Here is a 288358-nt window from a genome sequence, read left to right as displayed (position 1 = left end):
TTAGTAGATGACCCCATGACCCAAATATCATATTGGTAAAATAACTCTCCTGGAATGTCACCCATTATTTCATGTATCATTCGCTGGAAGAATGTGGCAGCTGATATTAACCCTAAAGGCATTCTCTTGAACTGAAATGTGCCATCTTGCATAATAAAGGTGGTGAAATTCCTGGATTTGGGGTGCAACAAAATCTGGTGATATGTTGATGCCAGATTGAGTGTGGAAAATAAGTTTGCTCTCTCTGTGAGGCTGATCAATTCCCCTATGTTTGGAAGGGGAACATGGTCAACCACTACACATGTATTGAGTGCCCTGAGGTCCACACATAGGCTGGCACTGCCATTTGGTTTCCTCACCACTACCAGTGGGAGCACCATTTTGATGCCTTTATTGACTCAATTAGATCATTCTCTATTAGTATGTTAATTTCTTTGGTGACCTCCTCTCTTAGAGCAATGGGAACACATCCCGTTTTTGCAATAACAGGTATTTAACCTTTCTTTAATATGATTTTATGACATTTACCTTTAAGGTAGCCAAGTTCTTCTCTGAACACGTCTTTTATGCTGTCTGCTGGAGTGGTATGGTAGAAACACAACCCGGAATTTTTGGATTGATTGTTAATCCTATATCGCGTTGCTGATACCATCCCAGACGGCAGCCACCATTGTCAGAAACATACACCTTGTTATTTGTAACTTTACCTTTGCATTTTAAAATCACAAGAAACCATCCCAGCCAAACCATCCCAGCATTGTAATTCTTGACCCACCATATGCACTGGCCTTAACATGTGATGGCCTTAGACTAACACTGACACATTTGGATTGCCACGTCTCTCTATTGATAATGGTGCAGGGCTCAAGTCGAGGGACGGAATCCACCCACCTTTTTCAGAGGGTGGACTCAGTCCCCCCCAGCTAAAATGAGAAACATTCAATGTCCTCTTTGAATTTATGAATTAAAGTCAACCTCAGGGATCCGACTGCAGTCATCAGGTTTGCAAGCTGACACTTCACCACTGCACTATATAACCTGATGAAATTTAACATAACAACTGAATGTGAAATGCCCCATTTCGGTACTGCATGTTCCGGGGAAAACATTTGTATTGATTCTTGGAGTTTAAAACAGACACACCTTTTAACGTTTTCAAAAACACTATTAGAAGAAAATATCCTGCCTTAGTTTTGTGTGTGTGTTGATTTTATGAAAAGCAAATGCCATTCGTCCTGTGCAATTTGGGCGGTTATGCAAAGCCAATTTAAAGAAAAGTTCATATTTCATCTTGATATGCTCATTTCTGGCAATGTCACAACCCATCGCGTTTGTTGATGAGTCCCCCTACTTTAATTTTTAATTTTGATGATTGATTAATTTTTAGGACTCGACACCTGTGATGGTGTAATCCGACCCAGAGTCAATGAGCAATTTGAAAGGGGTATCATTGATCATGATAATTGTGTGTGGTTTTTCACCTATACTACACCCAACATTACCCACAGACCAAGTGACCCCAGAATACTCTTCCTCCAAGGATTATGATTCTGAAGCTTCATTCTCATTATTAACATGAATTTCTCTGACACATTTCTTAGTCAGGTTATGGCAACATTTAGTAAAATGACCTTCCCTTCCACATTACCCACGCTAAGCATTGTGTGCTGGTCAAGCAAGGTTATTTGCCAGATGTGAGGAATGGCCACACCTGAAGCATCTCACAATAGATTGAGATTTGGCCGGAGGTGGTTTCTTGTCATCTCCTTTACTGATAGGTTTCTTTTTCTTGATGTGCTTTTTAGTATCTGAGGAAGAAATAGCACAAGCTGAGTCTTTGGACTCCTTCGTTTCTAATTGTTTGACACATGCCATCATGTTTTCAACTCTCTTTGCAATATTTAAGGCCTCTTCCAGAGAGGGGTCACCTTTTGCCCAGATTTCCTCTCTTATGTTTATCTCTTTAACCATAAGCATGAATTGGTCATCGTAAGATGGACCAAAGTTGCAAGTGTTCGCTAAAGTGCTGTGATGAAAGCCTCAATACGTTCATCTTTTGCATGTTCTCGCGTGCTAAAGGGATAACGTTGCAAGACAATATTCATTCTCTTTTCATAATTCTTATCTAATTTATTTAGGATGATCTTATATGGAGTAGGTAAGTCTGACCCTTCCTCAGCATCTTGGGTGATTGTAGGTAAGAAAGAGAGAATTTTCCAAAGCCTTCTGCCTTTATAGCCCTGACAATGCATGAGGAGAGCTCTGCGCCTCTCCATGTTGAAATTCGGGCCATGAATTGCAGTAACGTTATCTAGAAAATCATCTCTCCATGTCTCCCATGTGATTGTAGGTTCACCTGTGCTTTGGAGGAAATACGGAGGCAAGTTTGTTATAGTGGATGTGACAGGGGGGACTCTAAAGGGGAACAGTGATGTATGCTGCTTATATATATTTGTGCAGCAATGGACAGTATGTGGTGGAGAGCTATGACAAAGAAACCATGAGGTTGCTAAGGTAACCAAATGCAGAGTTGTGGGGTTGTAAATAAAGTATAATCTCCAAAAAACAAAGTGACTCCACTTTGCTAGGAAAGGCGCTTCACAGTTAGCCCCAATTAGGTTGCTCATATATAGTCTACTGTAAAAAGTATCCAAATGTTATTCCAAAGAAGTTCTGAAAGTCATGAGTTTTCATAACAGAAAATGTTTAATGCACATTTCTGAAATGTTTTCTGGTAAAGTTCATCTGAGTGAAGTACACATTGAGTATTCATCTGAAATCGCCCATAATACTCTGGTGCCAATGCATTTCGGATAAAACCTTCATCAGGGTGGTATTATTGCAATAAATGATATCTCATAACTGTTGTTCTAACAATGTTCACAAGATGCATTGCAAAACATGCATAGCAAATATTATCAAAAATGTTTATAAAAGCACATACCCATTTGTGAAACACATCCGTTTTGGTAGAAAATAAAAAGGAAACAAGAAACAAAAAGCATTTCAGTTAGTTTGCTGCAATGGTTATGCATCTTCTATCAGTGTATCCGCCATAAAGGCAAGTCATACCTTAATCAAGTCAAAGAGCGCATGGATCATATCGTTGTGCGTGAGCACAACTGGAGGATCTACAAAAAATAGAAGTTAAGTATCACTGTGAGTAATCCTCGCAAAATATGCAGAGGGTAGAGCTTCAGTATAGCTGGATGTAACCGTGCTTAACCGGCAGCTTGTAAGACGTGTCAGCCGCGTGTGCAGCTTCCAACGCGCTTGCGGTGGAAATGACTTTGTTTTAAATGTAACCATGGAGACGGGGCGAAGCGTCGTGGTCTGTGCAGAGCACGTACGCCTCGCGCCCCACCCCCTAGCGCAAGCCATGGGGTGGGGATATCTCCTTGGTGATGGACACTCGGAATGTGTCTGAACGTGATTGCAGTGCACGTGCAAACTTAAAGGACAAAAGCACGTTGCAAAAAGTTGCGCGTTGCAAAGAGTAGCGCATATGGATGTAATACAGTATGTGAGCTAATGTTGGTATTGCTTTACCGATGCGATCTAGTAATGCACAGTAGCGCCAGTGCTGCCTATTTGACAGAGATCACGTTAGATATAGTGAAAGTTACTAGAAGATGTACGGTTGCCTGACAAAAATCACGTTAGGTCTAATGAGTGTTAACAAAAAAAGAAAAAAAAAAAAAAAGGGGATTGTGGGTGTCTATAGGTTCACATAACTATTAGTTGCAATGCAGATTAGTACATAGGGTCCAAAGTAGACTTATGAAGGGTATGTCACTGTGAAACATGTTCGTATGTAAACAAGTCTGATCTGGATAAGCAAAATAACGAAAAGACACTAAAGATATAAGCTAAACGTGAGACCGACAAGGTCAACTTTAAATTCAAGATCTATAGGAAAAAATATATATAAAGAAACATGCTGTGTTCGATGGGCTCCATCACTAAAAGGGAGGCAGCAAGGTTAAATCTAAGAGTGAAGAAATTGCAACAAAGTATTTGTAAATAAACTCAAGTCTTATAGTAGGGAGCCAAAGAGACAAGGAGCAGAGGGTCCACATTTACATGTAAAAAATCAAAAAATATTAACATCTGTTGGTTCAGTTTCTCCGATTTGTACTACAAAAAGCACATGTAGTTTATTTCTTCATTCAGCCCCTTTGGAGTAAGGGAGCTAAAAGGGTCAATCCAAAAGTTTTCTCTTTGGTCCATCTTCCTTTGAAAATTCTCATGGGTATCTCTTCTGAAGACCACTTCCAGAATTACAAAACGGATTTGTGCTAGGTTGTGTTTTCTCTCATCCCAATGTCTTGATAATGTTGTTATCAAAGCTACTTCAATCTCTTGAATTTCTTTGTTAAGATCAGCTAAGTCTTTTGCCAACTCCTGTGTGGTCAGTAATATGAGATCTAGTGAGCACTTGTTAAGTATGGCTTCCCATTTCTTTACGAAAGTCTTACTCTCCTTGCATAATGTAGGATGCAGTTGGATGCGTAGCCCCCTAGGGATCCGTTGGCTTTTATGGTATCTCAGTAAAAAGTTATTGCATGTAGTTTACGGTTTATTTCTTTTCGAATTAGATATTCTAATTGTTTAATCTGTTGTTTAGGATCTTGTCATTTGCTATTCCCAGTTCCAAAACCACTGTCTTTTATAAGACCTAGTATAGCATTTGCTTCTTCTGATGAAAAGCCCAATGTGTCAGCCCTGTTTGTGGTCAGGGCTTCGATGTCCGTGTATGACATCCTATTTCAATTCCAACAATTCTATTATGGTCTCTTTTATACAGTTCTTCAGGGTTGTGTGCTCTGCCTCTTTGTGCCAAGTGAAAAAATCCAAAAATGAAAAGAGAGAGGAGGGCACCATTTGAAAGTTAAAACTTAGGATTATTGCATCAAATATCCTAGAGATCCAAAGGTGTGTTTCAAAATATTTTCGCCTGGAGCTGCCAGTCCATAAATGGTCCTGTAGCACTAGGACCTATTCAAACATATAATCTCCAAAAAACAAAGTGACTCCACTTTGCTAGGAAAGGCGCTTCACAGTTAGCCCCAATTAGGTTGCTCATATATAGTCTACTGTAAAAAGTATCCAAATGTTATTCCAAAGAAGTTCTGAAAGTCATGAGTTTTCATAACAGAAAATGTTTAATGCACATTTCTGAAATGTTTTCTGGTAAAGTTCATCTGTGTGAATTACACATTGAGTATTCATCTGAAATTGCCCATAATACCCTGGTGCCAAATGACAGGTGACAGTTTTCAGCTTTAAAAAGGACATAATGACACACACGATTCCTATGAGGTAGTTCTAAATAGGTTAAAATAGTTTGGATTAGATTATTTTAAACTAAGAGATTGGTTTTGGCACAGTGAGTACTCACGCTATATTTTTGAAATAAGCCGTCGAGGTCTGGTCAGGTTGGACGGGACTTCCGGCAGGTAGTTCTGAAGTCCCGGCTATCTGGGTCAGCTCTGCTCTCTGGTTGTGTCAAACACCGGTTTTGCTCACAATGGTCTGGTTTTTGATTCTGTCTGGTTCCGGATACAGCACTGCTTTCTGGATACTGCTACAGGTTCTTGCAAATGTTCTTGGCAAGAAATTCAAACAGCTCGCCCGGCTGTTGAATAGTTTGGTTGGTTTTGAGGCATACTGAAGAGGATTCAGCTTGTGGATTCAGGCCTCTCTGCTACAAATTCTGGAGTTAATTTCTGCTCTCTGGAGATTGATGGATTTGAAGTCTGGATCTCTGGATGTGAAGTCTGAAGTCTCCCGGCAAAGCGTCCCGCAAGAAAGTGGAAAGTGAATGTTTTCTTCTCTCCCATGATTGGGGAAAGGAAATGGATTGTCATCATGATGAGGTCTGTTTATGGGTCAGAGGATCCTCCCCTGGTCAATTTGCCCACAAATCTATATTTGATTCAAATACATATTTATCAGATACACAAGTGGTTGACATTACATGTACATATTACAGATGAATTAAGACAGGTCTCTGTTCAAGCCCCATGTTCCTGCAAGCTGGGATTCAGAAATGACAAAATTCTGCGCTTTTTGGTCGGTTTACCAATATCGGACATTTACCAAAAATTACACAAATGTGCGCAAGGAGTATGGACATTAATTGATGTAGTGTCAGATTTTTAACCTGCAGACATTTGGAGTAAGATCCTATTTTCCGCTAGCAACCCCCCAGAATACACCACAGGGTCCTAACACCTCTTAAAATGTGCACGGAAAAATCCCAAGAATAATGATATTATTTATATAATTTTGACCAGTCCGCACTATGAGTTATCTATCTTTTTAAAATTATGCTCTGGTCAAAAAGGGGTGTGGCTTCCCACATCACATGGTGGAATAACTGGTTTATCGACTTCCCCCAAGCTCAGTTTGCTAGCAGAGGCACTGCCCCTCCCAGTTTCTCCCAAGAGGAAGCCACTTTACGGCCCCCCCAATATAACATTTGCCTGAGTTCAGGACAAGGCTTTGTTCAACTTCCTGCAGTCCCCAGGTGCTCCTCCCCTAACCCAATCAGAGAAGTGTCATCTGCTTTTGGTGGTGGCAGCAGGATGCAGCCAGGCCTGGGAAGAGTGGCTGAGCATGTTTCTCCTGTCGGGGGTAGTTGTCAGGCAGAATTCAGCTAAATGTCACTTTAGTTCCCAGTTTTCTTCATTCAAATCCAACTTACATGCAGCTATTTTTTATATATACATTAATAATTACTTACTTCAAGTCATTTCAGAATATATTTTTACATTGTATCCACCTCTTAGCAAGTCTTTCCTAGGCCTGGTTTCGATTAATTTGTTCAGTTTTACACAAAACTCTGGTGGTTTTAAAACGCCGGCTTTCTGATAGTGGTGAGCACCAGTACTGCATCCATTTTTGACATTAAGAAAATGAATTCCCCACAGTTCTGGGTTGCTTTTGGCAATCAGCATTGCCATTCCCAATGGTTTCAGGCTACTGTGTGTGTAGCCCAATGGTGGTTTTAGGCAGTGCCCTCCTGTGCTCACAACATAGGCAAAAATGGGTGGCAGCCTATTCTTCATGTTCTCCCTTTGCACTCTCTGGGAAGTTCTGGCCATCATGATGTTTTCAATGCCAGTACTGCACAGTTTTATGGTAGGGCTTGGCTGCATGGGTAAAACATCCCACAAGCCCCCCCTCTTGCGATGGCCATTCTGATCTTTCACTGATGGAACTCGCAAGATCTGGGATGTTCGCCTCATATTCTTCCAATTCAGTAGATGGCACAGTTCAGCATCTTTTCCTCCCTCCAGTCGATCAATCAGTTCTCTTTGCTGGTCCTGATGGGAGGATTGGGTGGTACACCGGGCCCCTCGGATCTTCGGTCCCGGTCCCCAGGTCGCCTCCTTGGTCAGTCTCCGTGGTTTCATCTCTCCTAGGATGATAAAGCAAAAGTGGCAATACCTATTCATAGACATTTCTCCACCACTATTAATGGTGTGGCGAACACATACATTTTATACATCCGGTTACATTTTTCAGTCTTGTTTTAAAAACAAGATATAACAGGAAATATGGACATTAGGTTACTATATTTTTTGTATGTGGAATATTTTAAGGTTGGAGCTTTTATTGATCTGGGACGGCCCCCTCTGGGATTCCAGAGGATTCCTCCAGTTGTTGCAGAGTGTGCCTAGGATGGCAACACTTTAGCTGATTAATATGGACCCACTTATCTTGCCCTTCTGCCAAATTACCTTTGGGGACGCGGATTTTGTAGGCAACAGGGGAGATCTTGTCTATAATTTCAAAGGGTCCCTTCCATGTAGGCAAACATTTTCGCAGTTTGGCCTGGTTCCTTTGGAAATTGTATAGATAGACCCGGTCTCCCACATCATATTCCTTCCTGGTGGTTTTGAAATCATAGTGCGTTTTCATACTCTCAGCTGATCTTTCTAGATTCCGATGAGCATAGGCAAAAGCATGTTGGAGGTGTTTCCTTAAATTCTCCACATACTCATGAGTTGTGGAGGCATTTATCAACGTTTGCTCTTGGGTTCTGTAGAGCAAATGCTGGGGAAGCACCATCTTGCATCCAGTCATCAACTCAAATGGTGACATTTTAGTTGCAGATGAAGGGGTAGATCTGATGGCCATTAGGACCAGAGGTAGTCGGATATCCCAACTTGGCCCAGAATCTGACACAAACTTTTTTAATTTGCTCACAATGGTTCGGTTGTATCTCTCCACTGCTCCAGAAGAAGCTGGCCTGTAAGCAATATGTAGCTTCCTTTTGACCCCCAGTATCTCCCACATCTTTGTCATTGCCTCGCTGGTGAAATGGCTACCTCTGTCTGACTCAATCCTTTGAGGTAGACCAAAACGGGAAAAGATGTAGTTAATCATCAGGGCAGCTGCTGCTTCTGCCTTGAAGTTTGGGGCCAGGAGACATTCCACCCACTTGGTAAACAAGCATGTAACGGTCAACATGTACTTGTTTCCTCTAGACGAGCGAATTACAGGACCTACAAAGTCGATTTGCAAATCTGACCATGGCAGTGTCATCCCCCTCTTTTGGAGAGGTGCACGGTGCGTGAGGGATGATGGCTTAAATTGTGCACACACAAGACACCCCTTCAAGTATTGGTCGAGGTCCTGCCCCATGTGTGGCCAGTATGCAACCTCTCTTAAGATTTCCAGTGTTGTGTGAAACCCCCTATGACCGGCGGTGGCCGCATCATGGGCGTGACTTAACATCAGGCTTCGGAATGAGGTAGGGACCACCCACTGATCATGGCCAGCTTGGGATTTCCTTACCAACAAACCGTCTTGGATTCGGAACCTTTTTGGACATTTCATCAACACTCTTAGGTCCTCCTTCCCAATGTAATCGGTATCCGTCAGGGGAAAGTTCTCAGGGGCCTCAATGTGTTGGTAAAACTTACCAATTATTGGATCCCCCTTCTGAGCTGTAATCAAATCAGCATCAGGGGTCTCCTTACTCCATTGTGAAGTTGAAAGATCATTGTGAGCATTTGTCTGGGACCTAGTGATAGCAGTGACCTGGATTTCCCCCAACAGGGACTCTATTTCGATTAGATCCCCTTGGATGGCCCCGGTTTTGGCCAGCTGATCCGCTAAGTCATTTCCAGTTTTGTCTGGTCCCTCTACTTTGGAATGACCCTTGATCTTTTTCCAATAGATGGTCAACCCATTTGAGGTGACCAGATCATCAATGTTTTGGATTAACTTCCCATGTTTCAAGGGTTTGTTATTAGCACATAACATGCCTCTGGTTTTCCAATTAACCAGGTGCTCCACAAACCCGTTCTGTACATAATCCGAATCTGTGATTATGACCAGTTCGTGGAGTTGATGTTGGACAGCAGTGAGGATGGCCTGATGCACAGCCATCAATTCTGCCACCTGACTACTTCGGGGACCAATTTTGTATCCAGCGGAGGGTTCTGGAAACTCCTTCACCCATGCATTCCCTACGCCGGCCACCAGTTCTTTCTCCCCGTTGTTGTCAACATGGTACGAGCATCCATCCACATAGACAGTGGGCATTCCCTCACACTTGTCTTCTTCAAAGACTTTGTGTGGGGAATTAATGTATGCTTCCATGTTGTCCTTGATTTTTAGACTTTCGTCCTCGAGACAGTTTTCTCTGGCACAATCATGCAAGTCAGCCAGAACTTGCGCGAGGGGACTCTTCTTGTTTTGGCCATATCTGACCTCCACAGGAAAGCCTTGCATTGACAGAATCCAGGAAGTAATTCGGGAATTACTCACATTTCTGGCCCGTATTCGGTCACTTTGGAGATATTGCAGAGGCTGGTGTGGAGTCTCCACTATGATGTGTTCCCCCTGGATAAACGGGCGGTAATTCTTCAATGCCCACACCGTTGCCAGGAGTGCCTTCTCACAATCGTTGAATTTTTCCTCCACAGAGGATAAAGTTTTGCTCGCATAGGAGATTACTTTATTGACCTTGTCATGCTTTTGGTATAATACTGCCGTCAAGCACGTAATAGAGAACCCTGTCTCCAGGAAGAACTCCTTGTTTCTGACAGGGTAAGCTAGGCAAGGCGCTTGTGAGAGGCTTCTCTTGAGTTGTCTTACTGCCTCGGATTGTTCTGGACCCCATTCCCACTTGACCCCCCCCCTTCAAGAGATGAATCAGAGGTCTAGTGATCTCTGCGTTGCCTTCAATTAACTTTCTGCTATAATTAGTCAGTCCAAGGAGGCTCCTTAGTTTCCGCAGAGTTGTGGGGTCTTTCAGTTTCTGAAGTGCTTCCACTTTCTTTTCTTGGGGACAGAGACCCTGAGGAGTAATCTCATGCCCCAAGAAATTAACACGGGTTCTACACCACTGTGGTTTCTGGAAGGAAAGTTTTGCTCCGGCGGCCCTCAACTGTGTCAGAACATAACAGATCTCTGCTATGTGTTCCTCCACAGATGAACTTTTGATGAGGACATCATCTACATAAGCCAGGTTACCCCTCACACCCAGGTCGGGCATGGCCTTATGTAGGAAAATGTTGAATTCATTGCCGAAGTTGAGGTATCCGAAGGGAGTCCGGGTCCATGTGTACTGCTAGCCCCCAAAGGTAAAAGTCAGTTTGTATTGGTCCTCCCTACTGACAGGCACGGTCCAGTATCCATTGGTCAGGTCTATTGCTGTGAATACCTGTGACCCCTGAATCTGGGCCAGCCCCTGGTCAATGTAGGGCAGAGGCCATCGGGAAGTATGGACCCGTTTGTTGAGCTCCCTAAGGTCGGCACCGAGTCTCCACTGGCCGTTTGGCTTCAATATTCCCAGCACCGGATTATTGAAGGTGCTGTGTACTGGATGGATTATTCCCCGGGACTCAAGGTTCTTAATTATTTCAGTAAGGGACTCCATGGATGCGAGAGGCAAACGATATTGCTTCACAAACACTGGAGTCATGCCAGGGTCCGTGGGAATTGTTGTTGTGTGGATGTCGGTGCGGCCACAGTCATATGAGTCTACCACAAAGAGATATCGGAAATCCAAGAAAACTTGTTTCAACTTTTGCTTCTGCTCCAGAGTCACACAGGCATCACCTAGGTTGACTCTCTCTTCCACCATCTGCCTGAAGCCTGGAAAGACTTCTGGTTCGGCTATCTCAGCGGCCTACTCCAGCTGGGTGGAGAAGTCCCTGGTCAGAGTGCTGATTTGGACTGGAGGCTTCAGGTGGGAAAGGCAGCCCTCATGGACCTGGAAAATCACCTCGTCCCCTCTGAAGTCACAAGTCACATCTTCCTTACCATAAAGGCAAGAAGTGTACACCAGGAAGTTCCCCCCATGCCGGGTGAAAATCATGTCTGGTGTTGTATTGTACTCACTGTCACTGTCAAAACAGTCCTTGGGGATCGGTCCTAACAGTTCATTTCCTAAATCAATGGAGAAATGTCGGTCATCAACCGCCATTCCAATAATGGTGCCTGCGGCTAGAGTAATACTCTTTAAGTCGCTGTTATCCACCTCTATTGGAATGGTGCCATGTTCTATGTTGACTAATGGTGTTGGGTTTACCCCCAACCCTTGCTGTTGGAGAGAAGAATTTAGATGAATATACGCACCAGGGTTTTTGAATTTTTGTCCTCTTAACTTTCACTTCCAGGGAGAATTGTCGGGTCCTTTCTGGGATGGTGACTTCCTCTTTAAGCTGAATTTCAACTGCATAAGGTAGCAATTGAGCTGACCTGAATGCTTTTTCTTGATCATCAAAGCCCATGGGATTATCCGCTAATCGGGACCAAGCTTTGAAGTTTATTAGGTCCAAACTAATGGCAAAGCGATTGAGAATGTCACTGCCTAAGTAAAAGGCGGCAGTGACATCTCGCACGACCCAACAATTATGGACTATGCTCTTGTTGCCAATGGAGATTTTGAGCATACACCTGCTTGCCAGGAGATGTTTCGAATTGGGTGCTTCCAGGTCCATTTCCCATTTGTCTATCAGTTTGAATGTGGGAATGGCTGGATTTTTTGGGAGTTGGCGGAGCATGGCTTCGCTGATGAAGCTCTTACCATTGTTCACACACACTCGAGCGAGAACAGAGTCCTTCCCATCATTTAACTGAACAGGGATGAACAACTGATCTCCAATGTGCTGAATATCAGCCAGGCTCTGAGCTGATTTCACATTTTTCTGGACTATACGAGTGGGAGTGTCTGATTGTGGATTGGTAAAGAATTTCAGAGTTTTTCCTTCCAGTGTGGAATACCACCTTAAACTGGAAGGAAGGTTGATTTTCAGAAATAGAGAGGACCCCCCATCACCAGTCTGTTGTCCTACTGTTATTACTGTCACGTCTGGAATTTGGTTGTTCTGGAAGTGAAATTCTACTTGGTCAGATTTTTGTTCAACCATGTGGCAGGTGCCATTTAAACTAACATGGTTGACACTCTGTTTTAATTTTATTGGTCGGCTAGTCTGGGTCCAGAGGACCTTGTTCACGCAATCTATTAGGGGTGACAACCTTCTCAGGAGGTCATTCCCTAGTAAACAAGGGGTGCCCTCTGGAGTCACTACTATGACCGGGTATTTCACCTTGTGTCGCCCAATTTTGATGTCCAAATCTGCAGTCCCCTCGACAGGAATTTCCTTCCCGTCAAAGTTCTGCAGTTGTCCAGGAAGAGAGGTGAGAGGAATACGGTAATTCACCCCCTTTCCTGCATTTAGTTCATCAAAGGAACTTTTGGACAGAAGGGTAGCTTGGGATCCAGTGTCCACCAGTGCCAAAATTGTACCCTGCCCCTGTACTTGTACCGGGGCATAATATCTTCCCTCCTTCTGCTCAAGGGGGCACAGATAATGCACATGTTTGGACAACTGGTGGGCTAACTTTCTGGTTTTGGACATGGCGAGAGAAGAGATTTGGGCAGAATTCTGTGAAGAGCCTGGGGAATCTGAAAGAAAAAGTTGGCAACTGGAAATGGTTTAGGATTCTGGGCCGCCCCCCCCCCTTTTTGGAGGCAGTCATCAGGATGGGTTTGACCCATGGGATTTTGGTATTGTTGGTTCTGGGATAGAATGTTGGGCGGCGACAGCTCAATCCCCACATCTACCCAGTCTGTTCATTCGGTTTTAGGTTCCCCTGGTTCCGGTTCTGGGCTGCCCCTGCCTTTTTGGAGGCAGTCACCAGGATGGGTTTGAACCAGGGGTTTTTGGTTTTGTTGGTTCTGGGATAGGATGATGGGCGGCGACAGCTCAATCCCCACATCTACCCAGTCTGGATTGGAATCTCTTGGAACCCATTTTTCCTTGGGAGGAGTTCCCCCATCTCTGAAGGAGAAGATCCTTCTCCCAGGATCTTCTGAGGATCCCTCTCCCGCAAATTGGAAGACCTGTACCTCCTCCACAAAGTGGGTATGTTTGGGTCCTTTGTTTCTCCTACCCCCCCCCCACTGCTCCTTGGGGGGCAGGCTTTCAGGGGCAGGAGATTTTGTTTCCGGTTCCTGGTTTTCCAGGGGCTGTTTACAAGTTGGGAAGGAAGCTTCCTCCACGGCTTTACACCCCCTTTCCCCTTGTGCCTCCTCCCTGGGAACCGGTGGGTTATCGGGGTGCTGCCCCCGTCATTGTTCTGGAACACCAGGCCCAGAGTTTGGGGCATTCTGTGGTGGCATGCTCATCTTGAGCCCTCAGGATGTAACCCAGATCCCGTGCCATATTTTGGACCTGGCGCTCAAGTTGTGAAACCCGCTCAGGCTGATACAGGGCTCTATTTTCTCCCCTGGGCTGATCCTGGGAAGGGTAGCTATCCCTTCTCTGGTAGTACCCCTGGTTGGGAAGATTTGGGTACCCCTCCACCCTTGGCCTCCCCTCTCCCGGATTAGGTTGTCTGGGCTGAGGAAATTGGGGAAAGAAGGAGGGATGGTTTTGGGGTTGGAAATTGGGTGGATACCTGGGGGAAAAGTTCTGCCCAGGATTTGGTGAGATTCTGCCCTCCTGGGGGAAGTTAGGAGGGAAGTTCCCTGGGTTAGGCGCTTGGCTGGATCCCCCCCCCCTTGGGCTGGAGGAGTCCACACATAACCCAGGATAGGTCGGTTTCCCTTGTAGCGGGGACTTACATAATCGGGGGAGCGGGGGACCCCATTTGTGGAACTACCTCCTCGACTCCCTGTCTGTGACTGGACCGAGGGCCTTCTGGGCTGTGAATTTTTTGGTGCAGGCAGATTTTTAGGCCCCCCATCTCCAAATCTAAAACGGGGGCAACTTTTACCTCTGCCACCTTGGCAGCAGCTGGGGTGCTGTTGGTTTTGGGGTTTTTCTGCGCATTACTTTTATTTTCTATGGGCTTCTGCACCTCATAGATCCGGGTAGCCTGTTCAATGACCCAGTCTAGTGACCTCTTCTCGTGAAAATCTCTCACTAGCTGGGTCATGATGTATTTGGGCAAGGCATGGAAAAAAGTATTGACAAATTCTCTGCTGTCCGTGCGCACCCTTCTGGTGGTCTGCGCAAAGGCACGCTTCAATTCTTGCACAAATTCTTGTGGGGCCTGATCCTCCTCACATTGCAAATTGTAGGCTGCCTTGCAAGCCTCTTGAGGATTTCTATGAACAGAAAAATGTTTCAAGATGGCCGCCCTATATGCGGACCATCTTGAATGGTTTTGGTCCTCCAGCCCTGCAAAGAAACTGGAGTATTCTGTGGAGAATGTCCATTTGACGTACTGGATGCAGCTACTGCTGTCCTTCAAATGGAAAGTCTCCATCATTTTCTCATAGAGCTTCAAGTGTTCCCAAACAGAATACTTGGCGTTCTTATGATAAGGCGTGATGACACTCCTTATTGCTTTTTTTGTTTCAATGGGTCCTTAAGCAAGGCCCTTTTTGCCTTATTGGCCTTTTTGGTTCGGGTAACCCTGGTCCATTCATCCTCTGACTCCGAAGCACTGCTCCCAGAGGTGCCCATCTGATCTTCCAGGTTTTCCCGGATTCTGCGAGCCTGGGAATGGCTGGCAGAATGTGGGGACCTGGTCTCCTGTGTCCTGTAACGCTCAGAGGAGTCTTCAGATCCCTCCTTGCTGCCAGGATTTGATGGGTACCCCCCCACTGACCTAACTGGGCAGAGGTTTTCAGGATGTCCTTAATGGGCCTACTCTCCTGGGGTTCCCCACTAAATTGCACTGTGCTTGGGTGCCCATACCCGGATGCCCGCCCCTCCATTCCTGGGTGGTACTGGCCTATGAGCCCCATACTTTTGTCTGGATAGTAATCTCCCATCCCTGTGGCCCTGTGCTCATGTGCGCCAGGGGACATGGGGGTGGCAGAGTCCAGGGACTGAGAGAGATGAAGGCCTCCGGTACTAGGGCTCCTGAGGTTATGCTCAGGCGTTTCCCTTTCCCAGCGAACTTCATCTCTGTCAGCCCCTGCTCCCTGTTGCAATGCAAGAGCCTGCGCCTTCAGTTCCTCAGTTAAGGCCTTACTAGACTCTATCAGTCTCTCCTGCATCGCTACCTGTTGCTGGAGCCTATCATTGTGCTGACAGAGAGCCTCATTTTCTTTCTGTGCCTCCTGATTGGTCCTGGAGTATTGGGCCAGTCGCTGCTGCAGGAGGGTTACCTCTTGAGTCCCATCCCTACTGGCCTGCTCCTTTCTTGCCAGAGCCTCCTCCACCCTCCTGGTGTGCTCTAGCAAGTCGTGATGCTCTTTTTGGAGGTCACCCAGCCCCTGGAGGGCCAGGTGATTTTCTTCAATTTTTTCTTTTAATTGGCAGACTTCCTGGCCTAAGGTGTTCCTTTCCTGACTAAGAGCCTGCATATGTGTCGCCAGGTCGTCCCTCTGCCTGTGAAAGGCACCAGCTTTCTGGTGTTCTTCCTGAAATTCTGTCTGGGTGTCCAGGTCTTTCAGAATCAGTTTATTGCTCTCCTATTTTTCTCTATCCAATTGGCTTTGCAGGGTGGCTACCTGCTTTGTGCATGCCCTATTGAAATCTATCTGTTGCTCCAGCTTTTTCTGGCTCTGCAGTAGGGAGTCCAACCCTTCTTGGTACTCCTTCTGCAAGGCCAGAAATCTGGTATCCTGGTCAGCCTTTTCCTGTTGCAGGATATCCATATCCTCCTTTATTTTAATGCTGTATTGTCTACTCTCGTTTTCTGACTCCTGGCTTCTGTGCAGCCTCTACTCAGAAGAGTCCAGATCAGATTGGGCCTTTTCTAACGCCATCTGTTGCCTATTTGCCAGATCTTGGCCTTCAGCACATTTGTCCTGCATGGCTCCCATATATAGATACAAATATGCCGCTATCCTGGCAATCTTATTGTGTTCATCTTTGGCCTTAGAAGCCATATATAGTTCACTCAGGGCCACATGTAAGGGACCCTGATCTCTCCACATATCTGACCCAGTTGTAGTGACCTGTTGTGAGATTGCCTGCACCCATACATTTTGGTCCTGTTCAGACCATTCACCTCACACAAACAGTTTATGTAAGAGGTGCTCCCTAGCTATCTTCATATCTACCAAGGTCGTCATTCTGGAATTTTAGTTCCTTCCTGACTTACAGAAGTTTGTATTTTATTTCGCAAAACAGACCTTCTCCTTAGAGCGTCCCTTTGAGGAGTGCTTTACAGCGTACCACAGCGTGGTGACCTAACCGATATGTGTATCCGGTTAGTTGACACAGTGTATTAAGCTGCACAAGTGGTAATTCTAATCCAGAATATCCCGAGTACGGGCCCCCACTTTGTAAGTGACTCCAATCAAGCAATCCCACTAAGTCAGTGCCTTGTCTGGGATGCCCAAGGGAAGCCCTTATTTATATATTTTTATGTCAAGTTATAATCTGGATGATGAACCCTTGTATAACACCCCTCTCTTAGAAACCCCCTGACCCCACTGAGCCAAGGAGTAGATTTGTTTTGCAAATTTAAAAGGTTTATTCGAAAAATTAAACAATATATATAAATCACACTTTTATAATAAATTAATAATTGATATCACACTTATGAATATAATGTTGATCAACAATGGGTAATCTGACACTAGCACACCTCTTTACAATCAAATAGGAGTTGGTATAGGATGGATAAGGCAGTGAAAATACTTTTATGGTTTCAAGGGAAAAGCAATGAGGAATGAAATGCAGTACAGAAATAACTTGATATGATTTTAGCAAAAGATAATATAATCACTTTTTCTCTGGCAATTCACCCCCGCCCCCTATGCAATGTAAGAAGTAAGAAATGGAAGGAGGAGCACACAGTTCTCAGTAATGCAATCCAATACAATACGAAATTCAGTTCCCCCCCAGCAAGCTTAGATGAAAACAGGTAGAAGTTTGAAACACAGGCCCCAAAATGCTTTGAATGTGATAACAATGAAGTGAGAAATGTGCTAAAAATGCTTTTAATTCCCTCTAGAGGTTCAGGGTGGGTGATATCTAGTTTATATTAGTTCAGGCTCACTTTAGCAATGCTCTATGAGTAACTAGCAGGTTAAAACGAATTTTAGCAAAGGAAAGCAAGGAGCTGCTGATTTTTACACGTGGCTGAAATTGTGCAAAATGTCAAATCACGGCAAATTTAATCGCGTGCGTCGAGCGTGATTGCGGAGGCACTATAAGGAGTAGGAAGTTAAAACTCGCTCCTAGCACAAGCGGTTCCGGAGATACGGACGATTTTGTGAAGGTAGTTTTTCGGATTTGAAATTTAAAAGTTCAAAATGACAGGTGACAGTTTTCAGCTTTAAAAAGGACAGAATGACACACACGATTCCTATGAGGTAGTTCTAAATAGGTTAAAATAGTTTGGATTAGATTATTTTAAACTAAGAGATTGGTTTTGGCACAGTGAGTACTCACACTATATTTTTGAAATAAACCGTCAAGGTCTGGTCAGGTTGGACGGGACTTCCGGCAGGTGGTTCTGAAGTCCCGGCTATCTGGGTCAGCTCTGCTCTCTGGGTCTGTCAAGCACCGGTTCTGCTCACAAGGGTCTGGTTTGTGGTTCTCTCTGGTTCCGGATACAGAACTGCTTTCTGGATACTGCTACAGGTTCTTGCAAATGTTCTTGGCAAAAAATTCAAACAGCTCGTCCGGCTGTTGAATAGTTTGGTTGGTTTTGAGGCCTGCTGAAGAGGATTCAGCTTGTGGATTCACGCCTCTCTGCTACAAATTCTGGAGTTAATTTCTGCTCTCTGGAGATTGATGGATTTGAAGTCTGGATCTCTGCATGCGAAGTCTGAAGTCTCCTGGCAAAGCGTCCCACAAGAAATTGGAAAGTGAATGTCCCTACCTGTCCTGCACTGTCTGCTTTTATGTGTTTAGAAAGTGGGTGTGTGCGTGGCATAACTGAGCCTGCCCCTCTCTACTTGTCATTGGCCAAGCTTTCCTCTCTTCCATGATTGGGGGAAGGAAATGGATTGTTATCATGATGAAGTCTGTTTATGGGTCAGAGGATCCTCCCCTGGTCAATTTGCCCACAAATCTATATTTGATTCAAATACATATTTATCAGATACACAAGTGGTTGACATTACATGTACATATTACAGATGAATTAAGACAGGTCTCTGTTCAAGCCCCATGTTCCTGCGAGTTGGGATTCAGAAATGACAACATTCTGCACTTTTTGGTCGGTTTGCCAATATCGGACATTTACCAAAAATTACACAAATGTGCGCAAGGAGTATGGACATTAATTGATGAAGTGTCAGATTTTTAACCTGCAGACATTTGGAGTAAGACCCTATTTTCCACTAGCAACCCCCCAGAATACACCACAGGGTCCGAACACCTCTTAAAATGTGCACGGAAAAATCCCAAGAATAATGATATTATTTATATAATTTTGACCAGTCCGCACTATGAGTTATCTATCTTTTTAAAATTATGCCCTGGTCAAAAAGGGGTGTGGCTTCCCACATCACATGGTGGAATAACTGGTTTATCCACTTCCCCCAAGCTCAGTTTGCTAGCAGAGGCACTGCCCCTCCCAGTTTCTCCCAAGAGGAAGCCACTTTACGGCCCCCCCCAATATAACATTTGCCTGAGTCCAGGACAAGGCTTTGTTCAACTTCCTGCAGTCCCCAGGTGCTCCTCCCCTAACCCAATCAGAGAGGTGTCATCTCCTTTTGGTGGGGGCAGCAGGATGCAGCTAGGCCTGGGAAGAGTGGCTGAGCATGTTTCTCCTGTCGGGGGTAGTTGTCAGGCAGAATTCAACTAAATGTCACTTTAGTTCCCAGTTTTCTACATTCAAATCCAACTTACATGCAGCTATTTTTTATATATACATTAATAATTACTTACTTCAAGTCATTTCAGAATATAGTTTTACATTGTATCCACCTCTTAGCAAGTCTTTCCTTGGCCTGGTTTTGGTTCATATGTTCAGTTTTACACAAAAGTCTGGTGGTTTTAAAACGCCGGCTTTCTGATAGTGGTGAGCACCAGTACTGCATCCATTTTTGACATTAAGAAAATGAATTCCCCACAGTTCTGGGTTGCTTTTGGCAATCAGCATTGCCATTCCCAATGGTTTCAGGCTACTGTGTGTGTAGCCCAATGGTGGTTTTAGGCAGTGCCCTCCTGTGCTCACAACATAGGCAAACATGGGTGGCAGCCTATTCTTCATGTTTTCCCTGTGCACTCTCTGGGGAGTTCTGGCCATCATGATGTTTTCAATGCCAGTACTGCACAGTTTTATGGTAGGGCTTGGTTGCATAGGTAAAACATCCCACAATACCTAACGCGATCTCTGTCAAATAGGCAGCACTGGCGCTACTGTGCATTACTAGATCGCATCGGTAAAGCAATACCAACATTAGCTCACATACTGTATTACATCCATATGCACTTCTCTTTGCAACGCGCAACTTTTCGAAACGTGCTTTTGTCCTTTAAGTTCGCACATGCACTGCAATCACGTTCAGACACATTCCGAGTGTCCATCACCATGGAGACATCCCCGCCCCATGGCTTGCGCCAGGGGGAGGGGCGCAAGGCGTACGTGCTCTGCACAGACCACGACGCCTCGCCCCGTCTCCATGGTTACATTTAAAACAAAGTCATTTCCACCACGAGCGCGTTGGAAGCTGCACACACGGCTGACACGTCTTACAAGCTGCCGGGTAAGCACGGTTACATCCAGCTATACTGAAGCTCTACCCTCTGCATATTTTGTGAGGTTTACTCACAGTGATACTTAACTTCTATTTATTGTTGATCCTCCAGTTGTGCTCACGCACAACAATACGATACATGCGCTCTTTGACTTGATTAAGGTATGACTTGTCTTTCTGGCGGATACACTGATAGAAGATGCATAACCATTGCAGCAAACTAATTGAAATGCTTTTTGTTTCTTGTTTCCTTTTTATTTTCTACCAAAACGGATGTGGTTCACAAATGGGTATGTGCTTTTATAAACATTTTTGATAATATTTGCTATGCATGTTTTGCAATGCATCTTGTGAACATTATAAGAACAACAGTTATGAGATATCATTTATTACAATAATACCGCCCTGATGAAGGTTTTATCTGAAGTGCATTGGCACCAGAGTATTATGGGCAATTTCAGATGAATACTCAATGTGTAATTCACACAGATGAAGTTTACCAGAAAACATTTCAGAAATGTGCATTAAACGTTTTCTGTTATGAAAACTCATGACTTTCAGAACTTCTTTGGAATAACATTTGGATACTTTTTACAGTAGACTATATATGAGCAACCTAATTGGGGCTAACTGTGAAGCGCCTTTCCTAACAAAGTGGAGTCACTTTGATTTTTGGCGATTATATGTTTGAATAGGTCCTAGTGCTACAGGACCATTTATGGACTGGCAGCTCCAGGCGAAAATATTTTGAAACACACCTTTGGATCTCTAGGATATTTGATGCAATAATCCTAAGTTTTAACTTTCAAGTGGTGCCCTCCTCTCTCTTTTCATTGTTGTAAATAAAGTACCCACTAAGTTACCATAGTTAAAAGAAACTGCAATGCACACACACATATATATATATATATATATATATATATATATATATATATATATATATATATATATATATATATATATATATATATATATATATATGCATTGCGGTGCCTGTGGTAGCGGCCATGTAGTTATGGTTAAGTTGCTAAACCCATAGGAAGAGCACTTTCTGGGTGGCTTATAACTTTGCTCCTCGTGAACGAATGCTCACTAAACTTTGCAAAAAAAAGTATATGGCCCATTCTGAATATTTTTGCAAAGTTTGGTGAGGTTTGGCCAAGGAGAGGCAAAGTTATAGGGGGGGTCCCAACATTTCTTTTTTTCCCATAGACATAATGGGAAAAATTTTGCTCATGCCTACAGCCCCAACCGCTGGACAGATTTTCACCAAATTTGCGGCAGGAGCTGCGGCTTGGTCCCGAAAGTGGGCTTTTGTTAATTTGGTGTAAATCTGTCCAGTAGTTTTTTTTTTTAAATGACCAAAATGTACAGCAAAAATATTAGTGACATCTATGTCCGCTCCATGGACTCACTTCCCTGTTTGGTCCGCGGACTGGCCTCTAATTGGCTGCATGGTCCACGGATTGCCCTCTGATTGGCCAGCAAAATTGACTGACTTTTGTGTAGTCTGCGGCCATCGGGACACAGCCGCTGATTGGGTGGTGAGAAAACATGAAATGCGTCGGTTTTCCTGAAAAGCCTGCGATCTTGGATTTGCAGGTTTTTTTTGGGGTCTGCGTACAGCGTGGTGAAAACATGAAAACAAGCAGCATTGCACTTGTCAAACTTAACAAACAATCTGTGGGGATGTGGGGGGCATGAGGATTGAATTGCATACGGCCATAAAAAGCCAAAAACGGGTTGTTTCACCCGCCCCGAAAGTCTGCGAACACTCCAGATGTCCTAAGTCAGTCCTGTGGTGTTTGCGGACACTTCAGATGTCTTAGGACACCTGTACCTAGTTCTGCATTACAGGATTGGGGAAATGCAGTTTTTGGATAGCTTATAGCTTTTGCGCCACTCAATGAAACTGCAGGTCATTTTGCAATTTTATTCTAGAACTAATCCTGAATGGTTTTGCAAAGTTTTGTGGAATTCTGTCAAGAGGGGGCAAAATTAGAGGGGGGTCCCAAAATATTGTAAAGGCATATAAATGTGGTGTCATTTGACGAATCTGCACAACATTTGGCAAAATGATTTTGGATCTAGATATAAATGGTTTTCTAAAGTTTGGTGGGATTTTCTCTAGAGGGGGCAAAATTAGAGGGGGGTAACAACATTTTTAGATGGCTTATAACTTAGTTGCTATTTGACGAATGTGGACAAAAGTTTTGAGAAAGATTATAGACCCAACCTTCAATGTTTGCGTAAAGACTGAATGGATTTTGTCAAGTGGTGGCTAAGTTATATGACTATTGTATGTACATACATTTTGATACTTTAAAAAAAATAAAACATTGGCGGATTTCAAGCAAACTCGTGAGGAGCACTGGCAAGGACATTAAAGCATGGTTTTGCAAATGTGCCCATGTTTTATTTTTTGACAAGTGTCATAATGTAGGTACAAAAAATAGTCATATACCTTTGGTGACTGAGGTACAGCCTGTGGCCGTGGGCAGTAGCCAGATTGTCTGGGTCATGGCATAAGGTCATGAAGCGGACAATCTGGTTACTGGTCATGACCGCTAGGGACAAAAAATGGTGTTGAAGTGGCTATGTACACCTAAAACCAGCTATGTGGTAAAGTTATTCGAAGGTAGGATAGGTTTGAAAGGGAAAAAAAGTGCTTGTGGTAATATGTTCATAAGGTTTTGCAGGCTGCCATGGCAAGGGAAGAGGGGCTGTGTACGGAGCCCCGCCTTCTCTTTCCATGTTGGCTGTCTTGGAAACAGATTTTCCTTCCTTCTTTCAGCGGGATGGCGGAGGCATCCCTCTAAGGAAGAAAAATCTATGTTTTAGCACCCTGGGTTCCCGCTTCGGGAAGCAGGCATGCTAATGGATTTTATCCCCTGTTTTCAGGGGCTGCAATGGACGATAATGGTCCGTAGCCCTCCTTATTTATTTATTTATTTATTTATAACGTGCCAAAGCCCGCAGACATCAAGCTGTGTGGTTACAGTATTTGTTGAGGAAGATGAGGTGGTTGAAAAGAGCTTACTACTTGCTGAAAAAGGAACAACTTTTCTGAGAGCATTGCAGTCATTGGATTTGGTGTGGCGGTGCATGGAGGTGGTCCCGTAGGAGTACTGTCCAGGTAGTCTGTCACTGAGTACAAAATTGCACTCAGTGCATTTCACTTTGGTAGCTTTAGCCTTTGGTACACTCCCAACAGTATCAAAGAATGAGCACACCCATGATTCAATCTTGGTGCTAGAAGTAGGCACTTCCTCTACCTCATCTTCTTGGTCCTCTTCATTGTCTTTGAAAGTACTGCGCTTTTTTTGTTGTGAAGGTCCTTCAGCTGGTGGTGGTGGCTCTTGGGGAGGAGGGATGGCAATAAATGATGCCATTTCTAAGATAAATTGCAGTTTTGATAGAATTCTTCCAGTTATGTACTGTGTACTAGCTTGGTAATGGATAATGAGTACGAAAAGGTGTAGGAGGGGTGCAAAGATAATTTTGAAGTTGAAAGTTCCTAGATCAGTAGAAAATGCAGTTCTGAACTGTCTTCGAAGCACGGATCTGATGGTGAAGGGCAGACGCCTTCGCGAACACGTCTCCATGCCACGCGCAAGCATATGGTCATGTGGTACTGTCCAGAAGGTCTGCGATTAAGTCAGACATTCCCAGACATCTACGGATGCAAAATTATTTCAAAAAGTTGCAAAAAGTGTATAGACATTTTAGAAATTATGCTGCAAGGTACGAAATGGCAAAGGTTTAAGGTGAAACTTTGTAAATTGGGAAAAAAATATTGCTTATTGGCTAAGTATGATATTAGTAAGTTGTAGGAAAATAGCATGCACTGGTAAAAACTTATGAAATTCACTGAAAAACATTTGTAAAAGGGACATTATGGTTAAGTTGCACTAATAAAAACCTATGAAATTCAATGAAAAAACGTAGTTAAGGGGACGATATTGTTAAGTTGTACTAATAAAAACCTATGAAATTCAATGGGAAAACATTGTTACAGAGAAGTTATGGTTAAAGGTAAAACCGAAAAACCTCAGAAATTCGCCAGTTATGGTAAGCTAAGCAACCATAACTCACACCACCACCGTGCACTGCTAAGACTAACACCCAGGACATCAAAGATGACATCACAAATGTAGGTAAAAATGCATATAAGGATGACCTTTTTATGCGTTAATTGAAATAGTTAGGGAAAGAGATACATAACAATGGCACATTGAGCCAGTCCTGACTTCTAACTTTGCATGATGGAACTTGTAGGCCCATACTTACAATGGGAAAAACAAACTATAGGCCCCAGCATGAAATGAATAAAAACAGCACTGACTCAAGTTGATGTGCATGATACAGGGAAACTGGGCAACTATGTTCTTATGCATTTTGCTTAAATTATGTAGATTTGTGTTGTTCTACTTGACTTATCTGGCCACTTGATACAGGAGCTAAACACTGTTCTGAAATATGTTGTGGAAATGTGATGATACTTAAAAAAGAATTCTATTAAAAGTAACTTATTGAACAGGTCTGAAACATGGAATAACTGGTTTCCGATTGCGAATTTGATTGTGGACATGCCAACGTAGCAGGATGTTACCCATTGGTTCATTGCTAGACTGCCCAGCACAGCTTACCGTTAATATGTTGAAGAGAGCGGTCTACCACTCCATTTAAGGGTAGCTTGAAAGACCTGGGAGATCATTAGCTTGGCAGGTGAAAAGGGAAAGGGGAAATATTTGATGATGTTGTGGACCGGACAAGGATCGTGTGCAGATCAAAGGGGTCTTTTCAATAGTCTATAAAAAGCCACATTGATCCAATTAATTGTTACTGATGCAGAACTGGTGAGTTACTAATAATCTATAATATTGCCTGGCCTGGGATTCTTGTCTTCAACGGCTGTTGACGTCCCTATTGAGGTGGAGGAAATACATAACGTAATTACGGACTTGGAAAGCGAGAGACGACACAGTCTTTCAGCTAATTTGTATAAAGCCTAAAAGACTGCGGAGGCTCCTATCCTTCCCAGGCTATGTAATAAGGCATCTGCATAGGGCAGATTACTGCCTTATCTGAATGACACTACAATAAGCTGAAGAAGCCACCTTGTCACTGCAGTTCTAATAGAGCACTGTCCATGCTACATTTTGATAACAACATAGTTGCTAAAATTATTGCTAATCACAGATTTACTCATATTACATTCCTGGTTCATCTGGACCAATTCAAACTTATACCGGGCAGCTCCGCACAGTTCAATATTTGCTGTCTGTTTAGTACACCTTTTCCTTTTTTTCACCAGATCATAATATGATAGCTGCTTTAAGAGCAGCCACTGAATTTCAAGGATTTTGTTGCGTTAAATCAGCTCACCTTCACTCTATCTTATGGTGTTTCAGTGAATTTCAAGGGTTTTGCTATGACATTTATATGTATGACTGACACTCGGATTCTAGTGCGACCGTCACGGTGCTACAGAATTGAGAGCCAATACAAAGAATATGTATCAAGGGTTTCATTAAAGGAGTGTTAAAAGAATACTGTAAGGTGTCGGGATGCTTGTTCAACTACCTCATTACGAGTCTGCCGGTCCGGGATCTACGGTACCGGTAAGCTTGCCGCTAACGTAGTTCCCGGAGGGGCAGACTACGAGTTGTGCTTGCGGGTGCCTGTGTGCCCGCCAGGTCACACCTGGCGGGCGCAGAGGCATCTGCAAGTACAACACGTCGGATGCACCAGCACCATTGACAGACGCTGTTGGTGCATCCAGCTTCCCCATTCCCATTCGAGCCCTATGGGGCTCGAATGGGAATGGGGAAGGATTTTTTCAGGTACCCTGGAATGGGCAATTACCGGGTCCGCCACGGTTGTAATACCTCGGTAATTGCCCATTCCAGGGTGCCGGAAAAAAACCAACTCCGGCGGCAGCCATACCTATAATACAGGCCCGGCTACCGCCAGAGTCGTAATGAGGCCCAATGAAATAAAGTGTCAGGATGTTAGCCATTGTCATAAAATAGGGAGGTCAGGATGGTAGCAAAACTCAACATTGAAGGTGACAGGATGAAAAGTTAATGGGCCTCATTACGACCCAGGCGGTAAGGGGTTTACGGCGCCGTAAACAGCGCCGACCCTTACCGCCTGAGTACGAGGTCCCTTAGCGCCATGGCGAATTTAACACCTGCTTTTAGCAGGTGTTAAAATCCATGGCGCTAAGGGACCATGGAGTTAATTACGCCACCGTAATTTACGGTGGCGTAATTAACGCCTTCCCCACTCCCATTATGCCCCATGGGGCAAAAATGGGAATGGGGAAGGGTAAATGGGGATTGGGGACTTACCGCCCCGCCAAGGTCCGAATGGGGCGGTAAGTCCGCCAACCACCATGGCGTAAACGTAGTTTACGCCATGGTGGTAAAGTCACGGCCCAGGCGGCAACTTACCGCCTGGGTCGTGATGAGGCCCAATGTGTCCGAGTGTAAAGTGTGGGAATGGGGTAGTGTGTTTCTCAAAAAAGGATCCAAAAGAACAGGAACTCCCCCTCCTGCATCAATGGAGTTTTGCTAACCAAGTGCTGAACGTTCCAAAGTTCTACAAATGCAAATGCAACAGTCAGGTTGCAAGGGTAAATGAAGGTAAAAGTCCTTCCGGTGGCCCACATCAAACACAGTTTCCAAAAGGTCTCCTCAAGTCCTCACCAATGAAAATTCGAAATAATGCTTTTCCCTCTACAAGAAAAAAAAGGAAAGTCATATTTTTTTAAAAACAGGAATCGCATTCTGTTTGGTGCTGTGTGCCTTGGCATCCATTGTGAGGCTGCAGTTGGCCTCCTTTTCATCGTGGCCGTCCTGTTCTGCTAGAGGTGGAGTGCCTGACCTTCTGTTGTCCCTATTTTGACTGGGCCCTTGTTCCTTGAAAGGCCCAATCAGCAAAGCGGGCAGGCGAATTGGCCCAGGCTATCAATGTTCGTGCAAGCTGTTTTCTGCCTGCATTTCATCGTGGAGGCGAGCAGGCCAGCATTGGCCACTCCTGCTCCCATGAGGCTGGGACTCCCCTTGCCCCCGCTTCCTACATCAAAGGTAAGCCCAATGGGGCCTTTGGGACATTACCACCCCACCCTGTGCAAGTGGTACACAAAGAGCATTCTTGAATTGTGTCTGAGTACAATTTGAAACCGAAAGAAAAAATGGAAAATAATAATTTTTTCATAACAAGAATCACATTTTCTTTTGTGCCATGTGCCTTGGCATCCATTGTGAGGCTGCAGCTGATCTCCTTTTCATCATGGCTGCCCTGTTTTGCTGGAGGTGGAGGGCCTGACCTTCTGTTGTTAATATTTTGATTGGGCCCCTGTTCCTTGAAAGGCCCAATCAGCAAAGCCGGCAGGCGAATGCCAGCCCACCTCCCAGGACACCACTCCTGAGGATCCTGTCTGTGCCTGTCCAGGCATGGCTGGGCGTTGTGGGCCCCTCTACTCCTCTCCTACCCTCAATATACATCTTGAGGCCGGGTACCTCATCCAGGCAACCTTAGCCTATGGGATACCACCTCAGCTATCATGTAAGTGTGGACTGTTGCTCTAATGCCTGCAGCACCCTCCGAACTCTGTACCTGTGCCACTCCTGACTAACTCTCTAATCTATCTCAGAAGGCACCTCTTTGTGCAAGCACGAGGCCATAACACTTTTCTTCCTTCCTGGCCTTACACTTCCATTACCTACACCCCGGTACTGTTGTGCTGCTATACCTGTCCACCAACAATAAATCGAATTTAGCTCTGTGCACATCCTGCATTGTTTTTGAGGCTTGTTTAAAAATTAAATTTAGCTGTGTGCACATCCAGCATTAGTTTTGAGGCTTGTTTTCAAAATTTAGTTTAGCTGGGTTCACATCCTGCATTGTTTTTTAGCCTGGTTTACAAATCTAATTTAGCTGTGTGCACATCCTGCATTGGTTTTGAGGCTTGTTTTAAAAATCAAATTTAGCTGTGTTCACATCCTGCATTGGTTTTGAGGGTTGTTTAAAATCGAATTTAACTTTGTGCACATCCTGCATTGGTATTGAGGCTTATTTAAAATTGAATTTAGCTGTGTGCACATCCTGCATTGTTTTTTAGGCTTGTTTTAAAAATCGAATTTAGCTGTGTTCACATCCTGCATTGCTTTTGAGGCCTGTTTAAAAATTGAATTTAGCTGTGTCCACATCCTGCTTTCATGGGACTGTGCTGACTGGTTACCCACTCTGCCCTCTGTTCCGCCCTGTTATCTGTTCCCTCACCCTCTTCATTTCCCATTGTTTTTTCCATATCCCGTCTGTATCTCGCAGAACACTTGTTCCCTCCTTGCCTACCTCCTCCCATGTACCTCAACTGCTTTGCCTGTTTGAGTGTACCACGCTCTGTTCCCCTCACTATGTGCTTTCAATCTCCCCCATCTTCTCTAACTGCTTCTCCATCTCCTATCCTTCACCTCTCACTAGGTCTGGCAGGAGGAAACTCAAGAAGGACATACTGGCCTCCAACCCAGGCCCTCCTATCGCTGACACCTCCATCAGTGCCTCCGCCAGAGAGACTCTCACTGACAGCCTCTTTGTTGTTCCTTCTCCTGACCTATGGACTCTCCATATGGCTTCTCTGCTCTCCCACTGGGAGGCCCTTCTATTCCACCTCCAGGTCCATCATAAATGTCTATGAAAATGGTACCATCCTGGTACAAGGGCCTCAACCCTACCTCTTACTTTTTAATAGGTTCCTTTCTCGTCTTATCAGCTTTCCTCTTTCCTCCTCATGGGCTCTCTTGTCACCTGCTTACCAACCTTTCCACTTCTCTCACAACTCTCCCCTTGCTGTTTTCAACTGTACAGGCTCCCTTACCTACTTGCACTACACTGACAACCTCATCAGCCTCTCCCACTCTGCTGCCCTGGCCACCCACTACCGCTGCATCTGGAGCTCACTTGACTCCTGCGGCCCCTCCCACACTGGCTCCCTTGCCATTCTCCACTATCCTGGCTCCCTTGCCTGCACCCTCCTCACTGACACCCTTGTCATCCTTGCCTCCTCTGCCTCCTACTACCTCCAGCCCTCAGGCACTCTTGCCACTTGCGAGGGGGGGGGGGCCTCTGTCCCCTGCACCCCTTCATGTAAGAGCTTCAAAAGTGGCAACCTGCTCCATGTTGGCGCACTAAACTCTTGCTCTGCTGTCAAGCACTCCTCAAATCTGCGACCTCCTTGATCTCCTGGACCTTGATGTTCTTGCTCTTATTGAGACATGGTTTAAGGACAGCTCTGTCATGGGTTTTGACAAACTCCTCCCTGAAGGCTACAAGATCCTTTGTCTCCATGCCCAGGCCCAAAAGGTCAGGAGGTGGAGTAGCCTTGATCTTTCCTGAGTGGATCCCTGTTTCCATTAGTCCCACTCAGACATACTCCTCCTTTGAATGCCTGGTCGGCAGGCTCTCTCTTTCTCTCACCTGTCACCTCTCTTACTCTGGCCACCTTATATCGGATGATGGACTGGTTCACCCTCTTCCTCTCAGAATGGGCTGGCCTGGCCTCTTCTCTTCTCTCCTCCTCTTCCCAACTCCTCCTGCTAGGGGATCTTAACATCTATCTTGGTACTCCTGACTCTTCAGGACCTTTACCCAACCTGTGTGACTCCCTTTCTCTTTCCATTCCACCCTCTGGTCCAACGCACACTGCTGGCCGCACCTTGGATGCTCTCATCTCCACAGTCATCTCAATATATATTCCTCTCACTACCTCACTCTCATGGACTGATCATTCGCTTCTCTCTTCTCACGTGACGCTCTCTTCTCCTTTAGCAATGGCACACCCTACAACACCTCCTGCTTTCAAGAGGTCATCCGACCCATGAAAAGAGTGCCAACTGCTGCCTTTGCCTCCAGCTACTCTCCTTCTTCTACTCCTGCGGCTGACTTCCACCCCCACACAGCCCTCTCAAACTTTCACCGTTCCATCTCTAACACTCTTGACATTCTTTCCCCCGTCATGAGGGTCTGACTGGAGCCTGCCAAAAAGTGCAACTCTTGGTACGACTCCGATCTGGCTGCCCTTAAATGCAAGTGCAGAGCAGTGGAACAGAAATGGGGATCTTCAGGTTCACCATCTGACAAACTGATCTGCCAACTTCTTCAAAATAGTCTACAGTCAAGCCTGCATCTCTGTGACATCTAACAACACGGCCAAACTTTTCAAAGTCTGCAAGGAACTTGCCAATCCTACTCAGCCACCGCACCCTCGACTCCACCTCTTCTCTCCTCCCTCTCCCCTGTCACCCCAGATGATGTCTCTAGACAAGTTTGGTCTATGAAAGCCTTTTCCAAACAGGTTGACCCATGTCCCTCCAGAACCATCAAGGACAATATTGACACTCTCGCACCAGCCTTGGCTGACCTCTGCAACCTCTCTTTCACCTCTGGAGTTTTCCCCGCTCATCTCAAGCACTCTCTTGTGCACCCTCTGCTCAAAAACCCTCTGCCAACCCTTCTATTCCAGCAAACTATTGCCCGATCTCCATTACCCCTTTCTTGTGAAAACTCCTGGAGAAGATGGCTATCACTCAACTTAACCTCCAAACTGAATCTGTTGGTTGTCTCCATGACCATCAGTCTGGCTTTAGAGCATCCAGAGGCACAGAAACTGTACTTCTGAACACCCGTGAAGACCTGCTCTCAAATCTTGACTCTAATTCTCCCTCTGTCCTCACCCTTCTCGACCTCTCTTCTGCTTTCGATACGGTAAACCACAACATTCCTATCACTTATCTCCGTGATACCCTGGGCATCAGAGACCAGGCCCTGGTGTGTCTCGCCTCCTTTCTCTCTGATCAGCCCTCCCAGGTGGAACTTGGGTCCTTTCTCTCCTCCATCACTCTCTCTACTTGTGGTGGCCCCCAGGGATCTAACCTATCCCCCTGGTTCTTCAATATCTTCATGCTCCCCTTGGCAGACAGAATCTCCTTCTTTTACCTCTAACTTTCAGTGTTATGTGGATGACACACAGCTCTCGTTCATGGTACCCTTGGCCTCCTCCACCTCCTCTCTAATCCCAAACTGTCTATCCGCAATTCAGTCTTGGTGTGATGCTAACGATCTCTAACAGAATGACAGTAAGACAGAGATCGTACTCATTGCGACCCCTGCTCCCCCTTTCTCACTTGCACACTGGCCGGCCTCCCTTGGCACCTACCAATGAGGCAAATAATCTAGGGGTCATCTTTAACACCACTCTCTCCTTCCCTTCTCACATCTCAGACATCTTGAAAAAGTCCCACTACCCACTGCACCCTCTCAGAGCTTTTCTACATTTTCTCACTTTTCCCCAGAGGCTCACCACCTTGAGCGCCCTGGTTCTCTCCAGGCTAAACTATTGCAACAGCCTCTTTCTTAATCTTCCTACTTCTACTCTCCGTCCTCTACAACTTATCCACAACAGAACCGCAAGACTTATCCTTGGCCTCAAGCCCAGGGACCGCATCTCTTCAGCACTGACATCCCTCCACTGGCTCACCATGGCTGCAAGGATCAAGTTCAAGACCCTCTGCATTATCCACAAGGCTTTTTGGGGCCAGTGCCCACACTATCTACAACGATCTCTGCCTAATACTCTCCCGCTAGAGTCCTCTGCTTGTCCTCCTTCAATGTCCCTTTCACAAACAGAGATTTGGGGTAGATCTTTATCCTCTGTGGGTGCCTCCCTCTGGAACAGCCTCCTTGCCTCCCTCCATTTTGAGCCAGAGCACCTTAAGTTCCAGGAAAACTCCTTAAGACTTTCCTCTTCTCTTTCTCCTTCTCTCTCCCTCTCCCCTGCTAACCTCCATTCTTTTTCTCTCCACCCTCCTTCTCCTACCTAACTCTGTTCAGTTTTACTGACTGGTTGCCTGGTTCACCTCCAGAGTCTTACAGGTCCCAGACTCCCCTGACAGTCTTTTGGACTTGCCTCTGGGCCGCTGCACTATGTTCAACATTACTGCACTTTCAGCTTACTCTCCATGAGCGGGGAAACCTCTCTGCCCTTAACCCAGGGTCTTTCTGGACTGGACTTGTTTATTCCCCCACACCACCTTCCTCGCACCTCCTTCTATACGCATGCGTGACCTATATGTACTAAGAATAGTTCGTTTGTCTGTTCTGTTTCCCTCTTACCCCCCTTATTTGTGCCCCCTCCCTAGTTTGGTTGCAACTGTAACACTTAATGCACTTGCACTAGGAGAAATGCTGTCAGGCCTAGTATGCTAGTTTTTCTGTTAGATCATTTGGAAACTTCAAGGCCTAAGAATGATTCCTGTATTTCCTGGTTCCCTTCCCACCTTGAAGTGCTTTGAAGCACTCCACCTGTGTATACGTCACTTGTGAGGTGGGGTTGCCAGGGAAGCGCGGCCCTATTCTCAGCTTCCACTCACTTCTCTTGCCACTCTCTCTCAGGCCCTTCTCCATCCTCGCATACTGGTGGAACTCCCTCATCTCCAAGGCACAGTGACACCATTGCTCCCCTTCACCTGCTTCTACACTCTTACCTGGACCCAGAAGGCCCTCCAGAACCTCACAACTCTTGTTTTCTGGGGAGGTGATCTCCCCTTCTTGCACCTGCCTACAATGGTCTGGCTCTACCTCCACTCTGTGGACTCAGTCTCTTCCTCTTTCTCCTAATGGGATCCCTCTTCCTCCTTCCAACAACGCTTATTCCTATGATTGTATTCCTCCTTCTTAATGTGATGGTCTCTCTCTTAAACAAATGTGTTCTCCTCTATGCTCTAAAAATAGTTTGTTCAATTAAATTGACATTATAAATAAACATAATATAGATTCAATTAATGTAGAAATTGGAATTTAAACCCCATCAATATGTCGTTGCAGTAAACACAAGCACACAAAACAAATCTGAAGATGAGATTTAAGGTCAGAAGCATCAAGACCCATGTACTGTAAAAAATAAGGAAATAAAGTTGTAAATGATATTTCTGACTTATAATATGGAAAGCACTGCAACAAGACTGGGGAAGCGGTGGACAGTGCTCCCCGGAAGAATTTCCGACAAAATCGATTTATTGAAAGAATGGAAGGAATGAAACATGTTTAGATACATTCAGATGAGATTGAATGAGAGACTTAGTGAATGTATCAGTATTTTTACTGCAGAGTTTTATAGAACTTCATATTCATTTAGATGTATAGAAAACCCTTGTATTGCACTGAAAACCCCTACATTAATTGATCTAATTGTTTCCACAGTAAATGTATTTTTGTATCTGTGATATATTTAAGAATGTATTTAAAAAAGTTTTTGTCAATAACTTGAGTAGATATGTGCTTATGTGAACAATGCGGAGAAGCAAATGAAAATCTCGTAACAACTAAGAGTAATTAAGTAATGTTGTGTTTTCCTATGATGACATAAAACCATCAAAGCATAAATAGGTGTTGATAGATATGTATACCGAGGGATTGCATTGTGTGGTCTTTAAAACCCCTCTAGTCTCTCCTTGTGTCATCCTCGCTAAGATATTCTACCACCTTACACACACAAATCCCCCCAATAGATGTCTTCCACATGCCTAGACCTTAGCACACAAACACTAACTGAACCACAATTGAGTCCTCCTTTCTAGCCCTGTCACACGGTCCCACACCAGACTAGACCCAAAGCACTGTAGACTACCAGATCTTGGACATTTCCCTATTGCTAACATACTTCAAATCTTCTCTGCCCAATCCATAGAAAGTAAATTGGCATGCAGGAACCGGGTACTTCCGATCTGCACAATTCAAAGGCAAAGCCTCTAATACTCTCCCATTAATGAGCCTTCCACTCCACCTTTTGTCTTTCATAGCAACATGCAGAGAGGCCACCACTATTGGTAGGAATGCGCTATACAAATCACTTACAAGTGCAGGAACTTCATCCTGACACACCTCTGGGGCCTGGGATGGGCTGATTCAGGGGTATTGACATTTGTCCTTCCTGCACCTTTTTCATCTGGGGTGGACTTGTGGGCACTCAGGGACCATAGACTTTCCCCTAATATGCACATTCCCTTAAGTGACCAGGCATCTCTAGCAAAATGTTGCTATGCACAATGATCAGGTTTTAGGACATCACATGGGACGGAGACTGCAATGCTTGATCTACAAACTGAAATGCTGAATATTATGGATGACAGCAAACCAGGGCTGCTGATGCTTCTGGATTTTCAGCAGCCTTTGATCTTGTAGATCACACAAAACTAATACAAAGACTAAGGAAAATTGGCAATTGCTCTGTAGGCACAGTTGTCTGCTGAATTTCAAGGGTGTTGTTGCATTTAATTTTCTTCTTAACATCTCTTTAACTAAGGGGTTTTCACTGAATTTGAAAGGTTTGGTTGCAATGTATTGTTAATCTTAACTGTTTTCAAACTAAAAGATTTATCCCTCAATTTCAAATTTTTTGTTGCTATGTCTTTTCATAATGAATCTGATCACTTTAATCCTCTAGTTGTTTCACTGAATTTGAAGGGTTTTGTTATACTATAGTTTCTTTGGGGCCCACTAGCCATGCCCTTCGACTGTGGCCACTGTACATGTTTCACCAAAAGGTTTCTTTGGGGCCCACTAGTTATGGCCTTCGACCTTGGGCACTGTACATGTTTCACCAAAAGGTTTATTTGGGGCCCACTAGCCATGACATTCAGTCATGACAAGTGGCCACAGCCTACGGCCATGCCCCTGAACATGTTGCACCAATCCGCTTCTTTGGGAACAGCTAGCCATGACCTTTGACCATGTCCACTGCACATGTTGCACCAATAGATTACTTCAGAGCCACTAGTCATGGCCTTTGGCCATGACCATTGGCCACAGGCATGGCCTCTGGTCATGACAAGTTGCCATGGCCTACAGCCACACTACATATTGCACCAATAGGTTTCTTTTGGGCCCACTAGCCATGGATTTCGGCCATGGCCCTGCACACCTTGCACCAATAGGTTTCTTTGGGGCCACTAGCTTTGGCCTTTGGCCACTGTACATATTGCAACAAAAGGTTTATTTTGGGCCCATTAGCCATAGCCTTTGGCCATGGGCAATAGCCATAGTCTTTGACCATGGTCACTAGCCATAGCCTTTGGCCATGGCCTCTAGCCATAACCTTGGGCCTTGGCCACTGTCCATGTTTCACCAATAGCTTTCTACAGAGCCCACTAACCTTGGCCTTCGGCCATGACCATTGGTCTTGACTGTAGGATACAGTACATGTTGCACCACTTCTCTTCTTTGGGGCCCACTCGTCATGGCCACTAATTACATCACACATTGCATCACTTATAACATCATGGATGGCGTTACTAATAACATCACTGATAGCACTGGTTTGATTGATTAGATTTTGAAATATGACAACTCTACTTTGTTACATAACATATGTACATATTTCATACTTACACAGTACATTGTATTCTGCCCTTGTTTCTTGAAACGTAGTGTACAGTGCACAATCATGCAGTATAAGTACCTGATTTATTTTGTATATTAACCAGACTTTGAATTCTTAGATTTTTTACTATTGCAATGCACACGGAACATACTTTCTATTATATGTGATTCTCTTTTTATTAAACTTGTCATTTATAAAATAATCTGTACACATAATATTATTACAGTAAGAAGAATTGTACATTTAAATGTGTACATTGACTAGTTTTATAACACTTGCTATTACACATGTTTTAACTTCTATCTCTTTTTAATTGTATTTACTTCTACATATACTTATTATATTATGTTTGAAATACCTGAACTAGATTTCCCTGTATCAGGTACTTTTCCTGCAATTAAGTATTCTCATTGCTTACTAATTCATGACATTCAAACCATTTGTATAACGTTGCATATTTTATTTTAAAATGTATAGGTTGATAAGTACTACAAAAAATGCTGCAACCATAATCATTTGCTACTTCTGTATCAGTGAATTGTTCCATGTTATGTTGTTTTCATTGAAACGTGTAATGCAATGGCCCTCATTGCGAGTTTGGAGGTAAGTACCGTCCCTTACTGGCACAGCGCAAATAGTGTGTCCGTACAGGCACCAGCTTGCTAATAAAGGACTATTACGACTTCGCGGGCACGAGCTTTGCGCCATGCCGTTAAGGGACATAGCGCCATGCCGCAAAAGGCCCCCAAAAAGCCCTTTCCAGCATGAAGCTAGCCGCAGATTACACCTCCGACATAGTCCAATGCGACAATAGCGGTGACCGTAAATAGCGGTGACTGTAATTAGCGGTCACCGCTATTTACGGTCACCGCTAAATAGTGGAACTGGAAATAGTGTCCTCGCACAGGAACGAGAAGGAGCACGGCGGCCATCTTTAAAAACACAATCCATTCCCATCCTCAGTACACAGGACCCCTGGGACACTGCAAATCGACCAAAAAGTTCATCCTACCACCCAAGAATGCCTAAAGCACTCACAAAGGGATCTGCCCACCTCCGAAAGGAGAGATTCAGCCAGGATGATCTTCAGATGGTCGTCGACACCTTGCATGAGCATGCAGGGACAGTGTTCAGCAGCAACCTGAGGAAGGAGGCCGTGTTGCACAAAAAGGAGATTTGGGCACTAGTTGGCCAGAAGGTCAGTGCAGTGGGCAACACACCCCGCATGGTGAAGGATTGCTGTAAGCGGTGGGATGATCTGCGCCTGAGGGTGCGCAACATTCTATCTGTAAATCGTACCCAGGCAATGGAAACCGGAGAAGGATCAAGCTCTCCATTAAGCTCACCCCGTGGGAGGAAACATGTGCAAGCATGATTGGGCCAGAATCAATAGAAGGCGTAGGAGAGATGGAGTGTGGCGCCACGACATCTGCTGATGGAGGTGAGTTTCCAAAGTAAAAACTGCTAAGCCAAATCTGATAAAAGTCAATGCCAATGTCTGTCCAAAGAGTGGTGCCATGGTCGGCCACACACACTCTCCCTGTAAAGTATGCCGAAGAGAGACACATGCCAATGCCTTGTGCAAAGCCGTAAAGTACATGACACATACCACACAAAGTTGGAAATTCCATGAGGCACACAGCTGCATGACCTAAATAGTGAACATGTCAGACAGCACAGTACCTGGCCAACATGAGTGACACCGACATATGGCTGCATTTACCAGCCATGTATGAAATGACGTGCCCTTCCCAACACAAATGCTTATTACCCACAATTGTGTGGATGTGCAATCGTACCAATTTATGAATGATGCTTATCCAAACATCACTCATGCCGTCCCTCTCTTTCACCCCCACAGGCAGTGAGCATGACAGTGAAGAGCAGGACACCACCCCTGCACAGGACAGCAACCGTCAATCTACATCCAGGGGACAAGCTCGGGGCTGCTGTGTCCAAGCAAGGAAGCCACCACAGGGACACATACCACCTGCAACACCAAGGCCCGTGGAGGGCACACCACCCCCACCCGCACCCCCCACTGTTCTGCCTGCAGACACCTGTCCGACACCCCGTTCGGAGGAGTCCAGTGTGGCTGGGGAGGTGGCAGCCACGGCACCCCTTACAGTTGAAGACAACCCTGATGACATCTGGGGCACCATTGAGGATGATTCAGTGGATGTTGTCCACACCCCAACACAATTAGCATCCCCCCAGGTATCCATGAGTGATACTGTTGTTACCAACACCCCGGAGCAGTCTGGGCAAGAGCACACCCAGGGACATATCAGTCCGGTATTCAGTCCCGGGGAGGATGAGCAGGCTGGGCATGCCAGCCAGATTCCCAGCACGGCCTCAGGTGCAGCTGCAGGTGCACAGTGGGCTGACCTGCTGACTGCACTCATCCACAAATTCGTGCAAGACAACTGTCAGGCCAGGGAGGAGTGGCGCACGGAGCTGTCTGCACTGGGCCGGTCCTTCACGGAGATCACCAACCGCCTCTGCAAGGTGCTAGGGCACATCGCTGATGCTTTGGAGGCAGTTCTTCCCGCCCTACAGCCTCATCATGAGGCCACACCATCCACCAGCAGTTCGACACAAACCAGCCCACTCCGCCGGTCTGTCTGTGCGCTGCGCCGATGGGACACGCCACCCCCTGGCTCTGGGAGTGCTGAGTGACTGTTCTGGCAGTCTCATGTAGGCTTGGTGGACTCTATGGGACTTGTGTGGGGGAGTTGTGTGGGGAGTGGGTTGAGGGTGTGTGGGGGAGTTGTGGGGGGAGGGGAAGGGGGGTGAGGGTGTGTGGGGGAGTTGTGGGGGGAGAGTAAGGGGGGAGGGTGGTGGAGGGTTTTGTCATTCATGTTAATATTGTTACTTTCAATACACTGGTTGTGTAAAAAAAAGAAAGACCAGAGTGGACATTCATCATTGCGCATGTGTCATTTAATCTTGCACAGTGCATAGTGTACATGTACCCACACACCCAGTGCCCTATGTCCAACCATTATGTCACCCTCTGCTGACATATATGTCAGAAATATTGTGCGATCACTGACTGCCGCACAGCACATCCCTCCTGTGCATCGCCACCCTGATTTTGTCCTGCCACATCTTCATCATCCCCTTCATCATCATCAGGTGGTAGCAGTTCCATTTCAGGGGGCAGGGGCACGTTCCGGTGGATGCACATATTGTGCAGCATTACACATGCCATGGTGATCTTGGCCACCTTCTCATGTCTGTAGAGGAGTGCCCCACCTGACCGGCTGAGGCAGCAAAATTGTGCCTTCAACAGGCCAAAGGTCTGCGCGATTACCACACGTGTTCGGGTTTGGGAACAATTGTAGTCCTCCTAGTGCCTGTTCTGTGGGTTTCGGACAGGGGTCAGGAGCCACGGCGTCAAGGGATAGCCACCATCACCTGCATGAGAGGGGAATGAAGGCAAATGTTTTCTATTTCATGTTGGACAACTGTACTAGTCTCACATGCCTGCAGGTAATCGGTGCCCACATGCACATGTCCCTGGATGCATTGACCCCATTTCAGGTCCCTCTATGTGTCCTGTGCCATGGACTAATGGTGTGGGTTGCATCTTCAAGATGATACATGGTGTGCACTGACATCTTGTTGCACGTGTATCGTATATGCATACAGCAGTGTTGGAGTCAAATTAGGGATGTGTTGTGTTCTGTGAGATTTACTAGTAGGGAGCGTTGGCAGTAGTATGTACAATATTGGGCATTCTGCGCTGATCATTCCCATGGTGACATGCAGCACTCCTATCGGTGTGCCGACCCGGTGACACACTGTGGAATCCCTAGTTGGTTTAGTTCAATGCACTCCCAGGGATAATTGTCCTGTGTGGTGATATGCTGGAGACAGCAACATAGTGCATATGCACTGCATGGTGCAGGATGCCCCTACGGTGGGTGAGGGCTGCTGATGAGTGGTGCATGTGTTGTGGGATGTGGGCTGGTTACCTGTTAGTCATGTAGTGATAGGTGTCGACCTTCATCACTATGGGAATTGGGTGTCATGTACCTTTTCTGATGCTTTGGTGCACAGTGGTTGGTGATGTGCACATCGTGCAGTCACATCAACATTCCCACCCAGGTGGAGTATGCACCCCCCATTCCCACCCAGGTGGAGTATGCATCCCCCCCATTCCCACCCAGGTGGAGTATGCATCCCCCCTTTCCCACCTAGGTGGAGTATGTATCCACCCACCTCACAACCCCGATGCACTGCCATGGCCCAGTCATGCAACTCACCAAGCAGCCAGGCACATCGTCCGGCATGTCGCTCCATGAAGCGTGGTAGCGTGGAGTTCTGCAGGACCATAGAGTCATGAGTTGATCCGGGATATCGGGCACAGCAATGTGTGATGATCTTGCTGGCGTCGCATACCATCTGCACATTGATGGAGTGGTATTGCTTGCGGTTGCAATACACCACCTCCATGGCATGCAGGACCACCAACTCCACGTGGGTGCAGTCGAGGGCCTCTACACAATTTGGCATGCCTGCCAGTGCATGGAAGGCAAATTTTTTATCGAATATCTCCTGGGGAGTCTGTGGTAGGGATATGTAGTCCCTTGTGTGCTTGAGGAGGGCATCCAGCACTTGGCTCAGAATCCGGGAAAATAAGGGTTGTGATATGCCATGCATGTGCCCCACTGTTTGCTGGAAGGTGCCTGTGGCAAGGAAGTGGAGCACAGACACTACCTTCAGTAGAGGGGGGATGGCAGTGCGTATTTCTATGAGGCTCACTATGTCGTCGTATATCAGGTCCACTATGGTGGTGATGGTGTCCCGGTCAAGCCAGTACAGGGTGTGGATCTGCTCAGGGGTTAGATTGAATGGACTGGCTTTGATGCGAGGGATTGTGGGCTGCCAGGGTGGTAATGGTGGCTGCACTGGTGGGGCATGCTGGGCCTGTCTCAACCTCCTTCTCCTCCTGCATCTCCTCTGTGGTGGCAGCTGTTGTTGTTGTTGTTGTTGTTGTTGCTGATGTTGTGGCATGCAAGCAAGTCCTCCAGCTCCAGTAATGCTACTACTATTGGAATCATCTTGGTGTGGGAGTGGGTGTGATGTGTGGGTGTGCTCCTTTTGTACTGGGCCTTATTCCATTGCCTCCACCTGTGCTGATTGTGTGCACCTGTGGCAGTTTGGGACACTGCTCAGGGCTTTTTACGGCATGTCGGCGATTCCGGTATTTATGCCGTGACGGTAAGCACTTTTTTCGGCTTCATGAGGCCGTTATTTGCATGTCCGCCTCACTTGTGATCTACTCCGGTTTACGGCATGCCGCCAATGCCGGCATGGTGGGTCGGGTGCACGTGACCAGACTGCTATTAACTACATCGTACTTTACTATGCCGTTAATAGAGGTCTGGTTGGTCGGAATATGCCGTAGCGGTAATCAATGCCGGTATTCCTTTACCGGCTTCGTTTTTCCCTTTGCATAAACCTCGGAATAAGGGCCAATATGTATCAAAAGAAGTGAACAAAGATATTCTACCTTATATAATCAATAATGTCATATATTATGTGATTGTTGATCTCCTCAGTGGAATATTGTATGATGTGATTAGTAACAACATCAGTGATGTCATCTGTGATATCATCATTGTGGCCATGCACTGCGCAACAGGGGGTACATAGTTAAAGTGTACTTGCTTCAAATGCGAGTGCTGACTTGTCCCGGTTTTGTTGTACTAAATCTGATCACCTTAATTCTCTTTCAATTGTGTTTTCACAGAATTTCAATGGTTTTGATATACTATAGTTTCCTCGTGCCCCACTAGCCATGACCTTCGCCCAGGGCATTGTACAGGTATCACCAATATGTTTGTTTTGGGCCCACCGGCCATGGCCAAACATGTTGCATAGATTCTTGAGGTGTCATTACCAATGGCCTTTGGACGTTGGCACTGTACATGTTGCAAAGTGTGTTGAAGTCTCACTAGCTATGGGCTTCGGCCATGGCTTCTGTACATGTTGCACCAGTAACATTCTTTTAGGCCCACTAGCCATGGCCACACACCATGTCACACCCATCATTTGTTTCCAAACACCCATTGTCCCCTGCCCAGTAGAGATAGGCGCTGCAGATGTTAAACCTTTTCTTTCTAAATCTGTATTCCTGTGATAATTGTACAACAAGGACTCTGGCTACCCCACCTTGTGAGCACTGGCCGTGTAAGGATTCAGCACACTATGAGCAGATTGCTGTTACTAATCTGTTATCTAGAGAACACCCAGAATGCATGTAACACATATACAGTTTATTCTTTTGTTTCTTTAAAATTCCAAAAAGTTTTCATGACATGCCGTTGCCACTGACCGCAACAATTGTGGCGTGCTTACGGATATTGGCATTACAAAAGTCCATCATTCATTGTTTTCTACATACAAATGCTTAACATTGTGAGTTAGTACACATGAGTGATTTAGAATGTGGTCAGATTGACCTAACATCTATCCGGTCGACACTAAGTGGTGTTTCTGGCACCGAAACGGTGACTTGTATTCAGGTGCCGTCTTCAGGACAAATGTGGTAGACTTTATGGTGTCTCTGATTTTTCATTGATGTGCGACATCTAGGGGCAAGGAAGTAATAATTAAAATCAAGGGGTGTCTCTTAGAGGGACTAAAGAAGTGCCTAATAAGGTGCTGAATGATATCCTACCTGAGCCATTTATTCTCAGTGTCCCAGGTTATAGTTGAATCTTGCTGCAAACGCCTTCCGTGCGTGTGCTATTAATAGACCTCGAAGCTCCGGGTCTGGACTCCAGTTCAATAACTGTGGAGGTAACAATGTATTGTCTAGTGAGATAAGGGCGGGCCTGCATTGAGAGTTGTGCACCCACCACCCTTTCTAAGTATTTTCATAGATTATCTGCCCATGCATGCTGATCGGCAGTTGTGTCTGTTTAGGAATAGACTGTCTTGTGCAGTGCACTCTATTTGGGAATCGTTGACTCTCTCCCCGTGGACTCGTGTCGAGTTCTCCATTACTGTGCAATCAAACCCTTTGTTGTTGTGGCAAAAGGAGACCACAAGTGGGCTCTTACTAGACGGGGGCAGCATTTCGCTTACCTTTGTGTCCGTTTAGTGTAAGGGTATGTGCGTGCGCACTGTGTTTATTTTTATGTCATTCAGTTTCGCGCCCGGACTTCCAAAGCGCGTGCGCGATGGGATAGTGTCTCCCGGCATCTTTATGGATGAAATGACTCTATCTGCTGCATGCGCACATTAGCAAATGTCTTATACTTTTCCGTATTGCGTATTGTGCTTCAGAAATCTTTGGTATATCAATTAACACCTGTGTGTGACATTTACTTCATATTTTGTACAAATGTCTTTTACATATTTAACATGATTATGCATATTTACACCTGGCCATGTACTGTAAAGATATCTGCTCGACATGTGTAATAGATGCTACGGCTATGTATGTTGGACACCGTTTTACCAGAGGGACTATTCCTAAAACACTCTAAGTAACCAAACGTTGACATATCTGCATGTGATACAGGTACTGCAATTTAACATGTTTAAACAATATTAACAGAGGGGTTGTTACCCATGACCAACTGGTGCATACTCTCTTCTAGTGACCAGATAATCATTTTACCGCAATTTCCATGGCGTATGTGACACATTAACACTGAAGCATGAGTGACTGGAGCATGTGCTCTAAAAGCAACCGAGATGCAATTTTGACTACGTTTGTACAGATTGTATAATATCATGAGATTCCCATGTTGCTCCCATAACTGGCTTCCCAACCCACCTCCAAATCCCCAACTTCACATGGTATCCTCATTCCCACTCAAGACCTCTAGCCTGATGTGATTTTTATTCCTATTGCTCTTGGTATTTTTATAGCGCCTAGGGCCAGGCCATCTAAGTGCTGTCATTCAAAACAATCAGTGTTCCCAATGGAGTGACTACATAAAAAGGAGTGCCTCTCTCTCTCTAATTGAAATATTATTAGACTCTCTAAGGTCAAGGGGGAGTTCATTTCAAAGCTTGATGGCATCCTTTTTCCTCCTCCAGATAGCATTTTGAGTCCTTTTATTTTCGTTTTCTCCAGGTATTATCGCAGGAATCGTTCACAACGAGCAAAAAAAAAAACAACTAAACAGCCTCTCTGCTGAAAAGCACCAAGGCCCATAGATATAACGTTTTTAAGGAGAAGGGTCATCCCATGTCTGTGTCAAATATTTTGAAAACTACTGAATGGACCTTTAGCTCACTGCTCGTGTACTTCGTAGATCCTACTGAACACAGAAACAAGTCCCATTCTCTTGGGGTTCACCAGGAACAGAACACAGCCCCCTTCACTTGAGGTTACACAGAATATACTCAGGATAGTTCTAGCAGATCACCAATGAATGCGAACAGCAGCCGCGAACCCCCATCCATAACCTCAGCCTCCCGCACTCATGCTGGGATTACAGGCATGCGCCACCACGCCCACCACCGTTTACTCCAAACCACTCAAGAAAATTAAGTCAACAATTTGGGGTTCATTACGGTTTTGGTGGTATTCCGCCATTAAATCTGGCGGGATGCCACCAAAACGGAATTAGCATTCCTACTGCCTGATATCCCGGTATTTCTGGGAGGCGGTAGAGGGTTAACGGCGCCGGAGTGGCGCCGGAAGCTCTACTGGCGCCGTTAACCCCCTAACACCAGGGTCGTAATGAGGCCCTTAGTCTTTTCTTATTCTTTCTCTTAGCGTTTCAACTTTGTTGCCACTTTCTAGTAACTTTTTATCATTGTAAGAAGTACCTTAGAGTAGTGCACAATGGGCTAATTGTGTTTCATGGCCATAGTCATCCTCAAAGGAATTTTTGGTGATTGTACAATGCTCCTTGGGACAGACTGGTGGCAGCAGTAGCTTTTTCTTGTATTTTAGTAACTTTTTACTGAGTCCTACCGCTTTTACTGCATTTGGCTCATGACTGTGGCTAGTGTCTAGAATGACTGTGCCACAAGGTCGTTTGGATCTTCCTTTGGTCCGTTTGTCCTTTGGCCTTCCCCCTGCCCTTACAGGGCCAGGGTTTCCATATTTGTTCATGCAGTTGCTTGCGAAAGCTGCATCTTTCGCGGGTCCCTTCAGGTCACGTGAGCAGGTACCCAGGAAGTGGGATGGGACTGTCTGGTCCCAATCCACACTACTGGTGCCAGGGTGTCTGTTGTGCATGAGAGCATGAGAACCCCATTGGTCTCTGATTGGACCCCTACTGGTGTGCATGCATGGAGCAGATCTTGCAATTGGTTGGCTGAGTGCGAGCACTCACCTGACTGTGGATTAGAGAGGTCCTGCATTAATTCCAGCAGATCAGCAACAAATCGGAAATTATCTGAAGAAGTGGCCAAGTATGCTAAGGAGCCGAGCAGAACAAAGGACGATCCTGAGACGCAGTTGAAGAGGGCAGGCACCTGAATCCCGCTGTTGTCCTGGTCGTGCCCTGCTTTGCGCCTGATCCCAGAAGATCCTTTGGAGTGATGGGACCAATCCCCCCCGAAGTCTCGTGGTAACCCTGCAAGTAAGCCAGTTCGGAAGTGTCCCTGGGCCATCAAGTGGGCTGTCCAGCTGAATCCTTAGTTACCGTGCAGGCGCGTCACCATTTCATGTTTTTGCCTGAGACTTTGGAGAATCCTAGCTTATCCAACAAAGCACCCTTCTGCCATATGTCATCATCCAATTACCTTTGGGCCACAAGATAGGAGGCTGCGTCATAACGCTAGAGTTGGGCTGCCCTGTGTCACTGTGCAACAGTGACGGTTGCTGAAGGTGGTTTTCCTGCATTCCTTCCAGTGCTCTGAGGCCTGCTGCATCTGTGTTTTCTTCGTTCTTCATCCGAATCAAGAGGAGTAGCTTCTGTCCCATACCAGACATGTGTCCGCACCCTCAGAGCCTGTGCATCTGGAAACTAAACCAAGGGCAGGAAATTGTACCTCTGACGACCACCTCTAGCCCTGCCAAGTCTAGAACAAAACCAAGCTAAGGGCAGTGAGTAGTGAAGTCACTTATCAGTGGCCCTTTGTTCATCCAAAAGCATTTACGCATTGAAGATTCTTTTTGGCCTTCCCGTTGGCTTGGGTAGTAATCACTTCCTAGGGCCCTCCGAAAGTTGTGGACATCTTTGTTCATCATAGCAGATCCTCACCAGACTTTTGGAATCCGTTTCACTCCTTCAGAATCCCCCTAACTGTTTCCTGCTTACTAAGAAGTACGTTGTACACTTCATTGAACATTGAGCACAATGCTCTATTCCCGTCAGACTTGTACTTATAAAGTTAGGGTTGCCATCTATGAAGATTGTTGGTGCTATAAAAGTTAATTACCCTTTTCCTTTGCAGGTATTGGTTGAGCTTATAACTTTCTGGCACAGACTCCAGTGACTGTATATATATTACATGGTGTGTTGCGTGTGTGGTGATTTTCTATTGCATTTCATTAATCATTGTGTTGTAATTGGGCCTATAATAAATTGTCTAATTGTAATTCTTTGTGTGTGCTCATTGGAGTCCCCTGATTACCCTCACTACTCCTGAGAATTAGCCTTGAATGCTCTCCAGGCTACCATGAATTGGTCTGGCTATCTTCCAAGAAGTGTTCCTCTGTTCATTTACAAATGGTGGTCTCCTAAACAACAGTACACCGGGCCAGAGTCTAGAAATTCATTCTAACAAAAACAAAAAAATAGAATTATGCAATTTTCACTAGTGGCTATAAATATTAATTATAGTGTGTTGGTTCATACAGGTCCTCCCTTACAGTAGCTTGAGAATTAAGAGGTAAACTCAAGATGAGGTAAGCACAAAGCTTTAAGCTTTAATAAGTAAGATACTGCTAAATGATTTAAATTCTTTACATGGGCCACAAATAGGATACCCTGCAATAGTACATTGTAGCAACCACCCCTGCTTACAGGGGGATACAGGGCTGGTACTGTTCTGCCACCCTGAGCCTCAGTAGGCCCAAGCGAAGCAAGGGCCTGGGTGAAGGATCAGGCATTCGTCTGTGGTGCAAATATATATATTTTTTCAAGATGTGCTCTGTGCATAGTCCAATCTCCTGTTTAAAAAAAAAAATAGCCACCAACACACTAAATTTCTATTCCTGTTGTAGCGCTGGCCCCCTGGGTGGGAAGGAGCACCGAGAATGGAGCACAAAGCTACGGTCCAGCAGGTAAGCGGGATGGGGAAGAGTGCAGGATGTCTTGGTGAGGGCAGGGTGTTTGGAGAGGCAGCACAGAGAGGCTGCCTGATGCATCCCCACTTCAACATGGCAGCCCCAGGGGAATTGACTGGAAAACACCTCTGTTCTCAATAGTAGATAACCTTATGTTCCTTTCCTCCCATGAAGAATTTTCTCAGGGAATGCCAGAAATGAATCATGATAGGATATATGTTCAGAGGAAAATAGCTCATGTAACCAGGACAAGACATTTCCAAAAGAAGTGCACTTTGATAATGATGATATATTATTTATATAGCGCTTTCGCCAAAAGCACTGTACATAGAACATATTTACTAACCTCTCTCTGCTCTATCCCTCTCCCCTTCCTTTTCCGCACAGCTTGCTGACTGGCCGCCGAGTGTACCTCAGAGTCTCACAGGTTCCTGGCACCCTCTGCAGCCCTCTAGCACTTGCCTCTGGGCCTGCACTTGCCTCATCACTACTGCACTTCCTTTTCTCTACGCGCTTTGAAACACTTGCCTTGTGTATAGGCGCTTTACAAATAAATATTACCATACCATACCATACATACAATTAGGGCATACAACAGGACTGGTCAAACAGAGCACAATATTAAACACCTTGTATTTGTTACAAAAACGGGTTGTGCAGAGTATATTCAGGAGGCGCCAGCCATACAGGAACTTGTTTTGTTATTAAATGTAATCCTGGTAAGGACCTTTTATTTATTGGGTATTTATAATGCGCCTATACACAATTTGTCTCGTGGCGCAAAAAATAACTTGTATAGTTATGACTGTGACCCTGAATTTTGATTTAGGTTGATGATAGGTGTGACAGAATGCCATCTGGTGAGCGCAAGATAGCCTGAGTTTTTTGATTTTTTAATAAATAGAATGAGGTGGGTAATTCTGTTTCTGAAAGAGCGGTCTACTAAGCAGACCCTTTTTCATAATTGCTCCATGCCAAAGTTCTTGTGCACTCATGTGCTTTTGCTGAGTCTTCTGATACCAGCCCTGAAGTGGCAATTCAGAAGGTTCAAAGGTCAGATTGCCGAGCAGTGGCTTCCAACACGTTTAGCACTGACCACTAATATTGCATAATATCATGGTGTCTGCTGCTGTGACAATTTTGGTCGCAGCTAACTTAATTCAGACAAAATGCTCTCACTTTGGGTGCATTAAGCATTTTATTTATCATTGGATTTGTGCTATTGGCTCATCCTTGAATCTTTGGTCATATGTGTTAACCCTTGACCCTGATGAAGACGTACACTAATGAACATTTCATATGGTCCTCTGGCTACCTTTGAAGGCATAGGGGATCTACATAAGTTTCCCTTATTCCGCCGGTTATACCAGCAGGATACCGGGAAACTGACCTACCATTTCCGCTGCCAGATATCCCGGTAATACTGGGATATTACAGTTGGCACAAAGGGCAGTAAATCCCCATTCCATGGAGTCCAATAGGAGTCCCTTTTTCACATTAATGATCGGGATCACTGCTGGTTTAGAAGTATTCAGGGCCTGAGCCTGCGGTATAGCGCCTACTCACAATCTGCTCCTGCACGGCAGTTGTCATTTTGCCACAGTAGGTCAAACAGCAGAACGTGCCAGTGTCCCTGGCCCCTGTATGCCAATATGGTATCTGCGTTACTGGTGTCACAATACATCTAGTACAATGTCCCATTCTGAACCTAGACAGGTCTTATATAGAAGCTGGTTATACCTACACAGGAAAAAAACTGGTTGCAACATGCGACTGGCTGTTAGCTATTACATTTTAAAATAATGAAAAGAAAAATAATTTTCCATTCCAGCAATGTATTAACACAAACTGCAGTACAAACCTCCAAGTTTCACTTCTGTTTTTACCTGGTCCTTAGTCCTGGCCAAAATTGTTCCTGAGAAATTATTGGAAAATATGAACATTTCTATGCAAAACTTCGGATGATTTGTGGCTAAATTAGTGGGTCTGAATCTCTTGGGAAGGGCTGGCCAACAGGTAAACACTTTCTCAAACCAACACTCAAGAAATACCCTTCGAAGCATTAAATACCTAGAGACGAATTAGGCAGAGAACTCTTAGAGAATTTATGAGCTGAAGAATTTCTGGAGTATTATCAGTGTTTACTTTAGCATTTGATACTAACACTAAGAATTGGGGGTAAATAGAGTGAGTTAGATTTACTTAGACAATGAAAATGCTTGTAGACGCAGGCACACGAACATGGTCAGGTTCCGAAAATAAAGCAAAATTAAAAGTTGAGCATGAAGGAAAGATTCCAAGTGCACAGAGCAATGTAACAGACGCAACATGTTCCTTGAAAATAAACACTCATTGTTCATGAAAAACTGGAGGGCAGGAAGGAGAAGGGTGGAAGTAAAAAGCACAACATTAGTAGGAGATTGTACTAAGCAGAAAACTGCTGAAAGGTTGCATAGGGGGTGAGAAGGGTGCTGGAAAGTTTTGGCACGTGACGTGGTCAGAGGTGACATCCTGAAAAGGGCTGGGAAATATTAAAGAAAATCTACAGAAACATATAGAGAAGGCAGAGATGAATGAAGGGTTTGGAAAAGAGGGAGAACAAAGGGGGCTTGGGTATTTTTGCTAGGCTGCAGCTTTGGTGGGGCTGGACTATTGGGCTGCCAACCTGTGTCGCTGAAGTGGGCTGGTTATTAATGAGCAGTGAATATTTTGAAGGCGTGGTTCGACTCTTGGGCTGTGACCTGGCAAAGATGGGCTGAGGCATACCTAGTTGCAGGAAAGGAGATTGCGAGCCAAGTGCGAGACGGCCCTTCTAAAAGACAGAGGGACTAGATTCATTTGGATGGTGAGTATCAGAGAGAGAAATGCAAAGTAGAACCCCCTCCCCCCCCACAGGCTAATTGGGAGGGTGTCAGACTGGACGCGAAGGGCATCACTCATCTTTAAGGTACCAAAAGATTAATGAATTAGGCTGATTTCAGAATCTTGAATGGTTCAAATGGGGTCATCATTTGACAAGATATACAATGATAAGTGAGAAAAAGTAAACAACAGAAAACTGAAACCCTAATGCCTTTACATTGTTTTGGTAACATACGAATACAGTAAAGGGGCCCAGAGCGGCTCACAGGTTAAAAAGAAAAACATGTATGCGTGAAATGAAACGCTCATTTTAAATTGATTTTTTCTACATGTGTCTTGCAATAAATGTTTTATTGTGATTTGAATTTGTGCTCAACAAGTGACATAATAGAGTTGACTGTTTCTTGCTGAGGAGATTGAAAACATTTAGGGCCTGATTCATGGAAGTGTTTTATGATGGCGCAATCCCATAGGAAAACGTTCCATGAATAAGGCTTTTAGTGACTAACTGTGAAAGGGTGTGGTAGTCTTTATAGCATGCAAAATGTAAATAAGCATAATTGACAAAAGGTGCAGTACTAAGCCTAACGATGCACAGCTAAGATCACGAAGTATAATAAAATTATTGAAAAAGGAAGGGTCAGGCTATTTCTTCTGATAGAAGAGAACAGGAGGATTATATAATAAAATTAGTGAAAAAGGAAGGGTCAGGCTATTTCTTCTGATAGAAGAGAACAGGAGGATTATATAATAAAATTAGTAAAAAAGGAAGGGTCAGGTTATTTCTTCTGATAGAAGAGAACAGGAGGATTATGATTGTGGAGACACTATTCCATTTCCATGCTGGACCAGGGTAGAGGACTGGCTCAGTGGAAGTGGCACACGCCACAATAAGAACAGGTGATAGGGAGGATGAGGTGGAGCTGGTCAGTGGCAGAAAGTGATGTGGGGCAAAAGATGTCAGGGCGGGCGCCAGTAGCCTCCAGCATGTTCGGAATGCAATCCAAGCCACCTGACTAGCTGTGGCTCACGCCGGAGGTGCTAATGAGAACTAATCATCTGATTATATGTTTCATATTAACTTTCGAACAATCTGTGTTCTCTGTGTACCATGACTTACTACTATTCGTTTTTGGAGATTTTAACTCTTCCCCAGAAAATATCACCCAAATTATTTGGCCTATTGTATAAAGGGTGATGCATTCCTCAGAAAAAGAAAGAGCCTAGCAATATTTCAAAAAATGCAATTCATTATTGTAGTATTTGTATCAATGAAAAGTGCTACTCAAATAAATTATTTACTCCATGTATGTATTGTTTTTGTTCTGCAGTGAAATATCTCCAACAATTTGCAATAATGAATAGGATATTTCATAGCTGCATGTATGTGCACATATTCTCATGAACTGTTGACGAATATAGTGACAGATCAACATTGACTTATATAAAAAAAAAAAAAGGAAATGTTAAGCAGACCTTCCATGTTAAATATATAAAATGTGCAGTTAAATCAGAAAAAATGTCCCGCTGGGTCTGATGATTTCATTTCACTCTACCATGATGTTTTAACCAACAATTAATATGTGGGAGATTTAACACTGAAGAAACCCATCCTATTCTAACCATCATATCAGCTTGGCTCCTTGGTCAACAAATGTCATGTTCAATCATTAAGCCACAGCCCTTTTGGTAGAACATATCTCTTTGCATGTAAGACTTTGTAAATTGATTATTTTAATGAGTAAAACACAAATTCCATTATTCAAACCACTTGTTGCTTAAACACCAGGACTGGATGGCATTGTCAACATGCATAAGCCACTTGACATCTGTGTGGTCTACATGCTTGGTTATGGTGGCAGTTGTTCACACACACTTTGATGATTAAATGCTTTTAAAGGAAATGATGAGACCATCTTGGATGCATTTGTACGGTCATATTTGTCAAGGATTTATTTGTAAAGTTAAAATGAACACCGGTGAGTTTGTTTTTAATTCAGCAAAAGGGATGCATGTGTACAATTATCGAAACACGCTGTACCCTGGGGACAAACATCAATTCAAGTACATGAGTGAGAAATTCATTTCTTTTAATAATGTACTCATTAGGATAGGTGTATGCAGGTTTGGGAGACTGGGTGCATTACATATCATGTCACCTACCTGTTAATCTTCTTACAGGACATCCCTTGTCATATGGATGATGTTTGCATAGTGCCATGTAATACACCATATCACTGAAATCAGAATGTTTTACACACCGATGGGCAAAGGTCCAAGTAGCTGCAGCATGCTCTCTCCAGATGATTCCAGGATCCATTTGTTTCTCCTTTCATTTGTTTTCCAGATAACGTTTACAGTATCAAAAAGTATGTTACCAAATATTACAAAATTCATGAACACATGTAATTGCATTATGTCATTCCATACTTGATCAAATCAAGCCACAATGCTCTGTACTTGATAAATATGTTCCTCTGTTTATGAATATATCTGAAGCTTGTGGTACCAGTCGTTAAGTGATGCACAATCAATATATGTATAATGATAAGGGCAATGCTTAGAAATGGTTCTACCAATGTGTTTCTTTTTCTTTTTCAACACCGAACATAAGAGTATTGCTAGTGGTGTCCATTCTTTCCTTAATGTTTCGATTGAGGTTTGAGCACAGGTCCATCAGGTGATTGTGATCATGATTTGATTACTTGCAGAGTTACTTTCAGAGTTATTACCGGCTACGAAATCAAAAACAATAATCTACAATATAAGACCATTTCATAGCTTTGAAGTTTATATTTGGTTCATCTATAGCAGCCATGATACATAAGTGTATTTTTTAATTAAGAATTACACAACTTTTTGCTATGCATTTATGTGTAAACTATGCGCCATCAAACGATTTCCACACCAGTAAGTATGCTATGAATGAAAACCCATTTACACAGCTTTTCTGTGATCATGTGTTCATTCATGTTTATTTTTACTATACCAATGTTATTAATTGGAATTCTTTACTATAAGTATTTGCAAAAAACATTTCCAATTTTTGCTTTATCTCCAACTCAGCAAGTTATAATAATTTCCCATAAGAAATCTCCAATGAATTGGAGTGGTGATGCGGCCCATACCTTATAAAGACGTCCTTACATCCTTTGACAAAAATCCTAGTTAACCCAAAGAGACACAAACTGGTTTTTGATATTTTGCAAAATGTCATGATACATTTACCATTCTATCTATGTAGCTTAAAGACATATTTTGTATGTATTTCATGGGGTATATTTTTATAGAAAGGTTCATCTTTTGATACATTTTGTAAATTCTATGGACATGCATGGCAATGTTTGAGAGTTTAAAAAAATCATGATGATTTGAACTTGTACCCAGTAGAAACAATTGCTACTCAAGTAGTAACCATCCCCCACCAATCAATGGGAACTTCCATACATTGTATGTATGTCTGATAGCACCGGAAAGGAATACATATCTTTAACAATAGCATAATTATAAGAAGTCTGATTCTACCTACAGCTGATAAAGGTACATTATGCCATTTGTCCATAAAGTTTTGCCCTGTTGCACTGCACATTTATTTAAAAAATCGAAACTTTGTTAGCACATTAATACCTAAATGTTCAACTTCAATGTCTGATTTCAAATAAGTGTAACTGAGAGCAATAATCCGTGTTTATAAAAGAGTAATGAAACACCATGCCAAACTGGATATCATCTGGCTCGTAGGGTTGGCCGGGAGCTTCAGCATACATACTGAGCAGCATTTGTTCTCTATTATTAACGGTATCCCGTGATTGCATCGAATACAAAGCACTGAATGCCAAAGCATCGGAAAAAAATGCATCGAAAAAAAGCATCAAATGCATTTTTTTAAAAGGTAAAGGTTTTATTTTTATTATAATGGGTTTTAAGGGGTAAAAAAAGGGGTTTGGGGGACCCCCCCATTAAAAAATCTTTTTATAAAAAATGCATTCATTGCTTTTTTCGTTGCTTTTTTTAGATGCTAAGGCATTCGATGCTTTGGCATTTGATGCAATCACTATAAACCATTATTAACCATTAGAGGTTTCATTAGATTGTTGGCTTTAATTTCAGCAATAGTTGGGCCTGTATAAAAGGGCAATAGAAGGGGAGTACTCAGACCTCGAATTTAGTACTCTGCTCAGCAGTAGAGAAAGAATTGCCCTCATTACAGTTTTGACGGTACCCCACTGGTAATTCCGGCGGGATACCAGCAAACCTGCCTTACCGTTTCCACCACCAGTAGGGAAAGGCCTGCTAGTAGTCCACTGCCCCCACCGGCAAAATTGTGTTTCAATGGTCCAGAAAAAATGCTGGTGCCGGAATTACCAGCATTTTCTCCGGACCGGGGAACTCGGGTTCATGGACTCATACTGTGGCACTGGGAACTTGATCTAGGATGGGTCTCCATTGCTTGAGCAAATCATTGCTACCATATGTTTTTTGTAGAATCCAAAGAATACATTCTGAAAACTAACTTTGCATACTCTTGTAATTCTAATTAACATCTGGCACGCCACACAATGAAGCCTCTAGAAGCTCAGTTCACATTTTTTAATAACATGGCACAATTTACATTACACAAGTCTTTGCTGATGAGGAACATGCGGAAGAATCGGTCGCTTCACTTTCTTTTTTTCAATTTTGTGTTTTTTTTACAGAGGGTCTAGAAAGGAATTTATTACATACAGGATCAACAGCAAAAATGTTTGTATATAACAATTTCTTTACAATACTGCAAGCTACCACTACTGTTCCAGTGTACATTATTTTCAGGTTCCTTTTGTCCCTTTAGAAAAAAAACACTGCACAACATCTGGAGTTCACAAAATCTGAAGCTCACGACTAAACCTTCAGTTGACTACTAAAATAGATCTCTGCTCATTAGAAACAACTGTCTGGAGTCAGACCGTATTACTTTTTTTTCCCAAAACAGGTTGAAGACTTCAGATAGCACTTTTAATACACTAAATGACCAAAGGAACTCATTTTATTTCAGACATATAAATTACAGCCTTGTGGACCAGATTTGTGGTATGCTCTCAGATGAAGTCATATTCTCTCCAAACAGATATACCCAGAAGGTGATTGAATGCTGCATAATATATAGCGTGCATATGGAAACAGTCTTCAATGGTAAAGGACCCTTATGACGAATGTAAGCTTACTCTTCCACCATCTGTTGAGCATTTACAGAAATACAATAAAGGAGCCTGGCAAGCTTCATTACTGGCAGACTTTATTATCAGTTGGAATACAGCAAACCTTACTGTCAATTCTCCCATTCTGTTTTCAGCTCACGGGCGAATTAAAAGATTGCCATATTCCAAGGAACACACTGCAGTGTCACTGCTCTGTTTACTAGATGTAGTATAAACAGATTTAAATATGAAATTAATCCTGGTCCAATAGTGACGATATAGTAGTCCCCAAGCCGCAAAGTCAAGACAATATTCTCTCCATAGTTGAAATGATATTGATTCTATGTGTATATGACATTGTCTATATTGTAATCACAAGGATAACAACCTTATGATTTTACTCCATCTTCAGAATTTTAATTTCTACAACTGTCTTATGACTGCAAAGTAGTGTCTGATATTATCTGTTTGCATGATCAATACATCTTCTGTGGCATATCCTTGTCTGAGCATTCTTGGCAAATACACGTACCCTGTAAAATCAGGCATTAGAAAACACATACAAGCGTTCAGGGAAAATATGACTTTAAATATGGGAACATGGGGGAATAGGCTTCTTTGAGTAAAATAGGCTTTGTGAAAAGCCTCAACATTCATTGCATAGTTGAAGGGATTCAGCTGTCTCTAAAATGTTATGCAATACCGCATACACAGGCTGAGATTTCTTTTAATAGTAAGTCTGCTAACAGCACATTTTAACAAGTGAATTTATTAGGTTACTTAATTTTTCTATTTACATCTGTACAAAGTAAAGCTTTCATCTTATCTTTTTTGCATATATGGACTATTAAACCTTGAATTGTTCCTCATTTTTTTACATATCTACATAACCATCATGTCAATAGCAGTGAGTCATTTCCTATATCAGATTGTGTGTGACTTAATCTGGGGAAAAACTCAGAGGATTTGAAGTAAAGATGAAATAGAATTTGAGAGACAAAGAACATGTATGTGAGCTAAAAGATCTGTACGTTTTCGACATACAATGTACAAAAAAGTTCAAAATGTTTACCTGGAGGCATGTACATTTTTTACAATTAACATGTCCCAGTCTGTCCATGACTTTACATATGTTTTTGCTTATACGGTCATTGTAAAATGTTCCAACGCAGCATCAACATTTATCGTGCTTCAATGTCCTTAAGTGTGTGAGAAGGTGTTCTTTCCCTCATTTCTGTGGAGAGTGGAGTAGTCCTTCTGGGCGATCCGGGACGGCCCCCTAATGTAGAAATTAAAGGAGGGGGAGCACTCAGAGCAGCTGTTGGGGGAGTCTTATTGAGAATTCCATTTTGATGTCCTGTTGTGGGGCTTACCCTGGGATAGTGCATGCTAGGAATTCCCGGGGTGATTAAACTGGGATGTGTCATGTGTCCGTCCAAGGCAGTCTGATGAACGGCATGCAGTCGGGCATGCTCATAGTCCTCTCGCAGCATGTGCAAACGTTCTCGCTCCTCCAAATGGGTAACCCTCTCATGTTCTCTCCGCTGCTCAATAGAGAGATGATGATGGTGATGATGGTTATAATCATGGGGTTCCCTATCTCTGAATGACCGTTCAGCCTCATATATCCTTGGTGCAGCAAGACGATGGAGAGGATCACTTCGTAGCAAAAACTCTCTGCCAAGTGGGTCTCTTCGGTGGATATCCAATCCCCTGTATGGATCTCTTAGTGCATCCCTCATTGTATCCCAGTGGAAAGAAGGGTATGGGAATCGCTCACCACCTGGAATGGGGCTGATTCCCATGAAAGGTGCCATCATACGCGTTCTCTCAAGACCACCAAGTCCATTCATTGGGTGCATGCCTGTTACCCCCACCGCCATTGGCATTGATGCTAAAGTGCCTGGATGCAAACTGGATGCAGATATTGAAGGTGGATTATCAGAGGACCTGTGGGTGTGTGGCCCTTCAGGAATAATATCATGGTCTTCCTTTCGCTCTTCCTTCACTTTGACATCATTGTTTTTCTTTTGGTGATCATATAATACCTCATTCTTTCTTTCTGTCTCTCGGATAGAAGTGCTGCTAGGACGAATGGTTTCCACAATAGGTGGCCTAACATATGGTGAAGGACCTCGCGATACCTGCTTCACCTCTTCCACCGCTCTACTCTCATGAGTGATACTGTTCTTTTCTGAGATGTGGCTTTCCTTTGTCTTGTGTTCTTCTGCGTTACCATCCTTCCAGGATCCAGAGTTATCCTTTTCCCTGTCTTTGGATTTTTCTTTCTCTCGGATGTCATTATTCTGGTGACTTCTCATATGCTCAGCCGAACTGCGGCTATGTCCCAGGGAGTTCATTGAGGTCAAAGGTGCAGGCGAAGGATGACTAGAGTGTCGTTTCTCATTACTCTCCCTGAAAAGACATAATAGATTAAGTACTGTGCATTTTAAAACCAACTTCTCTCCAATATTCATTATGTTAATTAGCTGTGAGTTTTTTTTAATTAAAACACCCATTTTCTAAGAAGATGGGAGAAACGGTAAGCAAAGAAACAGGCATTTTTAAGTGAACGGCAGAGGAGTTCAGAACTAAAAACCTAAACTAACACTGACATAGGTATGGGGCAAATTCAAGTCTTCCTTTATGTGTGCAAACGTTGAAAGGCCCTGATGTTCACAGGTCAATTTAAAACCAGTTCTCTGTTTCAGCAAACTAGAGGGAGAGCTCAATCTTTGCTTCTTCCTTATATTCTGTGCTGCTGGTTACTGGGAAATCCTAGAGTTTTATTTGTTTTATTTTATTGCTTACAGGGAGAACCAAGCTCAAGAGCTGTGGAGTGCTTTACAGCCGGAGGATGCCAGAATTGGGCGTGGAGTTCTTAAAGGAGAAGCCTCATTCTCTTTTGTACAGCAATATCTTCACCCATCTCCTCCCTAGGACAATGTGTTCTTTCTTTTGTCCTAACAAGGGAGCTATGGAACAGGGTTACGGCAGGACCATTCCTTTACATTAGAATCAGCTTTAAATAAGGGTAAATTTAATCTCTTGTAAAACATGGGGCAATACAGAGGGATCAGTGATGTTCTCCCTCCACTTACTCCTTTACCTTTAGAAGGAGTGGGCAGTGGATGCTGGAAGTTATCACTGATTTTGACATTGAGAGCTGAGATAATGTGCCCAGCAGGGGCTACTTCTATATTTTCTAGATGCCTAACGCATGGTTTTGTCATTTTTAGCATTTCCACAATCTAAACCAATTGTCCCAAGAATCTTCTGGGGGCAGAAAAAGATAAACCATTAAAAGAAACTTGGTAACACCCCTCCTCCTTCCTTTAAAATGGCCACTGCATTTTGTCTTGGTCACTGCAGCCTTTCTACCACTGCAGGTTTAAAGCTCCTTCCATAATCTCAGGGACGTCATTTAGGGGTCGCCAGAGGTCGCAACTGAGACCTCTGAGGTCTCCCTTGTGACCTCTGTGGTCTCCCTTGCGACCTCTAAATAAAACCCCCAATTAATTTTTAAATTCAAACTCCTGCGCTGTGGCCAGCACCATGTGGCTTTTTGGTTCTGGAGTGGCTGACTTTCTTGTTCAGGCCCCTTAAAAAAAAAGAAGAAAAATAAGAACCTGAGTGCCACAAGTCTAACACTTTCAGCACTAACCCTAAATCAGAAAGAATAGGAATGCCAAATAATGTGTCTTTCTGGAATTCTATACAATAATTGCTAGACTCATTAAAGGTTTATTTCAGGCACACTTCAGGGGGGTGAGTCACTGTTTTAGTTTGTTCTTAAACGCCCCAACTCAGCCTTTCATCCTTCTGAGGTCGATTAATGAGTACCAACACAGGTTGGGTGAGGTTGGGTGTATATTATTTCTATATAAAGCGCTTAAGCGCAAGTGCTATATAATAACACATCATTATCATTTGGTCATGGATGTCTGCTTGCATTCACAGTAATTTGGTAATATGGGCCTATACACACTGATCTTAAGGATACATAAGGCGATCCATGCTTGTATGAAATGTACATCACATTATAGTGATATCGTAACCATATTTTATTAGTGTACAATTCTATGTGATGCCACTTCCTGTTTTGTCAGTGGTTGAAAGGTCGTGTTCCATCGCTTCCCGTGATATCACTTCGGGGTGGGGTAAAATGACAACACTTCCTGTGATGTCATCACAGGGTCAAGGGTCTCTGCTACCCCTGGCATTTTGGTGAAATGACGTCCCTGCATAATCTCTAGTTAAATTTCACTAAATTGAGAAACTGATCCTGGTATAATGGATGCTCATTAGGCAAAATACTTGAAAGGACAATTAACTGTGTGCTTGCTTTTAGGAAGCATAATTAAACATTGTTTTAGTTGGTATTCATAGTGTAAGATTTATTGTACCAGAAACAAATAAGTGAATTTGTCACATAATCTAAAATAAACCTCTAGAGATTATTTCATACTTCCCTTTCGTGGCCGGTGCCAGGAATTACAGATTTTTTCAAAAAATGCAATTTGATATATTTATGTTTTTATTAAAAGGTGAATAAAATACTGTGTGTTAATAATTCTGATACAATTTGGCCAGGGATTATTTTTTTATTATAGTTAAAAGTTTTCACACAAAGTATTGAAAAGTTTTATAAGAAATCCAATATTGGAATTAAAATTGGGCATCAATATCTGGAGTTGAATTAGATTCCTTCAGAAGGAGCCATGATTAAAAAAAAAAAAAGTTTACAGTGCATCAACTGAAGCCCATAGTATGAACAAATGAACACCATAAACCTGGGGACTGTACATATTACAGTTTATAATATTGTTCTCAATTTTTGCTCTCAAAATGTATTAAATCATTTCAACATCATGAGTTAACTACTAGGCCTACCAAGACATAGCTTTATCTGAAGGCAACATGCATATATCAGTTGATAATAGTGGTCAACATTTAGAATGTCAAAGAGCCTATTCAATAACGTATGAAATATTATTCTGTGACGTGTCAACACATTAATTGAATAAAGGACCAGAAGAATTTGAAACAGAGTAATTCAGACTATAATGACCTTACTGATTTGATGTTATGCCAAATGTTTGTAGAAGAAATCAATTATTAAATATCTACAATGCATTGCACAAGCAACACATTTACAAGGGGGGTCATTACGAGTTGGGCGGTAAGGTTTAATGGTAACCAGTAATGATGCCGGTGCCGGGAAACCCCTACCGCCCTATTCCAAGTCCCTTAGCGGGTCGCAGCAGGAACAGCTGGTCTGACCAGCCGTTCTCTGCAGGTCCCGTTAAAGGACCTTGGAGCTAATAACGGGCCCGCAATTTGCAGGCCCGTTATTAGCGCCTTCCCAATTTCCATTGAGCCCTATAGGGGTTCAATGGGAATGTGGAATGGTCAACTGAATGGGGACTTACTGGGTCCGCATAGATCAGAATGTCCCCGTAAGTCCCCAATTCAGCCAGATCGGACCCGGACCCGGGTTTGGAGGCAGCCATGGCGCTAATAGTGCCATGGCTACCTCCAAACTCGTAATGACCCCCAAGGTTTTAGGAGGATATCTCAGGGGCAACGCGCTCTCCTTGGAAGCAAGACGACACGCAGCAACACAGATTCGATCCCCGGGTCCACGCTTTGAAAACCTCTGGGTATTAAGCGCATTATAACTAACTTAATATTATTAACTTTTTATATAATTATGGTTGAGTCAATTGGCTAGCTCAATACAGGTGATGTTTACTTTTTTGAAGCATTATCCCATAGTCGTAAACATATTATGACCGAATTTGCCAGTCAGTTACTTATTTTGCTGTCTAGTGTTTCAAATCATTGCACAAGCTTATGTGTGCATTGCTGATTTAATGAATGTAACAGACTATTAGAGTAGATATCCATAATGCAATGGTAGCTCCCCAATTTCTCACTTAAGCTCACAGTGCTCACAGGCCTGGATTAACTATTGTTGGATGGTACTATCTTGTCAGAGAAGCCTAACAGCGGGCAGCATATGAACAAGTAGATCATTATTCTTATCTGGTTCAGTGTTTCTTTGTCTTATGGGGCACATTTGAATTGGCTCACATACTGAGAGACAGAGTTTGTCACTGAGTGAACAGCTAACCATGCTGCCCAACTCTTTGACAAAGCATCAGATGCTGGAGGGGTCACACACGGTACACAGCACTTGGCAAGGTTTCCCTTTAAAACACGGTGTGCGCGTTGTCATACCTGTCTTTGTCATCTTTACTAAGAGAAGAGTCTCGCTTATCTAGGTCTCTATCTCTGTCATGAGCTGCTGCAGAGGAACTGCGCTCTTGCTCGCCCGGCTTCAGCCAGGGTGGAGGGGTCGGGAATGAAGGAGGTGTTCGATGCAGTCGATTCCATGGCTCATGAGGGTTGTTAAAGCTCTGCATACCATGGGCATCTTTGTGGCCGAACATGGAGTTGGGTGCTGAAAGGATGAAGTGGAAAACACACATGAGTAAGCGTGATAGTTAGATGATGCAGTAAAAGATACTTACCAGAGACCTTAACAGCAATTTGAGTTAAAATAAATACATAAGATTGGAATCTGGAAAATGAAAGCAGACCGATCAACATAGTTCTATGATTGGAACCGAATCAAATTTTTTTTAGCAGAAAATGAACATTTGCTCCCCATGACTAGGCCCTTGCAAATCCCCCCTAAACTGGCCCATGAATGAGTCACATGGATCGACTGGAGGATCCCTCTGGAGATTAATACAATCTGATCAGTATGGGTTGGCAGGGGAGGGGGAGTGGCCTCTACAGGGCTCCACAGTATTTTGAAGATAATATTTGAAGCACTGCAGGGAGTAGACATTTAAAAAACGCAATGCATGCTGTAAACAGAGAGGAAGGACTATCTTCTGCTCTGTCTACATGACATAGACAGTAGAGCAGTTTTTCATTTATGTCAACACAAAATAAAGATTATTATAGACACTGGAGATAAAGGCTTGCATTTGGGATAATTTGCATACCCACAATGCTTTGCTCATGTGGCACTGAACTTGAGGAGAACCTCCAGTGATGGCTAATGGGGCACTGTGGCATGTGTGACTTGACTCAACTGGCTTTTTCTAAGTATATATTTTATAAAAATTCAGTAGTGCGACCCCCACCCATTGTAGACCTACATCTAATATTCAATGGCAAGATCAATGGGGAATTGCAGATGACACACCCGTAATTATAAATAGGTTTAACATATTATTCTGTGCAAACTGTAAACACACATATAAGCTAAACAAATAAAGCTAAACGATAAACTGTATATTAAAATCGCTTCTTAACAAGAAACACACAAGTTCCAGTTAAGTGATTATTTTTTGTATTTTTGCAGTTGTTTTTTAAGTTGTCACGTTTGTCATCATGCGGACACTGTACGCCACATTCACTTCCACAGTGCAGTCTTCTTATGCTAAGAAGAAAACCTTTTTCCTTGATTTGCTGAAAATGTAATGCTGGAATGAAACAATGGCACGTTTTGTCTTGCCAAGTTCTTTAGTGAAAATAAACTATTTGAATAGCAAATAATTTTAATGAGATCTTCTTGGGAATTTCCAAAATACTAATCCCTCCTTTCACAAGATAATTGGAAACGTCGTTGGATTATCATGCATGCATGCACGCACCTTCAAAAGACTATGGGCCTGATTCATGGAAATATTTGAGTGCAAATTGGGGATTTGCGTGCCAATCTGTGCGCAAATCCGTGTTTGGCAACTCATGGAACCGACTGCGTGGGATTTGCGAGGATTCTGTGCAGGTCCGACACGTCTCTGCGCGTTGACGAGCACCTTGCATGAGGCACCACACAGAGCGTGGGTGAGGCCTGCGCAGAGGGCGGAGTAGGGGGCAGATCCCAGAAAATGAGGAAGTACAAGGGAAAAATTGGGCATTACGAGGGACGGGCCACAGGTAGTCCATAGCACGCTCACAAATGCGCATGAAAAAGCACATTCATGCATGTGACTGCGCACCCTCTGGCTGCGAAAAAGCCCACACAAATCCCTCTATCTCTCCGCCACCCGGAGGCAGGCGTAAAGACACGTGCGCCTAGGAATCGCAACACAGAGGTGGGGTTGCATGTCAAATTTAGGGATGTATTTATGCAGTCAGGGATCCGATCACACTTAGGGGTGCACATACGCAGTGTAGGGGGATGCAGGAACAGTTTATTGGGTTTGCATGTAGATATTCCAAGTTTTACCCGAGTTACGATGATTTATACCTATGTTGTCAGCGTGCCGGTACCAGTTACGGGGAACCCCACGCAGGGTCCGCGAGATGCAGGCCTGCTTGTGGGAGACCCCAAGCACTGCTTGAAAGGTGCATTTACTCATGCCCGGGGGAACACGCAAAGGTAGCTGTTCTGGATGTTATTGCTTTGCGTGGGGGTGTGTCGGGGGCGTTAAGGCCGTGACTTGTGCGTATGGTTACTTTGTGCAGATAATTCCATGAATACGGCTCACGAAGTGTCATTCACGTCACATGGCCTTTGAGGGATAAATGCGCACTTTTCCATGAATCGGGCCCTATGGCGTTTCCAGCAGATATGAACGAAGCAACTAATAACATTAAAAACCTCTACTTGGAACATATATTAAGGATCTCAAAAGAAAGAAATATCATCAAGGAGATTACTCACTAACTGAAGGGTTTCCAAGTCCTCCAAAGGCATTCCCACTCACAGAAGCAAGGCCGGTGAATGATGCAGGCCGGTTGAAGGCTTCTGGAAAAAATATCATGCAGCAAGTTAAACATAAAATTCATGCCATGGATTAACTTTGTCCAGAGACGTGATGACTGATGGGCAATTATTAGAAAATGTGTTACATGTGTTGTTACTTGTGGCCAGATGAACGTTGAAAGTAGACAACTGAACACCCCTGAAAGCTTGAAGAAAATGCACATGCGATCCGAACCCCGACATGCCATATCCATCCTGATCCACGCTGTTCCCCATCAAGTCCTTACTAGTTTCTGCATTAAATTCTGTTTTTAGAGAACAAAATAACATTTTGCCTATGTTTAATTAGATTTGGAGTATATTTTCTGTGCTTGTTGTGCTTACTTGTATTCTGGGTGTACTTTTGATGTTTGCAGTCTGCACTACTTCCAGGTAAAAGCTAGAAGTATGCTGACAATTTCAGATACTGAAGTAGGGAATTTAGAAAATTTAGGGCAAAGCACATTTTCGCTGATCTATACAAAACCGAATGGTAACTAGACGTATTCTAGCGCATTGTTTTTTTTTTTACATGACAATGACCATGACATTGCAACAAATTTGGCATGTGTGTTTGGATTTAGCTATTCTGTTTTTTTCTTCCACAATTGCTACACTTCTATGATCAAGGTAAAGTTTTCAGAGGAAAACGTTTCCTATTTCTCCTATATAAAGTGTAACCTTAAGTGGAATATCTCTAGAGTGACATGATCACTTCTGTGGGCCATATCCAAGTCTGAGGAAAACCAGGGAATGTATTCGACCTCATGGAGTGCTACATGGCCACCTAATTTGTAAGGTACTTCTGAAACCCAACATGACGAGACTGGGTTGGGGCAATACACTTTTCCTACAAAAATCGGCCGAATTCCCGTAGCAGAATTATTGCTCATGGTAATTCCACCAAAATCCCCATGGAGTTCTAAGGACCACAAAAATGGGGATTTACACTGCCTTGGCAACACTAGTAATTGTATTTGTAATTGGTTATTTATAACGCGCTTAATACCCAGAGGTTTCTAAGCGCGGACCTGGGGGTCGAACCTGTGTTGCTCCGTGTCACAGTAAATCTGTGGGACCAAGTGGCGGTTACGGTAATCGAGTTTGGGGATATTTCAGCGGATTTGCCACTGGCAAGATGAGGCAATTCAGCAAACAATTGCTAGTATTAATCTTCAGACATGAGAAAAATAACAAAATGAGAGAAGCAAGGTAGAACGGCCACATTAAGAAAAAGATAAAACTTCTACTAAGATACCAAGAACAGAGGTGCCAAGTGCAGATGCCACACCAGAAGACACAATGGGCCTGCTTCATGGATTTTATAAAGCGACTTTTGACGGTGCAAAGTGACTCTGCAATGCAAACAAACACCCTGATTCATAGAGTGGTGCAAAGTGTATTTTTCAATTTTAAAGTGACCTTGCACTGACTTCACTATGCACTGCACAAAACATTTTGCACTACTTTGTGAATCAGGGTGTTTGTTGGCAGTGCAAAGTCACTTTGCACCAGTGCAAAGTCACCTTGCACCGTGCTAAAAATTCCATGAATCAGGCCTGAAGTCTTTATTACATGATATACAGAAGCATGAGGTTAGGCCGATCCAAATCAAAAAGTGCACCAGTACATTTAGAAAAATTGCCATTCTGCAGCCTGGCTTTTCTATTTGTAGTATTGTGTGGGGGAGGGGATGCCTTGCAGGAGTAGGATGTGGCCTTTTCTATTCTAAAAATGCTTTTTTGTGGTGGCTGAATCCAGGGAATGAAATGGTTTTGCAGAACCTTGAGGTTTTGTGGCGGTTCCATGGATCAGGACATTTTGGGAAATGGCTATTTTCCTTCCTTAGTTTGCCTGTTTTCAGTGCTGTGTGGTTGTGGGCATTTCCTGGAGGGAAATGATGCCCTTTTTGAACTAAACATTTTTTTGGGGGTAGCTGGATCTGAGATATTCACTGGTTTGATTGTGACAATTTGTGGAAAGAAATGGTGTTACATAGCTGGATTAGGCAATAGTATTTTTGGCCATGGTTTGTGTGGAAGGATTGTATTTCTTCTTTGGATTTTGGAGGTGAAGACTGCTTTTTGCTGGTGGCTTAAGATTTGGAAGAACATAGAAGATTTAGGATTGGAGGTGGTGGGACTGCTGACCAAAGCACTGCTGCAGACGAGGAGGAACACCCGCATCCACGGAGTCCTGGATGTGGGAGGATTTTACCAGTAGACGGTGCCACACAAGTGATATACAGAAATATGATTTGCAACAGAGGTCACGCACCACTAAGTAGGGGCAAAGGAAGACGCTATTCCTTTGGGTCATCTTGCTTGTGGAAACATTGCCAACTATGCAGAAGAGAATCTATTATGCGCATATGTGTGGAAGGAAACATGCAGTTGCACAGGTGCTGGCTGCAGAGGGCCTAGAATTGGAGATGTGAAGATAGGTGAGACAGTGTTTGCCGTTAAAGGACATGTGCACTTGTTGCGTATTATGCAAGCAGCTTGTGTTTGTTGGGGAGCAGACTTCGCAATCTTTTTGAATTGTGTTCACAGCCATAAGACAATTATCAGAATGTTTTGGTTTTTTGGGAGGATGTTTCCTGTATATTCATTATTCCACAGCTCTGCCCAGCTTCTAGTGAAATGAAGCACTCTGTCAAGTGAAGAAGCTCTAGGCATTTATAGATTCTGGGATTGGGGTAACCGGTGTATAATCTTACGGCTGGCTTTTCAGATATGAGAAGTCAACCTCTCCGAGAAGAAATCCGCAGGGTTGTAGGCACAGAAGTAAACATTTTAGGTTTCTAGAAGCTACAATTGATCAGGCGTAAAAAGTAGAGAACACATCACAATGGATATGTCACCCATCTTTAACTATAGACACACATTTTGGTATTAAATGGTGTGATATCTTAATTGCATAAATTCCATTCATATTTAAAAAAAAATCAATACTCAACTTCTCAGTGACGAAATATTTATCTCTAATGTAAAGTCTCTGTTGATTCAATATATTCCTTTGAAATTTCAGGAGAGTTTGAAAAAATCTACCCCAACCCCCATTGATGAAGTCAGAGGAAGGTTACACACAAACACCAATCCTTTAGGCCTATCCAAGATCACTGTATTGATATGTTTATTTTATTTTTTATTATTAGCACAGTTGACTGCACAAGAGGCGTGTTTCTTACCTAGGTGAGCGGCTGGGCTGAGAAAGTTGCTGTGATGGGCTGGGTGTCCGAAAGGGTTGCCAGCTGGATGCCCAGGACCTGGAATACAAAATGGAAGAGATGGACATCAGCTCAAATGCTAAATCTAATTTATCGAATTCTCCAAGTTCAAAATGCACATACACAAGGTGAAATAAAACAATGCAGATTCAACAGTTCTGTGACTCAGTTTTGGATAAATACTGACTCCCTTTACATATTGGCAGACGTGCTACGGTGATGCGCACTCACGTCAGTACAGTTAATTTGGAAAAAGAAGGGCAATCAGGAACAAGTGACTGCAATACACATTCACTTTTCTCCAATTTAATTCAGTTAAAAATGATTCAAGGGTTTTAATGGTGTCGTGTGAACTATCTTAGAATGAGCAACCCATCTAGGAAGTACCTTGAAAACTCCAACACACCAGGGCAAATTGAATACGCGAATGCGACAAAATGCACATTTCCAAAATTCCCTGCCGAATTTCTGGAAATTCCAGGTCTGGGTGCTGAATTCTGTAATGAATCCACGTGGCACTCATTGGAATCAGTGTGAAAAAGAGACCAGTTGCAATTTTGGACACCTGTCGTCTGCAGCACCGGTCGGATTCCCCTGGTAGATCCCTAATTTAGACGGCCCAACTTCTGTAAGAGGCTCTTTTCAATTAGGACAGAAGAATAAGGCCACTAGCAGCAGGCTTCTTTTAATTTCGCTTCTTTGCATGCTGACAATATTTTATCATCATTGTCTCAACATCATGTTTTTGCCACTGTATTTCTTCCAGGGCTTGCTTTTGAATGCAACGCCACTCTAACACGGAAGGTTTTCCAACTGTAAACAGACTGATAATATAGATCCGCGGATGTGAGCATGTAATAAGACGGGCGGGGCTGAATATATGCCTCCTCTCTCTCTTTCAGCAAAAATAATAATACTAATATATATGGGATCACTGCTAGGACCATATCGAAGGTATAGAATGCATTTGCCACATCCAACCTATGAGCAGATTCCCTACTGAAAAATAAGAAAGCGGGAACCGATCTAATTCAATCAGAAACGCCAACATGCTACAACCCAAAACAAAAATATTGTTATAAAACAACATCAAATTATGCTCCCAAGGTCCGGGTGGACAGATTTATGGCAGAGGAGGAATATGAGGAAAACCAAACACCATGAAGACAGCAAGAAAATATATTCACGCAAAAAAGTGGGCCTGTAACCCAAACCTATCTAATAGTGCAGAGACATCCACACAATTCCAAAACTTAATCAGTAAATGTACTTTCTCAGAGAAGACAGGGAAAGGACTAACTCACGGCACCCAAAACCTTCCTTAGAATACGGTGATTGGCCACCTATCTAAAAAAAAGTGGATAGAAAAAGAAAGTCCACTAAAGTGAAATTCCTTTCTCCTCATTGAAAAATCTGTGTGTGACCATATTTTGGGACACAGATCATGACGTCTAACACACGTTCATGCCTCGACTACACTAAATGTAACTAAAAACACACATCTACTCATCAAAACGTTAACACCAGAGAACCCACTGGTAGGAGCAAATCTTTATTCACCCAAAATGTTAGTTCCCTGTCAGGAAATCAAAGGTCCCCTATCTTGAAAAACAAATGATTGATCTTTCAAACTTTTGGAATGATTAGAAGAATACGGATATTGTTTTCAATTTAAATATCCCTTATACTGGGCAGTCTTGATCCATGTGTGGATGTCTGTGCACTGCTAGACAAATGTGGGTTACCTGCCCACCTGTTGTGTTGACATTAATCTGGCCCTGCCAGCCCATCGTTTGGCCCTTTTGGTGTTACTAGCAAGAAGATATCACCCAAAGAGTGATGGGGGCCCACATAACCGGAAATAGCAATGACACATGCACAGGCAGTTTCTTGGTCAAGTTATGGGTGAATATGCTGTTGTATCACCAAGCATTCACTCTTAGGTGAGCGGTATGTAATTATATTAAGGAGAACAAGGAGGACCACAAAGGTGATCATTATCTATGATGGTTTCCAGACCCCCTGCGAGAACCTGATTACCTCTAGGTACAATATCTCAGACATCGTCTGGGCGCTCGATCCTACACCCCAGATGCCCTTTCTAATAGGGGTATTGAACGAAGGGAATTCTACTACTATTTACATGTAACATGCTGCGTATCCCTCCATTTTGCAGTTATGCTTCTTAACACAACCAAGATTAACATGCAATAGCAGTTCGCAGTTATGACTGACATGCATTCGAGGTTGATTAATGACCGCAAAAGCAGAAAAAACATATTGATATTTTCCTCCCCTGTAAATGATTTACATTCATCGACACAAGTATGTATATATGTATGTGTGTATGTATGTATATAGAATCCTTTTGAGTGGAACTCATTTGTGAATATAGTTTTACGCCTACCCCTAACACCTCAAATATCGAAAAAAAGTGGTGATGGCAAATATCCAATGACTGCTGTACTCACCAGCTGTAGTGAACAGAGCCGATGGCCTTAGGTCATGAGGGTGAGGATGGCTGTGTGGATGCGGGTGGTGATGGTGAAGCGCGCCGAAGAGGCTGGGACCTGGAGGCCGGCTCAGAAACTCTGGCTTCAGTCCAAAATCCAGTTTATGTGGATCCGTCTGCATCTGTTTCTGAGAAAGTAAAGGGGATTTCCTGTGAGCCTTGGCAAATGGCAACATAGTAATCTTCCAAACAAAGTGACACACTTACGTTATGTTATGTTGTGTTTATTAGGTTTATATAGCGCTTTAATCCAAAGCGCTTTACAATATAACAACAAGGTACAATAATGGGAGAAGCATATATACAATCATGATACAAACCAGTGTAACAATACGTAGAACAGTTTCCTTAGATGGAGGAGGCGAGGGAAGGGTGAGGAGGAAGGGAGGGGGAACATAAATTCAGTTGTCTGATTTAAATTCCAGAGGGTGTGAAAAGGGGGGAAGGGGAGGTATGAAGGAGATAGGGGGGGCAGGGGAGAAGGCAGGAGAGAGGAAAGAAGGAAAGTCAAGAGGGGGAGTGAAAAAGGAGGGCTTTCAAGGCAGTGTGGAAGGAGGAGTAGGTGGGGACGGAGCGGATAGAGAGTGGTAAGGAGTTCCAGTGTAGGGGGGCCAAGAGCTGAAAGGAACGGAAGCGTGAAGGGGCACATGGTGAAGGGGTTACAGTGAGTAAGAAGAGATAAGCGGAGCGGAGAGAGCGTGAGGGAGTGTCGAATGATAGGAGCGAGGAGAGGTAGGGGGGAGCAAGGTCATGGAGAGATTTGAAAGCCAGACAGAGGAATTGAAACTTAAGTTGGGAGAGGAAGGGAAGCCAGCCAAGGTGGGAGAGCAAGGAGGAAATAGAGTTGCGAGTGATTACCTAATTTGCATTCACGGCCATTCAGATTTCCATAAAGTGAATAAAAACATCAAAACCACATCATGTTCCAGTCCTGTTATGGATATCTTATGCAGGAAAGTAAATATATATGATTTCTAATTCAGATACGGTAGTTATAAGCAACAGGCTAAGGCGCCTTGAATACAAAACAGAAACAGATGCCAACAGACACACAATGCCTTGGATACCAGCAACCAGAACCCCTTGATGCCAACAATAATGTGGTAGATGTTAGAAAACAGCATTCTGGATGAAATGAGACACAACAAGCTGCATGCCAAAGAATACATAATGAACCAGATACCACAAGCATAATTCAGAATATGCCAAGGGACATAATCCACAAGATGCCAAACAACACATAATGAACAACATGCCACGAGGAGCACGGTGCAACGAGTGCCAACAGACACGGGGTGTATTAAATTCCATTAGGCACACAATAAACTAGCTGCCACCAAGAACGACACATACATTGTATGCCAAAGATGCATTCTAGCAGACCAGGCATCAAGAGACACTCGGTGCATTAGGTGCCAGCTGGCTGAAAGCACCAGCTCTTTCCAGACAGAGGGTGCATTAGGGCTGCATTACAGAAACGTTGCATCAGTGCATGGGTTATAAGTACATGGGCAAACATCGTCCTGTTGCAAATATTCTTTCAAAGAATGTTTGCACTATTGCATAGGACTGGTACTAGGACAAGCATTGTCCTGCTGCAAAAATGCATTGAAATAATATGTGTTTGCCCAAGAGCAATTTTTTGTACTAGAGCTATTTGCCCCTGCGCCGGTCCAAAATGTCTGCAATGCCACCCAAGGGTGCCTTGAGTCACAGAATATTAAAAATTGCAGGAGCCAACACCCAAATAGACCACCGGATGCCATGGCACACATATGTCAAGTAATGCCATGACACACGTCACTCACTAGGTTTCCTGATCTGCAATATATTGTCTGGCATAAAACATAGAAGGCCCTATATGCCAGGAGACATGGAATGCATGAGGTGCAGGAAAGTTTTGAATGAAGTGTGTGCTGTGAGGCAAGCAAGGCCGAGGTACTACTAGATACATAGGGCCCCATCATAGCCTTGGCCGTATCCTGGCAGTAAGTGCGGCAAGATACTGCCAACACTATTAGAGTTACCGCTACTTGTTCCACCGCCAGATCCCAAGTAGCGTAAGGTAGTAATTCCCCATTTTCTTGAGAGTCCGTAGGACTTTGCGGGGATTTTCGGCACTATTACCGCCGGCTGCGATAGCGTCAAAATAGCGGGCGGAAAGCTGGAGATTTACCTCCAGCTTTCTGCCCAAACTCGAAATTTGGCAGAGCGGTAATGTGGCAGTAATACCATTACTGTGTCGTGTCATTTTTACTGCTCCGCCCAAACGCTGATGAGGCCCATAATGCACTAGAGGGCATGAGACTCAAAGCATCATAAGCCAACAGTATAATAAGATACCAGTTGCAACGTCATGGGTGTCGCCACAGTCCGCTGCAAAATGTAGCAACTTCTACGAGTCATAGACTACAGTGCATGCAGCGAATGATCGCAGTCAGTAGATGCAAGTTCGCTAGTGGCGGCATTACACCTTGACTAGCATGGAGACAGGACCACCAATTTAGCAGATAAGTATATGCGTTTTGCCATGACCTTGGAATGTTTCCAGCATTCCAAATGCACACCATGGCTTGGAGCCACTAGGGCTTTACCAAACTCCCAATGTCTTTTCTCTAAAATATGACTCACCAAAGCTGTGGGCAACCAAACTATCTTAAAAGTGAATGGAGATGTATATTACATTTCAGACCCACATACGGCACAGGGAGCCGATACGCAGAGGAAAAGTAATGGGAAATGTAACAATGGGCCTCATTATGACATCGGCGGTAACCATGCCTGTAATACAGGCACGGCTGCCGCTGGTGTCATTTTTCTCCGGCACCCACAAATGGGCAATTACTGGGTCATTACGGCCCTGCTGGACCCGATAACTGCCCATTTGCGGGCGCCGGAAAAAAGATGCTCCACATTCAGCCCTGAAGGGCCGAATGGGAATGGGGAGGTCGGATGCACCGGCACCGTGTATAACGGTGCCGGTGCATCCGACATCCTGTGCTCGCGGGTGCCGCTCTGCCCGCCAGCCCGACCTGGTGGGTGGAAAGGCACCTGCAAACACAACTCGTAGTTTGCCGGTCCGGGAATTACGGTACAAGCAAGTTTTCCGGCAGACTTATAATGAGGCCCAATGTGTCAATCACCTTCTCTATATGGAATATGAAGGCTCCTGCACAGTCGTTTCAGGTCATAGATATTGATCAAGTTGGGCCGCTACAAAAAGCGTTAAGGAAATCTTGCAGCACCGCTCTGCCAATGTTGGTGTCTACTCGGCCATTCTTATACAGGCCGCATTGCTGTGTGGATGCACGCACAGAGGTTTTTGTGGCACCCGTGCACATTTCAGACAGTTTTCCTCATGAAAGCGCCAGTATTTCCTTTGCTGTGATGGAAAGAGCTCCAATTTGGTCAAGTAAATGCTCATTATCTGCCCTGTACATACGGCAGGTTTGGGTATTTGAAATCTTAAAGTGCCTGCCCTTTCTGTACCACTGATTGAGCACCAGTGGCGTAGTCTACTATTTTCCTCAACATATGTGTGCTACATTATATTGCGTAACTCAGTACCTAGCCTACGAAAGTTGCATGCCATGGAGACGAACCACGTGTAACATATTTTGTCTGCCACAGCTGGGGTTGCGGATGCCCAGACACGAGGCAGAAACATCTTCCTATGAGGTATCACCACGTGGTCTGTTTAACTTGTGGCCTATCTGTCCTCGAGACAGTAAAGCATAATCGTACCTGTTGTGGGCACTCCTGTTGAGTCTGCTCCTGTGTACCTATGGAATGCCCCATGAAATGTAATGACACAGCACACAGAGCTCTGTTAACCAGATCATCTCCCAGACATTGACCGGAGCTTGTTTCAGTGCATTTTTCCTCGTGGAGAAGCCATGCCCGTATGGCTCCGGTCGGGTATTTTTCATTTCCTTCTTCCCTCTTCTCTTTCTCACAACAGCGTTCTCCAACTCTCCTCTGTCTCTTCTGACACTCAGCTTGGAATTCCCAGATTACACACCTGCGATTTACAGCAGGCACCTAAAAAAATGCCACCCGACAAGTCTGGCCCCAACACTTCAAGGTCTTCCAGAGCACTTCTCGGGGGCATCGTGCAACCATGCTTCCAATAATTCTACTACTTCTTCCTAGGTATTAGAAACCACCATCCCTGCACAATGGTCGTAACCATGAGATTTCTAATTTTCTCTCTTCCTATCCGAGAATTGTGTCTGATCAACGTACTACCATTATATATGCGCCCCTTCTTATGCAGTCAATCCCATCCTATCTTCCCAATTTGTTTGTTTGAGATGTCCCTATCCTATTCCTGCTTTTCCGCCCACCACCACTTTTCCCCTTCTTCCTCCACAGACTACAGTCTGTTTGCTCTGCGCATGGGCGCAGCGCGCCACTCTCGTGGACAAGGTACCACCTCCATAAAACCACTGTGGTTGTGATAGGCATAGTTTGAAAGCTATCCAACATAATAAGTAAGGGTGCCCTCAGTCACTATCCGTTAGATTTTGATCAACACCACCACAAACAAACAAACAAACATCCCCTTAATTAATGATTGGCTCCACCATGCACTTATCTGGGCGATTTAAATTCCAAATTTAGACATAAAGATATTGGTTTCTGATCTCGATGCATGAACATGATTCTGTATAAATTGAACAGTAATCAGAGCGAATATCTAAGTTCACCAGTTACTTCTGAAAACAAAATATTGCCATTTCACTTGCAATGTGAACGGCGGTCAAGGCACCTGGAGATAGGAGTAAGAGGAGTAAGAGTTCAAGACACCTGGGCAGTGGGGAATTGTGTAAGTGATCAGGAGACCTGCGAAATGATGTCTGACGGTGAATCTGTGGAGCAGAGCAAATGCCAACCCGCCAATCAAAGCCCCCCGCGTCACCAGTGCCCATTGCTTGCAGCAAGAGCGACTAGTGGCTTAGCTTTAATGCCCAATAAAGATTCCATTAAGATATGTTCCGGTCCATGAAACAGCAGCCCGCCACGCAGAATTAAGAAATGCCCATCACAAAAAGGTGAACGTTAGTTGCGCATTTAGAAAATGCCTTTTTTATTGTTTTACAACAGCACTGAAGCTTTAAGTCCTGGTTGAAATTGAAATGAAATTGGTTCAGTTTAAATACGAACGACGCATTAAAATTCCGCTGTGAATTATTCAAACAACAAAAAGGCTTATTAATGCTCCAATGGTGCAGCGGAGTCCTGTAAAGCGCCTGATACTGGGCCCGCGCGTTCCCGCTCGCGATGAAAATCGAGCCATTACTTTCAATGGGAAAGGATTACAGACAGTAAAACCGTTTTGCCAAACAAGAAGATATATAATTTTATTGCCATATTAAAAAAAAATGCAAATGTCTGTCTACTTTGAAAAATAATGCAAATCTCTCTCAAGGGCAAACTAAAGAAGAACACGCACGGAATTGGCATGAGGCGGTTTAGGTGACTGCGGGAAAACTTGTCATGACCTTTTTTAACTTCTGTGGTTGTAGATGTTGAGCCATTCCTTTAATTCACTATGAACGAGCAAGCAATCCTTACCTATTCTGTGACATTCCTGGTCGTTTGATCAATTATAAAGCTGTACAGACCATGGCAGGGGTCATTATCGCAGGATAATGGCCCACTCCCATGTTGTTGCCAGAGGTGTACCAGAGATCTGTAAATCGGGGCACGGTCCTTATCCCAAGCCAAAATAACACCTCTTGTTGCCTATTAGTCTATTAGCCCATGGAGTTGTGCAACTCAAGAGGAAAGTGTTTTTTGTTGTGGCAAGGAAAAGAAGAAAACACAAGAAACTGACAAAGGCAAATTCATAAGCATAGAACTCGTAACAAGAAACCTTGCTGATTTTGTGTTTCCTTCTGATTGTTATTTTGGGGAACTGAACTTTCGAGCCACCCTTACCAAGACCATCATTTCTGGCTTTGAAAGATTCAGGTCCAAGCCATGATCATCAAAAAATGTGTTTGGATAAAGCAGGCCTTGTTGAAAGCCCCTTGCAGTGAGTAAATCAGTGCTGTATTATCGGCATACATTAATAAGCCATCGCTAGCACCATGTAGGACCGCTGGATTGTTCTCACTGGAGAGTTGTGAGGGTTGAAATTGACAAGGAAAAGAATGAAAACGAACAGGCTTAAAGGACAACCTTGTCCACTTCCTTATTTGCTAGAAAGTCCAACAAGTAATCATTAGCCCCAGAAGACCATCCAGCACCTGAGGTTTCTGAATTGATCCAACGATATACAATCCAAGCATATACAATGTGCGTAATACACGAGACTAATCTAGCAAGTCAAAAGCCTTGGCAAGGTCCAGGAAAGCAACAGATACTCAACCAGCTCTGACCTTAAAATATTTCTAAAGGATAATATTAAGCAGAAAAGACTGGTCAGTGGTGCTGAAGCTCTCCCTGAAACCTGCTTGTTTATCAGGGAAGGTGTGATTAGCAGTGACCCACTCCTCAAGCCTAAAAAATAAACATTTTGAAAAACCTTTGCATGATGCATCCTGGAGAGGGACTGGATGGTAGCAGTGGGGCTCACCTAGTGAACAAACTCCTTTTTCAAGATGGAGGCAGGAGAACGGCCATTACTCCAGCTAGCAGTGGTGGCATCTTGAAGGGACGATTAGTGTGGATGAAAGCCAAAAGTACCCAAACTCATTCTGGTGATAAAACCTGTATAAAAGGATGAGTTTTTAAGTTATTTTGGAATAGTGAAAGGCTTTCTTCATGTTGATCCGGTTGCTGGAGGTTCTAGGGGCAGGTGACTCCTGCACTAATTGAACGCTGGCAAAGATGTTTCCTCCTGAAAATAGTTTTTGATAGTTTGCTGACCATTGGTTGCCGGTCCGATAGCACAGTGAGTACAGAGAGTAAAAAAAGCCAAAGCCTGAGGCCTAAGTTTCCCCTACATTGCAGCCAAGACCTGGAACGCTCTTCCTGCAGACATTAGAGCGGAAAACTCACTCCCTATTTTTCGCAGGAAACTGAAAACCTCATTCCTTGCATTGTAAATATGAAACTCTCAGGACTCCATGTAAATATTCTGCATTGCTAATGTATTCATGTCTACTGTAAATACTGTACTTGTATATATTACTGTATCCTATGCAACTAAGACATTGTATGTAACAAGCGCCACGATGCCCACGGGATGATGTGCGCTCTACAAATCTGAATAAATAAAGAGTAGAGCGCTCACTTTGACATCTGTGCAGAGCCTGCTGATGCAGGTTCGAATCCCAGCAGGGCCAACTCAGCCTTTCATCCTTCCGAGGTCAATAATTGACCACCACACACTGTGGGTAATAATAAGCAGCGCTCAGATACCTTAGGGTTCGTAGCACTATATCAATGCTAAATTATTATTATTATTATTGGGAATCTTACTGTGTTGATGGGGTTGTGTTTTTGATGCGGGTGGAGAGATACTATTCCCTGCCATGAAGCGCCTTGTTGATGATGCACAAGGATTTAAATTCAACTCTTTTTTTGGGATCTGGTGCACGTGCAGGACATGAAGAGCTGGAGTAATATGGTCATGTGTTTAAAGTTTTATAATTCATTAATTGGTTTGTATTGCTTGTAGGATATGAATTAGGTGTTTAGGAAGGCCCAGGAACAAACTATTACAGTGGCCAGCTTAGCTGAAACCATAGCCCTAACGTCCTCAAATATAGCTGTAGACATGTCCCATATGTGCCTACTGAGAACTTAATATCCATAGGGACTGGGCCCATGTGGAGAGGCCACACAAATGGTGGGACAGAGTATGTTCATGCCTGTGTACATGATTTTGCTGTGTTCAGGCACATGAGGTCATCGATTGTGCCGTCTTTTCTTGGCAACAAAGCAACTGGTGTTGTCATGCAAAGACCACGCGGACATTGGCATTTTGAAGGCCATCGGCATGTCATCCGTACAGAGCTGAAAGGATGCCCAGAGAGCACGGAAGACTTAGAGGCATGGTGTCTTATTTGATCACATTGAAGGCTATGGTAGAGAACCGTAGGGCAGGTTTCGTTGAACATCGATAGCAAAGCCTCCTTCACATGCAGCGGAGCAGAGTCAGTGCTCCGGACTGGACGGAGTCCTGATTGGAAGACATTTCCATGGTGCCACTTTCTCTAGTGTCCTTCTCATGAAGGGGTTGCTTGCGATTGGTCAAAACGTGGCAGTGTGCGGTGATCAGCTGAAGGTTCTTTTCTGAAGAGGCCATCTTGAGGCCTTAGCGTACTTCCCGCTGACTCTGATGAGGGTGGTCATTGCAAACAGGGGTGCACCCCATTTTCTTTGTCGGCATTTTCAAACTTTCTTCTCAGAGCAAGGCTGCATAGCTGAGGCAAAATACTATAGGAATCCGTGAATCTTTCTGCTAGTAGAGTAGTTCTTGCGTACATACTCCAGCCCGCTTTGACATAAGAGGCGTTATTTACTTACGGATACACGCATTAGAATACAACCTGGACCCTGGAGCCTTCCAAAGTATGTTCTAAACACTTTACGTGGTAAATCACACTGTACACTATTTACAAAACACTTAAAGGCCTTCCTAATGGGCACATTTGTTCTGCCATGTTTGTCCTTTGCATCTCCAGAATGCCAGGCCTCTTTGGATTTGAAGATGAATGTCTGTATCAGGGGAAGGTTCAACTAGAAGCCATTAACAATCAGAGGGCCTCTGGTTAATCCAGGCAAGGCAATTATTCTCACAATAAAATCTATTATTCTGTAAATCCAAACAGACAAAGGCTGAACAGTCACATAAAGCGCTCTCTGGAGAGAATGAGATCTCACCAAGCTCACAGCTCACACTACAACAGGGAATCTGTCGACTGATTTCTAATTTCCTGAACGTAAATGGGGGGGGGGGCAGTTGACCCATTGCATTTAGACAGCATTACATGAACTGAAGAAAACAAGCTAAATACACCAACCTTGACTTTTTGTTGATGGTGGTAGATCTGCCAAGCAATGTGGACGTGCATCGCGCACCACTTTCCAGGCTTCTGAAAAACAACATCAGAATGCAACATTTATAAGAGCTGTCAGTCACATAGTCAGTAAACCTCATCCACTTGTTGGTGATGGCATTTACTTCTCATTTTAGTAAATAATAAGTGCCGTGATCAAGTGTCTATGTGTATATACGTGTGTGTGTGTGTGTGTATGCACATATATACACACACACACACACACATATATAGAGATTTTATTTAATATATGTGAATATATATTTATTAAGCGGAATGGCCTTTAACATATATCTATTGACAACCTGTATTTGGAAGGTTGTCAGTCTAAAAATGTTGGGAGGGCAAAATAAGAGCACGTTGAGAGTATGTTGGGCAAAATTATATATAAGTATATATATCCTAATAAATTGACTCTCTTTGCCTGCCCAGCATATGACAAACATTAATTACCTAGTAATCGTCTTTCTGTGGCTCCTCTCTGCTTAGAAATACCAGGCTTTGTATGAGACACTGTCTAGTGACTGGTGTAGAGTATTACACCTTTTTTTTCTTTTTTCGAATTTGAAAAGGGTGGGTTGACAGGGGCACTTCTGTTACACTATCCCTATTTTACATGTACATGTATCCATAATCCCTCCCTCATCGACGTCCTCAGATTGAGCATTTGGATCTAAGCAGATTCACAAGCCTCAGAAATAGGGCTCCCAAATCGAAGCCTTCCAATGATATATGCTAAAGGAAAATGCCTAACATGCATTGCTGACCAACCATCCAGACAACTGAACGCCAACTGCTCTGTGCTTCTCCCCACGAGTCACACGTGTGAGAGTTTCAGAAGGTAAATTAAGGGGGGCTGGTACCTTCATCCTCGAAGGCTCTACAGTGATGTGCAGTGGGCATGCAGGTCATTTAAAGAAAACCTTAGCACTGGGACTTTACAGTGCAAGGATGACAAGCGTGTACCAGCAAGACCCTTCTAGTGTATTACCCTCTCTGATTTACATGTGTCATACATATAATGTTGACACATCCACAGCTGCAAGTATTCGCTCATGGTTTGATGACATGGGTATCTTACAAATGTTAAGACATCAGATGGAATAGGGGCACAAACCTCTCTGTGGTTGATTTAGTTTATATTTGGTTATAAAATGCAACTACCACAGGGCCCTGTTTTGAGCATGGTTGTAAGGGCAAAATATGTGGTATTGTAAATACCACTGGTGTTTAAAATACCACCTAACTCTGTTTTGGGACTCACAGAAGATATTTACAGCATGGGTGCTTAGTACGTACTGAATTATGTGGCAAATACCCCATGCAATCCCAAATCATAATGAATTCATATTTGAAGAACACGCTGTGTTTTGAGTATCAGGTATTTACTGTTACTGCCATGACGCATAATGGGTCGCCATAGTCTCTGGAATTGGAATTACTATACTATACTATCAGGCTTTCTGAAAATGTCTCACAGTGAAAGCAATGCATGTTGATCCAACTCCCCAGGAGACGAGGTGGCGTTCACTTTTCAGGGTTTTAACCCCTCTAATTATACATAATGGCCTTCCTAGACTTTCAGTAGTTACTTCTGAGCAGAGTCTCCAATCTGCAGCACTACAGACGATTTGATCTTTGACTCCCATGATCCTATCCTGGCTAGTGCTGATGGGAGTTGTAGTCCTAAAATGTCTGGAGAGACATAGAATTGCACACCCCAGATTTAGTTGTTGCCAGACGCCTGTGAGGCGAGATTTCAAATATATGTCTAGTAAGATTTTCTTTAAAAACAAACTAATTTAAGCAACACAATATAGCAGACAATACACACTTACATACTGTTCAGGGATTTACATTTGTTCTGTTATATTTGTGATGGGGTGGGAAAGGGGGGGGTTGTTGGAATGTTGCAGTACCAGGGTGCAGACATTTGCAGGGAACCCATTTCCAGATAACCCCATCATTGCGATCAACATGCCCGCGTCGCCACATAAACCACATAGAAGTAACAGGGAACACATTTTATGACAAGCCTCCTTACCCTTAGCATGGGCCTGAACGGATCGGTCAGCTGTGAAAGAGAAAATGACAGCTTGGTTACATGCCTGTCACTCAGACAATTGCCTCCATTAGCAAACACGCATTGCCGCTCCATGCTGGCGAAATTAAAATATTAGCATTTCACGTTCAGAGGTCGCCCTTTCTGAGATGAATTCGGCCAGCTCCACGATGTGGGAGCCAAGCCCCCTGGCCCGGTGAGCACTGCCTATTAGCGCTGACAAGCTACCAAGCGACTCTCATAGTGTGCTTTGCCCTCTGCTATCCTCTTTCATTTCATGATGAACCAGAAGAGTCCATTCATGGAGAGAAGGTAACAGGCTGCAGGGTTTGCATCCGCATTCCATCCTCCCCTTTCATCCCACTTGCCTTTTTCCCGCCTCTACTTGCCAATGGTCATCGCTGTAGCCATGATTCCGTAACTAAATAGATTTTGTTGACATTGGCCAAACGCGCACTATAATGGTGCCAAAGAAGACCAGCTGGTGTTTTGATTTAATCAAATGACTTGCTACGGGCATCAAAAGGTTTTATGTCAAATTCAAAAAGACAAGAGATGATAACCAGCTGTTTAGGAGCCCTCTGTGTAAAGTTGTGCCAAACCTATCTCGCTGGGGATGTTTCGGCTGATGCCATTGTGTTAATAGGACTCCTGGAAAAATAAAAAAAAGCATTTGGGCTCTATTCCACCCACAGCACCAATTCCCATCACATGAGTAGTTTCATCATTAGCTAAAACCAACAGTGTTGCCATGCTAAAGAAGGTTGCCCTCATTTCTTCGGTTCCATGTCATTGTTTTTTCGCTGGTTTTTTATACCGTGAATTTTTTAATGTAAAAACCCATCAAATTTGATTACATTTATTTTGTGGGGGTCCCCCCCTCAACCCCTTATTCCCTTTCGGTTTTAATCTATTCCCAAACACCCACATACCATATATATTTTTTCTAACCACCCCCAAAAAAAATTGGATGGGTTTTTTCATTAAAGAATTCGCGGTAAAAAAAACGGCGAAAAAACGTCCCACAATGAAAGGACGTTGTACCATTTCTTCAGCGGAAGCTGCATGCTTCATTTATTTGAGCATAGGAGGTCATCTGCTTGCCATAGAGACCAGGCAGATTGATAGTGGGTGCTAGTGATAAAACTAAATCCTTCAACCAAAGTGTATAGCCCCTACTACAAAACTGTGGCTCCCTAGAAAACAGGCACTGATCACAGCTGTCTGTACTCATTTTTGTGTTTTACAGAATGTTCCACAAAGTTCATTGTAAAATGACTAAAGCATCAAAAATTGACTATCCTTGGGAGGATAGCTCAGGGGAAATGTGCTCTCCTTGGAAGCAAGATGACACAGAGCACCACAGGTTCGATCCCCGGGTCTGTGCTTAGAATCCTCTGGGCATTAAGCGCGCTATAAATAACCTATCCTATATCACCTGGGTGGAGCTTATTTGCAAGCTCTATTTAACAAAAAGAAGGGACATATACATATTCAATAGACATACCATGTTACCCTCAGCACTTGAAACCACAGACCAGCAGCCACTTAACAAATATGGGCTGTGTATCACCTAATTAATAACATATGCAACACATTTTCTAAAAAGTCAAGTTTTAATTCAGTTAATAATTCATAGCACAAGTATCAAAAAACATTAAAAAAAAACACATATACACCACATAAAAGTATACAATGTAAAAAGTAGTTTTTCCACCATACAGAGTCAAGTTAATCAATGCTTGAAACACCAAAAACACAGTAGCAACTTAATTTCCTCTTGGGCTATGTTCACACAGTGGGAAGCAAGAGGAAATTAAGTTGCTACTGTGTTTATGTGGTGTATATGTGTTTTTTTTAATGTTTTTTGTTAAATAGATATATTATATCCTCACTAGGTAGGAGGGATTTTCACCAGTGTGTGGGGCAACCCCTGAATGAAATAATGCTTATTTGCAGGCGACACAATCTACGGTCAATGTCCATTGACCGAGTAACACACACTGGCCCGTTTAGACTGCTCGGGTCACTACTGCCTTTGGATCGGCTACAGGAATCTCCTCTACAATTACCAAGTGGATTCTGGACCTTTCAAAGTGCAGTGGTAGTGCGACCTTATGGCTGCCAGGCAATCCCTGATATTTAATAGCCCCATTGGATTGCCCCGAGTGTATCCTGAAAGCGTTCTATTGCTGCATGTTCGCCTCCACTGAGGGAAGGCTGAGGCACAGAACACATGCCGCTGTTTGCACATCCCAGACATACAAATCAAGCGTCGCCAGCGTTGAACCACTCACATCAATATTTCATCGGCGCACTCCATGTAGAAGCTGTGGGGACACAGGCAGTATCTGGAGAGTCATAACAGATAGGGCTGCTTGTGGAAGACATCCCACCGCTTAACGCCTACCTATTGCAGACGTGTTTGCTCAGATCCAACCCCTCCCCACTAAGCAGCCCTCTGCTTACACCCCCTCCCACCAGCTACAACACATGTTTATGAAGGTACGTGGAAAGGAAAGTGCTTGAGGCTGAGTTGAGAGTGGGGCTGGCATTTTTCATATGAATATATTTCTGTACGTCGCATAACTGCATTCATAAATTTACATTAAATGTCAACATTCGCTGTTTCCATCAGTTATAGCGTGGAGTATGATATGATATGATATGGCATTTGTAACGCGCCTATACACAAGTGTTTCAAGGCGCGACGAGACAGGGAGGGGGAACAAAGGGAAAGACAGACAACGATCCTACTAGGCCAGGTGTCATTCAGATCGCGCAAGTGCAAGGGTAGAGGGAAGGGAAAAAGTGCAAGGGGAAAGGGAGAGGGGAAAGTGGAGTACAGGGTAAGTAGAATAATAATAAATAATATGGCCAGCTGGTGGCAAGTGCAAGATAAGTGCAGATAAGTGCTGGGAAGGGGGCTGAAGGGATACAGAGACAGTCCCGCAGTGCAGGGGTTGCCAGGGAGGCAGTGCAAGTGGACAGTGGCTGGGCCAAGGACCGAGATCGGTGAGAGTGGCCCAGTTGCAGATTCAGCGCAGTTTCAGTCAAGAATTAGTAAGGGAGAGGGGGAGAGAAAGCAGAAGCAAAGAGGAAGGTTTTGAGGTGCTTCCGGAACCGGAGATGGTTCTCCTCAAGAGTACATCTGTCATGTATGACAAAGTGAGCGTCCTTGCCAGATATGACGGAAAATCCCCGCTCAACCATTACCTGCATTTCAATGTATTTAGACTCAGATGCACAGGTTTGCAAAATATATGCTGCAAACAAAAAGTCCCACAGACTAATTCAACTCAACTTCAAAAGAGCTGCAGCTGGAGGCTCCCGCTTCCGGTCAATTGCAGCCAAACAATGGAACTCCCTGCCTCACTTCTTGAGAGCAGAAGAGTCCTGTTGCGTATTCTGCAAGACCCTCAAAACATGGCTATTTAAATAGGCTCCCACACCTCCTACCCCAATTTACACCATAAGAGCGAACATCGAGCACTGCCCTATACGCCATTATGAGATGTACTAAGCTTGGATGTATCAGGGGACTATGCAATCAATATCTGTAATCTATGTACTCAATATCAGTAATCTATTTACAACAAAATGTAACTGTAACCTCAATGCCCCTGTGTGTGTGTGCGTGCTATACAAATGCAAAAATAAATAAAACGGAATACAATAAATAAATAAATAAAATAAAATAATAAGAAAAGGGAGATAGAGATAGGGAATCTTAGAGGTGGGTCCATTGCTCACTGTGCCTTGAAGTCAAGATGCAGATCACAGTTGGGACACGATGGGACAGGCACATGTATGGTGCTGCATGTGTTCCTGTGTCGAAGAGTTGTGTCTGAAGGCTTGATGCGGACTGCGCTCCTCCGGGGTAGGATCAACACTGATATGGTTGCGCCCCTTCGCATGCAGCACAGGAAGGTGAAACCGTGCCGGAATGTGGGGAATCTCTCAGCTGAAGAAGCATTGTCTCAAGTCACTTCTTTACATCACATTTTGGTTGACATCCCTAGAACTGACCTAACGCAGACTTGGACCCTGATCCTACTGAAGCAGATAAAAGGATGACCTATGATTTGCAGGGGGATCTGGATTGCAAGTGCAAGGCCTGGTGAGCCTGTTGTTGTTACTGCCTTACAACATGCCTGCAGGGCAATGATGTGGGGTGTGGGGCTGGATGTAAGAAGCTGTGGGTATGATCTGGCTCCAGCCATCCTGTCAATGCATCGTTATTCATTCCTGCATCCTGAAAAAAAGACTTCCCCAATGCCCTCCTTCATCCATCTCCCAGTGTGAAATAAAGGCTTCTCGTCCTCCAGCAGTGAGGGGGCAATAGCGCAGCGTGACGTGTGCAAGGCCGACCGTAGGAATAGTTCAAGGCAATGCGTGTTTGACAGCATTATTCATATGCGCTCCAATACAGAGCAAACTGCCTTGAATCAGCAAACAGCTAACACAGGAGCTAGTCATCAAACAAAGTGAAGGGCAGAGAAAAGGGACAGCCTATACATGATATGCGTTAGGGCTTTTCTGATGTTTCCCATCAAAGCCGCAAACAAGAAAGTGACTTTTGTGAGGTCAGAGTGTAGTGAAGTCTTTTCTCCTTGGTGGACAGTTATATAGGTTCTGAGTCAAACAAAAAACCCTCAGTGAGAAATGCAAGTTTGCACTCAATTCTGGCCTTACCTGTGATGCTGCAGCAGGCTTGCAGGTACATCTAGCCAGTGCAGAACTGGGCTAGTTAGAGCTTTACCCAAGATGAAGTTCCAAACAAATATGCCACCCCTTGCTTCACCCTCGACGTGCTGAAGAGTTTGTCATTTTCATCTTTAAAACTTTCACTGGACACACATACTCTTTTCTCATTTCATGCCACGAAACTCCTAATTTCCTCATTCATTTCGTGGAGTCTATTGTTGTTCTGATCTCCTCTATTTACAATCCTCCAACCCCCCCTACTCTTTATTCTACTTACTCACTCCTTGAGCTTGTCTTCCCTTCTTTGTATCTCCTTTTTTTAGCTTTCATCTCCCCTTTGACTTTCTCTGTCTTGTCTTTATATGTCTGAACGGCCTTGCTACTTCCTTCTTACCTTTCATCTCCCTTTTGGCTTTCTCTTTCTATGTCTGAATGGCCTTTCTACTTACTTTTTTACCTTTCATCTCTCTTTTGACTTTCTCTGTCTTGTCCTTATATGGTTGCCAGACATTTCGTCGAAAAAAATTGGTCGACCAGACAAATGGTCGAACCAATTTGGTCGAAAACCAAATGGTCGAAATTTTTTTTTTTTTATTTTAACCCTTTTTTTTTTTTTTTTTGGGGGGGTCCCCCCCCAACCCCCTTTTTTTCTCTAAAAACCCCTTTTTTAACTAAACGAAAACCCGAAAAATAAATATATAAATAAAAAAAAAAATTCGACCATTTGGTTTTCGACCAAATTGCGTCGACCAAATTGCAGTCGACCAGTTTTTTTTCGACGAGTTGTCTGGACACCTCCTTATATGTCTGAATGGCCTTGCTACTTCCCTTTTTCCTTTCATCTCCCCTTTGACTTTCTCTGTCTTATCTTTATATGTCTGAACGGCCTTGCTACTTCCTTCTTACCTTTCATCTCCCTTTTGGCTTTCTCTTTTTATGTCTGAATGGCCTTGCTACTTCCTTCTTACCTTTCATCTCCCCTTTGACTTTCTCTGTCTTGTCTTTATATGTATGATTGGCCTTGCTACTTCCTTTTTACCTTTCATCTCCCTTTTGGCTTTCTCTTTTTATGTCTGAATGGCCTTGCTACTTCCTTTTTACCTTTCATCTCTCTTTTGACTTTCTCTGTTTTGTCTTTATATGTCTGATTGGCCTTGCTACTTCCTTTTTACCTTTCATCTCCCTTTTGGCTTTCTCTTTTTATGTCTGAATGGCCTTGCTACTTCCTTTTTACCTTTCATCTCTCTTTTGACTTTCTCTGTCTTGTCTTTATATGTCTGAACGGCCTTGCTACTTCCTTCTTACCTTTCATCTCCCTTTTGGCTTTCTCTTTTTATGTCTGAATGGCCTTGCTACTTCCTTTTTACCTTTCATCTCCCTTTTGGCTTTCTCTTTTTATGTCTGAATGGCCTTGCTACTTCCTTTTTTCCTTTCATCTCCCCTTTGACTTTCTCTGTCTTGTCTTTATATGTATGATTGGCCTTGCTATTTCCTTCTTACCTTTCCTCCATTCTTTCAATCTATTCCCCGCAGCCTCTTTGATCTCACTCACAGTACCATTTCTATCTTCCAAAACCCCCTTGTGCCTCCTCCTGTGTTTGCTCCTTGCCCGAACATTTCACGTTATTTAATACTCGTCTTAAAACTCATTTAAGTTTGCTTCTCCCTCATACTTTAACTTCGGCACTCTTCTCTGTTAACCATTATTTTGGCAATCTTCTATTTTTATTTGCAACACCGTTGTACACATATCGTTCCGCACTTTGGCAAAAGCTCTATACAAACATCAATCAAATACAAATGCATCAAGGACTGCATTAAAAATCAACTGCAGTAGCTGTTTTACTTCAATAGCCACGTGGAGAGGATGAATGCAGTACAGAAGATGGTTTATTAGCAGTCCTGTGCACCATTGGAGCGCCTGGAGACTGCTCCTGGGTGGTAGCGGTGTGCGGTATAAGTCAACATAACATATTACATACCCTGGGATCTTTCTGTAGTAGGGTGTGTGGGACGGTACCAGGCCTGGCTGCTACATCAAGAGCGTTGGACGTCTGTAAAAAATTAAGACAAAAAACATTATGAATTAATTTGTCAAATGCCAAAATAAATGTAGCCACCTGGTTGCAAATTACATATTTACACTCATGAAAAGTAGTAGAAAAATTAGTAGCCTCTATAGGATAGATGTACCTTTATAGCAGGAAATTCCAAATACGGGATTCACTGATGCAAACCCAGGGACTCAACAGTGTCGTTAGGAAGGTGAGATCAGCAGACATGCAGAGGAAAATGGCGTCGACAAGAGATCAGCAGTGGATACACCAGTAAATTAATCAAGAATGGATCTGCCTTTCCTTCCCTGGCATGCATCCTCTTGCAACCCCCATCTCCATGTCCTTTCAACTGTGCCCTTAATAGTTCATCCTTCTAACTGTACCTGCAGTGTTGCATCCTATTACTGCATTACCTTGTGGTGCAGTGCTGTGTAGCTTCACAGCTAGGCATCCACTATAGAAAACCAAGCACATACAATAATTCTACTTTAGACACTGTATGAGTCAAGTTTCAAGTTTATCTCAGATATAACACAAACCATACATCTTTAAATCATCAATTAAAATACCTTTGCAATCATAAAATATTACACATTTCTGCATAATCACAAGTTTTATTAATACGTGTTAGCATTATCGACATCTGTCATAGCCATCATCATCATTTCATGCAGCATAGTTTACTGTATAAAACTAAAAAGGACAACAGAGCTAAACCACTCACTGTGGAACATTAAAACAAGCATTGGCAATGCCAACGGTTTTGGCTTTTGAGTAGGCATGGGAAAGGTACTCGCCAGGCACTGCAGAAGTGGTATTAATTGGCCATTGACGGTAGAAGCAGGCAATTTTCCCTCTGATTATTTTTCTCGCAGTGCGGAAATGGTCGGCTTTCGTGCATATGTTATTTTTCATGTGCACAACTGACAAACAAGTTATGCCACTTTTAAGATACTTTGTGAGCATGTGTAGTTTTAGTGAACTATCGTCTCTGAATAGTTTGGAGGCAACGTCCCCATCCCAAACAACTGCATTTCTTTACACATCAGTGTAAAAGGTGCACATTACAGCACTTTGTCCAAAGTGATGGGCTACAAAACAAATATTTAATATGGGATTATAAAAAGAGCACATCAACCAGTCCACTTTAGGATTTGCCACAATACCTAGCAAAAGTACTCTTATGCAGAGAAAAATTAGGATGCACAAAAAACCATTCCATGCGGAATATAAACAATAGGTTTAGTTGTGGCTATTAATTTGTCGACACTGCTCAGAAACAATGTAGACATTGTTTGATGCTGTTGGGAAAAACACTCATGTGTACTACAAAAAACAAAATCACTTATCATAACTGTCAAAATATTCAGACATGATACTTTATCCGCCAGATGGGATAGTGACAACTAAATGGAATGTGCCAGAAAACATGGCATAAAGAGTTCATGTGTAATTTTATAGAGGTAATTCATGCGCCAAGAGCACATGGCTCTCATCATTTGTGTCAGAATAAATGCATTAGAATAACTGCACCATGGAGTGTGATAATCAGAATTCCGATGGTTCTGCTTATCATCGATATTACATTGTTCTATCTCAGCACCCGACCAATAGCTAAGAGGCATAATTGACATCAACTTTACTCCCTAAAAATAGGAAAATGAGACCACCAAAAATTTGGGATGAAAAACAATCCTAACAAAACATGGGAAACAATAAACACATAGAAGCCTTCCCCTACCCATGAAGTTCCACTGATGTTTTTGAATCAACAACAAGTAGAGCAGTAGCATAGGAAGGAACTAATATTGCTGCCTGATCTCAAGATGAACTTCAAGGGGAAAAAACATATTTTAATTAGCATGAAATATGCCCATTGGCAGAGCTAATCATTTGACTCCAAGTAGGGAAGGGCATCTTATCAGAGCTCTACAAGTAATCATGGCAGAGGAAGTGAAATGGAATGAGAGGGCATATAATGCATCGTATAGTTTTGCCCCCCCTCCTCACCACAGCCTAGATCAAATTCAATGAGAGCCTCATTGAGGTTTTTCATGGATCCCCTTTGAAGTACATCAAATAGCCTTTTGAGTTAATGGTAGCAATGCCTAGAGGAGGGCCTTTTGCTGTAACTAGAGGACCATGGGCCTCATTCCGAGGTTGGAGGTAGCCATGGCGCTATTAGCGGCATGGCTACCCCCTTACCGCATTCCGGGTCCGGGTTCCCTGAATGGGGAATTACCGGGCCATTCCAACCTTGGAGGACCCGGTATTTCCCCATTCAGGGAACCGATCCCCATTCCTATTCGAGCCCCCATAGCCACAACACTTAGCAAGCAAAACATATCCACATATCTAAGGCCTCACAATGGTATTATGGGCATTTCAAGAAAAACTCATGACTCTGCATACACATAATTATGTTACACTGCATACAAGATTGTTTGCAACACCCCCCACCCTATTGTTGTTGGGTTGGAATATACAAGTGCCCAGTGAAACCATGTTTGTATAGCAGAGAGTTACCATATCGTTTGTTAGGGTCTGTGAATGTTATTCATATAACAACATACATAATACATGTGGACATAGGTACAAGTCTGGCAACCTTTTGCAGAGCCAATGTAGGCAGGGGTCAAGGTTGTCTGGGAATAGCGAATGTGGCCTGGGACGGAAGTTAGGCATACGTATAAATGTGGTGCATCAGATCGGCTGCATCCAGCACTGGACAATTGGATCCATCCCTTTTTCTGGCTGTTACTTTTAGCAAAAGGCCAGTGACTGAAAACAACTGGACCTTGAAAAATATCAGCAAATCTTAAAAAATACAGAATTAATACCGCACAATAAGATGTGGTGTGGTTAAATAGATACTCTCCTGAGGATCCCTTTGATACAAAAAGGGTGAAACACGTGTTGAGAGTTCTGAAACACCTTTGACTGAAATAAATCACTTTCCACTTGTGAACTATAAGACTTGCAAAAAACAAGTCCTTTTGTTGATTGCAATCTGTCTATAAATACGTACAAAATGGTAGAGTCAAATACAAGATTCCAGGGTGGGGAGGAAAGGGTATTTGGTTAATGTGTGCAGGCATATCTCAGTTAGATAGTCTGTTTATGGAGCAGATTTTCATATTCATGTTAACCTCTTAGAAGGTATATTTTGTTTTAGGTTTTTAAGGTCATTCTTGCATAGTATGGTAATGCAAAGAGGCTAGATTTGAGAAAATGGAGAATTGTGGGGCCATACTTTGATCCTGATTGAATCATCCTGTAGGAAGTGCAGTGGAGACTTCTTATTGGTAGTGGTGGCAGGAGTCATATTGGTGAGCTACTTTATGGGCTTTTGCACTTTTTGTGGCACCTTATGCCAACCTTGATCGCTAACTCCCACTCCAAATCCTTGTCTACAACATGGGCAACATTTAAAAAATCCTGATGAGAACATCGGCCAAAACTCACCCAATTCTGTTATGTGCAAATTAACAGGTATGCATTAATATCTGTGGGCCCGCAGGCAGAAAATCTAATTCAAATATGTCTCTTTACCCATCAAAACTGAAGATTTCCATTCTGCAGATTTAAATTTCAAAATATTATATAAGTCAAAATTCACCAGATTTTCTATTTCTTTTTTTTTTAAACCGCTGGACAGATTTTCATTAAACCAAGCGAAGCATTCAAGCTAGCCTTGAGGTCCACCCCATACAAGATTTGGTTAAAAATTGTCTAGTGTTTGTTGTGTACATGAAAATAAAAATGGAAATGGAACTGTTGGGATCCCCCTTAAAATGTGGCTTCACTGAACATTACTTTACAAAGCTGATCAATCAGGCGTCATTAACCTGCTCAGCAATAAAGTGATGCTTTCAGTAAACCTCACAGATTCATTAAACACTGAAGCGCTTCAATACAAAGCAAAAACACCAAATCACCTGCAGCGATCGTCACGACTGGGTTTCTTAGTCGCTAACAGGGTGATTGGAATACAGAGCAGAGTTTATGAACATTAATATACATAATAAATCAGGACAGTCCCCTGGAAGAAATCATTTCTAGTCCAGGGGTGTCAGCTCTGCTGAACAGCATTTTTTTAATAACTGCAATCACGCAAGGGTAGTACATTAATGTAATTGCAGAGACACAGGGCTGACATTGAAATGACCTCAGAGGCCATGCAACTGGATGGAGTTTTATAAATGTCGGTTGAGTTTGTGACTATGTTTGCAGCAGGTGATGGACCATTCATTCAAACAGAAGAGATGGCACTTACTAAGAAATCGAGTTTAAGGCGTTAGCATGCACCTAAGTGTTTAAAGGGACAACAAGTTGCCCGGTTTTCTTCAAAGCAGTGTATACAGATAGCCTAATGTGATGAATATTTGCTCAAATCCTTTTTTCACGGCACTTTATGCCTCATCTATTTGAGATTATTTTTCTCTCTCATTTCATTAAGTGCCAATAACTTTACCATTTACACTCAAGGTATGATATTTTATTTGTATTTTTTGTATTTGTTTATTATTTGTATTGCGCACCAAACCCTGAGGTAACTGGGCGCTTATCCAATGATCTATACCAATACACATATATGATAGATCAAGATAGCATTTAAAGCAAAGGTCAGACCACCACCCACAAAGCAATGACCTTTGCATTCTTATTTGAGTAACCGTTTTGATATCCTACCTTTCGTGCAGATATCATGGCGGCATTCGGAAACTAAATGACTAGAATTTGATTCTTGTATTTGAGGGAGCTTGATAGTGAGGGTGCAAAGGCTAATTAACTCATTCATTCAATGGCAGCTGTAAAACCTTAAGCAGTCTGGATAGATGCATGGCCTCCCACTTACCACATGGTATCCCTCATAGAGGCTAACACAGTGGAATGTTTCAAAATGCCGGTGGGGTTTTTGCAAATGATAAAGTAGGGCAGGGTAGCATGTCTTAGTGCTGTAATGTTTTGACTTATATGAGTCATAGGCAGCTGCTGTGACAGACACATCATGGAATGCATGCCCTGAGGCTGCGGTGGGTTGGGATGCGCATGTGCATATCCAACAACACCCCAAGTTAGGGCAATATGTGTAATTCTAGTGATGAATAAAACAGCCTTTTGCAGGATTTATGTATACAGTCTTTGACATTCAAACCATTAAGGGCACAGACCTTTGTTTTCCTGTTGTCCGGAAACAATCTGTTGTTTTTCAGGCAGGTGAAATACCACGAACTGAAATGCATCGAACACCGCTAGCACCGATGAATTCACCGCATAGGATTGTTTACATTTGTCTACATGAAGGTCATCATCTCAGGCCAAGATCAGGATTTAGGGTGGACATACGTATATTTGTCTACATGAAGGTCATCATCTCAGGCCAAGATCAGGATTTAGGGTGGACAAACGTATATTGAGCAGCACCAATTCATGCCACAGCACTGTGTTCTAAGGTGGATGATCTTCTACATCCACCATAGAAAGATGCTGCCACCGCAGCCAGGATTATTCCCCCTTACTCTAGCACACCTGCAGCAGGTAACATAGACTTACAAAGGCACATAACCTATTAGTTGAGCTGATAAGGTTCCCTCATCAGATGCCAAATACCACCATTCATGTTTTCAAGAATGTTAGCCATGTGTTTTATATATTTGTAAATGGTTACTTAACTTGTTACACCTTTATTTTGGTTTTAATGAATGAAATCTTTTACCCGACCATTAAATTCCTCAAAATCCTAGTATATGCTTAAACTGAGCATCAAAAGATGGGAAAATGCATTAGCTTTCAAAATGGCATTGCTCGGAATTGGGAGACTTTGGGGCCGATTCATAGAATTATTTGCGTGGAAAATCTGGGATTTGCGCTCCTGTTCATCGATTCATGGAATTGACTGCGTGGCACTTTTCCCTGACTTGCATGGACTTCGCGCAGACTCGGTATGTCTCTGCGAGCGGTCGAGTGCCTTGCATGAGGGCGAGTAGGGAGTGGAATCGGGAAGAACAAGGAAAAAAGTGGGTGTTACGAGGGACGGGCCGCAGGTAGTCCATAGCACGCCCACAAATGCGCACAACAAAGCGTATGCATGGATGTGACCGCGCAACCTCTCGCCTGCAAAATGCCCACGCAAATCCCTCCATCTCCCTGCAACCCAAAGACAGGCGTAAGTACACTTGTGCATAGCAATCGTAACACAGAGGTGGGTTTGCATGTCAGATTTAGGAGTGCCTTTGTGCAGCAGGGATCCGATCGGAGTTAGGGGTGCCTGTACACAGTGTAGTGTGGTGCAGGAATGGTTTACGGGGGTTCGCAAGCCGAATTTTTGAGTTTTTCCTGAGTTATGATACGTCATACGCATGTTGTTGTGGTGGTAACAGTTACTGGGGACCCCGTGTAGTGTCCCCGAGAGACAGGGCTGCTTGCGGGACACCACATGCACTGTTTGAAGGGTGCGTGTATTCGTGCTCAGGGGAGCATGCAAATGTAGCTGCTCTGGCTGTTTTTCCTTTGCGTGGGGATGTGTCGGGCGTTCCGGCCACGACTTGTGTACACGGTTACTTCGTACAGGAAATTCCATGTATACGCAGGGCGTGCATTTTTTATTCTGCGCGCAGTGTCGTTCTCGGCACGCAGACTTTGCGAGTAGAATGCGCACTTTTCATGATGCGGTCCCTAAATATGTTGGACCTTTTTGTAATGCAATCAGATTACTTTAACTCACTGAGACACCACTGTTCCTTTCCTAGACTTTGTTGAACACATCCTTGCTATCAGGCACTTGGGTCTAGTTTGTTCAATTCAAACTAGCCAAGAATGCAGCTCTCATAATTCCAGTTAAATGAAAGACCAGGACTGGAAAAGTGGTTTTAAAGTGGCACAGAGTCACCTGATCACGCCACCTTCATGTTTCAATTGCTAGGTAGTGTTTGGTCTGTTTTAGTTTATTCCCTACAGAAAATCTGCAAACACGTTCTGCTTGACAAATGGTTGTGTGAGGTACAGATGTTTCTTAACTACTGCGCTGTGCAATGAATCCGCCCAAATATATAGGTGAATTTAAAATTAGTAAACGTAATGTTCCCAGGGCCAGTCGTCTTCATTTGTTTGTGGCAATGTAGTATGGTATTGGTGGAGTAAAGTGGGAGGGTCATGAGCTGGAAAAGACCAACATTGCCATTGTAAGGAACTGGGGTGGTCACCGCGATGATTTAGTCAGTAGTGCAATGGTTGTGCACGGTGGGCTGCTATATCATGATCAAGGTGGATGGATAGCTCAACCCATAGTGTGTGCACCTCTGAAGAGGAGGAGCTCGCCGCATGGACAAGTGTTCAAATCACCACACGGCCGACTCTAGCCTACATCTATCTAAGGTCGCAAATCGAGTATCGCAAATGTGGTTAATGTTAATGGTCATTGTATCACAGCGTTACCAAGTGCTATGAAGCTGGTTGACACTGGTGCCTGACACTACACAAAAGAAACAATGGATTATTGCTATTACACAGCTATGAAGTGCCAGGAGCTGGAGAAAAGCACTTTGAAAAGGCAAAAGGAGGAGGGCATATGCGGGTTGAGTTGCAGTTTATGAGTAGTATAGCTTTGATTGGGTGAGATGTGTGAGTATTGCACACCTAGAGAGTATCTGTACAAGGATGTGAACGTTTATTTGTGGGGACAAGTGTACCCAATGCCTTTTCTTGCATGTTCTTGAGAAATGCTAAAATTCAATTGAAATGTGTTTATTTAAAGAAGTCCAAAATAAAATACAATAACCCCCCCCCCCTCCTCACTGATCCTCATTTTCCATATTCACCATGACATTGAAATAAACATCCACATGTGTGGTACTTGCCTTAGGCTGAAATGCCCCCTGCAGTGATCCAAAGGGGCCAGTAGGTGGCATCATGGGAGGGATGCCGGAGACAGATGGAGGGTAGGAGTGAAACAACTAAAAGGAAAAGAGCAGAGAGCGTTTTAGAGTAAAAACAAGGTATAGATTGCAAAAAATACATAATGCTACAGCATGATGCACCATTGCGGGGTGCAGACAATGGACCCAAGAAAAGCAGAAGCGAGGCTACAGTCCCTCGGCCACTTCCCCGGCAAAGCTGACAGCCACGCTTTTACAAAAGACAGAATTCTTTAGTTCCGAACTTACATGCAGTTCCTCATCAATCAGCCGGTAAACTGTGCCCTGATGTGGCCCTCATTAAAAAATAAGGAGGTTTTGTAATTATTAATTATTAAATTGGATCGAAGTCCTAAATGGTTTTAGACTTTAATGGGCATTCGAGACGGGAGGGATTTGAGCCAAATAAGGCCCGAGGAAATTGCCAGCTAATTAAAAATGAGGCATTAAGAGTTTTAGGATTTTAAGTCCATTAAAACTCAATTAGTGTGTTGGAGCTTTAATAGTTTCTCTAGGAAATGAGACCATATACACAATTATCACCTCATTATCCATTTTTGGTGGGTATTCTGCCAGGACGAATGCTAATCTATGGCACATTTCATTTGCTAAATCCAGCATTTGGCTAACCTCTAAGAGAGGATCAGTAAACATTTACAAGAAGATGGCACCGGTGTGCTATAGGCAGGCAGTCTTTACACGGACATGTTCTTGCCTGACCTCTGATCAATTGCAAGCTACCAAACATTTAACAAAAACAACAACTGCAAGCAACAAAGCAAGCAGTCATCTGCAGTCTGAAATCTGGCAAAAAAACCATTGTTCTGTAAAATGCACGTATTGAATAACTGGAACATCCACACATTTCAAAATATCTCTCACTGAAATGAAGTTACAAAAAAGATTACAAGTCGCCAATATACAATTTAAAGTATTGAACTGCCATTAATTAAGCAGATGTATTGAAAAAGGTTGATCTTGAAGACGGCCATTTTGTGAAAAGTGGTCATTGCATGGCGGGAAGCATCAACATTAGCACTCGTAGGCACATGGTCCTCCTCTATGCAATTTTCCACAGTTGTTATAAGTGGTGAAATTGCATTGACGCACTGCTTTACATTACGTTTTCAAAAAGTGTAAAAGCTGCCTTTCACTTACGCATCCCAGACATCATTGGTTTTACTTGTGCATGAACATGTCATGCTGGATTAAAAACAGGCGGCTGTGCAGGCCGAATGGAAAAGATAGGCAGGGACTGTAATCCCGTTCTTTGACCCTACTGCGCCTGCAAAGGCGTTTAGAATCCGGCAAATGTACTCAAACTAGGTGCAAAACCTGTACTCAACCATTTATGTCAGGTTTTTGCACCTGTTTTTTGTACTCTGCAGATTAGGAAAATTACCCCAAAATGTTCATCAGTGTGGTATAGTCAAGCAATGGTTGGAGAAAAGGGGAATGTTTGGTAAACACCATCAATACCAGACTATATACCACTCGGATTATCCCTAATGACGGTGAAATGTGCATGTGGTTGTCTGCATCCTTGAGGGCTGTTTCGGGTGGTTTGAGAAGAAGCTGTTTATAAAATTGCGTTGTCCTATAAGTCAAAGGCAGTTTTCTGGATTTCACGCTTCTGACTGAATTGTGGTGCATGAACCTGGAGAAGAGGCGCTGCTAGGGGGTGGGGGGCTGAGGGGGCTATAGCCCCAGGTCTTTTGGTGGTAGCCCCAGATAGAAGCTCAGGATCTACAACAAAGGTCTTGCTAGCCCGAGTCGTGACAGTCCCAACATTAGTGTCTTTTCCAGACCTAACAACACCCCTTACCCAGAGTCATCTGATCACCATCATCATGTTAGACACTTGCGGGTCCAACAAAGAAGGAGGTGAGGGCTTCATGCTTGGCTATTATCACTTCATGTGCTATTCTTCTAACTGAAGAGCCAGGGGTGGGAGTGGTGGAAAGGGGGACAAAAATAAAAAAGTCACCATTTTCAGGGGTCACAGTAAAAGGGGCGCAGTAATTGTATAATCCCATTCCCGGCACTCTGTTTGACTGAACACTGGTCAATAATGTTCTCTGTGGGGCATTTTGTAGCTATAGGATGCTGAGAACAGGAAAACCAAAATATATAATGGCATATCCTAGCCCACAGATACTTAGACATTATTTGATGATAACGTTCAACTATTGTGAGTCCTCTGAAACACAAGGGGCTCGTTTGGGAACGTGTAAAGCTGCACGTATGTGTCAGCTGTGTGGGTGCCTAGTTGCAGAGTCACTTGAACATCTAATGCTCTATTGTGAAAGCCTTTTGGATGTGGGTAACACGTTTTTAAAGTCTTATGATAATACAATTGACTGTAATAATATTTCTGAAGTATGGATTATATTTATGAATGGAGATGATATGTGTCTTATTTATTTTATGGTGACATTTTATTGGAACAGTTTAGAGATTTTAAAATGTTTGATATAATATGTGTATGCTATGTGAGGAATTTTAGATTTTGATGATGTAATAGTGTATCGGAAATGTTTGGATTGGTGTATGTTTCTATGTATCTTGTGTGTCATCTCGGTAAATGTCTTTGAATGTTGTATATACAAAGCCGAAATACTGACAGTATATCACCAAAATAAATAAATAAATGTTCTCTGAATGCCTCTGTAGTTGATAATCCTGCAAGAACTCGGAGGCGATGTATTTTACACTTCATGTGTGTATATAGAAGACAGTGAGGCAATGCGAGCCAGAGACTGCGCTGGCCACGTGGTTTTCGGAACGGCCCAGAAGGCCAGTGAATAGAAATAAGGTCTCTGGTTTCATATATGAAGAAGGGCACAGCCCACGTCAGGTTTTGTGTAACATGGGCTTGGCCAAGCTGTCATTTTCCCTCAGATGCTATCAGCGTGGGGGGAGGGCGGACGAAGGCAACTATCGTGGTGTGCGTTTTTACATGCTAGTATTATCTGACATTAGTAGGGGCCTAATCTATTGTCGATATGGCCGTGTACTATAGTGTGCCTGTGTACTGCCTGGCTGCACGGTGCTGCCCTTTTCCAGGGCTCCAATAAGCCCTAGTCGAAACATGATTTGATGTCAAACATTTCATAGCATTTAATTTCAAACTGGTTCCTGGGAGATCCTAACCTGTGATTTAACACTGCAAGGACAGCTCCTGCTGTTTTTTATTGATGACCTAAGGATTATAGCGCTCGTCGGCAAACAAAACTGGCAAATATGAACTTTCGAAATGTACACTTCTGAATATCAATAATGTGTGTATTGAGAACTTTACTCTTATAGTATATATGGAGAAAAAGATAAAAGACGCAGAAGATTCGTGGCTTGTATACCAGGACAATAACCTGGACCTATAGGAGTGAGCCTTGCTAAAGTGATGTGCTCCAAAATGCATCATTTCATCCTCTTGTGGCTAATGAGCTCTCCATAGTAACACATTGATAATAGTCTGAAAGCTTGGCATACATTAGTGCACTCAATGTCACCTTCATCACCAATTCTCTTTTTATACTGTCCTGCTGCTGCTGCCAAAGGACCTTGCCATGCGTAATTAGCACATAAGCAGGCATTCTCTCGCCCTTTGCTTTGTCACACGATCCTTCATTCACAAAGGCAATGTTGTATGTGAATAAAGTGACATGGGATCTGTTTCCCAAGATTAAATGCTAAATCAAGGACCTCTGATCATTGGATCCATAGAAAAGAGCTGCTGTACCTAGGATCCAGGTGGTGCTTACAGTGAACCATCACAGTTAATGAATTAATCAATGAATCTTTTATACGGGAACCAGTCTCTAAACGCTGCACCACGATTCAAACCTGTGCTGCTCTGCGTTGTTTTGTTTCCAAGACAAGTGCGCTGCCCCAGAGCTATCCTCCTGGTCCTGAGTTAGCACATTTTGGGCCTCATTAGGACCCAGGCGGATTTCGCGGTGCTAAATGCACCGCGAAGCACGGCGGAAAGCCGTCGATAGCGCCATGGGGGTTGGCGGATTTACCGCCCCATTCCGACCTCGGCGGAGCGGTAAATCCCCAATCCCCATTCTGCCCTTCCCCATTCCCATTCTTGCCCCATAGGGTATAATGGGAGTGGGGAAGGAGTTAATTACGCCACCGTAAAATACGGTGGCGTAATTAACAACGAGGTCCCGTAGCGCCATGGTTTTCTCCGCCTGGTAAAACCAGGCGGAGAAAACCTCCATGGCGCTACGGGAACTCGTAGTATGGCGGAGAGGTACGCCATGCACTACGCTGGCGTAAAACCCTCTCCGCCAGGGTCCTAATGAGGCCCTTTGTGTCTCCCCAGGCGCAACTAAAAATATTCCATCTAACCGGAGGTCACAGTTAATGAAACAATAACAAACTCTTCAACAATGGCTATGGTACACTTCTGTTAGTGCTTTTATTGTTTGTGTTTGGTCTCACAATCCAGACGCCTCTTTAGCTTCGCCACCCCACGCAAATGCTTGAGTATGCCAGGCTAAAGAGCTGCAAATGCCTGGCACTTTGTCCAATTGCCAGTGATTGTGAAAGTCGGATAAAATGCTGTTCCCTGTTATCTTTTGGAAGACTCTTGCTGTTGTCTCTTGAAGAGGATTTCATTGCTGGAAGCTCACTTGTGCCAAATAAGGCCACTTGGCCGTGGACTTAATGAAAGGTTTATTCTCAAATAATATGCATGATTGCAATTGACACAAAAAGGGGCCCAGGATAAGTGGGTCAGATTGTCACAATTAAGATATTGGGCCTCATTACGAGGAAGGCGAGTAGAGGGTCAACTGCGTCGGTAGAGCTGTTGGTGCTGTTAACCCTCTACCACCTCATTACGAGGTCTGCTTGCGGGTCCCGCAAAGGACGTCTAGTAAAACCAGGCGTCCTTGGTGGGACCCGCTAGCAACCAGGATGCTAACAACGGGCCCGTTGTTAGCATCCTCCCCATTCCCATTGAGCCCTACAGGGGCTCAAAAGAGAATGGGGAAGTACCGGGTCCGGGTCCCTGGAAAGGGAATTACTGGGCCCTCCAAGGTTGGAATGGCCCAGTAATTCCTTATTCCTAGAACCCGGACCCGGTACCGGGTATGGGGGTAGCCATGCCGCTAAAGGCGGCATGGCTACCACCATACTCGTAATGAGGCCCAATGTTTGCAATGTTCATAACATTGCGGTCTTAATGTTTCTGGAGCTATATACAAATGAGTAGGCCTCAGGGACGGTCTTTTTTTGTAGAGCTCACAGTTAGAGGGGCAGTGCTTGCAGTTTAGTCTCATTGGCTTGAGGCAATGTGGATCCTTGGAATGGATGGGAAATGTGGAAAATGTGGGCTACTAAGAAAAGCCCCACTCGCAATATGAGCATGAGTTGAACCCTGCCACCAATCGATCACTAAACTAGCAATTAATAACCAATCCATTACATTATGTGGTAACCCATGGGACCAACCACACATGAGCTTAACTAATGAGACACACCTGTGTTTATTGAACTCAATTTGGTGATCTCGTAATCTGACCAATGTGTACCATAAACTGTGTAGGATTGTGGTAGAATGACCTTTCAACACGTGTTAAGAGTTAGAAGCACACTTTTTCATACTTTGAAAAGGCTGGGAAGTTGAACATATAACTGGGCTGAAAATACTTCATTTTCCATTCAAGGCTGGCTGGGTCAACCTTGTGTTTTTCAAGAAATGTGCCTAATTTTGCAATGATTGCAACAGTGCTCAATAGTAAATGAGCATGACTCTTAATTATGATTTCATCACTCCCTCTATGCCACCTACAATTACTTTTGATGGACCAATAGCCAGTTGAATAACAAAGACAGGGGGCAGTACTATTTTCAGTGATCGAACTGAGTGGGAACAGTCGGGAGCGGTGTTCCACTACTTGTATTTTTTTCTGTTTACCATTCCTCTACTTTTTACGACCATATTCTCCATTCTATATAGAGTATTTCTCCGTTCATGTCCCTGTGCAAGTGTAAAGTTGTAATAGGAGCCTTAGTTACTAGTCACTTAGACTATTGCAGTGCCCTGGCTGCAACACCTTGTCACATGGTGCAATATGATTCCGGCCAGGGCCAGCCTTAGGGCGGGGTGAGCCGGGCTCCCACCCAGGGTGCCATTATCCCCCCAGGGTGCCAGCTCGGGGGAGCCTTTCAAGGGCTACCCAGAGCTGGCGTGGTGGTAGAAGTGTCCATTTGAAATTAAATGCGCTTGCTGGCGCCCTATTAAGATAATTACCTACCTGCTCCGGCATGGGAGTGGGGAGATAATCATCTTAATAGGGTGACGCTGCACCCTATTGTTAAATGCGCCCCCTCCCGCGAGCGCATTTAATTATTTAAAAAGGACAACTTCTCCCACCAACGAAAATAAACATTTGGCGCCTCCACCCCCTCCCCCCAATTGACATGGGGCACACATGCACACTGGGGCGCCAATTTGTTATTTTTTTACCCAGGGCGCTGCCGCTACTAAACTGGCAATGCTTCCGCCTACCCTCTCCCCTGCCGAGACAACAGTTCCACTACTTTTTTAGTTACACTTCTTCCACTGATTATTTTTTCAAATGTCTTCTGGGGTGAGCACCCATGTGCTTCCCTCTCACTCCTCTGAACATCCTTAGTAAACATGCAGTCCCTGGCTGCATATTTGTAACCTGTACATTGGTCCCCTGGCAAAAGAGGTTGTGCACCCCCGCTTTAAAGTGAACGCTTGAAGCCAGCAGAAGCAAGGGAATGCCCTGGAGGTGCGATCGCATAAGAACTGAGACCCTGCTGCGTTAGTAAGCGGCAATGGCGGGAAAAGCAATGTCAAATCTTTTAATGCTGGAATTTCAAAGACACACTGTGAGGTAGAAGGGATCACATTTTGAAAGGTATTTGTCAAACTGTAAAGGGATCAAAAGCGAAAAGGAGTTACTTTGCAACCTCTGCAACCCTCAAATGCGCCCAGATATCCCCGGGTTAAGGTGCGCTATAGAAATAAATAAAACAAACAAACAAACAAACTTTGCTATTCCAACATGGCGGCAGCTAAAGTGCACCCCTTTTCCCAGCGCTTGCTTTAACGATCAGCCGAGGGAATGGAAGACAGACCTGCACAGTTAAAAGAGGCAATATGAAAGAGTGACTTTTGCTGCCTTTCTCCATGCATCAGGGCAGTTTTATGGCATAAGTAAAACCAAATTGTGCACGTAATGCATAAAAAAGACATTTTTATGGCAGCCCTAGATCTGTTTTTCATACAAAATGTAGTTTAAAAGATGAGCCCTATAAAGCTTCTGGCACATCCCATTAAAATGCGATACAGCTGCAAAGAAAAAGTAATTTGATGAGGCCAGTGCAAGCAGATGTGAGATACAACTGGAAAGCCAGGCCCTTCAATTTCTTTTGGATGCAGACAGCAAAGCTTTTTCGCCGTACTCATTTTGAGAGTGGCCAGTCATCGGGTGGTCATTCAAGATATCTTAACAGGAATCTATTGATTGTTTTTGCGGGGTGCATTTTTGTTTCAGCAACACAAAATGTTGAGCTACTTGTAAAAGAGAGCGAAGGTTACAATCCCACCAAATGTGTCCACTATGCCATTAAAACCCTGGTCAGTTGCCCAATCCTTTCCATCTATCACTTCTTGGTTTTCGCCTGAAGTAGGAGAGGTGTTCCCTATATGTGGATGCCGTGCGTGCTCGGCATGGGACCTTAAGGTGCACCTCCCTGAAGAATCCCCAAAAGTCCGAAACATGTATGGTGCAGCTTGCGCTCCTGCACAGAGGTGGCGTGGGCTAACAGTTCAGATTGGAATTCTCCCTTTAATGCAGTGTCAAGACTAACTTGCATAAGATGGGTCCCTTTCCGCTGTGGCAAAGGTGAGCAGGAAAAGCTGAAATGCACTGGTGCCCTGAGGAATCCTCAGTGGTTAAGAAACAATTTATCACACAGTTCTAGCCATCAGCTTTGGGAGATCCCGGCGGTTTACAAGAATGTCATCGGTGCCAGCAGGATTAAATGAAGCTGGGCACAGCAACATTCAATCCTGTGCCAAACAGATCCGAGCACAGAACACATCGCTGAGCAAAATGGCCTCTGGCAAAGAGGGATCTCTGATGAAAGTATGCATATCATTTCCAAGAAGATCTATAATAAAGGACACAAAGCGATACAAAGACAAACACATACAATCGGCATCTTTGGCAAAATGTACTACAGACCCATATGGTTTATTCATCGAAAGCCATTTAAAATGGTTATCTTTTCCCAAATTCACTAGCGGATGGAATATTAGGGTTGCTTTACAAATTCTTCCTTCATTTTTAACACTACTCAACTAAAATACATATGGCAATAAAAAAAAAAGGTATGTTCTACTTATCCTCACATTTCTGCCTGGGGTACGCACCATAGGTGGTGCCGGTGTGGGCATGATGGCCGAGGGCGGGATGGCGTGTGGAAAAGGCGTGAAGGTGTGCTGGTGGGTGTGCTGGTGCGTGTGCTGGTGCTGATGTTGGTGCTGGTGGAACTCGGTTCTCAGGTAGGGTGGCGGGCCCAGAGAAGCACCACGGTCTGCACTTTGCGAAGCCAGAAAGCGCGTGTTCAGTTCCTGCCGAAGAAGGTCTCGCTCTGAAACAAGCAAGAGGTGAGACATTGATTACTGCCATCCTTGGTTTAACATATTCCTTGTGGTCCAGCAACCACCAGGAACATTGCCATTTTTCAGTGAACATTTGCCAATTCTATTATTAATTCCATTTTAAAAACAGATTTCTCTTAGAGGGGGGCTTGGGCACTTTCCCTAGTCCAAGAAAACGTTGCACTCATATACCTACATAACTCTGTGGAGTCTTAAAAGACACTGGAGGATGCAAGAGCAAGAATACCCGATCTTCATATATTCTTCTGCACTACCAAGCAGACACTACTTCCCACTGCACCCTTTTCAACATCATGAATGCGCGGATCAGTGTTTCATATCATACACATCGACAAAAAAAAGTGTGCTTTCTTCAGTGTCTTTCAAGCCAACCCAATGACGACCTGTAATTGGGTGATACAAGGGTTTGGGTCTATTTGACCTAAAACATTTGACCTAATCACATTTGATCGAATTTATTTGATGTTTTTTTCAGTCTAAAATGTGGGGGAGAACCCTGCAACCTCCCTCCCCACCTCCCCTCAACCTTATCTATACCCTTACCCACCACCATACATATATTTAGTCGACATTGACCGAAAAATGTTTTAGGTCAAATGTTTTTAGGTCAATTATGCTAATACCGATGCAAGCTGAATGGTTGGTGCCAATTAGGATAACTTGCATCTGTGGAACGATCCTATTTTGAGCCAAGCTTTATCCATGTGCTATAATCATTTCTTTCGGATGAAATAATGAAGAGCCCATCGGTTAATAGACAGGATCGGATAATAGACAGGAGAGGCTTTCTGACATTAGTAGAGATGGCGGAAGGGTTTAGATGCTAAATTGACATTGGTTATGGCCACGGAATCCAAAGCATCAATTGTCAAAAATGTATGGAAAGACAAACTAGAACCAATATGGCCTTTTGGGACTCGAAAGGGGAGCGGCTCAAACCTGGGTGTAGCCTATATTTTTACCAGAGTCAACGTATCCCATGAGTCCACCCACTGGACTCATCATACGTCGCAAAGCAGCATGATGTCCCATCATTGGCCCTGCCATAGGGGTGAGTGAGTCAGAGGCACTTGGGCCCCAAGGGCAGACTAGAGCTCGACAATACAAGCTGACACCCAAGCATTAAATCTAAAAGGTTGGTTATCTGGTGCACCAGAGTGTATACTGATGCTGGTATATGAAAGTACCCTAGTGTTCTTCTAGAAGGTATACATGATTTTTACATTTTTTTAATATACAAGCAATGCATATGGGTGTATTAACCCCGACCACCATCACTGGTAAGGTAACTCAAGCAAACCACCCTGATTGGCTATGACTAGTCAGCTCCTCCTTGGGTGCCATGAATGTGATGCTTGTGTATAGTTAGGCCAGGCACTATTCATATACACGCTTCTAGAGATGAGAGAGAAAGAGACGCACAGTTTAAGGTCTGGGAAATGAAGAAATACTGCTCCCGGCATGTTGTTCTCCTGCTTTGGGAAGTCACCTAGTTAGGGTATCTATGGGCAGTGATGCATTTTCATCCTTTCAACAACCAATTTCACATGGGTTTATTAAACGTAGTCCTGGGTTCCTGATCAGTCACTTCATAAAGCTGATTTACAGCAGACCTTACACCCATCTTCCTAAACCACACACAACTATAATGCCCCACATGGCATGTACCTAAACCCCAGAGAACCATCATCACGTGGTTCACATGAAACACTTACTAAAAAGGCTATTCTGTCTCTGAGTACTCTCTCTGCTAGAATAACTAGGCCTCGTCCTTCTTGAAGACAAGGTGTCTGCTGGCCATGTGATCTCCTGGGCCACAAAATGATATAACAGTGACTTGAAATTTCAGGAGAGGATTTTTAAGACACATGGGAATGGCAACAGCCAGAGTGTAGGATCATTCATAAGCATCACAATCCCAGTAACTGATAATGTGTAGAAGGAGATTGACATTGTGAATCATTGGCTACATTCCACTTGCTGACCAACACCCATATAACCATTTTTTTGGAATGTGTTGCGCTAGGCACCTAGCAACCACCAATGTTGCAGCGTTCAGTTTCAAATATATGTATGACATTTTTGGGTATCCTTAGGATCCCCCAACCCCTCGAATCCCGCCTCCCAAAGACGTCAGCTCGTATGATTGCATGGATACAAACAAGCAGTTTGGACCTATTATTAAAGCAGATATTATCTCTCTGGCCTGTTTTCAACCTTTGTACAAGGAAGACTGTTTAGTCAGGTCAGTATCCAAAGACCAGCCTCTCTAAACACATCACCCATTGAGGTGATCATGGAATTGGAGTGCTTAAGATATGACAGAGCAGAATGTTGAAACAAAAGCTATGCGCAATAGCTCCAGCCAACCAAAGCCCATCTAATGATGGTGTAAAGTTCCCTTCTACTAGTTCGCAACATAATCAGCAGTATGTGAAAACAGGCTAGTTTGCTCATTTGTGCAGCCATGTTCAAACCTCTGGACACTACTACATAAGGTGATTTTTATTCATGACTTATTTTAAACATCCACAAAATCATCTAGAGATTGTGGCAGCTGCACACCACTGGGTCTTCTGACGTTTGCTCCAACCATGCTGTGAAGTCACTTTGCTGAAAATGTTGGAGGGGATAGGGCATCTAAAGGAAAGGGGCCCCTTCCAAATGAGGGGGACAAAATGGAGTGCCACGAAAGTTGGGGGGACAAACATCCTTGACTCCCCTAAAACGAAGCCCATGCAACCATGTGTGATTGTATCAAAACCTTCACGTAATTCACCTGTGAGCTCAATACTTACTTCCAAGACATAGGAATATTCAAGCGGGCCATGGTCTAAAGCGAAAGCATGCAACATATTCATTTCTGCTGCTGCCATAACCATGTCCCAAAGAATACATTGGGCACTCAACTAACTATATGCCTTCCCGAGAAAGCAATCTGCACTAATATGCACCTGCAGGCGGAGAATTAAGCAGAGAGTGTTTCCAGCAGTTTCTAAAGAAGAAGTTATCTGGCCAATAAGTTAAACCAACCAAATGCATGAAGTATATCGCTGGTATTTTTAGAATGTTATTTATTTATTTATTGTATTGTTCGTTTACAGTATGCTTAACACCAGGGAGTGGTTCTAAACTCAGGAGTGGGATTCGAACCTGTGTTGCACCACCTTGCCTTGTTTCCAAGGCCGACACGTTGCCCTTGAGCTATCCTACGCTTTTACTGGTTTATTGGATACAACTTCAGGCTGTCTATGAAGCAGAGGTGGGATTCATTTACATTCAGTCATTAGAATGACAGCCTATTCATGAATTTATTAGGCAATTTCTGTACCAGCCATTATGTGTCGACCAATGGGGTTGAGCAGTGTACTTCGACTAGTTTGGTTTTCCCAATGGAAGGGCACACCTCTTAGGTATTCTGGTGAAAACAATGAGGGCCAAGATCAAAGACACTTTTCACTGGTACACCTGGAATGGTATCAGCACCAGGACAAACACTTCCCTACTGAAAAAAAACAGAACACTATTCTTTTAATGTCTATTTACCCCCGGTCAGTGCTAATATGGATCAGACTAAGCAGCAGAGCAAAGTTAGCCCTGGTGCTAAAATGCACTGCATGTGTTTTGCCCTAGTGCTACCACCCTGCAAAACTGCACTTGCACTGGAGCAATGTTTCTGTAATATAGCCCCACATTGTCATGGTGACATGCAGTTGTACCACCAGCCCAGAAGGTGGTGGATTTGAAGGCTCTTTGCCTCGGTGGGCAGAGATATAAACAGCCCCGCTAGGTGGCATTCATTGCGTAACATCGCCCGCAAATTGGGATAACATATCTAACTCCACTTACGCCAAATGTATTAAATCGAATCGCCGCTGCCCGCTCATACCTGAGTAAGTGCTGTTGCCCGTTGGATGTCCTGGAACCTGCAGCGTCCCTGAAGTCAATGGAGGTGGAGGGGGTAGAGCAGCAGGAGGGGCAAACATATTGGGGTGATGCTGATGAGCGGGAGAAGTTTGGAGGGTCGGGGTGAAGCTGTGTAGGGGGCTGTGACTCGGTAAAGAGAGGGGGAAGGGGGACGGTGAAGAATGATGGGAATGTTGGGGTGGCGGTGCCTGGCTTTTGGCTGGAGTGCTGCTCCGGCTGCTGCTGTTTTAAAGAAAGAAAACAAAGCTTTTCAGTAATACATTAAGGACAAAGAAATGAATTAATTTGATGTCTTTGGTTGTTTCACTGAAATTGACAATAATTGTTATTGTAACCCTTGGACTGTTCACTTAGTGCTCTCATTGGACAATCTGTGGGCTATCAGAACCACTATAGCCTGTGGACACTACATTCCAATGTTACTGGAAAAGTGGCTGTAACCCGCAAGACTAATAACTTACTTATACGTTATACTTTCCAGACGGACACTGGTTAATACCACAACCCTTGGGCCTTACAAGACATTGTGGCCCAGTAAATCTTGTTAAACGCTATTGCTACACTCAGGCCTTTAACTCAGTTTTGAGGGCCATATACACCCGATATGGCCTTCAGTTTGGGTCTATGCGCTCAGGCCTTTATCTCAGTTTTGAGGGCCATATACACCCGATATGGCCTTCGGTGTGGGTCTATGAAGATTAGTTAGCACCCTAGGGTGGGCACACAGCCAATCAGATTGCTCAGATCATGGGCAGTACTCAACAGTGTGAGCCCACATTTCGAGCAGCCGGAGTCCTGCATGCCCCGCCCCCAAGCAGCCGCCATTTGTCCTTTATCACATGCTATTCATTACACAAACACTCTTTACTAAATAAACAGTTGGAAACAAAAACTTATCTGAACTAACTATGAATGCGCTTGGATATGACAAACTCTTTTTTTTCTTGTTGATGATTTCACTGCAAACATCCACATTAAGGGACCCTCGCTTCACTTGGGCTCTTAAATTCAGTGGCAGGCAGTAGTGCAGCCAGGCAACGGTTAGGGCAAATTGAGGAAGTTAAAGGCAGAAGACAGCACTCTACCACGACACTGAGCTAGGATACTTATGGGAAAGAATGCAGTGCTACAGCACGGGCCTGCGAGATCTCTCACCTGTGAGGGCAGAGAGTGCCTAAACAACCATTCACAGGAAGCAGTCAAAAGGTACAGTCGCAGAGAAAGGAACAAGAGACTGCCCTTAACAAGAGGCCCCTCGTGATAACGCCAAAGACGTCACTGCGCTAGATGGCTTTCAGGTGGCTCACACCTCCTAATGATTATTTGTATGTATGTGTGTGTGTGTGTGTAACTTGCAAATCCCAGGTTTGTAACTTGATAGGACTACCTAATGGGATAAAGCACCTGCTGAAGTGATCTAAGTATGACCTGCAGGCAACACATCCAGTTCCCAGTGAGATACTGATACATGTTTGCTTGCTATGCTGGGACCTGTAATCACCTCACATCACCTGAAGAAGGTGCCCTGTTTAATTCCTAGCAAAAGTAACAGAATGACATTGTTTCATCCCAGTTATTTTTTCAATTAATTTTTTGTTGAAACATTTTCAATGAAAAACTCATTCAAAAATATTGGGGTGGGGGTAAAGGTATATAAAGGATAGGGGGTGAATAAACAGTAATTAATAGGGGAGCTCGGTGTGGGCGACAATCCCTCAAATATTTTTTTTTAATTCAATGTGTTTAAAAAAACATTTTGTCAAAACACTCATTGAAAAATAACTGGGGATGAAACAACATAGAAACAAAGTAACATATCGGTACTGACCTCTGTGCTTCACTTTTTCCCACCCGTTCATTTGGGAGCAGAGAGACAGCCAATGCATGCCGAGGGTTACGTAGGCGATTGTGCGCAAAGCAAAGGCACATTTGATAGTGGGTATGCAGGCACTTGCAGGGGCATTGGGTATTAGGCTAACACTCATGGCCTCTTCGTATACTTGTGTTAATACAGTCCTCCAGCCCCCCAACATTTTGAGGCTGGCTCCACACCTAGTGGTGGGACGTTAACAGCAGCGTCAGTCCTCCCCGTTGGGTAATATGGCATCAATACTGTTGTCACTACATGGGCGGTGGGAGCCTGTAGATGCACTTACAATTAAACAAAATGATTATTTGCCAATTATTTGAAATACCCAGTTAAGAAAGTGAGAAAAGGCCTGGGAATGTATTGTCTAATGGTATGAGCTAAAAAAGCAAAGTTTGCACAAAATGTTACGTTAATAGCAGACCAGGAAGACTACTTGAATCCTGGAACAGAATACCCATTTGAGTGTCTCACATTTATTATAAAAATGCTACTCTCTTAAACCCCTTTGTGATTCAATAATAATATTTACATATTTGTATACAGTACTTCATGCTGGACCCCTTCCTGCTTCTTAGTACTATAATAACATGTGTTACTGTTACTCCATTTTTCATAGTGCCCTGTTTATCAACATCAAAGGATGAAAGGCTGAGTCACCCCATGCCTGGATTTAAACATGCCTCCTGCAGGCTGAACACAGATTTCCAAGGAGAGCACTCCACTCAACAATTCTTACAACATGAAAAATGTGAATTGCATTTGGCTGCCATTTTAGTTCATGTTCACTGTCTTGTTCATTGAGTTTGGTGCTGCCCCATCTGTATCAGACTAGTAGGCCCTTGGCAGCTTAGGCAGAAAGTGTACGTCAACTGGAATTGGTCTGAAGAATTACTGCTTACCTAAGACACCCAAAGGGCAGAGGGATTGGAGAAGTGCCTCATTTTTTGGGGTGGCATTTTACAGATTTCACCCCTGAAACTAATTAAATGTAGTGATTTGTCTCCATTACTTTTACTTCCACTTTTAATCACAAACCTTTTATCTGACATCCAAATTGAGGACCACCCACTTGTAAAACTGGCCTTGATGAGCATTTCTCTCACTCCAATAAGCGACCCAAGTGAAAAGCCTACAAGATGCCATATGAATTGCAGTTATTAACTTTTTGGACAAGAAAAACAATGGAGGTTTTATAGACCATTCGTTGTGAATATTCCATGATTTCAAAATGCAGCATTAATATCAAATATCATATTAAAAACATGTTTTTTTAAATGGTTTCCGTTAAACTGAATCATGCCTCATGCCCTTACCTTAAGCTGTTTAGGCTTAAACTGCTACTGTTATATGCTGACAGGGGTTGCGATAAGGTCTGTGATGGGGGGCGAGGTTGCACCGGAGGAAGATGAACTGATTGCGCCGGTGAACGCGTCCTGGCCGGTTTCTGAACTTGAGGTGGAGGCGAAGGCTGGAGAATGTCACGTGCCGCAGGTGGGTGTGGTGGCGGGGCAGCCGCAGGCTGCGGCCGTGTGGGAGACCCCGTATGCTCAATCAGTATAGGGACTAGGGATGGGGACTGTGGGTGAGGCTCCAACAGTCGAGGTTGGGCCAACGGCAGAACCTGTGGGAAAGAGTGCTTGGTTGCTACAGGCTCGGGCAGCAGTTCACAGTTGCTGTCTTGGCTCTTCTCCTGGCTCCTTTCTAATCCTGAGACATGCTGGACATAGTCCCTCCTTGTACTTCTGTCGTCATTTGTGGTCAGTACACTGACGACCAGCGCAGTATCTGTGAAGGAGAAGCAGAAAGAGAAGCATTGGTTAGATCACACAAGAAGAGACTTCATGTCCAACACTTAGAGTGATTGATTTGCATACACATGGTTGTCCAACTCCAGGCCTCGGGGGCAGGAATCCTCACAGGTTTTCAGGATATCCCTCATTAATATTCATGAGAAAGAATTTGCATACATTTAGAATCATTGTATGCTAATTTATCTCATGAATATTAACGAAGGGTATCCTGGAAATCCAACATGTTTCCAGCCCTCAAGCCGGATACAGTATATACACATTAGGAAACATGGTTACTCAGATCTGTCACAGCCATCACAACATATTGCTGCTGTGACAATTGAATACTCGCTTAAGCAAATATTTCAGAGAAGTACAAAATGAGAAATGGTTGGCAGTTTGTAAGCATTCAATGCTTCGAATCGTGTCCAAGGAAAACATTATGTACTTGTTTCGAGTAAGTGAGTGAGTGAAATTCTATTTATTAACCAGTTAAATACTTACCATGATATGATAGGATATTTATAACGCGATTAATACCCAGAGGTTTCTAAGCGTGGATTCGGGGATCGAACCTGTGGTGCTCTGTGTCGTCTTGCTTCCAAGGCGAGCATGTTGCCCCTTAGCTATCCTCCCAAGACTGGTCATTTAATGTGCCAAAAATAGATTAGAGAAAAGTTCATTTTGCACTTTATTCAAATGCAGAAAACCTAAACCCTGTTGCCCAACCCAATAACAACACTCTGTTGTAAAAAAATCATTCTAGTTTTTACAAATTAACAAGGACAAAATGTTTTCAAAGTCCACTAGCAAAAGTGAGTTTTTTCCTAAATGTCTAGCCCAGAAAAAGTAAGGATTCATCATTGATATTCTTCTGGGCGCAGCAGCATGTCCCAGCCCCATGGGTGTTTGCGGAGACACGTAGGTGTCCCGGCACTACCCCTTCTCGAATGTGCGTGATTGAAGAGGAGTTGTCGATTTGACACTGTTGTAATGCAGATCATAGATGGTCTGGGTGATGAACTAAACCAACTACTCAATTCTAAACATGATTGTGTGGGTATCTTTCTACACTCAAAGAGTGCAGTGTAAAAGGTTACGCACAGCTAAGAGTGTTTTCGGAGTGCGCAAGGCGGGGAAGAGCGTTTCCATCAACTGCTGTAAGTTGCAAGAGTGCAGTGATCGAAGTGAGCCGGTACGGTCGGGAGCGGTGTTCCACTACTTTTACGTATTTCTGTTTACCATTCCTCTACTTTTTACGACCATATTCACATTCTATATAAAGGATTTGTCCGTTCAGGTCCCTCTGCAAGTGTAAAGTTGGAATAGGAGCCTTAGTTACTAGTCACATAGACTACTGGAATGCCCGGGCCGTAACGCTTGTCACATGTTGCACTAGGCTTCCGCCTACCCTCTCCCGGCAGAGACCACAGTTCCACTACTTTGTTTGGTACACGTCTACCACTGCAGAGAGCTCAGCAATCCCAAAACCCCAATGCTTGCTGCAAAACGATGATATGCACAGAATTCCGAATTCCAGAATCCACTCCCACGTGGTGCACATCATATGGTCGTCGAAGGCTGTAACTAGAAACAATTGTGACAATGATATCACATTCTTATATACGCTTTGGGCCGATTCCTCCCGTAACTAAGCACTGTACTAATAAGTGTCATTTTTACACAGTTTTTTGATACTCAATTTGTCTGGCACAAAGGATGAAAGGCTGAGTCGGCACTGTCGAGATACAAACCTGGAGACTGCAGTCTGGCCCCTTGACTAAGGTGGATGCTTAACTTGCTGAGCTATCCTCCCAGCTACACGCATACAAAAGAGAAGCTTTTTTGGGGTAGTGCAATGTTTCTTTAAACACTGCCTGGCTGGTGTAAAAGAACGGCATGTGACCAAGAGACCTGTAAATACAGTGGACTTAGACCGCACTTACTGTGGCTTGACGCGGAAGCATTAGTTCTGAGTACAGGATTACCATGGTGCCAGGAATGGGATTCCGAAACATTGGGAGATGGTAAGGAACAGAGCCAATAATTATTCCTTTTTCTAAAACTTAATGCAATCGAGTCCGGTATACACCAGCATTAGGCGACACCTGGTGTGGTTGCATGCCTGAGATATTTTATATACCCTCCTCTGCCATTTCTTTAGGCCTTCCGCCGTTTTCCCCACTCCTTCTTCCCCCCCACTATAAATTCCTCCCGTCACCATGGAACTACACCTACACTGCAGGACACCCTAATCTACCCTGGGAATAAAACGACCACTCAAGACCCCTCTACATTCGCCAAACTTTCCATAAGGTTGGGCACTTTTCTTAAAAACAGTATTGTAGTCTCATTTTGAAAAATAAAATAACAAATGACAAGCTCAACGGAACCACCACCATCTTCACTGACTGGCACCTGGACCATTTCCCTCCAATTTAAAATGGCCACCGCCCTTGAGAAGAAGCGTGTGGATGGCAAAGCACGTTGCTGCTGTTTTTGACCTTGAATTATCGGTTTATTAAACGGAGAGCTGGGGCTGAGAGTTTCTTTGTGGCGTGTGGAATAAGACATCGCGGTTTGCCACGCATGCTTGTTGGATTATGACGGATAACGAAGGTATGAAGGATAAAGGATAACGGCTTGGCTTGCTATATCGCTTGCACCCATGAAAGAAGTGGACACGATTTGATATATGTATGTATATGTGTAATATATTACCAGCAAGCTCCACAGCTTGAACAAGCGCTCCAGCATTCCATCTCTCAATTCTGCAGAAAAGGCCATTTATTTGAATTTCATAACAAGGGGTTGAAAGGATCAATTCACAGCAGCCTGGCTGAGCTGGCAGCAAACATAAGATCACACATTTCATCCCTGACAGGACTTAGTCAGGTTCACTACTAGTAACGAAAAACATAAGAAGTACTAAAATCAATATTCCTTCTGACCGTCATTTTGAGATCAGTTACCTTTGCTTTCAATTAACCTATTTGTATTTGAAAGCGGATGCCATATGGCGCAAACTTGGTTGGTAAGAAACGGAGAGCTGTTCATGCTGTTGAGTAACACATGAGGTCAGGGCGGGGTTACAATATGTGTGACAGGGTATGTTCTGGCCTTGGGGATGGGATGTGTTGTGGAAATACAAGGAACCTATGTGGCACCTATGTAGTGACTCAAGAGTAGGGTCTTAAATTCCTTCCTGAACTGCATGTGTGGTCCGATTTGCCAACAGGAAAGGTGTACCAGTAGGAAAGGTCTTAGCAAGACCAGGCCGGTTTCCTGGTTCTTTCCTTCAGTGCCAGTTCAATCATGAGCCTAACGATGGCCTCTCTTCTGGAGGTGCACAACCCAACTGAGCTACAGAGTAGTGCAGCTGCGTAGGCAGGTGTGCAAGCGGTGGTTTCATTAAAGATGATGCAGGCATCCTTAAGGAGTAGACAGGCTGGGATAGGAACGCAGTGCAGTGGCCTTAGGATGGGAGAAATATGGATGAATGTCTTATTTCCTGTGATGCGTTGTGCTGTGGCGTGTAGGGCGTCCCTAAGTGGGGCCAGATGTGTTGCCGTAACACCAGTGAGTAGAACTTTTCCCGCGTCGATGTGGAAGACCAGGGTCTAGACTGTTGTCCTGAGGTCCTCGAGTACAATGAAGAATTTTATCTTTCAGAGGAGGCGGTGCTGGTACCAGACAGTTTGGGCCTTCTGTTGCTGTCTATAGCGACCCAAATTATTTTGCCGTCGGGCTAGGTGATGTGTAAAGCAGTCAAGGTGGATGCCATTTAGTCAACCTTGAACGGTATCGTAGATCAGTGACCGGGTAGAACGCATCCAGTCTCTGTGGGATGGAGGTTCAGACTTTCAGTGCTGGGTGGAGGCAATGCAATTCCTGAGGCATATGAAGATCTGGGTACTGACTTTTGGGTATAATTGTAAAGTACAGAGACTTGATTTATTCAACTGCCAACCCAAATATAACATATTTTTCTCATTTTAAATGCACTAAACCATTTTTCAAAAATTCCTTTTAGTCAAAATTTCAAAATCTATGTAGTTTGAAAATACATTCAAAGATATATTCACTCTCATGAACAAAAGTACAATTTCATCATTCAAAACACGGTGGACATTCTTTACATCGTGGTTATTCCTATAAGCCTACACCAACACTGAATTAAATATTCACAACTTAAGTTGAAAACTTTTCTTTCATTTTCTATATGATCATGTGTTCCTCTTTTTCAGCCCTCAAATTGGCCACAGTATTCCACCAAAAGTCACATTCTGTCCCCACAGTTTGATTCTGACAATAATAATACTAATGACTATTAATATACTGCACATCCAACAAACTGGTTTGCCTCTAGACATTTGAAGAGGTTCTTGTTTCCCATTTCCATGGTACTCATTTTTAGTTTTGGCTATTGAGCTGAAACATTAGAGTACAGCTAGGGAAAAATGGCATACAAGGAAAGATACAACACTTGTAGGTTTTGTTTGGTTATTTACACACCCATTGACTTCCCATGGTCATGTTAATTCCTATGGTCCTTCCCACCCACTTATTGCACCCCTCTCCACCCAAAACACAGACTTCTAGAAACTCTTTGAGCTCACTTTAATCAAGCATTGTCAAACTTTGCACTGAAGTACCTGCCAGTGCTTTTCTAAGTCGTCTTTTCAAAGTTAATGGGCCTCATTACAACTTTGGCGGTAGCACTGCCGCCGGAGTTGCATTTCTTCCGGCACCCGCAAATGGGCAAGAACCGGGTCATGCCGAGCTCGGTGGACCCGGTAATTGCCTATTTGCGGGTGCCGGAATCGAGGGCCTCCAGATCCCCATTCTGACTGAATGGGGATGGGGAGGTCGGATGCACCGACACATACAGAGTTGTGCCGGTGCATCCGACGAGCTCTACTCGCGGGTGCCATTACACCCACCAGGAAAAACCTGGAGGGTGAAATGGCACCCGCGAGCAGAGCACGTAGTATGGCGGTCTGGGAACTACGGTACTGGCATGCTTACCAGTACCGTAGTTCCTGGACCTCCATGCTTGTAATGAGGCCCAATGACTTAATTGGAGCTGTAAAGGTGCTACTGGTGTAATAAAAATGTCTTAACCAGGTCTGCCTTCAGTCACCCGATTTATAATCACTATGCATGTCCTTCAGTGAAGTTGTGTTAAAAACAAGCACTGGCAAAGCCAACAGTTTCGGCATGTGCGTAACAATTAGGCATTTGCCAGCCACTGCTATTGTATGTCCAGGTACTCACACCATTTTGCAGCTGCTACCATAAATAGTCAGTCATCACCTCTATATCAGTTCCTGGCAAATGCCTTTCCCATGCTTGCACAAAGGCCAAAGCTGTTGGCATTGCCAATGCATGTTTCACCTTGGAAGCATGCCTGGATAGAGACCTGTCTCCTGCAGGCCTCTGGCAAAGCGCTCAGTGCAATGGGATATTTCATCACCACATGCCCTGCTGAGACACGTCTCTTTAACCATCAAGGGAGCCATGCTCCATTTTATTTAATGGTGCTCTCAATTCCTGATCCCATTCGTTATCAATGTCCCACGCGGGCCCAACATTGGTTCAACATTAGTCTCTGTGGCAAAGTGGGATTCCCTGCGACATGCCCCCGCCTCTTCCCCTCGAGAAAAATATCTAAATGCAGCATTCCCCAGTGCAGATTATAGCACTTTGTTTGTATGTTCACCGAGTGGTTCCTCAGGTGCCACTCCCTCGTGCAAACTTCCTCGGCTCACACCATGCAGCATTTGCTGCTATTATGTTGTTCAAAACACAAATATTATTTCTATGGCATGTCAATTGCCACATCTGCTTGCTCTGTGGTAAAGTGCCTGCACGGTGTGTTTTGGTGTTAGTGAGGGGGGAGCGGTGGGCAGCAGGGTGTAGAAACAAGGTGGAGAGTGGAAGAGCATTCTCCATTACGTAAAATGAAAATAATACAATGAAAAATGTACCCTCCTTAACTGCAGAATATAAAGACGTAATTCGCAGAGGAGTTCTCTGCCAGATAAATCTTGAAGCCACATGAAACACAGGCACAGAATCATAAGATGACTTATAATTAATCTCGTAGCAACCAGGGGTGGACTGGGAATCAAAAGAGGCCCTGTAAATAATTTTCAAAGTGGCTTGAAATTACACATTTTCAGCAAACCCAACCCTTTTCCTATGAGAAAATGTGGATTTACCACACAAACGAGGCCCAGTTTGCAGAGGCCTACTGGGAAATTTCCAGAGTTCCCTATAGGCCCGTGCACCCCTGTTAGGAACAAACCTTTATCCATCGAATGCATTATTTTTCACTGAAAAAACAAGGGAGGCAATCAAACACAAGATTAAAGGAAAAACACACTGATCAAATGTGATTGTGGCATGCAGAAGAGTGGTGGGTTCAATTACTTAGGCATGTTCCCATGTATTGCCTCCAATGCCGTGTTCTAAGAGGCAGGGTGAAATTCTGATATCATTCCTCCATACCAGAAAGGTCCCACAAGCGCAGCAACTTCAGACAGACCAATCGTCATGATAGACATAGGCGGCAAAGTCTTCAGTCATCTCATATTATCGGATATCAATGACTGGATCACTGAGCAAGCCATCATGTATCCTGCCCAAGATGGTTTAAGGACAGGCTTGTCCACTGTCGGACCACAATGCATCTCGAGTCACCGGATACATATGTGACTGGCAAAAATGTGCTGAATGCAGCAATCCTAGACTTTTCCTTGGCCTTTCACCGGGTGCTGAGAGAGGGGCTCTGGGAAAAATGGACCACACTGAACATTGATCGGCGGCTGCTTAATATCATCAGGGCCTCTGCAACAAGACCACTTCACATGTCCGTGAAGTAGCCGAGGGGCACTAGAAATTAGCTGATCACTGCACTTGATCTTTGTTTTTAGGTAAATGCCCTGCTGCTGCTGATTGCGTTCCCAGAGAAAGTGTCCTTCTGTCTCTGCGAGGTATGTTTGCAAAGGAGAGAGAATGGGTCCTGTTCACCTGAGCACCGGGTTGCTGATTACAAAATAAATGGATTCAATTCAATTTTGTTTACTAGTGCTGTATTTATTGATAGTTGTCAGGCGACACGTGTTTCGACCCTCAGGAGTCTTTCTCAAGGTGTGTAGATAATAGATGTAGACATTGCTGGAGTGGGCGGTATTATGTATCCTGCTTTCGAAAGATCGATGTGACCACAACAGGAACTCCTCAAGCCCATACGGGCACACAGGCTAAAGAGAACCCCACAGACTACTAGGCCTCCACAAGCTCTTACTTTGACCACTGGTCCAGCCATCCCAAGCAGGATACACCGGACCGCCCACTCCAGCAATTATTACCTACATCTATTATCTACACGCCTTCAGAAAGACCCCTGAGGGTCGAAACACGTGTCGGCTGACAACTATCAACAAATACAGCACTAGTAAAGAAAATTGGATTGAATCCATTTAATTTGTAATCAGCAACCCAGCGGTCAAGTGAACAGGGCCCAAACTCTCTCCTTTGCAAATACTTAACAGATGCGCATCAGCAGCTGAGCTAAGCTCAGGGAAAGGTTATGTCAAGAGGCAGGAAGCACGGTTGCCTCTTAGCCCCAGATTTGGTCTGCCCGTGTATCAACAATATGGCAACTGCAGAACACGAGGTTCTTTTTATCAGCGATCAACCAGTGCCATGCTATTGTATGCCGACGCCTCTGTCTTATTGCCACAAACCCGGAAAGCTTTAAAAGCCCAAGAGAAAGCACTTTCATAATACTGCAAAGTCAGTCCTCGGATGCTAAACAATGCGAAATCCAAATTATCATCTTTGATAAGCAGTCTAACCGGAGGAACAACACAACTGGACAGTGAGAGACAATCGAAAAGGTTGACGGCTTTTCACATCTTGGTGTTACCATATCTACCAATTCCTCCGGGCACTCCCACATTTCCCTGATAATTGAAAAAGTCAGGGCCATGTAAGCATTCATCACGAAACATGACAGAAGGTCAAGTCAGGTGTGGATGCAGTTTGTTTTAGCCATATTCTTCGGCCTCCTATTGGAGCCCACATTACCTCTCTTCTGACGCAGCTCCACTGGCTTCCGGTGGACAAGAGGATTCTGTTCAAATCCTTGTGCATGGTACATCGGGCTTTTAATGGCCTGGGGCCAGAATATATTCAAGTAAATTTCCCCCATTACGTGCCTACACGATGTCTCCGCTCTCACTCTGCCTTCCTGGTCAAGGCCCCCCGGTTTAGACTGACGCGTACTGGTGGCCGGACCTTTTCTGTGGCTGCTGCCATGGCTTGGAATGCTATTCCCCTGCCACTGCGGATGACAGCTGATCAATTTACCTTTCGGCATATGCTCAAAACATCTGTGTTCTAATTTTGTTATGGTAGCTCTTTATTCATCCTAGCGCCAGGGTGCCTTTGGGTGTTTGTGCGCTCTATAAATGTGTATAACATAACATAACATAACACATATGGTAGCAGTGTGTTGTATGCAGCAGTGTTATGGGGCATTGACAAATATATGGAGAAAATAGGCCTAAGCAAAAGAAGGTTCTGGAGGCATTGGCTGCACCTTCATCAGGGTTTCCCAAACTCAGCCCTAATTGATGACATTGGATATGTCTCACAATATATGTAGGTCAGAAACAGTCCAGCAACACATGCAGCCAAAAGAGACACCTCCCCAAATGGAAATTTGGCCATGGAAGCATGGTGGGGTCACTTTGCAAAGCCAAACCCACTGAAATGCAGAAAGGAGCTACCCAACGGCTTAAACCTCGATGGGATGGCCGAGATCTTGGATTAAATGTATCAGCGTCCATCGTCACGCCTAGTCCTTCTAACCTCCCTAAAAGTAAAACAATATGAGAGAGACAAACAACTGTCAGAAAACGACTAGGCGAAGGGAATCCATTGAAGATCACCCTGCATCGATTCAGTTGGAAACCCTTGACAACCCTTGACAACCATATTTGAAAACTTCAACTTCAACACGACCACATGAGGGACGACGTTTCGCCTTCTGACAATCTAACAATTTACCTTTGGGCAGCAACCAAAAAGAGGGCATTCAGTATGTACAATCAGTCCCCTTTTTTACCAAGTTGTCTGGGATATAATCATTGGCGTATTCAAGACATGGGGCTACACCTGCAAAGCAAAGGTCTCTCTGTGCTGGGTCCCTGCCACCAAACTGCTACACCGATCTCACAGTGCTCGGTCCCTGACGACCAAACCAAGCTGCATTTTCATCTCGAAAAGGAACTGGGTGCTGCTCTCCTCTCCAATCTCCTCTCCTGCTTCTGCATTCTTCCTCTTGCCAGTCTGGAAGTGTTCAGACTTGCCAATTCTTGGTTTTTGGACAGTGAATTGGCCTGCAAGGTTTTTTCCACCTGGGTGCCTTTTCATGGAATGGAACATGGGCTAGGAATGTGGGCCCCCGCCAGCGAGCTTTGCTTTCTGTCACCATATACTTTGATCTGATGTGATATGACAGGTTATTTATACCGCGCTTAATACCCTGAGGTTTCTAAGCGTGGACCCGGGGATCAGACCTGTGTTGCTCTGTCATTTTGCTTCCAAGGCAAGCACGTTGCCCCTGACCTATCCTCCCAAGACACAGAGGATTTTGAAACCCTCAACTAGAGGATTTTAATATCACTGGTCAGTTTGGATGTCACAACTAAAGGTTTTTAAGGATATTATATATGCACATTACATTAAGCTTGGTATAATTAAACAACATGAAACATTGGTATTTTTAAGAACTGTAGATTATCAGTTAAAACTACCATCTTAAGTGTGGATAAAGATTTCATTTTAAAAATGAATGGGGAACAGTACCGGCCCAACTCACCGAGACTGTATCCCCAACTTCTTTTCATGGCCATTTTGCCAAATCTTTGCATCATTTTTATGTACGTGCAGGGTTATGGAATTTGTTCATTATTTAAGGGGAGGGGAAGAGAGGAGGGCCGAGGAGGGGGCCATGGGGGCTTGCCCCCTGCAAAATTGCTGCAAAATATGCGGAAAAATAGCTGCGGCCAGCTGGCCTAGCTATGAGCTGTACCAGATCCGCTGCTAAAACTGCCAAAATTGCTTTTTTAAGACAGTGTCCCCCTGTAGCCTGTAACGCTCACCTGAATCCCTCGGAGGCGCAGGTCTGGGCTGGGGGTTCTCGGAGTCTTCTAGGGTCACACGCAGGCCTCGAATGCCACCCTGGAAAGGCCCTTTCCTCACTGAGATCTTGATCTGAAGGGTGAGGTGTCTGCAATTATGAGAGCAAGGGGTTAATATGGATATATAAGCCTGACTGGGTAAGCTGCCTCCCCTTCCTGGTACTCCCAAGTAGTTCGTAGGCTAAATGTGCTCACCTTATGTAGGTGAAAGCGGAGCTCTCCATCCTGCGTCTGTGCAGGGGTGCCGAAGCCAGTTACTTCACTGGTTAATTGTCCAGCCTCTTGGTTGCAGAGGATGAAGATTTGGAGCTAGGCCGTTGTTAGCGGCAGGAACGGCGGTTGCTTGAATATGGAGGTCCGGAGAGCGATGGAATGGCGAAGGTATTGCAGGCAAGTAAGTAGAAAATGTCAATTCGAAGTTAAAAGCACTTCTTAATGTCTCTTTTCCTTTTTCAGGTCGCAGAAGCAGCTGGGTAGAAAAATGGATGTCGAGGAATGCACCGAGGAGTGAGAAAGATGAGCGCTGCCCAAAACACGTGCGTATAGATGGAGTTTTGTATTTCTTAATGATGTCCTTTTGTTTTGCAGATGCGAGTAGCAGCGTCGGCGGAGGCGAGAAGAATGCAGCGCAGGTAAGGAAAGTTTCACGGAGGTTTACTAACCAATGTCTTTGCTTCCACAGGGTGCCGGAAAAATGGAAAGCTGCAGCCCGTGGCTTGAGATGCACCGATGGACTGGGTAAGTGCTGCGCTGGTTTTTATCTCGTGCTAACCTGGAGTTCTTTTCCCTTTTCAGATGCTGCTGAAGACGAAGATGGTATTTCAGGAAGTTAAGATTGCGGATTTCTCTTCCCCAGATGCAGAAGTTGAAGATTCTCTGGAGCTGACATGGTGAGCGTCCTGCTGCTATTGCAGAATAACGCGAAGCACGTTGCTCTGATCGGGCGTGGTTTAAATAGCTTACTGGAGTGCTTAGGTGTCTCCTTCCACAGCAGCCTCGCCCAGGTAAGAAGTCCCAGCTTCCAGAATAGTTCCAGTATCCAGTCCCAGGGAGTGGTGCTGGCCACACCCAGAAGGTAAAGTAGTTCCAGCCATGGATGGATGAGGATTTCATCCTGCAGGTGAGTGAGCAGCATGGTCTGCAGCAGGTAGGTCCACCCAAGCACCATTCCTTACATCATGAGCCCGGCACGTCCTGTGCCGGGACTGGGTCCCCTTATGAGCCTGGCGCCACTGGCGCCAGGACAAGGTCCATAAGGCCCCTATGGGAGCCGATGGGTGCCTGGAAATGAAGTTGTGACCCAGCTTCCGAGGCAGTTGGGCTAAACCTGACTCCTTGGAGGCTGCGGTCATGACAGCACCCCCCCTCAAGGCCCCTCCCAAGCTTGTCTTTTCCGGAGGTTTTGGCTTGTTGGGAAAAGCCCAATGAAATTTTCGGACTAGACGAGGTGCATGTACATATTCTGAGGGTTCCCAAGATCTCTCCTGGGGTCCATATCCCTTCCAATCAATCAGGTAGTATAGTTTTGATTTGGAAATTTTGGAGTCCAAGATGTCTCGAATTTCAAATTCGGATTCTCCGTCAACTTGGATTGGCTCAGGAGGTTTAGTCAAACGAGTTCCGGGTTGCACAGGTTTCAGGAGAGAAACATGGAAGACAGGATGTATCTTCATTCGAGTAGGTAATTCTAGTTTGACAGCCACTGGGTTAATCACGGCCATGATCGAGTAGGGTCCTAAATATCTTGGGTTGAAGGTGCGTGGCCCTTTTAAAGATAAATGTTTAATGGACAGCCAGACTTGATCTCCTTTTTGATATTGAGGAGCCTCTTTTCGATGTTGGTCTGCTCCTTTTTTGTATGATTCTTTCGCTCGTTGAAGATGAGCTGTGGCTTCTTTAAATGCTTGAGTTATCGTCGAATGCAGATGGTCAACAGCAGGTGTTCCGAGAGCTTGAAGTGGGTCCAGATTTGAGGTTCGAGGATGACTTCCATACAGCAGGAAAAAAGGGGTTTTTCCCGTCCCAGAATGGATTGAATTATTGTAAGCGTATTCAGCAATCCAAAGGACATCCTTCCAAGTACCCTTGGATTGATGCAACATGCAGCGCAGATATTGTTCTAAAGTTTGGTTAGTTCTCTCAGTCTGCCCGTTGGTTTGAGGGTGATGGCTGGTGGAAAGTCGTACATCAATTTGTGCTAAACGACAACAACTCTGCCAAAAATGGGAAATAAATTGGCTCCCTCGGTCAGAGATTAGTACTGAAGGGAAACCGTGCAACCGGACAATGTTTTCAAGAAATTCTCGGGCTAGAATGGAAGCTGTAGGTAAACCCTTCAGTGGGATAAAATTAGCCATTTTTGAAAAAAGGTCCACGATCACTAGAATTGTGTTGTATCCGGAGCAAGGGGGTAAATCCGTGATAAAATCCATCGAGAGCGTGTGCCAAGGGCCTGGTGGAATGTCTATTGGACGTAGTAATTCTGCTGGTTTTTCCTTCTGACTCTTGTTTTGTGCGCAGATACCACAAGAAGCCACAAACTTTTTAACATCTTTCCTCCAAGATGGCCACCAAAAATGCCTTTTAATTTTCTCTGAGGTTTTGGCAACTCCAGGATGTCCCTCCATTAGAGAATCATGGTAGCAGGTGATGACCTGTTTTTGTAAATCAACGCAGGGTAAGAATAGTCTTCCTTGGAAATACAATAGGTTCTGATCTATTGTAAAATCCTTTCCTTTCAATTGCCAATTCGATGAATCTTCGGGAGTTATGAGTTGATTGACCCTTGCTTTAATCTCTTCGAGGGATAGTGTGTTGATTGCTCCTAGTATCTTTTGTTCAGGAATTATTGGCACCGGCTCCGGATTAGCTGTAAGTTCGTCTACCCCTATCCGGGAAAGGGCGTCTGCTTTTCCGTTCCTAACGCCTGGTCGATATGTGATTACAAAATCGAATTCTGCGAAGAATAAAGCCCAGCGTAGTTGCCTCGAAGATTGAGCTTTAGCTGACTTCAGGTACTGGAGGTTACGGTGATCCGTGATTACAGTTACTGTGTGCCGGGCTCCCAAAAGATAATGCCGCCAGGCCTTAAAGGCGGACTTAATTGCCAAGAGTTCTTTGTCCGTAATTGTGTAGTTGATCTCAGGAGCCGAAAATTTGCGAGACCAAAAGGCTACAGGGTGTAACTGGTGCGTTTCGGGGTCTCTTTGTGACAGCACCGCCCCCATTGCAAGACTGGAAGCGTCTGTCTCGACGATGTAGGGAAGTTCTGGACGGGGATGCCTTAAGACTGGAGCAGAGATAAATTTGGCTTTTAATTCTTGGAAGGCTTGTTCGGCTTCTGGAGTCCACTCGAATTTTTTATTCTTTTTCAGAAGAGCCGTGATAGGTTGGACTACCCGAGAGAATTCAGGAATGAACCTTCGGTAAAAATTAGCGAAGCCCAGCATGCTCTGTACACCTTTCACGGAAGTTGGGGAAGGCCATTTGGTGATAGCATCCACTTTTCTTGAGTCCATGTGAACTCCGTTGGGTGACAAGATGAACCCTAAAAATTCCACTTCCTTTGCGTGAAAGGTGCACTTCTCCAGTTTAGCAAACAAGCGGTGTTGGCGAAGTCTCTGTAAAACCGCTGTGACGTGTCTACGATGATCAGATTCTGAGGCTGAGTATACCAGGATTTCGTCAATATAAACGACTACGCACACATCAATAAGTTCTCTGAGGACATCATTCATGAAAAACTGGAAAGCGGCCGGTGCGTTACATAGTCCGAAGGGCATTACTTGATACTCAAATAATCCATATTTAGTGCGAAAGGCCGTCTTCCATTCGTCGCCCTCCTTAATGCGTACCAAATGGTAAGCTCCTCTGAGGTCTAACTTTGTGTATATGCAGGCGCCCTTTACCTGGTCCAATAATTCAGGAATCAAGGGCAACGGGTATCGGTTTTTGACTGTAATCTGGTTCAGGGCGCGATAATCGATACAAGTTCTTAGGTCACCTTCCTTTTTCGGGACGAAGAACAAAGCTGAGGAAACCGGGGATTTCGAGGGGCGGATGAATCCGTTAGCCAAGTACTGGTCCAAGTATTGCCTGAGATGGAGGTTTTCTGGTTCAGTGAGGGCATATATTCTACTGCACGGAGGGGTGGACCCAGGTATTAGGTCTATCTGGCAGTCGTATGACCGATGCGGAGGCAGGGTGTTGGCTTGATCTTTCTGAAAGACGTCGCTGAACTCTTGGTATTCCAGAGGTAATCGGGGGTCCTCGGAAGTGATGGCTGCTAGCTTGATTTCGGGCTGAGGATAACAGGTTGAAGCGCATTCTGGAAACCGAATTACCTTGGCTCGCCAGTCTATCTGAGGATTGTGCTTTTCCAACCAAGGCATTCCCAGAATCACCTGAAACTGCGGGGCCTTGATTACATCAAACACGATCTTCTCCCGATGTCCGTCTTGACATAACAACGTTACCTCCATGGTGGTATGAGAAACTGGTCCGGAAGCTATTTCAGTACCATCCACTGTAGTGATTACGTCCTTTACCATCTTGGGACGTAGGGGAACATCCATCCTGATAGCCAAGTCTTGGTCCACATAATTACCGATTGCTCCGCTATCAATGTATACTTTGATAGCATGCATGCGATCTGGTCTATTGGGACTTATGAGGACCATAGGCATTACCAAATGCGAGGTCAAGGAACTGGTTTTAACGCTCGGCAAGCGGACCTCTACGCTTGTCGGGCGAGGTCGTTTCCCGATTCTAGTTTCTCAGCATTTTTATCAGAAACTCCTACGGTCTTCTTGACCGGTTTCACTGAGCAATCACGAAGGAAATGTCCAGAATTCCCACAGTATAGGCACAGCTGTAATTGCCTTCTTCTTTCCCGTTCTTTCTGAGTTAATGGTCCTTTTACTACTCCTATTTGCATTGGTTCCACGGAGTCATTCCCTTTAGCGGAGCTCTGAGGTCTTGAAAGTACCCGGGTTTCAAATCTGGATCGATCGGTCTTCCTGTTCTGTAGCCGATGATCTAATTGGACTACTAGGTCGATATAATCTGAACAGTCTTGCGGCGGATTAACCACCTGTGCTAAAACGTCTTTAAGTTCCCCACGTAGACCTCTGTAGAAGAGCGTGATTCTCTTATCTTCAGGCCACCTGGTCTCAACCACCAGTCTATTAAAGGATGCTATGTAAGCTAGGAGATCCTGATTACCTTGTCTGAGTGACAGGAGTTCATTGTCCAAGGCCTGCCCCTGTGAATGTCTTGCGAACAACTTTTCCATACTGGTCTGAAAGTCTTGAAAGTTATAGAGGAGCGGGTCATCCTGTGTCACGAGAGGAATGGACCAATCTGCAGCACTACCGCTAAGATAGGAAAGTACAAACGCTACCTTGGCTTGGTCCGTTGGGAATGCGGCGGGTCTACACAGAAAGTGCAAGCGGCATTGATTGATGAATACTGCATATCGCTTTGGATCACCGGAAAAACGTTCGGGCGGGGCCAAAGGCACATTCCCTGGCAGATTAATTTGCACCGGATTACTTGAGGTTGTAGGAGTGCCGCCCCCTCCATAGGGAGGCAGGGGCGTCTGTCCCGCTTGAGCCTGTAGCAACTGTCTGGCCAGATCATCCGTCCGTTCCTTGGCAATGATCAACTCCCTTCGTAAAGCGTTTGTTTCTTGGCGAGATGCGTGTACTTCTGCCCTTAGTTCCCCAAGCAATTGAGCCAGTTGATCTGTGTCCGAGGTTTCCATTGCGCCTGGGTGGGAAAATTGCGGTAGGCTTCGCGTTCTGTAACGCTCACCTGAATCCCTCGGAGGCGCAGGTCTGGGCTGGGGGTTCTCGGAGTCTTCTAGGGTCACGCGCAGGCCTCGAATGCCACCCTGGAAAGGCCCTTTCCTCACTGAGATCTTGATCTGAAGGGTGAGGTGTCTGCAATTATGAGAGCAAGGGGTTAATATGGATATATAAGCCTGACTGGGTAAGCTGCCTCCCCTTCCTGGTACTCCCAAGTAGTTCGTAGGCTAAATGTGCTCACCTTATGTAGGTGAAAGCGGAGCTCTCCATCCTACGTCTGTGCAGGGGTGCCGAAGCCAGTTACTTCACTGGTTAATTGTCCAGCCTCTTGGTTGCAGAGGATGAAGATTTGGAGCTAGGCCGTTGTTAGCAGCACGAACGGCGGTTGCTTGAATATGGAGGTCCGGAGAGCGATGGAATGGCGAAGGTATTGCAGGCAAGTAAGTAGAAAATGTCAATTCGAAGTTAAAAGCACTTCTTAATGTCTCTTTTCCTTTTTCAGGTCGCAGAAGCAGCTCGGTAGAAAAATGGATGTCGAGGAATGCACCGAGGAGTGAGAAAGATGAGCGCTGCCCAAAACACGTGCGTATAGATGGAGTTTTGTATTTCTTAATGATGTCCTTTTGTTTTGCAGATGCGAGTAGCAGCGTCGGCGGAGGCGAGAAGAATGCAGCGCAGGTAAGGAAAGTTTCACGGAGGTTTACTAACCAATGTCTTTGCTTCCACAGGGTGCCGGAAAAATGGAAAGCTGCAGCCCGTGGCTTGAGATGCACCGATGGACTGGGTAAGTGCTGCGCTGGTTTTTATCTCGTGCTAACCTGGAGTTCTTTTCCCTTTTCAGATGCTGCTGAAGACGAAGATGGTATTTCAGGAAGTTAAGATTGCGGATTTCTCTTCCCCAGATGCAGAAGTTGAAGATTCTCTGGAGCTGACATGGTGAGCGTCCTGCTGCTATTGCAGAATAACGCGAAGCACGTTGCTCTGATCGGGCGTGGTTTAAATAGCTTACTGGAGTGCTTAGGTGTCTCCTTCCACAGCAGCCTCGCCCAGGTAAGAAGTCCCAGCTTCCAGAATAGTTCCAGTATCCAGTCCCAGGGAGTGGTGCTGGCCACACCCAGAAGGTAAAGTAGTTCCAGCCATGGATGGATGAGGATTTCATCCTGCAGGTGAGTGAGCAGCATGGTCTGCAGCAGGTAGGTCCACCCAAGCACCATTCCTTACATCATGAGCCCGGCACGTCCTGTGCCGGGACTGGGTCCCCTTATGAGCCTGGCGCCACTGGCGCCAGGACAAGGTCCATAAGGCCCCTATGGGAGCCGATGGGTGCCTGGAAATGAAGTTGTGACCCAGCTTCCGAGGCAGTTGGGCTAAACCTGACTCCTTGGAGGCTGCGGTCATGACATAGCCACGAAACATTTTCCCCAAAGCACCAAGTATGCAATATCAGATTTTAAAATGCTCTCAACTCATGTGTGTGAGGTCATGTATTTCAGTCGAGGTCATTGTTGCTAGGCAACTGAGTTTCGTCAGTTACACGGGTTCCCCTACTTCATCTAGCCCAATGGGAAGTTCAAAGAAGAAGCCCCTAATCCAAGAAAGGGTGACATGGAAGCTTAATATTGGCCACAGGCCCTGACCCTCATTATTTGGGCTGGTTGAAACCGGCAAGACCGGTCAGTGCACCTCTTCAAATGAATGCAAGGCTATCCACACACTTCATTTCCTCCCAAATACTGAGTGTGTCTACATAATCCTTTCTCAATCTGAGATTGTTGAAATCAGCACTCTTATTTTTAATAATAATACTCTTTATCCCAATAATAATCAGAAAAATGATAGTGATAATATAAGACAATCCCTGCATAGCCTCTGATTGTGGCACAGCTGGCCGCGTGCCTCAATATGCATGCCACTACATGCCAGGCATCCATACAGCAAACAGGCCCTCACAATTCAAATGAAGAGGCACACTGCTAAGGGTGTGCTGGGGGACTGCAAGCAGTCAAGGTGTGCCACGACAAGTAATAACTAGTCTGCTGGTCCCTAATCTTTAAGCACCTAGATGCCTCTGGACTTTGTGTGCTATATAAATGACAGAATAAATAAATAAATACATACATACATACATACATACATACATACATACATAAAATGCTATTGTAATGGGACGATAATTCCCAGCCCCAGCCTGACACAAGCTGGCATGTGTACTGTGTGCTTGCTGGTATTACAACAGGAGGGGATTAAGGATTGGGAATGACTATAATGGGCTTTGGGTTCTTTTTTTTTTAGTAATAATGTTTCTGGTTGTAAATGCAGCCCAATAATAAGGATTGACTCTCTAGGGAGGAGACAATTCCACCTGCTATAATTTTTTACATCCATTAAATTAGCAGATGGGAGGTGCGCAGGGCCCCAGGATACAGAGAAATCGTCCCGAAGCCGCTTCTACCCCTGAGGTTTATTAAAATGGTACAACCTGCAGTAACCTCTGAACCGGTGAACCCACCTGTGCTACATCCACGCGGTCTATGCAGGTCACCGCCTGCCGCAATCCCAGCATCCGCGCTGATTGCTGCACCACTTGTTTTCCTCATATGCTCATCTACAAATGAGAATGTCAAACGGAACAGCAGTGCTCCTCTTTAGAAACAAACATGACCATTTAGCAATGGCGAGGCCTGTCAGGCAAGAGGCGCTTCCGTAAACGCACAGCGTCAGGGCGCGTGAAAGAGACGATGAAGGCGGAATGGGATGCACGGGGACAGGGCCGCATTCCCTGTAGTTTCTCCCTCCTGTCCCAGTGGACATTTTCTAAATCTGCTTACACAGGTATGAAATTACCGAATATATATTCTTTCCCTAATTAAGACCCCAGGGCTCGCAAAATGAATGCAGTCTCCGGGTAAGAGTCCCACAGGGTTCAATTTGTCGGTTTTTCTAATGTCTATAAAAAAGAATATGGAAATTCAAGGTGCAAAAAAAACAGCCTGTCCCTCGTGGTGATAGAAAACAGATAACTTCAAATTCATCATATACAGCGCGGGGCAGGAACATGACCGGGCGCTGCAATTATAGTTCCTGCCAATTATCCCTTTCTCCCTCTTCAGATCACAGGCGTGCAAAGGGGGGCCTAGTTTGAAATAGCTGTCAGTTGCATACATGTGTAAGGCACCATATTTAATGCGCTGATCCCTGAGCAGTGTGTTTTCCTGTAGGCCTTTGGCCACTGGTTTCCGCACTTGGATAGACAGGGAATCATAGGTGGGGTGACGCTCTGACAGGTAGCGGATGCACCCAGGACTTTCAAGCGACACAAATAACAATGGAGGTCGAATAATATATATTTCCCTTTCCCACAAAGACGCTTCCGAAACACGACTCTCTTTTCAAAGTAGTCAAGAAGATAAAACGTACAGTTCAAATTAGACAATGCAAATCCCTCTGGTCTGGGTGTTGAAACTGATTGTAGCGGTTGAGCGTTAAGGGAAATTAATACATGTGATATTTCCAAGCAGGGAGTGGCGCAGACCAATCAGGTGAGCAGGAACTTCGATGGATCTCCAAGCGCCTTACCTGGATGTCTGCTATTTTTTCAGTCCCCCTCTATTCCCCTCCTCCTTCCCACTCCCATTAGAGCCTCATTGTTTTTTCCACACTCCCCTCTGCTGCCGACCGCACTTAACTGCGCCTATCGCGCGGTCCTGCATAATCTCAGCGAGCAGCTTCCTGTTATTGAAATAGAAAATAGTTCCATGACAGTGGCCATCTTTCTTTTTTCCATGGGAAATGGGGCACACAATACGTGCAGAGCCCGTCTTCTGTGTGAAAAATACTGACAAAGTATTAGTACCCCCGAGGGAGTCTGTAGGGTGCTAGTAGGATAAATCCCAATATTGGGGATATACAGGGCTGCTAATAGCCCTAAACCCTTGCAAGACTTGCGTTTCTCCAGCCTACCTCATACGGGTTTGTGGGCTGTTACACAAACCTATTGCAAATAGTGATAGGTACAGGCCCCAGAATAACCAGGATAAATTCAACAGCCCCCACTGCTGACAGCAGGACATCAGTGCCAGATGGAGATAGATGGCCCTTGATTCTAGCAGTGGTCCTAATCTGAATGCAGAGAAAAGGGGGGCCAGTGAAGTCTTACGGATAGGGGAGACAGTGGCCCTCATTATGAGTTCGGCCGGTAGCCATGCCACCAATAGCAGCATGGCTGCCGCAGAAATCGCATCCGTGTCCGGGTCCTCGGAATGAGGACTTACCGGGCTATTCTGAGTTCGGATGGCCCGGTAATTCCTCTCTCAAGGACCCGGACACGGACCTTCCCCATTCCCATTCCCATTTCAGCCCACATAGGGCTGAATGGGAATGGGAGAGGGAGCAAACAACGGGCCATAACGAGATGGCCTGTTGTTTGCTCCTTCTTCCCCTCGCGGTACCCGGTAAGCACGCCTGGTTTTCCCAGGCGTGCTTACCGTGTCCCGCGAGGGGACCTCGTAATGTGGCAGAACAGGTTGAACGGCGCCGTCACTTTTTAACCCGTTCCGCCAGGGTCGTAATGAGGCCCAATTGGGTCTAAACATGACAGAGCTGTTCTCAGCCAGAAAAGCTTCTCTTACAGATGTGTTGGCCCATGGAGGTCTAAGGCCATAGCAAGTAAGCTGGCTAGCTAGCCCAGCAGTTTCCAACATCTGTTCTCTCATCAGGACTTCCCTTGCTACCAACAAACAGCCCTTCAAGGGACTCACCTCAACAAGACACAGTGATTCATATAAGAGCGCTGCGGCACCCAAGCCTCGCAGCCAGTTAAAAAGCTTTTGAAATTCTTATATATGTCTTGTGATTTACAGACATTTTTCTGTTAGGGTGAGTATTGTGAAAAATGAAGTGAGAAGTGAGCCCAGCTTGCATTACTTGCCAGAAAGGTGTCATGCTGGAATCACTAGCACAGACATATTTCAAATATACAGTTTGATGGTCATTCTTATGTTCCCAAAATGCTCTTTGCTTTTATGCAAATGGCCAGGATTCGGTTCCATGAGGTGATCAAGCGCTGCTTCACGTGGCCTGGGGCTCCGCTGCTCAGCCCTGCCTAGGGGTGTTGCTGGGTCTGGAAACGATCCGGGGCTACGCTAATGTCGGGAGTGTCGTGGCTCGGGGCTAGTTAGCCTTTTGGCTGTAGCCTTGAGTTTCTATCCGAGGTTACGTACAAAAGACCCGGGGCTATAGCCCCCTCGGTCCACCCCACCCCCTGCCCCTCTGGCCCTGCCCATGTACCTCAACCTCCGAGGGGAGGAGAGCTCCTACAGAATTTTTTTTCCATTTCCAGCACTGCTTACGTATCCTTGTGGTGGCTCACCATGGAGTTCCCTCTGTCCCAAAGTCATTGTTGCTCTCCAAAAGAAACCTGGCGACGTGTAGAGCAACACTGCCACTGCTTTTTGTTAGCAGTAGCGCTCCCCACTCACGAGTTTTAGGTGCATCCACACCCCTGAAAAGTTCCTTTAGGGTCCTCCGGATGAACATTGTGGGAGGGGTCATTAAGACAAATATGCGCAAGCATACTGTGAGAATGTACTCGCTTTCCCCCTCCCCCCACCCCGGTAAAACCTATCACACATAACATGGCACTGTTAATGTTAATGCAAAGCTTGCCTTAATCATAGATTTGTCCCAGCATATCACCATGTGCACGTGCCACACACACGAACGCGCACACACACAAACACACATACATAAGAAAACATACGTTATTTCAGGTGATTTGTAAGGTGTTTTTCCAGGTGCCATGCATGCCCATTATATTGGATAAAAATGTAATTAAAATCTTAAACATCTACCAGGTCGGTATATATACAACTGTGCACCTAAAGCTACACTTTTTGTCGGAAACATGTGTGTTGAAAGGATTGCCACTGCCGGTGCACACAAACTCACACAGTAATCAGAGCATGTACATTTGGGAGTACTATCTGGCCAACACTTAACCCTATTCTTCCCTCCTACCCCCCACATTGTGTATGAGCCTCATTGGATGGCCCTGGTTGTATTGTACATTGTACTTTGAACTGGGTTTAAGTAAACAAACAGCCATTACACCCATTCACGGTTATTAGAATGCTAATGGTGGGAACATATCCAAACTATTTGAACTATTTGTACACATATCGACCAGAATTGGAAAAATCCCAGGAAGCACATTCCGAGAGCACTGTGGTCCATCTGATACCCACTGGAAAAACTCTAGAATTCTAGGTGATCAGCTGCAGTGGTGGACATGGACATGATTTACTGGTGTATCCCATCATGGACTGGGGCGGAAGGCTGTTCTCACCTCCTCATAAACAGTTGCCTCTCAGAAGATGAATCATGAACCCTTGGGAAATAACACAAGAGTGGAGCATTTTCTGTAATGTGGCTGGCAAAGCATAAAAGGTGCACACCTTTTAAACTGAAAAGGTTGAATTTAAATATTTCCTGCAGAGCCTGCAGAGTACAATCCCGACATGGGATTTCCCAGGCACTTTCTTCACATGCTCACGTAGTCTTGTGTCTAAGTATCTGGGCCTGGTTCTAACGACCTGAGTTCAAATCCCGGCTTCTAAAATCTAAATACAGTGAACTAATTGAAGGCTGTAAATGGATGTCTCCATATCTGGCAGGACTTTTCCAGAATCACAGTGAAATCCCCCCCTACCTCCCCTGCAAAGTCCAGCACTGATCAACTTAATAACTATGTTAGGGACTGTATCTGGTGAGTCTCTAAGTCACAATAAAAGAAATATGACACCGTTTTTATTATCCAAAGGATAGTACTAATGTTCTTGTAATTGTATTTTATTTTATATGCGATTTTTGTATCACGCTACATACCAGCGCCTTCCTTCAGCAAACTATAAGGAAAACGGAAGCAGAGAAACACAAAAAGATGCAAAGAGAGAAACCAACCTAATGCAGTGAGGAACAGATGTGTTGTCAATGCAGGTCTGAACTTTCTTTGGTCCTGCTCCAGTCGTAAAGGCATCAGGCGTCTGTTCCGGCGGGAGAGCCCTGAAGATGTAATGATCTGCCTCCATAATTGACGTATCTTCTATTCTATTCTATAATATTTTTTATAGAGGGCCAACTCGCCTACAGGCCTCAGAGCGCTACCAGACTATACAGACATAGAACAGATAAAGAAAGCTGCATTGAGGAGCAAGAGGAGTAAATACCAGAATTATGAAAAAGCCATCCACTATCAAATAAGTAGGTTTTGAGGGCTTTTTTCAACTGTGCCAGCGAATGTAGTTGCCTTATTTCCAAGGGGAGATTATTCCAAAGGCTTGGACCCCATGCACTAAAGCTCAGGACCATCAAACCTCTTAAGTTTGGTACGCGGTTGCGCAAGTCGATCTCTGTCGTTGGCTTTTAAATATCCAGTACGTTATGGGAAGCCAGACTCTATGTAGCTGGTTGGCTCTGGATTACTTGGCAGGCGAAGCAGAAGTATTTCATGACTATAGATAACAATAATTATAGGTAATGCATTATTTGATCAATAACCAATGTAAAGGTTTCAAAAGCCTAGTGAAAAAAGTCATACCACCCTATTGTTGTAATGTTCCACTCTCATTCGTCTACAACGTTTGTTGCCAAATTTCCTTTCCTCCTTGCTCCCTGATGGAGATCCAAAATGTTCCTCACTGGAGACCCAAGTGTCATTTGTATGGGAGCTCTCAGACTGCCAATGGTTGAAAGCAGGGCTAAATGCCTTGAGACATATACAGGCAAGGCTATGAGTGGGCAGGAGCTTGAACACTTTCCAGAGCCCTCAGGAGATGTGAGGGGTGATGGGCAGGGGAAATTCTTGTGTGAATTGGTTTCAAAGAGCAGAATATCAACAGTCCGAAGACTCAGAAAAGGTCTGCAGCGCCGGCCGGGTACGGCCTTCTGCTCTAAAGTGGTGTGTAGCTCAATCCTTGTATGCTTGTGACTATCAGATGCTGCAACAAGTGTCGACGTTGATCAGCTTAACGGGCCTTAATCACTATATTGGCACAGAGTGGTTGATATCGTGTATGATAAAGATGTCTGCTTCGTGCCATTATGTCTGTATTTCTGAATGCTTATAGCGCTTACCGTGCTTTGAAGTAGCCAGAAGATGACCTGTTACTGTCATATATAACACCTAATTGAATGAATGAATGAGTAACACATTTTGCTTTTAAGAACAATATACCCCAATTGTTTTAGGGCACTAAATTGAGTTATGGCAGGAATTAGTCTTTTGATGTGCCTTCATGGACATTCAAGGAGCAAATATGAAAAGCAACTATCTGCATGGGTGTCTGTATGATAGACAGAGAGTGGAGTTTATTAAATCATAACCACTGGAATGTTCCAATGTTTCAATTTTGAAGGAGCATCAGGGCTGTGGTAGCCTACATGTGTAAACCATCACCACCCTAGTGCTCTTACAGTGCCAAGGCTTGTCCAAAAGTTGGAGTATTATGCCCACGAAATGGGTTACAAGACCTGGGACTGAGAAGGAGCAGAAAAGGGCAAAGGGAAGATGGTGGGTGAAGTGGTATTCGGCTCGAACATACCAACAACCTACAAAGATGGGAAGGGGTTGAGGAGGAGGCTTAGTTAAGATATGTCACAAATCTTCTGTGCTCACCGAATCACAACCGTTGTGATCTGAAAGCAACACGGCTTGCTTAGAAGTTAGCATGTTGTGCCTCTGCCTGGGGTATCCAGACCCTAGCCTGTGCAGAAATGGAAAAGCGAACTGGTGAAGAGGCGGGTGGTAGGAAGGTACAGTTAAATCAAACAGCATGAAGGAGTCATATGGAGGTGAGAAAGTTTAAAACAAGAAGTATATTGTTTATGATATCTAGGGTTCATGTCGATTGAGCCACGTGAATTATGGGTCTGTGCACTATTACAGTGTATGTCTGTCTTTTCATCATATATGGGAAAAACGTGCTACAGAGTTTCTTAAGTACTGATCAAGAAAGACTAAAGGGCCCGATTCATGGAAAAGTGCGCAGAGATCCCACAAAGCTTGCATGCTGAAAATGACTGCACAAGCCTGCTTATTCATGGAATTGTTTGCGCAAAGCAAAAAACAGCCAGAACAGCTACCTTTGTGTGCTGACCCGGGCACAAATACATGCACCCTTCAAACAGTGCGTGGGTTTCCCTGCAAGCAGGCCTGCATCTCAGGGACCCTGTGCAAGATACCCCGTAACTGTTACTGGCATCCTGACAACATGGGCACGATATATCTTAACTCAGGTAAAACTCGGAAAATCAGCGTGCAAACCCCTGTAAACTGTTCCTGTACCCCGCGACACTGTGTACGTGCATCCATAATATAGATCCGAATCCTGGCTGCGTACACGCACCCCTAAATCCGACACCTGATCTTACCTCTGCACGGTGAATCCTATGTGCAAGTGTCTGTACACCTGCCTTCAGCTGGCGGATAGTATGAGGACTTTATGTGGCCATTTCCCCGCCGAGAGGTTGCGCGGTCCGATCCATGGATACGTATAATTTCATGCAATAGTCTGCGTGCAATGGACTGCCTGCAGGCTGTCCCTCGTAACACCCAGATTTTCTTCTCTTGTTCTTCCTCATTTTCCGTGTTCCGACCCCTATGCTGCCCTCTGTGCAAGCCACACCCACACTTTGTGTGATGTATTGCGCAAGGCACTCGGCTGCTCAGAGAGACATGCAGAGCCTGTGCAAAGTCCCTGCAATGCACGAGTAAATGCTGCGCAGTCGATTCCATGGATCGACATACATTATTTTGCATGCAGTTTAGTGCGCAAAGTCCCAATTTACCACGCAGAGTATTCCATGAATCGGGCCCTTAATAAGAAATGACTTTTCAAAAATTGGCTTTAAAGGACCATTTCGTATTGGAGCTTAGGCGAGGCAAGAAATTACAGCTCAGCTTTCCAGAAGAGAACAAGAAAAGACGTGTGTGATTGGTAATATTGGGGAAGTGGGGTTAATGCCCTGGTAAGAACTCAGGAGACCAAAATTCATTGAGCACATAACTATGTTTTTGATAGCCTCACATTATTCTTATGGAGTAAGAGCCGGCTATGTGGATTTGTAAACAAAGTATAATTTTCTCTGAAACTGCAAAGACTGTGAAAGCGTTTGGAAGATTTTGAACATCGAGCACCTCAGTAAAAAGAGGTAGGGAATGAATTGCGCTACTTACTTTTCCTGAGAGTTCTCTTAGCGTAATGACATCTCTTCGACTCAAAACGAAGACTGATCAGCATCTTTCAGTCAACACTTAAGGAGCCCCAAAAAATAAATAGGACAATGTCAGGGTGACGTCATGAAGTTAGGCAAGGGGAGGTAACAAAACCGCTCATGTTTCCTTTTAATATCTCATCCGATTTGGAACAATTACCCATGAAGTTGTTATACAATTTAAGTTGTGCGCTCATACATATACATTTGTGTGGCAAAAGAATAGAACCCCCACACACCTCATAGAGACCCAGCATAAACAAATCCCCACAGCAAGGTCTTTCTTCAGTTGTTGATGGCGCATCAGCGCAGCGCGTAGGAAACTTGAGGCTGATGCAATGGCTGCTGCCCCAAAGGAAATGCCTGAACAACACAACATATCTAATTCTGCCATCGTGGAAGGGGCAACAGTTCCCATCCCTTCGCATGACGGAAATAGACTATTGTGGAAGCAAAAGATGCTTGTTACCGTGTTATGGTCTTAGTGCCACATGCAAACAAACACATCATTAGACTGGTCCTCTGTCTCAATATGTGCAGCTTCCAAAAAAACAAGGAGGGGATTGAAATTATTCAAGTAAACAACTACAACAGAAGGAGAAACTTAAGCAAAGAGGAAAACAATATGTCCAGAATACACCGGTGAACAATCTTAATAATATAGATTTGCAGTATATTTTGAATTTCATGGAAATGATGATTTTCCAACTGATAATAAGGCTGTATTATAAAAATAATTTGTATATCAAAATCACAAATAAGAGAAAAAGATAGACGTGTGATGTGGGAATATTATATTTGTATTTGTATTTATTAATCTTATATAGCGCTTTATACCAAAGCGCTGTACAGTTAGAACAACAGGGTACATTTAACATAACAAAAATTGTAACAATGGAAGCAAATTACAAACATGAATCAGTCACCAAAAACAGAATGTAGAGCAATTATTCAGAGGGGGAATATTTGGAGGAGTCTTTGTATTTATACAAAGATTCATACCCAAAAATGTGTAATTGACTATATATTTCGAGCAAGCACACTCAGCTGTTATTGGAACAGATTCCAGTAATGTATAGGCAACATCATCTATTGGAGTGCGTGCATCACTTCCAAGGCAATGGCAACCAATCCGGCTGCCTAGATGGCCAAAAGTCATGGATACAGAAGGGCACACAATCTCATTACTGGTAAACACAAAGTGCAAGAAGGAACAAAATAGGAATTGAGACTTCTCAATTACTAGGCTCCGAGACTCAACATCCCACCGGATATCACATTAGGCCCATCTTGCCTGCTTTTTCAGAAAAGAAACAAAAATGCATTCTTTCAAGCACCACCAGATTGGTTCTCAATAGCAGTTCTCAGAAATCCTTCCCCTATACCATTACCCGCCAGCTGGGTAACGGGCACTTCATCACCCTGCTCTCCTACCCACACCAACTTCAAACCCACCTACATAAGGATCCATTGTTTTCTGACAGGGACTATATTAAACCTGCTACAAACATAGCTATAATCTCACCAGATGTTTTCAATGTGGCGTGAACACCCGATCCATCATGCCGGAGAGGGTGTTAAGGTCATTAGCACCCCAGAGTACCAAAACGGCCTGCGGCTGAGGAGGAAGTCTGTGGATTTTGTAGAAAGTGGGCTGAGATTACAGTTTTCAGCCCGTGTACTGCAGAACCTGATTGGCTGTGCCCCCCCACCCCAGGTGCTAATGTATATTCTTGCAAGTTCTAAAACATTTCTTCAACTTGCAAGACTGCACAGTGCAATGATCCAATTCTCGATCAAAGGTGTTCAATTTTCTTTCTTACATTTATCGCATTGAGCTCAGAGTTTCACACATTTCCTAGTAATAGGAAGTGATCTGATGCTGAATACTAAAGTACTGCATGATAACACTGTCAGAATATTTGAATACAAACAGTACTGCATTTGACCTTTCGATTTGTCAATTTCATTGCAGGAAATAAAAACGCAGAGACAATATTACATTAAACATTCAATGACAGCTGCGTGGCTAGCATTAAAAATGGCCTATAGTAACTATAGGAGAGCCACGATCTGAGTGTGCTACTCATTGAACATCAATGTCTCCAACTCATTTAACATATATTACTACAAGTTAAATATACTTATTTTTGGTTGACCCACCTTTCTGTTTTCATGAGTTTATTCAATAAATACTGACATACCAGTGGGTTTCAAGGTTCACCCTCGGAACAATTAAGCTAATTCAGACTGAAAAATGCCAGAGTTTGGTTTTTCCAACTGCTGACTCAAGTCCTGCAAAGAAATCAAAACAGGTTGTATTTTGTCTAGAAAATCACCACTTCCTGAACCAGGCTTCCCCTCTCCTTTCTGAACTGCTAAAAAAAGCCTTTTCCAGACTCAATTATCAGAAGGGCGGGGCCGAACGAAAGCCTCTGGTTTTCCTGTGTGGAACTGAAACCGTATCAACAAATAAGGGGAAACTCATCGGTGGTCGAGCTATATTCATTTAACAGGCTGAGGAGAAATAGCAGTGGGTTGGAAGCGACAGGGCCCTGGGTTTCTATAATAATGAATAACCTGTCTGGTTATTGGATTCATGCCGCGCTTAAACCCTAAGGAATTCAAGCGCTAGCGGTCACGAAGGAGGAGGAAAGCTAGCAGTTAGACCAGGCCCCTCAAAATGGGTGGATAAGAGATGATCGTGACCGTTTTGTAGTTGGTGTAGCCCTCATGATAATGAGTTGTAGTAAAGACTTATACATTTGTTTTTTTTAAAGAAAAGTGTTAAGCACAATACTTGGCTATGTTTTCCCACTTTCTGGCAAAGTGCTTTCTTAGCAGGCAGTTTTCGGTTCCTGGATATGTATCAAACCTGTAGCCGGCTAGTTCAAACTGGCAAGATAGCTAAGTAAGTTAAGCACTCACACCATACATGTACGTTCATCTTGCAGTCACAGGTTCAAACCCCCCCCACATGCCCACTCCACTCTTCCTCCTGGGGTCAATAAATTAAGGACCATTAATATGGGCAATAAAAACACCAATATTTATAGCAGCAGGAGTAATCCTTCATGGAGTGCTGAACATGAAGGTGGCATTGCTTTTATTCTCAATTAGTCATTAGTGGTGTTTGTGGACTTGGAAAAAGCCACCTGGAACTGCTTGACAATAACTGGAGTAAAACCCAAGCGAAGAGCTTATGATACATGGCTGTGTTTATGGCGTTGTTACTGAATGCTTGTCACTCAATTCGTGGACAGTAAGCAGGGTGTCAGTACGCGCTTGCCATTGACTTGTAGAGAATAATGGCGTGGTAAGCTATTGCAAAGATTTCACTTTCACAAGGAATCACACCGAAAGTCGGCTTTGTCCGGCCACCTATGTTTTGGGATGCATTTTCAAAAGCGGTCTAGAGAGGAAAGAGAGAATTATGTGTCTTATTGTTATTTATTTATATATTTATAAGGCGCTGAAAGCCTTCAGGCATCAGAGGGCCAAAACAAACAAAAGACAGTACAACATAAAATACAAAAAACAAATACACCTTCATCACAATAAATGCAACACAACAGAATTCGTCAAATACAGTCTTGTTTTCCGAGGATACAAACTTTCAGGTTAATGAACAATAAGTTTTAGATTAGATGATCCTCTGGGAAAATAATTGCAATTACTAAGATAACTAGGTAAATTACTGGACCCACATCCGACCAGGATGCACTCCCTGTTTTCCTGAGTACACCCCTCATCTATTTCCAACCTATGTTGGATTTTCAGATCTATGTGTCTCACCATCCCCGGCCCAGCTCGTTGACGGAGGCAGGCCAGGACCTTGTTCCTTAAATGCATCTCTAGGTTCTTTCCCTGTCGGTTTTTCCACATTGATAATAATAATGTTCCTTTTGTCCAATGACAAAGTTTCGAAGGGTCTTCTCCCTGGGCCGTGGCATGAAGACCTTCCTTACCCGAAAGTTTTTTGAAATAGGGATTTTATGCACTTTCGCAAGGTAGCATGCGGTATCAGGAAGGTGTGAGCGACAAATAGCACACCATTCATTGCATGTTTCTTGACTTGTTCTGTAAATCAGCTGACGATTTGGGGGCTGTATTCCACTAAACGACAGAGGTAAACAACACGCAAAACGAAAAGATGCTTTTGGGAACATGGTTGTTGGAGATCGTTGGCGAAAGGGGACAGGCCCTCTTTTACATTATGTAATGGGCCAATCGGAGCACATCTAAGTACACAACCTGGATACCATCTGCCCAAATAGGACATATTCCAATGAAAATCATTTCCAGACATGCCCGAGGACCATGTAGATGTGCACCCAGGGCAAGCCTGTAGTGCTGACAGGCAATGCCAGTGGCATATCTACACGAGAAAACTGAGATATCTCCTGACACATTTTTTTCAAATTCTGTGCATTTTGTTTTAATTGTATTAATTTATTTATTTACTAGCATTTATATGGCGCTTTACAATGATGTAATGCAATCTAAAGTGGTCTTGTATCTTGCGCCGCTGCTATTTTGGTCACCTTGGTGTGCGTGGCCATGTAAGAAAATCGGGTGTGGGGTTGTATGTTAATGGTGTAGATGGAAAGGCAGGTGGGTGAGAACCCTGATGTGTTAATGCATGAAGGCTAACAGTACCCGAGCCCTGAGGGTTGGTACGAGGCATTGTGGTTAGTGGCTGGAAGTCTTAGTGTGTGCCGAGAGGTGAATGCAAAGATCAATCGGTCTGGTCCCTGGCTTTCCATTACAGATGACAATCACGGTGCACCTTGGGAAGCAGGTGTCTGCAACCTTCTGCTCTCCAGATGGTTTGGACAACAACTCCAACAGAACTAGCCAGCATAGTCAATGGTGAGGGATTATGGGATCTGCAGTCCAAAATATCTGTAGAGCCGCAGTTTGCAGTCCCGTGGCCTAGGGCATGCTGGAAGGTCACATCGAGGTGCAAGTTAGAAGAGCCGCCTGGATCTGGTGACAGGGTTGGACAGAATGAGCAGAGATTAGTTCTGAATCAAGACAGTCTGTGTTAACATCAGCATAAGCCATCTGTTCTGGGCGAGCAAGACTTGGGGAAAGGTTGCTTATGGAGTGAGAGACGCTCTGCACCTGAAATTGGCCATCCTAATTTATTTAAAATTGAAAATATGGGATGGGTGAATAGAATCATATTTAGGCAGATAAAGGTATGACACCTCTCTTCAGAGCTCTAACATGCAGCAAGGGGATGCTCAGAGGAACCACTAAAAAAGGCCAACTTGCGGTTGTCATGCACTCCACTATAAGTGTAATATGACATATTGGAACCTGTATCATATTTTTTCAATGGGTGGAAAAAACTTTAATCTTTCATGCCATATGCTGATGGTTTTTGGAAACATTTTTGGGGGGAGAAAATGCAAGGGCACAGGGGGAGACATTTCCTTGGGGCATCCATTTTGTTGCATGGGGAGAAAGTGCCAGCAGAACACACGTTCCGCTGGTGAGTACCTATACAAAGAGCTACTGTTTGTAAACACTGGATAATGGGACCCATCTGGCAACTTGTCAAGTGTGCCTGTGCCAGGGAGGGGGCATGCGCATGTGCCAGGCACGTGGTCGACCAGAGGCCTGCAGAATTAGTCAAGACTGAATATTTTAGAAACTCAACTTGATCACATGCCTCGCACATTTGTGTGTACTGTACCGCACAACAAAATACATTTTCTTTGTTCACCGTTCAACCGGTGTTTCTGAAACGCATTATTCTGTGATATGATATGATAGGTTATTTACCCAGAGGTTTCTAAGCACGAACCCGGGGATCGAACCTGTGTTGCTTCATGCCGTCTTGCTTCCAAGGCCAGCACGTTCGCCCCTGACATATCCTCCCAAGACTGTGCACTTTCTCTGTGTATTCACTTGCAAAAGAGTAGAACAGCCCACCTACAATACATGTATGCTCAAACACAGTTCTAGTTAAACGCGAGAAAAGGTGAATTGCATTCAATAGCAATACCTGTAATAACACTTCAATCTTTTCTGTCCTGCTCTTCTAAATAAGAGGTGCTACTAGCAAACAACCGAAAGATAGTCCTTCGTTAAGGTTGGACAGTCAAAACGTTGACTTGGTGAGTATATAAGGCATCGCTGCACTTGAAAGTTTGCAAGAGGTTTGGGTGGCGCGGGACAGACCCCCTGGAGCAGGAGGTAGTTGGGTGTCCAGACTCTTTTGACTGGGGTGGCCCAAGTGGGGCACAGACTTTTGTTGGGGTGGCAACACACACTAGTTTAGGATAATGGAGTGGCACCTGGGATGGCCAATCAGTTTCCAGAGTTAGCACCTGCTACCCCGGCCACTCCCTGGACAGAGCTGTTTCAAACAGACTGCAAACAAACAGGTTGTAGGGGGAGTTTCAATGATGAATCAACCTCCACATGTCATTTGTTTGAGGGCATGAGTTGAACAGATGATGTGAGGGTTGCATATAGATTTTAGCTGCAGCCCATAGCGCTGTGAGCTATCACACCGGCTTAAGCGCATACCTGTGCACAGGCCTCAGTCACCCAACACCAAAACCCGCTGGGCCTCATTACGACCCAGGCGGTAAGTTACCGCCTGGGCCGTGACTTTACCACCATGGCGTAAACTATGTTTACGCCATGGTGGTTGGCGGACTTACCGCCCCATTCCGACCTTGGCGGGGCGGTAAGTCCCCAATCCCCATTTACCCTTCCCCATTCCCATTTTTGCCCCATAGGGCATAATGGGAGTGGGGAAGGCGTTAATTACGCCACCGTAAATTACGGTGGCGTAATTAACTACATGGTCCCTTAGCGCCACGGATTTTAACACCTGCTAAAAGCAGGTGTTAAATCCGCCATGGCGCTAAGGGGCCTCGTACTCAGGCGGTAAGGGTCGGCGCTGTTTACGGCGCCGTAATCCCCTTACCGCCTGAGTCGTAATGAGGCCCGCTGACTCCATAATTCTCTCTCACATGAATGCAGCCTGACTATCTTTAAGGCTTCTTCTGGAAAGGGCTCTCTCCATGACGGAGCAGCATATTGAAACCACACCCACTCTACAAACTGCTGCAAGATCTATATGGGAGAGCCCACGCTCTTTCTAGGCAGACCTAAACGCTACTCTGTATGTACGGCGTAAAAAGTCCCTGTTAAAGTGTGCCATAACCCTTCATTAATGTAAACTTCACAGGATTAAAAGCAAATGTATATGAAAAATGATGGTGGCAGGGTGCTTAACCCCTGTGTAGGTCTTTCCCCTTTACTTTATTATTTATTTATTTTGCATTTATTTACAGCGCACATAACCCGCTAGTATCATTGTGGAAGGGTAGGTTATTTATAACGCGCTTGTGTTATTTTTTTTCTCCCAAGCGCGGGTCCAGGATTTGAACCTGTGTTTTCTCGGCGTGGTTTTGCTTCCAAGACCCCCACGCTGCCACAGAACTATCCTCCCGTCCCGTCCTCCTTGTTTTGGTGTGTGGTGGGATGTACACGAAACTGATACATCTACCAATGGGATTTAAATGTGGGCGCCCCCTCGGGCCACTCATTTCTGCTTCTCCGTCGGCTCACCTTTTCACCCATCACTTTCACCCTTATGCAAGAGGAGAACTAAAGGGCAACGCGACCCTTGTGGTCAATAAACGTATTATCTAGGGCGGCCTCGGGTCAGTGATGTCATTTTGAAAAGGCATCTAATGGCAATTAACTAATTCTCGAAGGACCTCTCAGTTCAATAGAGAGCAAACACTACTGACTTGCACCTGAGTCCAATGCAATTTGTACTGTGGCGCGGGGTGACCTCCAGGTCAAACACCCGGGGACGGGGGAAATTAATGCAAATTAATATGAAAATGTATCTGTTTAACAATGTCACTGTGGGATTCGGCTCAAGTTAATGTTGAAGTCTGTGTGCGTGATAAACATGTCTGCTGTTGTTATTAGACAATGTGCGATAGATTGTGGTGTATGCATGCTATTTTGTTAATTGCACGTTTCTTGGAGAATGCTCATGAAACGAATATTCATGCTGTTATTTTTTTATTGAAAAAAAATTAAGAAGCAATGACGCAACATCAGGGTTCGAAATTGATGGGGGATGGGAGCTATTTACCTGCTGCTTATAGCCTAGAAGAGCCTGGTTAGCTTGTCACCAACCGTTGCCAGGAGCTACATTTGGCTCCCCACGCCAACTGATGCCAAACAAACACAACTATGTGAATTTAATTCTTTACATTTGCAACAGTCTGTAAATAAACAGGACACATCTGTATGACATTTAAAGCATCAGGGGTCATACAAAATTGATACAATTATACGTCTGCATTTGATGTTGAAGTTAGATTCGCGTGACTCTATGAACTAGCTCCTTGTTCCCCAGTGGTACCTCCTGGTGACTGGTTAATGGTGGATTGCAAGGTGCTGCCTGTAGCTCCCGTTTATCCAATCTTAATTTCGAGCCCTGCAGCATGCTTAGTGTATAACGTCAACATGTTTGCTTGAATGCATCTTTTAAAACAATCTAATGGTTGCCCCATGTCATACATATTTCAATGAAAGGCAATTCTGCAAATGATGAACTCCTGCGCTGCAAATTTTGGGAGATGAGGTTAACAGTTTGAAACCCTGAGTAAGTAATAGTAGTCACTATTAACCAAAGAGATAGATTTACAAAGCTTAACCCATTGAAAAATACATTGTGAATCAGGCCCACAGTCTTTCTTTCACTCGCTCTTTTTTGCCAGAAAATGAAAACAATTACGTGTTTCAAATGCTATTATTATTTTCCGTCAGCCGATATTGGCTCTGCAGTATACACTATTGCAATACAACTATACATACAGAAGTGAACATAAAAGCACTAAACATGAACACAAACAGCTTAAAAGCTAATCAGAAACGTAATCAGGACACCTTATATAGAACTCTTGCACCCCAACAAGTTCAATTCAACTGCAATCCAAAAATCCACTAAAAAATAAGAGACAGGAAGAGGCTCAAGCCATACAGATTGCATTGCATTATGCATGTGCCGCGCAGTCCTGCATTTCTGCTAATGCAAGGCATCACTGCACCATTCATGCTTTAATGAACATTGCCATTGCAAACACTGCTGGGAGGACAATACATCTCACCCACTTTATAGCTTCTAGACCATGCCTAATATCGGCTTCCAACAAAGGGGCTAAGCCTCTTTGCCCTTAACACTCTACATATATTACACAAAAAAGGAACTGTATGAGTGTTTGCTGTGCACGATCATCACGCCCACGCGACAACCCTGGGGGTTCAAGGGCCGCCATTTCTCTACTTCAGCGCTGCTGGGTAAAACACTAATCTAGAAACTAAGGCAAAATTATCCAATTTCTGGGATTAACATCTCATTAAGGTTAGATTATAATACATCTAAATTTTTAAATTAAAAAATAGGGCATAATTATGGGGTTAGAACAAGGCCGAGCCACCAGCCTGGCACCCTCATAGTCCCAATACACATACTTAACAGTCTAGGCTTTATTGGGTCAGGCCGTTCCCAGAGGCATTTTAGGTGGAACTCGCTCGTCTATCCTTCGATATGCTAGAATTCGGGCTGGCCCGCCTGCTTTTTCAGTGAGCTAGAACGTTCATGAATTTGGAGATTCAAGCTGCAGTTTGAAACACAATGATCCTGTATTTCAAGGGTTTTTGGGTACCTAACACCATGATAGCAATTTCTGGGTACAATACCATTCAACAGTCTTGCACAAAAAAGGTCCCTTTCTGTTTGAGAGATAGTAATGGCATCATCTGTAAAAAGCAAGAGCGGAACATTGGAACGCCTCCCATCAAAAAAGCAGCCTCGCCTTACTCCCTAAACAATTCACCTGCATTATACGCAAAATGATTAAAAAGTGTTGGGGCTAAAAGCCACCCTTGCTACATCCCCTTCTCAGTATAAAAACCCTGGGAAAATGTACCCTCTGAGGCAAATCTCCCGGCCTCTGCATCTCCCAGCGTATTAGCTGAAGTAGACAATTCATTACTGGGTCCAAACCTTTGGAGGATAATGTTTCCCATTAAAGGTCCCTCCTCATGGAGTCAAAGGCAGCCCAGGCATCAACATACCCTAGATACAAGGTACGCATACCCTGCAGAGCGTAAAATACCTCATATGTTGTAATGATAAACATAATTCCTGCTTGATTGTGCTAGCCACAGCCCGAAAGCTGCAGCGGGTTTCACTCAGTGTCCTGTCCATACTTCCTTCCCCAACGCATGGTTTGTAGACAGGACGGCTTGCGCGACTGATGCCCCATTTGGCTATTTTATTGACATGTATAAAAAAACTAAGAAAAGTGTCAATGTTAGGTTGACATTTCAAATGTTGATCATGGTTGCCAGTGTTTATCCACCAATATTCTTTTTTCAAATGTATATCTTTCCCTAACAAATCCCTTTTGTTGTGGGCGCTACTCCCTCTACCACCCTCAAGCACTTTTTTAAAAACACTTCCACCAAGCAAATATTCTAAAATATGCTAATTGAACACAAATTCCCATTCCCTTATCCGTTCCTTTACCTGTGTTAATGCGCAACTGAAACAAGCACATTTAGGAACCAAAAACGTCCAATCAAATATTTGGTGCCAAGATTGACTGAAAAAATGTGTGTCAAAACTCTAACCGGCTTTGCAAAAATCACAGGACACTGAAAAACTGAATCTAACCTGGAAATCGCACTGCAGCCCTATGTAGCCATTAGAGACTGGCTGCATAATGATTACATAAAAGACACTTGAGATCAGCAGTGGCTTCTTTTGTTCCTTTAAGGACACCAGCATCCACATGAGAGTTAGCATGCCATGGACTTTGGAAGGTTATTAAGAGTTTGAGGCATTGCATGCTGGGTTCCAAATTGAAGGAAGCTTGGAGCTATTTAGTTCCTGCTTGTAGCCTAAAAGAGCCTTGTTAACGTGACACCAACAACTATTAGGAGAGCTACTTTTGGCTCCCGGGGCCAACTGATGCCAAGCAAACATACTTAGATGACATTCTCTCTGTGTGTTTAGGATAATCTAAGATTGAGCATTAGGACACATTTTGTCACTTTTAAAGCTTAAGGGGTTACAGATAATGAACACAAGTTTGCATCTTATGTGGACGTTATATTTGTGGAACACTATGTACTAGCTCCTGATTCCCCGTTGGTAGTTCCTGACATGTGTATAGGCGCCTTATAAATGTCATATCATATCGTTAATGCTGGCTACCCAGAACCTGCTGTTAGCTCTTGCTTATTCAATCTTAATTTCGATCCCTGCAGTGACTTCAATTCATGGTCAAGTAAATAAAAGGGGGTACATTATCTCTAGATATCTGACAAGGATAATATGGAGATTGATAATAGTGGCTTATTCACAGACATAATTAAAAATCTTTGCAGATGGGCAGACACTGCTGTCATAAACGGCATAGAAAACATGCCTTGCCTTGTACAGTGTCAGCTTTGTGCAAGGGTTGATGTACTTCTTTGAAATCAGTGTTGCAGCACATTTAGCTTTTATCGCTTACGCGGTCCTCACCCACTATAAACACGCCTGTTGGTCGCTCGGTAAGGCTGGTGAGAGACAATAAGGTACATTATTGCTGCGTACCAATGCCATTAATGCTGATCAGCAGGGGAATTGGAATAGTGAGAGCCAGGACTCAGCCCTGTCGCTTCGCAAGGTTGATACATTGAGTACCATTGCATTGAGTAATAATACCTATCATTACAGCACTTACAAGGGGAGAATCCTGTAGGAAGCAATATACAAAAATTTGATATTATTTATTCTGCCATGCTCCGTTGAGCATATGAATGGGCAGCGGTAGAGTGAGCTAATGACTGAGAGAGTTAAGAGAGTTGAGAAAGGGATACATGTACTGGTAAGTTGGTAGTATTAATGACCTTTTAGCCAGGAGTGGAATGGGGTGAAGGCAATAGGGGAGAAAGCAAGAGTAACTATGAAAGGGCTAAAACCTATAAGTAGTGGGCTAGCCACAGACTAGAATGGGGTGAAAAGTGGGCCTGTATGGTACCTTTCGCACAGAACACTAATCCATCAAACTACCCACACTAGTCCACAGACTGGCCTACCTGGACCTTTGGACATTACCCCATTTCACTATAGGACATTCTGAGCCTAGTCAGCTGTTCCAGTGCTTCTCATTCTTCCCAGATGAATTATGCACGTAGGGAGCAGAATGGCGCATAATCAGCCATATCGGAAGGAAGGGGTTAGATAATGAATCTTTACTTGACCTTTTTGGTGTGATTTGCACTTATCATTGGCATCAACTGCATGATCCTGCTCGCCATTAAGGGCATAATGGTATAATGCCACAGTTCTTCGAAGGCCGGATCAGGCTATTTATGGGTACCTGTGTTCCTTAAATGTCTTTACTGTCAAAAGGCCAAGGGAGATCACTTAATCTCTCCAAAAAAGTCAAATAAGGCTTTGTTTCTTCTGCCACAGAAAGAAGACAGGATGCTCTGCTACCATGTCAATAATACGCTTAGGTACTGAACCAACCTTGTGATCTTAAGAGCATGTGCCGCTACCGTCACTGTTCGAATCAAGACTAAACTTAGGGATGTAATAGAGACATGCGTGAACATCTCGCAGAATAAGTTCAAATGCCACATCATTCACCTATAGCTTGGTATAGCTGGGTCGAATTAAAATGCTTTTACTAGAATGTCAATGTGTCAGGTGTCCCAACAGGGTACATGGTCATGACGGGTGAATAATTGTACTATATTTGTATTTAATGGATTTTATATAGCGCTTTAAGCCAAAGCGCTTATTTACTCCTACAACTCATACAACCACATATGTCCATTTTAGAATACAATAGAAACAGCCTACAGGTTATCAACACAACACCCCCATCTAAATCCAGGGCCAAGATTATCCAGAGTCACCTCAGGATCTTAAGAGAGGGCTGATGGGCCAATCACATTTTAGTTGTGGAAATCTCTCTGGAACTGCCTTGCTGCCCTTCTCAGACTTGAGCCAGACCTCCTTAAGTTCTGGAAGCTTCTCAAGACCCTTCTCTTCTCTACCTCCTTCCCCCTGCCCTGCTAATTGCCCCCCATGTCACCTAACTGGTGGCCTGGTTCACTCATGAGTCTTTACAGAGCACCAGGCCCTCCCTGACCAGCCTTAACCAGCACAACTTTAGAAACACTTCCCTGTGGGTCCTGTCCCTAACCTTCCTGGCTGGACATGTCCCCCCACCCCGTGCCTTGAGTGTGGTTTCACCCCCACTACCTTGTACTTAGATGAATTACCTCCCTGTCACCCCCTAGGAACTTGCCTTGCCCCTGTGACAGGCCCTGTCCCACACCCAGAGGCCCCCCCCCTGCAGATTATGTCCCTTCCTATGCTCCCCTTCCCACTCCACTTCCCCCTGCTTGCACTTCTGGTTCTCTGCACATGCACGATCCAAATGTCACAAGGCCTAGGAGAGCCAATTCTATTGTATTACATCCCTTCCATGACTCCCCTCCTCCCCCCGTTGCCTTGTGGTGCCTAGAAACACTTTTTGATGTACAGTGCTCCTTATAAATACCCAATAAATAAAATAAAACAAGTTAAAGATGAACAGTTCTGTTGTGTTTGTTGGCTGTTAAAACCCGTAGAAGAGCCAAGAGGTGTTGTTTTCAGCACTGCCTGCCTTCCCTTGCAAAATATTGAGAACACTATTGCTTCCTCAAAGAAAGCAATGCCCCCCCCCCCCTTCAGTCAGTGGGAGCTGATGCTGTTGACTTGCAGTGAAAATTTCACACAGAAGTAACCCGTGCTGGTGGAAATCAGTGAACCTCTCTTCCAAGTTGTGCAGAAAGTAGCTTGGACCGTGCAAGTGAAAGGGCTCTCGCTCCATGTGATCTTAGGCACCTGTGCGAGCACTGTTCCTGGGTCGGCTACTCAGGCTCTAGCTGGTATCCAACACCAGAAGTCACTGCCAACCCTGAAGATGCAGGTGGACCTGACCAGGAGTTTCACAGTGCTGCAAACATTTGCAGTGCTTGAGGGCTGTAGGGAATTACGTTTCCCTATTTTGAATTTCAACTAGGTAGCTCCACATTTCATCATCCACATCTTAGCAATGGTCTGAATTTTAACTAGGGCCAAGGGTGTGGCTCAAGAGTATGAGCCTCAGGCTGAATCTAAATAGATGCCAATTTTGGGAATGCACAGAACACATGAGCTAGAAAATAATCACTTTGCTCCACTATGCCACAGTTGTGGGCTGAGTTGCACTAAATATAAAGCTAACATGAAACTAACATACCAATGTACCTTATCCATTTTACATACAACAGATTCCCATAGTAACATTTAGTTCAAGCCAGTCCGTGATATACACTTGGTGCAAAATTATGGAAATGCATGGTGGTCTGGAAAGGAAATAAACTAAATGTGCAGGCTTAAAGCTGCACTGTGTCTTAAAGTGTGGAATGTGAGATCCGTTCTACTAAAGACAATGCATTGTTTGAAAAAATTTCAGAGCAGGAAGCGACACTGAGATGTAGCCATTATTTTCCACTCATAAGCACTCTTGACATGGTCAGAACCTTCTTGGATTGGATGACTGACAAAAGGGAGGTGTTGTGAATGACACATGAGGTTTTAGAAAAAGGCTTGAAGCAGAAAGGCTGGTCATTCACTCACTCTCTGGCACAGGGAGCAGATGGACTGGCAGAGAGAGAGAGCTGGTTCCTGGGCTGTCTGTCGCTCTCCTGGTTTGGCAGTCATTAGAAGAGCTGCAATCTTGGGCACCCTTCTCTGTGGTTGACCCTGAGTGGCGCGGCAAGCAGAAAAGCTGAAAAGCTGGGGAAGGACTTTGTGGGTTACTTCCAAGCTGAGTCAGGGAATATTGCCAGCTGAATCTAGGTAATTATTCAGTAATTGAAGAGCGTGTAGTGTATGATTGATACTAGACAGCATAGGGTAATTGGGCCATTTCATGCACAATAACATTTTAAACATGCATGTAAAACTGTGTTCATATTTCTTCAATTTTTGCTGCGTTACAGAAGCTGTGCCCTGCCAATTTGTTGCAAAGTTCAAGGCCAATGGCAGGCAGAACTCTGGGCATTATCGCAGATAGAGTGTTGAAACCCATTGCAGGAAAGACTTTGCTTATGTTTGAATTACAACGTGGATGCATTTGTAATTCTGTGTAACTTGTATATTTCTAACTTCTGATTAAGGATAACAATTCGAAAAGTTGACTTAGCCTCAGCATTCTTATTATGTGTCTGAATATTCTGTTAGCACATAGGCTGAGGTCCAACAGGTGATAAGCCCATTTTACTGCAGGTGGTAATTCATAGTAGCACATGTGGTAAAACATAAGGTGAATTGTTTATGGGGAGTTGCATCTTTCAGAGGTGCTATGCGTGTGTATGAATACAACTATTTTATGATGCCACAAGGGCATAAAGTGGTAATGTAGATAAGATACCACAGAGGTTGACCCAGATGAGTTAATTATTCAGAGTGTACTAAGTCCAGTACTTATTTACCGCTAGTGACCCTGGCAAAATAATTATTAGGCAGTGTTCTGAGGTTAGTCTCACCACTAAAGAAAATACTCCAAAAAAACCATTATACCACAAAATACCACAAAATACCACGAGATACAAAAAATATAGCCCAAAAAGATATCTAACAGGGCATCACCACAATGGCTGGTGAGCCGTCAAATGTTTTTCATTCCTTGATCCCACACAAGATCACTGAAGCACTGCTTGCATTAAAACATATTAGACAGGCTTTACCAAGCTCTTTGAACATCCATTAGATTTGAGAACTTGAGCTAAAAGATATTATTTTGAAGGAAGATGTGACAGTTATAAGGAATGTACACATGTGAAGTGGAGAATGTGTGTCCACTGTCTTAAAGAACATGCTATGTTTTGCTTTGCAGGTAGCAGAACAGACAATGGGCCGAATTCACAGAAGCGCTTTATAATGGCAAAACCCGATTGGAAAACGCTCGGTGAATTGGGCCCAATGTGTCTCTAGCAAAGTATCCACATAATTATTTATTTATTTTTACATTTATATACCGCACAAAGATCCGGGGCACCCAGGTGCTGAGAAATGACCAGTTACTTTCATGATAATACAAGCACTGAAAGCAATCAGTGGGAATGGCTTGGCAGATAGGGTCTGGCAGTATTGCCGTGCTCCTGGGGTGCTCGTCTGTTGAATTTATGTGAACAACAATGTTTTTAGATCTCTCCTGGAATTTAAATGAACCAGACAATTCTGAAGGGATTAGGATATAGCTTTTCTTCTTTTAAACAGAGTGATGTTATGCAGATGAAAATGCTGGTATTTTAAGGGCAGAACTCCACTGAGTCTTAATCATGAGCCAATCTAGTACATTTCTAACACACTAATCAAGGAATCATCACACACAGGTGGTAAAGCACAAACCATCGAATCATTCCTGTGTTGCTGCAGCAGAAAATCAATATCTAAAACTCATGAGGGGTAAACCCAACTATGCATTGGCCTCTACACATATGTGTGTGACACTAAAAGCCCTTTTAACACAATGAGATCACCACATTTCTGCGTGATTTGACCTTGAGTGAATCCACAAATATTTGGTAAATTAGAAAGGAAAATGTTTGTTCGGTTAAAAACAAAACAATCTAAAATAATAAAATGGATTGTTCTGGGAGTAGGTTTCTTTAAGCCGCCCACCCCCTGATGTGTTAGAAATTGAAGACAGGCTTTTATTTAGGATCAGGTTAGAGGGGTTCAGGTAGGAGAGATTTCTAAAATTAAAAAAATGGCACACTAGCCTGCAGAGGCCTACCCTCCCCAAAGTGGTTTCCCTCTCAGTAGTTTGGCCAGGCTCTCAACTACTCACATGAGTTCATTGTGGTACATGGGAGAAGCACTGACTGCATGGATTCCCTTTGCAAAAGGTCCCCTCCGTCTAAGGTGACCATTCATATTTCTGTGGAGACAGAGTTCAGCAATATCCTCGTATTTTCCACCAACTGAGAGCCAGTACTAGTCAGTTTTATTGGACTGCTTTAGGTTTAATGTGAGCGAACATGTCCTGGCTGGAAATAAAGGTTGTTGTGCCAGATAATGAAAGCCCTTGAAACTTTGAAAGAGCATTGCCACCACGAAGGAAAGTGACTGGTGCCTAGAATCACGGGCACTTGCAATGTTTCTAAATAAGAGGCAGCTGACCTCCAAACAGCAATATTTTCCAGTACTTAAGGTACCCATTGATTATTTCAAAAGGGAAATACCTTCTGCTGTTCTGTAAGTACATACCATAATAAAGCCCCAATGAACAGGGTGTATGGCTATTACAAGTCATCGCAGAGTTCTGTGCAAGTATAAAGCACTGTGTCCTTGTGCTTTATATGTCACAGGACTCCCTCATGTCTCAGAATATACTTGTCATGTACATTTAGTGGTACATTATTCAATTTATAATATGGCCTCATTGAATATCTTGACACCTCTGCACAGAGAAACAAGGTTTCTAGGCTGCGACCCTGGATCTGTAGAGTCTCCGGCGCTAATACGGATCCTTGCAATTAGTTGCTCCCATTTGATCACCCAGCCAGCTGCTCTCAAGATTTCTAGTCTTCGTTTTTATCCTGCACCCTCTACTCCGCAGCCTACATATTCATATGCTATGTTCCTTCCGAGAGATCTCCTCACCGACATGATGGACTCATGGCTCTAGATCTCATTACAGAAGTGGACAAGTGAACATTTGAATATCATTGAATAAAACACATAAATGTTTGTTGAATTCTTTCAGTGTGTAAAATTGGAATATTACTTATACATTTTCTAAACTGTCGAATAAAGGTTCACAGACTCAGAGAATTTGGGGATTCACTCCATGGGGCAGAAAGAAAATGTTTATATCCAGGCTACTGTCTGGTCTCACGTGGGCTCTTTCTCTCTCTCTCTCTCTCTCTCTCCTTCTCTCACACACACACACACAAACACACACAAGCACACGTTTGCTCTATAGTTCATCATAAAAAGATGAGATGAAAGGAGAACCTAGGGTATGTTAATGTTAATGTTAATGTTAAAGGACATTTGTACCGCGCACTATCACCACCGAAGTGGTCCCCTGGCGCTCTGGCGGCTCTGAAAAAGCGGAGGAGAGAGGGTGGGTTAGTGGGAATAAGCTGGAAAAGTGCAAGAGAGCAGTGATGTGCTGTTGGCAGCCTCAGCCCGGTCTGTCCGTTGGTTGGGCTTGGGGTGTTTTATGGTCCGTAGTCGTGTGCTGTTGTGCAAGTCTATGTGTGGTTTGTTTTGTTGTTGCATTGTTGTGAAGTTTGTGCGGATTGCTGCGTTTTAGGATTGTGTTTGTGTTTGGTTATAGTTTGAGAGGTGTAGGCAGAGGGATGGAATTGTTAGTTGGTTGGTTAGTTGGCATTTGGTATTAGCAAAAACATTTGATCTAAAACACTTGATCAAATTTATTTGACCTTTTTTTCGGTCAAATTTAATTACATATATATAAGGGGTGGGTAAGGGTATAGATTAGGTTCAGGGCAAGTGGGGAGGGTTGCAGGGGGTCCACCCCCACATTTTAGACCAAAAAAAGGTCGAATAAACTTGAACAAATGTGATTAAGTCAAATGTTTTTGGTCAAATAGAGCCAAGCCGAACTTAGGGCTGCTGGAGAGCCATCCAAAGTTATCATATAATACATACTTCTAAGTAGATCCAGGTGCAACAGACCAGCAAACTACCCCACCACCGACCACCGCAACCTTACTGTGCACCATACTAAAACACTAACCACTGAGAGCCCTATTGAAGCAATGCCACTATGCGCAATATAGCCATAATAATGTGCTGTATTACGCCAATGAGCAAAGTACTTCATTTAAGTGTACGGTGACAGGGTGGTGGAGATGCGCCACAATTGTTCTGATGCAATGCTGTTTATTTGGCAGGGGACTTGTGAACTTCTTGCCCCAAGCTCTTGCTTGCCTTCCGACCATCGCAGGGGGGAAAGACGAGTTATGGTGGAAGGCGTTTGGCCCCATTGGACACTTCCCCTGAATCATGCAATCCACTTCCATAAGACATCTAGGGGGGAAAAACTGGCTTCATAGAAGAGGCCAAAACTGAGCGTCAAGTGCCTGACAAAATATATAGATGAAACATTTGTTATAGCTTGGTACTTGACAAAAGTGACCCATTTCTTAATAATGACTTGTAATACTGTTAACAACAGCTGCTACTGTTAATCAATCTAAGGGAACTCAATTGTCCTTGAAGAATTAAGGGGCGATTGGTCGAAACCATGACCTGCAGGTTAAAACCTGATCTGCATGGGCGCTCTTAACTCATAGAGCTTTTTGACCCTATCTTACACATAGATTTCCTAAATGCAATGCATCATAGAAGCAAGACTGTAAATAACCGTATGTTATGTTTGGACGACATAGAGTATATACAAAAAAAGCAAAGACCTTTTTTTGCCATCTACAAGGACAATTACAGCTGAGGAAATATAATGTGGCAGTCTGACAAGGTGAGCAACGTTCGCTACATATGTCATGTGTGCTACATTTGCCAGGCATCCTTTCAGAATGTGGAGGGAAGCTCGCACACGCCAACAGCGAACATGCTGTGAAGGCTTTTTAGCCATGGATGTGTTGATTTTGAGCCACAACATCCAAAGTCACCGGAAATCAGGTTTCATTGAACCGGAACCAAAATGTGTGAGAAACACTTCTCTCACCAAGTGAGTTTATGACCTACCTGCTTGTAAAAAGCAAGACACCTCCGCCAAACACACACACACACTCTCAGTGCAACGAAAACAGAAGTCTTTGCAGTGCTCGACAATTACCCGCTCTCAGAGGTATCCCTAGGGGGCGGAACAGTAAGTAACACTTATCTTCACCCATAAACCTCAGCCAAGTGACAGAAAAGTAAAAACAATTTGAAGAAAATGATGATTGCCATTAAGTGGGCTGTCGCCCACGCACCTGAGTGATGGTTGAAGTGTACAAGGATTAAGAATGCATTTCTTACCACTTTCCATCATTGCATCATATCTGAATGTTTTACAGGTGGAGGCTAACTGTGTCTGCAAGCTGTGGGAACACAGGCAACAAACATTCCTTTTCCTGCCTGATCTACTTGTGTTTAAGCAAGGGTAGCACAGAGTCTGCTCCGCGCTTCTCTTATTTCTCCTGAAGACCTCCTGTTTGGCACCTTGCACTTATGGCAAGATGTATTCATGGCAAGCACGTGCCTGCCTGCTCACAGACCCTGAATGCATTGCCTCGTGGTCCACCTTCTGCCTGATCCCGCTTCCCTGGTGTGCACGTGCCCTGGGTTGTCTTTGCTGTGCAACAGTGCCGTGCTATCATTGTTACCCTGTATGTCTGCTCGTGCCCAGAATCACCATCTCCAAAGTGTGTCCTGCAAAAACAGTTACAGAAAGCATGCTACCTGAATAGAGATAGAAAGTGGAGACAAGAACTGCCTGACAACGAGCTAGAAGAGGTCCCAGAAAAGCAGTGTTCATCTCTTTTCCCTCTCCATGTTTGTAGGCAAGCACCTCCAGTTCCATTGCTCTTCACTTAATGAACACATGTACCTAGATAGCGTGATGGTGTAGAACATGCTGTGACACGCCTATAGCCCAGGGTGAGATATTTCCACATCCACTGCAAATAAACAATTCAATGTTCTGCTTCTACCCCAATTACTCTAAGGCAACTCAACCTAAAATCCTTTCCCTGTCTACCTACAATAGCGCGGTCGCCAGCAGCCTCCTGCTTCTACCTACAAGACTGATCATGAACTCCAATCTGGCATCCTCTAACCAGGGATGCCGAGCTCACCTGAACCCTGACGGAGTTTTGGGAAAGTGCGGCCTGAATGAATCGGTGGAAAATCAGGTGGTTCCGAATGTACCCGAATAACCTTATGTACATGTTCTGCTAGTCGCCCTGTAGACAGGTAATCTGCTTCCAGGCAAAGAGTACCCATTTGAGAGCTTTTGATTTAAATGACCTAGGTCCTTCTAAGCAGAAAAGCTGTCACACAATTCATAATCATAACGTATGGCATGACATGTTGGCACAGGAATGGGCTTGCACAGCACCGCACGCGGTTTCAATATCATTGTACAAAGAATTCTGGAGTGCTGCCACCACATTGCAAAGGAGTGCTACATCCAGAATACCGATCATGGTGAGAAGTGATCTTTCTGGGTATCTAAACGCTTTGTTTGCTCTTTCATCCCTCCACAACCTCCTGGGATGGCATTTCACATGTGCTGCTCCATTTCTACAGGGACATACTAGGCATGTCCCTTTTAAAATGTAATACCTCTTATTAAAAGACCATGACGAGAACACATGAGTTTCCTCATTTGCATATATATGTGTGTGTATATATATATATATATATATATATATTATATTGTGTGTGTTTGGGGATTGGAGTGGTGGGTGGCAGGGTGAGGTGGTGGGTTCGATGGAGGCTTCGGGGGAACCCCCATAATCAAAAGAAAACATTGACGAAAACGACTGCAGGGAAAAATGCATGAGTAATGTGCAAACGAGGAAAGGGACCTTGTTAAAAACACGTGCAACCGAGGCTAATGATATATTACTTCAAAATATGTATATATATAATATTATGTCACAAAGCTTTTACACTGTGACAAATTCCCCACTGTATTATATGATATGAGGTGGCATTTATAACACGCCTATACACAAGTGTTTCTAGGCGCGACAAAAGAAGGAGGGGGAACAAAGGGAGGAAAACATAACGATCTTACTAGGCCTTGTGTCAATCAGATCGCGCAAGTACGGGGAAGAGGGAAAGGGAGAAGTGCCAGGGGGATGGAGAGGGAGAAGTGCAGTTAACTCACAAGTGCAGCCAGCGGGTAGCTCATAAGTGCAGAGAGAAGGGACTGTAGGGTTGCAGATACAGACCCTTAAGTGCTGGGGAGCTCAGAGGCAGTGCGAGGGCAACTGCACATGCAGGAGTCTGGGCCCGAGTTCAGAGAGTGACCAGTGCACAGAGCAGTCAGGTGCATCAGAAGGAGAGAAGAAGAGGGAAAGCGGAAGCGAAAAGGAAGGTCTTCAGTTGCTTCCGGAAGGAGAGGTGGTTCTTCTCAAGTTTGAGAGAGGCAGGGAGGCTGTTCCAAAAGGAGGCCCCAGCTGAGGACATAGATCTGCCCCAAACTCTCTGCTTGGTGAAGTATCTGACCCTCAGAGAGTTGGAGGTGGATGAGCAGAGAGCTCGAGAAGGAAGATCATTTGGAAGAGAAAGTTGGAGGTAGTGCTCCCAGACCCCAGAAAGGCTTGCGGATGATGCAGAGAGTCTTGAAGTTGATCCTTGCAGCCACGGGGAGCCAGTGAAGAGATTTCAGGGCTGGAGAGTTACGATCCCTGGGCTTGAGACAAGTCTTGCAGTCCTGTTCTGGATATGTTGTAAAGGTTGAAGAGTAGGGGCCGGAAGATTTAGAAAGAGGCTGTTGCAATAGTCCAGTCTAGAGAGGACAAGAGCTCTGGAGACAATGAGCTTCTGGGGGAAAGTGAGAAAAGGAAGAATACCTCTGAGGAGGTGCAGCTGATAGTGTCGCTTCTTACAGACATCAGAGATATGAGGAGAGAAGGAGAGGGTGGAGTCGAAGATGACACCAAGGTGCTTAGCCTCACAGTAGGAAGAGGGCCCAGAGTGGGCGGCCAGAGAGACAGAGGAAAGCAGGGAGCAGGGGTCCCAATGAAGAGGATCTCAGTCTTACTGGCATTAAGGCAGCCAGACAGTCTTGTATGAGAGAAGAATCAGAGGTGGCTGAGGGGAGCCTGAAAGAGAGCTGAGTGTCATCCGCATATGATATGATAGGTTATTTATAGGAAGAGGGCCCAGAGTGGGCGGCCAGAGAGACAGAGGAAAGCAGGGAGCAGGGGTCCCAATGAAGAGGATCTCAGTCTTACTGGCATTAAGGCAGCCAGACAGTCTTGTATGAGAGAAGAATCAGAGGTGGCTGAGGGGAGCCTGAAAGAGAGCTGAGTGTCATCCGCATATGATATGATAGGTTATTTATAACGCGCTTAATTCCCAGAGGTTTCTAAGCGCGGACCCAGGCATCGAACCTGTGTTGCGCAGTGTCGTCTTGCTTCCAAAGCGAACACGTTGCTGCTGAGCTATCCTCCCAAGACTAAATATAACATTGAAAATTGGAGTTGAAAGTAGCAATGCAGTGGGCAAGTGGTGCCAGGTGGTGATTGAAGAGCCAGGGAGAGAGAGAGAAAGAAGAGAGGAAAGATCCCTGTTGGACCTGACAGTGTTGAATGGTGAGAAAGGTGTCAATCAGGCCAGGGCCTGATCAGTATTACCAAGATTGTCACAGAGATGACTGAACAGGATGGCATGGTCGACCATGTCAAAAGCAGAGGATAGATCGAGGAGAATGAGGACAGAAGAGAGATTCGAGTCAAGGTTGGAGAGAAAGTCTTCACAGGTGTTCAAGAGAGCAGTTTCCGTGCTTCTGGTAGGTCTGAAGCCAGACTGGTGGTCATGGAGACAGCCAACAGATTCAGTATGTAGATTAGAGAGGAAGGGTCGGCTGAGGGCTTCTTTAGAAGGAGGTGCACAAGAGAGTGCTTAAGGGCAAAGGGGAAAGTTTCAGTGGCAAAGAAAGAAGTGATTGCAGAAATCAGCCAAGGGTGGAGCAAGGGTGTCGATGTGGTCCTTGATTGTTCAGGATGAACAGGGGAGAACCTGCTTTGACAAAACCTTCATAGATCGGACTTGTCTCGGAACATTGTCAGGGGTGAACAAGGGAAAGGAGGAGAAAGGAGGAGGAGAGACGGCCTTGGATGGGCCAAGAGTGGTAGAGGAGGATGAAGAGGAGGTAGAGGAAGAGAGGGTGGACAGGATCTCCTGAGTTTTAGTCATGAAATGAGAGACCAAGGCCGTGCAGAGGGCCTGAGAGAGACTGGCTTGTTTGGCGGTTGGCATATTATGTTCCGGTCTGGGGTATTCAGACCTTAGGCAGTGGAGGAAAAGGAGTAGGGAGAAGATATGAGGATGGGAAAGTGGATGAAATACCAGAGACATGGAAATTGAGTGATGCAGAAGGGGAAATTAAACTATTTATTATAGGGATATTGCAGAAAGGATGGCATGTTCACAGCATGCTTGGCATCAAAGGGACTGCTAAAGAGCAATAGGTAATTAATAACACATGATCGTCATGTGTGTGAGATGCTTGAGATGTGCTCCAGCCAACAAATCAAATCATGGTAGCTATTTTAACTCCGGATTACCTTTTAAATCTATCCATGGGGCAAACACCTAAAAAAGTATATCGAGATGCCAAGCTGGGAGGCCGAATGTGGCAGGTTTAGAATAATCTGAGCAGTCAATGGAGCCGCCAGCAAACATTTGAGTATTCCTGGGGCATTGTGGAGTCACATATTATTGGGTTATTTTAATGGTAACCAGGTCCAGACATGATGCAGCAGTTTTGCCCAAAACAATTGACTATAACTTGTTGGGCCAACTTTTCTGTGTGTTTTAAAGAGACACAAATGCCCTATATTTTACCCTCGAGGTTCTGCTGACTTTGAAATGCTTAACAGTTATCAGAATCCCTCGAGAGAATTTGTAATGATGTACTCATATAATATATATGTACACACACAACAAGCACCGATCAACTGCCCCTTTCTCAATCCGCCTTCTTCCAAACTTTAGGTGTTTTATTTTCTCTCTTTCATGTAGATCACAGAAAGTGACAGACACAACAAGGTAAAACTAATATTAAATCATACAAATTTTATTTAATCAAAAGTGTGTCTAAAAAAGATTTTAAAACAACTGAAGAGCAAAAAAAGCCCACAGTACTTTTCAGTAATTCTATTTTATTTCATAACAAACAAATGTTCAATGTGAGGTTAGTATGTGACAGAACCACTGTTTTTAGTCAACAGGTATTATTTTGTTTATATATAATATTGCGGTATAAACTTTCCAGATACGTCTAAATATGTTCATATGTTTCGGCCTTTATCAAAAAAACTTTAGAAACCATTTCTGGTGTCGTAGTTTGATGTTTTTTGGTCATCTTTAGGACAGGAATATATTTATTTTTCAACTGTCATCTCACAATAGCTGTAATGTCGGGATAGAGCGGTTGGATTGGAACTTCAATTATTTGTTTTACAACAAGAACTTTGCTTCTTATTTTCTAGGATCTTCTGTTTTCCAAGTTATACAAAAAGAATTTTATTTTTAATTACCAAATCTGTTTTCCTTAGTCTCCCATGGTTATTCCGTAGTTGATTTGGGTAGATGTTTCTTCCTAATTGTTCAATAAGTTTTCTTAGAAAATTATTTTGTTCACTCCGTATATTAGCTTCTCTACCTCTCTTTTGGCATTGGTGTACGAAACCAAGCTCCCATATAGTGTTACTCATATAATATATATCCTGTAATGTAAGCCAGAAAATCACCATCTGAATAGTTTTGGAAAGGGAGAGAGGCAGCTGTACTAGAACAAAGCGCTTAGTAACTGCTGAGCTTAGCACAAAAAGGACAGTGGATGTGTTGTTCTTTGTTCTCCCATTTTGTGTGTACTGCTGGCGATTGCTGTCCACTTTGTTAACAGCACACAGCTTAGGATATTGTTATGTCCAGGTAAACATCACAAAGGTTCCTAGCAGGTCAGAAAGATGCCCCTGCAATTGTCATACGTGTTTGTGACACATACAGTCAAAAGGCAGAAGGATAATTCAATGTCAACAGAATACAACTACAGCCAGCTGGCCACCTGCCTCATTTCCATTGTGACATCTTCTCAAGGCAGTGCTTGTATTTGTGTCGATAACTGGGTGATGCAATGTTCACGCAATCTACCTGTCTACGCGCTGCACAAGAGACAAGTGCTTCAAGAGTTTGCAGCGGGGAGATGTCCTTACCTTGCTATTGAAAGGTAACGACCCAAAGCCCTAGACCTGTTATTATGCAACCATATTATTAGTCAGACATGCAACAGTCTTTACGGAAGCTTAGAAGCGGAAAATGCTTTCTTTGTATTCAAGTTCCACTTGCTACGGGGAACTTGCTCGAGCAACAAACAGGTGGCCAATAACCTGCAGGCCCACTTTGTTAATGACAACTTGGGCGTCTGTTAGATTCACTCACCCAAAGTTACCAGGGGAATCCAGACGGGGACCCCTTGCTCACTGTTCTTAGAGAGGCACAGCTCCACCTCTAACAAAATAACTCTGCATTTCTGCAAACATATCTCACTCAAAAATCTCACACAAGCATCTCTCGCACAACAACCCGCACGCACTTCACAACACCGCAATAACACATAAGCAACACCAACAGCACACGAGGACTGGCATCGACCCAATACTTGCACACAAGCTCAGCACCCGGTGTATACCGAGTTGAAGCTGCCAACAGAACACCACTCCTCTCACTATCCTACTCCCGCTTCACCTATTAACCCATCCCACCTTCTCATTTACAGATCCGCCACAGCGCCTAGGGACCAACTCCCTTGGTGACGGTGCGCGGTACAAATACCTTTAACATTTAACATTTAACTTTTTAAAGTCGTGAATGTATAATATCGAAGGGACTGTGTTATCGTGCTGTATGTAGTAAGAAGCAGATCTCGAATTAGCATTAGAAGTTTGCTCCACAAACAAAATTTGTTAACATTTTGGATGCTTTTGAAAGCGGAATGAGTGGGTGAGGATGCAGTATTTTGAGATGAGTGCCTTTGACGTAGGCATCTTTCGTAAAGATTCTTATTGGCCCAAACCTAATTTATGCCTCTGAGTCACAGACTTAGGAACAATGGGTTTCACTAGCATTCTTGAAACGCTCCAAGGATACTAATGCTAAAATACCAAGCATAACAAGATAGACATATAATTTACTGTTTAAAGTAATCTTATAATCATCTAGTAATTACTTCATAGCTAGATAATTGTAATATGATGAGCTAGTTCTGACATCATGACATTATAGATGAGAAACACTTTTTCATTGCTCATCCCAGCCAAAGTCAGCATTATCAAACGTCTGTCCTCGCACCTCACTCAAGGACCATCCCCACAACTCACCTGAGGTCCATCCCCTCACAAGGACTGCCAATGTTTTGATTTTTCAGGGCTCATGCCCGCCTGAGGCCCATCCATGCCCAAGACTCATCCCACCTCCTAGGATGCTTCTCTCCCCTGAGACCCATCAGCACTCTAAGGCCTAGCCTAGCTCGCCATGTATTGAGTCGTATCACTGCTTTCAGCCATTTCAAGCCCCAGGCCCATTCCTCGCTGAAGGCCTTTGTTCCAAAGCCCATCTCCACTTCAAGGCTTAGTCACACCCCATTGACCATCCCTACTCCGATGCGATCCCTGATCTGAGGTTCAATCCCACACTGAGGTCCATCCGCAGTCTAGTGACCAATCCCAGTCTGAGGCCGATCCTGGACCAAGCCCAATCGTTGCTCCTATCTATGGTCAGAACTAGGAAATTATGTAAAATGTTGGTTGATCTGTGTCATCCTTTGAAATTCATAACAACAACATTGCTATTTTGGATAATCACACCAGAACATTTGCAATGTGTTTTTAATTTGATCTTACTGAGCATCATAAAGAATACGCTCCACTAATAATGCTTTACATGGATAGTAGTACCTGCGAGGTCCAGAACAGCAAATCAGGTTGCTCGGAATGCAGTCAGAATCCAACAATTCCCACGATATAAACCAGAGTTCTGAGCAAGGGGCTGCCTGATCTGGGATGTCTCGCCTGCTCCCCACAACCCTCTGCCCACACCCTTCCTGCCACCAACAAAGTAAAATATACAAAATAAATACACCTCCCTCCCACGCTCCTTGCCCAGTCAGCCCTAATGTGATGTATCGTCATGGAAATGAAAAAGGAGTTTTTCTCAAAGCTCCCTTTGCCATTTCCATAGAGGCCACTACAAAAACACCTTTTCTAAAAACAAAAAATATGCATTTTGGACCCTATGAAAGGCGGTAATAGCAATAATGCCTTCTCTTGTAGGGCCGAATCAGGTGTTAATGGTCACCGCCTTCGATAAACGTTGGCGTTAGGCTGTTACATGGTGCGGTCCGCAACAAGGCATTAATGCCTGATTATTGGTTGCATTCTGAGGGATATAACTGGCTCTCTTACGCCCAACATGCCAGGTCAGGCGCTCATATCGTTTATGGACAATCAGCACATGAAGGAATGACAATGTGAATGCCTCTCCTAATCACAATCATCGTTAGCTTTCGACCACATCCCAAAAAGAGTGAAGTGTAATGTCTTTACATTAAGCAGTGGATCCGGTTTTTGACAGAAAGAACATTGATTAAAAAATGTCCAGACTCACACACTCTTTCACAATGTACCCTGCCAAGAATGCTCACATGCATTACACATTGACTGGAAACACAAGACACATTCAGCCAAAGGGCAGAATAATGGCTACTGACTAAGACATATCATTAATCTAAAACTCGCTCACTGGGCAGGAATAATCTGAGGGGATGCCTTCTTTTCAAGAATTAAGGAAAGTCCCTCCCCTTACAGTGTGAACCTCACTACAAACCGTTTCAGATCTGACAGTACAGACATGTTTTGATAGAATGCCATCTGCTGTGGGTGTAAAAGCCCTTTTTTTATTTGTATTAATATAAAATGATGTGGGTAATTCTGTTTCTGAAAAGGAGGTCTGCTCATCAGACCCTCTTTTGAAAATTATCTATGCCAAAATGATGTTGCAGACAGGTGCTTTGCTGAAACCAGTCTTCTGGCATGACATTTCCAGCTCCACTGTGGCACAGAGCAGGTTCAAAGGTAACCCGTGCATCCCTGACAGTTGCTAGGACACAAAGGCACTGCAAGTAGAGGCAGAGATTTAACTTCAGCACCTCTTATCTAATTTATAATAACAGTCTGCCTTAATAAGTCTGGTCAGAGGTAAATCTCGAAATATAAGTTATACCAGGTTGTGGCATGGTGACTGATAAGAAAACACAATTATAAACGCCAAAGCAAACTGATATCAGACCAGTGTCAGCTTGGTGAGCAGGTCTCAGACGTGATAGGGCTAATGGGCATTGGTGTTTCGGCCGAATGTCTCCACAGCTGCCTTGCCGAACAAAAGCCAGGATGCGACTCCTTTGATTCTCCAGTAAGGGGAACCCCTGGCCCCCGGCCACCTCCCAGGGCATAGAAACATCTGCCAGGTGTTCTCCTAGGAAAAATGATACAGAGGCATCCTTGGCATAACAAGCCATCCTCACACCAGGGTGCTGATCATTGGCATGCCTTAGAAGCCAGCAGGCATCGGAAGGGGTCGGCATTAGTGTAGTCAGAGAGGAAAAGTAGGCCTGGAGAAAGCTCCCATCATCTTGCATTGTAAAAGGGTTCTATGTCCTATCCTGTCCCCTCCAGTACCACCTGCAAGCAAGGGACACTAGGTGTGATGGCATAAGGAAATGGGCCCTTGTTACAACAACAGGGATTGGACCCCTTACCACAGGCTTGCTTTGGACCAATCCCCAGTGGGATTTTGCCTATAAAAATAAAGAAGCACCCCCATTCTTTGATTCATCTTTGGGCTTCTACAAGGACATAAAGGATTCACTGGACCACTGTTGGAAGTACTGGCTACTTTAAAGTCCTCTCCCAGGGAAGTGACGATAGAAGGAATCCTAACCATAGCAAGGGAACAGTAGGAGTGTCTTCTTGTGGACAAAGCCATCTCATCCTGATTATTGTGACTATTTAAAATATATGCACTGGAACAAGGACATCGTCAGTGAAGAAAAAGGAATCACTGTACATTATTCCAGCCAAGCACGTTGCAGAGCAAGTGCAACAGGAGAACTTGCCTTGTTGTGGAGTCCCTGGATTGGGACTCCCAGCAACTGAAGAATCAAGGAAGTGACCCCTGGCTTCACCTGAAATTCCAAACTGCCTTGACACCAGTTTGAGCACCTTTGACGCTGCCCAGGTTGCTGCACAGGAATCACCAGTCATCCTTAATCTCAATGCTCAACTAGTTTCTCATCTCAGAGTTTGCTTGATGCCGAAGCTCTCCCTTCTTTGCATCAGAGACCTGCTGGATCTTCTAGCATCCCCAACTCGATCCCGCCGGGAGGTCATCAGCTTCTTCGAGCTCCAAGCCGACACTGCTGTAGTGCCCCGAAACCATGTTGAGTAAGCTGAGCACCCTCCACTTCTCCATCCCCGCGTGTTCCGGCACCTCTGACCCGAAACCGCCCATCAACCCCAGCGTCTCTGACCTCCGAACCAATGCTTCTGCCAAACAGACCCACTCTGTTTGGACCTTTTCCACGTTGCAACCTTGGCCTGGAGCCAAAAATGCTCAGTCTTCTAGTTCAATGTTGAAAAGCCACCTCAACGCTGGTTAGTGCCAAAGATAAAGAAATAAGGTATTGTGAAGGGGCCCTGCCCCCGGTCCACTTTTGGGGCAATAGCAACTCTGCCTTTGTATTACAAGATGGTTTCTTGAACGCTGACATTGTGCCCATTGAGTCCCTGAATACCCCGGTGCATCTACCCAGAGTGGTATTCTACAACGGGTTGTATTTTCTGCATTTCTTTACATGGGTTGGTTTTCCCTTGGTTTTCAGTTGGTTACTTGCCTTTCAATTGTTTTATTAAAAGTCTACATTTATTATAGAAAGTTGACTGGACATTCATTCATTTCAGACTATTGTATTTCAGTTGTTTGGGTTGCTCTGATATAATATGATAGGTTATTTATAACATTCTTAAAACCCAGAGGTTTCTAAGTGCGGACCCGGGGATTGAAGCTGTGGTGCTCAGTGTCGTCTTGCTTCCGAGGCGAGCATGCTGCCCCTGAGCTATCCTCCCTAGACTATCACCTCGCACCCCCTCCTGAAGAGTGTACCCTGCCCTAGGCCCACGTTACCGCAAAAGGCGAAGAAGGTATACCTGTTGGGTTGTGTCTATTTACTGTTTATGAATGCAATCACTGCTGGTTTAGAGTAGTGCAGGCTGGGTAGGTATTTTAGCCACTACTCATCGCTGTACTTCCTGCAGAGCAGTAGTCATTTCGTTACACATTTTTGTGCCACGTGAGAGGGAGCAAAATGTAAATGGACCTTAAGAAAAAGAGAGGGCCACCTGCATGGCAACTGGCAACATGCCCCATTTTATTTGGGAGATGCTCGTCCAGACCTGCTTGGTTTTCTTAGCATTGTAGGGCTTGTAGTCCTGGATTTGCTCCTTATAAATCCAGGACTCCAGATCCCAGAACGCAACAGAAGGACTGAAGCAATACCATCCAAATGGACAGTGGCAGTTTGGCATATATGGTTGCTGGCTAAAGTCCACTTGCGCTAATTACATAAAAAATGAATGTTAATTGACCTGTAACCACACACCATGGGTAATAATGAGCAGCGCTCAGATGCCTGAGGATTTGTAGCGCTATATAAATGCAAATTATTGTTATTATCGTCTCTCGACTGCAGTCTGAATTGATAATTCAGGTACAGGAAATACACAGGTGCAAATGTAGAGAATAACACTGAACTGATCGAGTTACTTCATGTTTGTAAACCACATCATGACAGTCTCTTTGAGTGATAAACACTTAAATGTTATGCTTAAAAAGTGTATATTTTATAATGAATCCTATCAAATCACCTGGTCTGTATCTCCTTAGTAGGAACGGCACGTCTACAGTGATAAGAGCGCAACGTGAGAAAGCTCAAAGCAAATGTACAAAATTAAATGTAGCCAAAATTTAGCAAATTAAATGTAGTCGGGTTCTTTTATCACAGGCCTGTGCTAATTCCGGTAATGAAAAATCGTTGTTTAATCATTCCGGTTACGGTCGTTTTCACTGCCTGAGAACATTTTAAATGTGGGAAACCCAAAACCTTTTCTGCAAATGTTTGCAAGATGGCGTCATTGACTGTCAGTGTATTTTCAGCCTGCCTGCTCTTGCAGTGTATATATGAGCTGTGACATGTGTTATGTCTGAACCTCCCCAAAGGCTTTTGCAGTGTCACATGTGCAGTGACACGTGAAACATGATCCTATTTGTACAATAAAAGGGCCACAGGGGTTCACGCGCAGCAGTTACCAACTGAAATCCAGAACTCCTGTGTCTGTGTCCAGCACAGGGGTGTTGCTAGATCTGGGAAAGATTTGGGGCTACGCTAATTTTGGGACTGTCGGGGCTGGGCGCTAGCTAGTCTTTTTGGTTGTAACCCCTGAGCTTCTATCCGGGGCTACAACCAAAAGACCTGGGGCTATAGCCCCCTAAACTCCCCTCCCCCCCCACTAGCAACACCTCTGTGTATGAGTGGTGTGTTTATGAATTCTGTGTTCCTGTTTAGGGGTGGCCCACGTGAAGTATCAGTGTCACGTGTTAAGTGACACGTGACACGTGATGTCTTTTTGTACAATAAAAGGGCCACACGGGTTCACGTGCGGCAGTTACCAACCAAACTCCAGAGCTCCGGTGTCCAGCATGTATGCAGGCGGTGGCCCGGCCTTATCCGGTGCCCCATAACAACATGGTTTCCTTAAATGTTTACACAGACTAGTCAAAGTATAGCAAGTGTTACTCACTGCAGCCTGACTCCACCGTGCGTCTTTAACAGCAGATGTGTTGCTGGTACCCTTTAAGAAATGCTTTGGAGTGTCAGCCGGTTTGGCGCGGCCACCCTCAGGACAGACACGTGGAGGACAAGCAACCGCGGTGACTGGAAGGAAGAGGGTACACCAGGGGCTACACTTTGACTGCTTCTTTGTCATGCTGGCTAGGATGCTTGCTGTGTTGGGAGCCCCTCCTTCCCCTCGGGTGCCCATCCCCCGCTGCAGCGGCTTGCTGCACTGGGCTTCCCTGCGTTTGCTGGATATCGCCAGGAGCTGCCCATCAGTCACCGGGTTCATTCAGTCCAGGTTTGTCAGTTTCAAGTGACACATCCACCGCCCTCGGGCTGGGCTCAGGCTCTAGCCCCCTTGTTGCACTTCTTGAGAGAAATGCAAGCCTTGAGACCACGCCTTGTCCCCAAGAGACTTCACGTGTAACAAAAGCCGCCCCGAACGCATTCCTGCGAGGCCTTGGCAACAAACAAACAGAGGAACCACAAGCAAAGTGCACGACAAACAGGCGTTAAGGAACCGAGTGTTAAACAAGTGCACACAATGAGGGTGGGCTCCCGGGAGCTCTGGAATGTTCTCACACTCACCAAAGGCTCCCATCCTGGTGACGGCAGATTAGAGAGGTGCTTAAAAGCAGGAGAGGTGCGTCTCACTCGTGAGGCAGTTTAAAAAAAAAAAAGTAAACTGACAGGGGACACATGATACGAGCAAATGGCTCTGGTTTTGCATGCCATTTTCAACTTAAACTTGCAAATATGATTATTATAATAGGTTTGCTCGCTCGAAAATTGTCCTTGAAGCCGTACATTCATTAATGAGTAATAGGCGTTATGGCACCCTTGCTGGGACTTATACGAGGCCCGGGTGCATAACATTATACAAATGCCTAATTTTTGAAGCCCGCTGAAGTAAACGGCTCTCTCTGCGTTGTGGAAAGCTATGAGGCATAAAAACGGCCCTAAGCACACCTAATGCTGAGATCAATCAATCTGTCACATGACAACGCGAGCGCACCAAGAACTGTGCTTAGTGAGAGCACTGCTGTGATGTCAATACGTTGTAATGCTATGCTTCGTGAACACGATATTACAAAAAAAAAAAAAAATAAACACTTTACAATGCAGACTTGTCATCATAATCTGAATTTAAGGACATGGCTTTGTAATCAGTGATCGAAGTGAGCGGGAACGGTGTTCCACTACTTGTATTTTTTTCTGTATACCATTCCTCTACTTTTTACAACCATATTCACCATTCTATATGGAGGATTTCTCTGCCCCTGTGCAAGTGTAAACTTGTAATAGGAACCTTCGTTACAAGTGACTTAGACTATTACAATGCCCCGGCCGCAACACCTTGTCACATGTTGCACCATGCTTCCGCCTGCCCTCTCTCCTGCCGAGACCAGAGTTCCACTACTTTTTTCGGTACACTTCTTCCACTGTTTGTAATGATGTGGATGACTGTGTTGCTATGAAAATAAAAAGACAGCATTGACGCATGCTGCAAGGGTGGGATCCAAAAGCGGCCCTGGAAATTATGTGGCCCCATGTTACACATTTTCAGCAAGCTCAGCAACCCTTTCCCTATGAGAACCTTTGGCAATACAATAGGTTAGCACACAAAAGAGGCCCAGGGTGCAGATGCCTACCTGGTAATGCCCAGGGTTCCCTATAGGCCAGTCCACCCTGGGCAGGCTGTCTCGGGGACCTGGATGGTGGTAGTTGCATGCTTGCATACGGTGTTTGTCCTATCTAGAAGGTTACACACTTGCACAGGAATGCTTTTTGAGTAGGGTTGCACTGATTTGCATATGGCAGGGCCTCTTGAGGGTGCCCCATGGTAGCAAGACCTCCAGGACCGGGTTCAAGTCCTAAAAATTAAAGTGGGGGACTCATCAACAAACGCAATGGGAGGTGATGTCGCCAGAAATGTGCATATCAGGGTGAAATATGCACATTTTATTAAATTGGCTTTGCATAACCACCCAAATTGCACAGGACGAATGTCATTTGCTTTTCATGAAATCAACACACACACAAAACTAAGAGAGGATATTTTCTCCTAATAGTGTTTTTGAAACTTTAAAAGGTGTTCATGTTTTAAACTCCAAGAACCCAATACAAATGTTTTCCCTGGGACTTGCAGTACCGAAATGGAACATTTCACCTTTAGTTTCTTATTTTTCATCAGGTTATAGAGGGCAGTAGTGAAGTGTCCAGCCTACAAACCTGCTGACTGTGGTTTGATCCCCGACGTCGGCTTTAACTCATGAATTCAAAGAGGACATTCAATGTTTCTCATTTTAGCTGGGGGTCGGGAGGGCTGAGTCCCCCCACTGAATAAAGTGGTTGGTCTCCGTCCCCCCGCGTGTACCTTCGACTTGAGACCTGCTCCAGGGCAACAATAAAACCCAGAAGGCATTTCACAGACCCAGCGCAAGGAGTTTTTTAAATCCTGTAATTTATTGTGGATTCAGTGTCATAGACACCATGGTCCCTCTTGAGGAACGCGTCTCTTTCTGGCCCAAAATGTACTTCTTGGAATGGAATGATTAGGAAAAGATTGATTGATTGGTTATTTATTATTATTATTTATTTGCATAGCGCCTATACACAATGGGCCTCATTACACGGTAGGCGGTGGACCAAAGTGCTGTTAGCACCTTGGTCCATGCCAGTAAAATACCGGCACCGCATTGGAAGAAAGGGGAATTACCGCCCTATTCCAAGGTTGGCGGGGCAGTAATTCCCCCTTCCCCCATTGCCCTTCACCATTCCCATTCCCATTTTTGCCCCATAGGGCATAATGGGAATGGGGAACGTGCTAATTACTGTACCGCAAATTAGCAGGCGTTAAAAACCAACCCGCAAAGGGACCTCGTAGTAAGGCGGTACCATTACCGGTGACCGTTAACCCTTACCGCCTTCCGTGTAATGAGGCCCAATGTGTTTCAAAGCGCTTTCAAAGAGAAGCAAAGAGAGTAGTTGGGACCCACAACTTGATATCTACCCCACTGCCTGGGCTTGGACCAGTGGCAGGAGGTCTGTATATGCGCTCTTTGTGCCGGAAGGAAAACAGGAGAAACTCCAATGCAGGCTGCTCTTAACATTACCGGGGTCCGAGTGGCGGAATCCCAGACAGTCCGCGCAAACCCAGAACAAGTGGCAATGCAGTGGTCTGCACTGCACACAAAATCTCTATTGAATCGGATGTGTAGAACCATTGCCTTAAAGGTGAAATGATATGTATTCCCGTCACAACTGCTGTATTTGGATTTTTACCCTAAGTGCCGGTGCTCCATGTTCGGGGTGTCAGTAACACACCTGTCAACTCCCCCGCTTTTGGCGCTGTAATTGCTGCCTTTACACCAACGCTATTGGCTTGGGGAGTGAAGATAGGAGAGAGCTGGCATATAAGCAGGAATACACAGCATGTCAGTGTTCTTTGGCTTTTACCACCCATGTGCATGCTGGCCGTTAAGCCCATTCCCATCTACCAAATGCCCCTCCATGCCCCAAATCACACCCACTTGACCATTTTGAACTGGCGCCGTGCTCGGAAAGGGAATTCAGTGTTATTAATAAGAAGTCTTCTGAGGGCTTATGGCTTAATTTCAGCTGCAAACAGCTGCTGAGGTAATAAACATGTCTTAACCAAGTGCGACTTCAGTCACTTTATTTATAAGCAATATAATATCCTTGCATCTGCTCTTCACACTGAATTCCTGTTAAAAACACGCAATGGCAAAGCCTACATTTTTCACTCCTGTTTAGGCATTAGATATACATTTGCCAGACACAAGCATAATAGTTGTTGCAATCTTAGAATCAGATGGTACCATTATGGCAATGGCCTACACAAAGATCAACGTTGTTTGCCTTGCTAATGATTGTTTAATAAGCAAAGCTGACACAATCTTCTCAGCCTTAGTGAAATCTGTGAGCCATTTTAGCACTCTGCTCCGCTGTGTGTCATTGCTTCTTCACCAAGGTTTCCACTCTGCATGATGTCTGACTTTCGAAAGGGTGCTCGGCTCGCCCAATGGGAGCAGCGTGCGGAGGCCACACAGTGCTGGAGCGGCCATGCGCCCAGGAGCGGGCATGTCCTGAGCCTGGCACAGGATTTTAGGTGCCCGGGGAGGGCTGGTTTGCTGCATTGATAGCTGCCTGCATAGAGGAAGCTGGAGGGCAATTCACATGGCTCAATTTAAGTAGACTTTCAAAGAATGTAATTTGTGATTATATATTTTGGCTGGTTGTAGGCCCTGGTGTCAGGTGTTCATCATATTGAAATGACAGGTTGGAAAATTATACAATTTCACCCCTGGCTACGGATGGAGGTTGCAGCATACAAATGACTCTCTGCTGGTAGAAATGGGGAGACGCTGACATGAGAGAGCGCAAAAAAACAGGGCAGATCTGGAGTGGGTAGCATGGTGAGCATGAGTGATAAGGTGAATATGGCGTTAACCCCACGTTCCACTGACTGGAACGGGGGATAACGGCCCGGTAGCCCAAGTTATCGGCACAAGCGAAGCAAGGGCAGATAACAAGGGCTCCGGGCCGTTATCACCCGTTCCAGCCACTGTGACGGGGGATTATGGATATTAGCATCCCGGGTTACCAAAGCGGTGACCCGTGGTGCTAAAAAAAGGATTTTCCAAGATGGCTGCCATGCAAAGGGAAGTAGGGCTCGTTGTAGAGCCCCTGTTCCCTTTCCATGGCGTCCTGCATGAACAAGGGAAAGGAGCAGATGTGGCAGCGGCAACTGCCGTCGCCAAAATAAGGGAAGTAGTGGGGTGGGGGGAAGCTAGCGGCAGGGGGTTGGCCATCAGGCGGCATGGAACGCAGGCTTGTACCGGCGGGTCATGCCCATGATTCTAGCCATCTGATTGGTTGTCGCCCCCACCAGAGTGCTAATACTCATTTTTGCCTTGCATGGATGTTGCATTTTCTGGGTTGCAACTAGGAAAACATTAAAAAGACTGATTTGTTTGCTTCTACTAACTTTTTAAAATTTCTTAACCGCAAGTAGCAACATTTATTTTTACAATTCACAGTAGTACATTTTTTAAATCTTTGTTGCCTTGATTAAATAGATGTTCTGCAAAACAATGATTAAGAAGAATGTTATGCAGGGCCATTTTTTACACCAGTTGGAAAACCATACTGCACCGGCGAACAGTATTTCAATTGTAATATGGCCGCAGAGTTTGAGGGTCGTGGGAGGAAGCAGGTTTGGTGAGCTCTGAACAAGGTTGCGATTTTAACTCCATTTAGCCGTACCTTGATTTTTTCCATCCATACTTCAGTGGAATCTATTTTTTTTAGACTGATTAAAGTCCTGTTATGTGCTTATCTGGTGTTGTCTGAAAACAGATTTTTCCGTTTCAGAGTCATACTTTGATCTCTCGATCGTGCGACCCTCAAATTCTGTTTAGGGGCGGACGAGCGCCCGGACCTGCAAAACTGCTAGGGAAGAGAGAACGAGAACCTTGGACAGGGCTCGTGTGTGTTGCCCAGTTTCTAACATGCCCAAGACTTGGCGCAGGACCCACCAGCACTACTGTATCCATCTGGCATTGGTCGATTCTTATGACATCACACCACCTGAAAATGAGCCCTCAAACATGTGTCTTCCGCGGGCTGGCACCGCTCACATAATACGCCACCTGCATGCTGCAGGTGCTTGCTCACATGATATGATATGATATGATATGGCATTTGTAACGCGCCTATGCAAAAGTGTTTCAAGGAGCGACGAGGCGGGGAGGAACAAGGGGAGACAGACAACGATCCTAGTAGGCCAGGTGTCATTCAGATCGCGCAAGTGCAAGGGTAGAGGGGACTGGGAAAAGTGCAAGGGGAAGGGGAGAGGGGGAAAAGTGCTGTACATGGTTAGTAGAATACAAGATAAATAATAGGGCCAGCTGGTGGCAAGTGCAAGGAAAGTGCAGTACATGGTTAGTAGAATACAAGATAAATAATAGGGCCAGCTGGTGGCAAGTGCAAGGTAAGTGCCGGGAGAAGGGGCTGTAGGATACAGAGACAGTCGCGTAGTGCAGGTAGGCAGTGCGGGGAAGTGTGGCTGTGCCAAGGACCGAGATCGGTGAGTGGCCCAGTTGCAGATTCAGTGTAGGTTCAGTGATTTTTGCAGGGGAGATAGGGAGAGAAAGCAGAGGCAAAGAGGAAGGTTTTGAGGTGCTTCCGGAACTGGAGATGGTTCTCCTCAAATTTCAGGGAGGCAGGAAGGCTGTTCCAGAGGGAGGCCCCTGCTGCGGAGAGAGATCTACCCCCAGCTCGTTGCTTGGAGAAGCGGCTGACCCTGAGGTAGTTGGAGGTGGATGAGCGAAGAGCTCGAGAAGGAAGATATTACGGAAGAGAGAGTTGAAGGTATTTTGGCCCAAGGCCCCAGAAGGCCTTGTGGACAATGCAGAGGGTTTTGAACTTAATCCTCGCAGCCACTGCACATCAGCAATCACTATAGCAGCAACTTCTATAATGGTAGGGTATTCATTGCTTTGAGTGTTGCTAAATTTTGTGAAAAGCACAAATGCTGTATTTTGAGGTCTCCAAAATGATATAATAGATGCAATTAATCCGTAGTTTACTGGCATGAAGGGGTCAGGTGAGATGTTCTTCATGGGTGAGCTTTGAGTGTCTGATAGTTTAAATAAAAAGGTTGCATGCTAAAATGTTGCCATTGGAAAAACTAATCAACAAAAAGTAGTTTTCAAAACGTAGTCATTTGGTAAAAGCAATACAAAGTGTGAAAATGTTGCCAGCGATAAGGTTGCCAAAATTAACTATTTTTAAAAACATAAAATTAGAAGGCAGTATCCCTAATAAAGACCCAAAACCCTAACGAAGGCAGGCAATCGCAAGCCCTCCACAATCCCCCTATTCCTAACCCTTAACCTTACACTAACTGTAACCCTACTTCAACTGTGCACCTTTGGGCTTACCCTAACACTAGTTCTTCAGAGAGCTAGAGAATTTGATGTGACTCGATACAAAACACAGATTAAATACAACATGAAAAGTGACCCTAAATCCAGCACCATCAGCTCTCCGTAAATTCCATAGCCCTTACCCTAACCCTAACCCTAACTCTAACCCAAACCCTAACCCTAACCCTAACCCTAACCCAAACCCTTGCTCTGATCCTAATCTTAGCCTTAAACTAGCTGCAACTCTAGTACTTACCCTAATGCTTACTCTATCCTAACCCCCACCTTTGTCCTAACCACTATTCACTTCCACCATCACCAGCCCTCCCAAACCCCCTATCCCTTTCTTTAAAACGTACCCTAACCATACTAGACCTAGCCTTACCATAGCCCGTACCCTAACACTTACCCTAATTATTAATCTACCCTCCCCCACAACCAAACCCCAACATCACCAGCCTTCTACGACCACTATGGCCATAAGCCTTACCCACATTCTAACCAAAATCTGTATCATAACTCTAACGTCTAGCCTTACCATAATCCCAAACCGGGCCATCACAAGCCCACTTAATCCTCTTGAACCCTAATACTTATCCTAGCAGCACTGCCTTTTGGCTACTTTTCAGCTTTAGTTTTGATTGCTTTTTGCTTGGTGACTTTTACACTTCAGAGGTATTTTGACGACAACATTTTCGCCGGCTTCATTTTTATTGGCACCATTTTCACTGAATTCAATAAAACACCTGACATTGAGCGGTCAGGAAACTCTTTTTAAAGTAATATTTTTGAGGGATTTACTGATACCAAAAATTATTTCGTAAGATGTGTGAAGTTATCTTGAAAGTCAAGTTTGCACTATATTTATTGCAGGAATAGTTGCATATCTAGCTCAACATATAAACCCATTCACATTCATACACACGTACATAACATACATACATACACATACATACATATAACACCAGAGGTCATGGTGATGAGTGCTGCAGTTTGCTGTTATTTTGCTGTTATTCTCTTACAGGATTTCATACAGCAACTAATAATGCCGATTAAAGAAAAGCAGAACTTGAAAAACAAGAATGCATAAAGTAGTCCAAGTTGGGCAATCGTGGAGGACTCCATCGGCACTAGTATAAATGGCGTATTATGTCTGTGCTCTGGCGCAGGAGTCGTATTTTAGGCATATGCAACATAAATAAACGTCTCTCTCAGGTGTGCTGTACTAAGACCGATGCAAGTCAAAGAAAAATCACATAAAAGCAGAACGTTTAAATGAAAAAAGCGGACATTGTTAAGTTAAATAACGCGCCAGGCTTGCAACGTTATGGCTTCAGGGGTGGTCGGGATAAACGACGATGAAGCGATTTAGGAAAGAGTCATACACGAGGACTAGGTACAAACAAGGTATTTGATTCTATTTTTTTTTTGTTTGTTACCTAGTGCTCTTGAACACCGTCAGGGCCAGTGTGCAGTACAATTTGAAAAGGTTCAAAAACAGCAAAAAAGGCATATTTATTTCCTATGTCGTTAGATAGTGAAAAAACCGCCAATTATTTAAATAAGGAACGTAGTCATCACTGGATTGCTTGATAGCTGGTTCTCTTTAGTTGTGCTATTATATGTCCATGTGAATGCGTCATAAGCAGTATGCAAGCCAGAGCCAATACAAGCGTTTACAGAGTCACCGGAATGTGGCCCTCTGCATAAAGGTACTACCTCATAAGTCCACCGAGAAGAACAAGGAACACACAAACTTGCTGACCTTTACATTTAGGGGCATAGGACAATCCATTTTACTTTATTAATTCTGTGAACCCCACTGTCCTGCCTTTCGTTACCAAGAATATTCACTTTCTCGCATGTCCTAATCTTGAACTAGGCCACGTTCTGTTGTCAGCTTGGCCAAACTGTCTCAGAATCCGAATGCGCACGTTAACCCTACAGACACTTTTCTGTGCCATATTTCTGTAGAGGAAATACCGTACATAGCGGACTAACATGCATCTACACTACAATGCACAATGCCTTTTCCCCTGCCTGACTGCATCCCCACATCTGCAACCTCCTTCCTCGCATTCCCTCCCTCATCCTTCAATCTTGGCATTCTTTCCCAGCAGACTAAGGACTGATTTCCCCAGGCAGGGGCACAGAATTCCTTGGACAAACTACTACAGTGGTGATTCGGCACAGTAGAAAAGAATGGTATCATAACATATATTAATCACTATGAACTGCATCACCTCTTGGTACTTGAGTTTCACTATCCATGAAACCTTTCCAGCTGTTAACATGTGGCTATACACTTTGCGAAAGAAATGGAGTGGTCCAACAAAAGAAATACATACATCTGTCCCGAGATAGAATTAAGATGCAACCACACAACTCCTACTATTTCTCACGTTTCAACGTAACATACTGTGCTTTATTTCAGATGGCTATATACACCACATGGGCCATGATATACTATTTCAATGTGCTCTCTGTTCCCTACGATACACCTTTTTTAAGACGTGCAAGTTGAACAAAACAACCGTAAGAGAAATCAGACCTCCTTAGGGAATCCAGCCATCAAACCCCAGAAGTGCATATCTAAATGTGTCTTCATCGAGCCATTTACAGACAATACATGTTCAATTTCCACCGACAACACATGAACTGGACACACATTCGGAATGAAATCTGTCTAGAAAGGCTGAATGATCCTTTATTCAAAAATGTAAGATGAGATTTTAAAGGGATATGATCTGCCAGGCCAACACATTAGGAAGGCTGCCTTACCCTTGAGACATTTAGACAAGACACAAATATGTTTCGATCCTTTAATTTCTACTCTAAATCCCTTTAACTTTTTTTTTGTTTATCCCATAGGTAGTCTCTATCTTTACTTTACTTCAAAAGTAAGTAGTGGGTTTTAGGGGTCCAGCCCTTCTCCTTATGGGTCTTTTCTGCATTTTTAAGATCTTCCTCAAGGCTCTACACAGAAAAAGATTGAGGCCCACTACGCTGAACACACTGCCCACCAAATGGCAAAAGCAAAACAGTTTTATTATGCTAAAAACAACAAAGCAAATAAGCTACTAGTAGCCAAACTTGCCAAAGCGAAGAGGACCAATACAATTGTGGGCCTGCGGGACCAACAAGGCAAGGTCCATTACGCTGACCAGGATAAACGGCGCCTCGCTGCGGCCCACCTAACTCAGGTGATGACCGCTCCAACGTGGCACATGGAGGAACAGAAGGAATACTTACGAGGTGCGGCACTTCCCCGGCTAAAAAGAACAGCCCGTCACTCTCTGGAGGCGCTGATCACTGACGAAGAAGTAGACGAGGCAATAAAAGCGCTCAAATCCCGAGCCCCTGGCCCTGATGGCTATACAACTAGGTTCTGATGGCTATACAACTAGGTTCTACAAGATTTTCAAACCCCAGCTACTAGCACCTTTGGTACAGTTGTTTAACTCATTCAGGACCACGGGCACTGTAATCCCGTCCATGCAGGAGTCAATTACGGTCTTACTACCTAAACCTGGGGGCGACCCGAAGAACCCTGCATCATATAGACCCATTGCCCTGCTCAACATAGATGCCAATATTTACTCTAAAATCCTGGCCTCTCGTCTGTCTCGATTCTTGCCGGAGATAATCAGTGCGGATTAGAGTGGCTTCCTCAGACACCGTTCCACGGCCAACAACATTCGAAGAGCCTTGGATCTGGTGGAACTCGCTTCCCGAGATTCCCGGGAGTTGGTGCTCTTGGCCCTGGACGCGACCAAGGAGTTTGACAAAGTGGATTGGACTTTCATGAGGCTCACCCTGGAGGCTTTGGAATTTGGCCCAGAGTTCTGCACCATGACGCTGGCAAATTACAAAGCCCCCAAACCCTTCTTAGAGTCAACGGCACCCTCTCCTCCCCCATCAACCTAACTTGCGGAACCCGACAGGGATGCCCGCTGTCGCCACTTCTCTTTGCTTTAATTATGGAACCGTTTGCCCAGCGAATCAGGTTGAATCCTGCAGTCAAAGGCTTTCAATCTGGCTCGGCGCACCACAAACTGGTCCTCTATGCAGATGATGACTATCACGAAACCCCGCTCCTCCCTCCCTCAAGCCCTGGCTGAGATAACGAGCTATGGCAGGGTCACAGGCTTCAGAGTTAACTACCGGAAATCAGTCGCCATGGGAGTGGGCTTGACCCGAGAAGCCCGAGAAGCCCGAGATGCCCTGGTTCCGCTGTGCCCAATACACTGGTCGACCAAAGAACTTAGCTACTTGGGAGTTCAGATCCCGACCAGTCCAAGCGAAACGAGACGCTGGGCGACACAGGAGATATCGCTGATGGGCCGTGTTACAGCCTGTAAGATGAACTTACTACCGAGATTTCTGTATGCATGCTCCACACTCCCGGTGCTGGTCCCGGCACCACCCCTTCAACGCTTACAAAAGAAAATGCTGCAGTTTATTTGGAGGGGGAAAAAGCCCAGGATCCCTAAATCCACGATGCTGGGCAACGCGAAATTGGGTGGGCTCGGGGTCCCTGACTTGCAGAAATACCAAATGGCGGCTCACCTGTCTTGTATCCAATCATGGCAAGTTCTTACCAACTGCCCTAGATGGGTAGACCTCGAACAAGCGCAGATGCCCCTCCCACTACGCTTTCTCCCACATGTCCCCCCTCTGGAACGGCGGAAGTGTCGGAATCTCCTGGCATCCACCAATCACACCATTAGGTGTGGGACAAGGCGCTGAAACAGAAGAGGATCCCGACTGGGCTCAGCCTCCTCTCCCCATTGTTCATGAACCCGACCTTCTCTCCTGGTCTGTCTCCCTGGAATTTCAAGGCCTGGGTTGCAAGAGGCCTAGAGACCCTGGGTCAACTTTTTGAAGGGGGCCAACCCTGCACCTTTGAGCGATGCAAAGAACTCTTTGGGATCAAGGAACGAGATAGGTTCACATATACCCAGCTACGCCACTGGTGCACCCATCCTCAGACTCGCCAGGCGGCTACTCGTCCCCCCACAGCCATCGAATTGACCCTTAAGGAGCTTCCGCCCCGAGGAACAATCTCTACTCTGTACAAGCGCCTCCATACGGCCCTATGGGAGGCGGACCTGGGCCATCCGATTGAAGACCAACAGTGGGTTGACATCTGGTCCCGGGCTTACACCTCCTCATCATGCATCACGAATAGAGAGTGCGCCTACAAGATCCTCCTCCGGTGGTACTACCCTCCCCTAAGATTCCACCACATGAACTCCACAATCAACCCTCAATACTGGAGGCAGTGCGGCCAAATAGGCTCCTTCTTCCACATGTGGTGGTCTTGCCCCAAGGCCCAAGCCTTTTGGAAACAATGCCTGGCGACGATAGCGGACATCACTCAGGTGCGACTGCCCTTGGCCCCCGAGCCTATCCTCCTTGGAGCACCGATCCCCGGGATCTAACCCAGGTCTGGCCCCAAGGCCAAACTACTGTCACAATGCCTACTTGCGGGTAGGAACGTGATAGCCCGCACCTGGAAAACGACGGAAGGCCCTCTCATGCCTTTCTGGTGGATGAAAGTCTGGGACATCCTGATCGCCGAGAAGGTGACGGCTGCCGGAGCAGGCACGTTGCAACGCTTTCGCAACATCCGGGGTCCGGTATTGGAGTTTGACCAAAGGTTCCCAGCCCTGACTTTCAAGCCCCAACTGGCCAGGAGAACTATTCGGAATGGAGACTCCCTACAGGGAAGTGAAGAAGGAACTTGAGCCCGAGGGGTGGGGTGGGGGGAGCGTCAAATGGTATTTCTGTATGCTACATGTCGCAAGTGATTAAGCTTTGTATTGCCATAACTTGCCTGTTTAAAATAAATACGTTTAAAAAAAAAAAGTAAGTAGTGGGCCATCATTCAGACTGTTTCAGTTATCCCTGTGATATATTCTCCAGAGTACTCTCAGTAAAAAATAAATTACTAGCTATGTTTACAAGACCGTCATGGAAGTGTCCTTCCGACTTCAGAAGCTCATGGTAATTTTGCAGTTTTTGCCTGCCCTACAACCTTTTACAACAAACAACAGTCAAGTTAAATGTTTTGACTGGAGGATGTCATTTGACCTCAGTCGTTGTCACATCGAGGCCAGATATTGATGCACCCCTATTTGAAGTCACTAATCCTGCTTGTCTTTTCCCAGCACTTAGTGGACAAGAGGTTTGGTCAGAAATAACCTACCCTTAACCAAACCGAACCGGTACGGCTGTTTCAGATTACAATGTAACGTTTGAAAAAAGATACTCTCATTGGCAAAGCTGTTCTACATAGGGCCTGCACAAGAATTGCTGTCACCCGATTTTGAGGAACACTTTGCTGTGCTTGCTTGAGTGACCCCCTTGTGGGACACCTCCATGTCACGTCGCCCACGTTGCCATGTGAACCAAACTGCTTGTGGTCATGTAATACTCCAAATAATTTAGTTTAAAAAAAATGCAAAAGATTTACTTTCATATAAAGTTCAATTTGACCCATTCCCGGCTTTAGCAACAGGACTTGGGAGCTAGTGGGAGCCCCTGCATGTAACAGTCACTGGACACACCTCATGGCCCATTGGTGACGTTTGAGTCCAAAAGTTATTTTGGCCCATGCAAATGACCCTCCTTCTCCCCTCTGCCCCTTCTCTCAGAGTCCGATGTGTATTATATCATACTCAGTTTGATCTAAGCATTAAAATCCCAGGGTGTAGTAATAACAATAATTGGCACCCTTTTTAGAATTATATAAGTGCACCAGCCAATCAAAAGGCTTTATTTAATGCACTAATTTCTGTTAAATCCTGCAATACCCACTCATTTCTCCATGCTGCCTTGTTTTGTGGCTCACCTTTCTCTCAAATGCCATTTAGTCACTTCCCAGGTCCACTTCTGGCACCTTGCTTGCTTCCACGCTCTACCCCATGTCCTTCCAGGTTCTTTCTCCCTTAATGCCCACGCTCACCTTATGCCTCTATATGACAGCACTGGTGGAGACATTCTCCTTGCTTCCCTCTCTCACCCTGGTGCCATGTTACGATGGAAACTCAGCATGCCAAGTACTGTTTTTCAAGGCTTTTTTGATACTGCTTGCTCCTTTGTTTTTGATTACCCCAGCCTGCGGTGGTTGCTAAAGGCATTGCCCCTCCACACCCAGCGCCTCATTGAGGGCTGTTGAAGTCGACCTTCTGGGTCCACCTTCAGGGCATTGCTCCCCTGAATTATAAAGGGCTAGGGATCGTCAATGGAATTGCTTGTCTTCAAATGGATTCCAAGTGATATTATGGACAATGCGAGCAATGGTTGAGCTGCCCGTCCTGCTACTTGGAACCATACTTTAAGAAGCATAAGCTCATTGGTACCCATTGATCTTCTATTTTATGTTGCATTTACAGAAACCTGTAAAATCCATCTTTTTTGTTTTTTGAGATCCCTGTCTGGTATTAAGGATACACGGCCATGTAGATGTGTGAATTGTTGCATTTTGTCGTAGCTCAGTGAGTGAGGAAATAGAAAGGCAGATCTCTTTGTGTGAAACTATGTCACTATGATATTTGCTTTAGAGTTGGAATGTGATTACGTGCACTGCAAGTAAATTGCTCACAAGTTTGCAGTCTGCTCTTACGTCCCATGGATGCATTTTCCAATATGAATATTTCATCACTTGTCTATTGTTCTTCCTTCTCATTGTCCCCATTGCTTTCTTCATGGTTCTGGTACATGAAATCTGAGCTCCTGAATCTCGATCCTTATTAGGGATCGGAGAATTCAATTTGCCAACAGTGCATTGAGTGAATTTTGACTTAAAGTTTGCTTCACTGGCAAACTGCAAACCACCCCCATTTTGCCTCTAGTTTTTTCTCTCTAAAAATGTTTTCATTGATTTGATAGAAAAAATAATCAAGTCATTAAAAAAGTAGTTCTTGAAATAAATGATTTGCTACTTTTGAAGACAATTGTGACAAAAACAGACTCTTTTTCAAATTGATTATTTTTGTTCAAAAGGTGAATTGGCAAGATAAATAAAAGAGGATATTTTGCAATTAGCTAATTAAAATCTGCTGTAACTATTCAAAAATTCGCTGTGTGGCAAATCATCAGACTTTTTCTGAATACTTAATAAGATGAACAACTTGTTGACAAATATAAACTATCTCCTAGACCTAGTCCTCACTGAGAAAGCCATTCCAAAGTTTGCTATTCCCATCACATCATGACAATTGATCCCTTGGTTCTCACACATGATTACAATTGTAACTTGTATAGCTTTGTCATCATGAAGTTTGGACATGGACCCATCTTTCGAGGTAATGGGGCAGGGCATTAGAAGTGGGGTCATGTGAATCCAATTTATACGAATGATGCCATCTGGTACTCTCTGGTCCTGCGAATTGACACTAATATCCGACAATGTGTCCGTCCCCCAACAAACTGCAGTGTCTTCTAAATCCCTTCTCCGTTGCATTCATAGAATGTTAGTGACACTGCTTCATAATGTTGTTCTACTTTTGTACATTCTACTTTTAGTTGGCAGTGAAATTAGTTGTACAGCATTAAGCAAAGTTATTCTGCCGATTACCATTGTGCGCGCTATTAGTAGTACGTGACCTGAAGATAAGTGTCGGGTCACTGTCTCTGCCAAAATGTCCCCCGCCGGCCTAATTGAAAATGAGTACTACTTAGCCGGGAAATTCACTCATGCTAAAATCTGCATCTAGCTGCTTAATTCCTTTCTCCAAACAGTCAGTGGTGCTGTGCTTTGTTCAGGGATTTAGACAACTTTTTTTGCCTTTGTTGTCATAACAGCTGACAAAAGCCTTAAACGCTGAGCCCTTCTTCTGTGATGTGACACATCACAGGTTGCTAATCCTGCCCCAGGGTTCAGACTCGGTTTATCTTTCATGCTCACTTGCAGAAGGAGCTAGTAGCTGTGAGAGTAGACAAGGCGCTGCCAGGAAATTGACAAAAGTCTTTAATCTCCAGAAGCCTCTTTGGGAAAACAACCAGACAAAAGGAAAGACTGTGGTTTAGTGAGAGCACTGAAGGCACTAGTCATCTTGCTTAGCAGGTTTATGGGATTATGTGATTTCAACCATGTTTGCTTCCTTGTGTTTACTTTGCCTATTCATTGCTATCACCCTTTCAACTATTTTTCACCTCTATCCTGAATTTGTTAAATGGCAAGCGCCTCTTTCTTTTTAAATGTTAATGTGCCATTTTGTTGTCCCTTATTTTTTAAGCATCTTTCCACTTATTGTAACCCTACCTGTTTCCACCTCCCTTTTCCTGCTCTGTTTTAGTCTTAACTTCTCCTTATTTTCATCATTAACTGTACCTCTTTCCCTAAACCACTGGGTTCTATTTTTTTGTTTTCCTTTTTTCTCTTCTATACTAGAACCTCACGGGATGTGTCATGCTTGTCCTCATACGTGTTATGTATTCGGCAATAGCACATAGAGGCTTTTTTCTGGGTAAGGATAGTTTTGCATCTGGCCAGGTTAATAAATGATTCATTTGGAGGTTTCAGATGATACAATTCAGACAATCCTGTTGATAAATAGTAAGAGAGACGTAGAAAATAATGCTAACAAAGGAGGAAATGTGAAAGAAAGGGCACATATGGGTGTGATGCTAATAGGAGTGATAAAAAGGGTATGCAGGGTATTCTAAAGGAAGGGGAAACCATATAATAAAATAGGGGTGCCGACTGTTGTCATTTCCCCACAATACTAACGGTAACGTATTTGACATCACACACCGTTTGATTGCCTGGAAGGCATTTACGGCTTTCACCCTACTATAATCGAACGATACAAATAAAAGACAGAGGGCCTGATTTACAATGTGTTTGTCAATGGGTTTTACCCATTGACAAACGCTTTTGTAAATAAGGCCCAAATACATCAGATGCAGATAACGTACAATTCTTATTTGGCCCAAAATGACCTCTCTACCATCATTTCCTGCGAAAAAGAATGCGTGTCCATCAATTTCCGTGCAGGTTCTTGTGGGTTAAGGGTGGTGCAAAAAGCAAGTATGTGCCCCCTCCGATTGGTGTAAGAGACACTGATGTTGGCCTCTCTGCCGGATGAGGGAGTAGGTAGCTCAGAAGGTCGCAAAAGGAAAGCCTAGGGGGGTTTACTGGTCTGATTCCTCATAACCCCCTCAATACCATTCATAGATGGTCCATGGAACAGAATATAAAAAGGCCCATATGGGAAAGACTTGGCTCCGCTGGTTTGGCAAAAAGAGCGTACATAGAAATGTTGACCAGGAAGCCCATGAAGCTGGATGCAGTTTATTAAGAATCAAACTCAGTGACACAAGGCGTTGAGATCAGTTGATCCAAATAAACTGGTAGATCCGATCTGGTGAGCAGTGCTTGGTTAGTATTGCTCAGATCATTGGCAGGTGCTTTCCTCTAGTCAAAGGCTTTCAAGGCTGTTCAAACATAAGACCATCTGCAATTGGGAAGCAATAGATGTTTTGGCGCATGTCTGCAAAATGCCTACAACAGTGCCTGCTTGTGATGAGTGTAAGACCGTCCCGGCAACCAAGTATTACACTGAAAGCCACAAGCTTCGTAGAGAATGAGGCCAAGTTGAAAGCACTGGAGTGGCCTGAGAGATTTACTTATGCAGGCCTATCAGCCACTCATAGTGTGAAGAAGAGCACATTAGCAGACCTGTGAGAAGGAGCTTATAACAGAGAAACTACCATGCAAGCCTGAACTCACGATTCACCAAAGATGCTTTGTGTTAAGTGCAACTAATCCGGTCTGGTGCCCTTGTACCTCACTACTCCAAAGAATGAATCTGGCAGCTCTTGGGACGTTTGGCCAAGAAGATATTGATGTGTTTTTAGCTTTGTCTTCATGGCTTTTATGGCTTATCTTTTGAACAGGGGGATTCGTTTTCCATGGGATCAGAAGTGCTGGGACCTCCTAACCACAGATCTCAAAGCATATTGATGGCTTTCCTGAAATTTGAGTACGCTCACAAAGGAACTCTTTAAAAATGTACAAATATTTCTATATTGGCTTTAGTGACAGTATCTTAGTGCTGATGGTTGCTACCATTTATTTTGTTCCTGCTTTAGCTATAATATTTATATAAATTTACATAAAACACCAGCACCAACTATATCAATATTGTATGATTATGTTTTATGGTTATAGATGTACATGTGCTCCCAAAATGACATTTTAAAATGAAATCCTGTACTGACCTTTTTCCAAAATGATTTTAAGTCTCCTTTAACATCCATCTTCTGACATGTTCTATAACTTTCAAGAATATTAGAAAATGCTTCAACAATGTAAAATACCAAAACTATCTATTTTTACTTCTTTTTCTTCCTAGTATTTTCATAAAGATTTTCATAAAAAATATCTTGCATGGTGTGTTAATGTTTTTTTACTGAGACCGCCACATTTCCAAAAAGGAGATACTCCAATTGTTCTTTAGTGATCACTCTTGAAGAGTGCATAAATTTGCATGTGGTTTGTTTGTCCATGCATGGAGACATGCCAGACAAGCCCTGCTGTTGCCGAATAGGCACTTAAACAGAATCATGACTTACTGTGATGTTGCAACGTTATGCAGGAGAAGTACATTCTAATTTCTCCACGTATATGTGGAATTATTCTTGATGAAAAAAAAATCAATCTCTCATTGGGATGTACAGATATGTATTTGTGTCGAAACAATGTGCTACTTCCTGTTGTTTTGGACTACAACTCCCATGAGGCCTCATTATTGACAATGTTGGCTGCGGCTGATGGGATTTGAAGTCAGTGCTAGAAATTGACAAATTGTACAGGGGAATTCCCTCTCCTTCCCCTCCTTCGAGCGTACGGGGGAGGGAGCATGGGTGGTGGTGGGTAAGAGGTGGGCTTTCAGTCGTGTGGGTGCGACTGAGGTGAGGAACTAGGTGTAGAATAATGTGGGTGCACCGAATATAGGACGCTTGCTGCTTTGCATAAAAACAAAGTGCATTCTGGGAACATACGAATGACTATTAATTTATCAAACATGTCTGCAGCTCATTTTATCTGTCATACACCCTGCTAGCAAAATGCGTGCAGAGAGTGAGGCATATATACATCACTGGACAGTTTCATTGTGTGAGTTTGAGCTGTCCTGCTGACCAATGGGCCGACAGCAGTAAGGTGCTCTGAAACCCACTGGTGGATGGAGATTGGAGGATCTGGGATTGCTGCTTCAGACATGAATGCTGGAGGCAGGACAAGCGTGCTTTCAGATGCTGTCTGTATCTCTGGCTGCTTTGAGACTCCAATCGTACAGAAGACTAGCGGCAGTCAGAGTTTTCTCATCTTTGGGAGTTTGGGGATTGGGTCTACAGGGAATAAAGCTCCAGCACCACAGTTTTTGCAGGAGCTCAGCTGTGTCTTGTGCCGGCCCAATACCTTCTCTGGGTGCAGTCTAAAATGGCTGGACAGTGAAGCGGTGCAGAGACCTGTTCTAGGTTGAGATGTCTTTTAACTGGACAATTTAAAAAAGACCATCAAAATGGTTAAGCATATTGCCTAGAAATGGCCACGTAGAACCCCTGGGTAGCCATGGCCCATCACAGTTTTGAATAAGGAGGATGTGATGCTGGCGGCTAGTCGTATGATCATCTGCCGTCTTACCCACAGGGTTACCATTGAGTCACATCTTCCGTCCCTACTATTTTTTGTAGATGATGTGCATAGTTTTTTTAAACTTGATTTATTTCTGCCTCCGCTCAGTATCAAAGTTATCGTTATCTACCAATAAACCTCAACCACACAATACAAAACATAGATTATAAGTTAGCAAAATAGACCCTGCAACCCAACACCATCTCAATTCCCACTGCATTAACTTAAAATGCAGTGTCGACTGTGGGATATAGCGATCCCACCCCCCATGCACACAACACTTGCTGCTTGTATAGGCAAGGACATGGCCTATTGACGCGGTAGCGTCATTCTCCAGGAGACTCATGTGGATATGGTTGTACACGAATTGCAATAGGACTGCTTTTGAGGCAGGAGCTCAGCATTTGGAGGCAAGCAGGTGTCCTGCTTGACCCTCATAACACTGAGCGCCTGTTGTTTTTTTATATGCCTGCCACATTTAACACCCATACCCGAGCCCCCAGCCTCTTTTGAACAGGGTGGCGGGTCCTACATCAAACTCAACACTTCATGACCAACGGGCCTGAAGATTCATCCTCTTGTCCTTTCCATTAAAGGTCCACTAACCCCTTCAAGATCCTTTCTGATGGATTGGAGCCCTGGCCACTCATCAATGCTGCCACACCGAATTTGTGGCGCTCGTCATGCACAATCTTCTTGCCAGTGCACACCTGCTACATGTTAAATTACCCTTGCCCTCAACAACCCACCTCTCTCGGCCTCTGGCACTAAGGCTTCCAAAGTACCAAACAGGATACTTTTGGTATCCCTGCCACCGTGTTCTAATCTATTTCCTGTTGTATTTGTATTTCTTTCTTTATTTGTATATGTTATATATATGTTTATTTATATGTTTATCTGTTCATGCATGCAGGCCTCCACCTTGAAATCCCCCTCCATTACAATTAAACTATGCAGCCCGTTATCCTTTGCACAGTGCTACCTCACTGGCCATCAATTACCTCGGCCTAGTAATACTTCCACCTATTACATATCTGCTATCTCTTGCAGGGAAGACCTCCATCATTCTTTACAGATCAGTGTCACTTATCAAGGGCACAACATTATTGCCCCCAGGAAGGATGACGTCATGATGCCAATCTGCTACATGACTCCGAGCCAAAAGAGTCACCTTGATCCGTTCCTGGTATTTCTTGCATAAACACTTTGCATCATGGACCTTCAAGGTCCTTACTGTACATAGCAAAGTGGAACTACAATTTCAGGACACTTGAGATTCTATTGACAGCTGAGCAAAGTGTGTCTTGCTAAGCACATGTCCCTTTTTATTTTTCTTCTGGGATCAATACATGAGCTGGGTTGCCATGGCTACCCACTTAAACCTAAAGCATAGCATCTGACCTCAAAATCCACCAAAACAAACTGCTTCTTACCACAAGCTCTCCTCAGGGCGACTGGACCTCACTTCCCGCATCAATTAACCTGTCAGTCGGAAAGTTCAGCCTAATTAGTTCAATCCCATTTTAATGAAAATAGTCTGCCCAGAGCAGAATCTGACAGCTCACAAACCATTTCAAATCAAGAGCCTGTCTCTGGGAAATCATTAAGTACCTGTGGGAGGAACCGACTTTTGCAGTAAACTGAGAGATCCCCCCACCCCGACCCTTGCGTCTGTAGGAAGGATAACAAGCGGCGAGCAGTCATCGGAGGGAAATACACCTGTTTATCATAGTTAGGTGTGGTGTTGGGTCTTGGGGAGTACTGCTACTAAATAGAAACTGCCCATTAGTGCCAGAGATTTATGGAAAGCTGAAACAGCTAGAGCAATGAGATTCAAGTCACCGACTCGGCGACAAATTCTGCTCACGCTGGTGTGCACGCAGCAGAAGGCAGAGATATCATGAAATCACAAACAAGCCCCGCCAAGCATTCTCCGAACAGGGGACAAATCACTCCAGCCAGTTTGCAGGTTCGGATTTATTAAATAAAACCAGGATAGTGATTCACTTGAGATTAAGCAGCAGAGAAGTCAACCTTGTTTCTACTAAATAAGATGTTTGTGACCACAAATAGTACACATGTGAGTGTGCCCAGTTTAATAAAACATTCCAACCAGCCAAGTGTAAACATGGATAGGATGTACAAAATATTTTGATAGTCTTGAATGAAAAATTATGGGAGTCATTTAAAGGTTGGTTTCAAAAGCATGGCAAATGCTTCAATGTATGAACATCTCCCAGGAGCAGTTGAGAACAGGCACAGGTAGACACATTTGGATATTGTGCAAAGACTCATTCTCGAGTTTGTGATGCAATCAAATCTTGACGTGCAACGATGGAGCGTGAAAAACACGACTGCATCACCCATAGTGAACGGGAAGAATGATCTGAATGGGCGGTAGTCAAGATCTTGGCATGGTTAACGCCATTAATTTATTTATTGTGATTTATAAGAGTCTCACAACCAATAGCAATGAATTTAGAGAGCTCAAATTTTGAAAAAATAATCGGCAGAAGACAAGTAAGCGCTTACATGATGCATAATATGCCATGAAAGGGTGCCAGTGTCAAACAGGACAAGTGAGTGGTAGAACATTAAGTACAACAGATGACACCTGGAAGTGCTGGATGTGCTAAAATGAGCAATTTGAGTATCCGGCTACCTTCAATATGTTCTTATTTTCCAGAAGCAATTATTTTTTCAGGGATGTCTTGAATATTGTATTTGATTCATTGTGAGGTATTCCAGAGGCTTTGTTTCTGTGCAACCAGGGATCCAGAAAGTATTGCTTGAAATGAAACACAATAGATAGATTTTAAGGGCTAATGAGGATCTCAGGGCTCTGGTGGTTCTGCAAAATGTGTGTGTTTTGGAAAGATTTAGGGGTCACCTTTTCTAGTACATTTTTTGTCGCACACAAAGGGTTTTAAGCTGGATGAGCTTCTCAGTGCACAACCATTTTCGTATTCTAAGGGCTGGAGAGATTTGCCCGCATTTGGTGAATCCAAGGATATGCCTGGCTGTTGTTTTCCGAACCGATTGTAGTTGTTTGGTGGGCTGTTATGGATACCCAAGAAGAGTGCATTGCAATAGTCTACTTTGCTTAGCACTACGGCTTGAAGTAATTCAATTTTCTAGTTCATCATTAACAAAGCGAGAATTATTCTTGATAGTATGGCGCTGCGTGAGAGAATTATTTTGGTGAAAGCCATCATTTAATGCCAGTGTTACCCAAATTGAGGATAATTATTTGTATTTATTGAAATACAGTTTGTTGTCACTCATCGAATTGTGGATTGTTGCTCGACAGACATTGACATTTGTGTGCTTAACTTCAAAAAATTACTAAATGTTGTTCACATTTCAGTGAAAGGATTAAGTGTCTATACAAATTAAACCTGCAACTGGGCGTATGTAAATATTAAAAGGCCACGGAGATATCAACGATCCTTCAGGACTCTGCGTTATGTGGGGCTAGGTTGTGAATGGTCCCACTTGAACTTGAGATGATTTACTGGTCAGAAAGGATTTCAGGCACTCAAGTAAGATTCTTCCTCTGCATTGGGTATTGTACAATCTGTCTAGCAGTACGTCGTGGTCAAATGTTTCGTAAGCTGCCAGTAAATCATGTATGATGAGAACCCATTTCAGGATGTTGTCCTGGATTTAAGGATACCTTCCTTCATTTCAAACATTCATGTGCTGAGATTAGGCCGGAACACTGATTGTCTATCATGTAGTAGGTTCAGGGTGGGACCATGTTCCTTCAATTCGGCAGTGACTAGTCTTTATGGAGTTTTGGCTAGAAGGAGATGCTTGCTATAGGTCTGTAATTTGCCATGACCTCCGACCTGTGGCGCTTTTCTTTAGGTGTGTCCTGCCGGCAGATTTTTCTTAGGTCTGACGGTATGGTTCCAGATTCAAAAGGCACATTAAAGAGGTACATAACGCCAGGGTGACGATTTGTGTTTTTGACAATTGATTCTGGGCAAGGAGATCTGTGCACAGTTGTGGCTCTCATGTTTCGGACAGTTTTAATCATGTCTGCTCCTGAGACGGGAAGATATTGACTCGTGGTCTTGCTGTTAGTTTTGGTCACCTGCAGGGAGGGAGTCATTGCGATTGGACAGTTGTATGTTTTATATTTTTAATAAAGAACTGACCTTGTGACTGGTCAGTTTTTGAGATTGCATAGACTTGTTTTTGATCTGTTGTGGACTTGTGTGACCTTTTGATATAGCAATCAGTTCCTTTTGCGGGTTGAGAGCCCCATTGCTAAAGAGGAGTTGCAAAGCTCTTTTAATAGTGAGTCTGCAGCCCCTAAGCTCATGGAGGCAGGCTATTTTGTGCTCCTTTGTATTGGTGTCTCTCCATTACCTTTCCAGACTGGATAGATTGAGGTATACCATTTGATGTTCATTTTATTTTCTTGTTTTGCTTTTTTCCCAGGACACCGGCGCTAGTTTTTCAATAGTGTTTTCTAATTCTCCTAAAATATATAGCAAGATAGAATCAGAGTAACCTGACAGGGTGGGACTGGGAGGGTAGACTTTATGAATATGTCTGAAGGGCCTACATAATGTATTTGGATTAAGCCACCCTCTTTATGTTACATACTCTCCTTATGTAGTGTTATTTATGTAGTGACCAGATAGTGCTCTGTGCAAAACTGTGATTTCGGAGTGGAAGCTACTAGGTTTCATGTAAACATTCTGTGAAGAGTGGGACCTTGTCTGCGGGAAGGACCTCTAACTTTACAGGTGAACTCAAAAGCGTCCATGTTTTAAGGAAGTCAATTGTGCTTTTACTTCTGTTTAGCTCTTCAGGGCTTCCAGAATTGCCACTTTTTTTGTATTTTGTAAGAATTGAGGAATTTAACCCAGTGTACTAGGAATGATCTACTATTACCCCAGGGTTGCTCTGCTAGTATTGCCACATTAACCTCTGCACTTAGACTGCAGTTGATGGCCACATGTTCACATGACAGAAATTGTTTCTCTGGGATGAAGGTTGCCTGAAAAAATGATACTCTCCCAATTGATTTAATTTCCGAGAGGAGGGAACACTTTGCTAAACAGCATACACGCAGCAATGCGGAATAGACCAAGTTAGTGTTTAAACATTCTGCATCAAAATTAAATTGCACCCTTACCATGAAAACACTTGAAACATCTTAAATGTATGACCCCAGAGAATGCACCCTTCTGAAATTGCCCTATTTTCAAATAATGAAGGACCCTTACTAGACATGGGGCCTCATTACGAGGCTGGAATGGGTTTACCGGTAATGGTGTCGGTGTCGGTAAACCCATTCAGCCCTATTACGAGGTTCCCTTGCGGGACCCGCTCAGAACGTCTGGTCAGACCAGACGTCCTTTGCGGGTCCCGCAAGGGGACCAGGGAGCTAATAACGGGCCCGTTATTAACGGGCCCGTTATTAGCTCCATCCCCATTCCCATTGAGCCCTATGGGGGCTCAAATAAGAATGGGGATTGGTTTTGTGAATGAGGAATTACCGGGTCATCCAAGGTTGGAATGACCCGGTAATTCCTCGTTCACAGAACCCAGACACGATTTTGGAGGCAGCCATGGCGCTATTAGCACCATGGCTACATCCAAACTCGTAATGAGGCCCATGGAGTCGGTGAAAGCCTGGACTCTGTTTCTGCCCTGTACAGGTGGAACACACCGCAAGTTACTATACTTGTCAGGACCTAGTTGACACACAACCTAGTTAATGAGGGGAACAATAGATTATCACTGATATAGGAAAACACAGGAATTGTGTTCTATTATCTTGCAATCTAATTTAATATTCTCTGCTCTTTCCTAGACAGAATCTCGAAAATGTATGTCCACTCGTATTTCAACTATAGACATATACCCAACAGAACGACAACGTTTTTGTTCAGAGGTCCTAGTCTTTAGCACTCTGAATATTGGTGGCATAGAGTTTTCCTTGTAATTCCTTGTCTACTAATAGGGTAACATGGGCGTGGCCTGCTGGGCTCCATCTGCAAACAAACTGCTGATCCGCATCACATGAATCCTGCCCAGGTATTTTCTCCCTCTCAAGGTCTAACAGCAGGGATTGAGAGGGAGAAAAACAAGAAGGAGTCCAGTTTTAGATGCATTCCATCTCTTAAAAGGCAAAGCAGGTGTATGGGTCGGTCTTCTTGGTCTATTTAGCCAACCAATAAAGTTCTCCCATGGCAGTGAGAAGAAGCATCTGTAAGGCTTTTGCAGGTGAGCCTGCACAGTTATTAAGAATACACATTTCTGTCCAATATCCCATGCCAGACCAGCAATGAGAGGGACAGGATCCAGATGTATCAGAAATAAGTCCATATATCTCATCCGCCAGGCGGTAGCCTTCTATCTCAACCAATTGCTCTACGCGGTCATGTCTTGCCGCAAGCTCAAAGTCAATACCCCCATTTCTCCACTCTCCCGGCCAGCCATTCGACTCATTAATAGGGATGTCTGTTTGAAAGGCCGCCTTTCTCTAATTAACAAGGCCAGGTAAAGCCAATGGATTTTGGATGCCATATGGCAAGTTCAGTCTAAAATGCCCCACTAAGCGTTATGCCATTGACTAAAGGACCCCGATAGAGATGGCAGCAGTGCAAGTGATAACTATCATTATACAAAACAGGAAAATTACAAACAGCCCATGATAACATAATTATTTCACATGCCTAGTAAGTGATATTCCAGGTGTAAATGATTGTAAATCATGATTGCCCTTGGTGAGATTAGAGTCTAGAGCAAGAGGTGAAATCTTTGTAAAAATACTCATCGCTTGAGTCACTATCGATAGCAGTCGATGCCTCCAAAAAAGTACCCAAATACCCTTCCTTATATTAAATACACTGAAACCAGCAGGTAAACTCAGCGCCTCTTCATTTGGAGAACAAGAAAATGAGTACCACTGCATTGGGGAATAGCAACACATTAATTAAGTTACTACGCCGCAGTCGCCGGCCAAAAGTGCTGTATAAAAGAAATAGTGGCTGCTCTACAACAACTTTACAGCCGACAACATAAAAATTGGCATTGTTTCATAAACAGGCAAATACTATCACATCAGGAGTGGGCATAAGGGGGCTCCTTACAGGATGGGGACTTCAAAGCACAGAAGTGAGACCGAGATGGGAGTAAATTCCCAATTCACATATTCTAAATATAGCTTTGCCAGTGACGAGCAGCGGGAGTCCTCCTGATGCAACAAAGTGCAATGCACGGTGTCTCTTGCATGAGTGCCTCCAAGCTACCGCATACACTTTCCACGCTCAGCTTGGCCGGTTTCTATGGCACTAACATACAATGCAGACCTACTATAGGCCAGCCACTACATTACACATGGCGATGCGACATAATGTAGATGTGTGGTACTTGCGGCAGAGGCAGGGCAGGATTGTGGGGCCTGAAGCTAATGTAGTTGGGCCCACTGCAGTGACATTAACATCTGTAAGTACCCACACAGCGATACTGAGTGGGCCTTTGCAGATTCTGTGTGGGCCGTGCGTGCCCTCACAGCCCTACCCTCTCTGCGCCTCTGCGGTCGTGCTTATCCGCACTCACCAGGAATAAAGCCAGAGACATGTGCTACTCATAATGAAACAAAAGTATGAATTCCCAAGTTATATTAATACTAAAATCAATTTTATATGTCTTGCTTCATGCCAGGTGCCTCCTGCTTCCAAGCACTGTTAAAATGTAGTGCTCCTTGTTTGATTGACGTGGGATGCCTGGAAACGATGAACCAGACCGTTGACTGCATACAGATCTCGCAAGCTCTGTCTTACCGGCAGGATTGCATCTCCAGGCTTCCACATTTTGGCAGCTAAACCTCCTCCACATTTTTTTTTCATTAAGTTGTGCTTAACCTTTGCACGGTTATCTGAAATGTAAAGTTGGGATTTACACCCTTTGTAAATGCAAATGTGCTCTTTTGGATGAGCTTGGCACTGAGTAATGCAATTTCCATTTCCAATACATCAGGACATGGCCACGTCCGTGGAAGCAGAGGGATCGTTAAAAGATGCGAGGATGGGGGTGCGTTCTAGCCTCGGGGTAATTCAAGAAGAGTCTTGGAACATACATCCCTTCATTTGCTCAGGTCAGCTCAGCAGGAGCTTAGCTGGCAGCAGGGCTTAGCTGGCAGCAGGGCTTAGCTGGCAGCACGGCAGAGCTTGCCGTAAGCCCCCATATATGGGCCCACCTGCTAGATGCATTGGAACCCGGTAAATATTGCCACTAGCAGCAGAGCCATTTCTTGAATTGTGCCACAGATCCATATGCTATTGGGGTTGGCTGGACTTTTGGCACGATGTGCAAAAGCATAAGATGCAGAGGCACGGAGGGACTTGTTTGAAGATGTGATCAGAGTGTTCTCGGTTCCCCTCAAAGTTATGGAACTCCCTTTCCACCTCAATGTGGGCAGCTGATGATCATCAGAGCCGTGCTCTGGTACTGCACACGCACAGGGTAGGCGTGAATTCCGATGAAAGGTTCCGACCTGGAGCACGGTGCCCTGAAGCCACCACGCGGCATGGGTTATGCTGCAGGGATCATTCAAACTGAAAATGAAACAGGGCACTAATACCTCCAAGAAGGCGAGGCTTTAATGATGTTCCTCCTAAGGTCTACCTCACTTCTTACACGTTTTACACTGACTTAATGTGCCTTAGGCGTTTACGCACAACACTTGGGTTTAGGGGGAGATTAGGAAACAGGAGGGCTGGTGCAAGGACTTTAGCTGCCCTACACAAAATCATTCGGATTCCCTACTGACTGTGCACATGTGGGTGTGTGGGTTTGTCCCCCTTGCGCACATAAACCTTCAATGATGCCTTGTGTGCTATCTTGTCCCTTTTGACAGCCCTGTCCAACACAATGACAATATTGCCTGTATTGTATAACCACTTGCATTGTTTACTTGTTTTAGCATCAAACACCCAAAAATGAATCCTTTCTAAAAAAATAGTCCTTTATTTGGCTTGACATCTGGTCAACTTCTGAAAACATTGCCTTCGCTGGAGTTCAACAACTGGGATGAAGGGCTTGCAATAAACCATATCAGCAGCCCAGCCCATTAGGACACATTTGTGTTTTGTGGAATGTACATTTCTGTAGATTCTTCACCCATATCGTAGTGCAAAACGCCTGTTCTCAAGCACAAAAGTCACAACTTTATTTGTGTACATTCTTACGAACAAAGTCAACAAATATGGAACAGGCACAAACACAACAATCACCTCTGTGCCCCTAAGCCTTTGCATGTCCCTCCAGGGACCGTGTTCATGTGAATATGTACTTTGTATGCATCTGAAATGTGACAGCTGCTTATCTCTGAACGTTCTCTTCCAAGTAGAATATAATTCTTAACCTCCCCCCCCCCCCCCGATTCCCTGTCCTGCCCCTGTTTAGTCTGAAGCGTGTGCGCGGCACGCTCTAACACACTACAGTAATCAAATATTATGGTAGCTAAAGCTACACAGGACAATATTATAACGTTTAAAACTGAAAGAGCTCTGTAGCTCTCTGATCCGGGCTAATTATTGCAAGGCAGTGTTTTATATGCCCGATAATGATTGCAGGGCATTAGAATTAAACTTTGATTCTTGTGTAAAATACCACAATCCCTATTGCAAGAAAATGTATAAAATAACACATGAGTTGAATTTAGGGATTACAAACAAAACCTTGGCAATGAAAGTAGCTGTCTAAGGTTTAACCAAGTAACTCAATTTAAAATCTGTAAACTTGATTGTTTTTTAAAGTTGATATTGTGGGAACCAAGAGAATTGTTCAAATTCCCCAGCAGGATCGTTCGCTCCCACACGCTCCATCGCCTGTGATCATCAAAGCATCATTGCCCCATGGTTCGATTCTCAGAGGGTTACAAGCCAAAGGTAGGCCAGTGTTTCCTACTCATTCATTATGCTCTATTTCAGCAAGCGACAAAGCAATTGTATAATATACAAAACGCAAACATTAAATCCAGCCTGTAACAAAATTCTCAGGGGAAAAAAACTACAGAGTAAAATTGATACCACAAAAATTATACAATTTTAAAAATACATACATTACAAAATGTTAAAAAGAAGGCCTTCATATTTAACCCTGAGTAACAGGTATATTGGACATTCTACAAAACATTTTTTTAAATGTTTACCATGAATTTACTTCTGCTCTCATCAATCTATAGCTCATATTATCCAGTGTGTGAAGTATCAGTTAGCTGCAATTTCATACATAGTTTTGTTCGAATAAAGCAAGCTTTCTTTGGAAATTTGAAAACTGCTTTGAGTCTAGTAGTATTGAACATTTTAAATGAGATAAAGTGCAACACTTACAGTCCTAATCCTGTACAAATTAATCAAGCGTCTAAAATATAACTTTCTGGGCCATCTGTACGATGGAGATAACAATATAAAGAAACACATGTCTACTTTCCAAATGCCACTATATGTGCAGTTCTCTGACTCCTGTCTAGATCATTGTGCAGTGAAATGACATGAACGTAAAATACCAAATAGCCTTTTTAGTCATGAGAATGTTTGTAAATGTATGACATGGTATACCCAAATATTTTTCTAAATAGAAAACAGGCTTATTCCTCAAATCCTCTACATCTAGGTTTTTATGGGCACAAGAGCCCCAAAACTTAACGAGAAAGCACTCTTCAGATGAACCTCGGAACAGAGACGTACATTGGGTGATGTATGTGCAAGAAATGTCCAGGAGATTTCCCCAAGCATTTTCAGGACGCAATAAACGCATGGGATTTTCATGCCATCCTGTAATGCCAAAACATAACATAGTGCTTACAAGTAAAGGTTACATTCTTGTACACTCTACACTTTTAGCCAATACAAAATAAGTTTTATTTTGAGTGTAAATAATATACTGTAAGTGCCCAATTCGTGTTTTGTGCTTGAGAACAGGCCTTTGCACTATAATATGGGTGAAGAATTTATAGAAATTTACATTGCACAAAACACATTTTCGTCCTAATGGACTGGGCTGCTGATATGGTTTATTGCAAGCCCTTCATCCCAGCTGTTGGACTCCAGCGAAGGCAATGTTTTCAGAAGATGACCAGATGTCAAGCCAAATAAAGGACTATTTTTTTTAGAAATGATTCATTTGTGGGTATTTGATGATGCTAAAACAAGTAAAAAATGCAAGTGGTTATACAATACAGGCAATATTTCTATATTGTCATTGTGTTGGACAGGGCTGTTAAAAGGGACAAGATGGCACACAAGGCAGTCGGATTGGGGGTCGACCAGCAAGCATGCATGCCAGCATTATCCATGGGATATGCAGGGTATACTAAGTAAACGCTTCAGGGTTCTGCTCTCCTCCTTCTGCCATGCAGTTACATTACAATGACACAGTTCACTGCCATAGGTTGCAACAGAAGCTGCCAGCCTTTTGTACACCTCTAGTGCATGTGACAAAGTTCACCCGCCATATCGCCTGGGAAAATTAGTAACGGTTGTCCCCATTCAAGTTCGGATTTTAGAACTTTTGTCGATTGGACTTGTCCACCTTGATGTTTTTTTTGTGGGGCTTTTCCTAAGAAGTCATAACTCTCAACCTCCTCAACAATCCTCTGCCTAATAGCATGTGTCAGGTGGTAGCACCTGGGAAGGTTTTAATCAGAAGAGAACATAATTCGAGTTAATCATCTGCCCTTTGACTTGACATTTGGCTGAAAAAGCTTTCAATAGTTGCTGTGTGCAGTTCGGGTTTTTGATATTAGAATTGCATGGTCTGCAAAAAGACGTCACCCCATTTTTTAATTCCCTAATTTGGCGGCATCTGCTTGTTGTTCAGGTGAGCTGAAATGTCTTTTATATACAAAGAAAACAAGAAGGGGCCATAACAAAACCCTGTCTGACCCCTTTATTTATATTAAAAGGTTGGGTGCATTCACTTGAAGCACCCCAACAGACCGCTGCAAAACTGCATGAGCATAATAAATGTATTGTGTCAATCGGCCACCCAGGGATTACCAGGTCAACTAAGGGAGCCCGACGTTGATTTCTTGGGACTGAATCAAAACCCACAAAAGCTACAAACAAGGGACTATTATTCAGGAGGACCTATGTGTGTATACATATTGTTAGTCTGATCTTTTGTGGATGTTAACTTGGGCAGCAGGTAATTATAACTCAATACAGTCTGTTATTGCAGCATTATCTATTTATTTTTGCATTTATAGCAGCACAACAAAACCTCAGTCATCAGGGTGCTAGGTACAGTAGGTGCGATGTGAAATTCTTCAAAGTGCAAGATCACGTGTATATGCTACAACATACAGGTGGTTCTGGAGAGGCATCATCTGGCAGAGCCACACCTCATAGTACAGGGGGCTACATCAGGTATACAGATATGAAAAAGACAAAATCAGGTAGGTGCACAGACTGGGAAAGCCACGCCTCATGGTACAGGGGCTACATCAGGTATTCAGATATGCAAAAGACAAAATCAGGTAGGTGCACAGACTGGGAAAGCCACGCCTCATGGTACGGGTGGCTACATCAGGTATTCAGATATGCAAAAGACAAAATCAGGTAGGTGCACAGACTGGGAAAGCCTCGCCTCATGGTACGTGGGCTACATCAGGTATTCAGATATGCAAAAGACAAAATCAGGTAGGTGCACAGACTGGGAAAGCCACGCCTCATAGTATGGGGGCTACATCAGGCATACAGATATGCAAAAGACAAACTCAGGTAGGTGCACAGACTGGGAAAGCCTCGGCTCATAGTATGGGGGCTACATCAGGTATCCAGATATGCAAAAGAAAAAATCAGGTAGGTGCACAGACTGGGAAAGCCACGCCTCCTGGTACGGGGCTACTTCAGGTATACAGATATGCAAAAGACAAAATCAGGTACGTGCACAGACTGGGAGAGCCACCCCTCATGGTATGGGGGGCTACATCAGGTATGCAGATATGCAAAGACATTTTGCTTAAATACACATTGTACAAAAGCCACAGAACTTGACAGACATTTCAGTCGGAACAGGAACAAGCCACCTGATAATGAGCGTACCATGTCACCATGCTCGAGAAAGGTGCATAGTTATTTGTTCTAAACTAAAACCTAATGTATTGCCTCAAACGGAGGATCCTTGCTGTTTTGATGCTATTGTATTCTGACTTGAACCTGCAAGATATTAAGCTGAACTGAGCTGCATAATTTAGTACCCCATAGCCACTGTCTGGGACAGTGTAGGATGATAGCCCTCAAAACGTGCCCCATCATAAAGCGATCATGTGTCAATAGGACTGCGTGACGGCTTCATCCTGGGAACATGTGTACTACTCGCAGTCACAGGTTCGAATCCCCACAGGGACTAATGCCTTCAGTGACCTTAAAACAGCACACGCCAACATGCAAATAACAAGAAAAGTCAAAAAATAGATGGAGGAGAATTAAAAACATGTGAGTCCTGTGATCATAATACACATTATTTCCAGACCAGCTAACTTAATGGGGGTCTGTTTAAACAGCCATAGAATAGCCTTTATTCTATTTTTATAAAAACATATGCTATGACACCACAGATGCCAGCATTTTGCAAACTCTACCAGAGGGCCTGGAGCCATCCACATGGCAGTGGTCCAGGGAATGATTCCCAGTAACGTACCATAACTCCCCATATCTTTGTCAGGGTACATATACAATGATCTCTCTGTCTAGTGATCAGAACCTAAATAAATGCACATTTTGGAAACAGGACAAGGTCAAAGGACAACAAATACTGAACAAAATATACTATTGGCAAAACGGATCAGTTGTGTTGTACGTTCGGCAGTTTCATATACACCATGGGCCTGATTATAAAAGAGTTTACCAGGAGTAAGTCTGACTTACCCTTGACTTACACCTGAAGAGGGCTATTAGAGTCACAATAGCACGTTACACTGCGTAACTCAGATACAGGCTGGACTTGCTGCAGGACTAAGTAAAGTGAGTTACTCATTTTAAATTCTTTTGTGAAACCAATAGCCCACTCCAGGTGTAAGCCAAGCGTAATTCAGACTTACTCCTGGCAAACTCTTAGCGACTCAGGCCCCATGTGCAGTGGCTCTTCAAACTAATTCGGCAGTAGTATCCCGTCCTATTGCTTTTAAGCACTAGTTCTGAAGGGATTCCCCTCGGATAGGTCACAGCGACATTCTTTAATCACCTGGCCTTTTCCAACTTTAACTGGCCATTTCTGTTTTGTGTTGTATTTGTCTTGTGAGCGCCGTGAGGCCCATGGGCATATGGCGCTATGTGAAAATGTAATAGACAGATAGATAGACCTGCTCCAAAAGGTGGACACCCCAAGCATGTACGCCAATCAAGCATGCTGTGGGAAGACAGACACGCTTCATTCAGGGAGAAGGTGCGTGCGATCAAGAATGCCTCCATCTCACACAGAGGCGTTGCTAGGGGGGGCTCAGGGGGCTATAGCCCCGCGTCTTTTGGTTGTAGCCCCAGATAGAATCTCAGGCACTACAACCGTAAGGCTACCTAACCCCGAATACCGCCAGTCCCGACATTAGCTTAACCCCTGATCTTTTCCAGACCGAGCAACACCCCTGATCTCACAGCAGCCTAAGGAGTTTACTGGTTCTTAGGGCCTGATTCACAAAGTGTTTTTCAATGGGAAAATTGCACTGAAAATCGATCCGCGAACCAGGCCCTTGGTGAGTTAAGGACTCACTTCTATGGTCTCTCTGTGTGATCTGAAACCTGGCAGGGCCGACCCAGTCTTTCACCCTTGGAAACATTTAGTACCATTAATAGAGGTATTCATAATGCCAGTTATACATGATGCACCAAAATAACATGCGTTAATATTTATATTAGCATTTCTTTTTAATTACACATTGGCATAACTCAGGATCCCCTTTGTAAAATATCTGATTGCATGTTTGCTGGGAACTCAAAGGACTCAATAATAAGCCGATCAGGCATGCACACTTTGCTACGGCGCGGGCTTGATTGCTGTGTAGTTCTCAGCTCTTAGTAGAAATGTAAAGTGCAGGGCACATCTGTTAACTGCAGATAAGTTGGACTTTCCATCGTGTGCATCAGCACTAAACGGCGCCAAGCTCATTGAAGACTACCTCCCATTTCAAGGCCATAATCCCCCGGAGAAATCTCATTATTCCGCCAGACGCAGAAACTAATCAATGCTTTCTCCAGGGGCAAAACGACTGTTTGTACTGCCTTCATTCGCATAGAACGACTTTTACTTAAGAACCGGCTCTTGTTGGCCTTTTACCGAGCAAAAAAATTAATTATTGAAATGTAGATGACACACTGGTCAAAACCACCATCAAATCAAAGGAAGAAACGTGCTCTTTTGCCTTTAAGTAATTTCTAACCTCTAAAATAGATTTGGCCTATTTTGGGAAGGCTTTGCTAAATGTTCTGCTGCTGCAGAATTGAGCTCCAGAGTTTTATAATCGGTTTTGTTGTGTTAGAGAGGGATTGAATGGTTTATAAGCAACAATTTACAATGCAAGCACCTTGATTTGTTATAACTTCCTTGCCATGGTGTGTGCAGCCCTCATTAGAAGCCGATGGGCTACATGATGTACTATCACATCAGGGACATGTAGGCACCCCAATTCTGACACCCTAACCCCTAATGGTGACACTCATGTGTTTAATGATATTGTTGATATGTCTCCTATTCAAGTATCAACATAGCTTTTGCTTGAACTCAAGGAGCATTCGGTTGCTTCTTGGTGGGGTCCAATGGAGGGACTTTAGTGATTCATTTAATATAGTGTTTGCCTTTTTCCTTAATTGGACCAACACATGTAAACAATCTTATAGTACAGTTTCTTTGGAGGCCCATCAGTGACTGCAATCATGTGATGTAATGCCTACATCGGAAGGAAAAATCTTTATTGTAACACATTATGTCATTTGTTTTCAATGAATATGGAATAGTATGGTTTTAAGTGTATGAAGACAGATAGATGCGCGCAAGATCACACAATATGGTGATGTGAGGAGGTCAGGATTAGAACCTTCGTCTCCCGGTTACCCGTTAAGCATATCAATAATTATACCTCTCCCCGGTATGCATATACTAGTCAATCAACAATCAATGGAAGGATAGCTGGGCAGACATAACACACGTCAACTAGCAAGTGACGGGTTCAGAGTTGAGAATGCAAAACGTTTCCACATGTGTTTAAGCTTCCTCCTGTGGCACAGCCTAGTTTTGTGTTCCCGTTGAAAGCCGGATTTCGAAACGGCGCATCACATCCTTTTAGCCATGAAATGACAAGATAGGTTTTCGCCTCCAGGGCTTCATGAGGCTTTGCCAGTAACTTAAGCCAAACATGCTGTACCTGTTCGACAAGCAGGGTGCTGAATGACAAGCTTATAATCGAGCGAAACAAACCCCAGACTCCGCGTGGTTGCCAAGGAGCGGCACGTGCAAGAGGAGTCGGCAATGACAGTCATTGCTCTGACTGGCTCATGCCAGGGAACACACAGCCGAGGACTACTGACACATGCCAGTGACAGTGCTGTAAATAGTGTGCTAGTCGTCGCAGACCACCAGGTCTCCGAAGTAGAAGAGCGACCCCTTGTGGCCACCCCCACCGTGGCGTCTTGCTAGGCCCCGTCTTGTGATCTTCATTCTTGCAGCCATCTTTTCCTCAACATTCCCGCTTCCATCAGTGCCACACAGGCAGCTGCTCTTCCTCATTTCTTGCTACCTCCGCTTGGGGCAATCTACTACCGCTCTCTCTATGCACCGTTTCATGGCACCTCTCTTTCTGCCACCATCTCAAAGCCTGGCTCTTTTCTCAGCTCACATAACCCTACTCTTCTGTTTCTTGCCTTGGAGTAGTTTAGCGGCATGAAACTAGCTCAGTAGAGTACAAGCACTCCACAAGTGACCCTAGCATAACTTGCTACCACTCAGAACCAGAACCGGGCCAGTGAAAGCACTTGCAGTATACACAGCAGATACACATATGTTTGCTTTTTGAGGCTCAGTGGACGGCTCAAAAAACCTCCCACCTCACCCACTCCTCGCTAGTATATCTTTCTGCACTGTGAGCTTAAAAATGTGTCTTAAAATATGAATACTGTATTTTCTTTTTTTTTGTTTATGCGTTACATGGTAGAGAGTTTCCCAGACCCCCCCTCTGTTTTGCATACCAAGTAACTTTGGGTCTCACATTAAGTTACCAGGGGAATCCAGACGTGGACCCCTTGCTCACTGCTCTTAGGGATGCACAGCTTCACCTCACTGATGATGCCCAACTAGGCTGAAACACGTGTATGGGGTTGCTGTGGTACTTTTGTTCAGAGGAGAATTGCCTAGCATTTCGGTGCTGGACTGCCCCTGGGCAGGACAAAGGCTGATATGCAGGGAAATGTCTTCTCTGTGAAAAGAACAGTGAGCTAAAGACTTGGTTGAGACACTCCCAGGGGCCATCCACCCAAGAACAAGTCAATGGCTGTGTTCGTGCTGGTAGAGAGTTTCTCAGACCCCCCCTCTGTTTTCTATGCGTTACATAGGTTCGGAGGGAAATCACATATGCCAATAAGGGAGCGTATCTGAGTATGCATGTCTGGATGGACATTAGGTGTGGCATCTATGTGCTGGCATGCATCTTTGAGCAGCCAGGGTTGGGCCAGGGAGGTTGGGCTGATTCAACAAACTATGCCCTGCCGTCGATCTGCGTGTGGTTAGAAAAGGAGGTGGCCGGAGAAAGTCCTCTCCTACCTTGCATGGACCTCACTTAGCAAGGCTCTTGAGCATTCTTCACTGACCATTAGTCCTAGACTTGATGAGGATTATTTTCCCTCCCAAGCTTCCAAAGAAGATGGGAAACTCGAAGCTGAATGGGCTATTGAGTATCTTTATGTCTCTTATTCTCATGTGCCCTAAATGCTGAAGTGCTGCTCCCTATTACCCCCATACCCTTTGTATTCGGGCCCAGATCCCTGCCCACCCAGCTGCATACCCGCACTGCCTCCTGGCAACCCTTGCACTTGGGTCTGTATCTGCAACCAAACAGTCCCCTTACCTGCACTTATTAGACACCTGTTGTCTGCGCTTAACTCTTGCACTTGCCACCCACTGGCCGCAACACCTGTTGTTCAGGCGTTCAGCACTTTTCCCTCCTCCCCCGCCCCTGGGCCAAGTAAAATTGCTGTTTTGCCCTCCCTTGTACACATCCCTTGGCTCGTTGAGCCTTGAAACACTTGTGTATGGACGCGATATAAATAAAATATCATATCATATCATATCCTATATTGCTGTCCATGGGCCCAACAGTTGTAACTAACAATATTCTCTGACTATGTGTATAGTAGGGTCCTCCTAGATCGAGGTTTGGGCATCTTCCTCTGGTCTCATCCTTGACGACGTCCATCAAATAACAACCTCAACAGACACAGGGGTACACTTTAGGTTCACGTGCCCCTCGCGGGTTGTAGCAGGCTTTTTCCATCCGGAAACAATAGCTCAGAATAAGGAAGTTAATCTTGAGGGTATTCATATTGTTAAAAAATATACAAGGCCTGACTTTGGACAGGAAGATACATTCATAGATAGGTCTTTGAGTCAGTGGATTTTCTTATCCCAATAGAGGAAAGCAGACGGGAAAAGTTCAAAATCAGGGTGGACGGTAGCCGGCTCTTAGTTGATATTGTTAATGTGGGTGTGCTAGGGTAAATAACTCCAAACCATAATAGGAAAAGTGTGGAAGCGTCACTTCATGAAGGTCCCTGGTCACTACATGGGACGGTTAGAGGGTGGTACGCAGCACTTCATGGCGCAGGCAGTGCCCTGGGACAGTAAGGCGCACGGCCAGATGGGGACTGCTCTTATTTTCGTCAAGGCCGACATCCGTAGGATGTTCGAGCTGTGGGAAGCAGAAGTGGGGACTGCATTGGGGAATTGTGGAGTGGCAGACATTGGTCGGGGGCGTCTTCAAAATGTAGAGCCGCTCTTGCATCGGTCTTGTGTGTTGCCTGTCACCCTGCACACAAACGACTGCGCCCTACGTTGTCCCCCAGATTTTAAGACTAGCCCCAAGAGAGTAGACGAGTGAGGGGACACGCATGACACATGAGAGGATGGGAAGGCGGAACTGGATAATTTAAGATTTTTAAGCCACACAGATTCTGCTTGGGCATGAGGGGAGGAGCTTGACAGAAAGGAAGGCGGTTCTTAGAATTCAAAATAGTTTGTATTGAATTGACACAGACTTTGGTTTGTTGTGAACCTGAGCGGAGCAGCTGACAAAGGTACAGCTCTGAAAAGTCATGCCAATGAAAGAAGTTTGCTATTCAAAACATCCATTAACGTGACCATTTATTTTATTGTATTTACTGTATTTATTGGCTATTTGTAATGTGCCTATACATAAGTGTTTCGAGGTGAAACAAGGCAAGTGGGTGGGGGAACAGGGGAGAGAAAAAGGTAGCACTCTTACAAAGCCTTGTGACATCCAGATTGTGTAAGTGCAGTAACAAGATGTGCAGGAGTGAGGGGAGGTGGGGGAAGTGCAGGAACGGGGCAGAAGGGTCGTGAGAAGGCGAGTGCTAGGGGAGGCCAGGTGGACAGGTCCAGGCGAATCAGAGAGAGCACAGGTGGGGGTCCACTAGCTAAGTGCGAGGTAGGGGGCTGGATGGCTCCAAGGCCAGCCAGACAAATGCAGGAGTGGGGTCCCGTAAGCGGAAGCGCAAGATGACGAGGTGGGGGGGTTCAGGGGAGACCAAGTGCAGGGGTAGACCAGACAAGGGTGGGGGAGGCTGGTGCCAAGTATGACTCTGAAGGAACCAGGCTGACAGTCTAGAGCAGAAGGGGACATTAGCAGGTGTTGGGGATAGGGAAGGAAGAAGAGAAAACAAGAGTCCTGAGGAGCTTCCGGAACTTAAGGAGATCCGGCTCAAGCCTGATAGGGGCAGGGACCCATTCCAGAAGGAGGCACCTGCAGAGGAGAGAGATCTACCCCCCATTCTCTGCTTGGAAAAGTATCCGAATTTCATTCTTGGGACCTATGTACTTGTTCATAGTAATGTTGCTGCTGGACTCGTGCCTTTTGAAATTCAAAAACAGTGATCAAGGCACGTTAGGCTATAATTTAAAATACAAACGATATGTGGGTTGCCCTTTTCAGAGTAGTTTAATTGTTTAGATGTATTATTGAATCACCCTGGCTATACATATGTTTGTACATTGTAGTTACGGGATATGTTTTTTAGGTGTTTGCTCAAAACAAACATGTATTTGACATGATCTACGTTACCACTAGAGTGAGCGGTGAAAAAGAAACAGCTCGGTACCCTTAAGGCCCATTTTCGGGTACACTCCCAATGCTTGGCTATGTATGAAGCTGGGATAACTGGAGGGAACCCCTAATGTTGGAAGCTGGGGAACTCACATACTACACAACAAAAATGCTTCCAACAGACTCGTTTCCAAAAATACCATTTGTTCTGTATTTTTCTGCAGTTAAATGTTGTTTTATTTCGGCAATCTACGATCCAAGTGCCACCTTCAATCTGTTCTTCCATCAGTTTTTCTAAATTATTAATTATTTTATTCAATCATCATTTATTTTACTTTTTCATTTCATTCATCCTATTTTTACTTGTTTCATTGTTTCCCGTACCCTGATCCCATACACTTCTAAACATTGGTAAATAATGAATACACGTGACATGTACAAATAGACATAATTCCTACATATAGACATAAACCATACAACTTACATTTCACCATAAATGTAACATGTATGTGTCAAAAATAATTGCAAAGTGCAATGTTATTAAAATATGGTGTTGAGGTGGGTCTTGTAGTTTAACACCACCTCGGAGTAGCCAATCCTATTCATGATCCTTTAAAGTGCTAAAGTGCTAAATCCCAATTTGGGACAATAGAGAACGAACATATTCAAAGTAACTGACTTATCACACTCTATGTGTGCTAGTTTCTCCCCAGGGTCTGGAAGCTGGGCTGCAAAGCACTGGTGCCGCTTGCCTGACTGACCCACCACACACAAAGTCCCTTTGTGTGTAGGGGAACACCGTGGCACCCCGGGTTCAAATCTGTAATGTTTACATTGCACTCTTGCACTAGTTGAGCAGGGGAGAGTGTTGCCTGAATTCTATGTTATGTTAGCTGGAAGGAAAGCACTGATGTGGAATATCTTGGAGCAGAGCTACATTTGAAGATACACTTTTGCTGATTGCCCTGGTTGCTGAAGAGGGGTGTTCTCGCTGACTGGGGAATCAAGGGCAGGTGCCTGCTGGGCCTATAAACTGACATTATATCTCGGGAGGATAGCTCAGTGGCAATGTGCTCGCCTTGGAAGCACAACGACACGGAGCAGCACAGGTTCGATCCCCGGGTCTGGGCTTAGAAACCTCTGGGTATTAAGCGTGTTACGAATATCATATCATATCCACCCCATGGAAATAAGGAAACACATACCCCATTCCATTATATGTACATACAATAATTTATTTATTTTATTTACACACGTGCTTTATTTAAATTCATATACCAGGTCCTCCAAAGCTTCTTTAGTCCACATTTTCTGAGTAATCATCTCTTGTTCATCAAGTACTTTTGTTTACTATCCTTATTTCAGGCCCCTCTAATGGTGAATATGTGAGTGAGTCCATGGGGCAGGGAGCCAATCACATCAGAGGGATTTCGTCACCTCGCGGATGGATTTCCTTTGCAACGCCTTTAGGTTTCTTCTGCGCTTGTTTTATTTTGCATGGTTTGGGGGCTCAATTGTGCGATGGCGCAGATAAGGCAGATTGTTTCCTCTGGTCATGAAAGTCTGATCAAAGGGTTTCTGCAGGGCTTTTCTGCAGAGCTTGCTTGGAAGAACAAAAGACAAGCACTGATGCCAATTTCCTTGTACCCAGAATCAGATTCCTGTCTTTTAGGAAAAGTCTTATTTTCCCACTGGCGGGAGCTTTTAGGTCTTGCTAATTGTTATTTGAGATGTTTATAAATGAGGGCTGCTCCATCCCACTTAGAGCGCCAATTTTTCGGAGCGTAATTCCAGTCATAACAGTGGATCCCCATCACACCCATGACACAGCTGTGTATCTTGTGGTACGTCCTTCTGATGTTAGCCATGCGGCCAACAGGCGTTAGTTAAGCACTGTACCCCCAAGTTCACTTTGGGGATATTGTCTGATTGGCTCAGAGGACAATAGATGGGGGAATTGAATTAGCAGAGTGGGTGATACGCAGAGGAATTGCTAGCATAGCCCTAGATCTTTTTCAGACCTAGCAACACTCCTGACTAGCTAATCCTCTAGCGCATTGCTGCCAGTTGCATGGACTGCAGGTACTCTTGTTGGTCTGAAAGAGAAAGTAGGTTGGTGCGACTGTTAGGGGTAGAGAGGAAAGACAAGGAGTTGTGCTGAATTGATGAACTGTGGGTGTGTATAGCACCAGGAGCAGCTGGCGTCTGTGCGGGTGTGTTTTCTAGGAGCACATTCAGTTGTACACCAGATGTGTAATTTTTGCAGATGGGAGGCCTCAAGTGTTTCACTTTTCAGGGCGCGTTGGTTGGTTGGTAAGGTTTGGAAGTTGAAGTGACCAGATCTTATCAGCAATGAATGCCATTTCAAAGTTGATCTTAAAAAGAGAAAAACCCAGAAACAGCTCTAGTAATCCCTTCTTTTTTCTACTAAACCCTCAACGGTGATGTCGGCATAGTTTGCTGCAGGTACCATCTCCCCCTGAAATGCATGAATGTTGTGAGCGTTGGCATTTTTTCACTCGACAGAAAGCATTTATGCCTGGCGGCATTTGTATAGCTGGCAGAAATGCTGGAAAATATGTTGTTGACTGGCTATATTTTTACCACTGGCAGAACTTTCTGCTGGGCATATTCACTACCAGCTGTAATTCCATATAACACGCGTTCTTGAATAAATGCAACACCACAAATTAATCCTGGCAGAGCAATTGTTTATCTTTCATGCATTTCTCGCCTAATGGAGGCTCAGGCATCTTCAATTCCATCGGTAAGTTGGATCAATGTATGGAGTGGGCCACTGGAGATAGGGACAGTCAGGAGGTTACACGATTGTTCCCAGAAGAAGACCACGGGCCTAGCCCGACCTGGCACCTTGCCCATATTGGGTGTTACTGGTATCATTTACTAAGCACCTGCACTTGATTTCCCAAAATTGCATGATTTTGTGTAGGGCTGGGCGATATGGACCAAATTCCATATCTCAATATTTTGGGGCTGAATGGCGATATAAATCTCGATATTGTTTATGTGGGTTAAATGCTCAGTTGTAAGCTGCCAACTACATGTGAGATGTCAAAAACACCTTTATTAATGAGAAATGTATCAAAATAAAGTGCAAACACAGGATTCCACTTTCTGTTTGAGAATGCACATAGCTGTGTAAATCTAAAAATGTAAATACAAAATGGTAGTAGATGTAATAATGTGTATATATGTATATATATATATATATATATAAATATATATCTTGATGTTAACAATATTATGTCACCCTATATCGATTTTGGAAATAGATCGATATATCTCCAAAACTCGATATATATCGCACAGCCCTAATTAGGTGCATATGATTACTCTCCTTTTCTTCATTTTGCCATGCTTCATGACTCTGTTGTAGCGTGACCCAGCAACATCGGCATCCTCGATTGGAGGATTTCCACAAGCTGTATGCTCCAAGGCATATTATTTTCCTCAGGACTGTAAACATTGCCAATGTTTCGAAACAGATTTTGCCTTAAAGGATTTCACGATATCCACAATCAATATGTATGAGAAACATTAGCATATAAAGAATTTCAGTGTGGGTTATTGCATACTCGTTGGTCATTATGAAAAAACAGCTGGATATTAGTATTCTGTGGATCTTGTATGAAGCACTGTAATGGAAAATGGTACGCAACACAACGGACCAAACTTAGATCTCAGAGAAAATGACTATTTAAGCATGCACAAATGCTATGGCCTTACAAATCTCAGGGGATATCTTTATGAATTAAGTGCTTTGAGCAACTGAGCACCTCCGTTTTAAATCGCTCATCTGCCATTGCTCAGTTTCAGGGTCTAAATATTGGAGATGAGTCAATGTTATACACTCCTGCTAAAGGTTGCCACCTAGTACACGCTGAGGTGATAGTCTCCTGGAAGGCAAGAGGGTTCAAAAGAAGTGTCAGAAAAGAGCCATCAAACCCACGTCACTAAATGATGTAGTGAGCCAATGGGTCAAAAGTATATTGAAACAAAAGGTCGCTGGATCGAAAAAATAAGCCCATGTTTATAGGCGTGTGCCTATGCCCGACTATTGGGAGGCAGGCCCAGCGAGCCAAATGATAAGCAGTGCGGGGAATAATCATCTAACACCACATCTGTGCACATTCATGTATGTAAATATGCATATATGCTCTACACTGTATCTATATTTACACCATGTATGCCTGTAACAAGTAAGACTGCTTTCAGCGCCACGATGCCCCTGGACAGATGTGCGCTATACAAATCCAAATAAACAAATAAACAAACAAATATAGCCAGATGCAAATGAAATTACATGTGCTATGGTGAAATTGATGAATTGAGTCAACCAACTCAGCCCACCTAGCTGCAATAAATACTTCAATTATAAGATCCGAATACCCCAATGTTTAGCTTAATCTCAATTGTTGGCATTGCTTAACAATACTATGGTTACACAAGAGTATGCAGTAATAGTTAAAAAAAAAACTGAGCGTATTAAATGCAGACAGCATTATGTTCCATCTCGGGTTGGACAGTGGGTATTTTTAGTAGATTGGAGTAAATTCAATGAGTTGTATGACTGATGCTTTGTCAGAATGTGTTATTTATTTATTTTTATTTTTTTTGGCAGTGGGTGGAGGGAGGGGAGGGTTGATGTTTGTGGTGTCTTTGATGTTGTATTTTTGTTAGTTAAGTGTAAAAGTGCTGTTTAGGATAGTTGGTTAGTGGTGAATTGGAAATTAAGGTTTGTAGAGTTTTTTTTTTTTCCTCACTGTATTTGCCTTGATTTAGTTATCACATTTGATATTTTGTTATGCTCTATTTGTTCCATTTTTGATTGCCTGTTCTGAATTGTACTTATTTTTGAATAACTTAAATAAAGAGTTAAAAAAAAAAAAAAAGAATGTACACTACATAGCTACATGAATGGTGCTGATAGAACTTCCTATATTCCCCCAAATGGAACACGATCACTCCCCTACATCAAAGGTTCAATGCTCCTGTGTTTGGGACAATTGTAATCAGAATTATAAAAGGAAAGACTCTTGACAACGCGTCAGACGTTGAAGAGGTAGTCTCAGTTCCAAGTAGGTGCTTAAACCACCCAATTTGCACTTAGGGTGTAAAGAGTTCACAAAAGCAACGGCATAGCTCCTCAAATTTAAAAAGGACACCCTTTATGCCCAGGACTCTTATATGGTTGCAACCAACTCCACTCTGGCGGGGAACAAGTGGATCTGTGTTTGCCCAAGAGAACCTTCTGACAACGGAAACTACAAGTCAGAGCATGGTTCTAAAATACGTATGAATTTGCTGTCAACTCTGTCTTGTAGATTGATAAGCCTAGTGCTTTCCAAATATGGGAAAAGTCGAGAGCAATAAACAGCACATGTTTAATTGTGACCTCTCAGTGACGGAGATTACTGCATGCTTTGACAATCATGTGAGTCTGCATCCGAGAAGTGTTTGCATCAAAACCAAAGAACAGCCTACAAATTAATGTCGCTAATTTGCCTCTTCTTTCTTTCTGTGACTTATGTTGCTCCCAAGGGTTTCTCGCTACGGTTTTCAAATGTTGGTTTCCAACCATCTGAAGTGGTCCATGGCATCGCGGAGCACTGGAAACTGGGTGAGTGTCAATCGGGACACTTCTCAGGACCTTAATGTCATTTTGGACTTCGGTAGCTTAGCCAATTATATTTGTCTCTGCCAGAGCCACCCATCTTTAGTAGTAAAGTAATCATTGCACACTTTTGATGACATTTGTCCAAGTAATTTCTGAAAAAGGTGCAAATAATATTCGTCAAAATGCTAGTTGAAGCATGGAGCGTGTCTTTTAGTAGCCAAACCGATAACCAGAATTGCTACAATATTTGCAATCATTATCTCCGGCTCTTGCTGTCATACACTTGTACAGTTTCCAGGTGGATGAAAGCAGATTTCTTCTTAAAGAAACCAGTGGATGTGGGTTAAGACTGTGTAGTTAATGTGAATGCCTGAGTAAAATGGGCACGTTTTGAATGAGGTGCTCCTGTGTCTTTGAGGGCATTGTACGTTGGGGTTTTCTTTGAGTTGAAGTTGCCGCAAAGTCTAGAAAACACTGATGTGAAACTCTGTGTTTCCTGATGTTGTGGGTGTCTGTGGCAATGAGTGCTGGCACATTCTGGCTGGAGAGCCGTGAGTACAGGAGACTGTTGGACCATTGTAACAGGCTCAACATGGCTCCCAACTCAGCAGAAATTTCCCAGAAAGTGGAATTTTGGTTGATTTGGCAAATACCAAGCCCAACGACAAAGGATGTAACCATGAATGTAAGCCCCATTCATTGCTCCTACACCGTCCTCCAACTCTCCTGTAGACACAATCACTCAATCCTACTCAATTATGATTTCTCAGCTGAGGGAAATACTAGATTAGTCTCCATTGGTTTTTGGAGATGGGCAAAAGGTGAGCACAACAATGCAGTGTATTTAATGATCTAAAATATAGACCTACGTCCTATGTCTGACAGAAAATGTATAACTCACAAGTTTTTCGTGAACAAAATTATTACTTAAGTAATATAACCTGTGCGGGGGCATTACCTGAATGGTAATGCCCCCAGTGGGGGTTATATTGCTATAAGTACCCCAGCACTTTGTGATGGGGTACCTATAGTGTTGTTTTTCTCAAGTTCAGAAACAGCGTCTTTACCATTTCTCAACTTGAGAAAAAACTACAAAACAAGATGGCTGCAATGAATTGGGGAGTAGGGAACTACATGTAGTCCCTTCTCCTTTTCCATGGTGGACATTGTCATGATGGGGAGGCGCCGGGGAACACTAGTGTTCCTGGCAACAGCAAGGGACAAGGCAGCTCCAGTTAGGTAGGGCAGAGGGGAGCACACTTATCTGATTCTCTGCAAGAGAAGATGGTGGCTTCCAGCTCCTAGCATGCTCAGAGCAGGGGTTTTACCATGTGACAAAGCCCCCGTTCTGAGCCTCTTGATTGGCTGGGAGGCCGTTTTACCACTCGCACTGGGAACTAATAGTTTTTGTAGAAGTAGTTCTGTTCCGTTCATGAGGGTAGTTCTGTGAACTTAGATATTGAACATAGCTTGTATCTATTATTTTCATAATATTCTTAATGTAGAAGTATGTTACACCAGTTCTCGTGCATCTAGAGCTGTTTAGCTTCGAGTTCAAGAGCCACCATTCTTAGCCTTTTACTTGCAAAACTCAGTAGTGGCAACGCTATGTTGGTTGATCTAATAGTTGGATATTCCCTCCATTGGTGTGGCCATTACTGCTGGCATTTCAGTATTCCGCAGTCCACATTATTACTGATGTGCATTCATCCAACCACATGAACTGCATGCTGCTTTATTTGTATTGGATCAAGTTGTGCTTTCAAATCCAGTTGTTACCCTGCCCAATTTTCCAAGCACTGACCTTAAAGCAACCATCCCACCCAGAGCAAATTGAAGAATGCTTGTGGCTTTGGTGCACCCACAATGCAAACCTGTTATGCCTGGACATTCCCAAGTTAACTGGAGCCAGATTTTCAAGGCAGGCCTTTTTGGAGGTTACTCCTCAGCTCTGGAGGTCTTTAACTAGCAAAATGCCTGGTTTGCTAGATATTTAAACTTCTTACAGGACTCTTAAAATCTATTTCTTAACGTACTGTTCTGTTATTGATTTACTATTGTCATAAACTGTAATGATCCCGAGTTAAATAAACTTGTTTTCTACTATCTTCTTTATTTTTAAAATGTACGTGCGTGGTTCTTAACTTTCTTTTCAGTTGTTATAAGGGCTAATATTTGTCTTTTAAGATCTGTTGTTGTAGAAAATCTCGTTTTACTCTTCATATGTGGCTCTGACAGCTTTGCGTAAAGATTTCACCTTGTACATTGAATACAAACTGTTTGTACAATGTACAGAAGGTACAGTGGGGCCTATGATTGTAAAGCGCTGGGTTGCATCCCGAAGCTAGGTCCATGCTAAAAAAATGCCCTAATAATAATAATAATAATAATAATAATAATAATAATAATAATATGTTTTTGGATTGTTCAACTGGGAGTTTTGGCACTTAGCAAAATAAATCCACACGTAGATACACAAAACAAGTTCTAAGTCTGGTAAATGTGCCACCTGCATATACTCCTGTGTACTGTGCTCAGCACTACAGTACCTCCAGCTCGTTAGCGGATATGTAAATGCCACTGTGAGGAATATGACCATCCACGCAGCGGGTGTGCGCTCGCCTGGGTTTTTTGAAATTTTCAATGAAATTTAATGATGGTAGATCAACCTCTGGAAAATATGTGGGGCTAATCCACACACATTTTCCTATGCTCACTGCATGACATACACATAGACCCGTGTACTCTTGGTGGACACAGCCTACAGGCGTCACCCCCATATCATATTTATTTGGAATATGACAGCCAAGAGTACATCAAGGCATCTCCGAAGGGGGAAGGCAAAACCCTCCTGCTGCCATGGTAGCCAAATTAACTAACAAGGGCTCCATGGATCCGCCCTGCCCTTTGTTAGCTGCTGGTGGCAGCTTTGCATACTAATCGGAGTTAATTTAAACAGGACCATGGGAGGGCTGATGCAGGACTAACAAAGTACAGGAAAACCCGAACAACCTTTGATATGCACTGTGTCAACCTGAAGCCATCTGCCGCCTCTCAGTATCAAGGGCAGTGACCTATCATGTCTGGGACACGTGTTTACAGTAGTCATCCTGGCATGGGGGACCCATTCAAAAGGTACGAGTATGTGGTTTGGCAGCGACCAAAAGTCTGTTCTCGCTGCATCTTCAAGGGAGACCTGCAGCTTTAATCAGAAACCACAAACAGCTCAATTAACCAGAGAGACTGTTTGATCCACAACAGACAGAAAGATGGGTGGGACTTAGTGTTACATATTTTCACACATTTACCTTTTCTGTTTCAAAGCACTCTGGTTATGACATCATGCATACAGATGATTGTTGTTGGGGACACAGGATTGGTTCCTTAAGGTAGGCTTAGCCTACACCAATCACTGTGGCCCATTTGGCTTTAAAAGAGGGTCAAGCCCCTCTTTTGGGGAGATCATCTGAAGACTTTGAAAGGAGTAACAAGAAGAACTCATTTGGACCCTGGCTGAAGGTGCAGTCTATCCTAAGACCAGGATTTCCAAAGACGGATGCAAGACCCCTCTCCTAAACATCTCCCATGGAACAGAAGGAGAAACTGAACCCAGAGGACCCTCCAGCAGCTCCAGAACCAGTACCTAGGCAGCACAAAGCGAGCCCTGCTAGGCTCTGCAACCAAGCTTCCTAGGTGGGAAGTGCCAGAGAGTCTCTGAACCAAACCCAGGAAAAGACTGTTGCCTGCAAATCTCGCCTCATCTTTGGCCGTCCGACTTAAAAGACGACACAAGCCAAGTGAAGAAGCTATGAGGAGTGCATTGACAAGCATCTACTGACGTCTGCCTTAAAGGACATTTTCAAGCAAGTCGAGCCCCTCAAACTGCAACTGACTGCACTGCTGACTATTGTTACACTGCAGTCGCTCACGCCATCTGAGACGCCTCGACCAGTGCTTCAGACCCGCGGACCAGCACTGACAACAATTCCTGACCCTGAGCCACTGTGCAGGCCAACCTGCAGCTGTCTATACAGCATTGCTCGCCGAAGGGTCTGCCGCCTGATACCCACATCTGTCTCTCACCTTGAATTCTGTCGCAGGAGCTGTAAAGTGCCCCCAAACAAACTCGACCCTGTCGAGCCCCAAGAACTTCTACAAGACAAAGGTACATTGTGTTTCTGTCACACCGGTCTTTCTCCAAAGGCCCCTAGAAACATGTTATGACCCAATGCTCCCCTTTTGTTGAAACCAAGTATCCTTGAATATTGCGATTAATTACTATACGGACTACCCTCCTGTTAGTATCCAGAGTGCATCCCTTTTCCTTCTTGAAACTGTCTGTCCTCTGCAATCCTTTACAGGGTGGTTTGTATTTTGTAGTGTGCTAGAATTGTCTTTTGAATAATAATAAGGTAGATCTTTTTATCCAACCTTGACTGGACAGTCCGTTTTATCATTGCGTAGTAATTGAATTTTCACTGTGTGGCAATTAACCAACGATCTACGACTTTACAGAGATAAGCCTGCTGCTCCATCCACGTTACCAAAATTGGATGAGGAGGTTTATAATTTACTTGTGTTTCTAATCAGTTTGGATCTCTTCTCGTCTACTAGAGATGAGGGACTGATTAATGGTTTACAAACCGATATTCATTGATGGACGACTGGTGCCCCGGGAGTTGATTCGTCACACACACACAGAACATAACAGATAGGTGCACGCTCCTTGAAGGGTACTGATTCAAATCCCAGTTGATCAATACAAGCCTTAGAATGCCTGAGGTTTAACAATCGATAACAATAAGCTGAGTATAGTAACATTTGATATTTACAGCGCCACAAACTGGGCAAAGCCTGTGGTAGAAGGCACTACATAAAAAGAGAAGCTATCATTATTAGAGCTGGAATCTGTTTTCAATGTGTTTCAAATTATCTAGATATATAATTCTTATGAGCCGGCAATGATTTGACTCTGCTGTGCGCAAATCTGGTGAACAGATTTTTCTCTCTAATTATGAAGCAGAAACATTTTGCATCGGCGAGTGGTTTTGCAACATGATTTTTTCATGACCTAGTCGCCACAAAAAAAAGCATGTGGTAATACAAAAATAGAACATGTTCTGGTCTTGTGAGTGTATTTTTGCACAGTACAAGATAACTGATCAGATACACTCTGCCTTCACATGCTGGGCCCATGATGGCAAGCAGGGGCCTACAGGCAGCCTATCCAATCAGAAGGCTTTCTGGAGCCATTGGAAATACAGTGGAGGCTTCACCCTCAGTTCAGACTGGGCAAGGGGCCAGCCTCTTCTCAGAATGTTGAAATCGTCAAGGGCTGCGAGTGCTGACTGGATGCAGGGGCCCAACAAAACCTACATTTCGGGTGAGGGGGCCTAACCCTTCAAATGTTGGGAGAGGTGCTAACTTCCGAGACGGTGGAGGAATCGAAACGTATTTGTGTGGGGGCATCTAACTTTTTTATGCAGTCTAATGATAATGATGTGTTATTTATATAGCGCCTTAATCCAAAGCGCTTTACAGAGCACATATTTACATACAGTATCACCCAACCGAAATTGGTACTCAATTATCGACCTCGGAAGGACGAAAGGCTGAGTTGACATTGCTGGGATTCGAACCTGCGACCTGCAGATCACGCTCAGATTGCAGCAGCGAGCACTGAACCCGCTGAGCTATCTTACCGGCTAATGAAACTATTCTAGTGAAGATTCAATTTTACAAGCAGTTAACTCTCTCTTTTAAGTCTGAAAGCACCCACTTAAGGAATGCTGTGAGAATGAGGTGTCTCCTGTCCTCTCTCTAGCCTTCCAATCACTCCACTGGCATGAAAGTACTAAACCCACATACATGAATGCATATGAATGCAGGTGCTAACAGTGAAATGCTTTAGGTTAGTAATTGCAGGGCCTTTGTTAACAGTGAGGCCTAGGCTCCGTTCAACATCCGTGCCCTGTTCTGCCTGGCCAAGGCTTTGTAGGTAAGTCAGGTCGAGTCAACACAGCCCAAAACTTCGGGGGGGGCTGAAGCCCGGTGAGCTCAAGGGTGTTGTGCCACTGACTGGATGTACATTGTTAGCTTGTCAATTTACACCGTCTGCCTTTCAATGGAATACTCTGCACCCACATGCCAGCTCCATGACTGCAGTGCCTTCTCCGAAAAGAGACCGCGGGCCCTAATTGCGGGCACCGGAAACAATGCAACCCATATTTGAGAAAGGTGGAAAGGGCGGGGCAAGGCACTTGTGTAAACAGCCAAACAATACAGAGTTGTTTTATGACCCACCGGGACTTACCACTGCTTGTCTCTGCCTGCCTGCTCCACTGCCAGCACGAGATGAACGAACTCGCACATGCTTTCCCTTAACTCGTACTGATTGCTTCTCTAATTGATGTTTGTTGAACTTTCTCCACTGCACTGAGTGATTAGGTACAAAGCTAACAGTTGACATCTGTGGGCGCTTAACTGGCGTCTGTAATTACTGTTAATGCTAAATAATTGTTACTTAATTGGAGTGGTAACTGACTGAATGGGATCCAGATTGTGGCGAGGGGGCGGGGGGGGGGGTGGGGGACAGGGAGTTAAATAAACATCCATCTTGAAGGGGAGCAAGGCACTTTATCACAGTTACGAGAGGGGGACAATGGGCCGGATATGGGCGCCCTGCAGGGCTCCTGATATTTCTGCAATGTCTTGGCAGGCTCCCCACTGGTTTCCCCTCACTTGTGACTATGCCAGACAGGCACTTTGACATCAAACACAGTAGGAGCAGAGAATCACTCAAGCAAGCAATTTGAATTTCCGCGACTCATCCCTCCCCCCAATCCTGAATTCTAAAGATCTCTTGGAATAATTCCAGTTTGATGTACTCATAAGTAAATTCAAAATAGAGTGAAAGGGAAGCATACATTGAAATATACCATTCCCACACTTTGCGGCTAATGTGGCGGGGAAGTGAGGCATCTCGTTTGTGGAGCCTCTGCTCCTCTAGGGTTACACAGTGCTCTGGTGATTCTGAGAAGTGGCAGCGAGCAAGAGGTGGCACCTTGGTTGAGAGCACATGTCCTCTTTCTAGCTCCACTTTCTGTGCAGCATTGGTGATGCTCGCCTGTCCCTGGTCAAGAGCACTCCAGCGCCCTCCTCTATCTACCAATGATCGAATATATCTGCGTTACACACCCTGGGTAAGGCAACACTGATTTTAGAGCAAGAGAGGCAGAAAAGACGACAGGGCAAGCAGACTTACGTAGTTGACAACAGCATGCATGTAATGCAAGCCAATGTTACCCTATCCTGGCCTTCTAGGGTATGCAGTGATTATATTGAATAGAAAACAACTAATGAAATAATAACGAATGAAAAAACAACTCAAACCAAAATAACTAATTTTAGGAAAAAACTAAAAATGGGGTTGGCAGTGGGAATAGTGGTTTTGGGGGGCACAGGAAAAGTATTACTAAAAAAATGAGGTTTGGGGGTGGATCCTCCCACCCCAATACAACAAAAAAGAAATGAGTTATTTTGGTTTTAGTTGTTTTTTATTTGTTATTATTTTATGTTTTTTAAAACGATGAAATCACCCCTTTTAGCCAACAGCATTTTACTTGCTGGGAACTGGACCTAAAATCCCTGGGTTGCCAAGTGCTGTTTGCAAAAAAAACAGGCCTGGTTAAAGTTGAGTCTAATATCATGGGACCAGTTGGCAACTATGGACTTGTATAAACGATAAGCGTTTTCACAGCTGCATTGTCATGCCATAGACGCAGCTGCAAGAATGGAATATTTGCCTGGCCCTCACCCACAACATTGGGATATAGTCCAAATATACAGCACTTCCACCTAGGCACCGATTAATACAACTGTTCGGCATAGGTCTATTTTTGGCAGTCCTGGGGAACAAGGCAAAAGGAGAGAAAGTGGGGTTCTCTGGGTTTCACTGCAGCAGATCTAGGTTTTAGATTTGATTTTTAAATGATTGCAATATTCTTACATTAAGAAATGGCTGCATTAGATCTGTGTTACGATGGTGTTGTTCAACTAGGGCCTTCCTCAGATCTTTTACCAAAGAACTGAAGGTATACAATACAATAATCAACCCAACTCATACATAAAAAGCCTTTTTTCAGGAGTGACACATGTATTGTGTACTGTGTGAAGTCGCTGACAAAACCAATTATGATATTTTCAACATTGCCAAAATATAACACCAAACTAAAAAGAGTCTACTATGGTTCATGGTATAATTATCCTATTATGTTCTATTGCTGATCTCACCATAACTAATTTTAACTAACATCAAATGCTTGTAAGGGCCACTTTTGTAATGATCTGTACATTCTTGCGTTTCGGCCATTGAAGTACATCCATGGCCTTCCCCAGGGCAAAAGAAATTCTGACTTTTGAGAGTACACAGTTTTTCAATTATTGCATTACTCCAATGTCTCATACAGGGAAAGACACATTACTTGCCTTCTGGAGAAGAAGAGAGGTTGTCTTCGCTGATAAATGAGGGTTCACTTTTTACATTAAAACCACTGTGATGCCTCGCAGTTGCATTATGTTTATAAGGAGCAGGTAAAATGATGTTTCCAGCATGTTTAGCCAAGTGGCACTTTAATAGTGTAGTGACATATTTAATCATTTCACTTCTGACTGTTATAATACAAATGTTCATGGATTGAAACATCCCTTTTCTATACGTTGCCGATGTACATGACCCTTTCATACATTTTGTTTGTGGTATTTGTTGTGCCCAGAGGAGTGTGGCAGCACTGTACATCACGAGGAAAATGCTATGAGTCTACTAGATATTAATGACTTCTCATTATGCAAATGATTTCATCCAATGCCTTTAATACTGCATTGTAGCAGCCCATATATATATATATATATATATATATATATATATATATATATATATATATATATATTTATATACACGTATTACTGGGGAAATGTGCAATGTGCACTGTTTCACGCCCCATTATATATCTGTTAAAGCATGCAGTATCAAGGGATTAGAAGAAGAATTGGAAAAAACTACAATTCCATTTTTTTTAAAGTATCAGGGAATAATTTAGCATAACTTCTGCCGCAGAAGAAGCAACATAAAGAGGTGTGGATTGACCTTTATATTGGGTTTACCTCATTCACTAGCAATAGCTAAAGGGCCCCATGGCCCCAGAGGCTCTCGTTCATTTCAGGCCATATCTTTCTTTCTAGTTTACTGGGGGATCATTAACAGGTGGCATGCGGCCGACATGTGTAGATGTATGTTACGGTGTAAATGAAGTAGGAATTCTTTAGCTAAAGGCGGCATACATTTATACAAAATTCACTAAGGGTACTTGGTACGGTCTTCATCCTGCAGGCAATCAATATATACAAAAAGACGATTGCTCAAGACCATAGGTGGTGGACAGAAACATTACATTAAATTGCAACCATATGTCCTACAAAAATAGAAATGTATTATTATACACATTTCATCATTAAACACATAGGGCCTCATTCCGAGTACGGCGCTAACCAATGGCGCTATTAACACCTTGGTTGACGCCGTACCCGGACCGGCAGCGCCTTGGTGGATGGCGGAATCACCGCCCCATTCCAAGGTTGGCGGGGCGGTAATTCCCCATTCACCAAGGCTCTTCCCCATTCCCAAATGAGCCCCCATAGGGCTCAATGGGAATGGGGAAGATGCAAATAACGGTGACCGTTCATTACGGTCACCGTTATTGGCTTGGAGGCCCCTTTGCGCCCTCGACTTTAACACCTGCTCAAAGCAGGCGTTAAGGGCGAGGGCGCAAAGGGAACTCGGAGTATGGCGGTAAGGGATTACCGCCACCGGTCTCGTTACCGGTGGCCGCTATCCCTTACCGCCAGACTCGGAATGAGGCCCATAGTCATCTCAAAACTAAAAAAGGCAACTTTATTTTATAATCACATATCTATGCTGGTTACCCCAACTCCACTCAACCTATTTGATGAGGCGTACTCTATTTCTCCACATTCACACTCCTACACTAATGTAACCATTCATTCATAACCTGTTTGTTAATACAGGTGTTTAACCAAAAAGACATTTTTTGCTAGTTCTTGTGCACCCTGTTGATCTAAAGGTGTAGCTCTTTCTCAACAACAATAGGCTTGTCTACACGTGTTTCGGCCAGACTATGAGGGCCTTTTTGATGTGGCTCTCGGATGATTCCAGCCTTCTTCAGGACCATTGTGGGTGTCTAGCAATGCCCCACCTTCAGTGCCTTTGTGTGTTGGTCGCTTATCTCCAGGGGTGGCTCTGGTTGTAGGCTCAAGGTACTTGCAAGATTCCTGTTCCACTTCTGATGACTGTATCAGGTGAAGTGAGACCATTGCATGTGCTGGATCGGTCCCCACCATCTCTGTCTGCCTAGTGCTGGCTGCGGATGTGCTCGGTGGACTCCATATCAAGTTGTCTGTCCTGATGTAGTCATCAGAAGTGGAACAAGAATGTCTCAATTTGTGGACGACATATGGTTGCAATTTAATGTAATCGTTCCTGTCCACCACTTACCGTCTTGATCAATTGTCTTTTTGTATCCTGGCATTCCCATAAATAACATGTGACATAGTGAATCAAACGGAACATATAAAGACTGCCAGGGAGCCCCGTCCCAGTGACACGACTTGTGGAACTCCCACTATTAAAGGGATAGGCGCGCTGCTAAATCCAGCACTTCTGTACAAACTGGAGTACTTTAGGGGACAACACAAGCTTTCTGTGAGAGCCTAGATGTTGTGGCTGTCACTGACACAATGACCAGTGTTACTTATCAACCAGCAAGCCCTGATGAGTACCGGCAATATGCCGTGATAATGCTAACCGTGATAATGCTCTTCAGCACCAAAGAAAGACCCCGTTCACAAATGGACCCATGTCAACAGCTTTTCACCATTATCATCACACAAAGATATGAAACGTAGGCTATCTGGCAGTGGATATTCAACGTTCGAACGAATAATGCAATTGTTGTGTGTGTGTTTTATGCCAATGCAAATCACTGGTGCACTAGTACACACAGCTGTTGAGTTTTTATGCTCCACCAGTCACCAGCACAGTGGTCTTACAGCACTGGGGCTTGTCTGGAGAGGGTCCTAGTGTGCCCTCGCCAGGGGTAACCACCCCCTCTGGGAGCTGAGAAGTTGATGTCAGTCATCTGAGGTGCCCTGCTGCTTCTGCCTTATGCGCTTGTAAAGCACCACCTATGCAATATTTCTGATTAAGTCATGTCCTCCTAGGCAGATCCATCTGATATGTGTGATCCCACAGGGCACACATATGACACCTGTAAACAGAGCAGCTTGTGGTGCATAAGGAAATCCACAATTCTTAATGTGTGGGGCATATTGGCAAAGGATGAATAGTCCTCCCATTTCACTTTGCCTAATATATTTTTCAAATTAAGTTTTATCCAACTTTGTGTCTATGGCACACACCAAATTACAACAATTAAGGCACTGGCCGTATGCAACGGATGTTGAAATTAGGTTGTAATATTGTACATGTATGTTGTATACCTTCACAGACAACCAAATAGGCAATGGAATTTTGCTCAGTGTCTGTGTGCAAATAGCATCATGTGTGTATACACCGTCTCCCTATAGATTGAGAGGTGACATTGTTACCCGAGTCTATGGTACATCATTTATCAACTTCGCAAGGATGAAGGACCAAGTCTGCGGTGCTGGGATTCAAAACTGTAAAGGCAGACTGCACACAGACCGCAGAAGCGGGTGCTGTACTTGCTGAGCTATCTTACTGACATTAACGGTGCAGAGAAACAGTCTCAGATCGGGGCCTTAACTGGGTGCCAACCACAGGTAGAATGGGTGTGACTTATCTAAAAGTGCAAAATAATGTCAAATATAATGATATCCCCAAAAATAGGCAGGATTGGACTGGCATTTAGGCCACTGCCCGAATTGCATGCAAAGCATGCTGGTATGGGACAGTTATTGTGTTGAAAGTGGGTTTTTTTTCCACGGTGGGCCTGTTTGATTGTTTGCTTCCCTGTGCAGCTAGCAGTTTTTACCAGTGTTACTTAACAAATATTCTTAACATGCACAATTTGCAACAAATTTTTACCAGAAAACTTCCCCTGGGGTACTACTCAATTAGTCTTTCACAAAAGACACAAATTGACATTTGCATCTGTGGCCCACTGTTTTCAATGTTGCCCAGGCCATTTTTAAGCCTCTGTCTGCTACTGACAATAGGCAAAATAAGAGAGATTATGGTCAAGTTGGGGTGGACTGCAAATTTGTATTGAAACTTTTGTCTATGGGATGGACGCCAGTTTCGCGATCCCCTCTACGACATGGTGCAAACTGGGGGGTTTTCTCTGGCACTCTGTCCTTAATGTCCCAAAGTCACAATCAATTGCAGCTATTCAACGTGAACTAGGTCTACTCTCTCCATCAGCCATGATTGAACCTAGCAGCATGCAACTTTTCAGAAAGATCTTGATGCCGGATAGCCCACGAGTCTACCAAGTGATTGCCGAAGAGGCCTCCAAAGGCACCTGTGCATTGCTAAATGCTTGGCTGGAAAAGATAAAAGCCCAGCTAAAGAATATAGCGTACACAGAAGAAGATTTGATTAATTATCCTCAGAGAGTAAAAACGAAAATGGAGGACCAAGACTGGATCATGACCTTAGACCAAGTATCTGGCAACACACTTCTGAACCATCTACCCCAAATATCTCGAAAAAGAAAAGAGACAATGACATACGTGAAGAAATTTCCCGATAAACGTTTAAGAGAAACATATTTGAGAGCACGGCTTAATCTCCTTCTGACTAGGGAAATTCATGAAATCAGGTCACTGTCAACGACAAAAGAATGCAGACTATGCTCCGAAATCAATCAACCCGAAACTATAAAACACCTGTTGATGGCGTGCCCAGCCCCGCGAGAGCTCAGAAAAGCATATCTCTCCCCTTTGTTTTTGGACTGCGTTCTTTGTGAAGAAGAGCTCTGGTGGACATGTCTCCTCTCTGGAGATAATAATAGATGGACCATCACCGCGGCTCAAATTTTGAAATTAGCAATGGGAAAATTGCAAACTTCGAATCTAGATGGAGAATAAGACTGAGAGAACAGTCCCAATCTTCTTCTACAAACTAAACAGTCCTTGTAAAAGCTTAAATTGGCTACACACAGGTAGACATAAAAAAAAAGATTTATATATTGTATTTGTTAAGTTCAAAAATACCTATATCATCATGAAGAGTGAAGTGGGCATAATTGGACGTTGGAACACTGGGGGAAATTGCCTCCTTTTACGTTTCTTACATTTGCTTAAACATCCAGTGCACAGTCTATTTAAATGTGTGTATGTGTGTGTGTGTGGCCATAAAACATGATTCCAATGTTGTATTTTTATTTACATGTACAATGCAACTTTAACATGTTCTTTCTCCATATTGATTAGCAAATCAAAATGTATGGAAGTTAGCCCAATTACAGAATTTGAAAGCACTGAGGGTTTATGTAATGACAACACCCGGAGAGGGCCTACAGATTGGACCATAGTACACATTGTATCCCCGTAGTAATGTTTTCATGTGTCCCCAGAGTTTGAACATCCACAAAGCAGGGTGAAACCTCATGTCCTTTGATATGATTAAAAACAGTCTTTGGGTGGATGGGGTTTGCGGGGGTAGTGTAATAGCTGTTCATTCCGTCTTCATACAAAAAAAAGCAATGCAATAGGCTTTGCAATGTTATATTGTGTTACGCAGTTGTTATTCTCATAACGCGCAACTACCATTCGAATGGCCTTATAGCGATGTGGGCTTGTTCTGCAGTGCACTGCTATGCTGTTATGAGGTTTGCAGCTGGGCATCGCCTCTGACTGTGTGGATGCAAGGTCACGTGGTTTGAGTGTATCCCATGCGGGCGGATAACATCAGGTGCTGTGCATGTATGATGGCTGACTGCATGAAGGAAACGGTGCTTTATTTGTGTATATCCATGTGGATGGATAATGTTGGGCTATGGCATGAGAGGCCGAGATGCACTACGAGCGGCACATTGCCAGGGTTTATCGATGTTCCTTCCAGTTGTCTGCAGATATCCCTTCCAGTTTTCTTCCCCACACTTGGACACTTCCTTCCAGTTGTCTGCAGATGTCCCTTCCAGTTGTCTTCCCCACACTTTGACTCTCCTTACAACTGTGTGCATATGTTCCTCCGAGTTGTCTTCCCCACAATTGGACTCTTCCTTCCAGTTGTGTACATATGTTCCTTCCAGTTTTCTTCACCACACTTGGACCTGTCCTTCCAGTTGTCTGCAGACGTTCCTCCCAGTTGTCCTCCCCACACTTGGACTCTTCCTTCCAGTTTTTTGCTGATGTTCAATTCCAGTTTTCTTTCCCACACTTGGACTCGTCCTTCCTGTTGTCTGCAGATGTTCCTTCCAGTTTTCTTCCCCACACTTGGACTCGTCCTTCCATGTGTCTGCATTTCTTCACCACACTTGGACTTTCCTTCCAGTTGTGTACCTATGTTCCTTCCAGTTTTCTTCCCCACACTGGACTCTCCTTCCACTTATGAGCATATGTTCCTCCCAGTTGTCCTCCACACACTTGGACTCGTCCTTCCAGTTGTCTGCATTTCTTCCCCACACTTGGACTCTTCCTTCCAGTTGTCTGCTGATGTTCCCTTCCAGTTTTCTTCCCCACACTTGGACTCGTCCTTCCCGTTTTGTACATATGTCCCTTCCAGTTGTCCTCCCACACTTGGACTAGTCCTTCCAGTTGTCTGCCGATGTTCCCTTCCAGTTTTCTTCCCCATACTTGGACTCTCCTTCAAGTTGTGTGCATATGTGCCTTCCAGATTTCTTCCCCACACTTTGACTCTCCTTACAGCTGTGTGCATATGTTCCTCCCAGTTGTCCTCTCCACACTTGGACTCGTCCTTCCAGTTGTCAGCATTTCTTCCCCACTGTTGGACTCTCCTTCCAGTTGTCTACAGATGTCCCTTCCGGTTTTCTTCCCCATACTTTGACTCTCCTTACAGCTGTGTGGATATGTTCTTCCCTGTTTTCCTCCCCAAACTTGGACTCGTCCTTCCAGTTGTCTGCAGATGTGCCTCCCAGTTTTCCTCCCCAGACTTGGACAGTGGGAACAAATACTTGTTAAGCTTCCAGTTTACTGTGATTCAAGATGTAGTTTGAAAGTGACATGTTAAATCGGGACTGGGGCAGTACATGCCCAGGGCCCTAGCATTATCTCTAGAGTGCGCCCGCTGTGCTGAGTTGCTTTGCAGTTTGAACACTAACCCCTGTTTGAGCAGAATTGCCCCCTGGGCTGCCTAATCTCTCCATCCCATAGAATGGAAGCAGTCAGCCCAGTTTTAAGCACCTGGATTTGCATTCAGCCCTGGTCTTGTCCTCCTGGAATTAGCATATGGCATGAAGGGGAGAGTTGGGGGCAGCAAAGAAAGGGCCCCTTTCTGATGGAAATAGGGGGCAAAGGCATCATCTCTCGGCAACCAGGAGAGGCTATTTGCATGCGCATTGCCAAGGCAATCCCAGAAAAGCCCGTGTTGATTTTTGTGCCTCAACAAAGAGGCCTTAATCCTTTCGGGAGGGGTGGGCTGTGAGGGGTGCAGGGGGGCGGGGGGATAACGCATCCATAGAAAAGCGAGCTGGGAGAAAAGCTTCCTGTCAGGCGTGCCTATTCACACCCAAAGAAAGATGCCACAAATCAACGCCTGTGACTAAACACAAACAAGAATGTAGGAAATGCGCCCCCATCAGGGAGGGGGAGGAAGCAGCCCCGCCCCTCCTCCCCTCGCCAATCACTCGTCAGTGCTTCAAGTGCAGGGGAGCTCTTGGCCCTGGTTACCTGCTGCCACTCCGGAATGTGGATTCTGTGAACTCGCGCCCATTCATTCACGGTAAGCTTAAGTGGAAATGACACGTTCCCCAGGGCTAGCTACACAACAAACAGCTCATCAACCCAACCCCTCCTTCTCCACCTCACAGGACCGGCGGCCTAATTTAGAGCGGGGGTGCCGGGGCTTTGCGGGGTTCAGCGGCAGGTCTGCACGGGATAGGTGTTGTGTAGCAGCGGGGCTGCAGGGGTACGGGGTGGCGTAGGTGCGGGGGCAGCGTGGATTGTGCCATGTTTATTTATTGGGTATTTAGAATGCGCCTATGCAGCACATGGTGCTTCAAGGCGCACTGTGTCATTAGGGGTCTGTGTTGGTGAGTTGCAGCATGTAAGGGAACACAACACAGCCTCAGGCACTGTGCATGGAGGGGTTGTAGTGTGTCAGCAGGGAATTGTGCTGTGCGTAGAGCGGGAGGTTGTGTTATGTATAACGCAGTGGGTGCGGCGGGCTGGGAGCTGTACACCTATCACACACCGCGGCATCCAGAACAACGTCACCTGTCCTGGCAGGCCTCTCCAGCCCCACACTTTAGAATCACAGGGAATGGGCTGGGCACACACTGCTTTTATTTTCTTCTTAGCAATAGGATGGCTCATTTGAAAGACAGCTCTTTCTTCACCCATTGAACACCGGGGCGTGGAGTTCACCCTCTAATCCTTGGGTTGGCGAGCTCTGGCGCGCCCCACTGTGCAGCCAATTGCAGGCGCCACCTGCTCTCTTTGTTTCAGCAGGTCTCCCACCCTCCAATCCAGATGTGCTTTGTTTGGGAGCTGTGACATCCAAGCTCGCCATCTATTTAAGGCTTTACGCGCGAGGTCTTGAAACTGTGGGACTGGCCACTGCAGGGGGGCGCGGAGCAAGTGGAGGAGCGGGAGGTGCATTTAAAAGGGGTCCGGCCTTGACTATTGGCAATAGAAAACGTACGCAGTTCTAGCATTCGGTGGGTCCCCGCCTCAAGGGGGCGCAGCAGGAAAAACGTGCCCCTCGCTTCATTCTGCATTTATTTATTTATTTTAATTTTTATAATGCGCCACACGCCCGTAGGCCTCAGAGAGCACACTTTAAAACATGACAGAGCAAACACTAAAAAGCAGGATCAGAGGATCCGCGGTGATAAAGACAAAAGCGGAGAATACAGGATTAGTCTGGTTCAAGGTATTTATATGTCTATAAACAGACCAGCCTCAGTTTGTACAAGACAAACATTAGTATTTCTTGACATTGTTTGGCTGTTTGACTAGAACGCCATTTATTTACAATCCTGATAACTATATTACCAGGCCTACCTCTGATTAAGGAAAAGTTTACAGTCATTCCCCAAATGTTTTTCGGTGTGTCCAGCACCTTTGGCAAACACGTGCCTCTGGTTGTGTCCTTTGCCTAACTGCTATGGGAATAGTGTGTCTCTGTTAAACTGAAATGGCGGGTGACTTCAGCTTAGAAAGCTGCACAGTGATGGGCTGGCAATGTGCGAATAGGAGCCGAAGTGCAAAGGCAATCCCACAGCAAAAGCCTTGGCCTATTTTGGAGGCAATTAGCCAACACATTTTCAAGTGCGTTAACCCACAACCAGCACAGCCCCCATGATGCATTTCTACTTTGGTCCGCACTTTGACTATACCCACCCCTCTTCTAGCACAGCCCCGGCCTAATGTTCCCCCCAACACCTTTTACCGACCTCAACGATATGCCAGCTATGCCCCACTAAGCTGCAATAATGGCATTACCAATACCCACCACCACAGAGGCTCCCGCCACAGTCGCCATCGAGCACATCACCAGCACCGACTTACGCTGTGGTTCGTGGGCCTGATAGGGAAGAGATGCCAATTCACTCATGTAGTTCACACCCACACAAGAAGCATATACAGTGAGCGCCATTTTCTAGGGACCGGCACATCTGGGGCCCTCGGCAAGCACCAGCTGCAGCCTGCAACATGTGTGCTATCTGATAGAGGGTATTCTAGAGGGAAGCACTTGTTCATGCCTGTTGCCAGGGAGACCGTGGTGTCCTGTCCCCACTCACCGGTGATACCCTAGAAACACTTCCGCTACCCTGGCCTCACTTACGGCCCAACAGACATGGCACAGCAGACACAGCAGGCCCAACGGGGAGGTCCAACAGGGGCCTTTTGAACACTTTAAGACTACACTCTCTTTGTCCTGGCAGAGCATTAACACGGGAAGCTGTTTTGTAAGTAGTGGAGCATTTCAGTAACCATTGTTTTTGACAAACCCTAAAGAGTTAACTTTTCGGTGATAGGAACTTTTAATTGTGAAAATTCTATTCCAAAAGCCCCCCCACCAAAGCAAAAGTTAGCTAACAAAAGATGTGCCTTTTTTCAAAACAACAAAGTTTTAAACCATTTCCCTTATTCTCATTTGTATTTAGTTGATGCACCAAAAAGATTTTTTTTTTTGTGCAGGGTCACATTTTCTTCACCTCACATATGAGGCTTGCCATTGACACACATCATCTTTTGCTGCGAGTCTTTCAATATTGAAAGAACCTTTACAAAACCCAGAAGCTAATTTTTAGCCTGACAATGAAAGTACTTTTTTTTGTAACGCACCTAATACCATACCTAAGATCGGTTTCTAAGCGCAGATCCGGGATTCAAACCTCTGTTGCTCTGCGTGGTCTTGCTTCGAACACCAGCGCATTCCCCCTGTTCTATCCTAATCCGGTATTTGTAGCCTTCCATTCAATGGGGGGACAATAATGCTGCAATCATACTTTTTTTGCTTAATACATTTCTATAGGGATTTATATATTTGTCACAGTGGTTTATTATGTGGTTTACACTTATTTTTTAATTTATCACTAACCAACAGAGTATTGCTGAAAGCCAAACACAAATTTACAGCATCTACAGGTGGGAGTATACATGGTCAAGCGCTTGAGATGCAGGCTGGCTTCATCACTTAACTAAAGTGCGTGATCCCAAACAAATCATTATAGTTTACTGCGCCTTGTCTGCCAAGCAAGAAGTAAGTCGGTTCACACTAGCCACTACAGGAAAAAAAAACGAACTCGTGCTGTTATGCAAGATGATAAAAATAACAACAACAGCAGTGATAACTTATATTGCACATCAGAAAGCACTTTGCTCTCCTGGCAAATACTTTCAATGAAACTGCCCATGATTGCCTTGAAAATCAAAGACTGATGTCACTCCCTGTGGCGTCATTTTCTGTGATGTAACTGCCTAGGCAGGTGATGGTGTGCCACGCATGTTTTGCTGTCCATGGCCGACTGGCTCTACACAGAAATAACTCACCCAAAATAAAAGGGTCTCCCGGAACATGCACAGCAACTCCGTGCAAAGCAATATGGACTACTGATGCCAGTAGATATTGCACTCACGGTCAAGCACCTCCAAGGGGGCAGAGCTAGGCTTGCAGCGGCCTGATCCATAGAAATGACATATGTGGTTCTCATGTCAAAAACCTGTGTTTTATTGTTTTTTTTACTGGCCAAACTCGTTGGGAAATGGAAGCAAGCAGAACATGCAATACAAGGTCATGTGTCAAGATCCACAAAAGAAGCGATGGGGGTGGACGGGGAACCAAATAAGGCCCTGGGAATGGCTTTTAAGATGGCCCCATGTGACATTGTGCAAGTGAATGCAGGAGGCAAGACAGATGTTTAAGTGTGGCTTGTGGAGTTCACCCCCCAAAAACAAATTGGAAAAAAATGGGTCTAAGTGTTGAATTTTAAAGGGTTCCATCTGTTAATATCCCTGCAAAAACATTGCCATACAAAAATATTGCTATATTTTTGCGGCGATATTAAGGCATGGAACCTGTGGGGGACCCCCCCCCCCGCAATCCCCCTATTATTTTAAAAGGAGCGGGGGATACCCCCGCAACCCCTGCTCCCAAAAATAACTAATATTATCCCCACTAAAAATATCGCCTATGGCCGTTCCCGAGGACCATATATACGGCAATATTTTTGGTGTAGATAATATTATCTGATACCTTTTAAAGCACACTTCTCCCTTTATAATGATTAAAATACAGGATAATTTAACAAAAAACTGGCAAATTAGATGTGTTAGGAGTGAGGGGTCCCCTGCTGGAAGCTGCACGGCTATAAAGCTTTACTTCAGAAGGGATGTGGCGGATGAGGAGAGATGGCGGGAAGGAGGCTTTGTGGATGGGGTAGAGGGTAAAAGGAGGAGGAAAGCAGGGCACCCACACTAGAGAGGCCTAGGGTGCAGAGGCCCGAGCCCCCTGTAGCGAGCAATGAATGACCAGGAAACTTAAGAGGTTACTCCAGCAGGCCAGAAACACATCACAAGGAACCCGGAAGACAATGGATCACTTCAGGATGAGAGATTACAATCCCACTGAGCGCAGAATAGGACGCCAAGGTGTTTACAAGTGCATTTCAGTAGCCTGTTGGGTGCAGTGTCAGAACGGCGAGAGTGTACAGGTACACATCTTAAGGTGCAATATGATATGATTGGTTATTTATAACGCGCTTAATACCTAGAAGTTTCTACGCGCGGACCCGGGGATCGAACCTGTGTTGCTCTGAGTCCTTTGCTTCAAAGGTGAGCGCGTTGCCCCTCAGCTATCCTCCCGAGATATGTTTCTGGTAGAGGGGGGAAAGGTGCTACGAGCTTGGTAACCCCCACGGGATAAAGCTTCCAAGGCGAAGGAGTAAGGCTAGCAGAGGTTTGCGCGGCCTGGCGATGGGAGCGCACCGCAGAAGAGAAAATGGCGCCCAGAATGCAGCCCTATCTTGCCCCATTTCCTGAGGCCTCAGAGATACGCCCACCTCAGGACACCGCAGAGAACACACACGCCACCTCAGTGTGTACCTCAGTGTGTATGTCCGAAAATGGTCACTCGCGCCTGGCGTGCATGGGAGCACATAGAAGAAGCGGCGGGAATCCAGAAACGAGACTCTTTTCTGGCATAAGATGGTCAGAGGTACCTCGCCACACCAACACAACGCAATCTAACACATGCGACAAATGCCCTATTTAGAAATGCAATGCATGCAGGAACCGTATTAATTCCACAACACACCGTGCCCCAAAAGCAGTAATATCACAGCGCTTATATAAATGAACTACCATATCATATCACAGGTGAACGTTCTTATGAAATCATTTTTTAATGTTGATTTAATGATTTCCTCTCGTCAAGGAGCAGGAAGGAATCTGCATGCGTTTGTATGTGGCCAGCGCGTCATTTTTTTACGTGCGATTCGCTAGTGAATTTTCTCTGCATTTGCTTTTGTTGAAGACCATTTTCCGTGTCTATTTCCCCACTGAATGAGACGGAAGGTCTGTCAGATGGTTGCAGGGGCAAGTGAACTTTGCAGCGCCTTCCGTAAACAAGCAACAACAGGCAGTGCTAACCTACATCCAACGCTATCTTTCCCCGGCTCTGAAGAGGCGAATGACAAATAATACCCTTGTGATAAGAGTTGTGGTCTTACCTTTATTTGTAGCGCCGTTAAACAGTCTCGCCGAGCCGGCATCCGAGGCCTAATAAAAAGAAAGAAAACAACATGAAATATATATATATAATGCCGAGGTGCGACATGTCATACAAACTGTGCTTTATCGCTCAGAGGCAGCTGCGCCTGCACGCAGCGGCCAGAAGATGGCGCGCGCCGCCCGCGCCAGCGAAAAGACATCTAGCTTTTCTACAGGCACCCACAACAACAGGCCGCCCATCTTTCACCATTCTCTGCTGCAGTTTAAGAGAGAAGCTTTCTCTGGTATTATTAATATAAATTGAACTCGATGTGCGTCCGTTCTAAGATATTATCTCTGTTGCCCCCTATACCAGTTTCTTAACTTGAAAAGGGCCAGTATACATTGCATGCGGTTTGAAGTACAGAAGCTCCGAGCAGTAGAGCAGAGAGGGTCGAGTTGTAAACAGGATTGTAAGGGCACTGGAGGACCGTCGCTCGAATGAAACGTCGGAGGTATTCTAAATATTTAAATATTTAATGAAACAACTGTAAACAAACATAACATGTTATTGCACCATTGCGTCTAAAAAACAATACATATGTTACGCGTCATGTCAGAGGGGGCCTGGGTATCGAACCCACGCTGTTAAGTGCTGTTTTACTCTGAAGACAAGCATGTTGCCCCGGAGCTATCCTTTTTGTGACGTTGTTGCTTTTTCCCGTTTGGGTGAGGTGTGATGGCCAACCCACTCAACACCCCCAAACCCCCAAGTCTCCCCCCATCGAATATCCCCCGAAGGTGAAGGCTGCTGGATCACATGGGACCCCCCCCCCCCCAGGGTCCCCCATATGGTCACGTGCCGGGTCCTTCCCAGGGACCCTCGCCCTCAGCGCATTTCATGTGTCGCCCTATGTGATCATGTTGTACCAGCCTCAGTGACGTCAACAGGAGCTGCCCCTGTGCCGGCCTGTGCCCGCTTACAGGCCTATGGGTATGTTCGAGGCCAGGCAGTCACTACCGAGCCCCCGATGAGCAACGGGGAAGTCTACAGGGGCTTCAGTACAAACCCTCCTCTCCCCGCCTCCTGTGTTCCCAAGTGTGTCTTCTGGGCTCTGTTTACATCGTCATAAAGAAGTCGGGGCGGGGGTGCGGGGGGTGGGATCTATACAATGTGAAGAAAAAGGATGTTCAACAACAACCCGACCTCTGCCCCAGCAGCCCGCCACCCGCCACCCCTAGCCATCCTGCATGACTTCGAGAAGCCTGAGTTTGAAACAAGCCGTGCCAGTACCTCAAAAGATCACAGTAGTGCAGTATTTTGACTCAGCACATATTGTGTGAATTATCGCGCTTTCTACAGTTACATTCCGCTCGTGAGATGCATACTCTCGGTGCAAAATACGTTTCACTGGTGCAAGGTGACTTTGCACTGCCAACAAACCCCCTGATTCATGGAACAGTGCAAAGTATCTTTTTGCCGTGCAAAGTCACTTCGCATACACTTCGCATACACTTTGCACTGTGCCATGAATCAGGGTGGAGCAGTGCAAAGTGCATTTTAAGTAGTGCAAAGTCACTTTGCACGACATAGAGACACTATGCACTGTTCCACGAACCAGCGTGTTTGTTGGCAGTGCAAAGTCACGTTGCACCAGTGACAAGTACTTTGCGCCGTGAAAAATATTCCATGAATCAGGCCCTCCATATGTTTAATTCGCTGAGTTTATTAGAAATCTGCATACGGTTCTGCCTTCTCCCGTGGGTATTTGGGCACTGTACCCAGCCAACGTGCATTGGTGTTTCATACATACATCATATATGAATTATGCATATTTTTCTGAAGAGCCACAATAGCCTAGTTATGCTCACTTCCGGCGGTGGGCACACACACACACACACCTCTCTCTCTTTCTCTCTCTCTCTCCCTCTCTCTCTCTCTCCCCCTCTCTCTCTCTCTACAAATGTATATCACGGATGTGAGACCTTGCGAACATGTTAAGCTGGGTACTATGGCTCATGTCCATGGAGTAGTAATCCCATTGAAAAACTCTTTTGTGAAGCAGGCCCTTTATATCATCTGCTCGTTGTCACATTCGCCAGACAGGCAACCTGCTGCCCGCCATGAAGGCAGATAAAGGTGACAGAAACATGTTGACAGGGCCAAGCACTGTCATAGCCCGTGTCGACCTATGCAAGATGGGCGCGTTGATGGCATCGTCCAACAGTTCTCCGGTGCCCAAGATGCGCGCGGATGTTAACCTCCCAAAACCACCTGGCATGGTATGTACATTCCCGTGGCATGTGAGCTGCAGTGCCGGGCGTGCGGGCACTGCCCGTGCCACCGTCCCCAGACTGCACGTGAAAAGACAGAGGCAGCACCAGTGTGCAAATGCCGTCTCTGGGAAGCGTCTGCTCCAGGGGCCGGGAAAGAGCAGGTCTTTCCACGGCCTCTAATAAGAAATCGATGGGCTGCTCGCCCGGTGCATCGGCGCGTCTGTCTCGTGCACGGACGGCGCCTGTTCAGAGGTGCAGTGGGGCTGCCCTCTTCAAAGGCATTTACAGAGAAAGGGCTGCACCCCTTGCCCCCGGGAAGACGGGTAGACGGTGTGTTGTCTGGGGGTTAGGAGATCGAAGCAGGCGTGCTTTTTACCATGTCTTTTCGCCACACGCAGACGAACCAAGAGATCAGAAAATAGCAGCATTTGTGAACACGTGCGTTTGTGATATGACACAGGAATTGAAGACATGCTCGCCACGCCCACCAGGAAGCCCATACTATAGTTATGACATGGTGGGCCAGATAATGTTACATTTTATGTTGGGTTATTAGTCACATTACATGCTATTTTGTCTGTTATCGTCACATTGATGATATCGCATTCTGCATGCTCCGTGTGTTTCCCTCTGTGGTGCGATACATGGTACTGTCATGCTATGCTGTGTCAAGCTTATGATATACAACTGCACACTAGAATATGGTTTTCATTCTGCTAAGTGTTATGTGTGTGGCACACTGCATGGATTGCCGTGATACCCGCAACAGCGAACTATTGTTTACAACATGTTGTGCCATCACTGTTATGCTCTAAGCTGTGTGTCCACCATGGGCTTTCCTAGATGACGGCCTGCGATGTCGCGCTGTTTTTTGCTACATGGTGTGTTTAGGTTTAGTGTATTGCCTTGTGATACTTTACATGTTGGACCAGATGGATTATTCTCCGGTTTGTGTCATGCCCGGGGCCTCATTTACATAATCACTTTACAGCGGCCCAGTCCCACTAAACACGTTTTGTAAATCAGGCCACACGTGTTCTATGCCATGATAGATGTTGACATATGTAAAATGCAGGTTTTATTGTATGGGATGCTGTTTCGTGGTACCTGCACCATCTAATGTTTTGCCAGTGTTGTGTGTGTGTGGTATCTTACTTATACAGAATGCTTTATGTTGCGTGTTTGGCCTTCGTTCCAGAGTGCACGATTTCAAGTGTTATGTATGTTGCACCACTTCATGTCCTGTGTAATATCGTGTGACATTCTGAATTGCGCTTCTTCTGTACTCACTGGGTTGCGTCATGCGATTGGCTGGATGTTGTGGCACACGTTCTATTTGTGTGCGATGCCGTGGTTTATGCGACCGTTCTTGCCACAGCTAATACTTTCACATTGCCTTGTGTGTCATGTCAGTTGCCGTGTTTTATGGTCCATACTGTCTTTTGAGTTATATGTAGAGTGCTATGTTAGATTACATAGTGGGGTGGCGTGTTCCGCTATGCTTTGTGTTAGACGGCATGCGATTGACAGACACCACACTATGTAAGCACCTCAACATAACATTGTTCATATTGTCTTATGATTCTACCATCTTGTTATATGTTGAAATGTGCGGCTGTTGCAATGTTTTGGTTAGGTTATACGTTTCCATATATGTTGTGTTTATGTTTCCAATGTCATGGGGCATGTCAATTGTTACAACACGCGTTTTTTGCAGTGTTTACTATGTTATGTTTAACATTAAATGCTATGAGTACATTGTTTGATTTTTATTATCTGTGCCCCGTTTCATGTGCAATGTCAACTATGGTATATGCTGTTGTTGCATTACACGCGGTCTGCGTGTTCTATGTTATACCTTACGTTGTCTGATGTGATATGGTTATATGGTAAGTTGTATGTTATAATTGTCACCTGTTCTATATAATGCCGTATGTCAAATCATGCCATGTGTAATGTTAAGATGTAGGCTATGAGCCGTTTAATGTTACATGCGACAATTGTGTGAAATGTTTTGTTTTATTTGTTGTGTGGTGTTACACATGTTACGTAATTTGGTTCCATGGCATTTCTCCGCATGGGCCATTTCACTACATTTTTGTGGGATTTTTATGGGGGGGAGCAACGCAAATTCCCCTTCTGCCCCCCGCCCCCGCTGCCCGCGCCCCAGCTGCCAATCTCCCCTTTTCTCTACTGTGTCAGCCGGCAAACACTGCCCCTTCCCAACAAAGCAGCAGAATAATGGGCTAATAGGCCCCTAGGACAGATCCGACCAAACGGCTACGGGCAAATAGGGGGTGCCCCGTGCCAACTGCGATATCAACATGATATGCTATGACCCATGTATATGTTACCTCTAATGTCATATGTGTCATATGTTATGAAGTATGCTGTGTTCGTGTTGTAATATTGCTGTGACATGGTTTATGACATGCGTTCTTTTACATGTTGAGTTTATTATATTATGGTGTTTTAATGTGTTAAAGTTATAAATCATATATGTATTTTAACTTTCATTTCACAGGTTATGTGCTGTGCTCCTTGACACTAAAGCCCCGCCGTTGCAACCATGTACTTAAACGTTCACTAGTTCTTTATTTTGTAACAAGTGCCACATAAATAGAGGGCGATTGTATTATCTTGCCATGGCAAACACAGAGGCCCTACTTAACAGCGCGCTTTTCAGTGGGATTTTCCAATTGAAAGACGTGTTTTTAGCTGAACCCCAGAGAGTGCGAAGAGCGGTTGGTTTTCTTTTTGCTGCCGTGTTTAGTGCAATGTGGCGGGGAGCAGCACGCTCCCTGCACTGCAGCCCAGGACACAATTCGGTTCAATTCTCTGCTATACGCGTCCAAACCCCACATCCACCCAGCTGGGCATTCCCAGGCAGATTTTTAAATTTAAGATGAGTTACAAAAAATTAAAATACTCACACCAGTGTCCATTTTATCTAAAGCCCACACAGATGCCCAGTGTGCAGTAATTCGGCTTAACACTCGGATACTATTTTGTTTTGCCGTCTGTGCCACACAGATCTCCTCAAACTGATACAATTGCCACCATAACTGCAAACAATACAAAACAGGAACACACTCAACTACAGATCTGCGACGGCAAGCGCCGTGTAGAACCACACCGTTGTTCGCCGAATTCGCTACAACAAACCGCCGTAGCCCTGGCGGGGCGCTATGTGGCAGGCAGCCCTGGCGGAGCGCTATGTGGCAGTCCTGGCGCTATATGACAGCCCTAGCGGAGCGCTATATGGCAGCCCCGGCGGGGCGCTATGTGGCACGCAACACTGGCGGAGCACTATGTGGCAGGCAGCCCTGGCGGAGCGCTATGTGGCTTAACGGGGAATGCACAGAAAGACTGTCGATGAAAAGCATCACATTGCAGAAAGCAATACTCGCTGCGAACTAGGCAGACAGGAAGCCACGTCCACAGAAAAGCAAGGGCGCCCGGTGGTGAACAGGGCCCGGGGCGGTCGGGCAAGGTGCGTGCTCCCCATTGTGTGAAACATCCCTTTGGCAAAGATGTCGTGCACACATTCAGCCCGAGCAATACACATGCCAGCAGCTGACATGCAAATGAGATGCAAAACTTTGTTCGGAATTATTTAAAAAATGCAAACACTCTTCCTACTGGCGACCTCTTGCCTACATCAGGTTTAACCTGGGAAAGCTACATTCAACTAGCATACAAGGCTAATAATAAAAATAATTATTATTATGTATGCTGGCGTCTTAAACGCGCTTCATGCCAGAGTCCCTCCACTTCGAAGCACTTTGCAGTTTCCCAGTGGTTGTTTAAGTTTGTATACTCGTATCATTTGAAGGCACCGTTTTAGAAATAGCAAAGCGCCTAATGGTATTTTCTCTGTTCGACATTAAAAGCGCTTAAGAAAGCGCATCGACCCAAAATCAAACTAATGCCAGCGACGGAAGATGAGAACACATATAGGAAAAATGCAATCCACCCCCTGGACCTGGACGTTTCCCTGTGTCCCTGTGTGCAGCAGAAATGCTTTAAAGGAGGCAGAAAGGGAGATGGGCAGTGCCAGTAAAGTCGTCTGTCATTGCATTCGAATCAAGCCCGGCGATGCAGCTCGTAGTATAGGGGGTTGGCATCCCTTGGGATGGGTGGGGGGGGGGGGGTGATCACTGCATACAACACCGTTCAAATATAGGTGTACACAGTGGAGTAACTTTGCTGAAAATGTTGGGGGGGGACATGACACATGAAGAAAAGGTGCCCCAGCCAGATGAATGGGGTCAAAATGGTGTGTCATGAAAGTTGGGGGGGGGGGACAAACACCCCCTCCCCCTTCCCCTAAAATTACGCCCATGGGTGTACAGGCATCACTCAGCCACAGGCCAGGACGCCTCATTTCTCGGTGGCCGAGAGTGGCGCTGCTCTGCAAGTCAGAAGTGCAACTGGATGGTGGCAAGGGAGGCGGGAGGGGGAGGGTCTGGGGGGGAGGGGCTGGTATTTTAAATACTGCATGCTTTTAAAATTTCGTCTAGCTAGGAGTTGGGGTCGCTTGGGAGCATTTAACCCATAGGGTAGATGGGGTAAATATGGGGTAATTCCCCCCCCCTGCAGTACTTGCTGTGCACCTCGTGGCGTAAATATCACATGCAAACTCAACTCATTATTAAGTGGTATTTTCAAATATGAGGAGTTTAAAATACCACTTGTTTTTGCAGTTACTATCCCACTTCAAAAATGACGTTGGGGAAGATAGGACTTGACGCCATATTTACGGGGCAAGCATGCTATTTTTGGGAAACGACTCAACATGAACGGTCTTGGGGGGCTTGCATAGGACTGGCTCAGTTGCTGCTGCTTTGGGTAGGCAAGTGGCAGTGCCCGCTCTGAGGGCAGCTGGCCCCGGCCAGGTCACTAATGGGTGCCTTTCATCTCAGCCGGCCCCCTGGCTGCCTGGAGTAGGGGGCAGAGCACGAACCAGACTGACCCATGTATCTGCTCCGCCTCGCCCCCTCCATCCCGAAGGAGCCCGTCTCCTCAGCGCCTTTTTAAATGTATTTATTGGTTATTTATAATACACCCACCCATACACAATGTGTTTCAAGGTTGACACGCTGGGCCTGGGTGCTGCCGCACTCTTCAATCAACACGCGCTGTGTGCCAACCTACCCCCTACCCTTGGCACTGTCTTGGGCTAGGACTCTCACTCTTGAGCAGACTGCCCCTTATTTCTCTGGGGTGGGGGCACTTACAATGATAATAATAATTATAAATATCATGACCATTTATACAGCGTACACCACAATCTGAACTATGTCTAGGCGCTTGATGATATGTGTTAATATTACGAAGCCCAGTAGTGGGCAAATATTCCAGTGTTTGACACAATGTGTTTACTGGGCAGAATTCTCTAGCGCCTAGCTCTCAACCTTTTGGCCGCCAGCGTGGGTACAATCAACTTATTTTACTTTTGGCGGCGAGAGCCTATTGACATCTATGGAATGGCATGAGGCTTGCCGTTTGTGCAAACTGACCCCGCAGAGGGAGACATCCGGCAAAGGCTCGCTAGTTGAGTGGTACACTGGTGCCTTGGCATAACAGATGTGCCAGTGTGTGCCACCACCAACTGCACCTTCACAAGGTGCAGCTGGGGAGTTTAGCCCTGCCGCAGCACCACTCCCTCTGGTTTTAAGGGTGGGGAAGCCTTTTATGGCATCAAACACCCAGAGTAAGAAGTAATAGCGGCGCTACACAGTGGGCAGACGGTGCCCCCATGCCCAGCTCCCTGCATGCCTGCCTCCCGAGACCTGAACGCACAGCAACTGAAGACACTCCAGTGTCAATCCCAGACGGGGCCACAAGCCAAGCCCCAGCCCCAGCCCCGTCTGCGTTGCCTTCCTCTGCCTCATTATCCTACTTCTCGTCCCCCGAGGGTCACACCCTCCCCGCCCCTCAAAGCCCAGCCGCTCGCCTGTCATTATGTGCGGCCTCGGCCCATCCCTCCCGAGGGGGCGACTGCCGCTCTTTCCTTTCATCCATTATCCGTGTCATGCCCCATGCAGGCGCCCCACCCCCCCCTCCCCGGCCACCCCACCCCAAGCATCAGCGCGCCCCCTTACCCCCCCCCCCCCCTTGGTGTCCGGGAAGTGGCACACAATGGAGAAGACAGATGGACCGAAAGGGGCAAAGCAGGCATTTACGCGTTCTGTTTAATGAGAGCCCTCGAGACACCAAGCACGGAACACAATGACAGCGCCCATCCCATCCGCCCGCCGTGTGTGCACAGCACCCGTGTCCGTGACCTAGGCAGCCTCTCTTTCCTCAACGCACCTGCAGACTCAGTCAAAATAAAAAATAGAATAAACAAGATTGGTAAGCCTCGGGTTTCAGACAGCGCCTGGAGGTCTCGGTGACTAGCCCAAGCACTACGTAGGCAGCAAACACACAAACAATACTTTCTGGCCCTCTCCGGAAAGGTCCTGGCAGTTTTCCCATTTAGGCGGATTTCGCTCACGGGGAGTGCCTGCAATTCGGGTCCGGCTGCTCCCCTACTAGCAAAAACTCCGGTTCGGTTTCGAAAGCAGACAATGGTTTCCGGGCGAACACTAAACAAAAGAAGACCGAGCCTCCCAGATAGAGGTTAAAAAAAAAGAAAAAAATACCACTCCATGCTCCGAAAGATCCATCTCACCTGCTGGAGTTCCGTCGATTTCGCGAATTTCCGTCCGAATCCACAAGTTCCGAGAAAGGTTTTGTTTCCCTCGTTTCAGAGCCCAACCGAAAATAATCCATGGACGAATCAGACCCCCAGACTCCCGTCTATCAGTGTGGACGGGGGAGGGGGAGAGAAAGAGTCCACGGACAGGGGGAGACGATCCGAAAGCGTGCAAGCTTAGACAGGTGACAGGTTCCAGGGAAAGGTCTCACTGGTGGAAGGGGCTCCACTGGGAGGGAGGGGGGGGGGGGCTGCGGTGGCAGATGTGGGCAAAGCACCCACTGTTGAAAGGGAGAAAGAACACTTCCTCGGGGTGTGGAGGCGGTGGGTCCCTTCGCTCTCTTTCCACGGGTCGCACAGGGAAGGGTTCCAGGGGTTCCGACGGGTCGATGTTCCAGAGGGTTTGGTTCCAAGCGTGGAGAGCCCGGCGCGCTTCACTGCGACGGGGGCGCGGCTCCAGGGGAGAAGGTGGGCGCGCTCCACAGCCCGCTACACCCCGGCTCGGCTCGCTGCCTCCGCCAGGAGGAGGGCGCTCAGCGGTGGCACAAAGGGCGCCATGCGTGGCGCGGGTGTCCCCGGAAGCCGGGCTCGCCTCCCGCTCGCTGTCCCAGGGCTCAGTCTCTGGTCCCGGATCAAGTGAATTCCATGGAAGACCCGCGTCCCGCCGCGTCGAGCTTCGCAAATCCTCGGCAACACGGAGGCGCTGTCTCTGGGGCTCCTGCCCGAGATGGCCGCCCGCCCTTGCGCTCGCACAGGGCTCCCTTTCTCCTCACTCCTCCGGCTCTCGGTCTCCAGGCTGCACACAAGTGCACTGTTCATTCACAGACTGCATTCCGAGGCGAGGGCACTTCCCACAGCCAGCTGCTCTGCGCATCCCTCCCCTCCCTTGCCCTCTCTGCCTCCCTCCCTCCCTCCCTCCGTCCCTCCCTCCTCTACCTGATTCCAGTGCTGCATTCAGGGCTCAGACTCTGCTGCCTCCCAGTCACTCTTCCATCGGCTGCCGACCCCGCCACTTCGGCCTGACTGCTGTCTCCCTCGAATAGACTGCTGCCAACCTTCTCAAGGATTGCTGTCACGTCTCCCGGGCTGCTGTTACTTTCCCATGGACGGATGTAACCTGCCTACAGGCTGTTGCCATGTTCTCCCTGGCTACCTGTCACCTTCTCACAGTCTGCTTTCACCATCTCACAGACTGCAGTCACCATCTCACAAACTGCTGTCACGCCGCGACAGACTGCTGTCACCTTCTACCAGGCTAATGCCCCTTTCACATGGACTGATGTAACCTGCCCACAGACTGCTGTCATGTGCTCCCTGGCTACCTGTCACCTTCTCACAGTCTGCTGTTACCATCTCACAGACTGCTGTCACGCCGCGACAGATTGCTGTCACCTTCTACCAGGCTAATGCCACTTTCACATGGACTGATGTAACCTGCCTACAGACTGCTGCCATGTTCTCCCTGGCTACCTGTCACCTTCTCACAGTCTGCTGTCACCTTCTCACAGTCTGCTGTCACCATCTCACAGACTGCTGTCACCTTCTACCAGGCTAATGCCACTTTCACATGGACTGATGTAACCTGCCTACAGACTGCTGCCATGTTCTCCCTGGCTACCTGTCACCTTGTCACAGTCTGCTGTCACCATCTCACAGACTGCTGTCACGTTCTACCAGGCTAATGCCATTTTCACATGGACTGATGCAACCTGCCTACAGGCAGTTGCCATGTTCTCCCTGGCTACCTGTACCTTCTCACAGTCTGCTTTCACCATCTCACAGACTGGAGTCACCATCTCACAAACTGCTGTCACGCCGCGACAGACTGCTGTCACCTCCTACGAGGATAATGCCACTTTCACATGGACTGATGTAACCTGCCCACAGACTGCTGTCATGTTCTCCCTGGCTACCTGTCACCTTCTCACAGTCTGCTGTTACCATCTCACAGACTGCTGTCACGCCGTGGCAGACTGCTGTCACCTTCTACCAGGCTAATGCCACTTTCACATGGACTGATGTAACCTGCCTACAGACTGCTGCCATGTTCTCCCTGGCTACCTGTCACCTTCTCACAGTCTGCTTTCACCTTCTCACAGTCTGCTGTCACCATCTCACAGACTGCTGTCACGCCGCGACAGACTGCTGTCACCTTCTACCAGGCTAATGCCACCTTCACATGGACTGATGTAACCTGCCTACAGACTGCTGCCATGTTCTCCCTGGCTACCTGTCACCTTCTCACAGTCTGCTGTCACCTTCTCACAGTCTGCTGTCACCATCTCACAGACTGCTGTCACCTTCTACCAGGCTAATGCCACTTTCACATGGACTGATGTAACCTGCCTACAGACTGCTGCCATGTTCTCCCTGGCTACCTGTCACCTTCTCACAGTCTGCTGTCACCATCTCACAGACTGCTGTCACGTTCTACCAGGCTAATGCCACTTTCACATGGTCTGATGCAACCTGCCTACAGACTGCTGCCATATTCTCCCTGGCTACCTGTCACCTTTTCACAGTCTGCTGTCAAATCTCACAGACTGCTGTCACCATCTCACAGACTGCTGTCACGCCGCGACAGACTGCTGTCACCTTCTACCAGGCTAATGCCACTTTCACATGGACTGATGTAACCTGCCTACAGACTGCTGCCATGTTCTCCCTGGCTACCTGTCACCTTCTCACAGTCTGCTGTCACCTTCTCACAGTCTGCTGTCACCATCTCACAGACTGTTGTCACGCCGCAACAGACTGCTTTCACCTTCTACCAGGCTAATGCCACTTTCACATGGACTGATGTAACCTGCCCACAGACTGCTGTCATGTTCTCCCTGGCTACCTGTCACCTTCTCACCATCTGCTGTCACCATCTCACAGACTAATGTCACGCTGCGACAGACTGCTGTCACCTTCTACCAGGCTAATGCCACTTTCACATGGACTGATGTAACCTGCCTACAGACTGCTGCCATGTTCTCCCTGGCTACCTGTCACCTTCTCACAGTCTGCTGTTACCATCTCACAGACTGCTGTCACGCCGCGACAGACTGCTGTCACCTTCTACCAGGCTAATGCCACCTTCACATGGACCGATGTAACCTGCCTACACACTGCTGCCATGTTCTTCCTGGCTACCTGTCACCTTCTCACAGTCTGCTTTCACCTTCTCACAGTCTGCTGTCACCATCTCACAGACTGCTGTCACGCCGCGACAGACTGCTGTCACCTTCTACCAGGCTAATGCCACCTTCACATGGACTGATGTAAGCTGCCTACAGACTGCTGCCATGTTCTCCCTGGCTACCTGTCACCTTCTCACAGTCTGCTGTCACCATCTCACAGACTAATGTCACGCTGCGACAGACTGCTGTCACCTTCTATCAGGCTAATGCCACTTTCACATGGACTGATGTAACCTGCCTACAGACTGCTGCCATGTTCTCCCTGGCTACCTGTCACCTTCTCACAGTCTGCTGTTACCATCTCACAGACTGCTGTCACGCCGCGACAGACTGCTGTCACCTTCTACCAGGCTAATGCCACCTTCACAAGGACCGATGTAACCTGCCTACACACTGCTGCCATGTTCTCCCTCGCTACCTGTCACCTTCTCACAGTCTGCTTTCACCTTCTCACAGTCTGCTGTCACCATCTCACAGACTGCTGTCACGCCGCGACAGACTGCTGTCATCTTCTACCAGGCTAATGCCACCTTCACATGGACTGATGTAACCTGCCTACACACTGCTGCCATGTTCTCCCTGGCTACCTGTCACCTTCTCACAGTCTGCTTTCACCTTCTCACAGTCTGCTGTCACCATCTCACAGACTGCTGTCACGCCGCGACAGACTGCTGTCACCTTCTACCAGGCTAATGCCACCTTCACATGGACTGATGTAAGCTGCCTACAGACTGCTGCCATGTTCTCCCTGGCTACCTGTCACCTTCTCACAGTCTGCTGTCACCTTCTCACAGTCTGCTGTCACCATCTCACAGACTGCTGTCACGCCGCAACAGACTGCTGTCACCTTCTTCCAGGCTAATGCTACCTTCACATGGACTGATGTACCTGCCTACAGACTGCTGCCATGTTCTCCCTGGCTACCTGTCACCTTCTCACCATCTGCTGTCACCATCTCACAGACTAATGTCACGCTGCGACAGACTGCTGTCACCTTCTACCAGGCTAATGCCACTTTCACATGGACTGATGTAACCTGCCTACAGACTGCTGCCATGTTCTCCCTGGCTACCTGTCACCTTCTCACAGTCTGCTGTTACCATCTCACAGACTGCTGTCACACCGCGACAGACTGCTGTCACCTTCTACCAGGCTAATGCCACCTTCACATGGACCGATGTAACCTGCCTACACACTGCTGCCATGTTCTCCCTGGCTACCTGTCACCTTCTCACAGTCTGCTTTCACCTTCTCACAGTCTGCTGTCACCATCTCACAGACTGCTGTCACGCCGCGACAGACTGCTGTCATCTTCTACCAGGCTAATGCCACCTTCACATGGACTGATGTAACCTGCCTACAGACTGCTGCCATGTTCTCCCTGGCTACCTGTCATCTTCTCACAGGCTGCGTTCACTGTCTCACAGACTGCTGTCATGCTGCGACATACTGTTGTCAACCTCTACCAGGCTAATGCCACTTTCATATGGACTGATGTAACCTTTCCCCCCAAACTACCGCCATCTTCTCACTGGCTAATGTCACCCTCTCACAGGCGGCGTTCCCCATCTCACAGACTGCTTCCTCTCTTTCATAGACTGCTGTCACACACTCCCAGGCTGCCACCAGCATCTCACAGGCTGCAGCCAACTTTTTAGGACTGATGTAACCTTTTCACAACTGATGTCACCCCCTTGCTGACTCCTGTCTCCCTCTTACTGACTGCTGTCACATTATCACTGTTTGGTGTCATTTCTCACAGACTCCTGTTCCATTTTCACTGAACAATGGCACGTTTTCACTGATTGCTGTCACCGTCTCCGAAACGGCTGTACATTTCATATGGACTGATGTAACCTTTCCACAAATTGCTGCCATTGTCTCATTGGCCACTGTCACCCCCTTTCACATGCTGCTTTCACCTTCTAACTGACTGCTGTCTCCCTTCATAGACTGCTGTCACCCTCCCTCTCACAGACTGCTGTCACCCTCTCACAGACTGCTGTCACAGTCTCATAGGCTGCGGCCCCACATTAAGGACTAATGTAACCTTCTTGCAAACTGTTGCCATCCTCTCACTGGCTGCTGTCTGTCTCTTACAGACTGCTACCACATCCCCTCAGACTGCTGCCACATCCCCTCAGACTGCTACCACACCCCCTCCGACTGCTGCCACATCCCCTCAGACTTCTACCACATCCCCTCAGACTGCTGGCACATCCCCTCAGAATACTGCCACATCCTCTCAGACTCCTGCCACATCCCCTCAGATTTCTACCACATCCCCTCAGACTGCTACCACATCCCCTCAGACTGCTACCATATCCCCTCAGACTACTGCCACATCCCCTCAGATTGCTAGCACATCCCCTCAGACTGCTGCCACATCCCATCAGACTTCTACCACATCCCCTCAAACTGCAGCCACATCCCCTCAGACTTCTACCACATCCCCTCAAACTGCTGCCACATCCCCTCAGACTGCTGCCACATCCCCGCAGACTGCTATCACATCCACTCAGACTGCTGCAACATCCGCTCAGACTGCTGCCAAATCCACCCAGACTGCTGCCAAATCCCCTCAGACTGCTACCATATCCCCTCAGACTGCTGCCACATGCCCTCAGACTTCTACCACATCCCCTCAGACTGCTACCACATCCCCTCAGACTGCTACCACATCCCATCAGACTGTTGTAACCTTCCTTCACTGATATCCTCGTACCAGAGAGTTCTGTTGCACCTTGGCTGCTTTAATGATCTCGATGGCTGCTGTCACATGTTCACTGGTTGGTATAATTTCTCACTGGCTGCCTTTTCATTGAATCATGGCACGTTTTCACCGACTGCTGTCACCATCTCACAGGCCGCTGCCATCTTTTCACTGACCAATGTCACCATCTCACAGAAGTCTGTCACCTTCTCAGTGACAGCTGTCGTCTCACTGGCTACAGCCATTCTCCCAGAGGCTGCTCTCACCTTCTGACAGACTGATGTCACTTTCTCAAGAAAGCTGTCACCTTCCCACTGACTGATGTCACCCTCTCCATACTGTTGTCACAGTCTCAAAGACTGCCTTCTTCCTCTCCCATATTTCAAGCGCATTCTCTCAGACTGTTGTAACCGTCCCAGATTGCACTCATCCTATCGGAGACTGCTGTAACACCCTGACAGCTTTAACGCTCTCCCTAACTGCTTTCACTTTCTTCCTGACTCGTTACTTTCTGCATTACTCTCCCAAGCTTTCCCGGACTCATGCAACCCCACCTCACCAAAGTCCACCACTGATCTGTTTGCTGACTGCTGTCTCTCATCCGTCCCCTGATTCTCAAACCTCTCAATGACCCCTGCCACACTCTCACTGATGGCGGTCACCCTCTCACAGAGTCTGACCCATCTCAATGACCCTGTGCTCCCCTTGTCATGAGCCTTGACCGCTGCCATACTCTCAGCAACCTCTGTCACCCTTGCACTCAGTGTTGCTGAACTTGATGACCATTGTGTTCCTCCTACCAGCTCCCATCACCACCTCGCTAACTGAGGTCGCACTCTCACTGGTCGCTGCCAGCATCACACTAGATCTTGTCCATTTGACTTACTGCTGTTATCCTCACAAAGGTCCCTGTCACCCTCACACTGAGTCTTGCCCCTCTTATTGATGGCCATCACCCTCTAATTCCTATTGTTTTCTTAATCACTCTTTCCTTTAATCCTGCTCTGACCTTTGACCAGGTGTCACTGCCTCTCGGTCCGACCCCTGTCCCTCTGTTATTGACTCCTCAGTGAAATACTTTCTCTGACCTCTGCCACCTGGTAACTGCCATCACACTGAGAGTTCTGCCCCACCTTAACTCATACCGTCTTCTCACTGACTCATACTTATACTCCTACTCCTCCGACTAAAATGTTCAGCGTCTGTAAGTGCAAAAGAATCCCTGCAACACAATGTCCTGTTCTTGGGCAATTTTGCATTTGCCAGTTTTGGGAAACTGAGGACATTTGGGGAAATTAACAAGTGTAATCAGTACATTTTCAGCAAATGAACACAGAAAAAAGTGTTCAGGAAAAGAAAATGCAAGTTCCCAAAAAGGAAGTTCTTGGGCACCCTCTTGTCTGAATCTTTGTTAGTAAGGCTGCACTCATGGAACACTGCAAATTGCAAATAAATGAATTAGTAAATAGCTTGTTGAGTGTATATGCGGCTACTATGCTGTTTTGCTGCATGCACTACGCAGTCTTAGATAGTGCTCATAAAATAAAAGCTGCTCTTTGTATAGTATATATTCTGCATTATTTACTGTCATAGCACAGTGAAAACTCAAATCCACCTACTGATTATGGATACATCTATATATTGGTTGTGTTGCTGACATGTGTTTCGACCATAAGGTCTTTATCAAGGCAATATTTCTAAACAGACAAACAATTATACATATAATATAAAAGAAATATAACACAAGTTAGAACTAAGTCCATCTATGTATGTGACGGTACAAAAAGGTAATAAAATACATTGTACAAATCAAAAATGACATATTAAGATGATGGATAATCATACACAATTGTACAAGACATCCCATGGGAGAAGGGAGAGAGAGTAGACAAGATAGTGATGTGTTGAATGTTGTATTTATTCTCTTAGGTAATTATAAAGATAGAAGGCTTACCGCTCAAGATCCTAAGCTACTGCTGAGACAGAATTCTCGTAGAACAGTATAATGTTCTTCACCGCTTGTTTTCACTTCTGGTCCTTCCTCTGAAACGCCCTTCCCCCGACAAAAAAACCAGCCCTGACATTCAATCGTTCAAATAGGCCCAAAGCTCCAACCCCGAAGCGTTGAAGGAGCACCCGTCTTCAAAAAAAAGAATACCCCCAAAGTCACTCTCCCTATCACCAATGCACATACAATCCCCGTAAATACCCCTCTAGCATCGTCCAAGTACCGGTTGTCTACTTCTCCCTTGGCTGTCCTGCCAAAACTCCATCATCAACTGGTCATGTGCCCAATGTTCACTGAGCACAAATCTTTTGTAAGTCACCTGCTTGTGGGTCTACCCAGTAATCCGTATGTCACTCTGTAAATGATTCTTAGTGAAACACGAAGAAATCAATAAAATAAAAAAAAATCTGTTTCCTGAGAGGACATACAGGATAGGTATCTGCCTGTAATTACTTATTTGGGATTCAGTTTACCATGAATTTCTCTGTGTGCTACATCCAATTTATTTTGCAAATGCTGTGTCTCCCCTCTCCATGCTGGAAATATAATGAGGTGTTATAGGCCCAGTAGGCAGGGTGACCCTGTCCGTAACAGCCCACCACAAAAGGTTAGGCCTGCTGAGTCCGTGATTGACAGTCCGTTTTCAATGTTCTTGACTGACGTCATCAACATTGAAAACAGACCTTGGAGACAGCACTGTGTGGTGCCAGGCCACACAGCAAAGGGTGTTTTTTTTAAAGACCCCATTAGCACACGTGTAGGGCACTACATGGGTGCTAAGAGGTGAAGGGGAGGGGGACTGGGGAAGCAAAGGGAGTGCTGGCTACCCACGCTGCTCAGAGCACAGGCTTGTACCATTCAATACAGCCTGTGTTCCAAGCATTCTGATTGGCCAGCACCCCCTTCCAGCGTGCTAATGGAAGAAGCTACATTGTTTCTTCTCAGGATTATGTTGAAAATATGCTCAGTGGGTTGGGGGAGATAAGAGAATCTGCAGATTCCTGCAGAATAGATTATAGCGATAATCCCAAATTTGACGATGGGCAAGGGCAGTAACGGCATGCCAGCATCAACCTCTGAGAGGGCTTGTCCACCCTCGAATGTAAGAGATATCACTGCCAGCACTCTGGGGCTTTCCTTTGGCTGGTAATATTTATTATGAGAAATTGTGGCTGAGAGCAATGCGTGCTACACAATTCCCATTAAGAAAGACACAAAAATATGGCTGCCATGAAATAAATTAAAGTAAGTCCCTTTACTCTCTCTATGGGGCAGAAGCATGGGTCAGAGACCAGAGATAGCATAAAAGTGAGGGACCGATGTGGGTCCTTGGGGGGAGAGGGTAGAATGGTGGGGGCTCCTTTGTGTGGAATGGGAATATGGAAGTCAGGTAGAGCGGAGGGGGTAAGGGGCATATGGTAGTGATCTAAAAAGATAAAAACAATGACGGACTAGCACAGCAGAGGCAGAGGTGGCTGAGGGAATGTGCACAGATATTGGCGGATTCTGCCCTCATTGCCAGCCACTTCATTGGCTATACCCAATCGCCAGGATGCTTTGAAGGTTGCATATGCAGGGAAGTATTATTATTTCCAACAAATAGTGCCTTTGCATCTCAATTCCATCCTCAGAGAATTGTGGGTCTTATCGGAGGCACTTCACTATGGTACAGGTTACTGAGCTCAGGCGAAGACACACATGCTTATCATCTCTGATGCAATTGGAGCAATTGTGGTGCTACGGTGGGCTTTGGGACACACCTTTGGAATACTGGTCTGGTTGAAAGAAAATGACCTGGACAGCATTTATGGTAGATAGCCACAAAGGCCTTTAAATACTGTAATCAGGTTTCCTTGTTGATGGGACTTCACTGGCCCTCATGTCCTCCCACAGTAGACATCCTCCACCTTTTCCTGTAGCCTGCTCTTCCTGGCATGTGTTATTTGTGTACGGCATGAAAAAGGCCAGAGGCTCAATAGTAACGTGCCAGTGGTCTGCTATCAGCATCAGTGCAGAGATGTGCTTGCTATCCTAAGGGTTGGCCCACAATGTCTCATCCTGTCTGACTAGGAAGTGTATCCCCACATTCAGGGTCGGCCAGCAGCATGGCGGCCCCATTGTGGGGCACAGATTCATGGTAGAAGCATAGAGTGGCAAATGGTCATCAATGTTTCTGTCAAGATTTAGACACTCTGGCTACTCTTTTTTTTGTATTTTTTATTTACATTTTATCAAACAGTAAAAGAACATATGATCAAAAATAACGTGTCATACATATCATACAGAAGATACAGACAAGAATAGGAGAGAAGAACTAGTACATACTCAGGAAAACATCCCAGTCATCAGGATTTGGTGGGATTTGGGATTTCCACCCCGTCAAAATCATTTTTTTGCAAAATGATGCACCCCTGAATAAACACTTTTTCTCTGGTAAAGAAAGGTCTTCAAGGAAAGCACCACCACCCAAAACCATTGTTTTGAAATCCAAATTGATGTTTTGATTCAGAACCCGCAGACACATAGTGCAGACCAATTACCAAAAACCTCAGACCCGAACACAATCCCAGAGTAAATGTTCCACACTGCCCACTTCATTTCCACAAAACCAACATACATCAGAGTCTGACATGCCCCTCTTTTTAAGTCTTTCCGGGCACTAGTAAACCCTATTGAGAATGTTAATTAGTCTAGAGCGCTCACCCAAACTGATCGAGCAAAGCTTCACATTAGCACACATCTCAAGCCATACACCAGGTGTAATTTCACACCCCAATCTTCTACTCCATTCATTCATTAAATCAAAATTATCTTTATAGTTTGCAACAATATGATGATATGGCTACTCTTTGATTCAGACATCTAGTGAAAAAGGTGGATCATAGTGACTATGAGCAGATCCTTAACAGGGAGGAGGCTCCTAGGCACATTTCCTGGATATTGTTCTTTAGGTGCCATAGGCAAGCACAGCCAGGGCAGTATTATCTCGCCTCAGACTGGAAGAGTTGGTACATGCTTATAAATAAACCACACTTCAAATATAGAAACCCCAGCAGATCCCCACTTTCTCCTGCAGGAAGACTGATATATGTGTTTACTTTTACCTATGGTCCAGTTCATGCATTGCAAAGAAAGAATTACCTGTGCATGTAGCCTCTTATATATAGTTGAGGGTAGGCTCCCAATCCATTATCGAATGGAAGGAGGGTAGAATGTTGTAGAGTTGTTCATATGTAAAGAGAGAAGATGCGGGCTGGATATTGCCAGCAGAGTATGTCCCAGGTGGGGCCCTCATGATGGTGAACCTACTTTTACTTAAACAATAAAGCCTGTGTGTCAAGGTTACCTGCCTTCATGACTTTATTAAATTGGCGACAAGCTGGTTGAGGCTCCCACAATGGCGCTTGGTGATCCCCTCATGACAATCTACCCAGGAAAAAGGCAGAAAGGTGACTGTCTGGAGGGCGACCGACAGTGTGGGATACTGCGAGGATCACTCCGAACGTAAGTGCCAATGCTTATACTGGTGCCCACATGGCAATTATAGGTTTCTTCCTTGCTGAGTTTGCTTGCAAGGGGGAGAAGGCTAAGGCCAAGGTTTGTGTGTTAAAGAGAGATAGCAGTTTATTAGGTTGGTATGAAGAGTGTGACATGGGAATCCTAATTGACCCTGGAGTTCCTGGTCTCGTTGCAGCAATAACTGGGTCCAAGGGCACACCAGAAGACATATTCAAGGAGGTATTCAGTGAGAGCCCCCTTAGATGTCTCCACTGTTTTCACCACATGATACTTATGAAAGAGGGGGCAGTGCCAATTGCAGCGAGAGGAAGGTGTGTACCTATAGCACTGAGACAGGAGTTGTCTGCAGAGATTAATAAATTGGAACGTGAGGGTGTGAAACGAAAGGTGAGCAGCTAGGGTGGTTCGTGTGTATAGGTCCTGGGGCAAAGAAAACCTAAAAGAGGGATAAGAGCATGGCCAGTGCAGGGATTTATTTAGCCTCAGTAGGGAAAGGACCATTTTGTGGCACTCTTTTGGAAAACTGGGACACATTTCCTGCCTGCTGGGAACACATTGTGCTGCCATGCTGAGAGTGTCCATGATGGCCGCTCAGCCCTGCGTTCCCCAAATGCTGGACATGTCAATGATCTAACAACTGCTCCTCCAGTAGATATCTTCTGGAGCAGGGTTCTACATTCTTTGGCTCCCCAGATGTTTCTGACTACAACGCTCATCAGTGCCATGCAGCCTGGCTAATGAGGAGGCATCATGGAGTAGTCCAAAACATCTCGAGAGCTACAGGCTGTATGCAGACCACCATTCCAGAGCAAACAGGAGAATGAAAATGACTGAAGAAGCATGGGAAGAAGAATTGAAAGTAGTCAGGGAAATCAGAAACACTCTTCTCCAGAGAGACTAGGAAATCATTCCATCTTCATCATGGAAGGTAGTACATAAGAACACCAATGGGGAAGCAACACACACCTACAGAGAGACCCCACCACTTATGCCCTTTCACCTAATACTAGCTTTTGTTTTTAAGCTAAACTATCCACTGCACATACTCCCCCAAATCTCCTTTTCCTTTTGATCATATGTCCAAACATGGTCTTGTTTCTATGTGATGCAGATGGCACCTGGTAAATACACTATCCTGTCTATATGCGCTATCCCGCTTCTCCCTCTGTCCCGGCTGAGCTGTCTGTTCTTGCTGTAGCCTTCATCATGTCTAGTGGGACCACTTTCATGCTCTGCATCCCAGGAAAACTAAGAATCAGAGAAAATATCATGGTCCCCAAAACAGTGCTACAGCACCACTCTGCCCATGCCTTGAAGCCAGGCATCAAGTCAACTAAAGCATACATGCCAACATTATCCATTCCATTCGTGAGATGCGAGTCCAGTCCTGGTTTTAACTTTGCGGTCGGGGACTCATGGTCCTGAATTTCCCCATTATCGCATTTCATTAGAGCTTCAGGTCCCAGAACGCAAAGTTAAAACCATGACCGGAATAGCGTCTCCCGAATGGAATGGAGAATGTTGGCATGCATGTTTAAGTCCACGCCAGTCGCTAGCCCAGGAATCCTTACTGAATCCTCTGAGGTGGGCAGAGTAAACGACTGGCACACAATCCAGCAGTGCAGGCACGCGACCCACTGTTTGGAACGCAAATCCGATGCAAACAAGACGTCTCCATTTTGGAAGTCCCTTTATAAAACATCTCTACATGTATTTTGTGGGCCTTCCCTTGAGCGTCCCTCAATTTTCTCTCAATGATTGGAGCAGTCAGACAATGCACATAGACAAATAACTCTGCTCAGCGTTGTTGCTAGGCAGGATCAAAGTTTTCAATTGATAGGAGGCCGCATAATTAAGACTCGCTCATGTTAATTTAGAAATTGACGCGCGATGAAATGATTTGTGGACTGAAGGGCTACACTAGAGGTGAGAATTGAAGGGTGTTGCTTGCATGCAATCTCTCACGGCCACTTGGGGCGCAGTTCAGTCATTCTGCCGGGCACAGTTGCACAGGCCGGGCGTGGATTCAGGGGCAAGGCCGACTGCGCAGTCCTTCTGGTGGGTCACATCACAGCACACACCGACCCCTGCCCTAGCTCCAGGTATATATGTCCAATCCCACTCTGATATCTTGGACACACGCCTGGCTTTGCATGTGCCCTGGCTGTATCGGAATAAGGGGAGCCTGGCACTATGGCGATAGTGCCACCAGAGAAAAGTTCGGAGAAGAAGAAAGTGGGGCACAGAGGATAAGCAGCCTCAGACAACTGGGCAATGCTACCAACTGCAATAACCACTGAACGGTTTTCATTAAAAAAAAAAATCTTTGTAATATGACAAAGTAGATAGCTTAGTAAGGAAATATTAATCACAGGGAAGGCTTTCTCCTTCTTTCTTTTTTTTCTGCTGCATTCGCAAAAACGGCACGACTTTCCCGTCTTTCATCCCGAACAGATTGCAGTTTTAAGCAGAGGCCCCTAAACCGCAGGTACAAAGAAAGCGCAGAACCACATTAGCATAAAAGCGACAATTCTCATCTCTGCTAACAGCAAGGAGGCAACTTTAGGGACGCTTCTCGAGTTTGCCTTCACATGAAAGCACACATACAGCCTGGACTTCCGCTGCAGCGCCGTCAGACTAATCCCTCACCTGAACATTCAAATCCCAATTTGATTGCGGCAAAAACAAAATACTCTAAACACAAGCCATTTCCACAGTGCAATGATGCGCGTTTAAAAAAAAAAAAGGTTTTTTTAACAAATGAATCAAAAGGCTCTTCTTGCATTTCTTTGTTTTTCATCTATGCAGCAGGCAGGAACACAATGAGCAAGGAGCCTAAAGTACAATAAACAGTAAAAGGTCACAGTGCATGTTAAGATAGTGTAGGTTTCAAATCTAAAAGACCTGGTTCACAGATCGTTTCCCAATGGGATTGCGCCACTATAAACCACTTGAATCGAGCCCAATATGCCTTCGTTGTTTTTTTTTAAAGTGGCACCAACATATTCAATAAAGCTACACTGGTTCAATTGTATTAATAATATACCTTTTTTTATAGTACTACTTCATGCCAGATTCTCCCCGCTTCTAAGCGCTGAAATACAGCTATTACTATTACCAAAACTGAATGGCATTCACTGTGCCCATCTTGGAAGGAAGAAGGCCTGAGTCGGCCCTGACTGGATTCGAACTTGCAAATGGCAAGCTTTCTCCTTGTGAGAGTTGAGCGGGTAAGATGTCATATTCTCAAGGAGGATGAAGGTAGGTGTCCTGCTAATGGCACCTTTCTATATACCTTGCTCGAGTCCCGTTTGCCCTTGCATGGTGCTGCAAATTTGATATAACTCAGTTTCCACACCTCAGAGGTGTGCAGAGTTGAAATGGCCCTGTCAAGATTAGAATCGGAGATTTTCAGATTGAACACGCATCTTCGCAACGACCACTTAACTCTCTGAGCTATCTCTTCTGCTGCAGATGTTATTTTCACACTGAGGATGTTCACTGCCACATTCTTATACCACATTCCCCGAGTTTGTCTGAAAGGTCAGAACAGGTTCCATTTTAGAATACCTCAACCCCTCCTCTTTTCTTTCCACACAGGAAGTTCTGGTGGCACTTTGGCAGTTCCATGTGTTGAAATGGCGGCAAAAATGGAAGTTTACACAACACATTGCAGCAAAAAGACTGCGCTCTTGCCGCTGCAATCCATGTAATGGAGTCGGGGTACACCCCTGCAACCCATGGACCCATTATACCATTTAAGGGGAGCAGGTGCTTCACTTAAATGGCATAATGCGTACACCTTTACTGGGTCAAACCACAGCCTTTTTCCAGCAATTGTTTTTACAGACAACTTTTTTGCCGCGATTTTATTGCTGCACACCACTTTGACGGGGTCATACTACACCGCCTCAGTGCTCATGGATGCGGTATAAATAATGGATACAAGACCCTAAAATGATATATGGCTGGCACACACCAATAAAGATAACTTTGAAAGCAAAATGCATGATTTTCCTCTCTAGTAAGAAGAGGTAATTTTAGAACCTCCTTCAGCTAACAATTCCTCGACGTGAAATGGTGACGTTTGAGGTGAGGTCTACAGGTACATCTACCACCGCAGATCTTTGAGAACTGGCCTGTACTTTTGATATGGCAGTGGCACGACTTCGACTGAAAGGGGTATGGAAGGGTAAGGGCGCCAGAGAAAGGCTACACTAACATGCCAACACTAATGTGAAAACACTGCTAACGAGCTGAGCGCTGTGTACTCAAAAGCGGAGTACAGAGGCGCAGATGAAAAGGCATTGGGCACCTATCCATGGAGACATATCCATTGATTGATTAATTCCTAAAGTAATGGCCCCTTCTGGCCACTTCACAGTGCTGGTTGGCTGTGAGGCCACAGCCTCAAGCAGGAAACCATGTCTGAGGTTGGGTAGCTGGTGTCGGAATAAAGACCTACGGTGGTCGTTCTTGGGGTCTCCCAGAAAATTGATGAGCGCCACATGTGGCTGAGACGTGTATGTGGGGGCCACAAAAAAAAGAAGCAATCATTGCCCTATGGACTCCTCCGGGTCTGAAACATTCAAATCTAAAGTGACCTATTCATGGTAAAGGTCCCATAAACCTCTGGTTATGCTGGGTAGATAGTACAGCGAGTTGAGCACTCATTCTGACATCCGTGCGTAGCTTGCTGATGTAGGTTCGAATCCCGGCAGCACCAACTCAGCCTTTCATCCTTCCCAGGTCGACAAATTGAGTACTACGCAGGGGGATACTAGTAACAACTGTTATTGCAGTGCTCAGATACTTGCGGGTTTGTAGCGCTATATGAAAACTAGTTATTATTAAAAACAGCAAACTGCACAACAGGTGCACCTACTACGGAAAGATGGTGATAAATATCCTGGCAGTGAAATGTGCCCTGCTGGCTTCCAGACAGTAGCAGTGGTATGATCTGCGGTAAATCAGGCATGCGGAAATGCTTGCATTTCCCCTAGTTGTCCCATTACAGGAAAAATACCATGACCTTGAAATCAGCACCATATTTGTATGTTTTTACCTAGAGTTGTAATGTGCTTTACTGCCGGAAATGACGGTGGCTGCAAGCTGTGTTGCATATCCCTATTTACCACACCCAGGAGGCCACAATGCAACACCACTGGCGGCGGTGCCATACCAATGGCCTTACTATATAACTGCAATACAGCCGACACTGACAATACAGCGGGCCAGCATGCTTACTCAGCAATCATTTCCCATCACCCATATTTAGTGACTGGTCCCCGGGTAACTAGAAAAATAAGAGCCCCACTCTATTAACACCCCAGAATGTTTCATTTTACATCAAATACAACTGCACCCCTGCACTAGCAAGGGGAGCATATTTTCCACACCATTCCTTGGTTGGTTGAAAATTGTGGTCTTCTGGGTGCAGCTGTGTGAGGGCGAGAAAGTATCAGGTGATAGTATCCCCACCAATTATATCGCCCTAGATATAAATATTATTGGTGGGGATAGTTTAAGGGGTAAATGGGTGCAGAGGAGTCCCCCGCTCCCTTTAAAAAAATATGGGGGTTGCAGGGATGTCCCCCACAGATTGAATAAGTTAATATCACTGCCAAAAAACGGCGCTATTCCTGTATGGCGATATTTTTCCGGTGATATTAACACATGGAACCGGCCAGACACTTGCATGGGCCCAGACGAAGGGGTGCAGTTGTAGGCTTTGCCCCACCAGAGGAAAGCAGGGGATACATGTAGTGCTTCCCGTGCCCCAACAGAGCTTTCCTCATTACGCACTATCTGAATTCCGCATAGACGGGCACCACCAGCATATCACCCACAGGCAATATGCGACACCACAGTACGACAATCGCATTAAAGCTGTGCCTGATGGCAAAATGCACACAGCACAGCTCAAAAAAGTGGGGCGCTTGTTTTCCACAGTATCAGCATGTGAAAAGGGCGCAAGACTGTTGTTTCGGGTGGAATCATGGGCCTTACAATGCTCAGGGAAGCTTCCAGAAGGATTTCACGGTTGAGTTGAGAAAGGGCATTCGTTCCCAAAGGGGGCGTTCATCGATTAAGTTCCACGACCTTCCTCTGAAAGAAGAGGCCACTCCTGCCTGATGGAGCAGACGCCCATCGCTCTATTAATGACGGGGGACATATGAATGGGGGGCAGCTGCTCTTTTCACATGATGAAAGAAAGGCATGTGCCTTTTCTTGTTATAGTAAAGATGTAGAACTCTCTTTGAGCCTAATGTAGGCATGCCAGCATTATGAAAGTCAGTCTAACATTCTACTCTAGTTTACTATTCGTCTTCCTAGCCTTAACCAAATGGATACGTGCGACACTGGTGCACTCTTGTGAAATGTGTGTGTTTAGATTTTGGCACATATATTTTTATTTATTTATTTGCATTTTTAAGCACTCACACAGCCCGGGGGCATCGAGCATCGAGGCACTGTTACAGATAAGTTGTTGTCTTAGTTATAGCGCGCTTAAATACCCAGAGGTTTCAAAGCGTGGACCCGGGGATCGAACCTGTGTTGCTTCATGTAGTCTTGCTTCCAAGGTGAGCACGTTGCCACTGAGCTATCCTCTCGGGACGTAGATGTCACTTTTACAACAGCAAGTAGAGCATACGAGTCTTGCATGGATAGAGGTATATGGTAGAGTTGTACGGCTTCACATTTGCCTTAGTATTGTGTCATTATTCCCTCATTTTGTATGTTTCTGGCTTTGTGATTTGCTCTGAATATGCAAATCTTTGCAATTGTTGTACTTTGCCACCAATTTTTGGATGAAGAGTCCCAGATGTCTCAGGCTTAACAGAACAGTATTTCATGCTCTACTTTTTTGTCTGAAATGTTTGATTTGTTTGTGTGAAGTACTTTAATGAATGTTATCACTTGTAACGGCCTAAACCTTATTGGTGGCTTTTAATCATGCACACATAACAGTTGCAACGGACTGGAATATCTTCAAGAGTATAACTGCCTTCGTAATTGTAATCCAACTTATTAGAGTTCATGAAACAGATAAGTATCTGAGGGTGTTTATGTTTGTCAAAATATATATGTATATTGTTTATTATTATATAGTTGTAAAAAGCATGCCATTTCATGGCACACCTTGGTATTCACTAAGGTATGGCATGACACATTTAATTGTGTGGCTGAATCAGATTGATAGTAACAATTCTGGGGGTGGGTAAAAAACAAACACGTGTAATTAGTGTTTGTCATTAGTAGAACAACGTGAAGTGGCCACGCAATACCACACAGAATTCGAGTGAACCAAATGGGTGGATCCCTTTATTGGCTTCTTTGAACGCACTCGTCCCAATGAAGGCCATCGTCACAAGAGAGAGTTTGTGAAACTTACTCTAGTGTGGCCGAAACGCATAGGGCCTCATTACGAGGTGGGCGGTAAGGGGTTAATGGCACCGGTAAAGGTGATGAGCCGTTAACCCCATACCGCCCTATTACGAGGGCCGCTCGCGAGACCCGCTCTGGAGGTCTGGTTTTTCCAGACGTCCTTAGCGGGTCTCGCGAGCGGCCCAGCATGCTAACAACGGGCCCGTCATTAACGGGCCCGTTGTTAGCATGCTCCCTATTCCCATTGAGCCCTATGGGGGCTCAAATGGGAATGAGGATGGTCCGGGTTTCCTGAATGGGGAAATACCGGGCCCTCCAAGGTCGGAATGGGCCGGTATTTCCCCAATCAGGGACCACGGACCCGGACCCAAGTTTGGAGGCAGCCATGCCCTTATTAAGGGCATGGCTAACCCCAATCTCGTAATGAGGCCCATGGTGTCGACGTTTACATCAGATTCGTGGGTGATATTGTTTGTTTTCGCGTGTTACACAAATATTTGTTTGTCTATGTGCACTGTCCCAAGATGACGGTTGTTAATGTGGTGTTTGTCCAGTTTTAATTATGGAATATGCTTTATGTGTACAGAAAATATGTGTCCAATATGTGTTATACATTTAAAACATGTATCTAGATGTGTGTAAATTGTGGCTTTTTACGACTATAGAATAATAAAGTGTATACATATATTTTTACAAACATAAACACCCTCAGAGACCTACCCATTTCATAATTTGGATTACAGGTGCGAAGGTGGCCAGCCTCTGGAACATTTTCCGCTCTATGGCAATTGTTATGCGTGGCAGTTAGAATTCATGGATAGCCAGGACTGAGTAACCAGGGTCCCCATTTGCTCTAGTTATTTATTTATTTATTTTGTTGCTTATATAGCGCGCCAAGCCCAAAGGCATTTTAATCATGGTATGACATGTATTAGGGCATTTCAGCCTACTTTTGACATGTGACCATCAAAACCTAATGTGTCCTTGTTTCCAGTGGTCATGATAGAAAATGCTTAGAATCAAGGAGAATACACGCAGCTTAATATGGAGTGTACTATTCAATTGCAAATCTGATGGGGGCGGGGCAATAACCCGCAGGAACCAGTGCAAGAACACATTTGTTTCACTGGGAAAAATAGAAAGGATGTTTTCTCTTTTCTGTAATCAACTATACTAAATACATTTCAGTGTGGAATTTCAATATTTTTGGGAGTTTACATAAAACACCATAATTATAATTAGAGTAAGTTGTTATGAGCTGGTGTTTAAATGCAAACAATTTTGTTGTTTTTTGGATTGATATCGATTCATTACTTCAGTGATTATCAATTTGTATTGTGAGAAAGGATTTTTGTCTTGGCAGGAACTCCATTTTGTTTCAGGGAAACCTCAGTGTCGATAGCTCTGGAGAATTTGCCGTAACACGTCATCAGGTTTCTATCTCCAGGGCCAGTAAAGTGCTACAACAGTCCAGGCTGCTATTATCACCGCTTGTCACCGGTTGCCACGGTGCAGCGGTATCAAGTTCCATGAAAAACCACTTGCCCGATACCGGAAAGAAATCCTCGTCCTCTCCCGGCCCACCTCAAACACTCATCCGCCCTCACTCGCCACATACAGCACCTTCCTCTCACCGGTCCTCTGCGCTCAATTAGTGTAACCTTATCTCAAGAGTGCTGCAACCCTCAGTGAATAACAAGGCCCACCTAATCTGATTCCCTGACAAGGCGCTCTGACAGCGCCTTCCTCTTGATTTCTGAGATGTGGAACAAGACGTATATTAATCTGCCAGTCCTCGCCCATAGGAGTAAGGGAAAGACACTATGCGTGCCGCGGTGGGCGGAAAGACTAACTGGATCAACAGCATTGTTGCTTGGGCCGCTGAGGAGCTCAACATACATATAGTATTAGCTTAACTGGTGCGGCACGTGTATTTCTCTTGATCTGTGTTTAGGGCTCATTGTTTCTGAGGACTGTGACTCTCATAAATCTGCTAATGTGGGGTGGCAGGATGAATGCCCCTAAAACCCACTAGGGACTGCTTCCCACACAAGCACAGTCCAATTTTACAGTCCAACACACAATGTGCACACCAACCGAGACACTCACACATGGCAATTGAACACTATTATGATGGACCTTTAGTTTTTCATAGATGTGTTGCTTTGCAATGTTTGTTTTGGGTGATGGCTTGTTTTGGTCCTGTCATTTTTCATTACATTTCTTGACCTTCATTTCCACTGTTTTATTGGATCAACAAATGATATGATATGATATAGCATTTATAACGCGCCTATACATAAGTGTATCAAGGCGCGACGAGGCAAGGGAGAGGGAATAGAGGGAAGACAGAGATATGTCCTATACATAATGTCCTTCTTAACTTGGTGTTCCTTTGTTCTTCTTTCTCTCTCTTGTATTCTGGTATTTATTCCACTCCCCACCCTACTTGAGACTGGGTGATATGATCCTGTGCTGTTTCCTCCCCGGGTTGCTTGTTGATTAGATCTCTTGCTGACAAATTGCCCCCTTCCTCCTCCCCGGATGGTAGCTCTCCACTCCCTTGTTTTTCTGCTGCCCTCACCATGTTCTCCCCCCTCTGACTGTAAAGCCCTCTGCTGTTTCTCGATGCTAGGTACGCGCCCAATAAATACCCTAATATTAATAATGATAATAATAATTGTCACCATTACATTCATTGCACCAATTCATTATTTTTCGTGATGAACCCCGGTGTATGGCGCTATAGGTGCAAACAAACAGACACCCTTCCCAACAGGCATAACACATCAGAACACTGCACCTCTGCAACCGACTTACACACGACAGCCCTCGCCCACTGCATCATTGAACCATGGGGACAGGGCCCGCATACCCCCGACTTCCAGGCATAAAGAGCCCCCTTGCTTTTGACAGAGAAGACCAAGAAAAGTGCCCCAAAACAGAGCTCAGGGTCCTTCTTCCAGTCTGCATGCATGGAGGCAAGAGAAAAGCTTTCTTCCCACTAACCTTATCCCCACTCTCTCCTTCCGATATGATGGGTTATTTATAACGTACATAATACCCAGAGATTCCTAAGCACGGAACCCGGGGATCGAACCTGTTGCTTCATGTAGTCTTGCTTCCAAGGTGAGCACGTTGCCCCTGAGCTATCCTCCCGGAGGGCTTGAAGACCGTGCAAATGGCATAAGCGCTAGGTATAATATAATCCCTGTTGCATAGCAGAACATATCACCGCTGAGAATTAAAGGCTGCTTTCGTTCATTTCTCATGACATATGGTTCAATATTTAGGCAAATAATCAATCAATATATACAAAGATCCAATGAACGCTGACCTGTGCTTTTCTTTCCTGGCATCGCTGCCCTTGGCCCGTCTTCCAAGACAGCCAACTCTTGTCTTTGGATAGTCATCTGTGTGAATTAATATATATGACTTGTTTTATAGCCCCTCTGATTTCTCTGTCCTGATCTCTCACCTTTTTAAAAACAGTTTCACCGACTTTAACCCTGCACAGGCCACCCGGGGGTGCCAGTGAACAGATGTTTAGGAGGTCCCATTATAGGCATAGGACCTTCTGGCGCAGATTGCTTTTCCTGGGGGCTTGGGGTGGGCCCCAGTGCACCCACATCCTCGGCGCCCCTGCAGGGCACTGTTACGCAGCATGGACTAGTGATTGGATGTATGGTGTCTTCTGCAAAAAGGATAATACATGTTTCACCAGAAAAGGCATCCCAATCTCTCCTATCGTACGGTTCAGTCACATGCTAGCTGCATTCGGCTAACTCGTGGTACACAAGCTCCTTTATGCGCAAGAACTAAAGGACATAGAATGCACCTGCAAGATTGCCTTTCCGATTACAGCAACTTGATCCTGTTTCACTTGGCTTAGCAGCCCCTCATTGGCTCGCTAATTGTCAGACTTGAGAGCGGAATTTGATGCACGGTGCTTTGATGTTCGGTCTCTAGCTAAATTCCAAGCGACCGGTTCACGGCACCTGCTGGACACAGGATACGTTGAGTAAAGTGCTAATGGCATCCAGGAACCAACAGTCTGCCTTGTGCATCTCGGGTTGTCAGATGCACGCCCATCACCCAGAGATGCGTTGGCACCCAGCCCCTCAAAGATAGAGGACCGGCAGGCTCGGACTGGCCTATAAGGCAATAGGGCAATGCCCAAAGTGCCAGTCCATGACTCTAGGATGAGCCAGTTGTGTTGACAGAATGGACCTCTTTTTTGGCCCAAGTGGGCCAGTTTCATAGGTTATATTAGTTTTAACCACTGTTTGTAAGCCAATATGTTTTCAATGGATTATTTGCAACACATTTGACTAAAAACACCCCTTTGGATAGTACTCAAACAGTCAGTTCTGGATAGTAATGAATTGTGATGTGTGATTGTGGGACACCTTTTCATTCGTGCCTGGGTGGATTTTATGAGCCCGTCTGACCCTGAGGGCAGGGATAGACCTAAACCCACAGGAGGGGAGGGGGCAGTACTGTGCAATTGCAAAAGACAGGCCTCAGTGGCCCACAACTTGAAATACATTTTGTAGATTTCCACCACTATTTCCTGAGTTCCTGAGTGTAAATGTTAACAATGAAAAGAAACACATATGTGCCATTAAATATTGCCTAGAGACCATTGGAGCTCTGGGAACAGAGCAAGCAGCGCCACCCCTGACCAGAAGCATCCATTGGGCAAAGGCAGAGGAGCTGAGTCAGCAAGGTTGGGGAGTTGTGGAAAAGGGGCCATACCACGACCCATCGGGTAATGCAACCCTGAGCAACGCCGTACATTAAATCAATTGCACTCCGCTCCCCGCGTGCAATAGTGAAATTGGCAAAATACACAAAATATAGGCGATACGCAGGTTCCAAACTACTACTGGACCATCTGCTTAATTGACAATGAGGAAAACATTTTCAGAAATATCACATTGAAAAACCGATGAGTCTAGCTATGCGAGAAAAACACCATCACCCCTTTTGAAGGTGACTTCAGATCAGGCCACACAACCATATTCCCAACAATCTGGGAATCAAAGACACCAAGAAGAGAAAAGACACTGGGTCTGATTCAAAAACGCGTTTTTCAATGGGAAAATGCCATTGAGCAATGCTTTTTGTATCAGGCCCGGTGTGTCAGCCGCATTTCCTAATTACTCATTGGCTTAATTGACAGAAGTGGAATTCTGGGCGAAGCTAAGGCTAATGACTATGAACACCCATCTTCATTAACATAATTTAAGAAGGTTACAGTGACTCCACAGAACACATCAGTTATTCCATGAATGGGAGTTCAACCTGAAAATGCAAGACCACAATTGGCATCAAACATGGATGACTTTGGCAACCCTCCTATTCAAGGGTTATTAAAATGACCAAAAGAATAATGAAGAACCTAGCAGGCCCTATTCTCCTTCATGCTGGTGGCACAACATTGCTTGCACCAACACCAAAATCACTTCACAATGCTTTGATGCATGGAATACTACTGCAGAGAACAAGTCAAGCTGAAAGATGAGGATGTGGGGGAAGCAATCTGCCAGTTCAGCAGGGAAACACTTGTGTCCAAGAACCCCTGGAAGGATGCAGTACGCAGGGGTCACTTTTTATGCCAGGAACAATTGGATGGACCGTATTAAAAAAAACAAGCATTGACAAAGCCAATTGTCTTGGCTGATGGAAGTTGAACATATTTTCAGAGTTCGTGCACACAAACCTAGGGTGATGTGGGGATATGGCAAAGGGAAAGCAGAAGGAGAGTGGAGAGAGGGTGCATGAGTGGTGGATGAAAGCATATGAATGTGGGCTCGATGAATGAATGAGAGAGAGGGAGGATGCATGAATGAATGAATATTAGGATAGATGAATGTGTGAGGGTATGCTGCTGGGTGGGTGGATTAAATGATTTTGAAGGTAGATGCATAAAGGGATGTTGAAGGGAATATGACAATGTAGAGATGCATGGATGGATGAATCCATAAGTGTGAGGAGATGCACCAGTTAATTAATTGGACTGTGGGGATGGGTGAAAGATTGAGTGTGGGGGCAGCAGTGAGAATCCCACAGAAAGGCTTAGTCACATGTCCCCCTATGTTCACTGTGCATGGGTCAGAAAGGTTGAGAAGGCGCAACACAACTGATTGAGAGCCCAGAATACCGCAGGACGGGCGAAGGTCTTTCAGGAGCAGCCGAGCATCTATAGTACTGCAGTTTGAATTTGTGTAGAGAGTGATGGGTGCAGTCCAGCTGTTCATTCTACCAGCATCCCTGTCCTAGGATGTACGCATGTGACACTATTGGGGGCTGCAAATACAATGGCAGAGGCAGCTTCTGGCACCTTGGGGTGCTGGCGTCTCTAGGGGTGAACAGTTTTAGTAGAGGGGAATCAATATTTCCCCCAAATTAGTATGTAGGACCTAAATACAATGTTGTATGAGAGATTAGGTAAAATGTTGTATGAGACATTCAACCAAGATACACATAGGAACAAGATCTTAGATCCCACAGAACTACAGGCAAAAAAAAACATGAGAATAAAACAAAGATACTCCCCCAGAAGCCTCCAAAAGCATGGCATGTTTAACTCGCGAGACATGCAGACAACAAACAACAAATGAAAACAAGACGAGAGCGCCTTTGGACTAACTATACGACACAAATTTTCCCTTACATCACAAGAACAGAGGGGCAACATCGATTTCCACCACATCCCGCACAATATAGCGAAGCACCGACAACCAGCAATGCTACCTCCCACCCAACAATCGGACTCAATGAAGAAACCACTGCTGATCTTCATCCGAGCAGCATCACAGCAGAAACACCAAGACTAATCAGCCCTGTTATCAACTTCTTGGACCGCTTCAATGAAGAAGCAGCCGCCGCCGTTCTTCATCCTACCGATATCAACGCGGAAACACCACAAACAGACAATTACAAACTTGAATAACAAATAACCTCAAAACAAAATCTCACTCAGAGAATCCACTGTAACCTAATAAATGCAAGGTCAATGTCCAAACACTCAACTGAAATATATGACCTCCTGTCAGAAGGAGGCATAGACATCCTGGGGGTAATTAATAGAATTCAGCGCACAAGTGGCGCACGCGGCTGGCGCACAGTGTGCGCGTGTGAATCCCTGTGCCAGCCGCGTGCGCCAAAATACATTTCCGCGCACAGCGTATTCATGGATTCCAGCCACCAAAACCAGCCATGGCGCACAGTGGCACAGCGACCCTGCAGCAGCGCCAGTTACGCCCCCAAGAACGCCCCTTGCGCAGGGAAAAGCCAACAAAATCCCCAATCCAGCGCAAAGGGCTGCGCTAACCCTGTACCAGCACGGCAAGCGGGGTACGTGTCACACTGGGGTGCGCGGGAAGTTCCTCACGTTATTTCAACTGGGTATGTGTATTTCAGGGGTGCGCGGGAAGTTCCACACGCGATTCCATCAGGGTACGTGTACATCAGGGGTGTGCGGGAAGTTTCACACGTGAATTCAGCAGGGTACGTGTATTTCAGGGTGCGTGGGAAGTTTCACACGCGATTTCAGCTGGGTACGTGTATATCAGGGGTGCGCTGGAAGTTCCACACGCAAATGTCCTGAGTACGTGTATTTCGGGGTGCGCGGGAAGTTACACACGCGAATTCAGCAGGGTACGTGTATTTCAGGGGTGCGCGGGAAGTTTCACACACGATTTCAGCTGGGTACATGTATATCAGGGGTGCGCTGGAAGTTCCACACGCGAATATCCTGGGTACGTGTATTTCGGGGTGCGTGGGAAGTTACACACATGAATTCAGCAGGGTACGTGTATTTCAGGGGTGCGCTGGAAGTTTCTCACGCGATTTCAGCTGTGTACGTGTATATCAGGGGTGCGCTGGAAGTTCCACACGCGAATGTCCGGGGTACGTGTATTTCTGGGTGCGCGGGAAGTTACACATGTGAATTCAGCAGGGTACGTGTATTTCAGGGGTGCGCGGAAAGTTCTACATGCGATTCCATCAGGGTACGTGTATATCAGGGGTGCGCTGGAAGTTCCACACGTGAATGTCCTGGGTACGTGTATTTCGGGGTGCGCAGAAAGTTACACACGTGAATTCAGCAGGGTACGTGTATTACTGGGGTGCGCGGGAAGTTTCACACGCGTTTGGCCCTGTGCGAGCGTGGTACGTGTATTACTGGGGTGCGCGGGAAGATTCACACGCAAATTCAGCAGGGTACGTGTATTTCAGGGGTGCGAGGGAAGTTTCACACGCGATTTCAGCTGGGTACGTGTATTCCAGGGGTGCGCTGGAAGTTCCACACGCGAATGTCCTGGGTACGTGTATTTTGGGGTGTGCGGGAAGTTTCACACGCGATATCAGCAGGGTACGTGTATGTCAGGTGTTCCGTGGAGAACTACACGTGAATTGGCCGTGTGGATCCTCCCAGGTGTTCGTTCCACAACCTCCACGGCCCCTGCAGGCAGCCCACACCACGGGGGACTACCATGCACCCCCACTCGTGTCCCCCAGCACCCCCACCCCCAGCACTGTGGGGCACCCTCCACCAGGCCCCCACACATGTCCCCCTGCACCGCCACCTCCCAGCAGTGCAGAGCACCCTCCGCCAGGCCCCCAACTCATGTCCCCCTGCACCCCCACCCCCCAGCAGTGCAGGGCACCCTCCATCAGGCCCCCAACTCATGTCCCCCTGCACTCACACCCCCCAGCACTGTGGGGCACCCTCCACCAGGCCCCCAACTCATGTCCCACTGCACCCCCACCCCCCAGCACTGTGTGGCACCTGCCAGCAGGCCCCCACTCATGTCCCCCTGCACCCCACCCCCCAGCACTGTGGGGCACCCTCCACCAGGACCCCAACTCATGTCCCCCTTTACCCCCACCCCCCAGCAGTGCAGGGCACCCTCCACCAGGCCCCCAACTCATGTCCCCCTGCACCCCCACCCCCCAGCACTGTGGGGCACCTGCCAGCAGGCCCCCACTCATGTCCCCCTTTACCCCCACCCCCCAGCAGTGCAGGGCACCCTCCGCCAGGCCCCCAACTCATGTCCCCCTGCACCCCCACCCCCCAGCAGTGCAGGGCACCCTCCATCAGGCCCCCAACTCATGTCCCCCTGCACTCACACCCCCCAGCACTGTGGGGCACCCTCCACCAGGCCCCCAACTCATGTCCCACTGCACCCCCACCCCCCAGCACTGTGTGGCACCTGCCAGCAGGCCCCCACTCATGTCCCCCTGCACCCCACCCCCCAGCACTGTGGGGCACCCTCCACCAGGACCCCAACTCATGTCCCCCTTTACCCCCACCCCCCAGCAGTGCAGGGCACCCTCCACCAGGCCCCCAACTCATGTCCCCCTGCACCCCCACCCCCCAGCACTGTGGGGCACCTGCCAGCAGGCCCCCACTCATGTCCCCCTGCACCCCCACCCCCCAGCACTGTGGGGCACCCTCCACCAGGACCCCAACTCATGTCCCCCTGCACCCCACCCCCCAGCACTGTGGGGCACCTGCCAGCAGGCCCCCACACATGTCCAACTCATGTCCCCCTTCACACTTACCCCCAAGCACTGTTGGGCACCCTCCACCAGGCCCCCAACTCATGTCCCTCTGCACCCCCACCCCCCAGCAGTGCAGGGCACCCTCCACCAGGCCCCCAACTCATGTCCCCCTGCACCCCCACCCCCCAGCACTGTGGGGCACCTGCCAGCAGGCCCCCAACTCATGTCCCCCTGCGCCCCCACCCCTCAGCACTGTGGGGCACCCTCCACCAGGACCCCAACTCATGTCCCCCTGCACCCCCACCCCCCAGCAGTGCAGGGCACCCTCCACCAGGCACCCAACTCATGTTCCCCTGCACCTCCACCCCCCAGCACTGTGAGGCACCTGCCAGCAGGCCCCCACTCATGTCCAACTCATGTCCCCCTGCACCCCCACCCCCCAGTACTGTGGGGCATCCTCCACCAGGCACCCACACATGTCCCCCAGCCAACATGTCATCACAATCTAGATCCCTGGCCCTTATGGTCAGCCTCCAAATGCCAAACACCCACCCGAGTATTGCCTCCACCCACTTAGAAATGGCAATAACATGATAGAACCCCAATTGCAAGTTTGGAAATGAACACATGTCCCTCACATACACCCAATGGGTGTCAGTGAATCTCAAAACCCATATCATGATATGCATGAAACCAATGAGATGATACTACACATTGAAGTTTGAACAAAAAATATGTATTAAAAGAAACATAAATTGAATAAAAAATAAACAAACAAAAATGGGAATTTAAAAAAATAAAAACCAGCATGTCTGTGAAATAATGCAAAACCACAAATCATAATCCAAAGGAAAGGTGTCCAAAGTCACAGTCCACAAAAGTAAATCCAATGGAAAATTAAAATTGAAAACCATTGCTTCATGGGTAAATCGTAAAAAAAAATGAAAATCCAACAGTCAACTATATACAGATAAACAATCCAGGGTCCATGATCCCAACAGAAGAAATGAAACCTATCTAATAACACTACCTAATAAAAAAAAACTATATACAAAAATGTGGCCCATTGTCCAAAAGGTCCAAAAAAAATGCAAAACCAAAGGAAACCTAACACTAACTACAGAACTATTTACAAGGGCAGCGGGCTAGTCCGACGGCTCACTTTTGGATGTCCCGGGACAGGGCATCATCGAACTCCTGCTCAATGTCCCGATGGCGGTCCTCCTCCATGGCCCCGAGGGTCCGCAGGGCCGTCGACGTGTCCACCTCCAACCCCCTGCGGATTGCCTCGAGGCACTTGGCCCGCCTCAGGGCCCTCCGCATGGAGTTCTCCGCCCTGACCATCGTGAGCCATTCCTCTTCTGACCGCTGGCGCTCCGCATCTATGGCGTGGCCCAACCGCTGCCACACGGAAGACACTTCCCGTCCTGGGTCCTCCTGCCCTCTGGCCGATGCCTGCCCCTCCGATGTCGAAGGCCCCGAGCCATCATGGCTCTCACCACGTTGCTGCTGCTGCTGTGCCTCTGCCCGTGCACTGCCTCCTGCTGCCTGCACATCCTCCGCTGGCTGGGGTGCAGTCGTTGATGTGGCCACCCCTGCTGGACGTCTGACTCCCGACTGTGGCAGGGATGCCTCCTCCACCAGCCTGGCCGCACCGTCAGAGGCAGCTCCACAGGGCACCCAGGTGACTGATGGGTGGGAAGATGGCACGGAGCATGACTGGCGCATAGGGGGTTCAGTTGAGGAGGGGGTCGTAGCAAGCCCCATCAAACGGAGGAATCTGGCCTGGGTGACCTGTCCCAGTAGGCCGACGCGGTCAACGAGCCATTCGAGATGACGTGCAGTCTCCTCATGAAAAGACTGCAAGTCACCTCGCATGGCCCGTTGACGCAATGCCACAGCATTCAGGACAGGCTCAACCCAGACCCGGATAGCCACGTCCGCAGGCAGAGGAAGGCCAGTTGTCGTGAGCTCATCCCCTGCCTGAAAACGGGCCTGGACGTAGGCATCCCTGCTGGTGCAAGATGATGCAGTGACAGGATCAGGGACAGGATTGCACACAGGCACCTCCGCGGCGGCCTGTGCTGCCTTCTGTCCCTGGTCCTGCACTGCACCACTAGCACCAGTGGAATCCCCACCTCCAGACCCCGTCTCTGTTGCTTGCACGGCCTCCTCCTCCACCAAACCCCCCACCAACCTGGATGACTCCGTGCCATCTTCCCCCGTTGGGCCCTGTGGGGTCCCAGCTGCCCCTTCTGCTGCCGAGGAGTCCAACTCCAACCTCTGCCTCTTGGACCTCCCCCCGGCAGCTGCGGCCTGGGACACGGCACTGGACTCCTCACTCCCCGACGAGATCACAACCTGGGAGGAGAGCCGGGCCTTGCGTCTCCAGCTGGCGGTGCGATCCCCGCCGCTGTGCTCCACAGCACCTTCTCCGCCCTCTTCATCAGTTGACGCTGCAGACAGGGAGAAATAAAACACAGGCATCAGGGCACTGTACAATGGACACATACACACATGACAGTTGTACATGAGTGGCATTGGCAAACCTCAGACATGCCATCACAATCCCCAACACACATGTCATTCCAACTTGCACACATGAGCCATACCACAGCCATATCGCAACTGCCAGCACCATCCATACACATACAACAGCATGAGCAGGCAAAGGTGAGCCAGACATCACATGCAACACAGGGAGTGCAATACACATGTACACACACCACCACACTTGCATGCATGTGTACACCTCTGCCAACTGTCGCAGTGTTCAGATGGGCATCCATGTCACATCTGCCAATCAGGCTTCCACATCCCGCTGTCACATGCATCCATGTTGCATCACTGTTGCACCCTTGTCAAATACACACACATGCACATGTACACAGTGCTGATACATGCAGCTGAAAACAACATACATGCGTGACATCACGAACATGCCTACTAACATACACATTCATCCAAACATGTGTGCCCACACAACTGCATTTGGCATGCAAGCCTACACACACAAGCACCATCCATGTCTCACACATGACAGCCCTCGCATGTGTTAGCCTCACGGCCCTGTACACCCACACCCATACTCAGCCCCATACAAACAGATGTGCAACCTGCACACTTCTGAAACATCACCACACGCACAGCTTACAATCAGGATGCATGTACACTTACCGCTCGACTCCAGACGGGTCTGCCTCTCAAGGAGCTGGACGTGGAGCGCTGGGGATATGCGTTCCAGGACCCTTATCTGATCTTCTGACAAGTGGCCCCGGCGCCCCTTAGCATCCCAGTCGGGAGTCTTCGGTTCCAGCAGGGGTGGTCACAGCAACAGCACCCCTGGCTGATGTGCAGGCAACAAATGGCAGGGCACGTGGGCAGCAGGCAGTCAGGCAGCAGCAGATGGCAGGTGGGAGCGTGCTCGCGGCTCTGGGGGGCAGTAATTCGGCCTTCTGGGCAGGAGCGTGGTCTTCCGTGTGCTTATGCGTGGACAGCTTGATACGGAGGGATTTGGCACATGAAAATTCTGCACGTCAGCATGTAATTCGAGGAAAGGCCCTTAGCGCGTAAGCACGTCTGCACGCATACGCAATTTCATTGGACAGAAGGCCCTTCAAGCGCAAGCGCCTCTGTGACGTGATGCGCGCAGGCGTGCATGGGCGTTTCAGCGCGTGTGAAAAACTGCACGTCCGCGTGTAATCCAAGGAAAGGGCCATGCGCGTAAGTGACGTGACGCACGCAGGCGTTTCCCTCAGCACGGGTTAAAGGTGAGCGGGGCCAGCAGTTCGCTCTACGTACCTTTCGTGGAGACCGACGTGTGTTGCTGCTTCCTGTTGTTTCGCGCGCCATCACAACTTCACAGCTATCAAGGGCGTATCTCTTCTTTTGGCTGGGGTATTGGCTACGCGTGTTTTTCTGCATCACGCTAGTCAGACGGTGAGTCGCACACGCTATTTTTCCCACTGCGGGTGCCCCTGTGTATCGCACCCATTTTCAATGTCATAGTAGCCTGCGTGTCCCACGCGTACGCGTTATTCGTGTTACTGGGTGCCACCGCGTACTGCGGGAGGTTGAATCCACGCACATAGGCTGCAGGGTTGCGTGCACGGTTTTACTGCAGTTTTGGGGAGCCTGAGCATTGCGTGACCCGTCACTACATCACCGGGGTCACATACAGCCTTGCAGGTGCAGGGGGGCTGTTAACATCTTGCTTCCCACCCCCTTCACCCCAATTTCCCAGGTCAATTGTGGTGTACACCTCCCATTGGCACTACTCCATCTGTGCCGGCACTACTACATCTGTGCCATGGTTGGGAGGACACCAAAGGCGAGGGGCGCCTCAGCTGGGCGTACTCCTCGTGGCGGGCGTGGTCGGGGACGTGGCCATGGTGACCAGGGAGTAGGGGGACTCCAGGGTGTCCAGGGCGGCCACAGAGGGGGAAGAGGCAGGGGTGCACCACTTGAGCACAATGTTGTGCCATGTGACGGTGCAGTCATGCCACCACCCCCTGTGGTTCCGGGGGATGCAGCTTCTGCATCTGGCACTGGCGCCCGTGTGACCCGGCAGTCCGTTCCATAGACTGCCACGGGCCCAAGGGTAGTAGTAGCTGCAGGTGCAGCTGTGGACACCACCACCCAGGCTCAGGGTCTGCCAGCGCAGGCTGCGTTGGCACTTTAGGAGCCCTTGGTAGATTTCCAACCCGCCAGGAGGGAAACCATAGGGGCAGGCTGGCCTGCTCAGACCAAGACACGTGTCCCTGGGGCAGTTATGTCATCTGCTGCCCCGAACGGCCGGGTGTTGGCAAGTGCAGGGGCAGATGCACCCAACAACACCTCGGTTGTGAGTCTGCCAACCAGGACCGTTGCGGTCAATGTCCCTGCCACAGCTGATGTTGCTGCGCAGGGTCCAATAGAGGGCACCCAGCTGCCACTGACACAAGTCAGGCCTTTGGTCGTCCCTCCACCTGCCACTCCCTTGGCTCAATCCACCAAACCCACTGGCCATACTGGTCAGGGCGGCATTAGCCAGCCAGGGTCTGCGCCACAGTCCAAGAGGAGGAAGGTTGCACCTGCAGCACAGGCTGGGACCCCACACACAGCTCCTGCACAACGAGGAAGAAGCCTTTCTGCAAGCAGGAACTGGACTTCCTTGTGGGCTACGTGCTGGGCCACAGCCGTGACATGCTAGTGGGTGCCAATAGTCAGACTACGGCTGCCCAACGTGACACCCACTGGAAGCATGTTGCGGAACATGTCAGTTCATTCGGCCATGAGGTGCGCACGCCGCAAGAGTGCAAAAAGCGTTTGAATGACATCAAACGCAGCACTAAGGCTAAGCGTGCCTCTAATTACAACTTGACTCTGGTGACTGGCGGTGGGCCTGCACCAGAGGAGGAAGAGCTCACTCCGCATGAGGCACTCGTTGCGGAGTTCATACCACCTGAATTGGTCGAAGGAGTGGGAGAGATGCTGGACTTTGATGCCCAATCCAGTGAGTGTTGATGCGTGTTTGTTGAGGACGTGTGTGTTTCACTTGTGGGATGTGTTGTGCATGATTGCCACTACATGTGACGTGTACATGGTTCTGATGTGTAAGTAATGCAATGCTTCCTTGATGCATGTCTCCTCTGCCTGCATGCGGGGACTCCATGTAGGCATGCTCTCTTGCCCCTCCTCGGCCACTCTGCACCCCAGTTCCACCTTTGCACTGGTCTGCTTCAATCTTGACAAACAATGTGTACTTTCCTGTTCATGCGTCCTGTGTAGATGCTAACTTCCAGCGTAGAATCTGCCAGACATATGCCATGTGGTACAGCCTTAGTACTTGATGCAGGGTATCTCACTTGTACTGTGCATAGGTCAGATGTCCCGCAGGGACATGAGTGCCCATTCATGCTCCATGCGCATTGCACTCATGCCCCTATGTGTCCTTGACTGGATGATCACTGTAATACAAGTCCTGGGTGACATACATTGCATGGCATCTCATCAGCCTTCCCATGTCAACTGTGGCTCAGTACTGCGTTGCACACATGTTTAGGGTCTGACAATCTGTGTGGCTCACAGGCCTCAGCCTGTTCAATGGCCAATGACTCTGTCCAACTGTTGTTGTGTCTTCTCCACACGTGGGCAGCCTCCAGAGTTTTCATCATGTGTCCTGCTTACTGTCCCATCATTATTTGCAGTGTTGTCACTTGAATCACATTAAGCTGTTGATGCCAGTCAACACTGCCTGTCAATACACAGGTGTATGGCCAGCCTTTTGATACCATGCTAGGCAATCCTGCTTTTGTACTGGGGTGGAGGGGTGCTTGGCTTCTAGATATGGTACACATTGAATGCACAATGCACGTGATGCCTGAATTTGACCTTGCACTGCCTTCACATTTCCTGGCACACACCATGGAGTCCTTGTACATGTAGGTAGTGAGTGGCGTACACATTTTCTGCACTGCATAGACCCACTTGCATGGAAACTGCCACCTTTCAACAGGTCTGATCACAGAAGCAATTCAAAGTTGACCCAGCATGCATGCCAGGTTATATGTTGTGTGTCACATGTCTGCCTGATGCTTTTGTTGTCGGTGTGTGTGTTTTTTGTGTGCTTCTGACATGTGTAGTGACCTTTTTTCTCTCTATTTTTCAGGTGATGACGCAATGGATGCGGAGGATGGTGTTGTCATGCCAGACACAGGGTTGTTACCACTACATCAACCCGGCACAAGTGGGGGTCGTGGGGTGGTAGGCCACGAAAACCCCCAAGTGCTACAGTCCATCTTGTCTCTGGCTGCCTATGAGTCCAGCCTTGATGACGACTCTGACGTCCATGTTGAGTTGGATGAGCATCAAGTCCATGTGTCAGGTGTGAGTGATTCTGATGTGGACACACCTCTGTCTGCGACACCTGCACTGAGGGATCAGACAGTCTTGGTTCCTCCACCCGTGGTGGATCGGGACGCAGGTTCACCCTCCACACCAGTCACTGATGTGCCTGGGACATCACGTCGACGGGGGCATGTAGTCGTGCAGCCGCGGGCGGTGCCAACACAGCGAGGACCCCCGGTCCTTGGGTCCCGCAGGGGTCAAGCCCGGCAACGCGGTCGCCGCGCGCAACCGCAGTATACTGAGTGGGAGCAAGACATGACTGCCAATTCAGAACGGCAGGGGGCAGCAATGGAGAACATCGCTGAGAGCATGGAGCATGTGGCCCGATCTGTGCTCCCCCCTGCTAGGCAGCTGCTTCTCCAGCAGCAGGCAGCACGGTCCACGGCCCGCTCGCTCAGGCTGGGCATGGCGGCCTCAGACAGGGCACGCCAGGCTGAAATGTCGTCTCTGCGTCAAGCAATTGCTGCTCATGCAGAGGCGCACATGGATGCCCTGAGGGAGGAGTATGCTTCCCTCAAATCCACTCTGGGTGTCCTTATGATGTCCCAGAGGCAGCGAGCAGAGGAGAGGTTTGCACAGCTTGAGCGTACCATCTCGGCTTCACTACAGGCTTGCCGGGAGGTGCAGCGGTTGTCCAGCCAGGCCTTGCAGGAGGAACTCTGTGTTACACGTGCTACCTTGCAAGAGGAAACACTTGTATCACGTGAGGTTCTGCATGCAGACCTACGTCACTTCGTAACATAGAACCAGGCTCTCCCGTCAGGCAGACTTGCTGCCGACGAGGGGCAAAATGCGGCTAGGCATGGCCAGGCTACTGTGCCACGTCCTCCTTTCCAGGATGAGCCAGACTCAGACGACCATCTATCTCCCACATAGGTCGGGCTGTGCAGGCGTTGAGCCCATGGAGGTTTTTTTTTGGATCAGCATCATCGCATTGGGTGTTGAGCAGCACCCTGTACCTCCCCCCTCCTGGGTCCCTCCCCTCCCTCCCGGGTCGTATGTGGCCATTTTTGATTTTTCTTTTAGTTTAGTTAGTTAAGTTTCTGTTTGATAGTTTAATTAGGTAATGTAGGTTTTTCATAGTTAGTGTAATTAGTTAATATAGTTTAAAATTGCTTGTCTATTGTGCTTTCATGTGACGGTGCGGTGCTTTGTGGCTTTTGAAGGCATCCACTGTCTGTTCCAGCTGGGCCCTTCAGGCTTGTCTTGTGTATGTGTTTGCTGCTTGGGGTCCTTGACTCACATATGCCACTCCTGCCTCCCTTATCCATGGGCTCGCAAGGATGGTTCCGTGTGACAACCTATTAGACAAGGGCTTTGGACGGTCATATCTGTGGCATGTCTGGTGCTGTGTGACTTGTGTTGACACCCCTAGTGGGGATGATTGCGGTGTTATTGTCCACTGTTCAGCTTTTGCTAGATGGGGTGTTTCATGATTAATGTGTACATTCATTGCTATGCATTGTGTAGTATGTTTCTTATATTTACTGTACCCATGCTTGTTGCAATTCATGCCGTAGATAGTGTGTTCCACACTTTTGATGTGAAAGACGGACTGATGGTGTGATTTCTGATGTAAGTCTCTGACATGGTCCAGTAATGAGATGCCTGAAGAGACACACACAGATGACTTTAAAGCATTAATCATGTGTTTCATGCCCTTTCTTCAGGGGGATGAGCCTCCAGAGCACTTTTGCCAGCAGACATGGCCCATTGGACGTCTGAATTCTGGACACGTTTGTTGGTGCCCACATGCACATGTGTGCACAAGCAGAGGCACAGGGATTGCAGACCTACATCCTAGAACTGCTGACGTGTTCCAAGGAACTCCAGGCAAGGTGAGCAGCACAGGGGGGCCACAACACAGCAAAGCTTGCACCAGGCGAGTTGCACATGCAGGCTTAGTCACAGCACTGAGGGTGAGCTTGGACGAATATTGGTGTTGAAGCACACAATGCAGCTCAGATGTGTTGGTGGACTGATGGCTGTTGATTGTAAGGTTGTCTGGGACACCTGCAGGGGCAGTGGCACATACCCTCCGGTACACCAAGGTCCATTGAGGCACTTGTATCAACCATGTAGCCTTCCGAGACATGGAAAGGGGCAGCTCACAGTGACATACAGCAAGGGACATACTCGGGTGCAGTGCATTTCATTTCCATGTACATTTTGATACATGCACTGCCAACTTTGTTTCGGTCATGGTGGAACACGACTTGTTCTGAAGTCATGCCTTGCTATATGGGTCTGTCTGCTTACCCAAGGAACATTGCATGTTGTGTGAATTGTGACACATTGGTGTTCCATTTGCCACGCACCCACCGGCAGCTGACTTACTGCATTGACTGTGTATGACCCATCACAGGGGTAATGTTATATATGGGTACGAAGCATCTACACCAGATTGTCTGTTTGTAGAGTAGTTTGTTGCTATGGGGCATGTTTGGTGCTGTGGTTTTGTGTAATGGGCACGTACAGATTATTGACTGTGGCTCTCTTTGCAGCATTGCAGTGCTCCTGTAACCAGACCTGAGAGTGCGCAGGCAGGAGGCCAGCACTGAAAACCAGAGCTAAGTGTCTTGTTGTTTTTCTTTCAAACTGCTCTGCATAGGCTTGCTGGGGGGTGCACTAATGCATGGATGAATGTGTAATTCAATTTGGTATTTTTTTTTCCCCCAATCACCCGGAGTCCTATCCAATTTTAAACCCTGTACCCTCTACCCGGTGTTCCTGCTTCCCGTACCTATCCAAGCAACGTTCCCTAACCCTCTTTCCCCGCTGGGGTTGCGTATGCCTGTGTAAGCCCCAAACGTGCAGGCGCCAAAACCCTAGAGGGGGTGGTTGGTTCGTGCCACTCCTAAGCCTGGACTACAGAAGGCCATGACAATGATATCCAAGTTTGTTCGGATTGTGTATGTGTTCATGCAGGTAGTACATTTTCGTGCATTCCCTACTTTCATGTGTCATTCTTCCTCCCCTCTCCTGCCACTCATTCCAGTTATCCAGTGTCCCAACACCTGTCCCGACTGCATATCCCTGACCCTCCTTCCCCACCAGGGTCTCAGAGGCCTGTGTGAGTTTGACCTTGCAGGCACTCGGTACACGGTGGGGGTGGTTGTTTCGTGACACTCCCGAGCCTTTACTCGGGACCTGTGACAGTACACATCCGTTCATGGTGCATCATTCTATGTTATGTACCACACATGGTTCACATCCTGTTGTGACATTGTTTTACTGTGCTACCTTGGTTGTTACATCATTGTGGTAGTACTTGGCCTTTGTGAGGTACTGCTACGTCAAGTCATCTACTGGAGGGTGTTCTTTTTCGTTTTTCTGGCTTGGATTTTGTGATTTTGCAAATGAGGGTGGACTCTGAGGGTACAGGCACCTTTTGACACACAAGGTGGGAAATGGTGACGAAGGGGAAGGGTGATCCTGTGGCCAGGTGAAATTGAGGCTTGAAGGCTCCATGACCCAGGTGCAGTTGTTCAGTGGGTCATGGTCATTTGTGAGGGGGGGGTTTGTTGTTGATAGTTGCCTTGCCCTGCAGTCTGATGGGAACCCTGACATTGTAATGGTGGTATCCTATGTACATGTTGTGTTCTGCTGATCAATGCCTGTTCATGTGTTGTGTTTACCTTTCAGGTGTGAGGGGATAGTTGTGGTTTGACATGTTGGGGTGTACACATGGTGAATCTTCACATGTGATGTGTAGAGGACACTGATGATCACTTGATTGCACATGCATATGTTGAGTGCATGTCCTTACTGACCCACACACTTGCACTATGATGCACTACATGTACAACCACCCTTGCATATCCACATGTACACTGTTTGCCTTCTGCTGCCTGCTGTGTCCCTGCAGCACATGTTCCGTGACCAATTATGGATCCTGTACATGCCTAATTTGCTTTTTGATGTGGTCTGTCACTTAGATGTGATGCTCAGGGTGTGCATCACACACAATGGCTGTTCACTGTGCTGTGCGCTGAGCAGTGTGTTGCAGGAGTTGGACACAGCACACAGAAGCTGAAGTGTTGATTTTGCAATGCACAATGTGCATGTAGACAGGCATTCATTGTTATGTGACGTCTACAACTCTTGTAATGCATTTGGAAATTACTTATTTTGGGTGGAAGGTTGTTGGTCAGTCATTTCATCTGATTCCATGTCAGGCATCATTGTCTGATGCCACTGTACATTTTTGACATGGCAATGTGTACCTTATTGGTACTGTGTTGGTGTATGGGTATTGCTTGCCATGTCATGTTGTGGTTTGGGAGGGTTTGAGTGACATAACAGTGATGGCCATGGCCTGTTTTGCAGGTGTGTGTGATTCACACCTTGCATGTCAGGGTCATCCGCTTCTCAAAGCAACTAGCTGGGGGTAGATCTCCCTCCGCGGCAGGGGCCTCCCTCTGGAACAGCCTTCCTGCTTCACTGGAATTTGAGGAGAACCATCTCCGGTTCCGGAAGTACCTCAAGGCCTTCCTCTTTGCTTCTGCTTTCTCTCTGCCTCTCCCTTGCAAAATTCTTCACTGGAACTGCACTGGATCTGCAACTGGGCCACTCTCACCGACCTCGGTCCCTGGCCCAGACACTCTTCACTTGCACTGCCTCCCTGGCAACCCCTGCACTGCGGGACTGTCTCTCTATCCCTACAGCCCCCCCTTCCCAGCACTTGTCTGCACTTACCTTTGCAGTTGCCACCAGTTGGCCTATTTATTTGTTTTTTAGTCTACTTACCATGTACTGCACTCCCCCCTCCCCTTCCCCTTGAACTTTTCCCTTCCCCCTACCCCTGCACTTGCACAATCTAAATGACACCTGGCCTAATAGTATCGTTGTCTGTCTTCCCTTGTTCCCCCCTCCCTGCCTCATCGCACCTTGAAATACCTGTGTATAGGCACGTTACAAATGCCATATCATGTCATATGTGTGCCTTTTGGTCACACAGGATAGCTTGTGTTTAAGTAGCTAGGGATGCAGACAATATGGCACTTCCATGGCAACTATCTCAGGGTGGTAGGGTTGTGACAGGTGACTGTCTCTTTGTCATCATCGATTGTCACCTGGTATGTGCCAGGCCTGTGTGCACTCTGCAGGGGTGGGGGTTTAGGTGAAAAATGTGGCCACAAGCTGGGTCCGGGCTTCCTCGCCACGTGCCCTGTCCCCTCCCATGGGCAGCGCCTGTGCCTGTGGTTGGGGATGTGGGGGCACCACCATGTCCACGGTACACCCTGCTGTGTTGCAACATTGTGCAGGACACATGCTGCCACAATGATCCTGCACACTACTGGGGGTGCATAGAGTAGCTGCCCGCCAGAGCGGTCAAGGGAGCGGAAACGTGACTTGAGCACTCCGAATGTGCGCTCCACTATGGCCCTGGTTGCAATATGGGTGGCGTTGTATCTTACCTGGGGTGGTGTGGTGGGGTTCCGGATTGGCGTCATCATGTGGTTGCTCAGAGTGTAGGCACTGTCCCCTGGGGAGGTGTAAATGGTTGTGATTATTGGGGTTTGTGTATTTGTGTGTGTGTGTGACATGCATGCATGTGCAAGGGCATTTGTACTCACCTAGGAGCCATGTGTCGCCATGCTGCCCAGCTTCCAGGGCCCGGCTCAGGGCGGACATTCTGTATATGAAACTGTCATGGGTGGAGCCAGGGTAGTTTGCATAGACAGAGGTGATGATTCCCTTTGCATCGCATACCACCTGTACATTGATGGAATGCCAGTGCTTGCGGTTTCGGTAGATGTGCTCAGTGGCCCTAGGTGGACGTAGGGCCACATGGGTGCAATCTATGGCACCAAGCACTTTGGGGAAGTGTGCCACCCTGAAAAAATCCAGGACAACGGCCTGCCTTTCTGCGGGTGTTCTGGGCATGTATATGTGCCTGCGGACTGAGGGGCGCGCTGTCATGATTGCTAGTACCTGGTGTAGGCAGCGTGACTGCGTGGCCTGTGAGACCCCCCCCCACTATGCCAGTAGTCCGCTGAAATGACCCAGTGGCCAAGAAATGCAGGACATTGAGCACCTTCTCCAAGGGGCTCAATGCTTGGGAGCAAAGGGTGGGGGATGTAAGGTCATCTTCCCACTCCCTGACCAGGTCTAGGATGATATGACCTATACCTGCCGTAGACCTGGTCGTCAGGCATCCCAAAAAGGCTTGTCCGTGGTGCGAAAATGCGTGCCCTGGCTATTCTCCTCCTCCTGCGGTGTCCCACGATCAGTGCTGCGACAAATGGGGCATTCATCGTAGCTGTATATACGTGTTTGTTTGCGCGCACTTTTATACTGTGCGCGGGGACGCTTCCGCCTGCCTTCGTGTGGCGGACGCGTTGACGCCTGTGTGCGGCTTTTGCCGTGCGCGGGTTTCCCGTATTCGAATCCATGAATACGGGTTGTTGGCGTGCATGTGGGCGTTCTGTGTAGTTTATGCACTACTTCCTCAGTTATGCCTTCTTTTTCACGCATTATTCCCCATTCCGCGTGTTACGCCCACTGTTCCGCACACTTTGGTTGTGTGCGCCGCGCTATGTGCGCTTTTGCTGTGTGCGTAGCGCACGCCGTGTGTGCCCGCGTGCGACATGGCAGGATTTGGTGCACGGACAGCGGGAAACACGCGCAGCGTCTTCCTTGAATCGCACGCGTGTGCGTGCGCTGGGTTTCTCACGCTTGCGCCACATTGCGCCTGCTTGCGCTGGGATTTTTGGCGCACGTTTGCTCCATTAATCGACCCCCCTATTTGTAACTGAAACATGGCTAGACGACAACTACAAGATCACCCTCAACAACTACCTGCCTGAAGACTTCAAATGCATCCAAACAAACCGAAAATCTAGAAGAGGGGGGGGACTAGC

General features: G+C 45.2%; 1 protein-coding gene across 4 annotated transcripts; it reads right to left on the bottom strand.

Annotated features, from left to right (window-relative positions):
- Positions 1–54186: 54186 nt before the first annotated feature.
- Positions 54187–237365, bottom strand: AUTS2 (activator of transcription and developmental regulator AUTS2). Of its 4 annotated transcripts, none has more exons than XM_069614764.1 (13): positions 237318–237365; positions 110843–111314; positions 107622–107881; positions 103460–103701; positions 94999–95094; positions 87065–87136; positions 80358–80387; positions 78278–78349; positions 69259–69427; positions 66749–66826; positions 63478–63561; positions 61032–61254; positions 54187–57203 (listed from the first exon to the last, which is right to left on the bottom strand). In XM_069614764.1, exons 3-13 carry the CDS (start codon positions 107716–107718, stop codon positions 55970–55972), a joined length of 2397 nt encoding a protein of 798 aa, XP_069470865.1. In that variant the 5' UTR covers positions 107719–107881; positions 110843–111314; positions 237318–237365; the 3' UTR covers positions 54187–55969. The 4 variants fall into 4 exon arrangements, with proteins under 4 accessions (XP_069470865.1, XP_069470867.1, XP_069470868.1 ...); XM_069614766.1 differs by having other exon boundaries at positions 78278–78346; XM_069614767.1 differs by having other exon boundaries at positions 103481–103701.
- Between the last annotated feature and the right edge of the window lie 50993 nt (positions 237366–288358).

The sequence above is a fragment of the Ambystoma mexicanum genome, chromosome 9, assembly GCF_040938575.1.
Source record: "Ambystoma mexicanum isolate Mex_15411 chromosome 9, UKY_AmexF1_1, whole genome shotgun sequence".
Taxonomy (NCBI): domain Eukaryota; kingdom Metazoa; phylum Chordata; class Amphibia; order Caudata; family Ambystomatidae; genus Ambystoma; species Ambystoma mexicanum.
This window is presented reverse-complemented; position numbering and strand designations above follow the sequence as displayed.

Excerpts from the sequence above, each read along its gene's own strand:
- AUTS2 (XM_069614764.1), bottom strand. The coding sequence starts at position 107,718 with ATGTTTGCCCCTCCTGCTGCTCTACCCCCTCCACCTCCATTGACTTCA. Across the intron at positions 103,702-107,621 it reads GGGCAACAGCACTTACTCAG|AGCGAGACCTTCTTCGGCAG; the intron begins GTATGAGCGGGC and ends TGCTTGTTTCAG. Across the intron at positions 80,388-87,064 it reads TACTACAGAAAGATCCCAGG|CTGACCGATCCGTTCAGGCC; the intron begins GTATGTAATATG and ends TCTCTTTCACAG.